This window comes from Ruditapes philippinarum, unplaced genomic scaffold (assembly GCF_026571515.1).
Source record: "Ruditapes philippinarum isolate M1 unplaced genomic scaffold, ASM2657151v2 ctg81_1_1_1_1, whole genome shotgun sequence".
NCBI classification, from domain to species: Eukaryota; Metazoa; Mollusca; class Bivalvia; order Venerida; family Veneridae; genus Ruditapes; species Ruditapes philippinarum.
Window position 1 is genome coordinate 1 of NW_026861623.1, and position 204,281 is coordinate 204,281.

The window sequence follows — 204,281 nt, forward strand, 5'->3', positions numbered from 1 at the left end:
ATAAGGGGAAAAATAGGCTTTAAAACATTGCAAATATAACAATATTTGTGATTAGTCAAAAAGAGCTGAAAAACTTTTTATGAAATTGCCCATCTTTAATTCAAGAGTTTATCTCCTGTTTAAGAATTTTGCTTTTAAAATGTTTTATTTGGTAACAGGATGTTTCAAATATTAAAAATTTAGAGTGTCCTTCAGTCCGTCTGTCTGTCTGTTCATAAAAACTGTTTCCTGTGATCACTTTTAAAGAACTTTTCCAACAAATGTACTTAAAATAGAGAAAAATTGAAAAACATTAGTGAAATGGCCCTTCAGAATGTTGATGGGGTTCTAACCAGGGTATGGGACTTATGGATTGCTTGCAATACTATGATAATTGCTTGTTTTTGAATGGATTGTCTTCAACTTGAACATAATAATCTTCAAGGATATCCCTTAAAAATAACCAGTCAGACCTTGACATTCACTCATCAATGACTTGACTTTGAAGTTCAAATTATTGAAATTTTCATTTTTTTTGGCTATTATTGGCTGTAACTTTGTTATTTGAATGGATTGTCTTCAAACTTGAACAATAATAATCTTCAAAGATAACTGTTTAAAAATATACCGAAAGACCTTGACCTTCACTCATTAATGACATTGCCTTTGAAGGTCAAATTATTGAAATTTTCATTGTATTTTGGCAGTAACTGACTGTAAATTTGCTATTTTTGAAGGGATAAACTTATATTATAACAGAACATCTTAAGGACCAGACCTTGTTGTTTATCAAAACCCAAATTTTGCTTGGGCTCTTTATGACCTTGACCTTGAAGGTTATATTACTGAATTTTCTCAGATTGTGCATTTAGGCTTTGGTGTGTGTGTATGTATAGTATATGTATTATATATATATATATATATAAATGTGTGTTTGTATATATATACATATATGCAGGTATATATATATATAAATATATATATATATATGCATGTATATATATATATAGTACATATATAGATATATATATATATATATCAATATATATATATATATATATCAATATATATATATATATATATTATATATATATATATATATATATATATATAACATGTATATATAATTGCGTCATGTTTTTCTATTTTTAGAAATTGCGTACATTTTTTCTATTTAGAAAATTGCGTCATTGTTGCTATTTTTAGAATTTGCGTCATTTTTTTCTATTTTTAGAAATTGCGTCATTGTGTTGCTATTTTTAGAAATTGCGTAATTTTTTCTATTTTTAGAAATTGCGTCATTTTTTCTATTTTTAGAAATTGCGTCATGTTTTTTTCTATTTTTAGGAAATTGCTTCATTTTTTTTCTATTTTTAGAAATTGCGTTCATGTTTTTCTATTTTTAGAAATTGCTTAATTTTTTTCTATTTTTAGAAATTGCTTCATTTTTTTTCTATTTTTAGAAATTGCGTCATGTTTTTCTATTTTTAGAAATTGCTTAATTTTTTTCTATTTTTAGAAATTGCGTCATTGTTGCTATTTTTAGAAATTGCGTCATTTTTTTCTATTTTTAGAAATTGCGTCATTTTTGTTCTATTTTTAGAAATTGCGTCATTGTTTCTATTTTTAGAAATTGTGTCATTTTTTCTATTTTTAGAAGTTGTGTCATGTTTTTCTATCTTTAGAAATTGCGTCATTTTTTCTATTTTTAGAAATTGCGTCATTGTTGCTATTTTTAGAATTTGCGTCATGTTTTTCTATTTTTAGAAATTGCGTCATCGTTGCTATTTTTTAGAAATTGCGTCATTTTTTTCTATTTTTAGAAATTGCGTCATTTTTGTTTCTATTTTTTAGAAATTGCGTCATTGTTTCTATTTTTTAGAAATTGCATCATTTTTTTCTATTTTTTAGAAATTGTCATTTTTTCTATTTTTAGAAATTGCGTCATTGTTGCTATTTTTTAGTAATTGCGTCATTTTTTTCTATTTTAGAAATTGCGGTCATTGTTGTTCTATTTTTAGAATTGCGTCATTTTTTTTTTCTATTTTTAGAAATTGCGTCATTGTTGTTCTATTTTAGAAATTGCGTCATTTTTTTTTCTATTTTTAGAAATTGCGTCATTGTTTTCTATTTTTAGAAATTGCGTCATTTTTTTCTATTTTTAGAAAATGCGTCATTTTTTTCTATTTTTAGAAATTGCGTCATTGTTGTTCTATTTTTAGAAATTGCGTCATTTTTTTTCTATTTTTAGAAATTGCGTCATTGTTTCTATTTTTAGAAATTGCGTCATTTTTTTTCTATTTTTAGAAAATGCGTCATTTTTTTCTATTTTTAGAAATTGCGTCATTGTTGTTCTATTTTTAGAAATTGCGTCATTTTTTTTCTATTTTTAGAAATTGCGTCATTGTTTCTATTTTTAGAAATTGCGTCATTTTTTTCTATTTTTAGAAAATGCGTCATTTTTTCTATTTTTAGAAATTGCGTCATTGTTGCTATTTTTATAAATTGCGTCATTGTTGCTATTTTTAGAAATTGCGTACTGTTGTTATTTTTAGAAATATGCTTAATGTTTCTATTCATATATATACAAAATATATAAACAAAACTAATGTGACAGGACAGACTAAATTTATAAAAAGGAAACATCAATATATGTTCAAACCTTTCTATGTTTGCGTTTAGAAAAAGTAAAAAGTCGAGCGTTGCCCCCGCCCGGCGGTGGCTCTTGTTATATCTCGCTACATTCTGGAATTAAAATTTGAGCCCAAAAAGTGAAACAAAATGAAAAAAAATGTCAGTGATATACAGTGACTGCCATACATTTTAGTTATTTGGTTTGTGTGAATCTTGGGTTAAAATCTTTAAGATAATTTAATTCTCAATATGCTCCCACCAATAAAGATAGAACAACTAATATTGAACTTGTGTACCAGATTTTTCTGTACACAAGACAGCTTCAATTGTCTGGTTCTCAACAAATAGGCAACAATTATGAAGATACACCACTAATATGGTGCCATCTTGGCTTTGTAAATATTATAAATGCACATTTTGCCTCAGAAATGAATATTTTTTTAGTTTTAGGTTTACCCTCCGTCCGTCTGTCAGTCCATATATCCGTCTGTCCACAAAACTGGATCCCGCTATAACTTAAAAAGTACTGAAAATATTTTTATGAAACTTGGTATATGGATAGATGGCAGTATGGAGATTATGCACGTCTTTTTCTTTACTTCCTATGTTGAAAATTCTGGTTGCTATGGCAACAAATAGGCTGAAAATATGGCAAATTTTACACATAAACTGGATCCCGCGATAACGCAAAAAGTACTGGAAATATTTTTATGAAACTTGACATATGGGTAGATGGCAGTCTTGAGATTATGCACGTCTTTTTCTTTTCTTCCTATGATGAAAATTCTGGTTGCTATGGCAACAAATAGGCTGAAAATATGGCAAATTTTACACATAAACTGGATCCAGTGATAACGCAAAAAGAACTGGAAATATTTTTATGAAACTTGACATATGGGTAGATGGCAGTCTTGAGATTATGCACGTCTTTTTCTTTTCTTCCTATGTTGAAAATTCTGGTTGCTATGGCAACACATAGACTGAAAATATGGCAAATTTTACACATAAACTGAATCCAGTGAAAACTCAAAAAGTACTGGAAATATTTTTATGAAACTTGACATATGGGTAGACAGCAGTCTTGAGATTATGCATGTCTTATCTGTTCTTCCTATTTTGAAAAAATATCAGTTGCCTTGGCAACAAATAGGCTTAAAACATGGCAAATATAACAATATTTGTGATTAGTCAAAAAGAGCTAAAAAATTTTATGAAATTGCATCTTTAATTCAAGAGTTATCTCCTCTTTAAGAATTTTGCTTTTAAAATGTTATATTTTGGTAACAGGGATGTTTCAAATATTAACTTTAGAGTGTCCTTCAGTCCGTCTGTCTGTCTGTTCATAAAAACTGTTTCCTGTGATCACTTTTAAAGAACTTTTCCAACAAATTTACTTAAAATAGAGAAAAATTGAAACACTAGTGAATGGCCAATGGCCCTTCAGAATGTTGATGGGGTTCTAACCGGTAGGGGACTTATGGATTGCTTGCAATACTATGATAATTGCTTGTTGTTTCTTGAAAGCACATGTATGAGTTTTGTAACATGGGTTTTGTAAGGTGCTTATTATCTGAAGAAAGTGCAACTGAATGTGAAATCTTTTGTTATAAAAGTAGCAAAATATAATCAATGTAGTATTTTGACTTCCATACAAAATACCAAAATCACTACAACTTCACTGATTACCAAAAGGCATCAATGGTTCAGGTAAGTGGCCAATTAGTAACTTTTTGGAAACTACAACAGCATACCAAAAATAAAAGCACTTCTAGGGCATAACGGTCTATGATGTATGTGATATTTCTGTTCAACCAATGTGTACAAACTATTTCAGGAAACTTGTGCATGATTACTGGAGGTCACAACTTGGGGCGAGTTGGAGTCATCCAACACAGAGACAGACATCCTGGTGGATTCGATATTGTACATGTTAAAGATGCCGTTGGACATTCATTTGCCACAAGGTATTTCCTTTTTGTAATACTTAATAGTGTGTACATACTTGTTGAAAGTAGTCCCTACTGTCAGAAGATATCGTAGTATCGTGTGGTGGTACCAAGTGTTCATTGTCATGCGTGTGTAGAAATATTTTCTGTAAAACCACAAGACTAGTGTTGATGGAAGTATGCAAGGATCTTTCTTGTACTGAGCTCTTTTAGAGTTGTTTAAATATAACTTCATTACAATCAAAACTTCAGATGCCTTGGTGAATAATGGATATAATCTTCGTAATCTTTAAAAAGATGTATTTCTAAGTGAAAGGATTAAGGAAGGTCATAAGCTTAGATGTTTTACATGTGACGTTTGGTTAATAAGCACATCTTACTGTTCATTGAATATCAGAGTCAAGTAAAATTTAACTAAATGTAATTAATGTTGGAATCATACTCTGAATTGTTTTTTTTTCTGCCCTTTTAACTCTAATAATAAAAATCAAGGGGGTCACTGATTCGATTCTCAGGGTGAGGCAAAATTTCGCAGTGAAAAATGATCGCAGATATTGAGCATACTGGTAATTTGTCCATCATTGCTAATTTGTCCATCATTGCTAATTTAGAAATCATGTGGGATTAGTTATTGGTTACTTGTGGAGAAATTTGTTAATACTTTATTTGTCCAGGAAAGCCTGCTTACTAAATCAACCACAGAGATAATCGCTTTGTATTAAAGTGAGCATAAAAATTAAACATGAACTTAATAATGTTATTATTCAAAGTGACATTGAATATGAAGTTAGTTTCCAGTCACTAACTAAAAACCATTTTACCCATAACCTTAAAACTTCATAAAAGTATAGATCTCATGGAGGAGGAGAGGTTTACTTTTTGTGGGCTTGACTGCTCAAAGGTCAGAGTTATCTTAAAGTTGGTATAATCTATTAATGGGGCATTAGTGTCATTTTGGCATTTCTTGTTATGCCCCCTTCAACCTCCTTTGGCACTTCATGACCTGTTTTGAATTTTATACGCCCAAAACTATAATGTCTATGTATTTAGTATGTAGCATTGCCTTATTGACCTTTACAAAATTGATATGAATCATGCTCTTGGTTCAACATTTGCCCGGCTCCAGGAATCACTTGATTTATATTGACTTATAATTGAAAGACACATCTGAGATTTATTGTGTGAAACTATGTTGCAATCTTACATATTTGGCATGTAATATCACTTTTTTGACCACAAAATAACTGGTATTAAAGAAGCCCCATGGGTCATTATTGGCACGCCCCTTGGGTCATTTGCATGTAGTTAACAAAGTCTTATATGAGAAAAGTCCCGTCCCCCCCCCCCCCCCCCCAAAAAAAAAAAAAAAAAATAAATAAGGTTACTGTTTTCTATAAACTTATATAGGAAAACACATTTGTGAAACTTCAGAGCCCAGAGCTTAGATATTTGGCATGGAGCAGCAATTTGTAGATTTTTTTAAAAGTTACATTTATCATGACCCTCCAGTCAAAATTTATATAAAACATTTTTCAGACAAGTTTCTTGATGGGGTCTTTACCTTAATTAAAAGATTATTTTTGGTTACTGAAACAAATTAAGATTTGGGCTGATATTGCCCCTTTATTGTGTTTTCTTGTTGGCTTACATTGACCTTGTATGCCAAAGTCACAATGACCTGGCCATATGACTAATTGGCTTGGGCATACATGTTTGACAAACATATCTATTGTCTTTCCTTTATACAGCTTTTCTCTGTTGAATCAATCATTGTTAAAGTATATCTTGCTCTTCTTTCAGATTGAGTTATGTGTTTGTTATTGGTAAGGGCAGCAAGCCATGGGTGTCGCTACCACGTGGCAAGGGAGTCAAACTTTCCATTGCTGAGGAGAGAGACAGAAGAATGGCCATGAAGAGCCAGTGATTTCTCTTGTAAATTATTAGAGACAATAAACCGCTGTGAAGAGAAAATTAGTTATCTTATGTAGTAACTGGAAGGAATAGTTTAGTTTCCCTAAGTCCGTCTCCTTTCTGGGTTTTGAATCCTGGCAGATTTAGGAGTATGTGAAGCTTTCAAACGTTCTTGTTCAGGATTTTTGGTCATGTTTTAGCATCTTAGTTTAAATGGCTTTTGACTGAATCATCTGAAATTTAATGCATGTCTTTGAGATTATAAAATGGATGCCACTATCCAAGGGTCATAACTGCACAAAGTTCATTGTTAAAAAACAAAGGGCAATAACTCTTAAATTAGGCAAGGCAGAGTTACAGTTCTTTTGCACTTCGATGAGATCTATTTACTTACCTACAAAATTTGAATAACTGACGGGACTTTGTATGGATCTTTGTGAATTAGGAAAACTTCTTTAAAGCTTGATGCAACATAAATCTTCAAAAAAAAAAAAAAAAGTGATCGAGATATATACTCCTCTCTTGTATTTGGTCACTTTCCAAGACTCGTTACTGTGATATGGATTATGGGCCTCCCTTTATGAGCTTGAAAAATTCACTCCTGGACTTTTACATGACTCTGGGTCTAGTTTACTGAGAATAGTTTAACATGCTGTACTAGTGACTTCCTGTAGTTGGGAAATGGCAATATGACTTAAAACTGGTGACTTAAAACGAAAACAAAAATAATACACAAGTAAAAATTAGTTTATTTAACTTTATTCAGGAGTTATAATCAACACAAACTTTATAAGGTACAAAAACCTTTGGGTACATGTATTTAAAGCTACATTTCTCCAGATGATGTAAAAAAAATCCAAAGACTTGAGTAAAATCATATACAAGATCCAAGTAAATTTAATTACTTGGTAATAATTTACATTTTATGTGTGATAAATGACTGATTTTACAATATTAATCAACATACTCCTACTGCATGACTTACACTGTGGTCTAATATTGCATAATTTGACCACTTCAGTAGTTCATGTGGATTGTAAGTGCCGTTGGCCGTGTATAAATTTTTTCTTTTGTTCACTTAAGTTCACAATATTTTACTTCTAAACATGTTTCTATGAACGTGGAGACCTGCTGTTTTAAAGACATAAATGCTAACTTTACCCTGTAAATATAGAGTTCTAGGAGGAGCAGTTTGCTTTATTAACTCTGTTAGATATTAAATTGGCATAATTTAAATTAAATGTCACCTTGACCTTTTGATCCAGCATGCCAAAGTTCCACATACTAAATTCATAAAGCAAAGGTTATTGTGGCTTGATAATGGCGGGTTAGACATGTCAACGTGCAGAATGGTCAGTTTCATGTATTATTACCACAGTGAGGTGTGAGAACAACTTTTAACTTTACAAAAGATGGAGGAACAGAAAATAAAGATTTTTAGCTTGTCTGTTTCGAAGGGGGAAAAAAAGGCTTTTCTGATCGATGTGTCGTCATCATTGTCGTCATGCAAAATTTTTTTAATGTAGCCCATTTTCAGAGGGTTTTTAACATGAAATTTGAAATACTTCTCATGACAAGGTGTAGTTGTTAGAAAATGGGCATTACTCTGAAAGCAATATTTTTATGCCACCGCAGCATTTGCAATGCGGTGGCATATAGCGATTCACCTGTATGTGTGTTCTATAGATTATACAGTGAACTTAAAAAATCTTCTTGTGAAAACAACTAGTCCAATTTCAATCAAACTTGTCAGGATTGATCCTTGGGTGAAGGGCTTCCAAAGTTGATTCCATGCATAAATCTGGTTGCCATGGCAACCAAAAAGGAATTATGAAATTAAATTAAAAAAGTCTTCTTGTAAAGACCCACAAGGCCTAGAGCATAGATATTTTGCATAAGGCATTGTCTGGTAGACCTCTTCCAAGATTGTTCAAATTATAGCCCTGGGGTCAAAATTGGCTCCGCCCCAGTGGTCTTTATTTTTTAATATGTACATAATAGTAGAAACTTAAAATATCTTCTTGTCTGAAAGTACAAGACTTACAGTTTTGATATTTGGTATATGATATCATCTATAGGTACTGAACCAAAGTTGTTTAAATTTTGCCTCTAGCATCAAAATTAGCCCCGCCCCAGGATCATGGGTTTTCCTTATATGTATATAGTAAAATCTTTAAAAAATCATCATCTAGAAATTGACAAAGGCTAGAGGTTAGATATTTTGCATGATACATTGTGTAGTGAACCTCTATAAGATTGTTCAAATTATAGTCCAGGGGTCAAAATTGACCCCACCCCGGGGGTCATTGATTTTCACTATATACATGATAGTAAAAAAATAAAAAATCTTCTTGTCTGAAGGTTCAAGGCTTAGAGCTTTGATATTTGTATATGATATCATCTATAGGTACTCTACCAAATTTGTTCAAATTTTGCCTCTAGTGTCAAAATTAGCCTGGCCCGGGGGGTCATAGGTTTTCCTTATATGTATATAGTAAAAACTTTAAAAAAATCATCTTCTCTAAATTGACAAATGCTTGAGGCTAGATATTTTGCGTGAATCTCTAGCAAGATTGTTCAAATTATAGCCCTGGGGTCAAAATTTGCCCCGTCCCGGGGGTCATTGATTTTAAGTTGCTATGTACATATAGTAAAAAAATTAAAATCTTATTGTAGGTACAAGGCTTAGAGCTTTGATGTTTGCTTTATAATATCAGCCATAGGAACTCTACCAAAGTTGTTCAAATTTTGCTCCTGATGTCACATTGATTTTCATTATGCTATATAATATTGAAGAATTGGAGAAAGCTACAGCTCAGATATTTGAGTCTTTTGACATGAAATGTTGTTTGGTGGACCTGTATAAAGATTGTTTGAATTAACCCTTGGGTCAAAATTTTGCCTTGCCCAAGCCAATGACCTACTTGCTTGTCCTTTGATGTACAGCAATGAAATTTTGGACTATGTGCACAGTTCTAAATGTAAAATTGAACTTTGATATCAGGTGACCTAGATTTTGATGATGTGACCTACATGTACTTTCTTGTTCTTTGATGTGCAGCTATGAAATTTGAACCATGATCACAGATTAAGATATAAGTGTGAACTTTGAAATCAGCTGGCCTAGATTTTGACAGTGTCTTACTGTGTTGTCCTTTGATGTGCAGTCATGGAATTTTGGCCATGTGAAATATGACCTTCACCGCTAGACTGAACTGCATCAGTAGATTTAACCACTAATCTGATAATAAGAATGAGATAGGTCAGTGATCTATGCAAACCACTAATCTGATAATAAGAATGAGATAGGTCAGTGATCTATGCAAACCACTAATCTGATAATAAGAATGAGATAGGTCAGTGATCTATGCATTATGGCAATCTTCAATTGTATAGAAACAAAAACAATCTGTTCCTACATTACTATTTAGTGTTTGTTGTACATGTATTAATGCGGTGGCATAGCATTTTTCACAAATGCAATCTTGTTTTGAGTTATGCCTCTTTAGACATAGATGAACAATACAGTGCATGCGGTGCTCTTCTTTTAAATATGACCGAAAGCTAAGCTACTGTACCCTAAAATAGTTCATTTTAAATGAATAGAATTGTAATTGCAGAGGTTGCCTATTCAAGCTAGAAGATGTTTTTCCTTAGCCAAAATGTTTGACCGACTAATTCCGATCTACATTTAAGGAGCAATTATCCTTCAACGAGACGTGATATGCTCGCAATTACTGTGCCTCTCGTAGGAACTCGAAAACAGGACCGCAGATTGCGGCGCATATTTTCGATCGTGTAACGGTTTTTAAAAACGTTTCTGCTACATCTTAATATCTTTTAGTATTCTACGAGTGTATGGACTCAAAAAATATACATTGTATTATCAATTGAACCCAATCTGTCTCTTTTAAAACTGGTCAAATTTTACGGTATTATAAAAAAGACAAGTTCTTTTTTCAATATACCGTAAATTTGACTGATTTTTAAATTAGCAGATTATATTAAATTGAGATAAGATAATTAAAGACCACCCGCTCGCATCATATGAAAAGATATTCAAAGGTCGGACAAACAATATGTAAAGCCGTAATATGTAAATAAATTCGGATTTATTCGCCGCAATATGCGGTCCTGTTCCAGAGTTCCTATGTGTGCCTCTATGATAATGTGAGAGTGACGTTGCATTTTTTGTGTACACAAACGTTTACAATCTTTATCTGAATAGGTAAAACAGGGTTTATAGTACAAGATAAAAAATATAATTTTAAATGTCTTTATGTCAAAGTTGGTAGTCATTTGGATGCAATGCAAATTAATTTTTTTCACGAGTTCGAGCCTCACAAATTGTTTATATTTTTCCTTTCTTTTTGTTTTCCCCTTTTTCAGTTTTACTGAAGATGCAAATGAATTGGAAAATAAAAATATTTTTATTAAAATATCTTATAATTTAAATATACCGGTAATATTTTTATCCTGTGTAGTGTGAAAAAACGCAATTGTCAGAGTACTTGTGCAGTGCACGAGTATTTCGTTCCAAATGAACTATTGTTGAAACAATTTGTGTACATGTATTCATATGTATTCATTCCGTTTAGTATTCGGTATAAGGTTGTATCAACTTGCTACATATTACTTTTGGAAACAAAAAAAAATGTGAAATGAGAGTTAATAGAAATTAACACAACACTACATCTTGAAAACATATTACATATTCGTATTTGATTGTTTATATATAGAAATTAATTTTTGAGAAAAAGTACAATCCGAACCAGTTTAACTAGAAGGTTATCTGGCAACGTTACCTACGCTGACTGATCAATGTGTCAATATTTTAATTATCCCCCGCCGATGGAATCGAGAGGGGGACATAGTTTTGGCGTTGAGCAAACATTTTGGGTTTAGGGGCTATATAACAGTAAAGAGAACAAAAGAGAACAATAGGTTCATTCCGTGATCAAAGGGTTTATGGGCTAGTAGCCCATAAGAAAACAAAGACAATAAGAAAGAAAATAGCCCCTAAACCCAAAATGTTGGAACGTCCGTCCATCCGTCCGTCCGAATTTCGTTTCCGTACTAGTTCTCTGCAACTACTGGCTGGAATTCAACGAAACTTTATGGGAATCATCAATATCAAGAGGAGATGCGCATATCGTCGGCTTGTTCCGGTTCGACACTTTAACTCAGAGTCATGGCCCTTGATTAGTTATGTAGTATGCATAAAGAGTAACAAGAACTGTCGGAGGACAGTATCGGCTCGACTATTCAAAAATTGTCACAATGGTGTTTTATTGAGTATAATAATGCTAATTACCTATGAATACATAAAATTTTGACCGAAATGGTACAAAGGCTTGTTATAAAGATGTTTTATCAAGTAAATCACTGCTCTATTATTATGAATGCATAAAATTGTCCCAAAAAAAGGCACAAACTCTTCAGTAGTTATGGAGATAACGGCTTACAAGCAAAACTTTACCATGAATTTCTAAGTTGAAAAAGGGGAGAAAAATCAGCCTAAATGCAAGATAGAATTATCAGTGACCTACAATTATGATTCTAAATGCATATGTGAAGTTTTAAATATATATCTTTAAAAGTTATTGAGATATGTAAAACTTGCATGTAAACATTAACCAAGAGACTAAGTAGAAAAGGGGAGATGAATCAGCCTAAATGCGAGTAGAGTTATGGAACTTGGTCAGTGACATACAATTATGACTCTCCAATTATGACCCTAAGTACATGTGTAAAGTTTCAAGTGAATATCTTTGAAGACCTTTAACCAAAATTTCTAAGTTTCAAAGGGGCATATTATTCTGCAAATATTGCAGGCAGAGTTATGCAATTTTGCAAACTGATGTACATTGTTACTATAAAAAAGTATTGTAAATTTCAATTGAATATCTCAAGCAATAATTGAGATATTTGACTTTACAAAAAAAAAAACTTTAACCAAAATTTCCAAGTTATAAAGGGGCTTAAATCTGTAAATATTATAGGCAGAGTTATCCAACTTGTCAATCTGATGTACATTGTTACTATAATAAGTATTGTAAGTTTCAATTGAATATCTCAAGCAATAATTGAGATATTTGACTTTACAAAAAACTTTAACCAAAATTTCTAAGTTAAAAATGGGCATTATTAATTCTGTCAATATTGTAGGCAGAGTTATCCAACTTGTCAATCTGATGTACATTGTTACTATAAATAAGTATTGTAAGTTTCAATTGAATATCTCAAGCAATAATTAAGATATTTGACTTTACAAAAAACTTTAACCAAAATTTCTAAGTTAAAAAGGGGCATAATTCTGTAAATACTGTAGGCAGAGTTATCCAACTTGTCAATCTGATGTACATTGTTACTATAAATAAGTATTGTAAGTTTCAATTGAATATCTCAAGCAATAATTGAGATATTTGAATTTACAAAAAACTTTAACCAACGCTGACGCCGACGCCGGGGCGACTACATTAGCTCTCATATTCTTCGAATAGTCGAGCTAAAAATCGTTTCCGCGCTACTTCTCTGCAACCACTGACTGGAATTCAACGAAACTTTATGGCAAGAGGGGATGCGCATATCGTCGCCTTGTTCCGGTCAGACACTTTAACTCAGAGAGTTATGGCCCTTGATTAGTTCTGCAGTATCGTTTCCGCGCTACTTCTCTGCAACTACTGGCTGGAATTCAACGAAACTTTATGGGAACCTTCAATACCAAGAGGAGATGCGCATATCGTCACCTTGTTCGGGTCAAACACTTTAACTCAGAGTTATGGCTCTTGATTAGTTATGCAGTATGCATATAGAGCAAAAATCGTTTTCGCGCTACCTCTCTGCAACTACTGGCTGGAATTCAACAAAACTTTATGGGAACCTTCAATACCAAGAGAAGATGCGCATATCATTGCCTTGTTGGGGTCAGACATTTTAAATTAGAGTTATTGCCCTTGATTACTTATGCAGAATGCATATAGAAAAATATTCGTTCCTGCGCTACTTCTCTGCAACTAATGAAACTTTATTGGAACCTTCAATACCAAGATGAGATGGGCATATCGTCGCCTTGTTCGGGTCAGACATTTTAACTTAGAGTTATGGCCCTTGATAACTTATGCAGTATACAACCAGAGCAATAATCGTTTCCGTGCTACCTCTCTGTAACTACTGGCTGGAATTCAATGAAACTTTATGGGATACGAAGAGGATATGTGCATATAGTCACCTTGTTCCGTTCAGACACTTATAACTCAAATGTATGGCCCTTGATTAGTTATGCAGTATGCATACATCTCATTGGCATTTCCAGATAATACTATTTAACACAGAGTTAAGGCTCTGTTATTGCCCTGAATATTTATCAAGTTCAAAGAATATTACTGTTTATGCCATGATAAATATATAAATAAAGCCTTATGTCTTCAGTTGTTGTGTTAGTAATAACCAGTACTCGGCGGGGGATATAAATTCAACGAATTTGCTTGTTGATATTGCAAGCATACGTGTCCAAAGATAATAAACACAATATGATAACTGTTTTACACCGTAATAGTGGACTTGACCGCCGCGTCACTAAATAATTATCCTAAACGGACAGTAAGTCCATTCCTGTAACTAGGGTAAATAAAGTTTATATTTATTGAGAAATGAACAAGTATAGCTTCAGTTTATACATACATGTATTTCTTTTAGCAAATTTACAAAAGTGGTTTTATTTTATATTACATCACAATTATATGGATTGAGAAACGAGCATATATTGCTACTTGATGAAGTTTATTGCATAAATTACAAATTTTCAAATAAGTATGCCTTATTTAACAGAAGGAAAAGAAGATAAAAGTGTATAAAAACAGTTGTGTCAGTTCAAAATGATATTTTGGAAGATGTAGTCTGGAATTAGGATTTAAATTGCGCTAATAACATAAATGACTAAAATTTGACCCTAAATATCTTATCGGGTCTTGTCCATTTTTCAGTCTGGAAAAAGCCATTCAAAAAAACTTACTGAACAGCGACCAGTGCAGACCATGATCAATCAACATGTACGTGTCGGATGCAATTGGTATCCGTGTCGTCTGGTCATGGTCTGGACTGGTAAATTCAGTTACCGCCAGTAGAATAAAAGTAGCAGAAATGTTTCTTGGTAAAAGTTGAAAGGTATCCTGTAGGATTTAGACTTTTACATGAAGCAAAATGTAAACTTTGGTTTTTACTGTATTATTTAAATACCTTACTATATAATGATTTAATTAAGAAGGATTTATGCGAGACAGTTGTTAATAATATAAACAGAGGTAAAAAGTTTCGATTCAAAAGCAAACAGATTCAGGGCATATAAAATGACGAGGATCAAAAGTTGGGAGTGCTTCATCATAAATTGTACATAAGTGAAGAATATTTCTGACCTTGACTTGATTCCTCACTTCAAATCGTTATATACTCAGTTGCAAAAGAAAGTATTCATTTGCTTACCGGGTATTTTAAATTTTGTATACTTTTTAAAGCAAATTATTGGCATATTTGGTAAAATTTGCAGAAATGTATTGACTACATGGTGGTTTGTCTGATTTTTGTCAGAACTGTGATGACATTTAAACAGCTTTAGGGTGAAGTTGCAGAGTTCTGCTTTTTGTAAATGCTTTCTTGCCTTTGGATATGGAAGGTCATTCAAACCCAATTCCACATGACGTCACGTCAGTTTTGTCAATCTCGAACACTCCCGTTGATCCATTGACGTGATAGACGCTTCACACGAAGCCACAATTCGAATAATTATCAAAATTCAATACAAAGTAAACCATTTTGTGGTCAATACATTTCTACCGCATTTGCCAATATTTTGCAGAATTTCCAAGTAATCAAGTGCATACTTCCTGAGTATATTTTATGCTTACTTGTATTGGTGAAAGGTATATAGTTTTTACCACACTGCATACTAACTGGAAATTAATCACCTTTAAAATTTATTACCTGTTATAAGATAATTGATATGTTGCGGAAAAGTGGTTCACAAATACGACACTATATATTTAACACAAGAGTAGACGAGATGCATACGACTTAAGCTATGACACCATTTAAAATTAATAGCCTGCTAAGTTTATGTATTTGTAGATTTTTACTGTAGCATCCCCGCCGCCTACCCAGAGTAACCCTGATGTATCAACTGCAACAGACGTCGGTCCGAATATGCCGTCTGCTTCCGTCAAAAGATACATCAAAAACCGACCATGTTTGTCTAACAAGTGGACCATATTGCTACTATAATCTGCAACAATTACGTGACCGTATTTATCACAAGTTATTCCCCTTGGATCAAACGGCGGTACATGCTGAAAAAATTCATTTTCTGAATCCACGTCAGTAACGCTAGCTGTTTCTGCCCCACCGGTCATATCAGTCAATGCCTTGACATGGGCCGGTACTTGCTTTTCTGGACTTACGATTTGTTTGGATGCACTGTCGATCGTAACACTAGAGACAAATGTACTCTCGTAGCTTAAATTCAATGGTGCTAATGCATGCTCGGATATCTGAACGGTCTTAGGGCTGTTTACTGGCGCGTGAGATTTATCCATAATTGATTTTGGAGTTCCTTCAAGCGGCCCATCTTGTTCTCGTCTACTCTCAGGTAATTTAAAACTAACTGCCCCAGGGCGGGAAGATGACCCCTCAGTTTTTGCCGTTGTCAAATTTAGCCGAGAGGGAGACTGTACAAGAATTATATCGCTGTTTTTTCTGTTTCCAGAGTACATCGATTTTATTTCTCCGTTTGGTCGCAGAAACATCACTGCATGTTTCAAATTATCAGAAACGCACAATTCATTGTTGATATTCACGGCAACTCGAATTGGATACATGAAGCATAGTGATGGATTTTTGAGTTCTTTTGATTCATCTCCATCTGGTCCAAGTTTAAGAACTTTGTTTTGATGACTTGGTTCATACTCAAAGTAAGTTGTTGTTTTGTTGACGCATATGACCAGCTTATTGTCATTGGTTGTTGCTATACCACGTGGATATTCTATATTTAATGTAGCCATTCTGCGCCGGAAGTTACGATCGAAACGTTTAACTGAATGTTCATCTCTACAAGAAACATACGAGTTTCCGTCCGAATCGATAGACAAGCAGTCTACATCTCTACCTACCTTTTTCATACGCATCTTTTTTCCAAGACGATCAAACAATATGATATCAGACTTCCATCCGCACACGACCCAACAGTTACCATCTGGTGATGGACATATTGAATTGATGACGTCAGACGTGTTCTCTACGCGGAATGTGGACACTTCAGTAACTTGTATATACCTTGGTGGTATAAGATCTGTGGACAATCTACCAATGAGGTATTTCAAACTCAATTCAGCTTGCTTTTGACAAGTAAAATCAACATTTAACTTTATACCAGTCACGCTTAGGGGAACATCCTTTTTTGACAATTCTAGACTTCCAAGAATGTCTAGACGACCTCTTACTACTTCTATATCCGATCCGAAATCTACCATTTGATTTGCCGTTGCTATCTTCTGTGAAAGTGTCAGCATGTCTTGCTCAATGAGTTCTTTATCTTCTTCCACAATATCTATTTCTTTTGTTACTTCGTGTTCTAGTTTTTCAACCATGTCGTCACAAACATCGTCAATAGCTTTGTGAAATTGCTGTCTCCGTTGCATAATCAACTTTTTTGCTCTATTTTTCTTCTCGGCTATTTTTTCTTTGTAAACGCGAAGTTCCTCTATATCATTTAGCATGTTAAATCGACAACCTTTGTTTTCATCTAACGCGATTTTCAAATCTCGCCTCGCTCTCAAGGCAAAGTCTACGAGATCTTCCGTCGTGTGGTCCTCGTGAATTGTCAGGCGACATCTCATGCAGATCGGTATCTGGCACGTGCGACAGTAAAAAGTCAATTCCTCGTTCTTATGCTTGTCGCAGTAACCTGGTAATTGGAAATAGATTAATTGGAGAATACAAAATACAAATCAAGTACAAGAGGTTGTGTGATTAGTCTTACTTTAAATATAGTACATTTAAAAATCCAATCTGTAATTACTAAAACTCACATATTTCGAAACAGTTTGTTACATCTTTTAAGGCGGTTTTATAACAGCTTCCTAACTAAGAAACTATAGTTGCCCCATCCAACCATTATTCCAAACTGACTGAAGCAACCACATGTTTCGCGAACAAGTCATTTAAATAGCTAGCTTATGTACGTTTTACTTTTAAGATCAAACTGACCTATTGAAACTAGGTATCGTTTGCCTTCGGATCCTACCAGGTTTACAAGGGTGTGACTCTTGGCAATGTTAAGGCGAAGATGGGCCTTGCTGCAATTCTTACAGAAGTTCTGCTCACAGTCTATGCACCGCTGAGTAGCATCTTGTTTCTCGTCACACACCTGTTAAGATAAGAGCTATAGTAAAACCAATTCATGAAGATCAGTCATATTTTTTAAAAGCTTGAATGTGTTATTTACAAAGAGTAAATGCTTGCTGTTTAGAAAATGTGGTCCGTGCTTATTTAGAAATGTAACCCGTGTCATTTTGGGAAAAATACTATATGTTATTAGGAAAATTCCATTTAAAAAAGTGATGCATGAGTGTTATTTGGGAAAAGCGGTCGTTATTTGGGAAAAGTATCTATAGTAGATATCATGAGTAAATTAGAAAAAATGGTATGGGTTATATAAAACAGGTAGTTTGGTTTTTGGAAAGAATATCGTGTGTTATTTTAAAAAGGCTGTTTAAAAAAATGGCGTTATGAAAAAAGGCAGTCGGTACGTGTTATTAGGATAAAATGGTCTAATTCAGTTATGAGGACTAAACCAATTGCTATATATTTCGTTAACGTGTAGTTAAGGCATATATACATGTATATTTGAAGTCAATGTTAAGGAAGAAATTAGCTTATTTGAACAACTTCCGAGTCTACTTCCTGGAACTTTCTTGTTCTAGTGTCATATAAGGAAACATGATCGTGACGCCAGTAGGGTCGAACTCACAATCCTGGGGTTGTAAGAGAGATACATTAACTGCTTAGCAACCTTTGTCCATTAACAAATATGCTAAACGGATTGCATAAATGTACTAGACTCAGGAGACTTTCCAGTTTTAATGGTGGAGAAAACTTATAAAAGTCCTGAGCAGCCACGGGAGTAGAACCATCGAGATACCGGAAGCTAGCTGGATAAATATACCTCATCTGGAATAATTTTCCTGGTGAGACCATTAGAGGATGGGGAGGGAAGGGAGACTAACGATTAACCTGCGACATTAACCTCTAGGCCACGGAGGTACCTGGTTTAAGTAATAGAAAGAGCACCGAAACACGAGGCTATCTGATTTGTACGAGGGGGCGTAGCCCCCGAGTATAAATCAGATTGCCGAGTGTTTTGGTGTTCTTTCTCTTTTGTATCATAGTCAAACATGACAGCACGTTCCCTGTTGTCATAATACGAAACCCCAGAAAAAAATGAACCAATGAACGAGCATTTGAAAACGACATTCCTGCCCCTTTCCCTTTCTCTGCCGTCACAATATGTAAACCCCAGCAAAAATGAACCAATCAACTGGCATTATCTGGAGTGCGGGTAACTGATACCTGCACTCCAGTTACCGCACTGTGCATGTATATGTATACGATTTAACCCTGAGACTTTTTCAACAGAAAGGTCCCCAAACTATGATACAATTTCAGGTAATGACATGTATTATATAAGTAATAGAAAGAGCACCGAAACACGAGGCTATCTGATTTGTACGAGGGGGCGTAGCCCCGAGTATTAATCAGATTGCCGAGTGTTTTGGTGTTCTTTCTCTTTTGTATCATAGTCAAACATAAAAACACGTTCCCTGTTGTCACAATATGAAACCCCGGCAAAAATGAACCAATGAACGAACATCTGAATATGACATGTCTGTCGCTTTCCCTTTCTCTGCCGTCACAATATGTAAACCCCAGCAAAAATGAACCAATCAATGGGCATGATCTGGAGTGCGGGTAACTGATACCTGCACTCCAGTTACCGCACTGTGCATGTATATGTATACGATTTAACTCTGACACATTTTCAACAGAAAGGTCCCCAAACTATGATACAATTTCTATATGAATAACTCTATATGAATATGAGTTTCTCTTATAGTACTATTATCAATAATAAAAAAACGAATAATATTAATGATAATAAAACCCCGCTTCTCTATAGACTTTCCAAAAAATATATAATGTACAGTACATATAATAGCTATACCTCACAAAGAAGATCCATATTTGGCAGTGACTCCAACGCCTGCTCCCCTTTGATATGTTGGTTGTCATCAAAGTTTGTGATTCCGCCTTCCGGCACTGCCAGTTCTAAATTACAGACAGGGCAGGAGAAGGTGCCCGAGCTCCGTGCATTCTTTATTACGTACTCGTCAAGGCAAGCGAAGCACATAGTATCCAAACATGGTAAAATTTTAGGTTTCTGGAAAGTTCCATAACATAAGGGACACCTATCCATCTGTATATTTGAAGCATTGGACACTAAAATAAATTCTGACACTAATACAAATTCTATGTCATAAAACTCTCATAATTTATTACATATTGGTTTAAAAGTAATATGGTGTTATACACCCGTGACCAAAATAACACTAAATGAAAAAAAAATGTAATCCAATACCAAACAAAGTATGAAGACAATAGTTCTTTGTTTTATATCACATGGTATGTAGTAGGAGTAGAAAAGAAAGAATAAAATTCTTCACAGATCAGATTACTTTTAAAGTTATGAGGGTTGTCCATGAAGTTTTAAAAAGTGTGTATGCATGATACGCATGCCTATGTAGTTTATATGTTAATCAAGTATTTATGTATAGTTCTTGAAATTTTGTGGAATGATCCAACATAGAATGTGTGTGTGCGTGTGTGTGTGCGTGTGTGTGTGTGCGTGTGCGTGTGTGTTGTTTAGCAAATTCAATATTTATTTTGTGAAACAGTTTTTGAGATCATTACATATACACCTTGTATTTTGAAATATTATTATATAGAATTTCTCATTTGTAATTGCGTATATAAAGTCATGAATAAATTTTCCATAACTACTATAATATAGACATTAGATTTCTATTTTTCCTGGCAACACAAATACACGTATACAATATATAAACTGTATTACTATAGCAAATAAACTTAGACAAAAATATATGACATATACATTATTTGTCTTTCTATTTCATGCACATACAGTTCGCTTATAAACAATAAAAAAATGTCACTTCTTGTTTGTTTGATAATTTAATTATTTGTTAATCATATTCTCACCAAAATTTCCGTTCACATTTTCAGTAGCGATATATACACACAATACTTATGCGCACACAAACACACACGCACACAATTCTGAAAATATTATTTTATGTTCAGAAGTTTAACGCTTCAAATGTAACTATTAAGTAAAGGCGAACATTACAGTTCCATACTTTCGCTATAATCATGAACAAATAATCTCATCTAAAACTGTAATCCCATTTGTTTTGTCTAGCAACTGAAAGTGCACATATCAAAAGGACAGCCAGTAATAAACATCCTGATATGATAGCCAAACTCAAAATTATATTTTCAGCAACATGCATATTAACCCGAAAAACTGGTCCACGTTCGTTGCTGAAATTACAATTCGAACTGCACGTGTTTTCCGCGGGCATATTAAGAAGTGAAGGAATTATTTTTATCCAGAATGTCATATATGGTTCCCGAAAATGTTGATAGTCTGTCAGTTGATCATGATCATGTGATATGTCCAAATAAGAACTGGTTACATTATTATATGGCGGCCACACAGGAACAGTCTCTTGCACGGGTAAAGCAGGGTTTCTGAAAAAAAAAGGAAAACAAGAAATTAATGCATATCAAATATTTGTTTCTAAAGAAAACATTATTTAAAGACTCATTTAGTTTCAAAAGTTTTTAGTTTTAGCTTTTTATTATTTTTTTCCCTGTTAATTACAGTTTCCAGCTTCCCAAAACTGCACATTTGTCAACAAAGGCTGTACAAATCTTTTTAGCACAAGAAACTACACGAACTAGAGCCCAAGTAATCCTGTTCTCCTTGTAAAATCCGACTTCAATTAACGAAGTTATAGGCCGGACACGATTTTGCTGCAAGGTCATGCTGTGACCTTGACCTTCAAGGGAGCGACCCAAATGTTGCGCGCGACACGTCGACACAATATAATGATCATTTCTGTGAAATAGTTGTAAAATCCGACGTCAATTAAGAAAGTTATGGGCCGGACACGATTTGCTGCATGGTCATGCTGTGAACTTGACCTTCAAGGTAGCGACCCAAATGTTGCGCGCGACACTTCGTCTCAATATGGTGATCATTTCTGTGACATAGTTGTAAAATTCGAAATCAAATAACGAAGTTATAGGCCGGACACGATTTTGCTGCAAGGTCATGCTGTGACCTTGACCTTCAAGGAAGCGACCCAAATGTTGCGCGCGACACGTCGTCTCAATATGGTGATCATTTCTGTCAAGTTATTGTAAAATCCGACTTCAATTAACGAAGTTATGGGTCGGACACGATTTTGCTGCAAGGTCATGCTGTGAACTTGACCTTCAAGGTAGCGACCCAAATGTTGCGCGCGACACGTCGTCTCAATATGATGATCATTTCTGTGAAATAGTTCTTAAATCTGAAATCAAATAACGAAGTTATGGGCCGGACACGATTTTGCTGCAAGGTCATTGCTGTAACCTTGACCTTCAAGGTAGCGACCAAAATGTTGCTCAAGACACGTCGTCTCAATATAGTAATCATTTCTGTGAAATAGTTATAAAATCCGACTTCAAATAACGAAGTTATGGGCCGGACACGATTTTGCTGCAAGGTCATGCTGTGACCTTGACCTTCAAGGGAGTGAACCTAATGTTGCGCGCGACACGTCGTCTCAATATGGTGATCATTTCTGTGAAAGAGTTGTAAAATCAAACTTTAAATAACAAAGTGATGGGCTGGACACGATTTTGGGACGTACGTACGTACGGACGGATTGACTGGCTGGCTGACGGACGGACAGACAATTCGGCGACTATATGCTCCCCCGCGAAATTTTTCGGGGAGCATTAAAAGAAGTTTTAAAGAGTAATTGTTCTTTAACACTGCACTTCCTCTGAAATGTGTAGTTTATGGTGGCTGATTTTGGTACATTAGCGACAACACAACCAATATCGTTATAGCCTTTTCGCTAGCGACAACAAGACAAAGCGCCAAATGGCACGTTGTCGCGATGCCTTCTTGTCGTCCTGTATCTAGCCAAGCACGCCAAACGGCGCGTTGTCGTGCGGCGCGTTGTCGATAAGCCAATCCTTCGATTTGAACTGAGCGACAATGTGACATCGCGACAACACGCCGCATGACAACACACCGTTTAGGTCACGGATACAGCTGGAAATAAGTTAAGCACATCCCGGGAATTTAAAATTGGTTGTGATTGAAAGCATTGTTAATTGAGCCAAGAAATAGTAATTTTATAAGTAGCGATACCAATTTAGTTATCATAAATCATATTAGAAAGAGCATCGAAACACGAGGCTTTCTGATTTGTACGAGGGGGCGTAGCCCCCGAGTATAAATCAGATTGCCAAGTGTTTTGATGTTCTTTCTCTTTTGTATCATAGTCAAACATAAAAACAAGTTCCCTGTTGTCACAATATGTAACCCCAGAAAAAGTAACCAATGAACGAGCATCGATCTGAATATATTTCTATCGTTTTCCCTCTCTCTGACGTCACAATAAGTAAAACCCAGCAAAAACGAGCCAATCAATGGGCATGCTCTGGAAACTCGGACACTCCATAAGCAAACGTGTCGCTTTTTACCCAAAATGTAAGTGTTGATAAGTATGGCGTTGGAGCGTTTACAAAACATTTACTGGTAGATATTTTTGGTTAATGTTGACGATTACAAAGCATAAAATGACACTATGTAGCCATATTTTCAATAACGTGTGTGCCCGGATGATAGCCTCAACCCTTCTCCACATACAATGTACTACCAGTAAATTGAAGGCGTCTAATGCGATCTTGATGTAAAATTTGCCATTCTTGGTGCACAGCTTGTAGGTTGACAACAAGTTGTTCGTACTGGGTATTGCCCAACTAAATTTCAGTTGTGGTCATGTCAAAATTGAGGCAAATTGCCAAGTGTGCTTAACATATTTCCAGGTGTACAGTTACTATTCATTATATCAAACGTCGCATCAATTAAATTTATTACATTTAAGTTCGATTTTAAAGGTAGCTATTAGCTTATATAGCCTCTCGAATGCGTTCCTGATTAGGTAGATAAGTACAAAAAAATTTGTCAAGGAAACGACGGCTTGCCTCTGACAGCGACCAGCAACCCTTAGATTACCAGTCTGACGTACGTATAAACCACTTCGCCTCGCCGCCATGTCATTTTAACATGCTTCCTCTAAGTTTCGGTGAGCAAATGGCATTTTGGAAAGGTTACCTTCTACTAAACTGTCATTTAGTTATCCCACCAAAAATCTGAATTTTGGTATAGCGCTCTCGATTGAAATTGTGAACACTGACTGGCTGACTTTGTTTCAAAACCCGTCATTACTGTCATGCCCTCGTTGGTGTTTAAGTATCGTGTCCCGTAAGCTACCATCGTTATATTATTATTTAAAGCTTCTGAAATGATAAGACCGGGGACATAAAAAACCGTATGTCTCAGATAAAAAACAATAATAAACTCACCCTGATTTTACAAAATTTGTAATGACTGTCCTCCATTGTTGGGCTGTAGAAATTTCGTAATCTCTTGGAACAAACCCTTTTGTATGCTTCCAAGCATCCAGATAGCGTTGACTGAATCCAAACAGGAAGTAAACATCATCTCCATGATTAGCGCCATCTAGCCAAGATGGCGTCAAAGATGAATTAAGACTCAAATTTGCTGAGAACTGGTATAGAAAAGTCGTTTTAGTGCTGATTTTAGAATGAAAATTAGCTGTTTTTACAATGGGTGCAGCCACGTCGATATCTGTTGATAAGTTCACCACATTATTTCTTACTTTGGTGTTATTTGATGGATCAAGTAAATCACTATACTGGAATACAACATTTTGCAAAACTGCATCAGACACATTTTCCCCAAATACTATATCCATTGCAGTTGGTACTACCAAATTTTCAAACGATGTCTTATTAATCTGAAATGTATTGACTTGCTGTCCTAATAAATTAGACCACATTAAAGAGATATGCGCACCACCCTCGCGATTTGTCAGTCCAAGCATTAATTCTACAGAGCCAAATGATTCAATGGATTTCAAAAAGGAGGTATCGTAGCTTGTTAGCATAAGTTGCGGATCAATAGGAATAAAATCGCCATCAACAACAGGCGTGAATGAAATTGAATAAGGTAATGCAGAAAGTGCATTATCTATTTCAGTAATAGATTTGGTTCTTAGACAAACTACCGTTTCTTTTGATGAATCTCGTCTGCATCCAACACGTTCTACAAAGTCGCTTCCGGTTTGTATACGTAAGAAAGAACTGGATCTATAAGTTGGAAATGGGGTGCCAGCAAGGGCTATAACTCGTTTAACAATTCCTTTATTTTTTGGATTCAGAATTTGAAGAATTGCATTAGATCCTCCCATAGAATACCCAGCAAGAGAAATTCTATCACTGTCACCGCCAAACTTACTAATATGATCTTTTACCCAATGAATAGCCATCATTTGATCCCAGAGTCCGAAATTCCCAGGTGCTGCAGAATCACCAGTACTGAAATAACCTAAAACATGCGTCCTGAAGTTGACAACAACAACAACTACATCCCCGTAAGCACTTATTGTGTCTGCGATAAATCCCTTCGAGCCACCTGTTGCACCTAACAGGAACACCATTACTGCATAGGAATCACCACTAGTCGTTGAAGCAACAGGCGCGTATATATCCAATGTTAGACAATCTTCGGACATTTTGTTGTCAACAATAGCCATCGGATCACTTGATACACGACCATTTCCTTGGTGACACATAGGTCCAAATACTGTGCCGTTATGCGTGTCATTCCAAGGTTTCTTTGCTACAGGTTTTTGAAAACGAAGTTCGCCAACTGGTGGTTCTGCATAAGGAATTCCTAGATATTTTACATACTGTAACACCGTGAAATTATCGTCTGTCCCACTTATCACGGAGTCTTCAATACTTCCTATTACCCTTCCCAGATTCGTCAGAACTTCAATCGTTTTCAAAGATACAACACCGTAAACAAATAGAAAATATAACGCAACATGTATCCTAAATAAACAGGTAAACATCATTATTCTTTCAACACAGGTGAATTTTTGTTTAACAAATACTTCCGTGATCAATCAATGTTTGTTTCACCCGTTTCACTATGTACATTCTTTTCACGATATGGACAGAATTCCTTTAGTGATAACGATTTCATAAAAAACGGTGATCTATAATGCTTTAAAATTCCTCGGCTCGCTAGAGTGACAACTTATCAATTATGTATCTAAATACTTTGTAAATAGCAAGTGGATATAGTTTTGTAATATTTTGCGCGGTAAGGCGTACAATTATGCTAATATTTCGCTATAACTACAAGTTGTCAACTTTTTCCCTTCAATTTATTGAGTGAAGTAAATACCTTACTGAAAAAAAACACGAAATTTCGTCACAACGCCCACAATTTATATAAAAGTTCATGACTGTTAACTAATTAAGCTATATACGATCATGTTTTCATTTATTTGTTAAAAGTTAGAAAATTTACTGTTTAAGGCGGTGATTATGGATATGTAAAAAGGGGTATTTTGTGAAATCGAGTGGGCGTAGCGAGTGAGGGTTCTTGTATCCCCCACAAGTCTTATAACACTATGCTCATCATTTTTGGAATGTTTGGATAAATTGACATTTAAATGTAACTGAAATAATTTGAGCTCAATTTGATAAATTAGGCAAAGATGCTTACTGCTGGAATGTGTTCTCGCAGACGTTTTCCTTGAAGACAAGTTATCTTCAGAAGACAATGCTCCTTTAAACCTAAGTAACAAATATCCTTTCTTATCCGAACGAAGTGTCCGGTCTCGATTTTATTCGATCTATTTTCAATAGAAAAAAAAATACTTTCGGATCCGGAACCTGTCTACTCCGAATTCCGGACGATTTTTTCAATTTTTGTTCTTATTTTACTCTAAAATTAACCTCTCGGATCCGAACAGACTGTATATTATATGAAAGGATCATTTAGACTATTTCTGTGTAAAGTATTACACATTCTCACTGTGTATAAACATATCAACTTCATGTGATTGTAAAAATGATAATTATATGAGCGTAGGTTCAATACTGAATTTATTGAACGGGTTGAATAAAATTATATCATGCGAGCCTTTAGCGAGCAAAATATTTTATACAACGATTTCAAGATATTCAGTAATGGACCTACACGATTATAGTATGCAAAATAGGTAATAGTTATAGTTCAGATTTTAAAAAATATGGAATTTATTGCAAGCGTAGCGTAGCGGAGCGCAGCAATAAGTTCTATATTTTTTAAAATATGAACTATAACTGGCTTACCGTTTGACCCACTTTCGTGGAATAAGTCAGGTACAAAGTGTCGGTACAGCTGTAATATAATATGAGTCCCGCCCTAACTAGTATAGATTGACAGGCCAACACATGGTCTGAGTGTTTTGACCTGTCAATCAAAGCTTTGCGTTTTTATGTATTTTCATCATGTAACAATTCTGCGATCAGGTTGTGTTTGACATAATATATATAGCAAGAATCATATTTTTGAACCATTTCATGTGGTCACGGTTGCTTGATATTGCTACGCAGGTTTTATATGCAGACACAAGCAACAAGAGGCAAAAGCTCAGGTAAATATTTTATAAAAAAATATTCTCGAATTCTCGCAATATCTAACTTCATCATTATCTGAATGAAAATACAAATTGTAACATGACTAGGCGCGCAGCTTTTGTACGCCCAACCAGTACCGAATCTCAAAATAGATGACGGTAAATTATTCAAACAGAACATGGTTAATCTGCCTTAAATGCTGTTGCAATTATTAAAAAAAACTTTGAAAATCATATTTCAGTGATTTCTTTGATATTTGCATTTTGCAGGCCGATTTGAAAAGCTTTTGTCATCATTCTGATGACATTAAGAAGAAACAGAAATACAGTGCCCTATAATACAACGAAAAACAACAACTGGGCAGTGCACGTCTGGAAAACCGCAACCTACAACCGGAGACTCAGCAAGAGCCTGGTTATCCTATTCCCGTTCAAATAGAGCAGTTCCGTTCATGTGCAGCAATGGATTTTGGTCGCAACAATTCATCTGTGAAATTGAAAGGAAAAATTGAGAATTCTATCCTCCAACAACTTTACTAAACATTGTTGCAATGCTACAACGGTATCTTCGGAATGAAAAATCCATGCACGTGAACTTTGTTAAAACTGAAGATCCTTTTTTTCTGAACTTTGCAGAATAATGATCGACGCATGCGCGAGATGACTATACGAGGGTATAGGGGTCGAAGTCAACTGTTAAAAAAGTGGAGTTTTTTTAACAAAATGTGGAAAAAAGTTTGTCATGGAATTATGAAACATGGATATTCTGTATGATTATTTTAAGATAATTATGTGTTAGTTTCGAACTTTGAGATTTCTCTCACTCCATGTCTATTATACTGTTTTCTAATGTTTGAATTATAACCATGACGGTATAGGTAATGTACTGTTTCAATAATTTTTATACATGTAAAAGCTTGGATTTATAAATAACCGTATGAAATCGCTTTCTTACTTGTTTACTTTATTCGCATGCCACATATTATATTGTCTAATTTTAAACTCCGCCCATATCCATAACGTCATATTTGCCAGATACCACGTCAATACCCATTAAAATATGTCTACTTATTTTTCACATACACCAGACTCGGTATAGTGTATGCAATATATTTCAAATAAATTTGAGCACTTGATTGGATAAGAAAGTGGGACAAACGGTAATTTTCATTATCGCGCCTATATAATGTAAATCTAACAGCGCGTCTGTACACTATGTTTGTATAACGCAAATTATAATTGTAATGCTATATTTGCCCATGGAGATTAATAAGTGTATGTATATCTGTGATTTGCCGAATATTTTAAGTATATAAAATTGTTGTCTAGCAACCGTATCAGCATAGGACGTACATAATCTTCATACTGCAATATATCCATATTTCAGTATTTTTTGAGTTATCAAGGTATCCAGTTTTTTTGTGATATTTCTGTGGCTACATCTTTTTTGTCTCCATTGTTCTTTTTAGTCATAAAGAAAAATAGCCATTTAAACGCTTACGTGAAAGAAAAAGTACAGTTACGCATTGTTCCTGTAACCACATTTGTATTTAACTGTTAGCTCTGACTGACTGACGGACGGACAGTTGAAAACCTATAGTCCCCTAGGGAACTAATGAAGGCTTTAGCAAAATTATAAAAATCTATGATCACTCCCTTGTTCATTCTTACGTCCGTCTGTCCGGATAGACAGATGTCAGAGAAGCGATTCCAATGTCACAACTACTCTATAGCAGGGGACACAATAAAACTATATGAATGAGTTCCCCTCATAAATTTTCCATTTTTGCAAAAAAACAACAAAACAAAAAAAACTAACAATACAACTTTTGTAGACAAAATAAAAATAATTTTTTTTTTCTGATCAAAATAAAACAAATAGTCTAAGAGTAATTTATGTTTTCTGGATTATCAGAGGAGATGCAAGGCAACATAGAATTTACATCTGGCAATAAAAAAGCACACTATTTAACATTTTATGCACAAGACAAGGTAAGAAAACAAACAAGCAAAATCCCTTCATTTACATTTTCTTTTATTCCATATAATATGTCAAATTTTTATCATTTAATATGATGTTTATTATAAGTGATCTTGTGTCTTTTCTGTTCTTTCGACATGTTAACTTTCCCTCTAAAATATCACCTAGAAATAAAACAAATATTTTTGCATTGACAGTTCAACATAAGGATAATTCAGTAGAATGTACATGTATAAATCTTTAAACTTAAGAAAATGTTAATTTGACTTTTGGAAAATACAATTTCAGAATAACTGTATAAAAAAATATGTTTGTTTATTTACTTAAAAACGAATAGGAATGCCCAAAATCATTACTAAATGATTAAAACACTAGTACTGTCACTACTTAAAAAAGTTGCATAGTATTTTGTTTCGAAACACTTTTTATGTACAATACCCATGTTGGTTAAAATAAATAACCAGCATTTAATATTACAACTCTTTTGAGAATCAACCATAAGATTTTGGAAATCACACAAATTTGCTGTTCATAATTTTAATAAAAATATTTCATGCAAAAAGATTCACACCTTAAATGCAAAAATATTTACGACCAATTTAAAGTTTTCCATATGATAAACACAATTTAAGGATGCACCTGAGTAGAACCACAGACCATCTGTAAACTGACAGGATAACTAACATAACATCTAGTCCCTTACAACAGTTAAACTAACAGTGGTGAGTAGTGAAGGACTGTAAGTACTCATTCAATGGGGTCTCAATCCTCTGGCCCCAAGTTCACAAAGATTTAAGGATCAGGATCAAATTTAAAAACTCAAATATTCTCCATTATTTATCCTCATAAATTTAATATTCAGTGTTAACTATAAAAACTGGACTTGAAATAGCATGTTTATAAAAATTTTAGAATAAATTTATTGTTATTTTTACAAGATATGGGCATTTTACAGTTGATCCAAAGTTTGATCTTGATACTAAAATTGATCAGATTATTTTTGTATTTGTTTTGTTATTTGTTGACTTTATCCCAAAAAAGGTTGGTTTCTTTGCAAATAAGCAATTATTTATATTTGGAATATGTACCATTTAATTCTAGCATAGTACGATCAGTTTTAGTTTTATAAAACAATGAAAATATAATCAGGATAATCTGATCCTGATCTTTTCTTTGTGAACACGGGGACAGCAGAATTGTAAAATTCAAGGTACACAGATTTTTAGCAATCTATCTCCTAAGCTGGTCATAGTTTAAAATTTAAATTTCATAAATTCTAATTCCAAATACAAATTCTAATTATTTGGGTAACTAAAGTAAATATAAAGATTTTCACATTTTTATTGTGTGCAATTTACATTTACATTTAAAGCTAGTTTCTGAACCAATCAAGATATAATCCCTGAATCACTTAATAGATAATTGGACAGTTAAGCTGTCAATGCCCCTAATGCATGTCAATAACTATTAGAATTTTTCGTCCTTTTTTTTTTATTTCACTTCTAAATCTAAATATATCCTAAAGATACACAAAATGTTAGACAAAACATATTACATCATACATGAGTTCTTTATCATAAACTAACAAATAATGATTTATATCCATGTCCACACTTAATTTATAGAACAGAAACAGTTTTCACAGTCAGGGTCACTTTGACCTTGACCTTTTTGCACCTGTGCCCAATACAAAAGGGCTTCTCTAGTCAATGAGGCTAATCTTCCTATGTAGTAAGCATACTATCAGTCGATTGGTTCTCTAGTAATTGAGTAGAAACACATGACTGATTTAAATAGTGATAAACACCCCTGAGACTGTTTAATAATAATATTTCATATGCAATGTCCCCCATGTTTGTAATGTCGACTTTTTAATATGTAATGGCTTAGATTTACATAACCTTTATAATCAATTTATTCAATTTATGATATTTTTGTTTTTCTTCACAAATAGTAATTCAGCTGTATTATCATCATCTTAATATAACTATAACAATACATTTATATGAATGTACCTTTAGAAACATTTTAGATAGAAAATTTTACCTTGTTGACACTGTAAAGGTTTATCTAAGAGGAACAATGTCTGTTTCCAATGAGTAGGTATGCTATCAGGACTTGTTGAAAACTCAATCTGATAGAAAAAAAACAAGATCATTAGTTTATAACATCATTTAATCTTGATATTAACTAATTACAGCAAAATTCAATTATTTGGCCTTAACTGTCAAGGTCATACCTGAATTTCTCACCATGACATTTGTATGTAAGTGTTGATTGTTCAAACATCCATCAAATCTAACAATTCATAAAATAAGTAAGAGAATTTTCAGAAAAAAAAAATCATTAAAAAGGTCAAGGTCAGATTCAACAAGTTGACCTTAAAGGAAAAAGGTCATGGTCAAACATGAGACAATAAATTATGATCATTTGGACTTTTATTATTTATTATCAATCAAATCCATCCATAAATAACAAAATAATGGCCAATTTTACCAATAATTTAACCTAACAGACAAGGTCATTTAAAGGTCAAGGTCAAGTTCAGCTTCATCTACTTTAAGATATTGTTTGAAGGGTTGTAATACCTAAGTATGAATACAATACATCCATGTACAATCATAGTCAATTTCAGCAAAATTTAAACAATTTAACTTAAGGTCAAGGTCATTTTTAAGTCAAGGTCAAATTCCTTCAGATATTCACAAGTTGACATAATCCTGTCAAGTTTCATTTAAATTGGTTGTGTGGTTTAAGAGAAGAAGCGCACACAGTCGGCGGGAAAGTTAGATGCACAGACAGCCTCAAACCAATTCACCTCCGTTTCAACTCTCATTTTTGTACAGTAACTTTAATATTCCACAAACAAATGACAAAGATACGAGAAGACACAATTTGTGAAGTCTAGTCAGAAAGCATACAAAAATACTCTATAGCAACTATTCAAGCATAAATATATAAAAAAATAATAATAAATTGCTGTGTATAAAATACCTTTGTTGAACAATTCATGTCGAAAAAAATATCAAAGAATCCAATTAAGGCTGTAACATTGCCTGTTTGGCTAACTTTGACAGAAAATATACTGGTGAACTGTAGGTCTTCTAATCCACATGTATTAATATCCAGGTCCTGAAATACAAAAATTGAATTACTTGTCAACATAAATATGTAATGTCAAATAAGTCACATGTAACCTTTAAAGAAATAAGGTTAAATATATAGTTATTTTCTTATCTGCAAGCATAATGCATGTTTTTTTTATTCTATGGATACAATGCTGAATATCAACAAGAGTCATCTTCAAGCAGGGGCCATGCTCGAACAAAATAACATACAAATTTCATAGGTCACATTTGAATAAAATGTCTGTTTTGTCATAAGTGTTCTTTTGTCCAAGAATGAATCAATCCATAAACAAGAGGGCAAAGATGGCCCTAAATTGTTCACCTGAGTCAGAATACTACGTAATTTGGGTTTTTTAAAAGAAGATTTTTTGTTGTTGTTACTATATGCATATAATGAAAATCAATTGGCACAGGCCAATTTTAACCTTACCTTAAGATTTTTTTTAAAAATATATATTGGTAGACACTCACTAGAAGATATTTCATCCCAAACATCTAAACTCTAGCTTTTTGGTTTTTAAAGGAAACCTTATTTGTTTTTTATAAATATATATAAGAAAATCAATAATCACCAGGCAAGGCTAATTTTGACCAAAGGGCTTTTATTTGAACAAACTTGATAGACACCCATGAGAAATGTTTCAAGCTAAATATCTCAGCTCTAGCTTCTTGTGGTTTTTTTTTAAAGAATATTTTTAAGTTTTTACCATATACAAATATGGAAAATCAATGACCCCAAGGAGTGGGGCCAATTTTGACCCCAGGGCTTTCATTTGAACAAACTTGGTAGACACCCACTAGAAAATATTTCATGCTTAACATCTAAACTCTAGCTATTTGAGCTTTTCAAAAGATTTTTTTTTAGTTTTTCCTATATATATATAAGGAAAATCAATGACCCCCCTAAGAGGGACCGATTTGACACAAGGGCTTTGAACAAATTTGGTAGATACTCACTAGAAGATGTTTCATGTTAAATATCTAAGCTCTAGCTATTTGAGTTTTTTAAAAAAAGATTTTTTAAGTTTTTACTATATACATATTTAGGGTGTAACGGTTTACCGGTATACCGATATATTGCAATATGATAAAATAAATTTCGTACCGCCGTACAATTTTTTGGCAAACCAGTATTTTATAAAAATCATAATTTTCAATTAATTGCCTTCTAATTTCGTACAAATTTAGCATAAAATCTTTAATTGGCTAATTTTATTGGCACCAACGCCAGATAAAAATATCAAACAACTAGTACACTTAAAAGTCAATGAGCAGCCGCATAATTTCCATTAGTGGCCCAGATGTGAAAGGTCACACGCGACTAGTTTTGTTTACAAAATTGTTTGACACTTTACTTTCTATTTAGTCCTTACATTTTAATAAAGTTTCTACTAAGAATATATACATATAATAATAGTATATAAGGATGAGGAGATGTCATTTAAAGTAAAAGTTTATGGACGGATGCCAGACGAAAAACGATCACAAAAGCTCACCATGTCACTCTGTTATGGCAATTTAAGCAAATTTAAATAATTTGACCTCAAAGGTAAAGGTCAATTCATAGTCAAAGACATAATTTAGCATAATTAAACAGGACAGTTTTGTCATATACATGTATATATATTCTTTTGTCCAAGAATAAATCAAATCTGTAAATGATTCTCCAAGTTTTGAAAATTTAAGCAAATTTCAAAAATCTGACATCTGTCAATTAAATCATATCATATTGTTTTTTTTATATGTGTTTAAATCAAATCTGTAAATAAATTACAAAGTTGTGACAATTTAAGCATATTTCAAGAATCTGACCTTGATGGCCAAGATCATTTGAAGGTCAATGTCATATTTGAATTACTTAACACATATGTTTTGTTATATGAAATCTTTGTCTAAGTCTAATTCAAATCCATATATAAATAAAGTTATGATCACTTGTACCACAAATTCACAATCCAGAATTTCAACCTGAACTAAATTTGATAAGCCTCTGCCACCAGTATAGAGCTACTCCTGCTTGTGTTTATATGCAGTCTGACAAGGCTTTATTCTGTTCATAGAACATTTTTTCATATTAAAATTAATGGACTGTACTAAATTCAAAGCAGGGCAAATCTATTTCACAAATTCAGCTGTATAACAATAAAAACATAGGTTTATATAATAAAGACAACTGCTTACACTTAACAATTGGTCTCACATCACTAAAAACATTTTTAATTAGAATTTGTCATAACTTATAACTGAAACTCTGTAAGCAGAAAATGTAACAAGCAATAATGCACAGTTGCAACTCCCAGAATGATACATCCTTGAAAAATAATATTTACTTTGACAATACAAGCGTTAGATATTTGGCTTTCTTTTTTCACAACTTCCACACTGGCTTCTCTCACCACACAAGACTTCATGCATGTCATTTTGAATCCATACACATCATCCCAGTAAGTGACATGTTTATTGTAAAGGTCAAGGTCACTGATAGCAGCAATACTGATGTTACATCTGTCTGGATATACTGAAATATTACATAACAAAGTTTATATCATTAATAATTGAATAGGAATATCCTCATAATTCAGTAGGAAATATAGATAAAAGGTGTCATAGTCGAAAAGTTTTCGTTAACAGCACTATATGTTCTGAGAAATCGAAATTTCAGCAAAAACTTCAATTAATTTATATAATCCAGGGATACTTAATCAAGTATCCACCTTCAGATAAACTATACAGTAAACTTCACTTACAGCGAATACCGTTATAGCGAACTTCCGGTTATAAGGAACAATATATTTTGGCCAAAATTTTGCACTTCTTTATTTAATATAAAAATATACGGTTATAGCAAACACGGTTATAAGGAATTATCGCTTATAAGGAACTTATTTTTTAGTCCCAATTTAGTAAGAAGTACAGAAAATTACACTTTTATAACAAACTCCAATATATCGGCTACCCGTACATAGTCTTTCGTTTTCATTGGTACGAATTAAAACTCAGCCGAATGTACCGTTTATTGTTGTATGTACTTCAAGACACCTATCAAAATGAATTTGTATAGCAGTATGTTATAGTTTTCAATATAGGATTTTTTTTAGCTTGAGTTCTTGTCACAAAAATCAAACAGTTATTACTTTTATTCTATTATTTCTTTTCTTTAATGGTTTTGCTCATAATCCTGGGATGTCAAATGACTTAACATATCTACAGCTGAACTACATAATCCTGGGATGTCAAATGAATGAACACACTTAGAGCTGAACTACATAATCCTGGGATGTCAAATGACTGAACACACCTACAGCTGTACTACATAATCCTGGAATGTCAAATGAATGAACACACTAAGAGCTGAACTACATAATCTTCTTATGTCAAATGACTGAACACACCTACAGCTGAACTACATAATCCTGGGATATCAAATGTCTGAACACACCTACAGCTTAACTACATAATCCTGGGATGTCAAATGAATGGACACATCTACAGCTGTACAACATAATCCTGGAATGTCAAATGACTGAACACAACTTCAGCTTAACTACATAATCCTAGAATGTCAAATGACTGAACACACCTACACCTTAACTACATAATCCTGGGATGTCAAATGAATGAACACACCTACAGCTGTACTACATAATCCTGGAATGTCAAATGACTGAACACAACTTCAGCTTAACTACATAATCTTGGGATGTCGAATGAATTAACACAACTTCAGCTTAACTACATCATCCTGGAATGTCAAATGATTGATCACACCTACAGCTTAACTACATTATCCTAGAATGTCAAATGAATGAATATACCTACAGCTTAACTACATACTCCTGGATTGTCAAATGAATTAACACACCTACAGCTTAACTACTTTATCCTGGAATGTCATATGAATGAATATACCTACAGCTTAACTACATAATCCTGGATTGTCAAATGAATTAACACACCTACAGTTTAACTACATAATCTTGGGATGTCAAATGACTGAACACACATACAGCTGAACTACATAATCCTGGGATGTCATATGCCTGAACACACCTACAGCTGAACTACATAATCCTGGGATGTCAAATGACTGAACACACCTACAGCTTAACTACATAATCCTGGGATGTCAAATGACTGAACACACCTACAGCTGAACTACATAATCCTGGGATGTCAAATGTCTGAACACACCTACAGCTGAACTACATAATCCTGGGATGTCAAATGACTGAACACACCTACAGTTTAACTACATAATCCTGGGATGTCAAATGATTGAATACACCTACAGCTTAACTACATAATCCTGGGATGTCAAATGTCTGAACACACCTACAGCTTAACTACATAATCCTGGGATGGCAGATGACTGAACACACCTACAGCTTAACTACATAATCCTGGGATGTCAAATGTCTGAACACACCTACAGCTGAACTACATAATCTTGGGATGTCAAATGACTGAACACACCTACAGCTGAACTACATAATCCTGGGATGTCAAATGTCTGAATACACCTACAGCTTAACAACATAATCCTGGGATGTCAAATGTCTGAATACACCTACAGCTTAACTACATAATCCTGGGATGTCAAATGTCTGAATACACCTACAGCTTAACTACATAATCCTGGGATGTCATATGCCTGAACACACCTACAGCTTAACAACATAATCCTGGAATGTCAAATGTCTGAATACACCTACAGCTTAACTACATAATCCTGGGATGTCAAATGTCTGAACACACCTACAGCTTAACTACATAATCCTGGGATGTCATATTCCTGAATACACCTACAGCTTAACTACTAATCCTGGGATGTCATATGCCTGAACACACCTACAGCTTAACTACATAATCCTGGGATGTCAAATGTCTGAATACACCTACAGCTTAACAACATAATCCTGGAATGTCAAATGTCTGAACACACCTACAGCTTAACTACATAATCCTGGGTGGCGTCCGTGGCCGAGTGGTTAAGGTCGTTGACTTCAAACCACTTGCCCCTCACCGCTGGGTTCGAATCCCGACAGGGACTTTGGATTCTTTCATGTGAGAAAGCTATCCAGCTATCTTACGGAACGTCGGTGGTTCTACTCAGGTGCCTGTTCGTGCCTGAAATAATGCACGGAAGGGCACCTGAGGTCTTCCTCCACCAGTAAAGCTGAAACGTCGCGATATGACCTATACTGTGTCGATGTGATGTAAAACCCAAAACAAACAAAACATAATCCTGGAATATCAAATGTCTGAACACACCTTAAGCTTAACAACATAATCCTGGAATGTCAAATGTCTGAACACACCTACAGCTTAACTACATAATCCTGGAATGTCAAATGTCTGAACACACCTACAGTTGAACTACATAATCCTGGGATGTCAAATGACTGAACACACCTACAGTTCAACTACATAATCCTGGGATGGCAGATGACTGAACACACCTACAGTTTAACAACATAATCCTGGAATGTCAAATGTCTGAACACACCTACAGCTTAACTACATAATCCTGGAATGTCAAATGTCTGAACACACCTACAGTTTAACAACATAATCCTTGAATGTCAAATGTCTGAACACACCTACAGCTGAACTACATAATCCTGGGATGTCAAATGACTGAACACACCTACAGTTTAACTACATAATCCTGGGATTTCACAAGAGAACGCAACAACATATACAAGTAAAGTATGCAATTTTTGGATATCGTTTACATGTGTAAACACTACTTCAGATATTGAGCATCACTTACAAGTGTGAATACAGTTTAGGTTACTTCTTATAATCTGCAAAATCACATGGATGATGGTATTTATATTTTGTGCACATTAATCTAATTTTGTGACAAATAAAATGAAACAATTTTAGAAGAAAGACAAATCCACATTCACACATGTGTACAATGATTAAGAAAATACAAACCTGCACCCCCTGGTTTAAGATATTTGGCTCTAGCAAACAAGACAGAGTCTAGCATTGATTCAAACAGTAGAAAATACCCCATCCATTCTGATATAATTATGTCAACCTGCAAATATAATATACTGTGTCATATTTTTTTATACAAAATGTTGAACAATACTTGCCTGGAATGTCACACTGAATAAAGTTTGTTTCTTTGTTGTATTTGAAGTCACAATGACACTGTGAAGGTTATATGCCAACTTTCCAGCTTTACTGATGGAGGAAGACATGGGTGCATTATTTCAGGCACAGTGGGCATCTGAGTAGAACCATCCAAACACTACACTGTTCAGTCCTCAATTGTATCATTTTTACATAATTATTGTAAATTCTAAAGTGTTCAGTTCTAAATTCAAAGCAGGATAACTCCACTACAAAAAGATAATCTTAGAATAAACGCAAGTAATCTTCTTGTAATAAATAAAGCATATTAACTCAAAGCATTCATGAACTGTTCATTTGTTACTCAAAATCCCTAATGTCCGAGAATAAATGTATTGGAGATTTTGTCTTCAGGACCCTAACAGCTGTGGTAAAATCTCCACTCTTTAGGGGAAAATCAGATGATACAAGCCTAAAGATTAGGATTAAATTCCCATTTTTTTTGGTGAAATAAAATGTAAGCACTGCATTGGCCCAGCAATGGTGTGACAGCTGGAAAGTAAAGACACAGGTTACTTTGGTTTGTTTTGGTTGGATTTAAAGTGGCACACATTTATGGTAAGTTTCCAGGTTTTACTGCTGAACCCCTCACATACCCCTCCATGCCAACCAGAACCACCAGTGTTTCATAGCCTAGCTGGATATCTTCTATCATGAAAGAATTATACGTCTCTGATCGTTTTCAAACTCACAGCCGTGAGGTGTAAGCAGTTTAAAGTCTTAGATCTTAACAATACACCCCCACACAGGTCACATTATCCATTTTATTCTTAGAATGAGGGGGTCAGGGTTACTTATAAGTGGTGTATAATATATATCATATAAGCCATTCCTAATAAATGTCAAAATTTAATGGTTTGAATGATGTATGGCTGTAAATAGTAATTGATTAGATATTATATACCACTTACCTTCTCTACAGGTAACTCTATATCCTCTAGCTTTCCTTTTATAAAAGTTATCTTATCAGACAATTTATTTTCTCTGAAATATGAACGACTGAATAAGTTGACTATATTGTGGCAATACCTATTAACAAGAGCCACATCACACCAGGGCCATGCTCAACTTCTCTTAATTCTAAAGTCAAACACAATGGAGGAAGAATATTGTAGTAAAATACATTCATAGAAAGCATCATTTTCTTGGGGGGCAAATCAATTCATATTTCATATTCAACCTTGACAGATCAATGTCATATTTCAATTATTCAAAAACATTATGTTGTCATAAGTGTTGTTTTGTCCCAATATGAATCAAATCTACCATTATAATAGATATAAATTTGATCTGGACAGTCAGGGCCATTAATAGGTTGATTCAGTTGAAATAAAATTCAGTTGTACAAGTATAAATCTAATCTGTAAATTAATTACAAAGAAACAATTATAGCCAATTAATTACAACAATTTGACTTTCAAGGACCTTAAATCAAGGTCAATGTTTAATTATGATTCAAGGTCAGAATGAGTTTGATTTTCTTGAAGACATTGTCATTACAGGTAGTAGTTCTCAAGTACGAAGACTAAGAAAGTAATAGCCAGTTATGTAAGAAACCAGCAAAATTCAATAATTTGACCTTCAAGGTCATTGGTAAAGATTAATTTTCTTATGTTTTGCATAAAGTAAAGATAAACCATTCAAATTGACATGCTATGTTTTTTTAACATTTTATTGCTGCTTTAATGTAAACTGTTAAATTTGTGTGATGATTTTTTACATTGGGAAGCAAAAAGTATTAAAGTATGGCAATGTAATTGTACCAGAATGTTTTCTATGTTACCTGGCTATGTCCATTGCCTGGTATATTATATCTGCCATATCTACAGCATAAACATGCTGTGCTCCTGCCTGTACAGCAAACATGGACAGAATACCAGTACCACATCCTACATCTAGAACTATCTTATCTTTAAATACATTTGGGTTTTTGTACATGAAGTCTCTGTAACTTTCTGTTCTCACTTTATCCTGTAAATAATCAACAATTATGAAGGGCAATTAAACAGTGTGAAACAAATAAAATCTTACTCCATGGCACTCCACGGACTTCTTTAAAATTAAATTTATATACATCAAGACTTTATATGTTAAAGGAGTATAAAAATCTAACACGGGCTGCCAGTACGAACCAGATTATTTAACTCAAGGTCACTGATTACAAGGGTAAAGAGGCTCTTTTGAGTTTCGTCTAGTCTATGACAACAAGCAGTGTTTGATTATTTTTCTTTCATACCGGTACATCATATTTTGGAAATTACAAAATAAATAATTAATATTTGCATTAAGCAGTATTTTCTTACAGCAGCATATGAATTTACAAACTCATTCATAAATGATTCATAAAATGTGAGCAGGAATGATGTTATTTAAAGCATGTGACTCCAGTTATACAGGAAGTGTTAGATTAGAATAACACTGATGTATATATTGGGAATTCTTGTCAGATATATGCTAGAATATCAATAGCTACAAAATACAACTAACGCAAACACGTGAAAAACAGCATAAATTATTGACTGCCAATTCAATGAAATACACGATTACCAGAGTCTTGCATAATATAATTTTATTGAACTTGTTCCATACATTCAGTATTGAACCTAGACTCAAACAATATCCTCTATACATGTATATGTAATGTAAAAAAATAGAAATTTTTTGTTTGTGTTAACCCACTTTAAGCATTTCCTCATGAATACTGAAGTGTCCATATGAACTGAAATATGGGTCATCTTCTTCAATATCTGTTTGTTTGTCTCCATCCCCTGGTGAAGGGGCTACAGTACTGGGCTGTGCTAGCATCAAGTCTCTAGTTACCTGCCTGTAAAATTTACATCCATTTGTTATAAATAATCAGTATTCATTTGTTTAGAAAAATACAAACCTTACTTGAATCAAACATTTTGAAAATAAAGCATTTAATTCTAAACCATGTAAGTATCATGATATTTGGACTATCTACCCTTTTAAAACACTGTAATCCATAAACAGATACTCACTTTATATTTTCCATGTCAGCAAGAGCTCTCTGTAAATTTTCCTCACACTGTCTAGCTTTCTCTTCTGACCTCTGTAACCTTAGTAACAGTGCTTCATGTTGTGTGGTTGCCATGGTTACTAAAGGACCTTCAACCCCATTACGTACAACTGTTTGTTGATCACCCAGTTTTGCAGAGTTTTCTACATTACTTGAATGGCATTCTGGCTCATTACTTTCAAGATCCTCAATATCTACGATAAGAAAGATAGTTCACTCAGTATCTGAGATGAAATAACTATACAAGATAAATATTTCAATAACTGAAATGAAATAGATTTTTCAATATCTGATATGAAATAGATATTTCAATATCTAAAATAAGATAGATTTTTCAATATATGAGATCAGAAAAATATTTCAATGTGTAAAATAAGATAGATATTTAAATGTGTAAAATGAGATAGATATTTCAATATCTGAAATGTAATAGATATTCCAATATCTAAAATGAACTAAATATTCCAGTATGTTTTCTGCTTACTGTTGTACACATACATGTATAATACTTTACTTTTTTCTTATTCATACAGTAACAGTGGTGACATTTAGTGGACCATATTTTCCTATACATATAATATACATTTCTACCTACCATGTTTCAAAAGTTTAAATTTCATGGTGTTATGTGCTGCAGAATTATGCATTCCTTTGCACATAAATTTTGACCTGTACACATTTAAATCATCTTCTTGGAAAATGTTTCACATTAAGTATATGAGTATTTTATCTTAATAAGTTTTAGGCTTCCTCTTCTACCTTGATTATGAAAAGCCTATGCCACCAAAATTGATGTAGATAAAAGTTGAGCCCTGCAATCTGTGCTTGGTCTAACCAGGCTCTCACTGCTTAACCCTTAATCTGAGATAATTGAAAGTGACTCCACAACTATAAAATCTGGCCAGTGTGCAGGTCTCTGTAGACAATCCATGTTCTATGTTCTTGTTATCTCTGTATTTTCATACAAAACTCTCTTAAAGTTTGAGTAGTAGATCAATTCAAAATCATTATGAAAATTCAGCAAGTTTAAGGTTAATTTAAGTAATATGATCCTTTGAACAGTTCCAGATTCATAGCAAGGAAAGCCCATTATATATATATATATATACATGTATAAAAAAAAACAATTTAATATAATAAAGAAAGTACCATATTGTAGTAATGGATCATCTGGATCAACTGGCTGCATGAACTCATCAGAATCCCATGGAGGTTTGCTGGAATTTGCAAATTTTGCTAAGACATTTACATCTGGTTTCTGAAATTAATGATTAAGAACTTCAAATGACTTCAGTCAGATGAATTTAATTACACAAGACTATTACTGTATGCATTAAAATTCAGGCAGTCTTTCAGATCTAGCTTAGTTCAGTATATACACATAAATTTAAAGTATTCAGAATGAATATGCTACGGTATAAGAAACAGTAAGTAAGAGAGACAAAAAATATTGAAGAGTTTTGTCTTGGACCAAATCAACTTATAAAGTTATAATAAACCCATCAAAAGATGTTAGTCCATAAAAAGGTACTATTACAATAATCTAAGAAATGTCATTACAAGAAGTGGCTATCATATACATTAATTTAGTATGACAATGAGAAATAAAAAGTCAAGGACAAAAATATATAGGAAATATGACTTGACAAAATGAATTTCTAGTTGTAAATTTTCTATATGTGAACAAAATGATTTTCTGTTCTTAAACTTTCCTTGCCTTGGAAGAAACAAGAAAGTTAAATTTTAGCAATTAGATTCTTTACTATTAACAAGGCTATAGACTTCCATACCTTGCCTCGTATAAAATTCACCATTTTTATATAGCCAAAGCAGTCTAAATCCCATTTCATACAAAAATGCTTAATATCAAAGTCATGTGATGAAGAACAGTGACTGAATACTGCATCTGGAGATTTAAACTTGGTACTACAAAAGAGGCACTTTGTTTCCACAGACTCAATCTCATCATCTTCTAGCCAAGCATCATCATCACCATCATCATCTCCACTATCTTCCATATGTTCATACTTGACAGCTTCCATGATTTGTCTAATTTACCTAGTAATACAGAAATATACACACAGTTGGAATCTCATGTTACAGTACTCAGCCTTTCATAATACTCATAATGAGCATTACAATATGCAAAAACTAACAGACTAAAGGTGGTGAATAGTATCCCATATCTAAGGGCATAAACCACTCTCAGTGATGAGCTAGCTTTTCACTGACAGTGAAAATAAGTCAATATAAATTAATTATTTTAAATAAGTCAAAATATGTCAAAATTAATAAATTAAATAACACAAAATAATAACAAATCCTTGGATAGTCAAAATTTTAGCTATTTTAAGTGGTAGACAGACCTTTCACTATTAGGACGGTTCACACCAAGATGGTTCACTCCCAAATGGGAGTGTAACATCTTGAAGATGTTTCACTCCCTTTTTATACATGTACCAAAATTATTCTGATACTTGTGATATACTAAAATATACCTTAAATTTAATAAAAATGAATAACAAAACTTAAAGGGGATTTCACTTTGTCTCTGTACTTTACGTTTGTATTTCATAATTCTTGAAGTTTATTTAGTTATTTTACTTGATTGGAGAGATCTTTGCAAATCATCTAATATAATTTATTTATATCTTATTATCTGATTAACTATTATTTTACTTTTGTTATATATTTAATACAAAACTTTGAAGAAGTTTCTGTCTCCAAGACCTTTGTTATATGTGGTTGTTGTCTGAAAACAATTTTAATGGTCCAATAAACAACTGATTTTTGTAAACTGTTCATGCTAAAGTGCAGTGTTAATACAACTGATTCAATAGTGATGTCAAACTGTTAGTTGATGGTCTCTTTGTTTATACAACTAATTAGTTGACGAGATTACTGTTAACACCACCATTACATAAGTTTGTTTAATGGAGAACACAATTTAATAATTTGATAAAGAAATAACTTAAAAGAATAATTAATTTTACATTTTTTTCCATTTCATAGTTTTAGACTTACAAAAAATAATAAATATATTAATATTTTTTATTACTTTAAAAAAAAATTGATATCAAATTAATGACATTATTTCCATGTGGCTTTTATATGAAAGTGCTAATGAAATTATTATTCTTAAGGATAAGCATAGTATGTCTTAAAGTATAGTATATATTAATATTCCTTTATAATAATTATTGTGTTTTGTGATACATAACCAACCATATCTTTATCATCATGTAAACATTTTTCAATGCAACAAAAATGAAAAAGAATGTATATTGCTGTCAGTGCATGAAATATATTATAATTTAGTCTTTCATTTAAACCTCCCATCATTCAACCCATAATTAGTAGTATTGTAGTATTCGTCAATATTTATTTTTTCTTTATTTCCGTTGTTGAGCATACGATAGCTGTCAAAATGCCTAATGTAATGTAAGATAAATGAATTCTTTTTGGTATGTCATATAATTTGTTAGGTAAATGCATGTTCCTCACATTTTTTTCAAATCCCCCACATTTTTCAGTTGAGTTAGAGACAATCCCCCATATTTTTCAAATTCTAGATGCAACACTGAACTGCTGAACAGCTGAATGCATATATTAATTATTACGGGGAAGTCAAAGTCCGGGCCCCGCCCGCTTGGGCTTTGGCTTGCCCGGCTATAGACTACACGTGTATATTTAAAAGAAAATCAAATAAAAAAACAATTAAAAAATATATAGAATTCTATACCTATCAATGAAATTTTCAGTGTCAGTTCTAGTTAGGCTCCGCCATTTACAATGTAACTCAATGATAAAAGGCGGTGTATTCCGATATTTGAACAAATCTCAACTTTTCGGATCATTAATAATCGTCGAGTGTTCCGGTTGAAAACGGAAGCGGGTATATATAATACCGAATGACACCTTTAATTTGTTTAAAACGGAAAAATGAAAGGATTTTTTACTGACTTCCCCGTTCATAGGCTTTGCCTAATTTCATATTATTATTAACAATACCCTCAAAATCAACAAAATGAAACATTTAGATTAAATTAAATTCCCCCCATATATTAAATGAAAATAAATTTGTTAACTCTCCTACTTAACATTTTTTTTAAATATGGGAGTGAAACATCCATACAATTACAAATTTGGAGTGAAACGTCTAGTTGTGAACTGTCTTGGGAGTGAAACGTCTCAATAGTGAAATGTCTTGGTATGTCATAATGTCATGGAAAAGAGTCAACTCGGCCCTATACCAACTTGGCACGGGTCAACTCGGCAAGGGTCAACTCGGCCCACTTTACAAAAATATATATAACGTATTAACTTTGCTTTGCATGTTGTTAAAGTAAATGAATAATAAGAAATATCTTATTATTATATAATTATACATTGTACTTCTATATTTAGAAAATATAAATATAAACGGTATAGATGGATACCGAAAATAAGCTATTTTCGCGAAAATAAGATCGCAGCTACGAAAATAAGATTTATTTTTGAAATAGTGCATTTATCTGTTGAAATAATTATGTAAAATATATATTTATGCATTCATTGAATGGTTTTACAGCAAATTAAATTTCAGAACCAAAAAAAATATTTAAAAAAGTGAAGTTTGAGCCAAAAATACTATCGTACGAAAATAGCTCAAATTGTCGTGTAAAGCGAAAATAAGATTGGGTCTTCGAAAATAAGATTTATATTTGATATAATGTATTAAAAACGAATTTTTGTTGTTAATAATTGATTTGTATGAATGAAATAATAAATTTCAGAAACAAAAAAAATATTATAAAATGTGAAGTTTGAGCCCAAAATACCATCGTATGAAAATGGCTCAAATTGCCGTGTAAAGCGAAAATAAGATCGGGTCTACAAAAATAAGATTTATACGTATATTTTGGTGTTATCAAATGATTTGTATGAATGTAATAATAAAGAATGAAATGTTTTGTAATGAAATATTAGACGTCTGTGCGGCAAACATGGTAAATACATATAAATCCATACGTTAATATTCCAAATTTAGTATAGAAAGAACGCATGAACATATAACCAAAATTGCGTCTACGAAAATATAGGCTATATAAGATTTACATGGTTCATAACTTATATTAAAAATAGTATTAACTTTATTTTTAATGATTTTGCAAATAAATTTTAAGAATTAAATGTTCTCTTATAAGATAAGAAATGTTTGTGGTGAAAAAGTATCAAAATATAAGAAAAAACAAGTGCAAAAATAACCTGAAACAACGACTACGAAAATAAGATCTAAATCTATATAAGAATATGTACAATACGAAAATAAAATCTAAACAGTACTCTACGAAAATAAGATCTGTAAGGAAACAAAAACTGTATGAAAATAATGTTAATACGAAAATAAGGTTACGAAAATAAGATCTATTAGTAAATAAGGTCTGTAAAACCAATTAAAACCTGTATGAATTGATATTTATTTGAATATAAAACCTGTATGGAAATACTATATTTACGAAAATAAGATCCTATTGAAAATAAATCTATACGAAAATAAGATTTGTATGAAAATAATGTTTGTATTCGACTAAGATTTTTACAAATGTAAGATCTGTGAAATGAAAATAATATCCTTACAAAAATAAGATACATATAAAGTATCTACAGGTACGAAAATAATATCTGTATAGAAATAAGATTTTTTTTATGATTTATACGAAAATAATATTTATATGATAATAATCTGGATCAGAATGATATGAAAAACGACTCTATATGAATATAATGTCTTTATAAAATAAAATCTTTAACGAAAATAAGATCTGTGTAAAAATATATCTGTATGATAACAAAATCTGTAAAAAAAATAAGACATCTATATTTTGATATGATTGGTGACTGTGATAAATCGCCAATAAACACCTTTAATGATGGGCATTAATAAGATCGTGTGCGAAAATCCAATAATCCAATCATCGTATTAGCGCATTGATTGCTGCCGACAGCCATGTGCACGTGTCATACGTTGTATAATTGTTTCCTTCTCTCAAATAGAAAGATCTTGTCCGTGCATTATCTTATTAAAGCACTAAAGCAACAAAGCTATATACTGATCTTTTACTAAATATAGATATTATTTTTATATTACACGTATTTTAAATTATCTTTTATTTTGGTATAAATCATTTCCATATTGATATTTTATTTTCATATACATGTAGCTAGATATCCTATTGTTTACAGATATAGATTTTATTTTCGTACATATATTCTATATACAGTAGACAGTAGTCTTTGTTTCTGGGTTTTTTTTCCGCACTAGTTAATTCTTGCTTTTATTTTGATGCTTTTTCACCCCACTACTTTTTCTTGTTTTATAAGAGGAGATTTTATTTTTGCAATTAATACAATTTTATAAGTTATGATCTTATTTTCGTAGTCGCCATCTTGGGTTATTTTCGCATGCCTTCTTTCTATACTATTTGGGATATTTACCATATTTACCGAACAAACGTTTAATATTTCATTACAAAACATTTCAGTCTTTATTATTTCATTCATACAAATAATTTAATAATAACAAAAATACATTTTTAATGCATTATAATAAAAATAAATCTTATTTTCGTAGACCCGATCTTATTTTCGCTCACACGGCGATTTGAGCTATATTCGTACGTATGTATTTTCGGCTCAAACTGTACTTTTTTAGATATTTTTTGGTTCTGAAAATTTAATTTGCTGTAAAATCATGCAAAGAATGCATAAATATATAACTTACATCATTATTTCAACAGATAAATGCACTATTTCAAAAATAAATCTTATTTTCGTAGCGCGATCTTATTTTCGCGAAAATAGCTTATTTTCGGTATCCATCTATACCGTTTATATTTATATTTACTATATTTTATAAAGCAACTGATTCATTCATTCATATTCATTTATATTCATTTTATTTATTTATTTATTTATTTATTTAATTTATTTATTAAGAATAAATTTAATTTTCATACAATTATATAAAGTGTCTTAAGGGGTGAAGTGTCTTCAAAATTTGAGGAGTGAAGTGTCTGGGGGATGAGGTGTCTTGCTACCCAAAAAAACAAAGGTTGAACACCAGTAAATTAAAGTTCAAGCTCCTGATGATAGAGATAAAAAATAAGCATGATCCTGACAAATTCTAGAAATATTCTCCGGAATTTTCATCAATCAAAAGATTTATGCAGCGGTAAGCATTTGAAGGGTTAAAAGTAAAATGCAACTGCGTTCGTATAGTAACAGTTGTGAGGCCGAATTGATAGAAACCTAATGAGATTTATGTAAGGTCAATACGATTCGCCCCAATCTTGTTTCGACTCACGAGAGAATTGGAGTCTGACTGGCTGAGGTATCAGTGAATTTGCCCACTTTATTGGGAAAAGGCCTTAGCCACTTGATTTTGGTAAAAGATATCGCTATAATCGCTAATTGTGGAAGCAAAAAATCTGACCAGTGTACGTGGATGGAAAAAATTGTTTAGAGCTACTGACATTAAACAGTTAAAGTCTAGCAGGAGGAGTAGCTTAAAATTTCTACTCATCCTGTGTGGTATGCTTCTTGTCCTATATTTTGGTCAAAATTTTCAAATTATATTTCCCCGTTGCAATAGAACACAAGCTTGGTTTCCAGTTTTCCATTGTTAAAAGTAAACAAACTGATTATGAGAATTCTAGCTTCCTATATTACATCAGCAAATTTCTGCTCATCCGACCAGAAGAGCATTCTGCCATTTTGTACTTGTCCTTTATAATCTCTACTCGTCAATACCAGCTGAGGAGTGGAATTATCATGAGTCACCAGGGCCTTTTTACCCTTCTTTGCTGTAGCCGTTATCCTCTACTTCCCCAAACCAGATACACCGATAAACACTTTCAGAACTAGCAGACAACAGGCTATTCTTATCAGTAGTATTTCGTGTAAAGATAACGGGTTGCATATCTCGTATGTAAAATGGTCTGACATATGGTAGGTTTAACAGTTAATTTAAATACTTAGGAGTCAAAAGATGTGTTGAAGTTTATACTGTGATGAAGCTAAGATCCAAAGCTTTCTATTGGTGTAATACATTTTAAAATCGGACATTTAATTACAACAAACCAGCGGTTTAAAAATGGCTTATTTTGTATTGTTTTAGCATAAGCGGTATTGATTTTTCCTCGAAGGTAAGGGAAGCAACTCGTATTTTTCACTCGATATACCTCGGTTATTTACGTAGATCATATTGAAAGTGTTTATGGGTGTATTACTACCTTTTTTCCCCCAAAAAACAGTCTAAAATTATATCTAGCCTATACACACTGTTGAGGATAGCACCATGAACAAATATTGAAATAAATGCAATGATAAAGTCATTCAGTAACTTGACCATCTTAAATTACATAGTTGTCACAAAGAAATATAAGTTAAATTTTTTTTCGAAATATTTTTATGGATGATAATCAAGCCATTGTGATTATGAAGATCTATCAGAAATAAATTCACCTTTATTAAGTAGTTTTTGTAAGCCTATGTAAATTTTATGTCATTTACAAGTTACAATTATTATAAATCTTTGTTTAGAAACATAAGTTTGCATATTCATTTTTGTTTTAGGGTTATATATATTTTAATAATGCTGTACGGCTAGCCTCAACAGTGCTATGCTGTACAGCTAGCCTTTGCAGTGCTTATAGGCCAGTAGTACATCACTCGTATGGCTAGAACTTTTGGCTAGCAATACTGGCCCGTATGGCTAGCCACTGACTTTAGAAAAACTGCAAGATAATTTAAAGAAAACTTTAATTGGGTAGAGACCTTTTGCCTATGTTATATATGGTGAAAAATACTTCAGAGTTGCTTGTTTGATTTATGTTACAGTTTTGTCCATTTTAATGTTAAAGGTCTAAAGAGCTTGGTACCTGCAGCTTGTGTAACTGGGCAACATACATGTAGGACAACAGCTGCTGTTATTAATCATGCATCACAGAAATGTTTACATACAACATGTGATAGGCTTGTCACTTCCCAGTCACTTTGTGTTCAACAAAAACGACATATGAGGAGGCTTTATCCAGATCCATTAGAGAGAGATATGGAATATTCTTTATTGTGAGTAAAGCAAGTAGTGAAAGCAACTTCTCTTTATGAAGTTAAAAACAAATTAGAACAGAAATTTTATTAATTTATATGTAACTTGAGCAATAGGTAAAAAATTATTAATACCATTACATTCAAAGGACAATGTTTATAGTGGTTTCACTTCCATATACATATAAAATGTAAATATTTATTGAATAATCAGATTAGGATTAGAAAAGAACACAGGTGTAGTTTTTCAATGTTATTTTTGAAGGTTTGTATACATCTTTCAAAGTTATTTTTGAAGGTTTGTATAAACAAATGACTCAGCTGAACAAGAAATGTTGCTCATGTCTGTATTGCTGTTTCAGACCAGAAGAAAAGACAAATTTAGATCTCAATCATGTACCAGATCTTGGACATCAAGGACCAGGTATGACAACATTTTTGTGTCACCTGCTACAGCGGTAATAGTGGCCACATATAGGGATCACTTCTTCGCCAGCTGTTTATCTGTCCTTTTCTCCTCAAAATTTGTTCGCCCTACTCCAAAACTACTGGTGCAAATTCATCCAACCTTATAAGTAATGTTTATTATCAAGTCTAGTGTGAATATTGTCAGCATTTTCCAGTTAAATTTTTTTGCCAGAGTTATGGCCCTTAAATTATTGCCCCCCGCCTTTTCGAAGAAGAAAGGGGAATATAGAAATAGGCTCCGTCCATCTGTCCGTCCATCCGCACTACCGAATAGGGATAGGGGGCCATCTAACTGTAAACAGAACAAAAGAGAACAATAGAGTTCATTCCGTAACAATAGAGTAAGGGGCCATTGGCCCTCTATTAAATAAAAGAAAATAACAAAAGAAACGGCCCTTTATTCCATTTCGGCCGGACGTCCGTCCGTCACACTTTCGTGTCCGGTTCATAACTTTGTCATTTATGAAAGGAACTTGAAATAACATGGCACAAATGTTTGTTATAATAAGACGATGTGTCATGCGCAACAACCAGACCCCTACCTCCAGGGTCAAGGTTGCACTTGCTCATTCAAGGTCAACATTACATCTATTTGAGGGTATATGTCGTGTCCGGTCCATAACTTTCTTATCTATGAAGGGATTTTGTAAATACTTGCCATAATTGTTCACAATAATCAGACGATGTGTCATGCGCAAAAACCAGTCACCTACCTTCAAGGTCACACTTGGAGGTCAAATATTAACATAGTCTGTTACAGGGTATATTTTGTGTCCGGTCCATAACTTTGTCATTTATGAAAGGAATTTGAAATAACTTGGCACAAATGTTTGTTATAATAAGACGATGTGTCATGCACAACAACCAGACCCCTACCTCCAGGGTCAAGGTCGCACTTCCTCATTCAAGGTCAACATTGTCTATTTGAGGGTATATGTCGTGTCCGGTCCATAACTTTCTTATCTATGAAGGGATTTTGTAAATACTTGCCATAATTGTTCACAATAAACAGACAAGGTGTCATGTGCAAAACCAGTCACCTACCTTCAAGGTCAAGGTCACACTTGGAGGTCAAATATTTACCTAGTCTGTTACAGGGTATATTTCGTGTCCGGTCCATAACTTTGTCATTTATGAAAGGAATTTGAAATAACTTGGCACAAATGTTTGTTATAATAAGACGATGTGTCATGTGCTACAACCAGACCCCTACCTCCAGGGTCAAGGTCGCACTTGCTCATTCAAGTTCAACATTGTCTATTTGAGGGTATATGTTGTGTCCGGTCCATAACTTTCTTATCTATAAAGGGATTTTGTAAATACTTGCCATAATTGTTCACAATAATCAGACGATGTGTCATGCGCAAAAACCGGTCACCTACCTCCAAGGTCAAGGTCACACTTGGAGGTCAAATACTTACATAGTCTGTTACTGGGTATATTTTGTGTCCGGTCCATAACTTTTTCATAGATCAAAGGATTTTGAAAATACTTCTCACAAATAGTTACTATAATAAGAGGATGTGTCATGCGCAACACCTGCATCCCTACGTCAAAGGTCACATTTAGAGGTCAAAAATTAACATAGTCTGTTATAGGGTATATTTTGTGTCGGATCTAGAACTTCTTCATAGTTCAAGGGATTTTGAAATAACTTGGCACAAATAGTCACAATAATAAGACGATATGTCAAGTACAACACCTGCACCCCTACCTCCAAGGTCAAGGTCACGCTTAGAGGTCAAAGGTTAACAGTCTGTTATTTGGTATATTTTGTGTCCCGTCCATTATTTCTTCATAGATTAGGGGATTTTGAAAATACTTGGCACAAATGGTCACAATGATTAGATGATATGTCATGCGTAACATCTGTGTCCCTACCTCCAAGGTCAAGGTCACACTTAGAGGTCAAAGATTTACATAGTCTGTTATAGTGTATATTTTGTGTCCAATCTATAACTTCTTCATAGTTCAAGGGATTTTGAAAATACTTGGCACAAATAGTCTCAATAATAAGACAGTATGTCATGCACAACACCTCCATCCCTACCTCTAAGGTCAAGGTCACACTTAGAGGTCAAAGCTTAACATGATAGATTTTTAAATTGCGTGTTTTATTTTATTTTTTTAACAAATTTATTGTTGCATTTGCAGATCTAGCATTTATCATAATTTTGGACTGAATGTTCTGAGATCCATACCTCAATCTTTTGAAATAGCACAATTTTATGCTTCATATAAAACTTCCCGAGGCGGGGGACGTTGGTAACTCTGTTACAAATTCTTGTTTTTATTGTTAGGGGATTTAGATTTACCATTGTCCATCCGTCTGCACTACCGTATAGGGATAGGGGTCCATCTAACTATAAATAGAACAAAAGAGAGCAATAGAGTTCATTCCGTAACAATAGAGTAAGCGGCCTTTGGCCATTAAGAAATGGCCCCTTTATTCCATTTCGGCCGGATGATGTGTTATTTGTTCCTTTAGTGCTTGAGTTAGAATCATCAGCTTTACAGGAATCATGATCAACATTACTGTGAAGCTTTGCACCTGGGGTTTTGCATTTTGATTTATTTCAGTTTTGTTAGAGTTATTGCCCTTGACTTAGTATAAATTTGCAATTTTCAACTTCATGCATAGCTCAAAAAGTATTTGACCTGTAGGCTTGAAAGTTTTTGTAAAGTATTTGTAAAGTTCTTGCCCTTAAGTTAGTAAAAGATTTTTTGTTTTCAACTTGTGGCACATGTAGCTCAGCCTCAAAAAAATATTTGACCTAGTGTCAAAAGATTGACTAAACAGTGGAGTGTGGGGGCACCCATGTCCTATGGACACATTTCTAGTTTTATTTAAAGTTTTGTCCGGACGACTTCTCTTATATTACTGATGCAATTTGAGTGAAACTTTAAAGGATTGATTTGTACCTCAATGGCTTGCACATATTTAACATGGGTCTGGTTCATGTATCTTTTTCTGAATCCTGAAACCCAAAATGTTCCTACACCTTTTGTTTAAGTCTTGTTGGAGGACCTTTTAGTTGTTGTTTTATACATTGACATTTGGAGCCAATAAAATACATCACTACACACTCACTGATTTGATGACTTAGTTATAATAAACCAATTGTATGTAACATATTAAAGTGGTATTAAAACTAGTGAGAGAGGGAGTAAACACGCATGTTTTTCGTGTTTATGTTTGGGTTGTGAATAGAAATTGTTTTACTAGTAGTTGATTTCAGAAATCGAATCAGTGCCCACAAAACATGTCAGATCAGTACAGTAGCATAACAGTATGTAGTTACATTTGTACCTAACAGTATGTAGTTACATTTGTACCTTATGCTTACATGTAATTGAATTACTTTATTCAGTTTTGGACTTTTTAGCTCGACTTTTCTATGAAAAGGGGAGCTATCCTACTCGCCCCGGCGTCGGCGTCGGCGTCGGCGTTGGCGTCACACCTTGGTTAAGTTTTTCGTACCACCCCACTTTATTTCAGAAGTATTACAAGTATGGCTTTGAAACTTACCATACTTGTTCACCATCATAACCTCCATCTACAGACAAGAGTACATAACTCTGTCAAGGTTTTTGACAGAATTATGGCCCTTTTTTGACTTAGAAAGTGTATTGAGCTTGGTTAAGTTTTTTGTACCACCTCACTTTATTTCAAAACCATTGGAGGTATTGCTTTGAAACTGACCATACTTGTTTACCATCACCACCTTCATCAACAGACAAGAGGACATAACTCTGTCAAGGTTTTTGACAGAATTATGCCCCTTTTTGACTTAGAAAATACATTGAATATGGGTAAAATCCACTTATTGCCTTAACCCGTTGAGATATTGCTTTGAAACTTTTAATGCTATTTCACATCATTACCCCCATCTGTACGCAAGAGAAGGTAACTCTGTCAAGGATTTGTTTTAAAAATTAAGGCCTTTTATCGACTTAGAATCTTGGTTAAGTTTTTAGTACCAGTCCACTTTTTGACTGAACTGTTTGAGATATTAATTTGAAAGTTGGAATACTTGTTTACAATCATGATTCCCAAACATGTCCAGGAGAAGGTAATTCTGTCAAAGATTTTATTTGAATTATGGCCCTTAACTGTCAATGTTTTGTATTATAGGCAAGCACTAAAAAACTTAAAAAATCTAAAAAAATTCATTCCTATCCACTTGTTCACTTTACCATAAATTATGTCATAATAAAATAATTCTTCACTAAATATCTTAATGCTCATGGCCATTGTTCACTTTAAAAATACAGAGATTCTTGTATTGCCTTTTACTGCAAAAACTTTTTTTATTGGCAAGCAATAAAAAAGTCGAACGCGCTGTCTTACGGACAGCTCTTGTTATAATTTCCTTTCTAATTGATAAAGTGCAAACTTAAAATAACAATTTCTATTTTTTCAAGATTTGAGAAGCACCTTCAATCAGTGCTTTCAAGAACTTTAATTCTTTTATCTAGAGCTGATTGCTAAAGTAGAGGAAGCAGTGAAGGGAGATAATTTGGGAAGATTGTTTGCAGTGATACATGTTGGTGGCAAGCAGAGAAAAATTACAACAGAAGACATGGTTATTGTAAATGGTTTCTTTCCACCACAGATTGGGGATAAAATCAGATTAGAAAAGGTATGTAATTATTAAGTTTCTCTTTTTGAACAACAAAAACAACAATACACTCATAAACTTTAGTTTGGCATTGGTCAATCTTTTGCCAAAGTAAGGTCAATTTTCTCAGCAACAAAGTTACTCACTTTAAAACCAAATATGATGAAATATGGCTGGTATAAAAGTTATAAAACATTTTGACTGAGAAATGTTTGCCCTTTTAACCTTTTTGTTATTGATTTTTTTTTTAGGTAAACCAATTTGTTATGGCTTGTTTATCAAAAACTTTTATGGATTTTTACTTTAAAGATCCTGTAACACAAATTTTTCTTGGTTTTATATCATAAATATGATGATCAAATTAAGATTTATCAATATTCACTGCGGATGATCATGTGACCAAAGTATGGGCTCATAAAATGGCGGCCTGAACGCTCGGTAAAAGCAGTGAAACTGAGGTAAGCATACAGTTAACATTAAATTTATATGTGAAACTAGGCTGCACAGAACCCCTGTATAAAAACCACCCAAAACAACTTTTTCGACTTTCAGGCCTAAACAGAGAGAGCTACAAAGTGACCAATAATAGAACAATACGTGGTTTTTATACAGGGGTTCTGTGCGGCCTAGTTTCACATATAAATTTAATGTTAACTGTATGTGTACCTCAATTTCACTGCTTTTACTGAGCGTTCAGGCCGCCATTTTATTAGCCCATTGATATTGGTCACGTGATCATACGCAGTGATATTGTATGTTCCAAAAAGCATTATTTATTAAGGTATTACCGAATTTAACATTTCATGTAAATAAAGGGAGGTAATTAGAAATTAATTTCTATATAGTTTACGTCAAATTTTTCCTTAAGAAATGGATGTATATATTTTAATGATAACATATAATGTGGACAAATATTTGCAGTACATATTTTACATATTCTTCAATGTTTGAAAATTGTTTTAGAAGCATAATTATATACATATATAAAATTTCACTTAAGTGTGGTAACAACCTTAATTACAACATATAGGATCTTTAAACTTATACTTGTACACTATTGAAATTGGAATGCATTTCTAATGAGCAGATTAGCTTAATTATATCCATTTTTTTATTGGGAATTTTTCCTTATTTTCTCATAAACCATCACACATATTCACTTCAAACCTAAAATACCTTTTCACTTTCATGGGCAGGTAATTCTAAATAGAATACTTTCAGAATAATGCCTCTTTTCTACATTGCTTATATCATACTATTAAGCTCTGAATAAATATGGAGCGTGCTGTCCCAGGCTGAGTTTCATGGCGGTAATTCCTAATCAAATTTGGCCCAGTGGTTTCAGAGTGGATGACTTTGTCATTGTAAGCACTCAGATATTGTGTGCTTAGATGAGCTTTAAAAGACTTCTACATGTGATATTAATATATCTGTGCATTCTGATGCTGCATAGGCAACTGCTCAAGTCTCTAAGTAGTTAGGATAAAGTTTTTTTTCCTAAAGTTTACAAACCTAAGCTCTTGGAGTGTCATTGTTACCTACAGTTTATACACAGAAAATTCCACAGTCATTAACACTACTAGTCTGATTAAAGAGGCATGCCATTGGAGGTCTTCCTCTACCTTTAGTAACGCTTGAAAGTTACCTTATGTCATTTAAAGTGTTGGTGTGACTTAAAACCCAAATAAATCAATATAAACCCAAATAAAACAATATAAACCCAAATAAAACAAAATAAACCCAAATACATCAATATAAATACTTGTTGTTATGTTTCAGGTGATGCTGGTTGGTAGTAAAGATTTTACCTTATTTGGAAGACCTCTGTTAGAGTAAGTTTATCATTCATGCATTATATCCACCTTTCCGCATGTGTTTTAAGTGGTTTAGGTCGTTGACTTGTCGTTGTCGTTGCTCTGGGTTCGAATCATGACTAGGATTTTGGATTCTTTCATGTGAGGTAGCTATCCATCATTCAAGCTTACGGAACATTGGTGGTCCTACTCAGGTGCCCATGCCTGAAATAATGTAGGGAAGGGCACCCGAGATTTTTTCTGGAAAGTCGCCATATGACAAAAATTAAATGTTGAGATGGTGATACAGGTAAGGAAATTTATCGAGCTACCTGGCAGCAGTCCTACAAGGAACCTGATATAATGCAGATGTTTGTCTGTCTTATTCAAAAGTCTGATTATTAGACTCATTATGGCCAAACATGGATGTTTTAAGCTCATTTGAGAAAAAGATATTCACAGCAGTATGTTTTTGTGATAGCATGATGTCTGTCTCTTGTTGTTTACCACAATGTAGGGAGATAAACCTAAAGAGATAGTCTACTTGGTTTTTGGTGACAAGCTGATGTTTGTTTGTTTGTTTGTTTCATTTTACGCCTTTTCCCAACAGTATTTCAGTCATATAGGCGGGTAGTTTCCTAACCATCGTTCCTGGAGAGTTACACCAGTACTAGACTACCTGCGCCCTAAACTACCAAAGCATCTCTCGGGGATCCAACCCACGCCAGAGATGTAACTGGATTAGAAGTCATCGACTCTAACCCCTCGACCACGGAGGCGGTATGATATGGATGCAAAAGTGGCTGACAAAATAGACTTTGTATTACTAGAAGGGGGTTTTAATGAGACTTAACACTGTTTTCATGTAGATAAAAACACAACAATGCAGTTTCTATCAACACAGTCACAGTGTAAATATATTTTTGAAAAATAGTGACTGTACTGGCATGCGCAGTTTCCTTAAACAGAAGCAGTACCCGGATTTTTCAATTTAAACTTCTTGATTTTACTTGCAGTTCTATTCATGTTTCAAATCAGATACATAAAACGATTTGCATAATCTAAGTGTCAGTTTGGCAGTACGTATATAAAGTCTCATTTTAAATCACTTACACCTGTGCGTCGTCAAAACGTGACCTTGTTTTCTCTGGGGGATTCCGTCCTTGCGCGCATGCGCTAAAATACTTACACTTGAGGCTTGTTAAAGGGTTTTCCACTAATACCACCTGTTTACAAATAAGTAGGCAATGCGATGAAAAATTGTTTAATTATCAGAATGTTGACCAATATTACTATAAATAATAATTTTATGGCTTTGATGCGTACAATATCATGCATACAAGCATGTTACTGCATATGAATGCGTTGGGGTAACGGTACCGGGTAATAGATATCCGCGTTTAGTCTAAGCTCTATTTCCTGAATTACATCTATTTATCTCTTAGATAATGGTCTGTTCAACAATTGTAAATGAAAAATAGGTATGATATAATAAAATTGTATAATGATAATGGGTTAGATTTTATGTACGGGAACTACTTCTCTTCATACAAAATAATCGATAACTTCGGTACCCCATATGAGGCCTCATAAGTAAGGGTTATTCTATGTTTAGAACATGATGGAATTTCCATGATTTGTGTGACGAGCCGAATATTGATGTGTAACATTCAAATATTTGTGAGTGAGCGTAATAAAAAATAGTGATTAAGTAACTATGATTTTTGTACGGGAACTGCACACATGCCAGTACACAAAATAAGTCAAAAATTCTTTTTATCTTTCTTCCTATTCTATAGATTTTGCTTTAAAGTCAGGCATGACCAAAAATGGCACCCAGTCATGCTAATTTATATAAATATCTTGAAAATGATGTATATCTCACATGTATAGTTAGGTATCTCATCAAAGAGTATAAATAAGTTTATAAATACATTTCAGCCGTGATATTGTGCGTGTTGAGGCTACAGTCATTGAGAAGACTCTGTCACATGTCAGGCTTCATTGGACTCAAATGAAACGTGCAAGAAGGCTCAAATGTAAGTAATCAATTGTTGTTCTGTTTTGAAATTGGACATGATATTTAATTCCTCATTCAAATTTAAACCTTATCAAAAGTATTGAGTACCCGATCTTTGTTAAAGTATCAGTTAACAAAATTGATACTCGAATACTCTGTAGAAAATAATATCACAAATATAATTATAGAGAAATAAAACAATTCAGAAAAGCTAAATGTCCACTAATGTCTATACAAACATTTGAATTGATACAAACTGGGCAGCTGGATGTAACATATTGTTGTGATTTTATGATAGAATTCTCTTTAAAAAAGATATCATTTGTGCACCTTTGGTCAATATGGTGGGGGGTCACTTAATTTATATATACTTTTTAAGGACTTGTATAGGAAATTAATTACATTTAAGTCTTAATGTGTAAAACTGCAATGCCAAGAGCTTATATTTTTGGCATGTAGCAGTGTCTTGTGAACCTCTATATAAGTAAGATAAATCATGACTCTGTTCTTAAAGTTAACCCGACACTGGGGGTCACTTAGTTTAAGTAGACTAACTTAATATACACATCTTTAAACATTTTACTTTGAAACATTTAAAGCCAAGAGATTTGGCACAAAAGTTATATATTAACCATTACACTTGGGTCTAAATTGGCCCTGTCCTTGGGGTATCACACTTTATGTAGACTAATGTGTAAGAAAACACATCTACTCATTTTGTGGAAACAATAAAGCTCAGAGATGTAATATTAATCAGTAGACCTCTAAAGTCTTATAAGTCATGCCCTCACTTGGGGGCCTACTGTTCTTCCATTGACTGACAAAGCAGTAGAATGATGGGGCACCTGTGTTTCACTTTTCTAGTTTTCTTTTAAATTGTTGAAATATTATTGACTATAATGTGATATTTTTTTTATTTTAGTGCAGCAGACTCCCCAAAGTGTACTGGTTATCAACCGTATAGAAGTTGATCCATCAGCTTTCCAGTAAACTTACAAAATATTATGACAAATATTCATAGATGTGAAATTCTTTCAATGATGAAACTTGTGATGCGGAGGAAATGAACATGTTTTGTGACCAGAGATTGCCAGTTATAGTTCTGATAGAGTGCTGAGAAAACACTAAACATATACAGTTAAACTTCTTTCGCTTGAACTCGAATCGCTCGAATACCTCCTTTCGCTTGAACTAAATTCCTTTATAATATATATTGTTCTACCTCGGATCGCTCAAACTCTCGAACCTGCTCTCTGGTCCCTTCGGCAGAAATATAGTGAAAATCACACCTTTTCGGTCGAACAAAAAAAACAAGTCGAAATGTTCTAAATAAATGACAGTCGGCGACACATGTCATCGTGACAAAGGTAATTAAGGTTATTGATACAAAATAAGAGGTGTTGTAAACCATTTGTTTGTTAGGATAATAATGTTGATTTGCCGTTTATGTTAACAATAAAAAGAAAATAACTCATGAAATAAGTGAAATATGCAAAAGTCAGTAAAGAATGACCAGGACGGCTTTAATTACAACCGTGGTTCATGTAATGTGAGTTGTAACAGTGTTATCTATTTATAGAATGATACTTTTACGTGTGTTTATTTTAGAAAATGACTTCTGTAAAACATTTGTTTTTTTTAAATATTTCATTAATTTATTTTTTAAAATTAAATTCATTCCATTATAAACATATAAATATATTTTAAACATTGTTCAACAAGTTTGGTCTGATTGCCCAATCCAACTCGACCAATTACAATATGCATTAATAAAGATTAACACAGCGTTCCGTTAATACTTAACACTGGGATAATAATTCTGAATATGACATATTCTAGGAACAGATGCACTGACAAACAATTATATTGAAGTATATTCGACTGATGTAAGCTGGAAAACCTTTAGGCATACGATCAACGTAGTAACAGTTGAACCTCTGTTGGCTCGAACTACAGATCTCTCGAACAAATTTACACAGGCCCTCTGAGTTCGAGCGAACAAAGTTCGACTGTATTTCAGACATATTGATCTACATTACTCTGATGATATTGCGTGTTCTGATGGCATCATTTATGTATTTTAATATATAACATGTACTTGAAATAAAGTGGTTACAAAGGTGAGCTTGGGTAGTCTCATTATGTCAGTCATCTGTCCTGTATAGTCTTTATACATAATCTCTTTAAACAACAGCTGATTCTTGGTTGTCCCTATACAAAAGTTGTATAAATGGTTCCAGTCTGGCTGGGTCTTATGTCATACCATCACTGTCAAGGTCATATGACGACTTTTCCAGTTTTACTAGTAAAGTATGACCTCGGGGGTTCCCAAGCTGTGCATTATTTTAAACATGAAAAGGCCTCTGAGAAGAACCACTGACATCCTGCTAACCTGCTTGATAACTTCCTCACATGAAAGAATCCAAAACGGGATTCATACACACAGTGGTGTCCTTCACCACTCAGCAACACACAAGAATGGCCCTGAATCATAAATAGCTTTGCTCTGGGGATCACTTAAGTTTACATAGATTTTAGTGTTCTAGGGCCATCAATCCTTCATAGCTGTCTTTTTTAATACTGGTACATCGTTTTTCTCATTGGTTCAACTTGGGTGCCAGATTAAGGTCTTCGCTAGCCAGTCATCATGTTACCTTTACATCAGTGCAGTTTAAACTCCCCTCACAAAAACAGGGTTGAACTTTCACCCCTAAGAATGCTAGGTCATCTGCACAATATTCCACTTGAAAAAACAAAATTGCATTTGTGAAAAATGCTATGCCACCGCATTAATACAACACTAAATAGTAGTGTAGGAACAGATTTTTTTTTGTTTCTATACAATTGAAGATGGTCATAATGCATAGATCCCTGACCTATCTAATTCTTATCATCAGATTAGTAGTTAAATCTATTGTTATTCAAACAAGAATTTTTAACAGAGTTACCAACGTCCCCCGCCTCAGGAAGTTTTATATGAAGCATAAAATTGTGCTATTTCAAAAGATTGAGGTTATAATGGATCTCTGGACATTCACTCCAAAACTATGATCAATGATCTGCAAATGTAACAAAAAATTTGTTAAAAAAATAAAATGAAACACGGAATTTAAAAATCTATCATGTTAAGCTTTGACCTCTTAGTGTGACCTTGACCTTGGAGGTAGGGGAGCAGGTGTTGTGCATGACATAACGTCTTATTATTGAGACTATTTGTGCCAAGTATTTTCAAAATCCCTTGAACTATGAAGAAGTTATAGATTGGACACAAAATATACCCTATAACAGACTATGTAAATCTTTGATCTCTAAGTGTGACCTTGACCTTGGAGGTAGGGACACAGATGTTATGCATGACATATCATCTAATCATTGTGACTATTTGTCCCAAGTATTTTCAAAATCCCTTAATCTATGAAGAAGTAATGGACGGGACAAAAAATATACCAAATAACAGACTCTGTTAACCTTTGACCTCTAATTGTGACCTTGATCTTTGAGGTAGGGGTGCAGGTGTTGTACCTTACATATTGTCTTATTATTGTGACTATTTGTGAAGCCCTTCACCCAAGGATCAATCCTGCCAAGTTTGGTTGAAATTTGACTAGTGGTTTTTCACAAGAAGATTTTTTAAGTTCACTATATAATCTATAGAACACAGTATTTTCAAAATCCCTTGAACTATGAAGAAGTTATAGATTGGACACAAAATATACCCTATAACAGACTATGTAAATCTTTGATCTCTAAGTGTGACCTTGACCTTGGAGGTAGGGACACAGATGTTATGCATGACATATCATCTAATCATTGTGACTATTTGTCCCAAGTATTTTCAAAATCCCTTAATCTATGAAGAAGTAATGGACGGGACAAAAAATATACCAAATAACAGACTCTGTTAACCTTTGACCTCTAATTGTGACCTTGACCTTTGAGGTAGGGGTGCAGGTGTTGTACCTTACATATTGTCTTATTATTGTGACTATTTGTGCCAAGTTATTTCAAAATCCCTTGAACTATGAAGAAGTTCTAGATTTGACCCAAAATATACCCTATAACAGACTATTTTTGACCTCTAAGTGTGACCTTGACCTTGGAGGTAGGGATGCAGGTGTTGCGCATGACAAATCCTCTTATTATAGTGACTTTTTGTGCGAAGTATTTTCAAAATCCTTGGATCTATGAAAAAGTTATGGACCAGACACAAAATATACCCTGTAACAGACTATGTAAGTATTTGACCTCCAAGTGTGACCTTGACCTTGGAGGTAGGTGACCGGTTTTTGCTCATGACACATCATCTGATTGTTGTGAACAATTATGGCAAGTATTTACAAAATCCCTTCATAGATGAGAAAGTTATAGACCGGACACGACATATACCCTCAAATAGACAATGTTGACCTTGAATGAGCAAGTACGACCTTGACTCTGGAGGTAGGGGTCTGGTTGTTGCGCATGACACATCGTCTTATTATAATAAACATTTGTGCCAAGTTATCTCAAATTCCTTTGATAAATGACCAAGTTATGGACCGGACACGAAATATACCCTGTAACAGACTATGTTAATATTTGACCTCCAAGTGTGACCTTGACCTTGAAGGTAGGTGACTGGTTTTTGCGCATGACACATCGTCTGATTATTGTGAACAATTATGGCAAGTATTTACAAAATCCCTTCATAGATAAGAAAGTTATGGACCGGACAGGACATATACCCTCAAATAGACAATGTTAACCTTGAATGAGCAAGTACGACCTTGACTCTGGTTGTTGCGCATGACACATCGTCTTATTATAGTGATTATTTGTGCCAAGTATTTTTCAAAATCCTTTGATCAATAAAAAAAGTAATAGACCGGACACAAAATATACCTTATAACAGACTTTGTTAATATTTGACATCCTAGTGTGACCTTGACCTTGATGGTAGGTGACCGGTTTTGCGCATGACACATTGTCTCATTATTGTGAAAAATTGTTACAAGTATTTACAAAATCCCTTCAAAGATAAGAAAGTTATGGACCGGACACGACATATACCCTCAAATAGGCAATGTTGACCTTGAATGAGCAAGTGCGACCTTGACCCTGAAGGTGGGGGTCTGGTTGTTGCGCATGACACATCGTCTTATTATAACAAACATTTATGCCTAGTTATTTCAAAGTTATGGGCCGGACACAAAAGTGTGACGAACGGACTGCAGGAAGGAGCCTATTTCTATATCCCCCTTTTTTCTTCGAAAAGGCGGGGGACAATAAAAGATCAGGGCAATTGAGTCTAGTGAATTTGGTGGTTAAGGTCATATTTCACACAGCCTAAATTTCATGACTACATCAAAGGACAACACAGTAAGACACTTTGTCAAAATCTAGGTCAGCTGATATCAAAGTTCACTTTACATCTTAATCTGTGCATATGGTTCAAATTTCATAGCTGTACATCAAAGAACAAGAAAGTAGGTCACCATCAAAATCTAGGTCACCTGATATCAAAGTTCATTTTATCAACTAAAACTGTGCACATGGTCAAAATTTCATTGCTGTACATCAAAGGACAAGAAAGAAGGTCACTGTCCCCTTGGGCAAGGCAAAATTTTGACCCAAGGGTTTAATTCAAAACAATCTTGATACAGGTCCACCAAACAACATTTCATGTCAAATATCTAAGCTGTAACTTTCTCCAATTCAGAAAACATTAATTTTGTTTTAGTTTCTGTTTTTGTGTACATAATGAGAATCAATGACCCTGGGCAGGGCCAATTTTGACACCAGAGGCAAAATTTGAACAATTTTGCTAGAGTACCTATAGATATCATATAACAAATACAATAAGATTTTTTGATTTTTTTACTATATGTACATATTGAAAATCAATGACCCCCGGGGCGGGGCCAATTTTGACCCCAGGGCTATAATTTGAACAATCTTGGTAGAGGTTCACTACACAATGTTTCATGCAAAATATCTAACAATTGCTATAAGAAATTTTTTAAAGTTTTTACTGTATACATATAAGGAAAAGCTTATATGACATATGACCCCTGGGGCAGGGCTGATTTTGACATTAAAGGCAAAAATTGAACAACTTTGGTAAAGTACCTATAGATAATAACCCATACCAAATATCAAACCTCTAAGCCTTGTACCTGCAGACAAGAAGGTATTTTAAGTTTTTACACCGGGGCGGGGCCAATTTTGACGCCAGGGTTATAATTTGAACAATCTTGGTAGAGGTCTACCAGACAATGCCTTATGCAAAATATCTAAGCTCTAGCCTTTTGTCTCTTTACAAGAAGAATTTTTAAATTTATTCTTATAATTCCTTTTGGTTGCCATGGCAACCAGATTTCTGCATGGAATGAAATTCTTTGAACAACTTTGGAAGCCCTTCACCCAAGGATCAATCCTGCCAAGTTTGGTTGAAATTTGACTAGTGGTTTTTCACAAGAAGATTTTTTAAGTTCACTATATAATCTATAGAACACAGGTACAAACACACACACACAAACACACAGATGAATCGCTATATGCAACCGCATCGCAGATGCTGCGGAGATGAATCGCTACATGCCACCGCATCGCAGATGGTGTGGTGCCATAAAAAAGTGATACAAACTGAGTTTTTGATGAGGTTCACTACACAATGTTTCATGCAAAATCTAACCTCTAGCCTTTGTCAATTTAGAGAAGATGATTTTTTAAGCTTTTACTATATACATATATAGAAAACCTATGACCCCGGGGCGGGGCTAATTTTGACACTGGACAAATTTTGAATAACTTTGGTAGAGTACCTATAGATGATATTATATAACAAATAGACAATAAGATTTTTTAATTTTTTTACTATATGTATATATTGAAAATCAATGACCCCCTGGGCGCGGCCAATTTTGACCACAGGGCTATAATTTGAACAATCTTGGTAGAGGTTCACTACACAATGTTTCATGCAAAATATCTAATCTCTAGCCTTTTCAATTGCTTGAAGAAATTTTTTAAAGTTTTTACTATATACATAAAAGGAAAACCTTATAATTATGACCCCCTGGGCGGGGCTGATTTTGACACTAGAGGCAAAATTTTAACAACTTTGGTAGAGTACCTAAAGATAATAACACATACCAAATATCAAACCTCTAAGCCTTATACCTGCAGACAAGAAGGTATTTTAAGTTTTTACTATATGTACATAATTATAGTGAAAATCAATGACTCCCGGGGCCGGGCCGATTTTGACCCCAGGGCTATAATTTGAACAATCTTGGTAGAGGTCTACCAGACAATGCCTTATGCAAAATTTCTTAGCTCTAGGCCTTTTGGGTCTTTACAAGAAGATTTTTAAAATTTATTCTTATAATTCCTTTTGGTTGCCATGGCAACCAGATTTCTGCATGGAATGAAATTCTTTGAACAACTTTGGAAGCCCTTCACCCAAGGATCAATCCTGCCAAGTTTGGTTGAAATTCGACTAGTGGTTTTGCACAAGATTTTTTAAGTTTACTATATAATCTATAGAACACATGTACAAACACACACAGATGAATCGCTCTATGTCACCGCATCGCAGATGCTGCGGTGGCATAAAAAACAGGCAAGTGATACAAACTGAGTTTTTGATGATTTCACACATGCAAGCTGAATGAATTGACTCATAATATAAATATCATAAAAAAAAGCAACTACCAATTGTTCAAACTCTCCATTTTTATTTACATTTCTTGTATGAAAATTTTAAATTATGTTACATAACAAATGTTATGACATGAGCTAGATAGGGTAAAGAAATATGCGAGATATGTCACTTAAACAAAAATATTTTGATATACTTTGAGGAAATATGTTTTGATGTTCTACAAATAGAATATGTTTATATATAATGTTCACTGTAGCTTGATGAAAATGTCAATAAATGGAAATAAAGTTTCTTGCTTTGTCATATAGAAGAGAAATGTAACTAATAAATGTCAAACATATGCTAATCTACAATAAAATACAAGCAAATATTCATTGTTACACACAAATTTAAACCCATTTTCTCAGTAAAATTTTGTTTACTCAGCATTTCTTAAAGACGTCAGTCAAATCTGTTTACATTCAAAGTCATGAAACATATGAAACATAAACTTTTGCAGTCAAAAAAGAACATGATGTAAGTGATATACATGTGCTTGCACAAAAAATGTTGAATTCATACTGGGGTATTAAAAAATAAACAATTTCAAAAATGAGAAATAGTTCGAGGTTAATTATGTTTATAAATTTATACTGACTATACATCCACAAAAAATGAAGTACATTTTCCGTATCATTATGCATTAACCTTGACCTTGCAAAATATGCATACTGGTCCTGCTTCAAAATTAAACTAAATCACCGTGTATATCCAGTAATGCAGGATTGTGCAAATAACGCAAGAATTGTGCAAAAGTAATGCAGAATTGTGCAACGAGCACCATAATATGTAAATGGACAAGTATTTTTTATTGTACACCAAATTGGAAGAAACAAATTAGAGCATATGGTTGCTGAGACATTAAACTTTAAAACTCATCAAAAATATTTTCATGAAAATGTTTATTTTTCAAGATCATTCGTGAAAATGACCACCTGACTATAGTATTGATGGCGATTTTTAGTTTTGTTGGTATCTTTAAATACAATAACTTACATATTACTTTATGATTTTATATGTCCAGCTTCCATTTTTTGGATCTGCATATTTTGGGAGATGAGGGTCAGGTAACAGTAAGGTATGCACCGTCTGGGGGAAAAAGAGGGTGGGGGATATTAATTCAGATCTATTAACACTTTTGCTGCCTACAAGACAGGTACCGCTGCCCACTAACAGGTATTGTAATTTTCAAAAATACAAAACATTGATTTTTATGGTATTTTTTTCATCTTAGGTTTAAGGTTAGAGCAAAAACTTTGTTTACTTTTTTTGGTTAATGTAATTAATAACATACATTACATATTGCATATCTGTGTAAATCAGGATCCATCTTTTATACTATACCTAATATCCTCCAATAACAAGCAATTATCATAGTATTGCAAGCAATCCATAAGTCCCCTACCAGTTAGAACCCCAGCAACATTCTGAAGGGCCATTGGCCATTCACTAATGTTACAATTTTTCTCTATCTTAAGTAAATTTGTTGGAAAAGTTCTTTAATAGTGATCTCAGGAAACAGTTTATATGAACAGACAGACTGAAGGACACTCTAAAGTTAATTTTTTAAATATCCCTGTTACCAAAATATAATATTATTAAAAGCAAATTCTTAAAGGAGATAACTCTTGAAATAAAGATCCAAGATGTCATACATGATGTGAGTGTAACAAAGAAACATATAGTTTAGGATGAAGCTGTTCATAACGAATGTTTAGGATGAAGCTGTTCATAACGAATGTTTATTTTGAATTTGAAGTAAAAGAAAGTTAAAAGAATGAATAAGAAAAATTCAAAGTTTAAGAAGGAGATAATTCTGGAAATAAGGATGCTAGATTTATAAACCTTGTCATATTATTATGATGTGGGAGTTTGAAGTAAATCCTATAAGTAATGAAGAAGTTGGAGTAAAATATACCAATTTCTCGAAAAAAAATCTAAGTTCAAGGGGGACATAATTCTGGAAATAGTCTTGCTAGAGTATTGAACCTTCTCACAAATGATTTGAGTGATAATAAGAAACATATATATGAAGTTTGAAGAAGATACATTAAGAAATAAAGAAGTTATTAAAAAAAAAACATTTTTTTTTCATGTAAGTTCAAGGGAGGCAATTCTGATAATTTTTGTGCTAGAGTTAAAACCTTGTCACATATGATGTGGTTGATGACCAGAAACTTATGTTTGAAGTTTGAAATAAATACCTTAAGAAATAAAGAACTTATAGTGAAAAAGCCTAAAAACTAGAATCAGAAATCTTGACGAGGTTGCCGACGTTTGTTAAGTATGACAGCTCTCAATATACTCCCTATAGTCAAGATTAAAATGATGTGTATAATTTCCATACTACCATCTATCCATAAGTTTCATATAAAACTTTTCAGCTTTTTTTGACTTATCACAAATATTGTTATATTTGCCATGTTTTAAGCCTATTTTTTGCCATGGCAACCAATTTTTTTTCAAAAAAGGTGAAAAGAAAAAGATGTGCATAATTTCCAGACTGCCATCTACCCATATTTCAAGTTTCATAAAAATATTTCCAGTACTTTTTGCCTTATTACTGGATCCAGTTAATGTGTAAAATTTTCAGTCTATTTGTTGCCATAGCAACCAAAATTTTCAACATAGGAAGAAAAGAAAAAGACGTGCATAATCTCCATACTGCCATTATCCATATATCAAGTTTCATAAAAATATTTTCAGTACTTTTTGCGTTATCGCGGGATCCAGTTTTGTGGACGGAGGGACTGACAGACAGTGAACCTAAAGTACTCTCCAGTAACCGGTAGGGGACTAATTAAACATCCCATGGATGTTACGGATCCAGTTTTGTAGAGGGACGGAGGGTAAACCTAAAGTCCCCTCAGGTAAACAGGTAGGGGACTAATTAAATATTCCATGGATGTTACATTTCCAAAAGGGTGGCATTTATTATATTGCAAAAAGTTAAATATCTTCAAATAAAAAGAATGTTTACCATATTTGTGTTGTTTTCTGCTTGATTATATAAACTAGCAGCACCAGTTGTGTTTTAATTTGTTATAAAGGTAGTAGCGTTTATTAGAGAATATACAGTAAAAAAATTAAATATCATTAAAAAGAATAAACTATAATTATCATTAAACTTTATATGCAGACTGTATACTATAAAGGTGAGCACATTATATAGGAAAGCATATCATAATAGCATCTATATATATACAGGGTATAAATAAGTTTGTAAGGAACAAATAAATGAGACAGATTGAGTGAACACTGAGATCCTTTTATCACAGACTAAACTTCTTTATATACAACTTATATAAACAACACTATTTACACAAGGTACATGTACAAACTATTCATAAACATAAAGTTTCCATTCCAAAAACATACGATAAAATGTACATGTATATTAGTACCAAAGTTTACATAGATTTCAAAATATGTACAATAATATCTTAAATAAACCAGGTCTGTCTTGTTATTTGTTGACTGATACACCACTATTCACTGTAAAGGTTTGATCACCTTTCTATACATGTATTCAAAATATTAGTTTTATCAAAATTTTAAAATACCCCCACCAATCCCCAAACAAGAGCACCTTAACAGCCTCAACTGACATCATTTTCTGCACATAAAAATTAGCTGTTATATTATTTAAATCAAATCTAATAATAGAATAAAATCCAAATACTGCTGATTCTAAAACAAAACTTGGATTCCCAATGTTTCAAGTGATCGAGGATACTGGCAAGTAATCATGGTATGACAAAATAATCAGATAATCCCATCTCTATCAGAAATAAATTACAAAGAGTACCTCTTCTCTCGAAAAATGCGGATGTCATATAAAATATTTACTTTTAAATCCCATGTAATGAATAAATTATTCTGGAATTCACAGATGTGTTACAAGTGAAGAAATTAAATCACTGCTATCTGAAACAGCCAGACAGACTTCAATGTCAAACAAATCTTATCTGATTCAAATAACATTTTCCTTGTCAGTTACAGATGAAAAAAAAATGAAACAAGTAATTTCAATTAAGCAAAGTGAAGATAATGTTTAAAATGTTGTTAATTTTGAAGAATTGGAGATGTAGTACCAGTTTTAGAAAGAAAAAGCATTAGTAAAATCAATATTGCCGTGTTTTTTTTGGTAAATACTGGGACGGTATGGCACTTTTAATGGCAAAAAAATATCTGTTAGTATGACAATGTTACATAATAAACAAACTTAGACCCAGACATTTTATTGAATATGTACGAGACTGTTACAAACATTATATGTGTTTTGTATCTTAAAACTAGCTAAAGCTGAATCAATAACCTTTTGGTACAAAACACAAAAACCCATAAAAATATTGTAATCTAGTAAATTAGTCTGGAAATGTATGAAGTCCTTTTTCTCCAAGGATTTATAAGGTTACTGATATTAAAACATCAGCACAGCTCCCTATTTTCCATATATTTCCATATCAATGAAATATCATCTGTACGATTCAGAATAACAAGTATCATTGTTATCTCGCCACTTTTAATAAATACTGCACATTGAAACTGCTCGTGTTGTTGATTTCAAGAAGAACATTATTGTTGTATAAACTGAAAGTTTATTGGCAGGTTTTCAGAATGTATCATAATCAAACATAAATGTTGTACTGTCTGTATTACAACAGTAAATTATATACACACACATTGAGCTTACACAAATTACACAATATAATATCATAATAACAAACAATATTTGTACAATAAATCAAATTTATGAAACAAGCATATAATACAATACTATACAATGCAAATATTATCCAATAAATCTGTTCAAACTATCAAACTATTTTAAGTAATAGGTCTCTTTTTTTATTCTGTTATCTTCTCATTATACACCAGACTATGTTTTTACATCTACATAAATATTCTCGTCTAAAAGTAAAAAATAATCAAACAGACTCAGTAATGTCTTACATTTTCACATGGTTAGATAATTTAACAAATAACTCTTGTTCAGCCTTAGAAATTTACTTGTGAGAAAAGAAAATCATAAAAATACAAGTATGAAGATTTGTAATGCACTAACATTTGTTATGATGCCAGCATTTAATGTTTCAGTCTTGTAAAGATCAGTGTGGAAGGTGGCCTTTAAGGTTTTACGTTACACCAACACTAAAGGTCATATGGCAACTTTCTAGCTTTAACCTCAGACGCTCCTCCATGCTTTATTTTAGGCAAGAACAGGCACCTGAGTAAAACTACAATGTTCAGTTAGCTGGATAGCTTTCTCACATGAAAGAATCAAGAATCTCTAGCAGGATCTGAACCTACAGTAGCAAGGGGCAAGTTGTTTTGAAGTCAACAATCTAAACCATGACAGAAATATATATACATGTTGTTGGTAAGTGTGAGATACACACTCCGCAATTACATTTAATAAATTGTTCCAGAATAAAATATTATTATTTATCATGTAAATGTTAATATTAAATCACTTACAACTCTATCAACATTTTTTTAAAAATATTTAATATGAATATTCGAAAGATACATTCCTATTGTTTTAATCAATATTTGAAATAATTATAGAAATTGTGCCAATTATAGATCAATCCACTTTCAAGCTGCACACCCCAAGATTCTTACTAATTATTATGAAAAATTTAGGAAGTCTTTTAAATTGTAGAAATATTGTAAGATAAACAAATACAGTCGTAAATCAAGCTAGCATTATGCGCTTACAATCCAAACTTATCTAAATACATATGTACATGTAATGTCAAAAATGCAAAAAATGCTCAATATTCACTATGTATTGGCATAGAAATATGGATATAAAAATAATAAAATTGGCCAAATTTTGTACATAGCATGTAAATTATGAAGAGTTATACTTTTTTAAGTTTGATGGTTTTTTTTTTTAATTTGTTTATCTGGAGAAATGAATATTTTGCATTTGAAGCTAAATTTTCTGGCATTTCAATTCTTCTAGTTTGTTTGCTCTAAGTAAATTACTGCTATTATTGTAAATACACCAAGTTTATTGGATAATAATTGCAAAATAAACCTTCAAAATTCCTATTCTAAAAGCATCATATCAATAAATATTACTCTGTGTTCATCCATTAGAGGTATAAAGCATTTAGTATTTGGCACACAAGATTTCTCAGATATTGTATATAATAAATGATGGAATGGAATGATCATGAAGTAAAATGCAATTTCAGAACAAATTACTGATAATGAATAGTTTTGAAATTTAAGACTATTTCAATATGAGAGGCAATGAAACAGTCGTACATACATGTACTTGAAGCTAATATAGGAAAGCAATTGGAATAACTTTCCAAGATAAACTCACTCTTCTGTAACAAAATTTAGGCTCATCTGATTTATGTCCTTAAAAGTTTATTAGGCCACACTTAAATAAACAATATAAAATATAAATAAACTTGTATAAACAGCTACAATATCATATGTATTTAAAAAAAAATATTCACTTCCAACTCTTACCACTCAAGTTATGAATCAAACAATTGTGTCTTCAAGTTAACTGCAACCTTTTAACTTCTGACCCCTATAAAAGTAAGGGTCTTCTACTGAATTGACCTCATAAAGTTTTGAAGATCAAAGAATAAACAATTTGGACATAATAATATAAATTAAACACGATGTTCCTATAGTTCTCACAGTATTGACACCACAATCCAATCTACAACTGCTCAGCTTTTTTTAGTCAAAGCCCTGTGACCTTGATCCCCTGACATTACTGTGTAGCACAGTTGATGTTATCCCCCATATCTTTGGCATATTTGTTACACATCATGTTGCGAACTTTCTCCACCTCTGACCGCAGTTCCTTTAGTTTAGAGAACCAATGTTTCAATGACTGTTCATCACCTCTAAATCCTCCTGATGCCCCGTCCTCATCCAATGAGTCTGCAAATATAAAACATAACAAATCTATACTGTATAACCTTTTCCTATTGAAGACTACCTAAGGACCATTCTTGTCTAGTTTGGTAAATATTTAACATGTGATTTGGAAACGCCTATATAAGATATTGTGGGTAATGATGTATGACAGACTATAGACAACAGGTCATCACAAAAGCTGATCTATGAGCACTCTGAATTCAGATGAGCTGGAAAAAAATGACATTACAATCACAATATCTTCATTGGATTTTTGAAGCAGAAGAAATTCTAAGAAAAGAACGTACCTCTGGTTCCCAGCAATAATGAAATATTTGGTTCCCTGCCCTCTGCTTGCTGTACACAGATCTCTACCAGGGATTGTAACTCTGAGAAGCAAACACTCATTTCCTGAACAAACCGTCGCTGTAACTTCTGTCCCTCGTCCTCACTCGCCTGCTCGTGTTGTTTTAATGTCTCCTTCAACATCAGACATTCCTCCATTAGATCTTGGTTTTTATTTGCAAACTGTAAGACAATCATGTAAAGTTTAGACAATGTTCTTTTCAAACTCTGTGTATTTTGTTAATTTATTGACTTGGCATAATCTAGTGTAGAGAATATTTTCATGCATGGATCTAATAACATATTAAGAAAATTTATATAATTTCATACTAACATTTCAATTATTCTGCAAATACTAATAAATTACACAATCTAAAATAAACCAACTAAGATGAAGTTCCCTTGATAGCAGTGGCAACAAAAGATATTATATCGGTTGGGAAATTGTAGACTAGGTTTTATTGAGTCAGTTCAGGTTAGTTAAGCTGTATTCAAATCTCAATTGAAACACTGAAAGTATTGGAATCAATGATCTTGAAGGAAAGAAACATGTAACAATGCTGAGATGATGTATGGGGCAATGTTTAACAACTGTCTCACACATCTTTAACACTTTTGAAGTTATTTATATATATAGATAAAATAAGAAATTTACGTCTTTGATAGATCTTTTTAACTTTGCCACTTGCTCTTCCTTCAGTCGAGCTTCCTCCCTAAGAGCTACGACAGACTCTTCCTCTTGTGCAAGCCTCTCTTGTACCTGGCGATACTCAGTCTGATGTTTGGCTTCCAGTTGTCTCAGGCGACGATGATTTACTTCAAGTAACTGTATAATTATATAAGTAATATTTGTTTTTGGGTTGGTATTTTTACAATGATCATATATACCATGTTTCCACCACATATTTCAAATTTCTTAAAGTTTATACCCTTTTAGTTATGAATATATATCCCAAAGTTCTTAAAAACTTCTGAAGAGTTCTGAACATATTTTGGGGTAAATTTATGAACCCCAAATGAGTGTATTTGAGAACAGGGTCTTATGGTTATTTCATGACTCAAACTGACAGAAAAATCTGAGCATGGCCACATATATTCTGTAAGCTAGTATAGTCAGAAAACCAATTTAATTCAGTAAGTTAACAATGAATCAAAATCAATCACTTTAGGTATAAGAAGTAGCTACCATACAATCATGTACTGTTAACAACAGTGAAGTTTACGCTATAATCATGGTATCACCTCTCCAATGGTATAATACCGTTATTTTATTTTAAATACAAGTCACAATGTTGTTTTGCGTAGTGGAGATAATAAGAAGAATGTTATATAACAGATTTGAAATGACATTCTAAGATTAATCTTAGAAGTCAAGTGTGTGATGCTTGGATGGATATGTCAGCTCTCCATATATTTCAAAATAACTGTACAAAATTGAACTAAAAATAACCATAATTTTTTCAGTTCCTAAAAATTCCAGGCAAAAAGATCAGAATAATAAGTGAATTACGGTATCATTTTTTTCTGCTATATGAGGAATAAATGAAGAAATTCCGTGATGTTATTATAAAACAACACATAAATCTCATTGAAGAATTTCTTCTGAATAAACTAATTTAGCCAAAGGATATTATCTTTTGTACTTGTAGTTATTTGAGTTATGGATTAATTTTGATAAATAAGCAAATGGGATGTCTGGGTTAGGCTGGAATGAACTTCTTACATTAATTATATTTATTGGTTTCTCAAACAAGAAATCAAACCACTTTGCTCTGTAAAATAATATACAAAAGTCTTCAGTGCACCTCTATGTATCATTGGATAGCACCTTATAAAACTAGGGACCTTCTATAAGACAAGGGGATAGCTTTCTCAAATCAAAGTCAACATTTGTACCTATTCCATAGCAGTTTCTTTGTCAACAAGCCTAATCATTCGACCAACAAGATACCTTGCCTTCAAAAGACTTCCTATCTAACAGTTTTGTGAGTCAAGGCTTTCACACCAATTTAAATAATCTTAATAAGATTTAAATCATCCATTTGACATTTGTATATCAATGTTGTGAAATTGAACATTTTTAGTTGAAAAATATTTAAAAAAATTTCTTTAATTAATTTCTAGACAAATAAATGTTATTATATCAGCTTATGTTTTATTACAAAATGAATTTATACTGAAACCTGAATTAATGAAAACAAGAAAGAATATTATAAATATAAGTGGATTTGTTTTAATACCATATCATATTATTAATTGAGAACGTTTAATGAAAGTATATGTAAATTATTATATTGTAAATTTCAAAAGGTATATAACTCCTAGAGTATATAAAAGCACTTAGTAACACTTATGACAGCACAACATCATAGAAAATTCATGTATGTTTGAATGATAATTAGGTTAAACATGTACATGTAACCTCAAAGAAATTTGTCTTCGTTTTTTGCTATCTGCTTTGCGTTAGTCAATAACAATTTTTCATCATCAGCTGATTTTTTATGAAGCATCAGACAGTATTATAAAGATTGCTAGCCTTGTAGGATTGAAACCCAGTCAGTGGCAAACCGTTGGTTCCTACACTCACTGCTCACACTGTGTTTATAGCTTCATACACAATCAAACTAAAATATTTTTTGTATCACACTAAGTCTTATCAATAAGTCTAGCTTAAATGCAAGGGAAGTGGTAGCCTTGTGGTTCTAAACCCACTGAAACCAACAGATCCTTGTATCCTCAATTTTTTTTAAATTACACCAGTTCTAGCTATTATTAGTTTAAAGATGGTTCTGTTAGCCACAAGCTCTCTCCAAGTGCTATAGACACGGCTAAAATAAATAATGTTTTTACTAAGTCTTAATGACCTTTTATTCTATCTCTGGCCATCATTTATGTTGCTAGCTACAAGATATAACCTTACAGCATCACAAACCAGACATATTATGGCAAAATTTCACTTAAGTTTCCAGAAACTTCCATTAACTTTTCACTTCAGCAGACAACCAAATTTCAAACATTAACATTAACAGCTACTATCAAGTAACTAAAATAAGCTCCGTAAAACAATATTATATATCATTCGGCATTATTCCTACATTTGATTGGTTCTTATGCTTATTGTATTTCTCAGACAAGAAAAATTAGACAGATAAATTGATTTCATAATAATTAAATCTATTTATATGTAAGAGGCCAAGGTGAACAGACAGAACATGTAGACACTTTTCCCCGGTAAATTTGTGATGATAATTTTAACATTTCTTAACATATTTATTTTACACATAAAACATGTCATGAGGACTCATGTATTACTGATGGTGGGTTAACTCAGGTGCCTGTCAGTGTATTATTTCTATCACCATCTACCTTCTGTAACTTAGTTGGAAACTTGAGTGTCAGGGATGATTCAAAGCAAAAGAACATGAAGGGCCAGAAATTCAAAGTCTATCACTTTCACAACCATGAAAACTCCTTTATGACAGAATCAGACTGTAGTTAAATATTAATATGTTTTAATGGAGAATAAGCAAGAGTATAGTTTCTCAGATTTATTAGTTAAGTGTTTATTAGACCCCAATACACCTTTGTCAGAATCATTATTAATACATGTAAATGACTTAATAAAAATATAATTAAATGTATCAGTATGTATATATTTTGTATACAATAATCATTCTTATGAATCCTTTTTACATGGAATTAATATCTTAAATTAGTTTGTTTGCCTTGATTTAACACAGTTTTAGTCGGTCCACATAACATCTTTCCAAGAAAACTAACAAATAATTGCCAATTTCTCTGCAAAGAACTGACTAATCCCGCATGACTTGTGAATCAGTCGCGAGAGACTGTAGAAATGGTGAAATTTTGCAATGGCCGAGGATGTACCTATCAACCCGTTGATTTCAAACTTGATGCTCTTCCTACTGAGCTAAGTTAGTAGGAATATGATAATAAAACAGTAAATATAGTCATACTCCATACACAGCAAGCAAAGTGTCACATTATGTCTAGAAATTATTTATACCTTTAGGGTTTTTATACCAGTATACTAATAATACAGTAGTATATTATATATAAATTTGATATTTGTATATTTCTTTACTCATCAGAAGCGTGTAGCTTTTAAGCATACATGACAGAGTCAAACCTGCATTTAAAGACCACATCAGAATGAAAAGGCCATATAATTTATCATTTTTGGATACCAAAACATTCTTTCAAAATTTAAAAACACCTCTAAATAAAAGAAAACTTGAAATAAAGTTCATCCTTATTGTAAAGATATGGTCTATATAATCAGGTTATATGTCATCTCAGGCTCTACCTGCTTGGTATATATTTATATGTTAGTATATATACATATATATTGTATATTTGTTAAAGCATAATAACTTATATAAGATTTCCTATATAAACAAAAGCAATAAATTGGCACAAGTTGTGGCATTAAAGCTTGTCTGTTAAGGGCAGACTATCAATAAACAATTTTGACAAAAAAAAACAAAACTAAGGGGCATAACTTCTAAAATATAGTTTTTAGAATAATGTCCTTTGTCCTACAACTACACCTTGTCATGTTAAGCAAGTATTCCAGTTTGGTGCTGATACCTATTTAAATAATTGGCTACATTAAAGATTTTGAGCGAAGACCATGCAGCAATCAAAATAACTTGACTTTTTCTTCAAAACATATGAGTTAAAACTGATGAAATTTACACCGTATATAAATAAAGCAAGTTATCAAATACATGAATGATACTATGTCCTTTGATAGGTCATCCCAGTTCAAATAAAATCCAAGTTTTAATTTTCTTTTTCTTTCTATTTTAATTGACAATACCCAAAATTTCAAGAATTTTTTTAATAAGTTTCACATGGACATTTAATATGAGAGCAGTTTAACATTGACATTTTATCACAAAGAATAGAGACTTTTTAATGGAAAAATCAGTTTCTAAAAATTTATACTATTCCTTTACCTTAATTTCTATATATTCTTGGATCATGCAAATGGGTTGAGGTTTTATTCCATGTATACCCTATTTAGTATTAGCTATATAATAGTATTAATACTAATATTGCTATAAATATTGGTCATACTCTTAAAGCAGATATTCTTGTCAGGAATGTTTCATCAGAATATTTATTTACAATTCCCCATTTTGTAATTACAATGATTCTACCTTGTCCTAGTAATAAAAAAGATATTGTTCATTGTGTTTTGAATATCAGACTGGATTATCTAGTATTTACACCTGTGCTGTATTATAAGAATCTTACAATGGCTGCCGGTACAGACTGGAAAATCCAGCTTGAGGGTAACTGTTTGCAATGGTAACAAGACTGCCATTTTCCACTAAATTATATCTGTCTGTAACAAAAGCCTGTGTTTAATTCTTTTTCTTACATATTACAGGTCAATTATATTTCAAATAAAAGTTACAAAAACTACTATTTTTCATTTAGCACTTTTTTGTCAAAAGAAAGAAACATGTCTGATACAGCAGTGGGGGAATGTCATCTAAAACAGGCTGTTGAAGAATAATCACATGCGTTAAATTACATAATCTACTAAACCCACATGATATCTAAATCAGTGGTGAGCGTAAAATGACCATTTGAAAAAATTTTGCCTTGCCGGAACATCAAACCAGTGACCTCTGTATTACAACTCTAACATTCTCCCTATTGATCTAAACAGACAGACCCGGTTAGTACAGCTAATGTAAAATACAAACCCACAAGATGAGCATTTTGCACTTAAATATGGATTCATTTAACCATATCAAATATGTAGTGAAAAGTGACAAAAACCTCCAGTCTTCAAAGTCTAAATTCCTAAACTTCATATTTCCTTACTTTATAAGCATAGTTATAATTTTGTCAGTTATAAACTTTAGTAACAAAAATATCTGCTTTAACAGTATATGTAGTAGATACTGTGAATGTTTATGGTATAAGCTACACTTACTTCAATTTCCTAGTTACATGCAATACAAAGTACAATAATCTCTCAAATATAACCACAGTAAAAAGCAGTACAGGCATGATGTAACATTTATCTTATGCATGCAAATGAAAAACAAAAATTATAAAAACATAAGTTACTAAAATTTGATACTCATAAAACTGACCATACTCAATATCTGTTGAGTAATTATTACTTCAAAGTGAAAATTGGATTGATTTTGTGATAAGATCATTGTATTTTTATCTGAATATATTTTAATTTTTAACAATTTAAGACTTATAACTAGAAATGGATCCATAAGACACAGGTGCCCACACACTCCACCTATTTGTCAATCTTATGTCTCTAGGTTAAATATTTCTTTTGTAAAAATCTTGTATTAAGTAAAGGGCAATACTACAAATACTGAATAAATCAACAAGAGAACTGACCAACATTCTTGTAAACTTTCAGGCCTACAGGTCATAAACTTTTTGAGTTATGTGCAACACAAGTTAAATATTGTAAATTTTTACTAAGTCAAGGGCAATAACTCTAAAAATACTAAAAATATTCACACGAAAATACCCAGGTGCACAACTACACATGCTGAGCACTGAGCAACATTCCTGTAAGGTTTCATGACTCTAGGTCAGATATTTTTTGAGTTACGTTCGACACAAGTTGATAATTGGAAATTTTTACTAAGTCAAGGGCAATAACTCTAAATATTCTAAAAATATCCACACGAAAATACCCAGGTGCACAACTATACATGCTGATCAACATTTATGTAAGGTTTCATGACTCTAGGTCAAACATTTTTTGAGTTACATGCGACACAAGTTGAAAATTGCAAATTTTTACTAAGTCAAGGGCAATAACTCTAAAAATGCTAAAAATATCCACAAGAAAATACCCAGGTGCACAACTACACATGCTGAGCAACACTCTTGTAAGGTTTTATGACTCTAGGTCAAACATTTTTTGAGTTACGTGCGACACAAGTTGAAAATTGTAAAATTTTACTAAGTCAAGGGCAATAACTCTAAAAATACTAAATATATCCACATGAAAATACCCAGGTGCACAACTCCACCTGCTGATCCTCATTCCTGTAAAGTTTCATGACTCTAGGTCAATTACTTTTTGAGTTACGTGTGACACAAAAAGGGAACAGACGGACGGACGACCAGATGGATGGACGGACAAGGGTAAATCTAAATGCACCCCTATAGTGGGGGCACAAAAATTACCATTATACATTAGTATGTAACTGTGCAAAGTCATTAAATTCTAGCAAATACATGAAGTCTAAACACTCGGTGCAATTTTACCAAAACCATAACATTTTACTATGTATCACCATTTCTAAATTCTAAATTAAAATCTATAGTGTTCATACTTTTTAAACAAAAATTGTAAAGGCCTACCTTTTTGGCTTTATCTAGATCATGTTGAGCTTTATCTTTTATTTCTCTTGTCTCTGCGAGCTGTTCCTGAGTGTCAGCTAGAGCTTTACCTTCTCCCTGTGATTTAATTCTCCTAATCTCTATAGTCAACTCCTTCATCTTGTTTGCTAACTGTTCTTGCTTTCCTGTACATTTGAAGAAAAAAACAAAAACAGAATATGTATCAAGGACAATCATTTTTCATCTTGTAGGCTAGATATTATTATTTCCCATTGCATTTGAAAAAAGAATATTATAACAATAACTTCTTCATTTTGTACACTAGAAATTGTTGCTTCCCTGTGCATTCACAGACAATTTTATTAATACATGTTAAAATATTTCTCGAGGCAATGGATGCTCTCTGAACCTGGCACAATTGTCAATGCATATTAGTTAATAACGGCTTGACAGCCAAAGTGCAAAAATCTTTTCTTAACCAGTGACTTGAGACCCAGTGATCTCTAACTTCACCAAAAGTTACAGGACATTTTTGCATAACACAGTATGAAGAGGTGAAGTGTAATACAAAACTGTAAATATATTAACGTTACCTTCTAACTCAAGTATGGTAGAATCTCTCTCAGATAGTTGTTGTGTTGTATCCCTCAATTTCTCCTCTAGATCTGCTATCTGTGATCCCTTCAATTCATTATCTTCATTACATGAGGCAAGGTGAACATAATTAAGGAAGTATAACCATAAACTTTACAACTCTTACATTATAATTGTTAATGCCTTTTTTATTATCAATTATAAAGATGTCTGACAGATTATATGGCTCTGTATTAATGGCTGTAATCTTGTTACCCAAACCCTCTAGGAGAGGGTGATATAGGAGAGGGTGATATAGGAGAGGGTGATACAGGAGAGGGGAGAGGGTGATATAGGAGAGAGTGATATAGGAGAGAGGAGAGGGTGATATAGGAGAGGGGAGAGGGTGATATAGGAGAGGGTGATATAGGAGAGGGTGATGTAGGAGAGGGTGATATAGGAGAGGGTGATATAGGAGAGGGTGATATAGGAGGGTGATATAGGAGAGGGTGATGTAGGAGAGGGTGATATAGGAGAGGGTGATATAGGAGAGGGGAGAGGGTGATATAGGAGAGGGTGATGTAGGAGAGGGTGATATAGGAGAGGGTGATGTAGGAGAGGGTGATATAGGAGAGGGTGATATAGCAATCAACTTACTATATATCACCATATAACATGTCAGACACTTTTATAAAGAATCTGTAAAACAGCAGAAACAAGAAAATTACTTCATAAATTGACAGGAGCTATATATAGATTATATAAACAACACAAGTATCCAATGAAAATCAATGTTACAAGCATTTTGTATTATAAATCATCAAATAACACAAATTTGTAAGTAATCGCCTCAATGATTTTAGAAGAACAGAAGTTAAGAGGTTAAGAAGTTCGCCACTAGGGCAGTGGGTTTAAGTCCTACAATATTTCCTCATCAGGAGTGGTTATTTCTAATAAGCAGACTTGAAATTAAACTAATAAATGTAAGTTGGAAGAAATTGTTTCAGTATCATTATGTTTATTATAATAATTATATTGGGATGACTCCAAAAAGGTCACAAGACCACATTCAAGCTAAAATAAACAATAATCAACCAAATTTTTGTACATTAAAAAAAGTGTTGTCTAGAAACTCAAACAATTCAGTTGCCAATAATAATTTCAAAATATACAGCAGTTATCTAAAGTTCTGCAATTCTTTAAAATTATTTGTTTATCAAAAGGATATATCTTCAGCATTTTTAGTGAATTCTTCAAGAGTTGGAAGATCTGCTAGATATCTCTCCATCCCTCCAAGTTTTTCCTTTAAACTTTTATAGTTGTTTGTTAATTGTAAATTCTTCCTTTTCCATTCTCCGATCTCTTCATCTTTATCAAACAGCTGAAAATATTATTAACTAGTTTATGGTATTCATAAAACAAGAGCTGACCTCATATTTCTGCTTTAATCCTAAGCGTACTTGTGGCAACAAATTTAACCATGCAACCAGTGCAGACCCATGTGTACAGGACATTTAAGAAATTTAGTTGGGGAAGGGTTATAGATTACTAAAGAAACACTCAATGCCAAGATTGCTTAACCATTTTCTGCTGAAATTATGTACTAGACTTCCCCAAAACCATAAATGTGTTTAGTGAAACAGTATCAAAAGATTGAACAAGAGGGCCATGATGGCCCTGAAGTCGCTCACCTGTATATAGGCCCCTGGAGCAGGGCCAGTTTAAACCCCAGGGCTTTTATTTGAACAAACTTGGTAGACACCCATTAGAAGATGTTTCATGCTAAACATCTAAGGTCTAGCTTGTTAGGTTTTTTAAAAGAAGATTTTTCTAAGTTTTTTCTTTACACATATAGTTAAAAAACAATGACACACCTGGGGCAGGGCCAGTTTTGACACAAAGGCTTTTATTTGAACAATCTTTGTAGACACTTACTAGAAAATGTTTCATGCCTAATATCTTAACTCTAGCTATTAAGGTTTTTACAAAGAAGATTTTTAAGTTTTTGCTATACACATATAAGGAAAATCAATGTCCCTTGGGGCGGAGCCAATTTTGATCCCAGGCCTTTTATTTGAACAAACTTTGTAGACACTCACAGACACATGCTTCATGCTTAATATCTAAACTCTAAGCTATTTGAGTTTTTTCAAAGAAGATTTTTTAAGTTTTTGCTATACACATATAAGGAAAATCAATGACCCCGTGGCAGGGCCAATTTTGACCCCAGGGCTTTTATTTGAACAAACTTTGTAGACACTCACTAGAAGATGTTTCATGCTTAGTATCTAAACTCTAAGCTATTTGTTTTGTTTTTTTCAAAGAAGATTTTTTAAGTTTTTGCTATACACATACAAGGAAAATCAATGACCCCCGGGGCAGGGCCAATTTTGACCTCAGGGCTCTTATTTGAACAAACTTGGTAGACATCCATTAGAACATGTTTCATGCTAAATATCTTAGCTCTAGCTCTTTGGGATTTTAAAGTTTTTACTATATGCATATAGGGAAAATCAATGACCCCCTGGGGCGGGGCCAATTTTGACCCAAGGACTTTTATTTGAACAAACTTAGTAGACACCCATTAGAAGATGTTTCATGCTTAATATCTTAGCTCTAGCTCTTTGGGTTCTTAAAAGAAGATTTTTAAGTTTTTACTAAATGCATATAGGGAAAATCAATGACCCCCTGGGGCAGAGCCAATTTTGACCCCAGGGCTTTTATTTGAACAAACTTGGTAGACACTCACTAGAAGATGTTTCATGCCAAATATCTAAGCTCTAGCTCTTAGGGTTTTTAGAAGAAGATATTTAAAGTCTTTTCTTTTGGTTGCCATGGCAACCAGAGTTCTGCATGGAATTAAATTCTTTGAACAATTTTCAAAGGTGACCACCAAAGGAACATTCCTGTGAAGTTTGGATGAAATTGGCTTAGTGGTTTATGAGGAGATGTCATTTAAAGTAAAAGTTTACGGATGACGGACGCAGACGGACGCCGAACGGACGCCGGACGAAGAGCGATCACAAAAGCTCACCCTGTCACTTTGTGACAGGTGAGCTAAAAAACAAATGGAATTGTCACAAATTCAAATTTACCACTAATAATACCTGGTTGGAGTCCATCGAAAATTGTAAACGGCAAAGCGACATAACTGCCGAAAATGATCAAATTATTAAATCCCAATATTATGATTGTACTCGAACACTTGGTGAAAGTTTGATTGAAATTCTTTGAGAAATGTAGGAGTTGTTGTGCACATAAAAATTGTTAAATGTCATTTTCATTTACCTTTTGTTTAATGTCAGCAAGATTAGGTTGGGATTTTCTCAAAGCTGCTTTTAATTGTACCACTTCTTGCTCTACACCTCTGTAATATCAAACAACTTCATAAAGAGATCACTTAATGAATACATGTATTAAATCTATAAACCTATGACTAAATGAATATCTAACAAATTTATGAATTTATGCTTAATGAAAAAATCAGTACCTTTCTTGACACTGTCAGGAGTATATGAGTTTCAAAGACTAAAAGTATTCTTTCTTTTTTGCTTTGTTTGTAATATACATCATAAAATAGACCATAATTATACCAGTTGGCAATTAATCAAATATTTATCATATACCAGTTGGCAATTAAAACAAATATTGATCATATACCAGTTGATAATTTTAACAAATATTGATCATATACCAGTTGATAATTTTAACAAATATTGATCATATACCAGTTGATAATTTTATCAAATATTGATCATATACCAGTTGATAATTTTAACAAATATTAAACATATACCAGTTGATAATTTTAACAAATATTGATCATATACCAGTTGGCAATTTAAACAGATATTGATAAAAACCAGTTGGCAATTTCAACAAATATTTTTCATGTACCAGTTGGCAATTTTAACAGATATTGATCATATACCAGTTGGCAATTTTAACAAATATAAAACATATACCAGTTGGCAATTTTAACAAATACTGATTATATACCAGTTGGCAATTTTAACAAATATTTTTCATGTACCAGTTGGCAATTTTAACAAATATTAATCATATAAATACTGATTATATACCAGTTGGCAATTTTAACAAATATTTTTCATATACCAGTGGGCAATTTTAACAAATTTAGATCATATACCAGTTGGCAATTTTAACAAATATAAAACATATACCAGTTGGCAATTTAAACAAATATTAATCATATACCAGTTGGCAATTTAAACAGATATTGATAAAAAACCAGTTGGTAATTTAACAAATATTAAACATATACCAGTTGGCAATTTAAACAGATATTGATAAAAAAACCAGTTGGCAATTTTAACAAATATTAAACATATACCAGTTGGCAATTTAAACAGATATTGATCAAAAACCAGTTGGCAATTTTAACAAATATTAAACATATACCAGTTGGCAATTTTAACAGATACTGATCAAAAACCAGTGGGCCATTTTAACAAATTTAGATCATATACTAGTTGGCAATTTGAACGAATTAAGATAATATACATATACAAGTGTATATCAAATTAAGATATTATTAAACATGTAGGTTATTATTGCAAAATAATTTTTATTTATAGAACACTGCTTTGTTTAACTGACTGTTTTTGTCTTTCAACTAAATAAAAATGTGATAAAAACAGACAGCGTATTTCTTTTTTTTTCTTGAAGTATTTCAGTATCCAAAAGACAAGAAAACATAAACAATAGGGCCATCATGGATTTTGAGTTTTTACTATACACATGTAGGGAAAAACAATGAACCTCGGGCGGGGCCAATTTTGACCCCATGGCTTTTATTTCAACAAACTTAGTAGACACTCACTAGAAGATATTTCATGCTTAGTATCTCTAGCTCTTTGGGTTTTTTTAAGATGATTTTTTTAGTTTTTACTACACACATATAAGGAAAATCAATGACCCCAGGGCGGGGCCAATTTTAATTCCAGGACCCTTATTGAAACAAACTTGGTAGACACCCATCAGAAGATGTTTCATGCTAAATATCTTAGCTCTAGCTCTTAGAGTTTTTTAAAAGAAGACTTTTTCAAAATTTAACTATATACAAAGAAGATGTTACATGCTTAATATCTTATACCCCGGTCACATATTCACGGAATACTCCCACGGATTAATTCCGGCATCATCCATAGCTACCCGTACTGGTCAGTAGCTCTCCGTATTGTAACCATAATCAATTGTAGTAGTCTTTGTATATCCGTAGCGATCCTTGACAAGTTTGAACATGTACAAAAATTTGCTACGGAAAAAGCAACTGTAGCATATCCTCACTAGTCCGTACTAAACCTTAATGGTCTGTATGAAAACCGTACTAGTCCGTACTGATTCGTAGGCCTCTGTCAAGGATTTCCATGGTTTGGTACTGAGAACTATGTATTTGTACGGTTACCCTACGTATAAGCTACGGTTTTAATACAGATTAATATGGCATTGTCAAGGAAAGCCATGATCGTAATACGTTGTTCTACGGTGAAGCAGGGACTAGCACGGTCTTATATGGTTTATTGCTTTGCAACATGAAACGGTACGGAATGGTACGGTCCATCACTGTTTAGTACGGATAAATTTAGTATCATGTACTTTATCAAGGGTATAAATACTACCTTCTTGTTAAAAACAGATGTATTTGTGTGAACATTCAATAAATGAAAAATTGCCATTTACTGGCTGCAACTTTATATTGAAATGGCTCTGAATGCGGAGGCAGTTGTCAAGCTGCTTGATGACATGCATAGAGGTAAAAATATATTAATATCGTTCTTCAACTCATAAGTAATAGAATAACCTTTAAAGTTACATATTAACAAACATTGGATCTTAAAATTGGAGTAAATATGTACATAAAACAAAGTGTCTCATAAGCCTCGGACGCTGGCCCTTGCGTGATAATAAGATAAATTAACAAGCTTTTTACATATTTTAAAAACATAAACATTCATGATAATTAATGTAATTGTAAAATGAACAGCAAATTTTAAAATCAAAAGAGAAGCAGTATTGATCAACATTTTTCATTAATGATTACTAGTACATATCTAATCAGGTAAGAGAAGACAGAGGAGATGGTGGACTAGAGATGGGCTTTTACGAAGACCACTTCATGTTTAGTATGAGGCTCGTATTGCCAAACTTGTTGACGATCCTGCGTCCTTCATGAAATTCACTTTAATCGGACCTGATATATCTTGGGGGTTAGACGCAATGAGGCAGAATCCTCTCCCCCAAAATCAATGAACTCTGCAATTCGTTTTCTAGGTGTTCTTCTCTTTTGAGGCATTTTGAAAATAAGCATGCAAGAGGTTGTGGAAGGATATAATAGGTCCGTATAGATCCGTGGCAATTCGTTCTTCTCCGTATCAATTCTTTCTTCTCTGTATCAGACCGTACTAATTGGTACTAACCATAGCAGACCGTAGTGTATCCGTAGTGCGTCTGTCCTGATTTGTGTCAAACCGTGATGGTCCATAACAATCTGTGTCTCTTCCAGGGCTTTTGGTGGTATATCCGTCGAACTCCGTACTCATACCGTTGTGTGTCCGTACTGGAACCGTAGCAGACTACGGATTTCACATTTCCGTAGTTATCCATGAACAATTAAACCGTAGCTCTTCCATGGCATTATCCATGAATATGTGAACGGGGCATAAGGTCTTGCTATTTGGGTTTTTTAAAAGAAGATTTTTTTTAAAGTTTTTACTATATACAATAAGGAAAATCAATGACCTCCTATGGCAGGGCCAATTTTGATCCCCAGGGCTTTTATTTGAACAAACTTGGTAGACACTGACTAGACAATGTTTCCTGGCAAATATTTTAGCTCTAGCTCGTTCCATTTCTTAAAAAAAAAGATTTTTAAAATTTTTTCTTTCGGTTGCCATGGCAACCAGAGTTCTGCATGGAATTAAATTCTTTGAACAATTTTTAAAGTTGACTACCAAAGGAACATTCCTGTGAAGTTTGGATAAAATTGGGGTAGCGGTTTATTAGAAGATGACGTTTAAGGTAAAAGTTTACGTACGGATGACGGACTGACGACGGACGAAAAGTGATCACAAAAGCTCACCATGTCACTTTGTGTTAGGTGAGCTAAAAACTGTCTTACAAAACAGTATTTTTTTGTGTGCTTTTTTATAAATTTCATCAAGGTAGTCTTAAATGATAAAACTTATCTGAGACAGTTTAACCTATAACCTACCCCATTTTTATTTCCATGTCTTCTATTTCTGCATCTTTCTGCAACTTCAGTTTAGCAAGTTCAGATCGTAATTCTGCATTTCTGTACTCTAAATCCTAAAAATATTGAGAAAAAGTTTGTCTAGGAAAACTGTTCTCACCTTTGTAAGTCCTATGTTTGAGATGTATATCTATAAAGATTTCTCAAGAAACAGACTGTAAACCTTATTTAAATAACAACACTGAAATTACCACTTTCAAAACTAGACTTTTAGAGGCATAGTTGCTTGAAAATGAATTTGTGGGTTTTATTGCCCTTTTGCGAGTTTTTTATGGCAAAATATTGAAAAATTTATTTTTACTCAATTTATATATAAGAGGCAAAACTTGTGAAACAAGAGCTGTCGGTAGGACAGTACACTCGACTATTCTAAGTGCTTTATAGTTAAAGAGCCTTGATAATGTAAAATTTTCTAAGTTCACAAAAGGGCCATTTTTTTTTTAAATACATGTTTAAGGCTTTGGAGAGAGTCCTATTATGCTCACAATGAAGTGTATAAAATTTCAACTTGTTTCAAAGCAAGATGTCAATGACATATGAAAATATCTGAGGTGGTATGCAAACTTTAACGTAAAGTCAAAAAAGGGGCATAAATCTGTCAACTTGATAAAGTTACCTCATCCTGTCTACAGGTTGGGGTCATGATGATGAACAAGTGTGCAAAGTTTCAAAGCCATATGTCAATGGACATTGAAAATATTTGAGGTATTACAAAAACTTTAACATAAGTGGTTATGCTGACGCTGACACCGATGTCGACACTAGAGTGACTAGGATAGCTCTACTTATTCTTATCGAATAGTCGAGCTAAAAATAAACTATGCTCTTCAGAAAATGGGCAAATTTTGCTATATTATGAATTCCATCATACCTGCATTTTTGAGTATGTTGCTGATTCTTCAGTGTTACCTCCCCTTGATATTAAACTTCGACGCAACTTATTTTCTAATTCTTTAATCATCTCATCTTGGCCTACAACACGATCTTTCAACCTGTAATACAACTATCAACTTTTATAGCACATGTATATATTCTGCTACACAGCATGCATTGCATGCACAAATTTGACCATATGGAAACTATTCCTAACACACACTTTACAGAATAGCTAAAAATCCTTACAGTTTCAAAAAACAGATTTTCTTTAAAGCCAACATGTACGGTATGTGAAGTAACCCTATTTCACTCAGGGATAATAAATGAACAGTACCATTATAAATCTATAAATCTAATTAATTAACAGCACATGCAAACTTTCTTAATTCTGTGCCTTCTTATTCTTGAGAATAACGCTATTTGTTGACATGGCAACCAAATAACTTACTCATCAATTATTGCATCTTTATCTCGAATAATGGCATCAGCGGCACTACGTATATGATTAAACTGTTCATTTGTTGGATGATGGTCTTGTGATTTGATGCTGGTGATATCATTATGTCTTGATGTGGTGATGTCACTGGGATCATGGGATCGTACAATACTGCTCTCATATGAATAATGGTTGTCATGGATACCATGGGAATAATCTCTTAATGGTTTCTTTAAATACAAAAACAAAGGTCAAGTGAGGTCAGATAAAATGTATTCTTGAGTTATGAAATAATCTTTCAAAAATATGCTTAATCATTGAAAAAAAAATTAAGTTCTAAGCTAGAAATTTCAATATAATTGAAATTGGCATATAGTAAAAGTAAATACAAAAATAAACAAATGAAAAGGAAAAATTCAAACAGCATATTCATGGCTTATCCATGTATTTGACAATAAAGCCAAATCATGACATCATTACTTATGTGTTAAAGTAAAACAATAATAGTAAAATATATTAAATTAAAGGCAGAAAAGAAACAATACAACAAGTACATTCTTTGGTTTAATTTTCTAATACAAAAGAAAAGACGGATAAAATATTTTAACTGAACCTTTTCTCAGTGTAAGTAAATTTATGACAGATCTTAACATATCATCACCCTACAAGAAAATCATGTATTTATTTACCTCATTACTGAAGAAAGACTTTGAGGCAAGCCTTGCATGTTCACCTGGAAGCGATTCTCTCTGTTTCTGCTGCCACTGTGTCAGATCCGCGGCCTTATTTCTTTTTAAATGTAATTTTGTGTCCCTGTGAGCCAATGTTGTGTCAGCTATATCGCCATGATACATTTCTGGTGACACAAAGTTTTCTCTTAGATCTTCTTCCCTGTTATCGTGGCTTCGATGATTTACATTAGTTTCGGTCACACTGTCATCCTGCCTTGGACTCAAGTCCTCTTCATCTGTACTATGAACGTTGTTTCTGTTTCCAAGACCATTGTATTTGTCAAGATTCGGCTCACTTTTTGATAAATGACGGTAGTCATTCAAATCTTGTTGCTGCCCATTATCATCAAATATTGCATGATTGTCATTATCCCTGAGATATTCTGATGCCCGCAAGTGGCTTTTAGTAGGTGAGTTAAAGAGTTCATCATTTTGAGATCTGTGATGACTACGCGACGTATCAGGACTAGGTATCTCAAGTTCAAAATCACTTGACTTTTGAGAGTAATGTCTAAAGTTCATACCACTGTCACTAGAATAATCTGTTGTCCCCCTTCCAGCTGGACCTCTACCAGAATCACTGGAGTAATCAGTGCCTCGGTGTGCTATACTACGGTATGGCTCAAGATTGAACTCACGACTCACAAATCCGTATGTTTTATCACCATAGCCATTTTCTTGTCTAAAAGCAGATTTGTTAGGTTGAAGGGTTTTGAAATTAGATTCTACAGTTGTGTTGAAACTTGAATCAGATGCTATCCCATATTTAGATGGCTGGTATGTGTTTGAATAGCTGTTGTGTGAGCCATGACGACTTAATGATGAGGTATTGTGCCGCTGATTGCCAAAGTGACTTGAATGATTAGATGCTCCAGGAAACCTGCTTGAGTACGAAGGTACAGATGGCTGCGTGCTACTCCATCCTGGATAGAAAACAATATAATACATTGTTGAAAAGTTTAACACATTACTTATGAAATGATTTTCTTATATACATGCTACAACTAACCTATAAACAGTTTCTAATTGATCTTCCAAGTTAGTTGTCCTGTGCATATTAGCTATGAATATATACATTTGTACTACATGTAGCTATAATTTCATACTAGCCATAATTATATACTAAAGTTATGATTATATACAGACTATTCAGCTATTATTATATACAGACTATGGTTATATACCAGCTATGATTAAATACCAGCTATTATTATATACAAACTATGATCATATACAAACTATGATAACATACCAGCTACATTTGTTTGATTATTTACCAGCTGTTTAAACATACAGACTATGATAACAGCTATAATTAAGTTCCAGCTATTATTATATACCAGCTATTATTATATACAGGCTATGATTGCATACCAGCTATTATTATAATTATACAGACTATGATAACATAAAAGCTGAGATTATTTACCAGCTGAGATTATATACCAGCTATTATTATATTGTCACCTAAGTGCAGTAATGGGTTAATTCCTATTGAACAAGATATGTTTGTAAACATGTATGCCCACTATGGACAGCCAATTAGTCATGTGATCAGGTTATTATGCATGACTTCTGACCCAGTGAACAAAAAATTAATAAGGGTTATCTACTGGTCATGACTAGTCACAAGGTAATAAATATTGTGACCCCATAGGTTGTGTGCAGCAATTTAAGTTATTACAAATCTTACCAAATAAAATATGCCTAACTTTTATGAATCATGTAGGACTCATTAATGACAGCCAAGTTGTTATATTACATAAGACCTTCAAATGTGTATACCAAAAGCATTTTTAGTTTAATGTAAAAATATCAACCAAGGCAACTTGACTTGTTGAGTTATTGGTCAGAAACCATCTTAAAGTACAAAGTCAATTTGAGACTGACCCCTTGACCCCAAAAACAATAGGGGTCATCTACTGGTCATGACCAATCATCATATAAAGTTTGAAGTTCATAGGCCTAAGTGTTCTTTAGTTATTGATCGGAAACTGTTTTTACTTACAAGGTTGTGATCTTGACCTTTGACCCCAAAATCAATAGGGGTCATCTACTGGTCATGGCCAATCATCATATAAAGTTTGAAGTTCCTAGACCTAAGCATTCTTTAATTATTTATCTGAAACCATTTTTACTAAGAAGGTCAATGTGACCTTGACCTTTGACCCCAAAATAAAAAGGGGTCATCTACTGGTCATGACCAATCACCATACCAAGTTTGAAGTTCCTAGGCCTAAGCGTCTTTTAGGTATAGAGTGGAAACCATTTTTAACTTCAAGTAAATGTGACCTTGATCTTTGACCCCTTTACCCCAAAATCAATAGGGTTCGTCTGCTGGTCATGACCAATCATCATACCAAGTTTGAAAATCCTAGGCCTAAGCGTTCTTAAGTTATTGATCGGAAACCGTTTTTACCTACAAGGTCAATGTGACCGTGACATTTGACCCCAAAATCAATAGGGGTCATCTACTGGTCATGACCAATCACCATACCAAGTTTGAAGTTCCTAGGCCTAAGCGTTCTTTAGTTATTGATCGGAAACCGTTTTTACCTACAAGGTCAAAGTGACCTTGACCTTTGACCCCAAAATCAATAGGGGCCATCTACTGGTTATGACCAATCACCATACCAAGTTTGATGTTCCAAGGCATAAGCCTTCTTTAGTTATTGATTGGAAACCGTTTTTAACTACAAGGTCAATGTGACCTTGACCTTTGACCCCTTTACCCAAAAATCAATAGGGTAATCTACTGGTCATTAACAATCACCATACCAAGTTTGAAGTTCCTAGGCCTAAGCGTTCTTTAGTTATTGATCGGAAACTGTTTTTACCTACAAGGTCAATGTGACCTTTGACCCCTTGACCCCAAAATCAATAGGGGTCATCTACTGGTCATGACGAATCACCATACCAAGTTTGAAGTTCCTAGGCCTAAGCGTTCTTTAGTTATTGATCGGAAACCGTTTTTACCTACAATGGTCAATGTGACCTTGACCTTTGACCCCTTGACCCCAAAATCAATAGGGGTCATCTGCTGGTCATGAACAATCACCATACCAAGTTTGAAGTTCCAAGGCCTAAGGGTTTTTTAGTTATTGATAGGAAATCGTTTTTACCTACAAGGTCATTTTGACCTTGACCTTTGACCCCTTTACCCCAAAATTAATAGGGGTCATCTACTGGTCATAACCAATCACCATACAAAGTTTGAAGTTCCTAGGCCTAAGGGTTCTTTTGTTATTGATCGGAAACCGTTTTTACCTACAAGGTCATTGTGACCTTGACCTTTGACCCCAAAATCAATAGGGGTCATCTACTGGTCATGACCAAGCACCTCACCAAGTTTGAAGTTCCTAGGCCTAAGTGTTCTTTAATTATTGATCGGAAACCATTTTTACCTACAAGGTCATTTTGACCTTGACCTTTGACCCCTTGACCCCAAAATCAAAAGGGGTCATCTACTGGTCATGACCAATCACCATACCAAGTTTGAAGTTCCTAGGCCTAAGGGTTCTTAAGTTATCACTATGGACCAATGGACCAACAAATGCAAAGCAATATACCCCCTCTTATTTTAAGTGGGGGCATAATTAAATAAGGAGTTAACAAGTTACTGCACTAAGGTGATGATATAAGGCTATGATTTTATACCAGCTATGAATATATACCAGCTATTATTATATACAGACTATGATAACATACCTGCTATGATTATATACCAGCTATGATTAATAATTGATTATACCAGCTATTATTATATACAGACTATGATTACATACCAGCTATGATTATATACCAGCTATTGTTATATACAGACTATAATTACATACCAGGTATGATTACATACCAGCTATGATTATATACCAGCTATTATTATATACAGACTATGATTACATACCAGCTATTATAATACACCAGCTATTATTATATACTAGCTATGATTATATACCAGCTATGATTACATACCAGCTATGATTACATACCAGCTATTATAATACACCAGCTATTATTATATACTAGCTAATGTTATATAACAAGAGGGCCATGATGGCCCTGAGGTCGCTCACCTGTATTTAGGCCCCCGGAAGCGGGGCTAGTTTAAACCCCAGGGCTTTTATTTGAACAAACTTGGAAGACACTCATTAGAAGATGTTTCATGATGTTAAGTTTTTACTACACACATATAATGAAAAACAATGACCTCCCCCACCCCTTTGGCAGAGCCAATTTTAACCCAAGGGGTTTTATTTGAACAAACTTGGAAGACACCCACAAAAAGATGTTTCCTGCAATCTAACCTCTAGCTCATTGGGTTTTTTAAAAGAAGATTTTTTAAGTTTTTACTATACACATATAGTTAAAAACAATGACACCTCTGAGGCGGGGTCAGTTTAAGCCCCAGGGCTGTTATTTGAACAAACTTTGTAGACACTCACTAGAAGATGTTTCATGCTTAATATCTAAACTCTAGCTATTTGGGTTTTTTCAAAGAAGATTTTTAAGTTTTTGCAATACACATATAAGGAAAATCAATGACCCCCAGGGCGGGGCCAATTTTGACCCCAGGGCTTTTATTTGAACAAACTTTGTAGACACTCACTAGAAGATGTTTCATGCTTAATATCTAAACTCTAGCTATTTGGGTTTTTTTCAAAGAAGATTTTTTAAGTTTTTGCTATACACATATAAGGAAAATCAATGACCCCCGGGGCCGGGCCAATTTTGACCCCAGGGCTTTTACTTGAACAAACTTTGTAGACACCCATTAGCACATGTTTCATGCTTAATATCTAAACTCTAGCTATTTGGGTTCTTTAAAAGAAGATTTTTTAAATTTTTACTATATGCATATAGGGAAAATCAATGACCCCCTGGGGCGGGGCCAATTTTGACCCCAGGGCTTTTGTTTGAACAAACTTGGTAGACACTTATTAGAAGATGTTTCATGCTAAATATCTTAGCTCTAGCTCTATGGGTTCTTTAAAAGAAGATTTTTTAAGTTTTTACTATATGCATATAGGGAAAATCAATGACCCCAGGGGCGGGGCCAATTTTGACCCCAGGGCTTTTATTTGAACAAACTTTGTAGACACCCAATAGAACATGTTTCATGCTAAATATCTTAGCTCTAGCTCTTTGGGTTCTTTAAAAGAAGATTTTTTAAGTTTTTACTATATGCATATAGGGAAAATCAATGACCCCCTGGGGTGGGGACAATTTTGACCCCAGTGCTTTTATTTGAACAAACTTGGTAGACACTTACTAGATGATGTTTCATGCTAAATATCTTAGCTCTAGCTCCATTGGTTCTTTAAAAGAAGAATTTTTAAGTTTTTACTATATGTATATAGGGAAAATCAATGACCCCCTTTGGGCGGGGCCAATTTTGACCCCAGGGCTTTTAGTTGAACAAACTTGGTAGACACTTACTAGATGATGTTTCATGCTAAATATCTTAGCTCTAGCTCCATTGGTTCTTTAAAAGAAGAATTTTTAAGTTTTTACTATATGTATATAGGGAAAATCAATGACCCCCTGGGGCGGGGCCAATTTTGACCCCAGGGCTTTTATTTGAACAAACTTGATAGACACTTACTAGAAGATGTTTCATGCCAAATATCTAAGCTCTAGCTCTTTGGGTTTTTTAAAAGAAGATATTTAAAGTTTTTTCTTTCGGTTGCCATGGCAACCAGAGTTCTGCATGGAATTAAATTCTTTGAACAATTTTTAAAGGTGACCACCAAAGGAACATTCCTGTGAAGTTTGGATGAAATTGGCTTAGTGGTTTATGAGGAGATGTCATTTAAAGTAAAAGTTATACGGACGGACGCCGGACAGACGGACGCTGGACGAAAAGCGATCACAAAAGCTCACCCTGTCACTTTGTGACAGGTGAGCTAACAAGAGCTGTCACAGGAGACAGCGAAGCTCGACTAATAAAATGATGGACACAGTAAGGAGGACAAAACTATGAAAGAAAAATCAATTATGTATAATTATGTATTAAGTTATAGTAAAAAAATAACATTTGTTAACATAAATTCCAAGATCAAGGGGAATAATTCTAGAAATAGTCATGCTAGGGTTATGGACCTTGCCACAAAACATTTGTGTAATGATAACAAATATATATTTGAAGTTTGAAGTAGATACCTTAAAAAGTAAAGAAATTATTATATTTCTTAAAGAAAATCCTAAGTTCAAAGAGAGATAAATTTGTAAATATTGCTTCAAGAGTTATGAACATTGTCACATAAAATGTAATTGATGATAAGGAATAAGTATTTGAAGTTTGAGGTAGATACTTTTAAAATAAAAAAGTTATAATAAAAAATAACATTTTTCTAGTAAAAAAATCTAAGTTTATGGGGAGATAATTCTTGCAATATTGGTGCTAGAGTATGAACCTTGTCACATAAGATGTGGATGATGATAACGTAAATATATTTGAAGTATGAAGCTGATCCCTTTAGAAATAAATAAGTAACAGTAAAAAATAATATTTTTTATGGAAAATTCTAAGTTCAAAGGGAGATAAATCTGGAAAAATATTGGTGCCAGAGTTATGAACCTTGTCACATAAGATGGGGGTGATGATAACGTAAATATATTGAAGTATGAGGTTGATCCTTTAGAAATAAAGAAGAAACAGTAAGAAATAGTATTTTTTGAGGAAAATTCTAAGTTCAAGGGGAGATAAATCTGAAAATATTGGTGCTAGAGTTATGAACCTTGTCACATAAGATGGGGATGATGATAAGGTACATATATTTGAAGTATGAGGTTGATCCCTTAAGAAATAAAGAAGTAACAGTAAAAAATAGAATTTTTTAAGGAAAATTCTAAGTTCAAGGGGACATAAATCTGAAAATATTGGTGCTAGAGTTATGAACCTTGTCACATAAGATGCGGTTGATGATAAGGAACATATATTTGAAGTTTGAAGTTGATACCTTAAGAAATGACAAAGTTATAGTGAAAAATATTTTACTGCACTAAAAAACTTAAATCTAAAATCTGGACGCGGACGCCGACGCCGGGGCGAGTAGGACAGCTCTCCATATACTTCGTATAGTCGAGCTAAAAACTATAACATTCCAGCTAATATAATATGTACCAGCTATGATTATAAACTATAAATATAGCTTACACTTGTAAAAATTGTCAAAGAGAAATTTTGCATGCCCCAAGAATCTAACGGTTTTGAACTAGTAATCACTAGTTTACAAATGTTATTTTGACAATTTTACATAGATCACTCAAAAGAGAAAAATATTAACAAAAAAATAAAAGAAATATACACAAACTTTGAAAATCAATATTTTATGCTGTTCTTACTCCAGTCATTTCAAGAAATCAAATGAGTCCCTTTAATTCTGTTTAGCTGGTTTTATACAGAAGCATTTCAAATGGTAAAAAAAAAAACACTTTCAAAGTGAAATAAAGCTGTCATTCCAACCGTTCTACCATTTCATAAAAGGATCATATTCAAGTTAAATTAAATATTTATTCCTAAAACATTGAACAATCCATAAAGTCCAATAAACATTATCCATTGACAACTGCCTTATTTGATTTTCCTAAATGTTGTCCTAAGAGCTTTCTCTAGAATATGTTTCTGTCAATTAACTGTCAAAATTTTGAAAATGCAATATTTCAGTGATAACCTTATATCAGATACACTCTATTTAAAGAAATTTCACAAAAAACTTTTTGTTATTCTGGTATTTATGCCTATTTTAACACATTTTAAGCCACCTTATCTTTTTTTTCTGGGTAACTTATAACCAGTTATTACCAATTTCATCCAAAGTGCCTGACTTGTAAAAGAAAATTGTAACATTAGTGTAAAACAATTACCTGATGGGTAGCGGCCTTGAAGCATCTTTTGGTAATCTGTAAATACAAATCAATCATAATAAGTTGGTTTTTTTAGTTTTAATATCAACATGACAGTCAGTTCCCCTCACAGAGTTCACTTGCATGACATAGTGAACAATATCAGCATGAACTATTCTGAATATTCTATTTTTTTTTTCTCTCATTTTTTATTCCTCATTTTCATGAATAAACCAACAAAATGCAGCAGTAAACTGTTTTTTTACTGGAATAAAAATGGGAAAGTCATAACAATTTTAGTCTTTTTTTTTCAATTTAAAAAAACAACACCCAACATCAAAATTTCCAATAAGGACATTACTTCAAATGCTCAAAAATACTCAAATGTAATGACTTCATATTTACAGAAATCAAGTTTAAGGAAAGTCTGACTATAAAAAATCAGCATGAATTATAATACATTAACCTTCAACCTGCTAAATTTAATGGATTTGTCCAGCTTCCATTTATTAGAACAGTTCATTATCTAGTTATAAGGTATCTAAGTTAGTAAGCCTACATTATGTACATTGATGTGCAGGCTGGCCTGGCTATATATACTGGTGGTAAAGGCTAATCACTCTCAGTTCTAGCAGGGAGTTATTCAGACTATTATTTTCATTTTAAAAATTTCATTCAATATACAGCCAATTTTATTTTTCATTATTGTTAAATTAAGACAAATTATCATATAATTACCCTACAATTATAATATATACTGTATTAGTTTCAACAATTAAATTATTATAGTAATTAAAGAATGCCTGACCTATATGTTTTTAAATAAAGATGATTTGTTTCTACACTGATCATAATTATAGTAGTGTCAAATTACAAGATTGTTTACCAAAGCATGATAATCTTTTATAGCAATTTTTCTCTCACAACTGGGGGGGTTGATGGGTAAGGGGAGAACACAAGGACTGACCTGAGGATACTATTATTAATTAAATCACATTAAAACTGTCAAGATATCCTGAACTTATCACAAAATACATTTATATTTATGTCAACCTATGTCCATTTCTGCTGAATCAAAGGATTGGGGAAAAGGTAGAGAACTCTTTTCTGCCTTAATGATCATAACATAAATTTCAAACCAAAAGTCCATGCAAGGTATCTAACCTCTGTGATAGATCTTGACATTGTAACCAGTGAAAGTACAGCATGGACCAGTACCTGTGGGCAGAGCACCTTTTATGTACAATACATAGATAATGCAACATATAATATATTGAAAGGGCTCATCATATGCAAGCATTAATGCACAAATATTGTGAGACATCACTGTGACAGCTATGTTATGCCCACTGAAACCATTCTACACAAAAATAGCCAAAAAGTAATGGTTACCAACTAGGAACCCTCTTTCCAGCTTCTTCTCTCAATAAATCTCTACTAGATCAAATCAATAAAATGTAGTTTTAGCTAAAAGAGTTTTATTTTCTTTACAACAATGAAAATAAACTGCTTTCAAACAAAAAAGTCTGTAATCTGAGAAAAAGCAAACAATTTTGCAAAACTAGAGAAACCAAAGGGGGGTTCAAGTATTGATCATTAACTGTAATGCTATAAAACATCCCAAAATTTAGACGCATATATCAATATATCACAATAAAATGCTGTGAAAACAAGAAACTTACTGCCTTTTTACAGATATATTCCACGCAAACCTATTTTCGGGAAAAACTTCCCAAAATTTTTTCCCGATAAGGTAACTAAATCATTTAGAAAAAGAAATGGATTTTCCTTTTTTTAAAATTAAATTTCCTGGAAAATATATGGTTTTACATAAAAAAACACCACCTTTCCCTAAAAAAAATCTTTCATCCTTTTCAGAATTAGTAAAAAAAAAAAATTTTTCGGAATTTTTTTTTTTTTTGTGTAGTTGGGGGAAAAAAATCAAAATAAACCCAAATAAAACATTAGATCAGTTTTTCCCCCTTAAAAATTGTTCCTTTATAAAATAGTTTTTTAAATTTTTAACAACCTAAATCCCAACCAGAGAACACAGCCCCATTTTAGTAATAGTATATCAAACCTTCCCCAAAATCACTAAAAAAAGGGTTTTGTCTTTTTCCTCATTTAAAATGTTTTGGGGACAATTTTATAAAAAAAATTTTTCCTTTTTTTTTCCCCCCCGGGGTTTATTTAGATTATATCTTAAAAATATTCTTATGGGCATTGTAAATTTATGTCCCATTTTTTGACCCAAGAACTTGATTAGAATTCAAATCTTCTGTTTCTGATATTTCATCATTGTAATTTTTTTTTACTTTTATAGACATACAGTCAAGTTTTTTAGATGCATCCATTCCCACAAGTCAAAATCCAACATGTTTTCAACAAATATAAAAGTTAATAATGTAGCTGTTGTTACAGATAGTTCCCCATCTCAAAATTAATCTAATTTCACACATGAAAAAAATACAGATTGGGTCCCATGGGGGTGGAGACTTAGCGGAAAAGAAGGGATTAGAACTATAATTGCTCACAGTAATTCTATTTGGTGAACATCATTCATTAAAATTCTAACATGTTTGCAGTTGTAACAATATTTATAATAATGTCAATTATAATAGTGTCTATTAATCTAAAAGAGCTGTAATGTAAAATCCCAGGCATAAATCAATCTTGTTATCCCTCGGTCCTCACCGAATTCCCTGCAGACAACCTGTCTATCATTGACAAAATACTAGCAACAAAATTCAAATACACAAGGACTAGCGCATTAAATCATACCATGTATTTGGCACAAAGACAATTTTCCCCGACTAGAAATTCATCCCAGGAGATTTAATCAAAGACATTGTGTCAAGCATGGAAAATCTCTCTTCTTTAAGTCATTCATTTAAATCTTTAAAGAAACCCTAAAAATTGAAAATCAGTCCCAAATTCCCTTTTTGCCAAAAAAAAATTGTTTTTTAAACATTTTCTTTTTAAGCTGATCAATACCCGGAATGGCAAGCATTACCAAAAGGGGACAAATTTTGGGTGGCCCTTCCCAATTTCAAAATAAAGGGCTGAAGGGATGTGAGAAACTTTATATTATACCAGCGTTATCTCAAAATATGTCTAGTATGACTAGAGGGTTTTGGGATTTTTCTTCTATTATGCCAATTTATTCTCAAAATATGACTGGGGGAATGAGGGACATCTCTTGTAATGCCAGTGTTTGACTGAAAGGGTCACCTCATGTAATGCCAGGGTATGTCTAGAGGGGTCACCTCATGTAATGCCAGTGTATGAATGGAGGGGTCACCTCATGTAATGCCAGTGTATGCCTAGAGGGATCACCTAATGTAATGTCAGTGTATGAATGGAGGGGTCACCTCATGTAATGCCAGGGTATGTCTAGAGGGATCATCTCATGTAATGTCAGTGTATGAATGGAGGGGTCACCTCATGTAATGCCAGGGTATGTCTAGAGGGATCATCTCATGTAATGTCAGTGTATGAATGGAGGGGTCACCTCATGTAATACCTGTGTATGTCTAGAGGAGTCACTTCATGTAATGCCAGTGTATGTCTGGAGGGGTCACCTCATGTAATGCCAGTGTATGTCTGGAGGGGTCACTTCATGTAATGCCAGTGTATGTCTAGAGGGGTCACCTCATGTAATGCCAGTGTATGTCTGGAGGGGTCACTTCATGTAATGCCAGTGTATGTCTGGAGGGGTCACTTCATGTAATGCCAGTGTATGTCTGGAGGGGTCACCTCATGTAATGCCAGTGTATGTCTGGAGGGGTCATCTCAAGTAATGCCAGTGTATGTCTGGAGGGGTCACCACATGTAATGCCAAAGTATGTCTGGAGGGATCATCTCAAGTAAGTGCCAGTTTATGTCTGGAGGAGTCACCTCATGTAATGCCAGTGTATGTTGGAGGGGACTTCAGTAAAGCCAGCGGTTTTTGGCTGGATGGGGATTATGTTTGCCAGTTTTTGTCGGAGGGGTCACCTCCCGGGAAAAGCCAGCCCCTTGAAATGGGGGGTCATTTATGGGGGGAAAGCCCCCGGGGATTCTGGGGGGTCATTTTTATGTTATTTCCAGTTTTATGTCTGAGGGGGTCACTTTTATGAAAGCCAGGGGTAAGTCAGGAAAGGGGGGGACCTTTTAATGTAAAGCCAAAGGGATGTCTGGGGGGTCATTTTTGTTATGCCATTTTTAAAGTCTGGGGTCCCTCATTAAAATCCAGGATGTCGGAGGGGCTTCCCAAATAATGGGAGTTAGTTTGGAGGGGTGGGCTTTATTTAAAACGGAGTTTTTATGTCTGGGGGGGTTTTTTTCATGTTTCCCAAGGGGGTTTTGTTGGAGGGGGCCCCCCTTTAAAGTTTTTGGGAAATTTTTATGTCTGAAGGAGTCCACTTTTCATTTTATGGCCAGTGGTATGTCTGGAGGGATCTACTTTAATGTTGATTTCCAAAGTATGTCTGGAGGGATCATCTCATGTTATGCAAGTGTTTATCTGGAGGGGTTCTCCATTTAATGCCAGTGTATGTCTGGAGGGGTCCCCACATGTAATGCCAGTGTATATCTGGAGGAGTACTTCATGTAAACCCAGTGTATGTCTGGAGGGGTACTCCATTTAATGCCAGTGTATGTCTGGAGCGATCACCACATGTAATGCCAGTGTATATCTGGAGGGGTACTCCATGTAATACCAGTGTATGACTGGAGGGGTCACCACATGTAATGCTAGTTATGTCTGGAGGGAGCACTTCATGTAATGCCTGTGTATTCTAAAAATATATTTCTAGTCACAATGTCATATAAATTATCTAATTTTTTACTTGAAACATCAGAAGCTTCTTCTTTGTTCTACTTTTTACTAAGATAAACCAATTCCATGATGTAAAAATCGAAATATAAACTACTTTTCCAATATTTTGGAAAAACTTAAAAAATCAAAATATTTTACTCACCAGGGACATTTGCGTCCAGATGACCAGTTGATCCTCGCCATGACATATTTCTGTGGTCTGTTTCTAAGCTGCTGTCACCTTACAGCAGCTCTTATACTAATCAAACATCCTAAAAATATACCAAAGGCAAAATAAGTAATAAATTTCTATCCTAAAATCATATAAATTTGAATTGTTTGTGTATTTTAACATCTTCTCTAACATATACAGACAATAACATATAAACTATGATTGACACTTCATAAACATGACTTGCAAATCTTTATATTAAACAATAAACACCTTGTTTATAAAGAAGAAAGAAAACCCTTTTACTATGAAACTGTTTCTATCTGAAATGGTCATACAACATGCTATGAAACTCTTTCAATTATAAAAACATAGATTAAAGGTACATTAAAAATCTTATAAACATTTAACTTTTCAAACAAATGTGAAAAAGTTCAATAATCTAAAGTCAAATAAAATACTGTTAAATAAAGGCTTAAAAATGCAAAAGAAAATACTGATGTATGAATGTTAAATGCTTTAAGGAACCCTCAACAATGACTGTATATTGTATAGGTGTTGGACTTATCTTATTTTAAAGATAATCCTGGCTTTATACAAATATGTACAGTCAGGTATTGAATTTTTGCTTGACCAAATCCAATATTGAACCACTGCATACAAGTGCCCAGTGAGATAGTCAAACTAATACATTAAATGTACCATAATTAATACTACATAGCTTTACTTAGCTTATATCACAGACTTATGCTACATTGTGTACATGTACAGGTATCAATAATTTTACTTGTACTACAATATAATTAAGCAACTTATATTAAGTTATTATTTTAAAATAATCAAATGTTACACTTTATGTACATTGTACATGTAATGTATATTATACAACTTTTTAGCTTTACTTATTTATCAATTACAAAAGATGATCAAGTTCAAAAGAGAATATAAACTTACCGTCTTAACTTATTTACATGCACATATACATTTTACATTGAATTAAGGAGAAAGAGTCAGCAATTTACACAAATACTATAGGTAAAAGGTTGAAAGGGATATATATTAATATAAAAAAAAAAAAAAATGGAGGGGGGGGGTGGCAAGGGGGGGGGGGGGGGGGGGGGGGGGCGGTTGGGGAAGATGCCGCATTTATAGAACTTGCCAAATATCTATTGTTAAGTTCATGAAATAAGATGCCATTGGTACAAAAATATTTATAAGAAATACAACTTGAAAAAAAGGTAAACTATACTTTTTTTTCAAAAACCATAAATGGGAGGAAAAGAATACAGTTATATAACTTGCAACAATAATGACTTAAACATTGGTAAGTATGTATGAAGCCATTGGTAAATTGAAGTTGCTAAAATAGACTAACCATTACTATTTTTAAAGTGTATTAAAGAAAGATAACATGGTAAACATGAAATGTTGCAGTAACAAAACATGCAAATATCATTCCAATATACATGTATTGGTAAGAAGATTTGAAACTGTTATTTCAACCTGAACTTGAGAAACAATGTTTATCCAAGATGCCAAAACAAATTAACCATACCGATTTGCTCACAAAATTGGTTCAATTACTATAATTACTGGGTATACATGTATCTAGACCAAAAATACATCAAGGTACTTGGAGTTTTCAAACTTGGCACATGCAATCATGCATTGTGATCTTCAATATACATTTGTAAGTTTTAGATATACATCTTATCTAGTGGAACAAAAACAATCCAGACAGGGTAGGAATGTATATCAGGTTTTTTCGTGAGTATCTAATTTTCGCTTTATTCGTGTGCGCTGAATTTTGCGAAAAATTAAGATTCACTAAATTTTAATTTATTAACCTTACTTGGCATTCTCCTGTTTCTAAAAAACTTGAAATTCCTAACCCAAGTATTTTAAATTTAAATAACCCGTCGTATTTACTAATATGTTGTTATACCTATAATAGAGAAAGTATCAAAGAAACCCCCAAAATTGAAAATTTAAAGGGTTAATTTTTCATTAAAAAGTATTAAAAATACATGGAATCCCAAAAATTTTTTAGTGACACAGTGATTTAACATGTAAAACTTTTTTTTTGGGAAATGATTGTCCCAAAAAAATAAATAATTCACACCTTGCATATAGGTATACAAAAAAAGATTAAGCAACTTAACAATAACATGTTATTAATAAGCTGAGACAACACAGTAAGTGTGAAATACTGAATACTTACCTGTAAATAATACACCAATAGAAAAATTAAAAACAAAGTTTCACTTATAAAAATAGTAAATCTCGGATGTATAGAGTGGTTGCTTTGCTAGCAGAAAAACGTGAAATAAAGAAGCATGTACATGTACAACAAAATCGCTAAAATTAGATTACTGCCAAAATTGTGATATTTGCTGTACATAAAATAACCTTACACATGTAATTAAAAAATAACCTGATATATGATATGAGAATGTTGGATATTCACCAAAAAGCTTTATAATGTCATAAAGCAACAGCAAGATCTATGAGATTTTAAAATATGAATACATGTACTATCAATTAGTGAAAGATATCCCAGTCTAATAGTCAAAAGTATCTTTGCTGATCATGTTAAAATTAGTAGTCTGTCACTGGGAAATTGGTCAGTATCAAAGAAAGTCGATTAGGTAGATGGACCCCCTAGTTGTGACCAAGAATTGGGTAAAAAACAACTTCAGAACCAAATAAAAAATACATGCTTTATATCAGATTCAAGTAGTTTGTAAGACCCTCATACATTAAAAATGAGAACTTGGCCTATAAATGACCTTGACCTTAGGCGTTTTTGTTTTATATTCTTCATCAATTACTCAAAAGTGAAGCTCTTGCCTTGAGACATATTTTAGTCTAAGTATAAAAGCCAACTTGGCAAGTCTTATAGCATGAAATTGTTTCAAATTAAATGTTAATGACCGTAAATGTCAACTAGCAGAACATAACTAAATGACCTCAAACAGAACATTCCTGATATTTAATTTGCTGGAAATTAATCAGAGAAGTTTTTCACTCTGATTTAAAGTCATAAATGAAACAGAAACTTTTGTAATTGCATACACTGTACACAACAGACGATTTTAACAGCTGTCCAAGTGTCACCACCAACAAGGCAAATAAGCCTATTTTCTTCCAATCTTTCTAAAAAAAAACCAATCAGACCAAATTGCTGATACCAAAACTGACAAATTCACTTAAGTTCATTCCAGTTTCATGATGGATAGATGTGTCATCTTGCTTGTTATTTGGGTTGGTTATTGCCCAAAGAGCCTGGTACCAAATATTTCCCCCAAATAAGCAATTTTATGATGCTAGGTACTTTTTCCTGAAATAGCTATGGAAAGGCCTGGCTGTCTTAGAATACATATATTACATGTAGTTAATAGCTTGTACTAAGATCTGTTACAAGCAATGAAGAAATGTTAAATGCATGAATAATAGTATCACTTTATTTTTTTGTGTGAAATTCAAAGCATACATTTTTATCATCTCTATAAAACCTATACACTAATCAATCAATATTTTAAGGAGAGGACTACCATGAGCTATTGTAGCTCTCGGTCCAATTCCTTTCTGCTTAAGTTATAAATTATTAACAGGTATATATTACCTTGAATAAAAATATGTTTAAACCAATCAATATTCTTTATGAAAAACTGTTTTAGCTATAGCATACGTGTACCATGCAATACTTTCATCATATCCATGAAACAAAACTAGAATTGTCATGAGAGAACAGTAACAACCCAAAATTATTCTTTAACACAGGCTTTGTGACATAAAAAATATCATGTCCCAAAGACATAAAGTCAAAACATACCCAAAATAATAACTGTTCTATTTTTTCAAAACAAGCAGACTTGCACTTTTTTCAACATAGTATTTACCAACATACTATATGGTGCTTGCTACATGTATTTCCTTTACATATTAATTTTGTTAAAATTTCATTTCTTTTTACTAAGTTATATCTGCCACACTAGCAAAACAAGAGCCACCGCCGGGCGGGGGCAACGCTCGACTTTTTACTTTTTCTAAACGCAAACATAGAAAGGTTTGAACATATATTGACGTTTCCTTTTTAAAAATTTAGTTGGTCTGTCTTGTCACATTAGTTTTGTTTATATATTTTGTATATATATATGAATAGAAACATTAAGCATATTTCTAAAAATAGCAACAGTACGCAATTTCTTAAAATAGCAACATGACGCAATTTCTAAAAATAGAAAAAATGTCGCAATTTCTAAAAATAAAAAGAAATGACATAATTTCTAAAAATAAAAAAATGACGCAATTTCTAAAAATAGCAACAATGATGCAATTTCTAAAAATAGAAAAATTGATGCAATTTCTAAAAATAACAACAATGACGCAATTTCTAAAAATAGCAACAATGACGCAATTTCTAAAAATAGAAAAAAATGACGCAATTTCTAAAAATAGAAAAAAATGACGCAATTTCTAAAAATAGCAACAATGACGCAATTTCTTAAAATAGAAACAATGACGCAATTTCTAAAAATAGGAAAAAATGACGCAATTTCTAAAAATAGAAAAAAATGACGCAATTTCTAAAAATAGAAAAAAAATGACGCAATTTCTAAAAAATAGAAACAATGACGCAATTTCTAAAAATAGAAAAAAAAATGACGCAATTTCTAAAAATAGCAAAAAAATGACGCAATTTCTAAAAATAGAAAAAAATGACGCAATTTATATATATATATATATATATGTGTGTGTGTATATATATACATGTTATATTACTGAATTTTCTCAGATTGTGCATTTATTATATATATATATATATATATGTATATATATATATATACTATACATACACACACACCAATAAATGCACAATCTGAGAAAATTCAGTAATATAACCTTCAAGGTCAAGGTCATTAAAGAGCCCAAGCAAATTTGGGTTTGATAGACAACAAGGTCTGGTCCTTAAGAATGTTCTGTTATAATATGAAGTTTATCCCTTCAAAAATAGCAAAGTTACAGTCAGTTACTGCCAAAACAATGAAAATTTCAATAATTTGACCTTCAAAGGCAATGTCATTAATGAGTGAAGGTCAAGGTCTTTCGGAATATTTTTAACAGTTATCTTTGAAGATTTTTATGTTCAAGTTTGAAGACAATCCATTCAAAAATAACAAAGTTACAGCCAATAATAACCAAAAAAAATGAAAATTTCAATAATTTGACCTTCAAAGTCAAGGTCATTGATGTGTGAATGTCAAGGTCTGACTGGTTATTTTTAAGGGATATCCTTGAAGATTATTATGTTCAAGTTTGAAGACAATCCATTCAAAAATAACAAAGTAACAGCCAATAACAGCATGAACAAGCAAAAATTGGACTTTTAACCTTGAAGGTCAAGGTCATTTATGGATGAAGGTCAAGGTTAGTGTGGTCTACTGAAAGGTCTTGTCCCAAGGGTTGTTGTGGCCAAGTATGAAGACAATACACCAAGAAATAAAAAAGTTATGATCCAGGTACAAGTTTTCGGACGGCAACGGCAACGGGTACGGCAATGGCAACGGCAACGCCGACCTGACTATAACAATACCTCTTCTTTTTTTTTAAAAAAAAAAAAAGTCGAGCTAAAAATGTGAACGGACCTTGGGATGATTACATTGATCAGTAATTGAATTAATGACAATTACTTTCAGATCATATTGTAACTGATTATGATAACTCAGACTTAAGGATTGACGGTAGCAAAATATATCTCGGACAACCTGATTTTTATTCAGCCAGGACCGAGGACAGACAGACTTTCACACAGACTGATTATTAATTGCACCTTATAAACAACCTGTCAATCTGTTATCACACCCGCTGATTGATGACAGCTGTGTATTGATTAATCAAGTCCGATTCTGCAAGCGCTGTATGAAATTGTAAACCACTGAACGATAGGGAACAGAAAAAACAAGCCCCATGATGAATTTATGGCACAGTGGTGAGTTTGATCTGGAGAATAAGGCACAGCGGGAGCGCAGCACTACAAGCTCCTGGGGAAAGGTCTGCAGTAGTATACATGTAGGATGATTCTGGGCTCTGATGGAAGGGCTAAAGTGGAAATTAGAGGGATAATATTTACATATCCTCTGGTCATAATTTAAGATTGTAGATTGAATAGCCCAGACTAATGGTAATTAGCGGCGGTCCACGGCCACTAAATTTAGCATCAGTCCGATGATTATTGCAAGGTTGGTGGTCCGATGGACCAAAAGATTTTTGCCTAAAAAGTACCTTAAAAAATTATTTTAAATAATGAGGCAGGGCTTACATTGTACAATTTTGGGATACGGACAAAAGCCCCCCCCCCCCCCCGGTCTAAAAATGACAAGGTGGACAAAAGCCCCCCCATGAAATTTACACATAGGACAAAAGCCCCCCCATAAAAAAGTAAAGGTAGGACAAAAGCCCCCCCCTCCATAGTAAATTATTAATTTAATTTTAATATTAATTTGATCCCTTTACAAAAGTGATTAAACATTACTACTCTTCTGACCCTTGTTTTGTATATGAAAAGCTATGAATTCGGTATTGCATGCATGCATTATTTAATCTGTTATCATAAACTTTGTTATCACTTCAATATATACATTATAAACATTAAAACAAATTCTTTTCATGTTTATTTAAAAGTTTGTGTGAAATTCGATGAATTTGAGCACCTGTGCATGTGAAAAAAGATGGGGGGCTTTTGTCCTTGCTGTATTTTTGATGGGGGGGGGGGGCTTTTGTCCTATGTGAACATTTCATGGGGGGGCTTTTGTCCACCTTGTTATTTTTAGATGGGGGGCTTTCGTCCGGGGGGCTTATGTCCTACGCTCCCACTTTACAATTTTTTGCAAAAGTTTACACAATTGCTAAAAACCGAAACGATACCGTTTTAACGGTGGTACTTCTATGTACTATATACACCATGTATTTGAGTTGCCAAATGATGACTTAAATTCTATATTTAATACACGTACAAATAAAGAATGTTCAGGGCTCACCACGATTGAGCCAGCACACATTTTCTGCATTTTATCCCCATTTTTTACCAAAATGTATTATGTTTTTGCGAGGTCATGCTGTGTGGAGGGTTCTAGACACCCATTTTCCGTTTTTTTTCTTCTTTGGAATAAAACACTAGAAATGATAAAATCCATGATTAAAGGCAATGATTAAAAAATTTTGTAAGACAATATGGTCATTTCGATTAAACGGTAAAAAATATCGTAAACGTTTACGAATGAAAATCGAAACAAATCCGTTTAAACGTGTAATCATGGGGGCCTTACTTACAATACAACTTGTCTTGAAAATGTTTAAAAAAGAGAGAGAGAAAAAAAAGTCATGAAACTTTACATCAAATAATGATTAAGCATTGTTCATATTCATATATATATGACTATGAGTTCTATATATATCCATTATTGATTTATAAATAATAAACTAAGTCACTTACGTCTAAACATCGGTCCTACTAAATACTGCTAAGAACCGCTAAGGAGCCACAAAGGACTGCTAGGGAGGCACAAACAAAGGACCTTAAAATACCTTCTAGAGCATTCTTATAATATATGGCAGTATGTTTATTGACAAAAAATGTATTATTTTAAGAAAAAATTTAATTTTGGTGATAGAATTTATGCCTTACGACGAGTTGCAGGACTGCTAAGATGCACAAAGGACTACTAGGGAGGCACAAAGGACCTTAAAATACCTCCTAGCGCATTCTTATAATATATTGTAGTATAAAATTAATGTATTATTTTAAGAAAAAATATAAAGATCTTTAAAGATTTTTCAAGAAGTCAAAATATGGCCCAGAATACAAGAAGTAAATTGCTTCTTTCAAAATTATCAAAGGGAAGCATGATTAAGTGTTTTTCTTTACCCAACTATTTATTTTTACCTATCTACATATTTGTATGAGGCTAAAGATCACCAGGTCCGGTTAGTCCTAATTATAAGACCTGTACGTAACCTATTTCATATTTATCATTCATTAATCTGATATTTTACATTTTTCATTTTCCATGTTACGTTAGGTCTTAACAGATCTTTGCAAAATCGTGTAGCAAAAAAATTGACATTAGACATCGATTTAGATCTAATGAATTTAAACAATTAAAACAGCGTGTATTTACATTAATTTTGACCTATTTATGAACAAAACTAAAAAATAAATACCTTTAAACAAAATAATTGAACTGTCACAAACGAAAAGTCATGATTAAATCCTCTCATTTAATTAAATTCTTTGTACAGCCGATATACAAATGGCCGCCATACAGTGCGCGAAATTTGATTGGCTAATTCAAATGCAAGCGTTTAAATGAGTCCAGAAGTTTCTAACGGAATATTTTTTCAACGAAATAATTGCCCATGCACCGCCAGTGTGTTAGAATATATTTTTCCATTCAAAAAATTGGAATCAATCTGTAAAACGCTTTACTTAACCAGTATTGCCGATGAGCGAAATAGACTGATATTTATATTTTATTTTTAATTGATAAGTACATTGTTTGAAAGTTTTTGTTGATGATAGACCATGCAATTGAAAGAACAGATTTTTTTACAGAAGATAAGTTTTTGAATAAAGCTTGAAAGGCAAGTCAACAGACATTTTTTTAATTTTTCAAAATGCTATGCGTTTATGAGCAATAACTATTAGACGTCAGGCTTGACCAATATAAAACTATAACAAGCCTGAAACGTCTAATCTATTGGACTACAGGTCCGGTAAGATTTATAGAACTGTCGGCGATTGATTATAAAGGGATTGACAATACAAACAATCGACTTACTCCACGTCTGGATCGTAGCCAAGCTAGGAATTGCCTAATTCTTCTGGTTATGTATTATACACAAATATGGCGCCTAACTGTCAGCCTAACACACTAGTTTCCGGTTGGTCCGGAACCTTCCGTTAACTTCCATCAACTCCGTAACCAGTACCATACGGTACTACACTCCTCCCGTCCTATTCTTTAGGAGAGGTCTGTGGCTCCAGGAAGTTAACCAAGCACTGACGCCTCTCTAGTCCAAGGGCAGACTAGAATTCCCGTTCATACCGGTACTGGTACTTGACCATGATGCCAGAGGGCTGGACAACATGGCCTACTTGACTGAACCGTACCGATTTCAGCCAAGCCTCAAACCCAGACACTCAATGGCTGTCAGACACTTTAGGAAAGCTAAGGAGTTGGGACTCCTCAGCTGACAAGCTGAACATGGCTTTCAGATTGTCTTCCTGGTGTCTTTCCAGCATGGATATCAATGACAGTAGACAGCGCCACTGCAACAAAACTGTCACAGCATTACCTTTTACCTTTGGGGTGAGATCTTTGGGCAAGGGTACCCTAAGAACCTCACAGAACTCCTTCGCTGCTTTCCTGTGATTACTGGTGCAAGTTTCCTGAGAAACCGGAACACCAGCACACTCCAGGTAAGTTACCAGGTCAAACAAAGTGCTATTACACCCCAATAACCACCTGATCACCAGCTTCAAAGCACCAATCCTTCTGTTCGTAATGCTTTCACCTGTCAAACACATTTGGAATATGCCAGGGAGGTGGGCCTCCATAGCATGTCTCTGGGTAAGATCCTCAAAACATCCCGGCACTGGGCACCGAGATCCTTGCTGGCCACAGGGAATATCCTCTAAAATCTGTGCCAGCAATGGAACATCTACATTATCAGGAATGGCCCTGATATCAGATGTTCGGTCTCTAACGCAACCTATACTTACCTTTCCTTCCCCTCCACTGAAGATTTGGCCTTCAGAGAGGGACTGTTGACCACGCTCACCGACCTTATTGGCAAGGACCGGCTGGCCATCTGCATCTGATTGGTTTTCATGAAAATCAATTCCGTAGATGACAGAAACCCTGGTACCCTGCTGGCCACCTAAACCGGAATCTGAAGACTCCACTGGTTTGGTTACCAACGGTACCACCTCATCTACATCTGTGAAGAACTTGACCCAATTGGTATGGGCCTTTTTACAATCTTCACATCCACCACAAGGCAACTGATCCAGCCGCGCACCAGCAATTCCACCTCGGCATGTCCCACTTTGCAGTGGTATTTTTGACATTGCGTCAGCATTGGAATGCTCGCAACTCACACGATGTCTCAACACCATGTTAAACCGGGACAGCTCTTCCAGCCATCTCCCCAGTTGCCCTTGTGGCTCCCTGAAATTCATCAACCACCTCAGACTTGAATGGTCAGTCCTGACCACAAATGGTCTTCCTAGCAAGTAGTGTCGGAACTGTTTGGTGAACCGAACTACTGCTAGCAGCTCTTTCCTGGTCATGCAAAAACCCTGTTGCTCCTTGGTAAGAGCACAGCTACCAAATGCAACAACTTTCTCTTGGCCCTCTTGCACCTGCAAGAGCTCTGCTCCAATCGAATCATTGGAAGCGACCGTTTCCAAGATAAATTCGTCCTGTTGATTTGGCAACGCTAACACCGGAGGTTGCGTCAACAAGCACTTCAAAGTCCTGAATGACTCTGCTTGTCCTTCGCCCCAGACAAAGTTGGCTTTGCCTGTGACGGCGTACAATGGGGCTGCTACCCTAGAGAAGTCCTTAACAAACACTCTATGATAGTTTACCAACCCCATAAACTTTTCTACCTGCTTGGCACTGTTTGGAACAGGCCAATCCTTCACCACTGCTATGTCATGCTCTGTCATAGCAATGCTGTCTTTGCCGACTTTACGGCCTAAAAACTCTACTTCTTGTTGGAAGAAGATACATTCCTTCGGCTTAAGCTTTAGCTTATGCCTCTGAAATCTCGAAAGAGCCTCCCGCAAGTTTGAGAGATGGTCCTCAAAATTGCATCCAAGCACGATGATATCATCGAGAAATGCCAGGACTGTCTTCCATGTCAAACCTCTCAGGACTAAGTCCATTGCTCTGGCAAATGTGGCTGGGGCACCACACAAACCAAAGCCTTCTCTGATGTTCAACTGGAAGAATGCGGAGTTGGCATCCAATTTTGAAAACCAAACACTGCCAGCAAATGTGTCCATGCAATCATCGACTAAAGGCAAAGGATACACGTCTTTGACTGTAACCTTATTCAACGTCCTATAGTCTATGCAATAACGCACAGAGCCGTCATGTTTCCTAATCAAAACTGGAGCAGATGCCCATTTGGATGTGGCATCTTGTACACCCCAGCCTTCAGCATTCCCTGAGGCTGGGCCTCTTCTTCCCCTGCAAAGCATGTTGGCTTTCGCCTCATACCTTGCTTCACAAGCTTTGCCTCCTTGGTATCTATATCACGTTCCTTATCAGTGAAGTCACCAAGGTCAAGTTCACCCTTGATGAAGACATCTTGGAACTCAATCAGCAATTGCGCTAATTGAATCCGTTGACCTTCATCAAGGCTGCCACAAGAGGTGTCATAGACCTCCTGCAGGTGTGGTGGTATTGGACCAACCGCACCTGATGTTTCAAACACTTTGCTGGGCAAAGATGTTTTAACATCGCACTCATTCCTGACAACTTCACTGATGGCAAATGCCCTCCCTATCTCTGTTCCCCTCCTGACAAGGCGGTAGCTATCTGATGGATTAACAAGACACAACACAGGGGTGTTAGTGCCTTCATGTAACACTCGGGGAGCCAGAAATTTCTTCTGGTTCACTGGTTCCACGATATAGCTATGCAGGGGAGAGTGCAACCTGCATTGGACTCTCGCTACAGAGTGTGGAGGGATAACCTGTCTCTTAGACACTGTAACCTTGGATACCAAGGGACTATCTGATGAATGGACATCTAGGGAGATGCACATACCATCAAAGTAAAGCGCTGCCTTGCTCATGTCTAGCACAGATTTGCCAGGGTCACGAAGCAAATCAAAGCCCAACAGCATTTGTTGCGCAATGGGGCAACAAACATGTTGACCTGGTAACCACTGGTGACCAACCTTCAACTTAACCGGACCAGCTACAAAGGCTGCCATAGACAATTCCCTGCCAGCAGTTTGCAGCTTGACATCCCTTATCTTGGGGGCTTGTGCTTCAAGGAATTGTAGACCTTATCAGAAATGATGGTCACCTGGGCAGCAGTATCTACCACTGCTGTTACTTGGACATCCCCTACTTGGACCCCAACTGGGAAGAGGAATTGACCTGACAGACAACAATAGGGTCTGGTTCGACTCCCTCCCGTGCTTACTTGGCTGAAATTGGCAGCCAACCGGGATTTTTTAAATTTGCAGGTCTTGTCTGCAGACAGGGGACGGGAAACGACCTACTTTTTCACCGTCCCTGTTTAACGACTTATGGTTGTCGTTAAGCTTAGGGCAATTTCTTTTGAAATGCCCTATTTCGCCACAATTGTAGCATCCGGTTGATCTGCGGGGTTGGGACAATTCTGACAAAAAGGTTTTTGTCAGTCTTTGCTCCAGGTCATTTAAGGCTTCGCTTAAATCATCAGTTGACATATCCTTTGCCTGCTGCTCCATGATGGCTGGGAGGCAACAGCAAAAACCTTTCCGTTTTTTTCCGGTCACCATTCATGGCTGCGTACACCTGCTGGTACTGGCGTACCATTTGTATGGCTGCATGCACAGACTTGGGTTGCTGCATGCAAACATGGAGACCGGCCTCTTTGTCAACCATACCCTGACAGAATCCGTTCACTGTTTGGACAGTGGCAAACTCCTCTGGCAGCTTCTTAAAAGCTCTATAACCTAGAGTGAGCACTCGGTCAGCCCACTCATCTAGGGACTCGGTTGTCTCTTGTGCTGCATTCTGAAAACTTACCTGTGCAGCAGCTGGCAACTCATGTTGGCCAAATCGGGCAGCCTACTTGCTAACCAGCCTCTTGTAGGTAAGCTGACCTTCTTGTTCACAGACAAGCGCATAATACTCGAGCGCTTTACCATCTAAACAGCAGACAAGGCAGCTAACTTGTTCTTCATCAGTCCACTCGCCTTGTTGGACATAGCGAGTGAACTTTAAAAAGAACGGTTCCCAAGTACTCTTACCATCATATGATAAGTGTTCAGGAAAGGCAGATATCCGGTTACGAACCCTAGTACGCCTATGGGCAATTGGTGCCCTGGCGAACACAGAGTCATCACTGCAATCACTATCCACTACCTGGTCAAAACGTATGGTATGTTTAGGGGTGGTATAGTCTGGAAGTGGTAAGGTAGGGGGGTGTGTGGATTTTGACTTTTTGGCAGTAAAATCCGCAGGAGTCATCAACTTCAGATTTTTATGTGGAAAAACCTTGTCATCTGTTGCAAGGGTGCAAACAGATGACCGTTGTTGCTGCTTGTGAGCGGCCAGAACATTGGTTGCCGCTTTCACCACCTTCACCATTTCCAACCAATCATGTGCACTTGGCTGAATATCTTCCTCCTCGTCCTCGTCTGTGTCTACCTAAAAGCTAGATTGGCCTAGCTTGTCAGTATTCTCAGCTGGCAGAGACATATTCTGTCTAAAGTCTATCATAGCAAGTATCTCAGGGGAGAACTTGCGACGACAGACGGCCTCTAAAATCTCCTAAGCGGAATTTGATGGCAAATTCCCGCTTAACTACGATTATTTACGTAGAAATTCTGGTTTAAATCGTTCAAGCAGATTGGCCCACTATGAACAAAACCAAGAATTCAGGTAGACTCCGTTCTATGAGTGCACACAATCGGTAAAAATATGGACCTTTGGTAGCGTCTATCTTTCGGAACGGAATTCGTAAAAATTACCGCTGCCACCAATATAGAACTGTCGCGATTGATTATAAAGGGATTGACAATACAAACAATCGACTTACCTTCCACGTCTGGATCGTAGCCAAGCTAGGAATTGCCTAATTCTTCTGGTTATGTATTATACACAAATATGGCGCCTTACTGTCAGCCTAACACACTAGTTCCGGTTGGTCCGGAACCTTCCGTTAACTTCCGTCAACTCCCGTAACCAGTACCATACGGTACTACAGATTTAAAATTTTACAGGCCCGAATGTTCTGTGCTATTTAAGGTTTTTCGTGAAAACTGATTAGCAGATTACTGATGAGAAGGAAATTAAGTTGAATTATGTGTTACAGTTTGACTACAATTCAGTTCAATCAGTCAATAGTTTAGTAGCTGTACACTTAACATATATCCGAAATAAGATCACCATCCGAATTTGGGAAACTCAAGCCAAACAAAAACAGAACAAATATTTCGCAGATAACTTTAAATATTACGTATACGTGCTAAAATGATGATACCAACCTTGAGAAAAATGTAAAATGTATGATTACTTATACAATTTGTTGATGAAACCTATAAAATCCTTTTTTTCAAGAACAAACAAGATTTTCTGTATTCGGAACTTCTCGGTTATTGCCAAACACTAATTATTTTAGGTCAGACAGTCCTATTTGATTTCCCTCCACTGATTGCAGACTCACCTTACTTTTCTAGAGTTATTCAATTTTCCAAGGCTCAACAGCAAATTTATGTTTTCTTTATTTTGACTGGCATTATATACAGTAATCAATGTATTTCATACGAACCTTGAACTAAAATAACTAAGCAGAATATGCATAGTATTGACACGTTTTCACTAAACCAGCAATTCTCACATATAATGACTATCGTTTGGCCCAGTAAGAACCAACATTTTTATGTACTTTATTACGATTAAAATTTGAGGTCCAGACATTTTTATAATCTAAGTGATTTTCCACAAAGCTTATTTATTTATTTATTTATTTATTTATTTATTTATTTATTATTAATTTATTTATTTATTTATTTATTTATTTATTTATTTATTTATTTATTTATTTATTTATTTATTCATTCATTCATTCATTCATTCATTCATTCATTCATTCATTCATTCATTCATTCATTCATTCATTCATTCATTTATTTATTTATTTATTTATTTATTTATTTATTTATTTATTTATTTATTTATTTATTTATTTATTTATTTATTTTTACCAATGAAATATGGTGTTGTATCTGTGAAAAATAAATATGAAAGTAGGTGAAGCCAAAACTCACATTCATTTTTAAGACTAGCTACTTTCTCAGATGTTTCTCTCTTGCCGTCAGTAGCTTCAGCTATTCATTTCATCTGGTTATGTTTTTCAAAGCTGAGATAAATTGTTTATTGAATTCGAACCGCGTCACGCACCTATAATTGATCATAATGTAAAACTGCTAATATATTTACTGTTTAAAAAGTATTTATGATAACAAAAATAATGCATTCTTACCTGTTCCACATGTACTCTTATAAATATAGAAACAGGGATAACAGTTTTGATATACAAACTTATGTACTGAGTTAATAGTCATTAACAAAAAGTGAAATTACCTTCCGTAATTCATTTTTAGTAAATTTAAGGTCTATTTATTTTTAGTATATCATAAGTCTTAGAAAAATTTTGACATAAAAAGGGAGTGAAACGTCTTCGTAAACAACTTTTTTCCTGAAGGTAAATTTTTTAAAAAAGGTTTATTTAGAAATATGGAATATTCTATCACTTAACATGATAACATTCTATAAACATTTTCCGGCTCGTGAAAATATATGGAATTTTATCATATTTCGCGAAAATATATTTCATATTTGACTTGAAAACGAAAACAATATCCTCTTAATATTCTGTAATATACGAACGAACGAACAAATTTATTTCACATAAACTTTACAGTTTCTAGTGGCTAGCCACTACATTTTACAAATTAACATATAGGTGTACATAGAACATACAATTGTGACAAATATCAATTATGTATACTAAAAGGATTAGGATATAATAATATAAGAAATTAAATTGATCTAATATTTATGGTGATGGACAATACATGTAACCATGTTTGTTTTATATATCATATATCATCATAAGTAATAAGAAACATCATGGTATCAATTCGTTTCGCTAAAATTTATAATAACATGTTTTGCGTTATAAATTATTTAATTTTAAATCAGCATAATATTAATAATACATTTTTTCGCTTGCTTTATGCTTTTCATGCCATTTAATATTCTACCAACAATTCGATTGATGTAAAAAGATACCATATGTTTCTATTTGTTTCATATGCAAAATACAATGCCATATAAAAGTATAAGTTATAATTAAAACACTGAGCACTCGTTGGATTACTATCATATAATATGCATTTTTCGTAGTAACATTAACTTTACTTTTTTCTTCAATGAATGTAGCATTTTTGAAAATTCGCTCGATATGAGCGATTGCTTCACTTTCTGTTGATGTTTTTTTTTTATTTTAAAATACTCATTCTAATCCATCGTTTGCTCACTTTCTTATACACATAGTTTTGATATATACAATCTTCTTTGTTTTAAATTATATATTTCTGAAAAAATGCATTTAGGATGTGCTTTATACAATCTATAAATTTTTACATCTTTGTCATTAACAAGCATTATATTTACAAATGATATATTACAAACAATTAAATGTAAATCAGATGTTGGATCGTAATAATCTACTCGTACGTATTTCTAGTGATTCATGTATAAATTTTGCTAACATGACAATAATTGACTTGTTCTTAGATGACAACAATTGTGTAAATTTAAACATACTTGGCTTTGTTCTAAAAAACTTCTTGATATACTTTAGTCTAATAGAATGATATGCCGGGCAATTAAAAACAAAATGGAACTCGTCTTCTATTTCATTACCATTACATATTTGACATACTCTAAGATTTCTCTCTAATCTATCTCTCCCATATCTGCCGGTCTGGATTCTTAGACTATATGCGGATATACGCAACTTTGTCAATCCGATCCGTAAGTTACGAGATGCGATATTGTTTAAATATGGTTCCATTTCTAATGTATCTTTTACATATTTATACAAATTTAAAACCTCCATATTGTTGATACTAGTTCGCCATTCTTGTGTAAATTCGTCTATCAAACGTTGCTTAAACATACTAAGAAACGCATAATCGATAGGAAGGTTTACATTTCTAGTGCTTATAACTTCATTCCATTTATATAAAAATCCGTATTTAGACAATAGAGTTTTTACATTTGTAAACCAATTGGATTTACCATTTAAACAATCAATTAAGTCCGACTCAACTATAGCCTTTATAATAACATTTTCACTATGGCATAATTTGAGCCAGTATTTAACTATACTAACATATTTATTTATGTACAAGGGATATCTCCCTAACTCTCCGTAAACGGCAGTATTACATGACGACTGTCTCACTCCCAATAATATCTTACAAAATTTAATATGTAAAGTTTCTAATTGTTTTGATTTCACAAAACCCCATATTTCACATCCATAGTTTATTGTAGACTTAACAAACGAATCAAATAGTTGTAAGGCTACTTTCGGCAACGTATCGTGTTTCTTTAAATTTGCTACGAGTGAACTCATTGCTTTAAGACCTTTACCATACAAATTTTGGGTATTTAATGAAAAATTTCCTGTATAGTTAAAAGTAACACCTAAATAGTTAAAATCATTAACATTTTCAAGAATACATGCATTTTCACCGTAGAACCACTTTTCCCTATTTCTCAAGCCCCCCCCCCCCCCCCCGCTTTCTAAAAACCATACATTTTGATTTATCTACATTTACCTGTAGTCCCCAAGTATTACAATACTCATATACTTTATTTAGTGACGATTGCAAATCAGACGGATTTGTTGCTAGAATAACCATGTCGTCAGCGAATAGTAATAATATGATACATAACTCATTTAAAGTAAGCCCACAGTTTACTCTATCTTGCAAGTATAGCTCAAGATCTTCAATAAACAAGGAGAACATAATCGGGGAAATTATCTCCCCTTGACGTAATCCGATTGCGATGTCGAAAAAATCAGAATAATTCATATTATCACATGAACGTATACACGACTTCACAGATTGATACATATTTCTAATAATGCGTAGAATTTTGCCGTTTAAACCCATATTATAAAGCTTATACCAAAGAGAATTTCTACAAATAGAGTCAAAACAGCGTTTCATATCAATAAAACAACAATACAAACGTTTGTTTTCGTTAATAAACTTCTGTATCAATGAGTTCAACACAAACACTGCATCAATAGTGGACCGGCCTTTGCGGAACCCAAATTGAGCGTCAGATACAATATTATTGTTCTCGGACCACTTATTTATACGCTCATTTAAAACCGATGTAAATAGTTTACCTAAATTGCTTAACAAAGTAATTCCTCTGTAATTTGTGACGTCATCTTTATCGCCCTTTTATGTAACGGTATTATGATGCCTTTTGTCCATGCAGCTGGGAAGTAACCAGTATTTAAAATTTTATTAAACAATACAGTTATGTAACCGGACAAAATATCACATGCTTCTATAAAGTACTCATTTAACAACTGGTCCTCACCAGCCGCTTTATGTTTGTTTAAACGTTTGATTGCATTGCGCACTTCTGTAAAAGTAATTTGTTCGTCTAATTCCGGATACACAGGTATAACATTATCAAAATCATGGTTGACATTTAAATTGTCAGCATCTGTATGAATATTAGCATTGACGTCAGAATACATGTTTTCAAAATACGTTTTTAACTCATCAACAGGGATATTATTGGCACTTTTAGGTTGCTTATTTTTGAAATACCTCCAAAATTCACGAGGTTTACATTTTTTAAGATTTTCAAAGTCTCTCGTTAATTTTAAATTATAGGATCTACATTTTCTTTTTAACAATTTTTTATATATTTTCTTACATCAACATAACTCTATTCTATTTTCCTCACTGTGTGTCCTATTAAACTGGTATAATGCGTTTTTATATGTTATTTTTGCAATTTTACAATCATTATCGAACCATTTAGAACTGTCGTCTTTGTTGTTATTTACAAACTGTTGTCCTGTATAAACGGTTCTCCGAAAAAGTGGGTCTGCAACGTTACGTATAATGTTTGTAAAAGAGTTCACCATTCTGTTTACGGAAGCTTGATCCTCTCCCGACTCGTCTAACAAATTATCAAAGTTTAACAGATTGCTTATCAGGCCTGCGCGATATGTTTCCTTTTCTTCATTACGCCATTGTATGTGTTCTGTTCGAGAAGTGAAATTGACTTTCTGTAACTTACTGGTATTTAATTCGAAACTAATCGGTGTATGGTCACTAAACGTATTGAAATCATGTATTTTAAAATCATCTATTATGTTAAAATTAATTTCCTTTAACAGTAAATAATCGATCACACTGGAACCATTCCGATTATAACATGTGAATGCGCCTTTACCACAGTCGCTCCCTAAACGCCCGTTTGCAATTCTGAGTAATGTCCCTTGCATAGATCGAGTAACTTATTTCCCTGCACTATCACATGAAAATCTCTGTATTGGTGTATCTGTACAATAATCGTCTTCGTCTATATCTGGTACAAACCTATCATACAATATATAATCAGATTTGCATGCCGTCCGCGCATTGCAGTCTCCTGTTACTAGTACTGTCCCTTTAGATTCAAATAAATGTATATCATTTTGTAAACACTCAAATAAATCATCATCGATAATGTTTGTAATAGGAGATACATCACTCCACATATATACTCCTGTAATATACATGTATGTCTCCGATATTTCACAAAGTAAGCTTAGAAATGTCGAAGTCTTTGATATAATTAAATTTTCCTAAAGATACACTATACATACTTCAGATATAATGTTTATTTATACAATGGTCTTTCAAGTAGAAAGACATAGAGGATATTTGTTTGTTTGTGTGTAAGATGAAATTTTATTTCACACGAGTGGGCTTTAAAAACAGCACTCTCACGAGTGGCGTGGAAGGAATGTATTTTTCAGACTAAAAATGAAACAAAAAAAATTAGAGACGAAATTTGGTGATTGGAATTTGAATGAATAGAAGTAAGTTTTCTTCTTTTTATTACTTTTGACATTTAAGTTATTTATCAATTTCAGCTTTGCGTTTAAAAACAGCCTGACATTGTCAGAATTGTCAGCAAAAATAAAATTGAGGTACCACATGGGGAAAATCTTAAAAAAGTAGTTTCGTCATTGAAAAGTGAAATTATGTTTTAATAATTTTCACTGTGAAATTATCAAATATAATTTTACGGATACTATAAATCAGTAATCCACTGAAAAGCATAAAATAAATCAGGAACATAAGATCAATGTTTCTGTTATAACATAACATTTACAAAAGCCGCGTGTTTTCAATTTAAGCAGCTATCTGTAATGTCATGGATGAAGCGTCTGAGGTTGGAAAAGTTGGGGTTCAAAAGCGTATGTTTGAAAAGCTGGAAGTGACAAGTCTATGTTTTTAAAGGTTTTGGATTTTGAATTATTTCCCGAATGTAAATTCTTTCTTGAATACACACGTCATTGCGATCATTTCGCCTTTACCTTTAGTAATATATACGCATATATCCCTAGGAATACCATTTAAATATGAGTTGGAAAATAAATGTTGAAGTTGTAACCAGTTTATATGGAATATAATTGGTCTTGTTTGATTATGTCAAAGCTTATTACTGTGTGTAAGCATTCGAATTAGCTAGATGTTCGGAATATATCTGGCATAAGTCGTAAGAAAAGAAACATGAATATTATACATATTGCCTAATGTTCCAGACGCAGATCCAGGATTTGTTTTACCAAAAAGGGCCACGAAATTTCCACTATGTGTAATGCATTTTCCAGAGTGTATTTGGCATTTTATTAGTTTTCAAGGGTCATTTTTTTGCGTATTTCTCCCCTCCCCACCCAAAAATAAAAACAAAACAAAAACAACAAAACAAAAACAAACAACAACAATCTAAGTTAATATCAAAACCGTGATGTGAATTATGTTTCATGCATATTCAGACAAATCCCAGGGGAGAGAGGAATCATGACCCCCTTCCTACACAGTAAAATACCAACGCCTTACATATTATTTGACCGTAATCACAGCCATGTGATTCTTTCATTCTATATAATCTGTAATTATTTTTATCACAATACAAACAATAATTTTTTCAAACGACAGACAGCAAATATATACATGTAGTTTTACACACTTAAACAGGTTGTATTCTTGTATGTTGCCTGATGCCCACTTGTAATCCATATCTTTATGTAATCGTTCATAGTAGGCATATTTCTGTCTATGTAATCACGTGGCGATTGGTTAAGGTCGTCGATTCAAATAACTTGTTCCTCATCGCTGTGGGTTCGAAGCAGTGATTCTTTAATGCGAGGAAGCTATTAAGATAGCTTATGGAAAGTCGGTAATTCTCGTGTCTGAAATAATGCACGAAGATACACATGGGAATGAACAATTTAAGAAGTCAACAGGAGGTGACTGTTTAACATTGTTTAGAGGAGTTAAAAATAAAATATTCTGCATCTATTTATGGATTACTAGTAAACGTAGAATAGTCAAATTTATGTTTTTGTACTTCATTCATTTTATAGAAAAAAATGGTAATTATTAGGGACAACAACAAAACAATATCATACTTTAACTAATTTTATTTTATAGTCATACATAGTGGCATATGTAATTTATCTCACTGAGTAATGTCTTAGTTTATCTTTGGCATTTTATGGGCACGACTCCATTAATAAAAGCCAAAAGGTTTGGATACCGGGCATACAAAACCCTGTTAGGGCATCCATAGCAAAACAAACAAATGACACAAAATCAAAACAAGCAAATGGAACAAACTGTATAGCTTTTTGGAACAGTATGTTCTAGAAAATAATTGATCAAAGCAATACTAGTCTTTCAATTCTTCATTCACAAAATAGTCAATTTTCACAAATGTATATGAGCAACAACACAGCATTGACACTGTTGCGCGAAATTGGTTCTGGGAAGCAGAAACCAGTATCGCCAGTATCACAAAATGTCTATTCGCAGGCCGCAAAATGCAAATTTAGCAGACACAACATGTGAAATCTAGTATTTGAAAGTTCATAGATCACATCTCTGGAGTCGCACCGTTGTCGAATTCTCTCTGCTGGTGGTTTTGGCTCAAGCAGTTTTCCTAAAAGATACCTCTTCCGTGGTATTTAGTAGGGCTAGCTGTCTTGAAAAACGTCGCTTATGTTGGCTAATCTGAAAACATATCAAAAGAGGACAGAAACAACAAAACAAGCATGACACTAGTATTAAATTTAAGCTCAAATCTTTGACACTTCACACTCATAATTGACGAGGAGGGCGGGTGGGTTTTTTCAACAACTCATTTCTTCCTTGTTACAATATTCGACGCCAGCGTTAAAAGGATATGACGTAGATACAGTACCTACGTCATAACCAGGGCAGGGTATAAGTTGTTCCCCAAATAACAGAGACTATTCTATAGAAATAGTCATCATTATTAGGGACAACAACAAAACAATATCATACTTTAACTAATTTTATTTTATAGTCATACATAGTGGCATATGTAATTTATCTCACTGAGTAATGTCTTAGTTTATCTTTGGCATTTTATGGGCACGACTCCATTAATAAAAGCCAAAAGGTTTGGATACCGGGCATACAAAACCCTGTTAGGGCATCCATAGCAAAACAAACAAATGACACAAAATCAAAACAAGCAAATGGAACAAACTGTATAGCTTTTTGGAACAGTATGTTCTAGAAAATAATTGATCAAAGCAATACTAGTCTTTCAATTCTTCATTCACAAAATAGTCAATTTTCACAAATGTATATGAGCAACAACACAGCATTGACACTGTTGCGCGAAATTGGTTCTGGGAAGCAGAAACCAGTATCGCCAGTATCACAAAATGTCTATTCGCCGGCCGCCACTAGACTTCGGATGGTGAACGGAAGATTTCGCCAATATCATACTATTATTGGCTCCGGCGAATTGAATACTTAAAAAAAAATTAGTCGTGCCCAGCCATTCTATGATTTATAATACAGCACTGCCATGTAGGTAATTCAACTTAGCAAATAAAGCAGCATTCCAACAAATATGCATATACTAGCGCTCATAAATCAAATATGACACTATCTGAAACACAATAATTTGGGTAGTAACCACTAACCATCAAGATCTCGAGTTCAGTGCCATTTCTCTTGACATGAATTAAGCAAAAGCATTCAAACTGCTCCAAATATGTGCTAGCTAAATGTATATACATTTGACAGTGCATGTTTTCGAGATATCAATTTAGCAATAACGTTCAAACTGCTTCAAATATGTGCTAGATACATGTATACAATAAGTGCATTCAATCAACAGAACTATAAATTATGCATCAACACATCAACTTTTCAAATATACCTTTCCTGAACCACTCTATGCCATAGGTGTTCGGCACGCTGATCAGCCACCCACCCCACAACCCTCCCACTCCCCAAAACCATTTAAACTGCAGTATTTTCATTTGAAACATGTTTTAATATTTGGTATATGCTTTTAATTCAATTACCTTCATTTCCCACAAAAAATAAAAAATTGATTTATATATATATACATATTTAGTAAAGGTATGCAACTCGCTGCACATTTTTCAGCACTCATCTTATAATAATTGAACTCCATAACCCCAACGTTTTTTCCCAATTTTCAATATTATGGTTCTGAAGGGTTGGAGGGCCGCAAAGTGGGCGAGGGTCCCCCGGGGGCAGCCACCAACCAACGCGCCGAAAACATATGCCCAATACAATAGTGACCATCAAGATCGTGAGACCTGCATGACTCTGAGAGCAGATATTTCCAATTGCATTCCATGGGTTCGAATCCTTCCAATTCAACCAACATGTTTAATAATGTTACATTAATCAGGTTTCCATTTGTTTTTAAATCGCATGATGTAAACACTTACACTCCATGCAGTAAAGAAAACTAGCAACAATTTAATGCATCATATCGTCGACAAGGCAGAACACTTGTATTACATTTTAGTATGCTTAGCACCTATTGTCATTAGAATAGCATGCAATATTAACGTGTAATTTTTTACCCCACAATTGTACATAGGTTGCCACAATTGAACATAGGTTCGAGCTATATTTTTCAATTTGCAGCATTTCACACCACCCATCCTGGTCAGTCCTGGACTGTCTTTCTTACAACTGTGTGAAGCGCTTATTTAAAATAGGTACCTATACTAATATACTTAACTGAGCTGTAAAAAGATTTGAAACAATTAATAGATTTCATGGAATATTTACTAATAAAATATCTTTATTGGCCAAAAACATACTAAATTCCCAAACTCCAAGAATAATGGTTTAAGCTTTTTGTTGGACATAAATTCTACTGCCAGTGTTATCAGCAATTACACAAAATATTCTTTCACTGGTCAGTTTGCAGCATCCAGCTATAAGTGTCAGTTAAAAGTTGTTTGATTCTGTATTGGTTATTAGTCAATTCAACCAATTAATAGAGTTAAATAAACATTGATTATAATAATACACATGTATTTACATTTTATTTTAATTGAAAGCCACATTCATTAATCTATCTGCAATACAGAATGCATTTGCTGATTTTCAGCCAAGACATTTTTGATTATCAAATTAAGTAGCTGCTGAAAAACAATAATAGCCTAATAATATGGTAATTTAAGTTTTGAACAAAGTGAAACCTTAGAACATTGCCAAAGTATTTGTATCATTTTATTTAAACATTGTAAAGTTAGTGTTTTTTATGTGCCTTATTATGTTTATTGTTAATAAAATAATCCAGACAGAAATCAACGAAGTTTATTACCATGAAGATAAAAAGGCAATCATTTTAAGAACAAAAATTATATAAATGTCAAGAGCTTATCAATTTATTACAAAATTATAAAAATATTTGTACATTTAATTGACACTAATAGAATGTAAACAGTATTAAACAGTATGTAATAGATTTTTTGACATAATGCATAATGCCCATCCAAGGCTTTAATTATAATGAGTGAACAGGTGAAAGTCAAATAAGTTTAAATCTTGCCATAATTCCTTTCAATTTTTATAATGATTATGTACTTTCCATTTATGAACGATAAATCAATGCCATTGGAAATTACCAAAATGTTCAATCTATAAAAAGTTTGGGACAGTCTTTTTTATATTTAGGCATACTTATATTTTATCCTTAACATTTTAAAATATCAGCTGTAGGTCAATAACCTTTTTTCAGTCAATATTTTGAAACTTAAAAGTCAATTCAGCATAACTTGACCATGACAAAATAGGCACAATGTCATTTTAATATCATAACCATGATATTTTGAAATTTAATAGGGTGTACTTTTCACAAATAAAATATTGTTTCAACACGGAAATTAAAGGAAGACGATTTTATATTAAACTTTTTAAATATCAAACCTCACATTCTCTATTAGTTTACATAAAAATTGGTCTTGCAATTCAACCAAAGTTGGGTATTATACTAAAGCCAAGAGAAAATTGTTTGAATGATTTTCCTTTGAACAACATTCAACAAAGAAAAGTTAAACGTTGAATGCATGATTTTGTGTAAATATTTATCAACAGTGTTTAACACTAAAATTTAAGAAGCGTGTTCACTTTTATCACTAGCTTAGGGGAATGAGTACCTATCATATAGCATGAGATTACAAGAAATCCTAAAGAAATGGAAAACTTTTAACTCTAAATTTAAAACTTCTACCCTCTAAATTAAAGTTTTAAGTTTTAATTATGTGTAGATCTATTGTCAAACTATAAGAAAAAATAAAAAGTAAATGATATACTTTCAAATTTAAAGTTTTATATTTGGATGGTGTTCACTATGACTAAATCATCAAAAGAAGTTTACAATCATTTAAAAAATTAGCTATCCATTTATTATATTAAAATATTTATCTTTTTATGTTGTGTAAAGTAAATGGAAAATAAATTTATAATGAAAAGTGAACTACAACTTGTCAACTCAAAATTGCAATAAATTGTGTGACAAATATAATTTGTATAAAATCTGTACTGTAATGTAGCTTACACCACATGAATTATAAACAACATAGTCTATTTAAAATTATTATTATTATATTAATTTATTATTATCAATAATTTATTATTATTATTATTATTATTATTATTATTATTATTATTATTATGAATTCATGATTGTCTTATTATTATCATTAGATCACATCATCATTATTTTATTATTATTACTATTATCAATTCATTATTATTATTTACTAATTTATTATTATTATTATCATCATCATTAATAATTTATTATTATTATCAATTCATTATTATTATATTATTACTATTAATTTATTTTTATTATTTATTTTTATTAATTTACTATAATTATTATTATCTAATATCTTACTCATGTGACTGATGTTGCATTGAAGTCTGCATCTTTTAATTATTTGTGCATTATTAATTTATCAATTTCTATTTAATGTGATTTTACCCCTTCTTATCCAACATAATTTGCTTATTATGCATACTTAATTTTACCATGAAACAATAGGCCCTAAAATAAGGCAATGTATTCACATCTATGATAACAAATACTGAAATATAACTGAATAATTAATTTGTTCAACTTGTAGATCTAAACCTAGGTTTCACATTGTAAAATAATGTATAAAATAAACATTTAAACAGGAAATACCTCACCTAATACTGTAAGGAACTAAACTACTAGCTTCTACTAACATCAGTCACCAATTTATCTCATACAACAATTCATCAGATGTCAGGAGTCATCACAAGACGCTGCTGATCACCATCGCATTTATTTCCACATTTCCCATACAGACCAGAAGTGTATTGTCTTTAATCACATTCTTTCCAATCTCGTCCAGCAAAAAGAAAATTATAGATCTATTTTGAAGATTTAAAAGCAAATAAAATATAGTTTAAAACTGATTAGCTAATAATAACTGATTTATTATCAACCTGTTAGATTAATAGACACATTTTTTCCTAATTCAGGACAATTAGCACAAGTTAACAAAAATTTCTTGTTTCCACCATTCTTAACGCCATTGAAAATAGCAAAGTGCACCTACTGACCTAGCTAGATCATCGTATTATTTATATATCATATTTTTTTTAAAGGTTTTTATTACAATCATCATCATTTATTACCATCATAACTAATAAACCGCGAATGATTTAACATTATAGCGAAATACAGACATAGCTAAATGAATAGCCGTGGGTGAGACTGAGAGTAGATCCATGGATCGTCATAATAAAATTGTCAATTTACGGCAGCAGTCAGCATAAAGCTAGACAAAGTACAATTCACAAAACAATGAATATAAATAGTTTAAATTTAAACTGTTCTCGACAACAATCTGTTGAATATCTAAATCTGAAATTGAATAAGAAAACTTCTCTGTCCATATAATATCCTGCTTGATTCAGTGTTCCATGTTCCCACCAAAGACATCAAGAACAAATCCGCTTCAATCGTGGAAAATATCAACAAAATTGCTGCTTATAGGGCACACAGAAAATCACCGACGTCTTATCGATTCATATCTAGAAGATATTACTATCGATTGCTGTTTTGATCAGCGATTTTTTCCATTTTTTTCAACAACTCATTTCTTCCTTGTTACAATATTCGACGCCAGCGTTAAAAGGATATGACGTAGATACAGTATCCTAGCCCACCGGAAGTTCGTGACCATAAGCGCATAATGATAAATAAATAAATAAATAACAGATATATAATCAAACTTGTACACTAACCTGTTAAAATAATGTATTTTCTTCCATTAAGTCCAATTATTAACAAGCAGCATTTTTCAAAACATATTCAATTTCATTTTAAACTAGGTCATCATCCGCCATATTGAATTCAAATTTTCCCCCTAACTTCGTGACATGTAGAGTAGTCTCCCTTGATAGGCCACAGTACACTAATTCAGTGTTTTTCAGTGAGTTTGTTAAAAAATTACAACAGTTAATAAATTTAACTAAATAACAGTAACTGTCAAAACTTGTTAACTATATTTATTTTATTGTGTGTTTCAGTCAATTACTCTTCATGTCTAGAAGAGCAGTGAGGACAGAAGAATTTTTCTGTTTTATCAACACTTTTTTTATTGGTACAGAATCCAGATGAGTCCAGTGCTTACATGGGACATGGTTTTTGATACCATCACACTGTGCCCACTGTACAAATGTTACAGATTTCTTTTTAGCCAGACCAACAGGCTCAAAGTTACTACAAACACAGCAGACTTCACTGTCAATAATTGTTTCTGTGTCAGAGTCTGAAGATATACTTGCATTTACTGTTATATGGGAAGGGCCAGGCTGAGGTTCATTATCCATCTGAGCATGCATGAGACTTTTTTTAATTTTGAATGATTTACTACCCTTTTTTGAAGTTGATTTTTTATGACCTTTCTGATTTATTTCATGTTGTTTCATAGAATCAAGAACAGACTTAGCTGATAGATCCTTCCCTGAGACAATTCTACTCATGGTATTCCTAACCTTTTGCTTTGGTTTCTCACTCTTCACCTTCCTTAAAGTCATCTCCCTTTCCAATAAAAAATCCCCAGACGCATCTTTATCCACTACAATACCCCCTTCAACAGTAGCCTGACTATCTGTATCAGTACATTCAGCCATATCAATATCTTGAAATACTACTGCTGGAACAAGACTCTCCTTAGGTACAGCAAATTTGTCAAATGGACATATTCCAGTCTTCTTGAAAGCTGACTGAAGATTTTCACTGGAAAGTGATTTTGTATAAGCCCTACATGCCAGTTGACAGACATTGTACCTTGTGATATTGGTAGAATTCATGCGCATGAACTTATGACACTCATTGTTGTATATCTTCTGGAATGGACCAAAAACAGCTACATCTAGGGGCTGTAAGATATGTGAGGTGTGGGCTGGAAGAAACAAATATTATAATATTTTGACTCTTAGCCCATTCTACCAAGTCTACAGAGACATGAGACTTGTGGCCATCAAGGAGAAGTAAAACAGGCTCTGCAGTACCACCAGGTAAGTACTTAATAAAATGCTCCTCAAGGTAAGTCCTAAATATTGCACTGTTAGACCAACCTGAATCACTTTACAGTCCACTTGCACCTGGAGAAGAACCTTCTAGTAACTCTGGGAGCATACGCTTACCCCGAAAAAACAAAATACGGTGGAATAGCAATACCACCAGCACTACCACAACCTAAAATAGTTATAGTTTTACTTTCCCAGTAGTCACAGCAGGTGGACCAGTAGAACATGAAACAATGTGAGGGGGCTTATGATTAAGTGAAATTCCCTTCTCATCCACATTAAATATTCTATGTGGTTTATCAAGTAAATCATTCTTTGTGAGAGTAGTAAGTAAATTACTGAAGTAAGCATTGACTGTTGCTTCACTTGTCATTTTAGCTCTAACATGTTCAATACTTCTGGGATTTGAAAACTTTCACTTCCGGCCAACGTTTACGAAATCCATCCATCACCTTAATGTCAATGGATTTTCTCTGGTTCTTTTACCAACACTAACTGCATACTCAGTTGCAATGTCTACACACTCTTGCATGGTGTAACCATAACCATAATTAGCCATAGTTTTTTAATATGCTGTACAATTTTGGCCTCTTCAAACATATTCAAAACAGGTTCTCTTCCAGTAGTGATACATTCAGGGTCTATCTTTCCTAACACCCTGTCTCTTAAAGTTTGTTGAGGCACCCCAAATAATTTACTAGCCCTGAGAACAGGTGTTCCACTTTCAACAACAGACTTGTATGCATTTTGCAAGGCTGTGGGTGAATATGATCTGTACTTGGCCTTCAAAATGCACAGGCTTTGCCTACAACAACAAGAAAAAAACACTTAATTTTTCTGCTTGTTGATAAGAGACATGGAGTACAATTGATCAATATTTTTTTAGTTAGCCTTAGAGTAAACATTTTTTCAAAACGAGGCTGTCAAATCTAAAATGTAAATACAGCAGACGGATAACTTTTTAAAAGTTGAAATGTTATTTTTCATGGAAAAAAAGACTTTTTAAGAGAGGACATTTTTGGGAATAACAGAAAATACATTTTTACTACTGGTATGTGTATAAAGATTGGTTTTTACCTGTTTAAAGCGCATTTTGGCATATAAATATCACGATGACATTTGTGACGACATGACCTAGTTACGTACAGTTGTTTTCATCTCGCAGGTGCGCGCGTGATTTCACTGGATTGGTTTACAAAAAAGTCACGAACTTCCGGTAGTCACGAAGTTAGGGGGAATGACGATACCTACGTCATAACCAGGGCAGGGTATAAGTTGTTCCCCAAATAACAGAGACTATTCTATAGAAATAGTCATCATTATTTTGCATAAAACTTGCTCCATAGATTAATGTTTACTTTCAACATTGAAAGACAATTTCCGCAACTAATATCATTATGGAACTATTACACGAGATTTTTTCTCGTAATCTGCTGTAGTAATTTGATAGGAAACATAACCAATGGCCTTAATTTACTTATGTGACTGTCACCAAAGGTGATGGTCGTTCTATAGGGGTTTGATAAAATACATTATTTCTTCATTTACACCTTTGTTTTGCAATACCTAGTTTGCTGAGATTACTTCAGAGAAATGTTCATCACGTTAATTGTTCGTTAGTTCGACACTTCCAAGGAGAGTATGAACAGGGTGATCGGCTATGTGCTCAAGATGACTAATTAAAATAACTAAATATAAACAACCACATCTAAGCAATTCATTCTCTGATGTCCTAAAGCGGCTTTATGACAGAGAATCAACTTCCGAAATGCAGAAACCATCGCAATTAGTATAAAACCTTATACATATAAATTTCACTCAAACGAGGTATATTCGTGCGGTCTGTTCGCATGTTTTTCTAGCACGAAATACGCGAAAATTCGTCCTACGCGCATAATAGAGCTGGATACTAATTTTGTTCTTGATGATCAAGGGGAGAATTTTTTTTTATGATGATTTGACCATTATTGACAACTTGACAAGACAAATGTGCCGAACGACTATATATGCTTTTAAACATTTGGAAATGTATTTAAAAGTAAAATATTGTGAGATGAACAAAATAAGCGATTTACATATTGCAATCGGCACTTACAATCCAAGAAAAATACCAAAAAGTGGTCAATATATATGCAAAAACAGCCCTTACTGCGTAAGTAACGCAAAAAGAATATGGTGATAAAATACTGCAAAAGCAGAATTAAACCGCATATAACATGTAAAATATCACTTGGATCTTGAATGATTTTACCTTTCTTAAAATTTTAGAACATATTTCTCAATATTGATTTTCTTGGCTCATCTGGAGGCGTGCAGCTTAAAGCAATAGTTAAAAATCTACAAGACTTGTTTCTTTGCAATCTTATGTCATATATGTTCTCAACAAAACGTGTTTTCTTTTTCCAGGTTGTGTAGTTTGGGATCGGAATGATAAATTAGTGTGGAGTGTTACCTTAAGAATTAATTCCAAAGAGCACTGAAACACGAGAACATTTTATGGAACGCCGTCACTTATTATGATAAAGGTTCAGATGATACTTGATTTCTCCGAATAATTGAAATATATTTTTAATGTTAACGAAAGTTTTCATAAGTCCCTTTTTTAAATAGATTTCTTTCTGTGTACTGTCTAGTTTATGTTGTAAATGCTTTCATTTATATATATTTTTCTTTATAAAAACACATAAAATACAGAACGAAGAAATGAAAAACCAACTCAGTCCTTAAAATAGTTTTAAATTATCTTATTGAAGTTGTTTATGGATAGGTAACCTTAAAGTTGAATGATTTCTGTTTTGCTGCTTTGATGTCTTTCGTGAAGATACCTAGATAACATAGTCATTGGTACATATAAAATACCCACCGTAATTATTTGTTTTCCGATTCGGATAACATGGGAGAATGCACCAGGGAATATTTGCACACATTTAAAGACTGATTGTGTCTTCACAATCAAAATAAATGAGCTGTAAACAAACCAATTCTAACACCTTCGAGAAACATCACTAATCTAGAATGTGCTGACAAATTGCTGATTGATTCTGTTATAAAGATCGAGATTGTTTGCAAGATTTAAGCCATAATATTATACCAATGTGAAGTGTAATTAGTTTGATTTTAATAAGGTTTTACATCGCACCAACACACTATAGATCATATTTTATTTTATTCTTTATTATAGTCTCATCAATGTGATACAGTATATACAACATATCATATATAAAATGCATAATTAAAAAGAAGACACATTGTCACTCTCTACAGAGTTATAAGAGACTTTGTATATGTTAATATCATAATTACAAGTAAAATCGTTATACATGTAATTACATCATTAAAATGTAGAATTAAAATTCACATATTATAGTACATATATAATATTTTCATCTATATATGGGACATTCATGATTGAATATAGTATGCCTTAGTCATGTTCTGAATATGTTTAAGTAAAAACATGGATATATAGGATGTAATTTATTGTATGATGTGAGAATATGTATATACAGGACATGATTAGGTACATTTACATGTTTATAGGGAAGGTGACCAAATTGGAACATGGAAGTATAGGATATTTCAAGTAGGAACATAAATGTATATGATATGATCAAGTACATGTTTGTAAGGGACATAATCATGTAAGAATATGATTATAAAGAGTGTTACAAGTAAGAAGACGTTCATCGTCGGATACCCACGGCCGAACCATTAACATTTATCATCGTCGGATACCCACGGCCGAACCATTAACATTTGTTTGCATGTTATGTGACATGTTTATCAATCGTGGGTATCCGACGAACGATGGAAGACGTTATCAAGTACATGTTTGTAAGTAACCTGGTCATGTATAGCAAGTAAGAACATAGATGTTTAGGACGTGACTAAGAATATGTTTGTAAAGGACATGGCAATGTAAGAACATAGAATATTACAAGAACATAGAAGTATAGGACGTGACCAAATACATGTTTGTATGGGATATGACCATGTAAGAACAAGAATGTAAAGTATATACAAAGTAGGAACATAGATCTACATGACATGACCACAAAAATAACTGTAAGGAATGTGACTAGGCAAGAAAATGAATGTATAGGATATGGTTAATGAATAACATGAATGTTTCGGGATATATTGGTATTATCAGATATTACTGGGTTAGTGGCTTAACAAGAGCGATCAGTAATCACATGTGTCGCCTCATAATGGCCAATTTTATGTTGGGACAAATTTTGTGACAGACGGACAGACAGACGGACAGTGCACAACTAGACTTGGTACTGATCAATCATGTAAAGTTTGGATAAAATTGCACCAGTAGCTTATGAGGGGTAGTCCGGACAAGCTTTTGCGTATCTGGCAACACACAGAAAAAAACACCTTTTTATCAAAGGGCCATAACTCAGCCAAAAAATCATTCAACCGGAAAACCCGTGCAATATGCGCAAGGACTTGAGCTACAGATCAATCCTGTAAAGTTTCATTGAAATTGCATAAGTGGTATAAGAGAACTAGTCCGGACAAACTTTAAAAATAAAAATTATTAAAGGGCCATAACTCTGACAAAAATCATTGAACCAGAAAATGCTGACAATATGCACAACTAGACTTGGTACTGATCATTCCTGTAAAGTTTGGATGAATTTGCACAAATAGTTTATGAGGAGTAGTCCGGACAAGCTATTGTGTATCTGGCAACACACAGAAAAAAAACACCTTTTTTTATCAAAGGGCCATAACTCGGCCAAAAATCATTCAACCGGAAAACCTTGCAATATGCGCAAGGACTTGAGCTACAGATCAATCCTGTAAAGTTTCATTGAAATTGCATTAGTGGTATAAGAGAAGTAGTCCAGACAAACTTTAAAATTAAAAATTATTAAAGGGCCATAACTCTGACAAAAATCATTGAACCGGAAAATGCTGACAATATGCACAACTAGACTTGATACTGATCATTCCTGTAAAGTTTGGATGAAATTGCACCAGTAGTTTATGAGGGGTAGTCCGGACAAGTTTTGTGACGGACGGACGGACAGACGGACAGACAGACGGACAGACGGACAGACAGACGACGGAGAAGTGATCCCTATATGTCGCCACTACTCCGTAGAGGCGACACAAAAATAGCAAAAATTAAAAATACTAAAAGAAATGTGTTATTAAAACTAAGTAAATATACATGTGCAATTAAAAGTAACAGTCTACACTTAAAACTAACTGTATAGAAGATTCGATCTCATATTTAATATTGAGAAACAGGTTTTGGCACTTTCTCTAACAATATTATTATTAGATAGAACAAATTCAAATTTTTGATCATCATTCCAATTGTGAAACTCATGATTAATTTTAACAGCTTCTTCATATAAACTATTTCTTATGGTTTGATATGTAGAACATTCCAATAAGACATGTTTTTCTGTTTCAACTGCATTTTTACAAATAGGACATAGTCTAGCATTAACAGGCATATTTTCATATCGCCCCGTTTCTAAACGTATAGGCGCAACACCACATCTGAATTTAGCTAGAGCTGATCTGTGTTTAGCAGGAATATTACTTGTAGATACATACATTTCTGTTTCATAATCTTGTTTGAAAACTTTATATGATCTTAGTTTATTACGACCATTTCTACTTGGACCAGACATATTATTAATACTGTTTTTCCAACTAGCTATATAAATGTTCATAGTTTTTTCTTCCACATTGCTACAAAACACTTTAGATGACATATTACTACAATTCATTAAAAAGTCATCAAGATCTAAACTAGACATGTGAGCGTTATACATAAATTGCCAGTTTTTACATCTAGAATTACTTTTATTTCTACATGCCATGAAAATCTTATAGTTCAGTCGATTTGTATCCATGGTGCATAATCTATGCCACTGTTGGGAGACAGATCGCCATTGCTTTACATGCGGAGGACGCCATGCAGTTTCACCATATAAAGCTGCCGTGGGAGTGTACTTTCCAACTCCAAGGAAGAACCTTATTGCACGATTCTGTACGGCATTTATACAGGTGTAAGATTTTATACCCCAAATTGATGCAGCATATGAAATTACAGGCCAGACAGTGCTGTCATATAATTTATTTCATTTGTTTTGCTTTAGCAATTAGCAGTCCTAAGGCTCTGCTGGCACTTTGAGCAACAGATTTAGCAGTCAAATCAAAGTCAAGAAATTCATTGAGCATTAAACCAAGGTATGTATACTGACCAACCACCTTTAAAAAGTGGTCTCCACATTTAAAGCAACAATCCGATCTGCCAACCGACTGTGGACGAAAATGTACTATATTACTTTTTTCTGGGTTAACAATCATTGTATTGGAAGAACACCAGTCTGCTAAAACATTTAACATATATTGAAGGTCTGCTTCATTTGCAGCTATGAGCACAATATCGTCAGCATATAATAAAATACAAACTAATTCGTTATTTATAGTAACGCCTTTACCAATGTTTTTCATTTTTAGAACTAAATCGTTTATGAACATGTTAAAAAGAATAGGTGATAACGAACAACCTTGACGAAGACCAGAGTTAGTTTCAAACCAGTCTGTATATAGACCATTTATTCGTACCCTGGTTGACATGGACTTATTCAAGGATTGTAAAGCATTGAGCATATTTCCATTAATCCCTAATTCAAATAGTTTTTTCCATAATAGACTTCTATTAATAAAATCATAAGCTTTACGAAAATCAATAAAGGCGCAAAAAGTAGATAATTTATGCTTTTTCCTCGTGTCAATAATATTGGACAAGGATGAGATATGGTCAACAGTGCTCCTATGTTTTCTGAAACCATTTTGCTCATCTGCTAAAATATTATTAGATTCCGAATATGATGAAAGCCTGTTATTCAAAATCGAACAATATAATTTATACATGGAGCAAGAAAGTGCTATTCCTCTATATGATAAAGGGTCTCGAGGGTCATTCGTGCTAGATTTGGGTATGGGAGTTATTATCACTTTTCCCCAATCTGAAGGCACAATTCCTTTTTTGAAACAAATATTATATAGAATATGTAAAAAAAAATGAAACTGAACAATTGTTTCTAAAAATGTCAATTGGAATATTATCAAATCCATTAGCTTTACCAAGTTTTGCCTGCTATATTGCCTTACGGACTTCTTCAATGGAAATATTAACATTAAGCTCATGAAAGACGTTATTTTCAACCTGGTTATTCGACATGTTTATATTATTTTCCAGAAGATTATTAGATTGTAATATATCAGTATCAGGTCTATTAAAAAGGTTACTAAAATTTTTCTTCCATTTTTCAAGCACAATATGTACATCACAAGAAACATCACCATTTTCAGTAACAACCTCCATAGGAATAAACTTTTTCTTGGCCTGAGCGACGCCTACCCTACCTATAGTTTTCCAAAATTCTTGTTGGTTGTTATTACAATTGGACACCAAATTCTTTTGGAAATCAATCCAATGTAAACGTTTACTCTTTTGGACCTCACGATTAAAATCTTTCCGTACCAAAATAAAGGCTGTTTTAAAAACTTTTTAACAGAAGCTTGTTTACATTTTAACCAGTTATTTTCTTTCTCACACATAGAATTCCATAGACGGGATAGGTTGTCGTTCCACCATGGTTTACCAAGTTGCCGTTTTTTATTTGAAGTACCATTAGAACAGACTTTAACAGATTTATAATTTAAAATATCGTACATTTCCCGTCTTAATATACTACATAAATCTGAATAAACATTATCTATATCATTCTGAGATTGTAAACTCTGTTCTAGTTTAAAAATAGTACTATGAATATTATGTATTTATAACAATGTCTTCACTTAAAAAAAAATTTCCGGTACCTGCCTAACATAAAATTTATCATAACTAGATGAGGATATACTATTATAACTATCAACGTAATTAACATTACCCATGTTGCCTGACAAATTAGAAGGTATCAAGCTTGACAAATCAAGAGTCCAAGATATAATTGAATGGTCTGGAATTGAACTTGGCGATAAACCAGTTGTTTTACTAACATCTGTAACTATTTGTGTTGCTCTTAAAACATTAAAATCCTTAAAAATATTTAAAAATTCTTGACTAACTATACAATAATCTACCACGTACTGCACAACCCTTTGTAGAAATTGATGTGTAATCATTTTGTATGGTATTTCTCCCATTTAGAAGACACATGCTGCTATCTATAAGAAACTGAATTAGTTTATCGCCATACATATTTGATGTAAAATCTACAACTTTCCTTTCAGGTATAACATCTATGCCTTCAATAAAATCATTATTATCTCCAATACGTGCATTAAAATCTCCACATAAAAATATTAAACCATCATTTTGGTACACATATATACTAGATAACAAATGATCAAAATAATCATTGACATCTATTTGTCTAGATGAATTGTTTGGTGGTAAGTAACAAACACAAGTGTGAAAAACATATCTTGCATATTTATGTTCAAATCTGAGCCATAAAATTCCATCACAATTATTATCAACAGCTGTTACATCAAAGTCGACCATCAATTGCTCTTTTATTAAAAAACCAACACCCCGAACCCGTTTTAGCATTTATATGTAGTTTTTTGCGGTTGTTACCAAACCAAATATAACCTTGTATATTTATAATTGAATTTCCTTTTAAATGAGTTTCAGCTAAAGCTAAAATATCTAAATCTAAACACAATGTACAATGTTTTCTCAGTATGTGATTATCACTCTCAACATTATTGTTCCATCCATTAATGTTCCAAAACCCGGCAGAAACCTATGCGTAACTGCCATTATTGCCTCTTCCATTGAATCGCCCTCGATTTCCTCCATGATGACCTCGGTTTCCTCCACGACCACCTCCTCTTCTCTGAAAATTATGTTGTGAACTGTTATTTCCATTGTTATTTTGCCGATTACCATTTTGATTATGATGTCCTTGATAATTAGAGTTATTTGCACTATTTGTTACAGAATTTACTGTCTCACTATTTGATGCATAATTTGATCTACTAAAAGTGGCATTATTGCCCTTAAAAGCAGAGGGGGCATTACTGCCCATTGACGTTCTGCTTCTTGGAGATGAATTAAACACTCTGTTACATTTTACAATAAGTGATCCACCTTTGTTTATCGCATTCACCAACATTCTGAGATAACCATTGGCCAGACGTTCTTCCTTAGATTGATCTGGATGAATAAACACATTTTTGCATGGAGTTTCTCTCAATATAGTTTTAGCTTTTAGTACTTTGTTGCATGCTTCTGCATTTTGTAGTTTAGCTATTACTATTCCAGGCATTATATTGTCATTGTTATTGGAGTTAGAAATTCTATGTGCTGATATCACCTGAATATCATTCAGTTTGAGATGGTCTTTATTTATAGATTTTACCTTTTTCAATATGTTTTCGTTCACAGACTCTGGTAACTTTCTTATTACTATATTTGTTGACCTGTCCTCAGAAATTGACTTTTCTGTATCTAAAGCTTGTACCGTGTCTGTCAAAGAGTTTACTTTACCACTTAAGGTGTCAAGTTCACCATTCATGTCAGCACGGAGGGTATCAATCCTTTCATCGATGGATTTAGTAATTCGTTTTGTTTCAATGTTCATGCATTTGTCTAGCAGTTGAGCTAATCTATCTGATAGCTTATCTGATATACGTTTTTCTAGTTCTGCTTCAAGTTTATCTAATCATTCTGTGAGATTAGAGTTTACTGTTATTATCTCTGATTTTATCTCATCTCTGATCCAAAATTATGTCAAAATTGAAATTACTCACTTCTCTATCTTTTGTATGTTTGTTCTGGAGTCCTTTGTTCGTTGTTTCACCATATAGAGTCCTCCTTGCATGTCCCAAAACACGAGTAGACATTTCTGTAGAGCTTGGCTTCATTTTCTTTGAAATGGTTTCATTCGACACCTCCATATCATCAGTATCAGAAAAATGACGTTTTCTAGCTGACAATGGTAAAAAGTTTATCTGCACCAGATGAGACGAAGGTAAGACGTCGTCAACATAAGCCTGAGCTGCATTCGCATCCATTTTAATCAATACACAAATGCCGTAATATACAAAAATCAAGTAATTTTACCAGTGTCCCCTTTCGAGTGTTCTGTGGTTTAAATCAATTTATTTAACGTCACAGTTCAACGAATTATCTTTACTATATACAGTTCTCAGTTCAATGCTTCATATACCTTCTTAAATCAAATCTTTGGTTGAAGTGTAGCTGAGTTTAGGTTTATTTTCTGAACACTTCCTGGTTTGAAAAAATATTCCTGATATACAAAAATGCCCGCTGCGCCGAACACTCAGTCTGTTACCTCAATTTACATATATAAATACACCCTTGACATCTAAACACAATATCGTCGGTATTAATGACCTCTGTTGCAGGTTTCTACACAACTTTGTTGTCTGCTTCTTGTTTATTATTAATTGAATTTTGATATTTTTGTGCTCCCGCTTTTCCATAATGGCGACTTTCAAGCTTTACTGGTAAAGGAAGACCTCAGCTGTCCATTTATGCATTATTTCAGGCATAAACGGACATCTGAGTAGAATCATAGACGTCCCGTAAGATAGCGATATAAGCAAGGGGTTTGAACCACTCGTCCATGGCCTGTCTCAAAATACGTAAGAAAAGCAAATACGTTGAATAATAATACAAAAATACTGCGCCAAAGAAAAGTAAAGTGGTTTAATTAAGGACAATATTTTGATAATAATCTTTTCATATACATAATAAATAACAAAAAATAAATTTTACGGATTGAGTAGGGAAAAACTGTTTGAAACCTCCTCTTCGTTATGAGTATTTCACAAATAAATGGTACAACGTATGTATTCTATAAACTAAATATATTTTCTGCTTACGACTGTCACAGTAATTAAAAGGGCAAAACTGATTTGGTTTATAGTACGAAATAAGTTGTAAATATGTAAAATAAGATTATTCAAAAAGAGTAGAAGTGGTAAAAGGGAGAAATAAGATGAAGAAATAAAAGGAAAAAAGTGACATAACTATTAGTTCGAGCAGGTTTTTTATCAGTCTTATCTGAAATGTATCTGGGTAAAAACTGAAATCATTGATTTAGAAGTGATTAATGATAAATATATTTAGTTTATAGAATACTAGGTTTAAAAGACCGAAACAAATATTGATGGATGATGTATATGTTCACATCTAGAGCGCTATCGACTAGTTTATAGCATTGTTCTGACCTTTTGTATAATGTTGGGGAGCAGAACGTACATCACAGCATAAAGTCTTGGCAAGTTTACAGCAAGAGATAACTGTTATTGTTTGTATCGCTGTAAGAAACAACCAAGCACAAATGATCAGTGAAATAACTTATTCATTTTTAACATAATAGCTAAATACTCAATATATGGTAAAACAGAAATATTGAAAGCAAAAATTAATAACACAATAATACCGTTACTTAAATCATATTACAAAAAAATCTTTTTAAAATATGGCCAAAAGTTAGAACTTACAAAGGCCTATTACCCAGCATAATTTACAACCAAAAACACTTCAACAAATCAGTTCGTGCCATGACACTTGTGTTAAATATAACAATTCGATGCACATTTAAACGGAAACATTCCTGAATCAAGACCTTTACTTTAAAGTAAAACAGGAATCATTCTTTAAAAAGTGTTTTGCGGTTTTACATTTTGGACATACAAGTGTATTAATCAGTGCATTCACGAGATAAGTCAGGTCATTGATTGGCGAGGTTTATTCTACCAAATACATTCAGCATCTTCACACCGATGATTTCTTTATTTTATATACTTTCTTTATCAGATAGCGCAGATTATTTTAAACTTACAGGTTTTACATTGTAACATAATAGAAAATACGAATACAAAAATGGATTGTTAAAATAATCTTCCATATGAGACGTGTTACTTGGTGTTAATGTAAACATGTTGTCGAGATAATTATTAGACCTGAATCGCGACACAATCATTGTTATACACGCATTCTATGAATATTCGGCACACTGACGTATGTTCAAAATACCGTAAAATATCACCTTTTTGTTCTGATCTGAATTGAATAACTCTTAAATCTTACTATGAACTTTTTCTTCTCAAAATTATACTTGTTCAGCAATATTAAAACTATTTGCATGATTGTTTGATTTTTATTTCCATATTTTTATTTCCATAAAACATAGAACGAAAAACTCCTTTGTAATTATTGATTTTCTATCAGTCGTACTATATATTTCAGTAATCTATTGTATAGCATGTTATATAGCAGATAACTCACATTTCAATTGTTAATCTTTACTACACCCACAAGTTAGAGAAATATCCGAGAAATGGCAACATGTCTCGGAAGCGATACTCTTGATATGGTGAAAGTTCTGGGATCCACAGTCTCCACATTGTCAAATGAAAATTGTGACTTTTTACTTGACAAAAAGCGGGGATGCAATCTAATTCAAATTGCCGGGCATTAAGCACATTTTTTATAATTTTTATTTTTTCCTGCTAATTAGAACAGTTTTGAAAACATAGTAAACATAGAATATAAAAAAGCTTTTATAAAATAAGTAATATCATTATAACTACCTTTTCATCGATCTCAAAATATATTCTCCACACAAAAATTCAATCTTTGGAAGTTGTGAGGTGCACATGATTTGAAATCAGCAACCTTAAGCAATTTGCTACATAAGTCGGCTTTATCAACATGAACGTTTACATCCACGTGACAAACAGATAGTGCTATATTTTGATTGGTAAGTATTGACAAGAGGAATTCAACAACCATTTTTAGCATTGTACATTATCATAAGATAAGACATGCACTGAAAACAAATGAAATACGTTTTCAGTTAATTAATTTATGCCATATATTACCATCATGTAGGTTACAAAATGTAACCTTATTTTATCACTATACACATGTAATGACCCTTAGACCCTTAGCAGTATGCAATTCCTAAGCTTAGTATGTAAGTATAAATCTGTTAAAATCAAGAATAAATTATTAAGCTAACATATATGCAATTGAAAAGTTGTAACATTCTTGACGGGTAGATACCCTCTGACATAGAAATGCCAAACACAATCACTGTTATCATATTGAATAATGTATTCACCTTCTTAAATTATATTCATTAAAGGCCCCAAGAATGTTAAATTTTTTATTTCTCAAAAACTTTTTATTTTTAGTATCTTGTTACAGTTTCCAAAAACACAAAACAACAACAACAACAACAAAAAAACGTACTCATGTACTAAAATACTCAACTTTAGATGTACAGAATAGAACATTTATGTGGCATTGAATTAGTTTCTCAAATGAAGAAGTATTGGCAAGTGTATGAAAATCTAATTTCGAAATTTCGCTCAAACGGTATAAATAGTATTTTTGCGCGTTCTATTAGGGAACAAAGTAGTTATTTGTCGTCAGTCATTTACATTATTAATACTTCAGGAAGAGTACTGATTAATCGCTTATTTTCAAAATGAGTTTGCAATGGTTATGTGACGAGTAAAGGACTACACAGGTAGATCTGGAATAGCGTTGTTGTGTTCATTATTGTAAAGGTCGCTCACTTTTTTTAAATGGAAAGTGAATTGAAAGACTTGCAAAATTGTGATAATTGAAAATCCCAAAATAAATTCTCAATGATATTAGTAATTTACAAAGTCACTTTTCAAGCATCAAACTTATTTATTATGGCTGATTATTGATTTTTGTTTCGATGTAAACATATTATGTAGAAAATCATCTTAGATATTGAGAGTAGCATCAACATTAGGAGAGACATATTTTCAATCATGTTTCAATCAAAACCGATAAAATGCATTTTGTTTTAAAATATTCTTCATTTCCTTACGTGTGTTTAGTTATGTCGTTGTTAAAGGGAATTCTTTTTGATAGGACGGGCCGAAAATATTATATAGAAATTTGTATCCTATTTGATGTAAATAACCTGAATACAAATAACATGTTTGCCAAATTTCAGATACGTTTACTATTCATATAATTGTTTGAAATATACATTGTAAGTTTGATAACGGATCGCACAATTCTATGTCATATTTTGAAACATCCTTTTGTTTTATGTGTTATTAACACACATATAAACATTTGTGATTTGTTAAGGCCAAACTTAAACAAAAAGTAATGAGAAAAATCAATATTAGTACCTAATCAGTCAAATGTATTCATGTAAGATGCTGAATGTTTACAAATGATAGAAGAAAGTTTGCCTATGAAAAGAAATATTTTTTGCGCGTTCAAATATGTGCGAATAATTTCATTTCGCAAAAATCGCAAATATTTCCACGTCGCAAAATTTACCACTTATACAGTATACTATCACCAGCAATTTTATATTATTACAGGACTATTGAGCATTTAAGTTAATCACAAAGTCTTGACTGTTGCTATAATCACGATCGAGATATATCATGTTTCATGGAAAGAAATTCACTTGGACTGTGTTAAGATTGTGATCGATGTTGTCTAAGAATTTACAATATACCTCATTAATCATTGTTTCTTTTGGTCTTTACATCTCCTCCTACAATGTTTTGATGAATATATTTGCCACATTTTGGATATTGGTGCTTACAAAGACGAAAGATAAACGAAAGTAGTTCGGTAAGTAGAACAAAAGAGTACTTGAGCTGAATAAAGTAATATGTTTCAACACTTGACAATTTAATTGACGATGTTTCACATTTAATTTATATGAATGGTTGATATGACTTAAAAATAGACTATGTATAGATGATCAACATATTGAAACAGATTGAACAATTTCGGCATTCGGTTCATTGGTAAAGACGTCAGGCATTTTTTAATTTCCTTGTTAATTTGCAATCTTTACGGTCAAAATCAATAATTATGTTAATAATTAATGGTTTAACTGTAACAAATAATGAACGCATTCATTCAAGTACTAATTTAATTGATTTAACCGTGTTTTCTTTGACTTAATTTCTTTTCTTTTTTCTTGTATTAAACCTAAAGTCTTTTTTAAAGAACATATATTTTTTCACAAATTTATTAACAATGTTTTACAGTAGGTGAAGTCATGAAAACTTAATAATACATAATAAATAAGGCTAGCATATTTAGGATGCAAATGTCTGAAATATAATTGCAATCCACTCATTTACGTCATACAATGATAATACATGTATTTTTTGTATTAAATATAAGTAGGACGTTTGGTTTTACCATGAAGTTTCATGAATAATAGTACTTTCAATAATATAAATGAACATAAAGAAATAAAATCCAATTAAAAACGTAGACACATTTCAATACCGTGTAACGTGTTTTGATAGAAGAGAAGAGTTTTAAACGTTACTTTTCAAAAATATTTATGTATATATAACCATCGTATGAAATCAGGCAATTAGAGCCATATATAATCCACATAACGCGAACAAACAAACATGGAAGTTATAGATTGTCAAAACAAAACAAAAATCCAAGAACAACAACAAGAACAACAAGAACAACAACAACAACACAGAATCAACATTCACACACGCATAAAATTAGTTCGAAAGAAAATGAAACTATAAGACATACATGGTGTCCAATAATTTTGACGTCCATACTCACTATTGGTAATACATTTCCTTCATTAATTATCGTTTAGAGACAGCTGGTCCGCAATTAATGAAAAACATTCAGTATAAGGGCATTATTTACACGTGACAAGTGACGATAAAACAGCTGTACCAGGACTTGAGGGAATGTGAACGTCTAGACAAGACCTATCTTATTATAAATTGAAGAAATATACTACTCGTTATTTTGATACATAGAGAATTCTATACAAGGCAAGTTATATTATTCTATCTTTCAAGCCGTAACAGGAAATAGAGCTTTTATCCTGCACATGTTACAGGTATAAATTAACGTAAATTTTCACTTATAAACTTTCCAGAAATTAGTACTTACATGTATGCCATTTTAGTCCGTATATCTGTCCATTGCCTTTAAAGCTGTTAGTACATAATGAAATATTTATAATGGAATAGTAATGTAAAATGCAAAAGGAAATGTTTATTTGTAATTTGAATTTACACCCGGACTATCGCCTTTCGATTATAATCATTGATTTTTAGGAAACCACTTCATAATCCATGTAATGAAATATAAAATATATTATTTTCAATCACATGGGAAGATGTTCCAGGGATGCAGTATTTCACTTATAATGGATATTCCTGAACACTAATGAAACCTCAAATTTCCTAAAATCATATGTGGTTCTTCAATACTTGAAGCAAAAATGATTGTACGTAACCGTTAATTGTATGAAACGCACGTATTTTTTGTGCAATTGTATCAGAATTCGTAACATTTTTGTTCAAAGAAAAATAAAATAAATATTGCTGACTTTCATTGTTTCTTAAAATCTGATGATGATCTTTTACATTTTTCTTTTCTAATATTTTGTAGAACGATGATTATTTTTAAGTAATGAAGATAAACGATAGTGACCATTGAATTTATGGTACATAATGGTTAATGCACAAGGCCTTTGATACCACCAATTGTTGGTGGCACTAAGTTTCAGTCTCACAAACATTGCATTTTTCCAAAACCTTCAGCGACCTTAATCACACGTCTTAAGTCATCTGATATTTTTGTGAATGTAAAAGTAGACACAATTCACCAAATGGCCTGAATATAATATGATTCATTCTTCAATTGTTGTAACCAAAGATCAATAATGGACATATAAAACAATGAGATAATGATTTAAATGTTCAAATGTAGTCAAAGAGAAATAACAGACATGATATACTCATTGAGATAATGATTTATTCTCAAATTGTAGTCATCAAAGAGCATTAAAGAACGTAAAAAACATTAAGATATGGTATTTTCTCTAATTGTAGTCATCAAAGATAAATTATTGGGCATATAAAGCATTGAGTAAACGATTTATTCTCCAATTGTTATCATCAAGACATAAATGACATACAAAATATTGAGATAATGTTTTGTTCTCCAGTTGTCATCATCAATAAAAAGAGATAAAAGACATACGAAACATTTATTCAAATAATAGTCATCAAATATATTTATAAAGTTCATATTATAAATTTTATACAACACTGTTTTGTATTTATCCGAGAGATACTAATGATACCTTCAATAATTGAAATATATATGTTGATGTTTATTAATGCTTTTATATGAATTTTTTATTAGAATATATTTATTTCGTTGTACTGCCTGGTGTATGTTGTAAATGTTTTCATTTTTCTTTAAAACTATATAACTAACAAATGAATATGCCAAGTTGAAGTTTTTAGAATATGTTCAAATTATTTTATCAAAACTAATCTCCTTTCTTTGGCTTTGAAATCTTTCGTGAAGATACCTAGATAACACAGTCATTGGTACATATAAAATAACCTTCGTAATTATTTGTTTTCCGGAACACACAACTGATTCGGATAACATGGGAGAATGCACCAGGGAATATTTGCACACGTTTAAAGTCTGATTGTGTCTTCACAATCAAAATAAATGAGCTGTAAACAAACCAATTCTAACACCTTTGAGAAACATCACTAATCTAGAACGTGCTGACAAATTGCTGACTGATTCTGTTATTAAGATCCAACATTTTCCTTCTAGGGTGTTTGCAAGATTTAGCCAAATTAAATGAAAAATGTATTAATTGAGCACTTACTATAACTAAAGGATATCGTCTTAAATACGTAGGAAAAGCCAGTACGTTGAATGATAAAGCAGAAAGAGTGCACCAAAGAAAAAAGTAGTTTATTTTAATCATAATACTTTCATTTTTGATTGATTGATTTATTTGTGTATATATATATGTCATATTACAAAACAAATTAAGACAATTTATCACAGTTATATCTATCACATTGTTTTTAACACAGTAATTAATTGAAAACTAATAACTTTACATTCATAATTAAATCAAAGATCTTGTTGACTTCAAGACAATATATACAACACAGGATAACCCATGAAAGTTCAATATAAAATAGAGAACTTATTTCCAATGGGGTCCTTTGATGGTAAAGAATATATTTTCTTGAGAACTGGCATTCAGGTCCATACTTAGAGATGATATACTGGACTGATGTTAAATTTCTAAGATCAAATAATATTAATTTCTATTGCACATTATGTTAATTACATATATCACATATTTGCAGGAATAATACTATGAATATGACTAGTTACACACCAATGAAAGATATCTATTTATATATATCACAAAACCAATCACAAGATACATATAAAACATACTATATTGATTAAAACAATTATCTCTAAAACTAATAAAAAATAAAATCAGCTTGTTCAAATTGTTTCATATTTTTGCTTAGTTCAGCTTTTACTTTCTTTTTAAAGTTAAAAAAGTTACTTTCCTTTTTAATATCAAGTGGGAGCATGTTCCAATCCCTAATACCCTGGTAAAAAAATGTACTTTTTGTAAAACTATTAACATGGGGTATATGAAAGTTCCCGATACTGTTTCTACTATTATAACAATGAACATCAGACTTTAAAGAAAAGTTATCATACATATAAGATGGACACTTTTTATTAAATATTTTGTGTACATGATTAAGTCTTAACTGCATGACTCTATTTTCTATATTAAGCCACCCAATACTGCTAAAATCAATAACTTTCAATGATTTTCTAGAGGAATAACCATGAATATAACGAACAACTTTGTTTTGTGCTACTTGAAGTTTATGTTTAAGTTGTTTAGTAAGGCCACTATACCAAGATGAGCTGGCATAATCGAAGTGACACTGTATTAAAGAGTTACATAATAGTTTTCTTAGCTCCATATTCAAACTGTTGCCTTGTCTGTACAAAAATTTTAATCGAGAGTTTACTTTTTGTACTATATTATCAACAATAGAAGTGGCTGAGAGATCATTATCCAAGATAGAACCGAGATACTTTACTGATGGCTGAGATTGTATGATGTGATTATTACAGTGTATTTTAAACTGCTCTAGTTTTGACAATTTCCTCTTAGAACTAAAAATAATACATTCTGTTTTACCAAGATGTAATGATAGCTTATTATCAACAAGCCATTTACTACAATTTTCTAGTTCCTTACCCAAAACATTACAAATAACATCTGGATCTTTATGTGAATATAAAATTGCACTATCATCTGCATAAAGAATAAGCTTACATTTTTTGCTAATACTAATACTCATATCATTGACATAACATAGAAACAATAGAGGACCCAATATACTTCCCTGAGGAACACCACATGTAATATTCATAGCTTCGGACATAGTATTATTTACATTTACAATTTGACTACGACCAGTTAAATAAGATTGAAACCATTCTACTGACTCCACACCCATTTTATGTAACTTTCTACACAAGATGTCATGGTCCACAGTGTCAAACGCCTTTTGTAAATCTAACATAATCATACCGGTGAGCAGTCCTTTAGAAGTTTGACTTTTAACATGGTCAGTGAGATGGATTAGGCAGGAGTCAGTACAATAATTACATCTAAAACCACTTTGTAATTCATATAATAGTCCCTGCTTAACTAAAAAAATTTCTAACTGATTATATACAGTTCTTTCTAAGATTTTTGAAACAATAGATAAAATACTGACAGGTCTATAGTTGGAAACATCAGATCTGTTATTCTTTTTTGAATAATGGTTTGACTTTAGCACATTTCAGTTCATTTGGAACTGATTTAGATGTAATGGAATTATTCACTAAAAAGGTAATATGTATCTTTAAAAATTGTGCAGCATCTTTAGGAAATTTTGCTGGAATTTCATCTAATCCTGTGCTTTTAGAAAAATTTAATTTACAAAGCTCTTTATATATATATATTCTTCACTAACAGTATGTAATTAAAATCTATTTCCATCTGGATTTCTGTTCTTATAGAATTCTTTAAAGATGTCTGATTCTACAGAAAAAAGGTTAAATGGATTTGGCAATTTATCCACCAAAACAGAAGCAACAGTAGTAAAAAACTGATTAAAATGACAAGCAATTTTTGTTGGTTCAAAACAATTTTCATCATCTATGTTAAGTACAATATTTGGTGAAGATTTGGTTTTTTTACTGTAACCAAGGTCTTTTAATTGAGACCACAATTTCTTTGGATTATATTTATTTTCTTGTAATTGATGTGAGATGTATCCAGACTTAGCTTTTTTTATCTGTCTCTGTATTAAATTTCATATGCATTATAAAGTACATTAAGTTTGCGTATTGCGTATGAGGGTAAAAAAACAACTTTAAAATATAAACCTCTTCGTAATCAGTATTTCACAAATTATATATAAATATAAATAAATGGTAGCAAAATATCCATAAATATACCATTTCTTCTTTGTACTTGCGTTCTCACGTATACGTAATATTTCTTTTATTAAACATCCATGCATTTCATTAAAATTCATAACGGTAATTTAAAGGGCAAATATACTGATTTGTATACGTAAATGTTAACTTAGTTAAACTTCACTTTTAATTCATTTAAACAAAAAAAGTCAATAATTATGAAATGTGGATAGTAGGAGTAGTAAAAGAAAGAAGTAAGAAAAAGATATAAGGGGAAACAAATAACATAGCTACAATGGATTCGAGCAGTTTTTATCAGTCTTATCTGAAATGTATCTGGGTAAAAACTGAAATCATTGATTTGGAAGTGATTAATGATAAATATCAGAAATATATCAGTAGGAAATACTAGGTTTAAAAGACCGGAACAAATATTGATGGATGATGTATATGTTCACATCTAGAGCGCTATCGTCACAGCATAAAGTCTCGCAAGAGATTAACAGTTATTGTATATAAGCCAGCAATAATGAAACTAAAACAATTAGATATATAAACTGATATAATTTGTTCTGATGAAAAAATTTATTGTTTGACAGGTCATATATTTTCATATTTTCTTCAGTTATGACAACTGGAGCTTTCTGTCCTTATTTTGAGTTTGTATTTGAACTGTTTCATCTGAACATGTAATGTCACTTGTATTATAAATATTTTGTTTAACAATCCAAATATTTTCCTGTGAAAATGCACGTTTCTCTTTCTTTTGTTAAGATGATTTTTTATGTTTCACATGTTTTTTTATGCCAATTTTCCTACAGATGAAGGCACGTTAGACCTCAGAAACATATTTTTTCCCTTCTATACATGAGTTTTATTATGTTTTGTTTATCATGAAGTAGCACTGAATGTGAATCTATTTGTCATAAAAGTAGCAAAATGTAAACAAAGTAGTATTTTGACTTCCAAAAAAGAACTAAATCGCTATAATTACACTAATTGCCAAAAATCAACAGAAACAAAAAAAAATGTTTCAGGTAATTGGCCAATGGGTAATGTTTTTTTTTTTAATTATTTTAAACAAAAATTAAAAATCTGTTAAGAAACAAAAAATGCATTTCTTTGGCATAATGTGCATTTCAAACTAATATTGCTATATGTTTACATGAATTGATTTGTAAACTTTGATGCGCATTTGAATTAAACATTCCTAATTTAGGAGCGGTACTATGAAATAAAACAGGAATAAAAGAAAACTTAGAGTTTTACGTTATAGACATTATCATGGTCATTGACTAATAAAATTTATTATACCAAATATATACAGCATCTTAAAACTGGTGATTTCTTTTTTTTATAAACATTCTACTTCCTTTAAAAGACAGATTGCTCATGTGTTTAAAAGTAATTCCACTGAGGTGAACGAATATAAAAATGCCTTCTCGAGACTTGTGTACCATTTGATGTGTATCTATATGCAAGACATTTCAGAACATTTAATCATTCCGTTTTCTCAGTATTCTTTAATGGCAAGATATGAGAAGCTTTACAATGCCTTTCTCTTAAACCGGGCTAAAAAAGGTGCAGAAAAAGATAAATTTTACTCTTTATTCCTTCATTACCTTTTGCAGATATTTTTAATATTAGTAATCATTTGCGTGAAGTTTTGGACTTTTTAACCGCAGGGAGCTACTGTCATCATAATGATTTTACATTGTAACATAATGAAACATAAATGCAATAAAATAATTGTAGAAATGATTTAATAAGAATAATAATAAGAAGTAATTCTAAATATTTTTGTGTTATTAACACGCCGTCCAGATAACAATCAATGTACCATATAACGAACCGACTCCCGACACAATTATTGTAGTGCACGTATGCTATAAATGAAACAGGAACACATGTTCAAATCACCGTAAATGTTATTGTTTCGTATTATGTATAGTAGACAATCAATTTTGTATGAAATATGTTCCAGAAAGTTGAGAACTATGAACATCTTAATAACATGTATATCAATTCTAATCAATACTCTTTGGAATATTTAAGCTATTTATATGATTGCTTCAAATTAAAATTTGTTTTCATAAAAAAAGGAATAAAACTTATTTTGTATTTTGATTTTCAAAATGCGAGTCACATAAATTGATCATCATTTCCGGAAACTAATAAAAAGCAAGTAATAAAGCAGATCTTTTATGTGTAAGATATTACTATTAAGAATGAAAAAGTATAATATGGAGATAATCCCAGGATCCATGGCCCAAAGTTATGAATTACGAAATAAAGCTTTATTCAGAAATCACTTCCTCATGGATTTAGATAATGTAGAAATATGTTGATGTGAAGGACTGAAGTAAACATCTATTTAAACAATTATATATTATTTTAAGCATCATAACAGAAAAAAACATACCACATATAATGAAATGCGTTTTGTTTGTTTGTTTGTTTGTTTGTTTTGGGTTTTACGTCACATCGACACAGTATAGGTCATATCGCGACGTTCCAGCTTTACCTGTGGAGGAAGACCTCAGGTGCCCTTCCGTGCATTATTTCAGACACGAACGGGCACCTGAGTAGAACCACCGACGTTCCGTAAGCTAGCTGGATAGCTTCCTCACATGAAAGAATCCAAAGTCCCTGTCGGGATTCGAGGGGCGAGTGATTTGAAGTCAACGACCTTAACCACTCGGCCACGGACGCCCCGAAATGCGTTTTGTCAAAAATCAGTTATCATTTATTACAATCATATAGTATTCAATAGTGAAACCTTATTTTACCACTATGTATTAGTATTAATACTCTTAGCAGTATGCTAAGAATGTCAGTATAAATCTGTTTAAGGCAAGAACAAATATTAAGCTAATGTATCCAATATTCTAGTATGTAATTGAAAAGTTGAAACATGCATGTACTGGCGGATACCCACTACCACAGAAATTGTCTTAACCCTAACTGTCAGTTTAATTATATTTTTCCTAATTGTTCACAACCGCTTGTTTTCATAGGCCAAACATAATTATTGTTATGATATAGAAAAAATGAATTTCTCTTGTATTTTCTTCAATATTTTTCTTAGAAATACATACAAGATATATAAAACATCTGAAATACTGACATGTTTAAAACTGTTTCACATTTTTGTAGAGCCTGTAACATCAAATGTTTGTTGTGTATATTTCACAGATATATTATATCTCAAAGATTTAGTGAGATAGTCATAAATCAACTTAGTTAACGCTATTCAAACTGTCTAAACACGTCCTAAGGATGAATACTTGAATATTGAATCGTTTTCATTTTTTCTTTTATTGAAGACAACAATGCAGACAAAGACCATACTCAATTTAGATATTTGTAAAGTAAAATTGCTCACTTCATATGTTGATTTACTTCGTGTTTTTGTGTTATTCAAAGTGTGAGACCCAACTACAAGCAAGGTTAAAAGAGTGTTTTATTAGGCAATGAAACGTCTTTATTTTATTATAAGTTTTGGCAGCTGAACTGATCATCTGACAAAAATATAATGTTGTTAATTAGAAGCGTTTTGAACTGTATTTGACTCGTACAAACAGTGTGTCTTATCTTTCAATATTGTACGCAACGCTTGTGAAGCATAAAAGTTAATGAACAACCGTGATTATTTAAGTAGTGAACCAGTTCTAATTTAATAACAATGTTTTGGCACGAGAAATACTAGACACATTGTATTCATAGTATTAATAGTACAGCTTGTTCTTGTCTTCTTTTTATCATCAGAACTGCGACCATCTTGTCCTCAATGCAAACATGTATACATGTACAATTAAATAACACTTATATTCTCACCCATTTGTGCGTATATTCATGCATTTAAAAGAGAACACTTTCTTATATATAGATCGATGGCAATCTTGTAATTTATCATTACAATTTTCAAAGAAATTCTGTTGTACAATTATCTTTTATTGTATCATTTAATTTCTTTCTTGGGATTTTGTCTAAACTGTAAGCCACAAAGCCAATGCTGATTTCTTCAGGCAACTCATTCTTCACCCATATAACTTTTATCAATTATTCTTGTTTATCGTTTATTGTGAGTCAACTTTACTGAATGTATCGAAATTTTTAAATGAAGCATTTAAAAAAAAGAATGAAATTATTATGTAAGTTAATGCATATCATATACTTTACTGTTTCTCCAAATCAGCTTCGCAATGATGTAACAATTATATAACAATTATATGTCATTTGGATGTGTGATTTGTATATATATTGTAGTTTGTTAACCTTTGCCAGAGGCATTTTGTATGCTGATTTTTGCAAATATTGAATTGCATTGAAATTGTGATATTCTGTAATTAAGTGAAAACACAATGTTTTATACCGCGTTTTTATGACTATCAAATTAATTGCAAAAAGCTGTTAACATCTTACAGAAAATATTATAACGTTAGGCATGTTTCCAGATATATCTTCTAAGTATTTAGAAAAATAAAAACTGTTTCTTACAATGATTAACTTTATATGATTTTTTTTCGTCTGTACAAATCTATCTTTAAACGTTTAAAACTCATTTGATAGTAAAAAGCGTGTGATCAATAAATTCTGAATTTAGTTATGAAACAAATCTATAGAAAAATGATCAGTGTTGAGGAAAACGGAATGATCTAGACAAGCCACAAGAAATCATTTAAAATTTGTTATAATGTACTCAAATGGATAGTGTTGCTTATAAAAAAAATACATCGATATTAAAAGAACATTGATTTATTTCAAGAAATATATTCTTTGGCTTAATTTAATACTGAAATCTATTTCGCAAGAAAAATGTGAAGTTGAAAATATGAACAAATAAGTATTTGGAAGAAAAACGTACAGATTTTCGGAAGGTTCATAAATCAACATATTACTTGGTTATATGAATTAATTACAATTTTTCATATATCAAATAAGCAATAAATAAACAAATTTTAAGTAAAATCCAAGCTTTTCTTTGATATAAAATTATTTAATGGACATACTTATAACATACATAAACTCCTTAATTACAATATTTAACACATGTGACAATATAAAAAATATGGCAATATCAATTAAAATGACATTGATCGTGACTCTAATTATGTGGAATCACCAGATTTTAGTTATCGTTAGAGGTGATTTCAACTCACTGAGTGTCATGTTTTATTGATATACAACAATTGCACTGAATAACATTTTAGAAATTACTTGCCAAACGATAGTTATGTCGTTTATTGACGGTATTTATGATTTTATCCAATGATCAAAATTATCTAACATTTGTAACCATTTCAATTTTTTACAAAAATTTTATAAATCTCGACAATTAGTGTTGTATGTTTTTCTGGTTCTTCGGGCTCACTGGTAAGGTTTGTTGCTATACCGAAAATAGATAAAACAAATTGTTTTCCCAATAGCCAGTCATTTTCGAGGGTACGATATTGTTGATTTTTCGAGGCTATCATTATGAAGAATGCCATATTATCTTGGCCAACATTTTCTTTTATTTTACGTAATTAACTTACTATTGATACGTGTAGAGGCTTTAAAGAAATCTATTATAGATATAAATCAAATGTGGTAGTGCTACTAGTAAATAAGAGTTATTAGTTCTTGCACCTTAACAACATTTCCTTTTCAAACTATTTTAAAGAGATCGATTTTAGATATAAATCGGATGTTATCCATAAATATAATCGTTTCTTTACAAGTGTCTTAGCAGACATCTAAATTTATTATGCTCTTAAAAATGAAAACATCTGGTAATAACAAGTAATGCAATATTTACAATAAAATATATCTGAAGGCAACATGTTAATGAGAGTTGCAGCCATGATCAATCCCAAGTGCCGAAATTAATCTGAATGTTAGTTTGAAGATGTTGATGTTTTGACAGTTCGTATGTATGTTAAACGCATTAGTGTAATACAGTTTTCATCACGGCTTTGTTTTTCAGGACAGCAATTATTATGAAACTCTGACTTGATTTGCCCGTCATATTCATGGCGGGATGAGCTCAGTTTTGTAGTTTGAACTAAATAAAAGCAACTTGGGTGAAAAACATGCAAATGTCTTTTAAATATTTTCATTTAAATTTAATAACACAAATAATAAAATCCTGTTTAGCCATTTGTAATGTTAACTTTGAATCAATCATGCCTTGTCATAATACCATGAAATTATTTCATATACAAATGGCAGCAATTTCATGAGGCAATAAACAACGTTGAAGGACAATCGTCAAACGGATAACTTGACAATGATATCGGAAACGTTTGACACCTTCATTGAAACAATCCATGCATAAATTTATATCATCTTTTGTGAATCTTTCTTCATGAAAAAATTGAAAATAAAGATAAGAAAAACAATGCTTACAGTATGATTTAGCTTATGATGTCAGGTATAGCCTGGAACGACTGGTTGTTTCCAATTTCAACAAAATTTATTACACATATGTTCGAAAACTAGCAAATTAGTCGCAAAGAAAAAAGATGATTGTTACCCGGCATAATAAATATCAAGTAAACTTGGCCGATGGATTAATTCGGGTACAAAAGCATACCCGAAATAATGTACGTTTGGCACTTGAAGTTGTCCTGCAACAATAAATACTGATTTATAAAGTATATGCTTAGACTAATATATGAATAGATTTATATAGGGCGTTATAATTCTACAAATGTGTGTCATAGATGATTAATTAAAAGGTAATAAATCAGTTGATGATGTATTGCAAAACATCATCAGGTAATTATATGATAACTGGCAAATAGTTCTATATGCAACAGGTTGATGAGTTTACCATTACTTGTTTGTTATTACCGACTGCTGAATTTCCCTAAATTGTTCCTGTGAAGTTATTGATGTTTAACGGTTTGTTTGTTGGCCCATATAGCTACAGATGAACATAATATTCATCCTGCCTAATTTTTGAAGAGGTTCTTTGTACAATAATGAAACCCTCTAGTAAATGGTTTAGGTCAGACTAACATATCGTTACATGGCCAGCGATTGACTTAAAAAGTGTAGAGAAAATATTCAATGGGACATGAGGTAATTGAATGAAAATGGGATGTTTTTAGAAACTAACACTACAGTCTTTTCTCAAGAAAATGAAATATTTCATAAGTCTCTAGGATAATTTGTGACTAGAATATTTGCATTTTTAAAAAAGTGTATGTCAGTCATGTGATCAGTAGAACATTCCAATGAAAAACTTAATCACTTATGTGCAGAAATATAGAACCAAATTATTATTATCTTAGAACATTTGTACAATTCTTTTATTAATTAAGAAATATAAAATTATTTCCATTCTAACGTTTTTAAAGCAAAATATCTGCCCCAGCTGTAATTTATTAGTTGAATTTCTTCATTTTATTTTAAGAAGAAATAACCAAGGACTCTCTGTTGTTAAGAAATAACATGTGCTAAGCAATTTCAATTCGATGTTCTTCTATGAGGAAACGATGGAAACGATAACAAAAAACAACAACAAAAAAACAACAAAAAACAACAACAAAAAACATCCAAAATATCTTATTGAAATGCATGTAAACATAAGAACAATTCAGAAATAAGACTTTGCTTTTAAATCAAGTTATGTTTTGAGCTAAGCGTAATACATAACAAATCGTTCTTCACATATTTTTATTTGGGACACTATATAAAACTGATAAAAATGTCGATGCTTCATTATTTAACTCAAAATTGTACACGTAATTCTGGTAGAAACAAATGCAGAAAAAGGCACACTGAATTTACCATATGTTTGATGAAATAAACATTTGTGCCATAGTCTGCTTTCTTATTTTAATGTTATTTAAATGTTTTATTGAAATCATCGGTTAATTTGATAATAATAACAATGCCATATAATGAAATCGTTTCAAACAAATAATTTTATTGGTGTTAATCTACATTTTCTCGCGATCGCGGTGATGTTTGTTGTCTGTCTAAAACATAGAAAATGTTGTATTATCACATCAAAGCACGGTATTAACATTTCAGTTATCAGGAACTGGTGTATGATACTTTCTGTCTGTGCAAAACGTCTTTATCGCAGTAATGACATTTATCATTCATGAATGGAGCATATAAATTAATTTAAAGGGAATCAGTTTTTATAATGTACAATTTAAAAGGAATCAGTTTTTATAATGTACAATATAAATGGGTTGCAATCTTGTAATTTAACATTGTCATTTTTAAAGTTAGCCTCATTTATAGTTTATATCTTTTATTGTATTATTTAATTTCTTTCTATGGTATTTGCCTCAACTATAAGCCACAATGCCAATACTGATTTCTTCAAGCAATTCATTCTTCACCCATATAACTTTTGTCAATTATTGTTGTTTATCGCTTATTGTGATATTCTGTAATTAAGCGAAAACAGTAATGTTGTAAACTGCATTTTTATGACTATCAAATTAATTGCAAAAAGCTGTTAACATAACACTTACCCTAACAGAAATTTTATAACGTTAGGCATGTTTCCAGATAAATCTCCAAAGTATATTTAGTAAATAAACTGTTTCTTACAATGGTTGTCTTTATATCATACAGGGAATGGATTCCTTTCACGTGAATGAATTATTTACGTCTGTAGAGATATATCTTTTAATAAACATAAATATATATATATCCGTTTCTCAATATAAAGCGTGTGATAACACCATTAAATTCTGAATTTATCTATGAACAAAATCTCTGGTAAAAATATACTTAAGGGAAATGGAATTGTCTGGACAAGCAGCAAGGATCTTTAAAATATGTGATTAAGCATTCAAATGAATAATGTTGCCTAAAAATCCATCGATATTATTATTATAAACGAACATTGAATTAAATGAATAAATCTTTTCTACGGCTGAATATGATATTAAGATATATTTCCAGAAAAGACAATGCAGTGTAAACCAGAGACACGAACTCAATCCCTTGATAAATAACTCTTTGGAAGAAAGGGACCGAGTCAGACTGTCTTAAATCAACTAGTAACATATTCATATAATGATAAAAAGTTTGAGTGTTTTAAACAATTTTAGTAATATTCTGCTAAGCTGCAATTTGGAATAAAAATTCTTTAGAGGGCATACTTATAAGACAAAAGTCGTTTTATACAAAGCTTCTAGCAATATCTATATTTGGCTAAGTAATTTCCTTATAAATTTCAATAATTGACAATAACAAAAAACTTATGACAATATCAATTGAAATGCCATTATATATACATGTATATTTAATGGTGTTATCACACGCTTTATTTTGAAAAACGGATAGGTTCGATCCCCGGAGATGCTTTGGTAGTTTAGCGCGGAGGAAGGTCGTCAAGTACTGGTGTAACTCTCCAGGAACGATGGTTAGGAAACTACCCGCCTATATGACTGAAATACTGTTGGAAAAAGGCGTAAAATGACACAAACAAACAAACAAACATTAAAGTCTTTAACTATTCGATGAAGATAATAATAATTAAAAGATGTTATATGGCATATAAATTATATGAATTTTTCAATTATTTAACAAGTACCTACCCATTTTTTGTATATAAAACATACATTCTAAGTTGAACGTCAGGAAGTAACGTCATTAAAGTAAATGGAAAACGACTTTTTAGAAATGTCATGTCATATGATAATTTTGTCGTTCGTAAAAAAAAAGAAAAAAAAATATTGATAATATTCTTTGATTTTAAAAAGTCTAACATTTATCGCCATTCATTCTCAATTTAAAAATTTAATAAAGCTCGACATGCCAATTCTATACTTGTTAAAAATGAGACTAAATCTCGTATTTATGTTAAACAATCCGAGGCTGTTTGTTTTTAATGATCTAAAAATATTTGCTCGTATTTTGTTTTATCTCATACAAACTGTAAGTTATATCAACGGCAAGGTTACTGAGTAAGCAGAGCAAAGAAACAACAGGCAATGTCAGTTAAATCATGCAATGAAACAACCTAATTTCATTATCTATTTTGGCAAAAGAACCATTCTTCTAATAAGATAATTGTGTAGCAATTAAATAGTTTCTTGAACTTCATTTTGCCCGTACGCTTAGAAGTAAATAAAAGAATCACACCATGTATGCTAAATCCTTTCCAAGTTATATAGACCACTCAAATTCTTTAAGTTCTTTCAGCATCTGACAGTATAATGTTAATATCAGTCACAGAATAATATCTAGAACAATATCTAAAGGAAACTTTCAATTTATTTTCATCTTTTCTTAGTGAAATACTATGGAATATGCGATTAATTAACTGATCGCTACTTTATGTAGTTATTGTTAAAAAGGAATAGGGGAGAAGCCTCGAGGGCATTGCAAACAAAAAAACAATTAGTCTATTATACTCAGTTTGAGCCATCTGTTGTTTATCAGAGAAAATGAAATGTGCGAATACTCAGGCCCTCCAGCACCGGAATGTTATCTGTTCCTCCTTAAAGCCACAGGCATTATGCCCTTTCGTTTACATATCTCGTATAAGATTATAACTATTACGTGTATAGGAAAGAATTGGTGTTTTTGTCTTTAACTATTCGATGAAGATAATAATAAATAGCATCGACCAAGTACACGAATTGGACACAAATTGTGCCTTTAAATTGATAAATGTTGATATTGCTCAAAAAGATTTCACATAATATAAATCAGATTATATACATGTTACGTATTGAATAATGCTGGTCGTATGATTTTTCTTGCCGTGCTTGTAAAATACATCCACTGCAGTTAATCTAAAGCGGTTATTAAATGAGCCAGTTTAAGTCAGTAAATTTTTCTCAATTAATGTTCAATGTAAATTGGTCTTAAATAACCATTTGCAAAATTGCAATAATAAAACTCTAAGCCTATAGTTATTAAAGGGCATTTGACACCCTCGTGCCATAAATACAATTAATAAATACGTTTTTTATTTGGCTTTTTTTCGTTCTTTAATTCTAACAAGCAATGTCTTTGCAAAAAGAGCTGTATGCAATGCGTTAAAATCTACTTTCTCTTATGTGGAGCATTTCTTGTTTTAAAAATAAAAACATCTGGTAATATCAGGTTATGCAATAAAAACAGCCACATTTACCTTAAGGCAACATGTTAAAATGTTAATGACAGCCGTTCTGAACTTAATATGATTATTGGCTTGAAGTTCTTGATAGTTTGACGTTTCGTTTGTATGTAAAACGCATTGGTGTTACACAGCTTTCATGATAGAAGTTGTTGCGTAATTTTCAACTTGAATAAAGAACTTGATTGGCCAGTTGCAACAAAGACGGATTGTTCGATGAAAACTTGATTTAATATAAATCAGAAGAGCTCAAATATATGGTCTGAATTTAATATTAGCATGTATGAAAATAGCATATGAGTGAAAAAAAACCCAAAAAAACCCCCAAGATCTACCCTTTTAAACAAGACAATAATTCATAATATTTATTGTTAACGTCAAAATTTCTGCAATAAATACACGTTAACAAAATCAGCGCACCAAGAAGACAGCTTATCTGCATTTGCCCCCATCAATAGCAAGAAAACAAGTTTAGCTACATTTAATTATATTTTGGAAAAAAATCACCATATATCGAAAATGCAATGCGGATTTAACCAATGTGCAATGTGAAAAAAATATGAATAGAATAATAAAATCGGTAGTCATTCAGGATATCAGGCATAACTTCAGTTAAATATACACGTAATTATGTATAGACTGTAATATTTGTATACACTTGTTTAAGATGCAGTATCAAAAGTGTCTGTATAATCCGACATAGTTATTAACGAATCGAGTCCTTGAATAATCTGAACCACCTCAATAATAGACTATCAAGTCGTATTTCAAATTCCTAAAACTTGCAAATATAAAATAAGTCAATTATTTCGTATCATTCACGAAATATATGAGACATATATGAGACATCGAAATATCAAGATTGACGAAAGTTTATGATGTTCGTTTAAAAGCATTATAAAATATCATTAATGTTCTTGATAAAATATTTGAGATATAAGAAATAAGGAAATAGAGATAGAAACTTCTATAACTGTTGGAACATCTTGCGGAATATGATTATTATTTACCCTGTAAAAAGCAAAATCAATAACTCGTGTTTTGCAGTACCAATCAGGATCTAAAAAAATATATAAAGTGAAAATTTCGTACAAGCTTTTCACGAAACCCTGCTTTATCAAATTGAAATCATAAAGTTATATAAATTTCTATTTAATATTTTGTGTAAATTATAAAAACATAAATAGCAACAGTGTGCTTATCCATTTTTTATCACTTTTAATTAATAATGCCTTACCTTTCTAAGTATAAAATGAATAAATTTACACAAATATAAGCAATAAACAGATTTAATTTCATTGTTTATCTGAGAAGGAGAATAATAAAATATATCTTAAACGTTTTGACACCCTAAGGCCCTGTTAATTTAGGCCTGACGGGGAACGACTGTTTCAAATTTCCACGTTAAAGATCCTGTAACACAATTTTTTATGGTTTTATATCATAAATATGATGCTCAAATTAAGATTTATCAATTTTGTAAGGTCCACAAAGCATCATACCGACTTTAACATTTCATGTTAAAGGGAGGCAAGTAATATATTTGTTGATGATGTATTGCAAAACATCATCAGGTAATTATATGATAACTGGCAAATAGTTCTATATGCAACAGGTTGATGAGTTTACCATCACTTGTTTATTATTACCTACGGCTGAATTTCACCACATTGTTCGTGTGAAGTTATTGATGTTTTACGGTTTGTTTGTTTGCCAATAGCAACAGTAAAACATTATATTCATTTCGCCTAATTTCTGGAGTGGTTTTATGTACAATAATGCTAAACGTGGAAAATTAGTCTTCTGCACTAGAAAGATCTTAGAATCTAGAACCTATTTTACTTTTGCTGAAGTAGGTAGATGTGGTAACTATATGGCTTAATAACCACAATTGTTATTGGCAACTATCATCAAAGCATCGTCTTTGTCGTAACCCATTGCTGTCAAAGAACTAATGTACATCATATAGTGCCACACCGGTTCCCATTTCTATGTCTATGTGGTTGGATAGTGTGGGTGCCTTCTTCCCTTAAACATTGTTATTTCTTGTTGACTTTGATCTTTTGTTGTTGCTGAAAAGATCTTTCTTATACAATTCTAGTATTATCACGGTCAATGCCAACTGTTTGTCTGCATTTTTATTATTCTATATAATAGACCAACTTGTCGATATTTTCTGTCTTAATATAAAAAAAAACAGTCGTCTATGTACAGAAATATAGCAGACAATTTAGACGTTGTAATACACAAGTACATGTCTTATGATTTGCTAGCCACTAGATGCTTCAGTTGTTGATTAAATAGTATATCAATTTTAAGAAAATTCTAAGAAAACAAAAGAAAATATTGGAAATTTTCTATAATCAAATTATTTTCAAAGTTAAGTTTTTAAAACAAGCAAATCAGCTGCTTCTGGTATAACTTGCATTTTTTTTATTTGATATTAAACAACAAAAGAGTGACACAGCGTTGTGATTAAGATTTGCTAAGAAATGTCTACAATTCGGTGTTTTTCTATGAGGAAATGATTATGAAGACTCTATGTAACAGTACAGACATATCTGCTTGATATATTAACGATTTAAAAATAAAACTTTCGTTTGAATTCATCGCTGTTTCAAGCATAACGTAATACTAGTACATAACAAATGGATATCCAAGAAGTTCTTCACAGATTCATACGTGACAATATATGAAACATGATAAACAAGATCACCAAGGAAAGGCGGCGTTCAATAAACGCAACCCCCATACGACCCAGCAACAAGAACCAGTTGCAATGAGCCCAGGCGGACCCCAAACAACTGGTAAAATATCAATGAAGGCAAACCAAGCTTCAGTTTTTAACACAATATATCAATGCATCAAAATAATAATAATGATAATACATGTAATAATAATAATAATAATAAAACACACACAGCACCATAAACAAAATGCTCAATAAATTCACCATAGACGAGGTTGTATACTTTTTATTTTCTGTTTGATGAATATTTTGGACGCGTATGCAGTTTTTATGCTATTCAATTACTATGAATGATTGATAATCTTTATAGAAATATCTATGATAAAACCGTTACAAACAAATAGTTATATTAGGCATCGGATAGATGAGTATTCCATCACTTAATAATTATCGGTTCTTTTGTATCTTTTGCGTGATCGCGTTTATGTTTGCTGTCTGTCAAAAGTATTAGCTAAATATATCTTTCATTTCAGCCCACCTATACTTTCATTATTCTATTTAACTTTTAACTTTAGTCAAGTTTTTTGTGCTTTCTTTACATAATGACGTTATAAACAACTTTAAGTTTAGACGTGACTGATTTTTTTGATGTTGCTGGTTTTAAACGTATAGTATATATTTTAAATATTTATCTTTTTGGAAAATGTTAGATAATCACATCAGACAAGGTGTCTTTGCAAACTGCTTGTTCGAAATAACTAAATGATTTTACCATCTTATTCGGCTTACACAAGATTCTTGATAGAAGTTCCTAGAAATATAATTTACTGAACATTTGAAAGATTGGTTAACTCTTTCATCAAGCATTGCAAAGTAGGATAAATAGGATCAAATCTGGTTAAATATTCAAATGTAAATAATATGATATAGTCGTTTGATATAGAAAGGTTTTTATTCGACAATGCATTTTTTACCTAGCATGATATTTAATGAGTTAAGCAGAATATTGAACGGCTTTGCATTTTATACAATCATGTCAGTTAATATAAATAACACCGACGATTTTCCAAATATCTGCAACTGAGTTAGATTTGATTGAAACTCTTTGAAGCAATAGCAAAAATGTTTATATATAATAAAAGAATATGTTATTCTATTGTCAGATTTGGTACCATGTCTATTGTTTACTTTACAATACTGACCGAATTCAATTTTATCATTAAACGTGAACAATTCTTCAATCATGATCAACATGTCTTTCACTCTTTCCGTACAGTCTTAAATCTAATTCTGATCAGACATTTACGACTATATAACGTTTTCTGTCTGACAGAAGGTTAACAAACTATCAAGTTAACTATATGCAAGGCCAAACATGAAATGATAATACATTCAAATTTACCGATAAATTCTGTCAATTGGGGAGTTTTCAACCAAGAAGGTAGTCTGTTTTTCAGAGACAACGGAAGTGGAACAAGCTCTCAAACATGTATTATCGGACACTAAAATAGTCACTGTCGGGTACGTGAAACGGTGCAGATTTTCCGTGATACGGTGCTTCCATCCAATATGGAGGAAGGTAAACAACTAAAAGGTACCTCTCATTTTATTTTCTATGTATTTAGATAAATCTGTTTTATATTGTAAAAGAAGAATATTTGCATGTAACGCAAAAATAAAGATAAATAAGTTCACAATGTATGTAACATATGATATAAATGATTTTTTTAACAAAAAACTTTTGTAAATAAATGTACATGAAATTTGAACTGAGAGAGGTAGTAAATATTTGAGTCAATCTCCGTACAAGAGATACGTATATTGAAGTAAATACTCTTTTTTATTACAATAAATGTATAAAATCATTTGAGCAATTTAAACATTTATTCTGTCAATTTGTTTTGTCGAAATTTGTCTACTTTCTGTTTCGTCTCGACAACGGCGCAGACACTAAGTAACGGTTACGGAAAGTTGAGACGATCATAATTTTGGTATTTTTGAGGAAATTTAAAGACGCACGCTGTCCTTTTCGATTGATGAATTTATGATCTCATTTAAATTGTTATCATCTACTCAGCAACATTGAAGCTTTGAATAATACTATGACGCTTGTCATATTTGTGGGTACAAATGTCAAATTTGTTCTTTCTTGTTGTTACTTTTACAAACGAACAAACCACTTGAGTTATGTTTTGAAACGCAATTAAAAAGCCAATTGTTCTTTTCATATCACCTAACATTTCTACCTATCTTAAATTCAGCTAGTATGTTTCTTTTGCATCAATTATGCCATAAAGGTAATATGCTTGCATGTCATTGAAAACATAATACTGTATGTTCATATTACTAGAGCAACTCTGTTTATTTTCTCTATCCGCATCTAATATTGTCGTGTCAAGGAGAGTATGAATTCCTGTAAAATTAAGATGCTAATCAATTCACATTAGGCAACGGCTGTCGGCAATGATTCATGCAAAATCTTAACAAAAGGGTGACATGTTTTACATTTAAATAGAACATATACAACACAACAACTCTTACTTGCATTAAATAAATAGGTTGATAAAATTACGATATTCATATTTCATCACAATTGTCAAATAGTTTTGATATTCTATTTGGAGTGACATTGTACAAAGTGTAGCACAATAAACTGTAAATACAATAACACCGGAACTGAAAATCAAAGTAACAATAACTTTATTTCTATTGATACAATAATAAATCTTTGCTGCTTCTACATGAATACTTTATTTTCTAGGTGCTTCTGTAAAGGCCTTTACACAGCAAAGGACAAATAACGGATTTTGGTGTAGTATAATATGTTTGATTGCATTCACATATATTGTCAAAGCATAAAAAATTACCATAAAAATCAAATGTCAAAAGCATTTAATGTTTTCCCTTTTTTCTTTTTTGTGGATCAAAAACATAGAAATATGAAATAATTTATACAATATTCTCAACTTTTCTTTGTTAAAACTTTCACTGTAGAGCCTTTTTCTCATTCTGTTTTATAAGCATTGGCGCTGCTGGCTGATTCAACTAAAGAAATATATCCTATATGTTTTTGATGGCTTTAAATTATCTTATCCGGATTTAGTTCCATTCACGTGTCTAGGTCTAAACAAATACAGTTTTATTTCAGCTATTTTTGTATTAATTTAAACATATCACGATTTTAGCTAAATCGCATGCAGTATTTAATCTTACGTTGTTTAAAGATATGTTATGTTCAAATTTGATGTTTTAAAATGCTGATAATTTTTATACAGACTCCTTTTAAATGTAAAATAAACATCTTTTAAGTACAGATATGTGACGTTTTAAACTCTAAACATTTTAGGTAAACACAGTGAATTAAAATTTCTATATTTATGTTTTGTTCATTGTCGATGTCTGAATATATATAAGACTGAACAGTTTACTTTGTTCTGTTGTTAAGATTACGAACATCAACCTGAATCGATATGAGGATCGGAAGTCTTTTTAACACTGACTTTCACGAAAAGTACACCCATTTCCCACAGACAAATGTAATTTTCTGTACAGAAATGGCAGTAAATTGTTCCCAGAATTTATATCAAAGTAACATATTACGACGTCAGTCTTATCAAATAAGTTCATATCATATAGATTTATATTTGAAAGGAGTGTCTTTATTTCCTTTGATTATATATTGTTTTGTTTTAAAACATGTGTTCAAAGGCATTTGGCAATTTTCTATCAAGATAAGGTCATCAATTGAGTCTCAGAACTAAGTGAAAGTAAATGTTTACCAGACATTGTAAAATAAGTTAAATGAATTGTAATTTAATTGCAGTAATTCCAGCAAAATATTGCCAGATGATCTAAACAGAAGTATACAATTCGTGCATTTGATTTTAATAGTTTGTTTCAGAATGAGTATTGCGTCTTAACGAACCTGTTTCCTTTTAGTTACTACTTCTAAATCATGATATTGGTGTGTAAAAGTAAGATACATATTGTTTATCTCTGATCATATGTTAAACCAATACCATACTTAAAGATATTGGTGTGTAAAAGTAAGATACATATTGTTTATCTCTGAAGACATTTTGAATTTAACGAATGCGCAAACACAATCTCGCCAGACAAAAGTATTTTTTGTCAACATAAATGGAAGTTAATTCATTCAAAATAACCACCTCTCTTTCTTTTTTTAAAGTTTTCATATATTACACAACATTAGACCTTAGCATCACCGAATTATTCAAAATATAAGACTAATTTCTCACTACTTGAAATAAGTTGTAAGTACATAATTAGACTACCTCACATTCGACCATGGTATCGTTATGTTGCCATATTGTCACAGAAATAGTAGTCTAGAAGCTTTATTAGAAAATGACCAAATCTTTCAACATTAACAAATGTGACATTAATCTGTGCGGTTAACCTTCTTAATGCAGACTAAAACAGCTGTACTTCAAGTTACTGCACTAATACTTCTAGTAGTGTTTCAAATATACCTCACACAAGACCATATAGCCGTTTTTCTCGTTGTCAGTCATTCTAATAAAAATTCATGCAAAAAAACTCCGATGAATTTATATTGATGCGTCATTCAATATTGATTCAAATTAAGATTGAAATGATGAAAACATTACACAACGCTGCTGGAACATTACCTTTATTGAGTTATGATTAGACTGTTGAAACGGTTAATATGTTATCTTCAGAAAAACGTAAAATTACTCCTTGGTTGAGCAGAAAATGAGAAGAAAATGGTAAAATTAGCTTGGTTCACAAAAACTAACACAACATCATATTAATGTTATTGCACAGTTCCTGTCTCATTTAACATTGTTTTGTCTACTAAACATTTTGTTTTCTTTATATACTTGATTTAAATGTAACTTCTGAACCAATGAATCCACTTAATTAGGATTTTTTGGATGTAAAAAAGGAACTGACTTAAAACAGTCGAAAACTGACATTTTTCAGGTTAATTTAACATTGAAGGCATCAAGCTTTAAATAAAGATCTTTAAGTACAGTTTTGTAACACTCAATCACATCTACTGTGATTGACTTTGATTATTGAACATTACGAATTATGGTTGTTAATCAAGTTGGATATTTTTCTTTCTTGTAAAATAATATTTTCGATTATTAAGAATGAATCTTTTTGCACCCTCTACAGCCAGGGTGTCTGTTTTTTCGTTTCGTTTGTTGATATTGGAAAACAGTTTTATTCATTATACTCGTACATACGTAACCTAACTGTACCGGCTAACAGCTGGGGCCTCATGTATCTTGCCAGAATTTATTTGAGAAGCAATGAAATGTCAATAACAAGATAATTATGACTGGTGGGATACCTTATGTAAACGAGTAGGATTATATAACATGTCATTTTACAGAATACAGGCACATGTTTACAATAATGAAATATGTTCTACTATTTATTAATAAAACTCGAAACTTGTGTGCAATTTGGAATGTATATTGATATATGGAAGTAACACTTATTAATATATTTAATACAATTCATGTTTCCGGTCATTCATGTAAATGTTGTGAAATACAGTTAATAGTAACACATTACTGGAATTACAGTCGAATATGTTCCTAGTCTGAATAAGTAAGTTGATGCAAGATATTTTATAATATTTTACTCGTTTTCAAGAGTAGTTTCTAGGATTCATTTCTTATTAGTTTTCACTAAGTCATTTATGTATAATAGGGCAACATAAAAGGGCAACGGGAAATTTTAAGAGACAAACTTTTGAAATATCAAAACTTTATTATAATAGTCATATTTCATAATCATATAATGGCTTAATTTCTAAAGAAAACATCACTTTGACAAAAATTTAAGTAAAAGGCACATGAAGAAGATATTAAGGACGTATTAGATGCTTATCACGTGAATAAAACAGCCATTTATTTGAAATAATTTGTCACAAAAGTAGAAAACGTAATAAAAAAAGATTGGTATGCATAATGAGGCCTGTTTTTGAAAAAAATAAAATGCTTTCGAGTAATAAAAACAAATAGTATTTTGGGGGGCTTAATTGGTCCTTAAATGATATATCCTCTTTGTTTAGCCTAAAACCAGTGAAAAAAGCATAATGATCTTATTGTATATTATCAGAAGTGTGATGCTGCTACAGAATGTATTAAATTTCAACTAAAGACCAATAATGGCTAATTAGGAAAATAACGTATACAGTATACGTATATCTGCATTTTATTCTATTGGCGTTACTTTTACGTCTAAACATCTACAGTTTTGTTTCATTTTTATCATTATTTAGAAATATCACAATTTTACCTTTATCACAGTAAAATATAAACATTTAGTAGGCAGACATTTCGCCGAATCGATATTAATTCTTTCGATACGACAATGTCTCCTATTTTTCACAGACAAATGCAATTTCTGAATAGAAGTGGTGGTAAATTGTTCCCAAAATGTACATCAAAGTAACATATTACAAAACAGCGCTTATCAACACAATATAATCAGACTTTCAGTTAAATCTTTGATTATTAATATTGATATTTCAACGGCTTTTGGCAGTTTTCGCTTCTTGATAAAGTTTTCAAATTTAAATGATAATCAAATATTTTTGAATATGTAACATAAATTGTTTTAATAGACTTAAGCGAAAAAACAAGTTGAAAATGGTATGTTCCTTTTCTATTTCACATAACGTTCTGTCATAAGACAGCATTAATGAAAAATGTTCTGCTTTGCAAAACTAATAGATTCGTCAGATTTCAGAAATTGAATATTCGATAAGATCTAGTTCTGCATTTTACTAATAAGTTCATCTTCTAAATGCATAAACAATTGTTACCTGAAAGGTATAAGAAAGAAATGTTCAAAGCTTTGAACGTTCTGCTTAAAACATTAGTCTTTTTTATAACGATTCTTTTGCAGTTTATCTAACAAAAATAATTTAAATTTTAAAACGGTAAGTTTTCAATTAATACAGCGCTAATGTTTTGCAGACATAGTCAAGCTTTACAATTGTTTTGGTATCTGTTTCTATAAGACTTCAGTAGCGTTATTTTTGTATATTTAGATGATGTCAACAAAAGTGTAACAAACATATAACATTGTTTAGAGCATTTTCAGAATATTTCATTATCCATGACACTGTTTTTCATAATGTCCATACATTTTATTTTATTTAAATAAAAGTGTTTAATCCCATGAAAGTTTCAGTATTGTCTTGTCTTTGTGGTTTGTTGAGATTATTTTCCTAGTATTTTGATATTGTTGTAAAGTCCATTATCAATCACGAAATGAGTATACTGGCCGTTTTAAACACTTATCCACTGATTTTTTATAGTTTACAGAATCAATGTCCTAAAGTTTTTACGTCTCGTGAAATATGTTCGCTGGAGTTTTCATCATGTAAGTAACAACTTTTATGAGTGTTTGTGTTGCGCTATGTTCACACATACCTTACTTTATATTTAGTTTACTTCTCGCATTCTTGTCTACGTACAAAATGGAATAATGAATTGTATTCATCCGCTTCTATTACAAGTACTATTGGAATGTATAAGAAAACCTTTACTAAGGACTATTTCATGGTAATAACTGTAATTATGTCCAATAACAATATTTACATGTAAGACATCGCATGCAAGACATTGTGCAACAACATATCAAATATCCTCAAACTGTTTGTCTTTACACACAGGTAAATGATGTATACAACTGTATCACTTTTGACTAGTCATCTTTTTGTTAAATTTTAAAAAAATGATTTGAAACTTTATAGGACTAACAAGTACTTGGGTCAAATGATGAAAAGCTATTGTGGCGCAAAACACACATAATCATTAGATCAAATGTTTTTCATTATGGCTTTACAGAGAAGTCAAATATATGTGGTGGTTGAAATAATCTCCATTTTCCCACTTCCTCAGCTATAAAATTCTCCTTAATCTCAAGAATGAATACTGTTTAAGCTATGCCAAGAGACATTAAGGTGTTAAACATTTCATTGTCTGTCACAGACTAGATCAATACGACCCTAGTCCGCATAATTGTTTATATGTTGTTCTATTGCTCTCTAGGGAAGAACCTGATTCAGAGTTTTAAAATAATCACACATTTCTGTGGTGAAAAAATATGTCAATTAAATAATAAGAATTGTAAAATATAAAGTAGGTCCGTCTTTTTCTCTGCAGTAAGGATTAAGCTATACAAAATGCTTCTGTAATAGAGATACTTTGTTTGTTGGATTTTTAAGTCACACCGAATTGTAAAGGTCATAAGGCGACTTTTTAGCCTTGATGGCGAAGGAATACTCAGGTGCATTAATTTAGACACGAGTAAAAATAATGAAATAATAATCAAGGGATAAAAAAAAGTAAAAAGAAAACACACTTTTGACATCTTTGCTTAAATGAGAAATTACACTAAAATTTCACATACATTTTTTGTATTTTATTATCTTAAGGCTCTTGTTCAGCTCCTTGACAATTACTAAGTCAGGCCTAGGAACTTCGTTATTATGATACTGCACAAATGATCTTTAATCTTAAAATATAAAATAATAGTAAAATTATTTAAGTTACCATCCATTATTTCATATGCTTTGGCAAATTATATTTTGACAGTCTATGCCATTGGTTCAAAATAAACGAAGTTTTAGAAAATATCAAAATCATTACATTCTTCATACATGCCTTATATATAACGTATCCTTATTGTTAAATTGCAAACGTAAAGCTCTAGTTTAGATATTTACATCATTTTTTTCGAATTTCGTGGAATCTGATAATACCTCTAAAGACTTCAGAGAGTTACTCTGAAAAGCTTGTTTTTTTTTAAATTTTTCAAATGATTTCAGTATCATAATACTAAAATTGAGCTTCGCAACTGTAGAATTGATGAGACTACACGGATCTGCAAACGCAAATTACTTTTGTTGTCAAAAGGTTTAGTTGTAAGATTTATTTAAACTAATGTTATTATTAAGCATGGTTGGTTAGACGTTCGTCCATGTCCCAGTACTGGGGTTTATGTGATGTATGTTGTGTTCTTACTGTCTGAAAGGAGTTCAACTGAAATCCAAACATCTTAATACAGAAGATTGACCTAAAATATACTCAGAATTAAATTAAGAATAAATGTTTAGTACGATTCATAGCCTGATTTGAGTTAAAATATTTAAACGTCTTTCATTTGTACACAAAACGGACTTAATGATCTGACATGTTGTACAAGTATGAATAATCCCGTAACTCAATTTCTTACTTATAGTAACTACCTAAGAAAGAAATACTAGAAATGTTGACGTTCAAACTGGCATGAAAACTGCAGTTTGTATCCACATATAGCATTTAATGCAAAACATCCATATTAAGTTCGCTTGTTATATAACAATGTAAATTTACAGTCATGATCTATGTTAAAACTTGAATGTATGAATTAAACTTGTACATGTATGACATTCAGCGATATTTATTTATATATTATATCATTATGCCTTTAGAAAATACAGTTTGCTTGTTATTTAATGCATTTAATATTACAACGTAAGTGAAGAAATTATGTCAGTTTGTATATCACAAACGTATTCCTGATATTATTACGACTCTTCTGGCATGAATACATTTATGATAAATCTATAATAATGTGAATTGATGCATGTCATACTGAACCCTTGGTTCATCTTTAGTAAATACATACATAGTGACGTTACAATGTAATTTTTCGATAATTACGTGTTTTTGTAATTGAAGAAATTAATGTATCATATCCCCAACGAATTTATAAAGCTATATGGCTTCTGCCAACTTTCGAAATATGAGATAATCTCGTTGGAATAATTATTTTAAAGAACTCCCGATTGATTTATTTTCGACGAATGTGTACTCAATTTCCTATTTCCGTATTTTATTTTCATGCCGATACCATACCGAGTTACGAGACAAGAGTTATTTTACGAAAAAAAAAATTTGATGTTGTACTAATGAAAATGTATGAGGAAGTGTTTAATTGCTTTTCTTCGTGATCAAACTACTATCAGGCTATTCATGAAGCTTTCTATGTTAACGGAAATAGAAAGTAGACGAAGTAATGTTTCCTGTTCTCACATTCACTTAAGATTTATGGTTGACGCACATTTTACAGACAGGCGACCAATACCGTATATTTAAATTTATTTCATGCTTTAAATGCATCTATTCAGGATTTGGTAATGCTAATTTCCGCAGTTCTATATATGCAACTGTATTTCAGTAATTTAAAACTTCGAATACTTTTAAAGCTCAGTAACGTTTTATAGACTGTAAGTCTACAAAGAAACAGAAATCAGATAATATATGAGTATGTAATTCTATCAGTAAGACTGACTAAAATGTCTTCATTGGGCATTCTTTCAATGTGTAGAATTATCCATCGGGATTTAAATTTTCGTTAAACAAGTTTCTTGTTCAACTATATATTACAATTGCTGCTTTTAAAACCAGGTAAGAAAAAAATACCTTAATTGTCTTTGAAATGTTTATTTCGTAATTGGTTAAGAAGTGGACGAAATGTTTGCAAATCGGACCAAATTGCGACTATTGTATCAAATGATTGTATATATCTTGCCAAGTTTAAGTGTTTCGTATTGCAAATATGAGCATATGGAATAAATGAAATAACTGTGTCCACTTTACCTGTTTTTGTTGTTGTTGTTTTTGTTGTTGTTTTTTCTCTTCATTCTATAAACGTTATCTGCAACATCAGTGATATATCTATCTTTAAAATACTAGCCACATTTATCTTTCCTATTCGCTAGTCTTCTACACTTCTGCCTGAGTCAGAACATTAGCATGAAACAAATAACGGAACATTTGGAATATTTTTAACCGACAAAAGAAACTACATTAGTTTCATGAAATTTGTTTCAGAATTTACATCACATATTACATTTTCTGATTTGTTTCAGCAATCACTGAGAAGAAAGAGTTGTCGTATTATAAATATCATCCGGAGTACAAAATAAGTGAGCAAAGATTTCCAGTGATGTCTCCTCCACTCAACATTATTATACGGTCGTTACAGATCGCATTTTGCAAGCAGACTAATCTAAGATGTTTTAGTGCATTTTCCGTTTAACACACTAGATACGACTTCTTTTGGTCCACTATATTGAAATTCTCTTACATGCAGTGAGAGAAAATCATTTTATAAACCTTGAACACATAAGTTGCCAACACATGTTACTTATTAAATACAATCTGTCTTATTGTGATGATTAGCTTATAATTTAATGAAATGTGTACGAAGTCTTTTCGAACTATTACAAGTGTTAGTATTAAGATATACTGGAATTCTGAGAAAAAATCAATAAAGATAATTCTGGAAAAGTGAATTTTTTAAAGAATTGAAATATTGGATTCAGTTTGATTAAACATGTACATGGCAGATAATAAAAAGTGCAACATCACTCGAGTCGTCTGTTGCTGTCTCCAAATATATTATCCTTGTGCTACTCCTTTATATTTTGCAAAAGTAGCTGATCAGACATAGTTAAGTAAGTGTTAAGTCGTGATATCTCAAATATTCTCAACAGACTTCTTCATTCACAATTTCATTGCGCCACTATTTTATTCTAATATCAGTCAGGCTTTTAAAAGCTTTTAGAGAATATTGAACTTGATGTTTTGATAATGAAAATGTATGATAAAATGCTTTATTTGTCCTCTTTCGAAAGTTTCGATAATGGATGTTCAAAATAAGTTCGTCTAATTATGAAATACTGTTAAAGTTTAGATAAATCTGTTTTATACTTCTGTTCCATCAGTCCTTAAAGATACAGAGGAAAATAGTAGAAAGAAAAAACGGTTGAAATGAAATAGAAAATCATAAGCAATGTAAAGTTATTTGATAGACATAGAATATTGGTATATATATCACTGTCAGATATAGGCTTTTAGTATCCTTTATATTAATATAGCTCTCCGTATACATATAGGATCTTACAATAATTTCATGTAGACTTATATAAAACAAGCCAAAGAATTTGTTATTAAGTCTATCTAAAATAATTAAGAATATATTATATAAGATATAAAGGTTTAATGCATTATCTTATATGTTTTATAACATATGTACAAATAAAGAAATATTAAATGATTAAACATCAGAAAAAGGTTAATTGATTTAATAAAAACGTTTGTTAAATACTTGTTGGAATCCAATCATGAAGTATTTGAAATTTCCAATGACTCTATCCTCGTCAAAACGCAAGAGGTTTTAGTCTGGGATTATGAAATATACATTAGACTTGCAAAATGATTTGAAAATCATTTATCTATTGTAACCGATACATGTAACCTATCTCAGTTCTTTTTTGCATACTGTCTAGTACAGTTATTCTCCGCTCACCAGTGAGCTCTACAGATCGTTTTGAAGCACTCTGGATGACAATATCATTATAGCATTCAAAAAGAATTATATACATAATCTTTTCTTTTTTACGTTTATTTTATTGACAGAAATAAAACGTTATCTCGATTATTGTATTGTTCATATTTTACTATAAAATGCTCAAAGTATTTGTTTAGGTAAAATATTTTTGCCCGCCATGATACACAATAAAATTTGACAATCTTGCAAAATGAAATCTGAGACTTGCAAAACAGAACTTGTCTGATGATTTTTACAAATATAAATCAGATTATTTGTTATATCTATTTATAATTCATTCAGCAATTTCTGGCCGATCGAGGTTAATTTGCCCAGTCTATAGAGTGCTATTAATTCTGCTGATTCAGTGTTGAGTATTTGTCTGGCATCAAAGGTTATATTCGGTCTTCAAGATATTCCATCGCCAACATGTTTTTCTAAGAATTTTTCTTTTGTATACTTTATTCGATTCGATTCTGAATATCACAGTGTTTGTTTGATTTCAGTGAATATTCGTTTCTGAAATGTTAGAGAAGTGGACGGTGAATTAAGAACTAAGGGTCAAAATTTATAGAAAGAAATCAATGGTATGGTCAAAGACTAAGCTCGCAAAGAAATCTAGTAAAACATTACGAAGTACAGAGTTAAATTATTGGTTTGCTGAAATGCACAGCTGACTGAAGTTAAAACACACAAGGGGTTCACGAGGCAAAAAGAGTCGACATAAAGTTGTAAACATGGCGTTATATCTTTAAACGCATTTAAGATTTCACAATACCCATATTTAATATTTATTTGAATGTTAATATCTATCTAAAAAATCTCACTTTACACGCATGACATTTTTAAGATTCATAGTTTTACAGGTAACACATTAGCCTTTTCGTTTTCCATCTCTCTTTTGCTACATGATATGGCATCCTTTTCTGATATGAATATTAAGAGTTACAACAAACACTGATGTTGCAATAATGGAAATGTATAAGGAAGTGTTTAATTGCCATTCCTTGAAATAAAAGGGTGCATTCACTGATATTCCCGCGGCTTTCTAGCTGGGATAAATTATATTGTCTTTCAATAAACATATCAATGTATAGAAAGAATAGATTAACGAGTTAGTTGTTAGAATATATTTATATGATTTAGTCTACGAAATGCTCTTATGTGCTTTTAGTTTAATATAAATAAATATGTAATATTGTTATAACACACGTGTATGGTTCCTCCTAATTATAAACTGGTAAGTCAAATATTGATTCAGATGTAAACAAATCTGTTGATTTTTGCAAATATATATAAGTTTATTTATTATATCTTTCTATATAATCAGCAGTATCTTTCCAATCACAGTTAATGCGCCAAGTCTATGAATTGCCATTAGTTCTGCTGATTCAGAGCTGACAATTTGTCTGATAACAAATGTTAATTCAGTCTGGAGGAAATGTTACCATTGCAAACATATTTTTAAGAATTCTTTGTATTTTGTATATTACAGACTCAAACTCTTAGTGAATACTCGTATATGAGAAGTTAGAAATGAAAAGTGACTGAAGCACTTTGCATCACGGTTTATTTAAGGACATGAACACTCTGATTGGAGATTTAGCTGGCAGGACATTCCTAAAGATAATTCTTCTTTAATGCTCACCAGATTTAAGTTTCATGACATTCTTAAGTGGTTCATGTATAGAGTCGGCACAAACTTGCTAACCTATGGACAGACGAATGAACGACAACATATCACACATTTGTCATTCCTGTTGAATATAACTTTTACAATGCTTTTCAGATTCCTAAATAACTTTATTCAGCATGTAAATGAGTGTCAATATCTCTTTAAAAACCTCTATCTTTACACAATTGGCATTTATATGCTCAGGAAATTAACACCTTACAACCTAAATACGATTTAAAAGCTTGTTACGTAAGAAATCAAAGCCTTTTCATTATTCTATTTCTCTACTGAGTTAGTTTTTGTTCTTACATTTTATGGCGACATTTTACTCTGATACGAATAAGGCTTACAACACAAGAAAGCTTTTAAGGAGCACAATAAAATTGATGTTGCAACAATGGAAATATATGGGGAAGTGAACTATTCTTTGAGATTAAAGGGTACACACAATGTTTTCCCGAAGCTTTTTTTACAGTGAATAAAGCAAAACGTACATGTTTTCAATAAACATATCAGAAAATAGAAAGGATAAACCTCAGACTATGATATTGTCTACAACATGGTTAATAATAAAAAAATAAAATGATTTTAAATCACTCTCAACTTGGCAATAACGATAAAGCATGATTGAGATTTATAAAATTGTAATCTTATTACGATATCTCATACCCATCTATATTCCCTTTATGGTGCACTAGCAGCACAACAATTTTATTAAACTTTTGCATTGCTTATGAACATACTACGTAGTTATGTCACCTGTCCATAAAAATACCAAATGCGGCATTGCGAATAACCCTCCAGGACATTATGTTTTTCCACTTAGTATCCTTTGTCTGCCCACGTAAAATATTTAAAAGGCAACACTTATGACGTTTAAGTTAAAGGTTATCCGACTGAATAGGCTATATTGCGAGTAATCAAAGCTAAATGGTTCACATATTGAATTCAAGTTGTGTTGTATCAATGTTTAGTTTAAAACTTCAGAATACCATAGTAATAATTACAAATCATGTTCCTCCTCATAACAAACTTGTACGTCACATTTTGACATTTCTTTTGTTCAGCTGCTAAAAAAATAGGGTGAAGTATATCCCGAAATATCTAATGAAAATAAGCAACAACGGATAAGATTAAAACTGTGTCTCTAGTGCCAGCCAGAAACAGTAATAGAGTTCATCCAATTATTTGATCGATATTTTACTGTTTTAATAAGTAAAGCATGTATAAATTGACATAATTTTCTACATTGTATTTAAAGGTCACAATACAAACCAAAATCATACAAAATCAATATTTAAACTACTTATGAAACTTGTGCCTATCGTAGACCAACCCACTTCAAAAGATATTCTAAGCATAAAATACACAACATTTAGCTAAGAGTAACAAGTAACAGTTTCGTTAGCCAAAGACGGGATAATTGTTCAATTATCTGTATGTTTATTAATGTAGATAAACAGAAGCCAGCCAAGGAATTAATGAGTCAGAAAATGATCAAAAACATCTTCAAGCAATTGTAAATATGCAACTTGTGATAACATTTCTGAAATAGGTTTCGATTTGGATACCAAATACATAAAACAGTGTTGTTTAAGTTTTTTTTATCAAAACAGTAGTGTTTCAATTTTTATTCTAAGTTAATTTTGTTTAAAGTTGTAAGGAACATTTTCTTCAATAGTATTCTAATATTCATAAGGTTTACAATAACTTAGTCTATTCACACACGCATAAAACTACATTACTATCTTAATTGAAAGACATATTTCTGAAATACCTAAATGTTATGACATATAATATAGTTTGTAAAGATCAAAAATTAAACAAAAGTTGCATGCCTCAAGATGAGCCATTATATTTCAAGAGAATCAAACTTGTGAAAAACGTACTAAAAGCGGTAGAAAAGTAAAAAGATTCAAGATTCAAGTAATAATTTACTATTATGTACTATTAATGACTGAGTTTGCAGTATTTATTATCATATTTGTAATGTTTACTAACGGAGTTAGGGCTATTTTTGCATATTTTGACCTTTTTTGTAATTTACGTGGCTTTGAGTGCCTTTTGTAGTGTGTAAATTACTTTCTTTGTTCACTTCACAAAATTTTACTGTTAAATACATTTTCAAAATTTCATTAAAGTAAGTATGAATCTGGAGGCGTGCTGCTAAGAATATATCATTATAAAATAACACTTTTTAAACATATCTCTTGAAATATTCAAAGGTTGTGCCGAACAAAATGGCTTCAAAATACATTGTACTTTTTAGTCATAGATGATCATTAAAACTGAGTCAATAGAAAACTGAAAAATCTGTATATACAATTCCAAATATACATTGCCTTGTAGTCATTGTCAAATGCATTTCAAGAATAAGACGTATAGACTTAAATAATTAAAAGTATTTCATTCAAACAGAAACGACTATCTTGTTTTGGTGATAAGTTTGTAACAGACACCAGTTTGAATTATTCACATCGCTTGTGTAGAAGTAGGTAAAGGAAGGCATGTAGTACTCGTATTTGATCTTTGGACTGTTTTGGATTCTTTTGCCCTTGTGACCTCCGCCGAATGTTGTTGTGTTGTGTTGGTGGATGCGTTAAATGCATTCATTGAGTACCGCCATTCCTTGTTGATCTTCGTCTTTGGATGAAAAGGAAATACAACTGATTAATAGTTTGTGAGAAATCTGTCAATATCCACTTATTGCAAATCAATCGAAGGATGAAACCAATACGTCTACATTTTCATCATAATTCATTAAAAGCTGAAAATTTACATCAAAATTCTGGAAGCGATGAGCTTTGAATTATTGCAAACCATATACAACATTACTAGCTGTTTTGGAACGTTTCACAGCTTTAATTCAATAGTCCTACTTTTAACACGATATAAATTTCAAATTTCCTTTTATAATACGGAGAAAACAGACATATTGCCATTTGCTTTACGAGAATTTTACAACCTTTTTTTGGCTTACTAAAATGTATTAGAGAAATAACATACATAACATCTGTCGGCATTAGCCGAGTGTTACATTGATTAAGCAGAAGTGAGATATTTACTTGTTCTTATTAAGTGTTATGTACTTCAACAAAAAAGTTATTCATCAACTTTCCAAAATAATCCAAGTTAGTTTTAAAATAATAGTGAAGGAAATATTTCAAAGAATCTGTTGATTTGATTTAACGAGATGTATAACTCATTAAACCCGACGCGTGATTGCTTAGTGAAACTCACCTGTGAATTTGCTTTCTGACACTCTGTATGTAACCGTATGTACCGTAAGCAATAGTCCCCTATAGCACCCAGATCATATTTTCCCGGATATCCCATCAGTAACATGCATAACTTAACAGTTATTTTTACTTGTATTTTATGCATAGATCCTGATGATGATTTTTGTAGATGAAATATTAATAAAAAGGATTGATATAACTGAAAAACATATTACAGAAACATTGATATGGCGTTAGATTCCATCATATCTCTGCATTATTTAAACAAACATTTTTTTATTTAAATTATGCCAATGTTTTTTTTTCAGTTAATTGGCTAACAATTAATAAGTTACCATGTATCAACTGCCGAATGTTGCGCATAAGAATCAAGCTTCCGTATATTAAGTAATTCAATACATGGCATTTCTATCCTTTTAACTGATTTTTTTCAAATTTCCTTTCGTCTACAAAAATCTTGAAAATCTTCCTCTCATGATGTATAAATGTTTGGTTAAACATCTAATTAAAAACGAAATTCAATTTTAACTTTTTTTACAGAAAGCAGACTTTGCTTGTTTCTTGAACTGCTAAAATTGCAATTGCATCTTCGGATTTTCTTTGCAGAAGATTACACCAGATAAATTGTTTAGTTATCTTGGATGGACATAGTTAATGACATACGTGTTCGAGGGAGCGGTTCTTATTCAAACTAATTACAGGCAAAGCATCGATAGATAATGTCTTAAGGGAATTAATTTTACTTCAAAATGATAAAACTTCAGCCAGATGGAAAAGTCTGTATACGGTTTAGTCGTTTTGCTCATAGAACTGTAACTACCCACTGCCAGCAGTGGATCACAGACGTGATAATAACCAAAACCTAACTCCTTTATGTGCAAATTATCTACAATTCTGACTTTTAACCAGCTTTAAAAAGGAACCGAATTTTAGTGTTTGCAATATCATATATTTGCCAGAGCATGGAGCGAAATTCTTGATGAATTATAGCAAAGGTAATTTAAAATATCTCCGAAGTAGTGAATCTTCTAAATTTGGACATTTCATTTACATCGGAATGGGTCTGAATTATTTTTATTTTAGTCATGTTTACTAGAGCATGAAATTCAAGAAGTGCACAGTCATAAAAATTTCTATAAAGTCATATTTTTGTTGAATTTTGGCAAAGAAGATTTTAAGACGTTCAGTACTGTTATGTTAATATGTAATAACAAAATCCCACAAACGCCAGCTACTAATTTTGTCTCTAAATTTAGGTTTTACAACATGAATAACATTTTCAAAACCTACAGAAATAATTGCAGACATTTAGGAACTTTTGATCTTGCGCTTCTAAATGTCAACATGTAATTAACAATCTATCGGTGACAAAATTAGTATTAACATACAGTAAAATAAACAAATCGAGAACAGCTAAAGCGGAATAGGTTATTAATGACTTAATTAGAAGTCGTTATTTGAATTCTTTTTAAGACACGCATGAAATTGAACATATGAACACGGTGCATTGCATTTAAATTTATTTTTGAAAATTGTATTGATAATTTGTTTTAGTTAAGGTCACTCTGGATGCTTTTAATTAGCACATAAAATAAATCGTAGATGAAAGTGTTAACATGCAGTTGTTATACTATACTTTGACATGATTCATGAAAAGTTTTTAGTCAGTTGTTTTCCCTAGCAATTTCTAAATACCCCACTAACTTAAATCTAAAATGTAATCTATATCTAATATAAATTCATCTAATTTGATTATGAACACACACCATGGCGCCACTTATTCTTTAACATTATTACATTGGGAACTGTAAAAATGTATACAGGAAAATAAACATATGATACCATTTTAAAGAAATTGATTTGTTGCTTGTTACGCTAATATTAACACAAGTTTGGTCATATCTCGGCTAACGGTCCACCTTTCTGCCTCTTTTAGTTAACCCAACTACACATATCACATATGATTTCGAACCTAAATATAATCAGTTAAAATTTCAGACAGAAAGAGATTTGATCTGGAAATAACTCGAGTTTATACAAATTTCCTATTCAATATTACTTAATTACTAGTGTATGATGGTTATAGAGAACCATTTGTCTTAGAATAGTTTATAGCTTCTTACAGTTTTCGAGCTTGTAGCTGTATCTATAAGAGAATTGGTTTAACTGATACATTAAGGGTAGTAAAATTCGATGTACTACTTACAGAAATTGTTTTATTGTGTAGCATTTAATTATCGTTTGCAGAAAATTTAACTCGATGCCAATGTGATGATATTATATAATATGTAGTTCTAGTTTTCTTTCTGATTGTACCTTATAAAAGAAAAAAATATTAACACAAAGGGAAATAACTTGACAAACCTGCTTGTACTTGAAGTGACAAGCTTTTGCCGCCAGTACATTGTCTGACCTGGCTCTATACTGTTGGTATCTAATTATTCATATTTTGATTTGAAATCCCTTTAATATCCTGTATGTTGTAATTAAGGGTGTGAAATTTTATATTTGTATTAAATAATTCTACTAAAACAGTTTCCAAACATCCAAGAATAATATCTTAAATATGTACTGCAAATGTTTATGCGCATTATAAGTAATCATAAAAATATATGCACTAATTTCTTACTGAAAAATTTGGCTATCGAAGAAAAATTTCTAATTACCTCCCTTTATTTACATGAAATGTAAATTCGGTAATATTTTTCATAAATAATGCTTTTTCGAACATATAATATTGATAAACCTCCATTTAAGCAATATATTTATGATATAAAACCATAAAAATTGTGAGTTACAGGATCTTTAAACACTTGAATAGAATGTTCCAAATTCAAAATAAAAAAAAATCAGCAGTACAAATGTATTCTCTCTTTCATATACGTATCAATATAAAACATATCAACAAAACTCGTGTTGTTGAGATTATTTCACGAAAATGTTTTATGAAGAATTATTATAAAGAATTTTCAGTAAATGTTTTCTTTTATGCTGTACATAAAGCTGTTTGAAAACTATTTGCAGCTAGAATTTCTCGTTAAATGCGAGAATTTGGAAAGAGGAGTTATGAATAAATAATTATAGGAAACATTTATATTTGAATTGATACAATAAAGTATTGTTACAGCTCAAAATATTAATTAGCTTTACGTCAAAAGTTATTTCTTCGTTAGTTTGTCAAATATATAAAAAATGAATATAAAATACATGTACATTTTACGGGATGTTCTCTTTTAAACCTTTTGAATATATGTCGATTTTGCAGTTAAATGCAAAACTCTTACAATTGTATTTTGTCTTTTCTATTTTTAAACATTATTAAAATTATATTTACCGAAAATTTGATAAAGCGTTTACCGGTTTTAATATCACGTATTAGTAACGTGTTTTAAGCATGTATATCAAAAGAGCTTTAAGCTCTGATACATGTATTGAAACAGCGGCGTTTAACTCTGATATACGTATGTTAAGAGCGCTTTTGGCACTGATACATGTTTGTACAAAGACTTTACAGCACCGATATTTGTACGCCCTGATGTATGTACGAGTATGTTGAGAGCTTTAACTTACGATGCATGTACATTACAACAGTTTTAGCTGGGTTCATAGTTGATCTATTTCAAAAACATTAAGAAACATAACTTCTTTTCCAAAAATAATAAAAATATTTCAGATATCAAACAAAATTATTATCGATTCAACAACTTTAATGTATTGCTGAATGTCAACACTTGTTACTCTTACAGTGAGAAATCCAATTTTAACATAAACGATACTTGAAACTAAACAATTACAATCTAACTGTAATTATGTCATTACATGCAAAAATAGAGGACGTTATTTTAACGTTTATTTTAGGAGTTTTTTCTCTAGAAGATTAGATTTCTCTCGTGGCGTGATCACATAAGATTAAGGACAGTGAGCATATTGGAGATGCATGGTCTTACAACTTCTTTTCAAAGTCAGATCTTTTTTTCTTTCGTTATTTTGTTTATTTAACAATAGATAGGCAAAATTTCAATAAGCTATTAATCAATTCAGTATTTGGGGGGGGGGGGGTAAAATAGTCCTCCGTGATCCAGAAATTATTAGGGATCAATGTGAATCACCTTCTGCGAAATTGGCATAGACCAAAAAAGCATTATGTATAAAATCTATTTTATAAATGGTACTGATGAAAAAAGATATTTGAATAATCTGTCTTATTTCACACAGAGTGTTACTTTTTAGATGTGGATTGTTTTTTATGCTTGGTATGAAGCGGATTCGAGAACTTTGAAAAGTCTAACTGTATTAATGCTTCCTTAATCTTAGAATGCTGGGAATTCTAAGCTTGAATAAAACAAAAGTGTTTTTAATTTAGGTACTGATTACTGTGAATTTGAATTTGTTTGGGCTGATTTACTTTTAATATGTTATTTTAAGTTCTTATACATATTTCACATCATTTATAAACTCTTCTGACTATAACAGCATCGAGGCTATAATAATCCTTATATTCTTAAGACAAGAATACTCCTTTTATTTTCCCGATATTAAAATTAGTTAAGTTAGAAGGAAGCTAGTACAAGTCAAATAATCTCAACATACTTCTTCATCCTCAATTTTATTGCGACATTTTTATGCTGATATCAATCCGGGTTAAAGCCTTTAAAAGCTTTTAGAGATTATTAAACTTGATGTTTTGATAATGAAAATGTATGAAGCAGCGCTTAATTTGTCGTTGTCCTCTTTTATGAGAAACGTTACTGGGAAACATTTTAAATGAAATCCTCGTTGCTATTCAGCCAAGTTATTTTTTAGCTTGAAACATGTGTAAATGTGTAAAAGGCTTAGTCAACCTGGAAAATGGTTAAAATTTCATTTTCCAATAACTTTTTATTTAGCTGTCCTGTAACAGTTTCTAAAATGTTACTCGTTGTAAATAAATTGAACCTTCTGTAGCTAGCTTTCTGTAGCTTCCTTAGCGTTTTGACAATTTCTACAGATATAGTGACTGATACAACAGAAGCAAAAACAACAACAACAAAGCTCACTTTGTTAACACTCTGCTACCTTAATCAGAAATCATTACACATTCCATGTTCTTTATTTCAGGTGATAAGCATCTAGTAAAATGTTCTAAACTCATTATTACAACATGATAAAACAATGTTTGCTATTTCTAAAGAAAGAAAACGCTTAGTGTGCTTTCACTATGTTTGGCGATGTTTTAATTGATATATGTCCGGGAATATTTTGTTAAAAGAATATACAAATACGGCATACAATTAATTAAATTATTATGCCTCAGAAATCAATACTGTTTAAAAATTCTTTAAAATGGTCAATAGAATGTGGTTAATAGTAATTTGACAACGAATGTAGAGCATCTTAGATCTGAAACATCTGTCGAAAATATCGTTGAATGTGTTGTAAAGGTAGCTAAATAAGATATGATAGCATGATTAATGGGCTTTTAAATATGTTGACGAATCATTTTTACAAAAGTTATATACAATGTTTTTGCACTGCGGAATAATTTATCAAGTTTCGATGATTGGTCGAAAGTTTGAAACCTTGTTCGGTACTCGGTGATCAAAATACATGTAGGCATTGAAAAGAATCAAATTGCCAAAGTTAATTGTTAAGATAAAAATGATCTCAAGTTGATTATGAGTGGTTCAAATTAGTTATATATAAATATGTATCAAATTTTGTTCCACCAGTCCTTTTGTTATCTTTGCATCGTAAGCATTGTATGTTTAATATTTTACTATATAATGCACAAAATCTATTGTTTTGAGGATTTCTTTCGCGCACCAAGATACACTCTCTCATTCACAGGATCTGGCAACAACTTTTTATTCTATAAAATACCACATCAAAATCTGAGACTTTCAGAAAAGAGTATATCTGTTGATGTTTTTGCATATAAGATAATATCTATTAATTATTCATTCAACAGTTTCTGGTTTGATCGTGGTTAATGCACCTAGTCTATGAATTGCCATTACTTCTGCTGATTCAGAGTTGTCTATTTGTCTCGTATCAAAGGATATATTCGGTCTGGAGGAACAGATACCACCGCAATCATATGCATTTTAGAATTCATTGTCTTTTGTAATTTCTCAATTAATACAGAATACGATGGTGAGTGTTTTGTTTGATTTCAGTGAATATTCGTATGTGAGAAACATGAGTGACTTAAGCACTACATGTCACAGTTTAAATCATAAAGTCAATGATCTGCTGAAACACTTAGCTGGCAAAGACACAAAGTAGGGCCTTCCGAAATAATGAGTAGAGTTATTGTCTGGCCCTTAATCTTTGAATTTATCTAAGACTAGAAACATATCTCTTTACACAATTGCCGTATATAGGCTCCGGGGTTTAACAAGTCACATCTTTCACGATCTAATTTTAGACATCAAAGCTTTTTCATTATGATACCATTTCTTTAATGGATTGTTTATGATTTTACACTTTATGACGACATTTCACTCCGATATAGATAAGGGTTACAATACAAGTAAAGCTTATAAGGAAAGCAAAGAGGTGTTTAATTGCTACATTTATATGACACGGTGCACTCACTGATTTTCCTAGAGCTTTATCTAAAAAGAAGAAGTAGGGGTAAAACATTTTATAAAATCAGGTTTTTTAAAATAAACATATCAGGGAAAGAAAAGATAAGCCTTGAACTAATTTCGAGTTAGAATTTTAAAAGATATGTATACAATATATAACCAGCATATGTTTATATGATAAAGTTTACGAAATGATAAATATTAGTTTGAAATTGGACAACACTGCCAACCTGGTAATAGCATTGAAAAATATTAAAAGAAATCTCAAGGGAAAGCGACATTCACTAACGATACATTCTTTCATCCCGTTTCTAATTGAATATAATATAATATAACATAACGTTAACATAACGTTAACATTGCTTATGAAACATACTACATTGTCTTGTCCATCTAAATTGTGCATTGCTGATAAACATAGCACATTTTATGTTTCAACTAATTATCTTATGTCTGTACGTGCGAATGGTCAAAGTGCAACTCATCTAACATGCAAAGGTTATTTGAGTTATATAGTTGTGATTAGTCTAGAAATGTTAGAATAATACTTTAGTAAAAGTATTTTTAAACCATGTCCCTCATAACAAACTTGTAAATGAAATATTGCCATTGGAAATCCTGTGTGGGGTTTTCCTCAAATATTTAATGCAGGAACTTAAGTTTGTTCCTGGCAGAAAATGCCAGTTCAATATTAGTTTAGTGCTGTGTCATTTGCAGTGTGAGAATAAAAAAAGAATAACTAGGATGCGTTAATGAGCATTATGAAGTTCATATATAGCATCGAGAAAACTATTGAGATATTATAACAATGATTTAAATTACTTTTCTTAAATCTACAATTGAAACATCTCTATTTTAAATATATGCATAACATACATAAAATCTAACTTTGATTTGGTGCGTCTTTTTAATATCATAGACTTTTTCACTTTTACAAGATGTATTTTCATAGCATATATACACGACTTTATTAAATATAACAATACAAACTACAGTTTCTGTAACAAACGACGAGGTAATTATTCAAGTAATTATCTGTTTCTTTATTTAACCAGAAAAACAGAAGCACGGGAATAAATAAGTCAGAAGAGGATAAAAAATCACATCTTCAAACAATTTGATATATGCTTTTTTTGATTCCTGAAATAGGTTATTTGGAAAATGTTCATATTTAATCACTTAGAACTAGATCAACATTTTTCTTTCAAGAAACATTTTTTAGACTATCCAAATAATACGTTTTTATTGTTTCTATCAATACGAGTATTTGAAATACTTATTGAAAAAGTGTATATTGTAGACAAATCAATAACTAAGTGATTGCTGTTCTGTATTTATGGTGGCATATTTCTGCCACCAGATAAGCATATAACTACATGTAACTAGTAAATTAAAAGGTTAACTAGTTACGTAACTAGTTAACCGCTTAATTAACTAGTTAATTATGTGTTAAATAGTTACGTAACTTGTTAATCACTTAATATTAAGCTGGTAAAATAATAAAAGGATGGCAGTTGTAGGCACCAACATGCATTTATTTACCGTTATGATCTTTTATTTATTGAAAAAAATAACTAGTTATATTATGGTTATCTGGTATGCTTGTCAATGGAACGTTATTATAAAGTAAGGGCATTAAGTTAGCTATCATCTTTATTTTGTTCCCTTGACAACATTTCAAGTAATTCGGAAACTATATTCTGAATTTTTCTACAGAATTGATGAATCTAGGGGTGTTTTGTTCAAATGGTTATTTATAAACAATAACTTATTAAAAATTAGAATTATCAGCAAGAGAAATTTGTCACAGCAACTTCACTTGTTAATGGCTATTAACAATGTTCGAACGACAGAAGGTCCGACAAATCATATAAACATACGTTATGATAGTCATCAAAACTTAATAAACATAATATATATATCTCATATATGTAATATAAGACTAGCACAAGATATCATATACCAAGTATGTTGTATTTACTAGATGGATATTAAAAGTGTATTCATTAGGTAACTGAAAATGATTTCTTTTTCATTAAATTTGGCTAATACATACCAATATTTCAATTTGTTACATTTTTTGATAATGTAGGATAACTCTTTTAATATTTTAGAAAATTGCTATTTAAGTAAGTTAATAAACACATCCTTTCATTCCGAAACTAAAAAAAGGAGAACATTGACTTAAAATCAAACTGTGCAGGTTAATAATACTTTATAATATTTTCATTTCCTTTATGTAAATTTATATTTTGATGGAAATATTTTATATCAAAAATTGGCAAACATCGGAAATTATTACAAAAAAGATTAACAAACCATTTTCTAAAATGAATTAATCTTTGAATGCACTGTAGGATATTTTGCTCTCACTTGGGTAGTATGCAAGTAAAACATTTTATCAAACTTAACATATTGAGATTATGTTAATTATGTTTAGAAACCACACATACGAACGATCTAATAGGCCTGATGTGTCAATCAATTTGTAAAACAGAAATAAGATGGTGATAATATGACGTTAATAGGATAAAAAATTCTTGTTTGATATGAACTTAGATTCAAGTTAATACAGCCTAATCTAATTCTTTAATGAAAAGAAACGTTAATGTCTGTTATTTCATAACAATATTGTTTTCTAAGTTGTAAAAGTGATACCAGAAAATTAAATATATTGAAACATGATCAACACAGATAATGATTATTGTTTGTTTGTTTGTTTGTTTGGTTGTTACGCCATTTATAGCACATGTTTGACCATGCCGGTGTTTGGTTCATATAACTGGCTTTCCTGGATAACTAACTTCAAATTAACAAGTAATACACTAATTATCCCACATGATTACTGAATCAGCGATGAGAGACAAATGACCATTAGAAAAATTGTCATGGACAAATACCTCCTGGCTGAAAAATCTGTGTTTTCCCTGTTGAACTAAGCCAGACAAAACATTTATATTTGTAATTAAATGCCGGTGGATTCTCTATAAAAATTACTTAGTCTGGTTCTTTTTATCATATGTTGTTTATTTCAGAATAAAGGATATTTGAACTAGACAGAGCTCGAGTTTATAGAAATTTTCTTTTCAAGATTGTTAGTGTATGAATCACCAAGAACTATTTGTTTTAGAATACTTTAGGGTCCTTTCTGTTTTCTGGCTAGCATTATTTGTATTAAAAAATGGCATAACCGATAAATTAAGTGTATTAAAATCAAATGTTTACTTATCTAATACAGAATTTAGGATAAGAATTTCATTTATTGTACGACAATATTTTGAAGGAATACAAAATGATGAAAGAGAAATCAGTTAAAGTAACTCTACGACTGAAAATGTTCATGAGACACTGAAAAAAGTGCAACTGGCATTGGCTCAAGCCATTACCACTAATGTGTTTAGAATAAATGATACCAAAGGAATAGAAAATTATAACAACAATGGCACTATAATTGACATTATGTTCTTAAGACAAGGCAGCCCCTTTTTACTTTCCCAATATTAGAACTAGCAAGTAAGTGAGAAGCCAGTATTCCGCAAATATTTTCATCTGAATTCTTCATTTATAATTTCATTCATAATATCAGTCCGTGTTACAACCTTTAAAAGCGTTTAGAGAATATTTTAGCTAAAATGAGATAATAGACTAGTTTAAAATGTGTTGAAATGAGGTAATAATCATTTCAAATGCCCATTTTCAAACTCTTGATTTGATTTTGCGTACCGTATCTTATGCCAGAAGTTTTAGTTTGGGAATGAAAATATTTTTAAATATCATTTAAAGGACCACTATGCCCAAAAATGTTGTATGTTACATTTTATTTTCATTTCTCAAAAACTTTTAAATTATCATGTCCTTTTACAATTTCCAAAATATTACATTAAAGTTATACATGTATAGCAGAACCAGCTATTTCTTTATTTTCTGATTAGTGATAAATATAGTTATAGTGATGTAGCATTTTGTACGGAAATCAAAATACCAATTTGATTACATTGCTTTACCTTTGCTGCAAATTGTTTCACATTAAGCGCTATAAGAATCTAATATGTTTTAAATCCATTGTTAAAACATAGTGAAACACAACATGCTTGCTCATTCTTAAGAAGAAAGAAAAACTTCACTTAACATGCTTGAGAGTGTGAATATCTATTTAGAAACATTTCTCTTTACACATTTGCCATTTATAAGCCCCGTGGTTTAAAACGAAGCTTGTTATGCAAGAAATCAAAGCCTTTTCATTATTCCATTTCTCTATTGAGTTGTTTTTTTTTCTTTTTACATTTTATTGCGACATTTTACTCTGATATAAATAAGGGTTACAACACAAGAAAGCTTTTAAGGAAAACAATAAAATTGATGTTGCAATATTGGAAATGTATGAGGAAGTGTTTAATTGCTATTCTTTGAGATTGTAGGATGCACTCACAGATTTTCCCAAAGCTTTATCTAAAGGAAAGAAAGCTGGGATAAATTATTTTAAAATCAAAGTACCTGTTCTTCAGTAAACATATCAGTAGATAGAAAGGGTAATCTTTAGACTTTTACTGATCAGTGTTTTCAAGAGATATGTGTACAAGATACTAAATATAGTTGCAATAGATTTATATTGTCTTTGACATGGTTAATAAACCTTTGTTTTAAATCAATTCCAACTGGACAAAAGCATTGAAAGCCCGATGCTCATACAATGTTTGAGATTAAGGAAAATGTAAGTATATATATATTCTCTTTGTTGTGTTTAGTCTACGAATGTAATGAAGAATACCATAGTATATTTTTTCGCATGATGTTCTTCCTCATAATAAACGTGAATGTTATTTATTGACACATCTTTTTTTCTGCCAGATACAAATTAAGCGTGAACTATTCCCCAAATATCTAGTAAAAATAAACAGTTATGGAAAAGACTTAAACTGTGTCTCAAGTGCCAGCCAGAAATTGCATTGTGTAACAATAATAGAGATCATCTGGTAAATTGATCAATATGTTACTGTTTTAATAAGTAAAGCATGTATTTATTGGCATACATTTACATTGTATTAAAAAAACACAAAATGCTTATCAAAAATAATTGTTTTCAATGAAGTTTATTAAAAAGACTAATATGGCTTCATTATTTGGTTTTAGTGTCGTCAAGATGTCTATGAAGGCACAGTGCGGATATTTGAACTAAGATGGGAAATTCAATACATGTTTTATAAATATGATACATGACCTTCATTCTATATTTCATTGCTTGTTAAGCATATATTCTAATTTTGAATTGGTCCCTTTTTAATACGGTCATTTTTTCAATTTTACTAGATGGACTTTCTAATCATAAGATACAATACTGAAATAAGAGTACAACTACAATTTCTTTAGCAATCAACGTGGTATTTGTCTCTATGTTTATTATGTATATAAATAGAGGCCATCCCGGTCATAAATTAGCCAGAGAATGATAAAAAGTCTACAAGCAAAAATTAAAATATGCTCTTTTGATAACATTCTCGGAATATGATTTGATTTGGATACGAATTTCTAGAGCAGGTTCATGTTTTTTTTTATATTGACAGAAGTGTTGCAATTTCCTGATCCTAAGTTAATTTTATGGAAAGTAATAAAAACTGTTTTTTACATTAGCTAAGTTTCGATAAAGCCAATAACAAATATTTTGCCAACGCATCAAGCTGCATATCAACTATCTTGGTAAATGTAGTTTATGACACATTGTTAAAAATACCTAAATCTAATGACTTATGATATAGTAAGATCAGTAATTGAAACGAGGCGTTTTTAGAATGTATCATTATAACATTACAATTTTTAAACAGTATCATTATAAAATTACCATTTTTAAACATATCCTTTGAAACATTCCAAATATAGGTATATCTAACAAATATGGCTTCGAAATAGTTATTTAATATTATCTTTTTTTGTTTGTTTTGTTTTGTTTCGGGCGCCCTGTTAAGGGGTAACCCCATTTATTTTCCCCGTCATTGGCATGATAGGGGTCGAGGAGCATCCTCCTATCCGCCTTACAATAGTATTTAATATTAAGTTAATATTACCTTAATTTTCCTCAAATCGTAGATGATCATCATCTTATAATATAAAATGCCTCGTAACAATAATTAAATAATCTGCATTGGTTCGTTTTCTTTACCGTATGAAGGTATACATGTATATGGTCATGTAACTCGTTGTCAAAAGCAAGTTTTACTTCTAATGCGTTCACAGTACATAACGTACAAGAATAAGAAATAGGTATAAAATATATGTATAAATATAGTTAACTGAAATACATATTTAAGATATTTCAAAAATTTTCACGTAGAAATGGTTGACTTGAGCTTTATAAATATTGCAACAATATACAGAGCGGGTTGTTTTGGAACACGTCACTGCTTCTATTTAATATCCCTACTTTCAACACAATATAAATTTCAAATTTCCTCTTATGATAAGGCGTTAACAGGCAGAGTGCCATTTGTTTTACGAGCATTTTATATCCCTTTTCAGGTTTTTGGCTTAATGTAAAATGTATTAGAGAGTAAGCATACGAAACATTTGTCGCAAATGCTACTGTTCAAACAGAATCAGCCAAATGTTTCATTGTTTCACATCTTTTTATTATCATCTCTTGATTGAGCAAAAAATATTTTTCTAGTTCACTATACTGAAGCAAAAATAAGCTTCTTATCCATTTTCTAAGTATTCAAAGTAAATTCGGATATAATAAACAGCAACTTAATGTAGAAAAAAAATCCTTTGATATGATGAATATAAGTAGTATGAGGTTTTTCACTTCTAAGTGAGTTTATTTTATTTCACCGTCATACTTTATTTTCGTTCTTTTTAAAGCTTTGAAGAACTGAATAATTTACACGGTGAATAAAATAGTTTGAGAGAAATAGTTTTATGATTTTAAATTTCATCTTTTTAATATGTTATTCTCACTTAATTTATGGCTACTGATCAAATAAATGACACTGTTTATTTCATGCTTTTGAGTGAAATACTGATATTTTGTTCGTGTAAATTATATTTGATTATTTCACAGTGAAAATTATCAAAACTGAATTTCACAATTTTCAATGAAGAGAATATTTTTTGAAAAGGTGCCCTATGTGGTTCCTCACTTTTATTTTCGCTTACAATACCGACATTATTAGGCCTGTTTAGAGCAAAACAAAGTTAAAATTGATTAAAAGCCAAAAGTACAAACGTTTTCAAATGAATAAAACTAACTTTAATTTGTTCAATTTACCGATCACCAAACATCGTCTCTTTAACTTTTGGGTACACTCATAACATTCCATTACTTTGAAATTATTTAGAATAAGAGAAATAACGATTCATTACAATAACGATTCTATTTCTAAATATTCCTCCCTTAAATTGAACCTTCTCAGACAAAATCTATTACTTGGAGTTTATTATATTGTACCACTTGTTTTAAGTGTGTTGTTTATAAGAAAATTAAAGGTTCATTACAATAACGTTTTGTATATCAATAATATTTCTCCGTGTTTTACAACTTTTCAGATAAAATTCATAATTTGTTATATATTGTATTGTACCACTTGTTTGAGAGTGTTTTATGGCTCATTTAAAGCCTGTAACATATTATTTTATTACATGTATTATATCTGCGAGAGATATAACATGAACAATGCACAATGAAAGCAAACTGTAAAACTGGTTTTACTGTTCATCGTTCTAAAATGACTATTTGTAAAGTTAACATCTTTTAATACAGATATTCACTGATATCATCATACATTATGATTTAAAAGTTAAGAATTAATGAAATGTTTTTTTGTTTTGTTTTCTTTAAGAAGAAATAATTATGATATTACTAATTAACTGGTGAAAAATAATTATCATATAGCGTATTTACTATTTGAATTTCAATTGAAAATGATATCTCCTTAATTATTACATTTGACTAATATATACCAAATGTTTCCTTTGATAAGTTTGTCTTTAATAGTATAGGACGTATCATGTCTTATTATTTTTTTTTTTGAAAATTGTTACTGACGTAATTTAATTAACACATCCTTCATTACCGTGTATTAACCAAGTGTCAAAACCTTTGTTATAAAGTATGTACTATAGGGAATTTTGCTCAAAGAGACAGGATAAAGGATCATATTAACATAAGATATGGAATCATACGTTTCATATTGAGATCGCGTTGGAGGTAATACACATACGTATGATCTATTAGTCAATACAGTTATATTGCTATTACGTAACTTTACTTTGAAAATGTTTAGCTTTAATGTGAATTAATTTAATTTTATTTTTAAGAGATACATACGGTAAGATATTCCTTCACATTATTACTCACTCAATTGTAAAAACGTTAACAGAAAATGTTATACCAAAGTTAACTGAAATATGATGAACATATTTTGATGATTGTTGACTTGTTTGACTGTTTCGCCAATTTAACACAAGCCGGCTTACCTCAATACCTCTCACATTTTTTCCAATTTCTTCACAAGTATTTTAATAAGTGGTTAGAGACAAATTACCGTTATATCAATTGTCAAGCAGAAATTTCGCCTCCTCCTAGGTCACAGGATTACAATACTGAGCTAAGTGCACGAAGAAAAATTCATATGCATTTGTAATTACATTCGAAAAGTAGTTCCGATGGATTCTAAATGGATATTATTTTTATTTATACAAATTTCCTAGTGAAGAATACTATATTTATAGTGTATAAATAATTCAAAGCGAATCATTTATTTTATTGTAGTTTATAGCTCCTGTCTGTGTTTTGTTTTGTAGCAAAATGTATCATTATGTTTATTAAAGAATGGACTTAACCGGTACATTAAGTGTAGTAAAAATTCGATGTTTTACTTAGAGAAACAATAAGAAATTGGTTTATTATCTTGCATTTAATTACCACAATCTTTTGATGGAATATAAGATATAACTAAATATTCTTTAAAGAAATCCAGTTATCTTTAATTGATCATCTAATAGAAAATGTAAGGCTTTAGTGAATGAGACAGTTATAAGAATAGTACAATAATAGGGATAGATATATCAACTTTATCACATTATAGGCCAAACGCTCAAATCTGACGTATTTTCTGTTATTAAATTAAAGACTCCTCTCTCTCATGATGTGGAAAAACATTTGATGTAATTTTTGAATATCTTATTCCAGAATAACATAAAATTTGGGATGGGATATAATTGTTACTAGGAAAACAGAAATAAGATCTGGCGTATTTCAATGGAAGACATTGTTTCATTATATGGGATGATAATAGCAAATGACAGACAGGTTATAGCAAGGTTGTTCTACTTTAATAATGTAAAATTACCATGGATATAGCAGCATGCATTTGACAAACATGAAATGACCATGCAAAGTAAGTAATCAAAGTAAATAATCAATGTAGTAAGTTTAGTGTAATATCTACAAGTTACATGTTGTACTTTTTAAGTGTTCTCCGTTTAAAATCAACTTTGTATTATACTTGTTCCGTTAATTTTTTTACATACGCTAAATCATTTTTATATCAATTTAATAACCACACGACTGCCAAGATAAAGATGATTATATATATACGAGGTATGATAAAAAAGTTCCCGGCCCGATATACTTCTAGCCACTACGCTATCAATCCTTGTACATGTATCGTAACTAAAGCTCTTTAAACATACATTGATCAGAAGTAAAGTTGTTTTAAACTTACATGTATCAGAGCTTAAAGCTCTTTCAACATATTTGCATCAGAACTCAAAGCTGTAATTAAATCCTGATAACGCATTTTTTGCCCTTTTCCATTAATCTGTACAATACCGGTATTTTGAAATAAAACAGCTTAAGACACATCACAATTGTCAGATATGTTTGCAATAAAATGGACAACTACATATATTTTAAAGATTAAAAAGAGAAAAGTTTGTAAAAACTGATATTCAGTATGTTCTATATTTATTTATTTTCAAACAAACAAAATAATAACTTTTGTCGTAAATCTAATAACATTTTGAGCTGTAACAAAGTATCAATTCCATTATAAATATTTCCTATAATTATTGATCCATTGACAACAACATGAACATATTAAATAAATACGAGTACGTTTGAAAGCTTTCTCCTCTGACGTATGTATGTTGGGAGATTTTAGTTACGATACATGTATGTTAGAACAGTTTTCAACTCCGGCACTTGGTCTAAATAGAGATTTTAGATCTGATTAATGACAGAGCTTACATAAGTATGGGAAGAGTTTTAAGTTACTATACATTTATATAAGTTTAAAGCGACTTAAAATTTTGTGAGCAGAACATTTAGTTTCGATACATTTATGTGAGAAAAGCTTTTAGCTCGGATACATGTACATTGTGGCTTATGATTATCTGTTTCTTAGAGATTTTAAACCCTTACATTTCCAAAACCAATAAAAAAATTTGGCAAAAAAAAAATATCGATTAATCAATTTCAAGGCATTGCTTAATGTCAACACTTGATTATCTAACAGTGATAAATCTAATTTTAACATCAACATAAATGTCACTTTAAACTAAACAATTACAACTTAAATGTAATTATATCATTACATGCCTAAATAAGAGACTTTATTTCAACGTTTATTTAAAGAGTTTATTTAGTAGATTGGCATTCTCACGCGACGTAATCGCATAATTGTCAGGAAATTTAGAATTTCAGAGATGCAATGTTTGTCAACTTCTTGTTATAAACCAGATTATGTTGTTAATTTATTTAACGATGCTCCGAGCTACATTTAATCCATGCAAGTGTTATTTTAAAATTCATTGTCTAAAGCGCATTAAATATATACATGTATATAATATATATTATATACGAAAAATGTTATGAATGGGACTGTTTTAAATAATAACTGAATATGTTTATTTCTTATAAGTATTGTAGTTACTCTTATTAAATTCAATGTATAATCTCATGTTTGGTACGAAATGTATTTCAGAACTCTGGATAAGTTCAAACTGTATTGCTGATTGATTAAAATATTATTTTATCTACATCGTTTATACGCTTAGAATAAAACGTTATTAATCACTGTGAATTTCAATTGAAGGCTTTTAACAAAATTAAATGCAAATATGTTATTTCAAGCGCATATTATTGGTAATCGTTTTCAAACCTGTGTGACACAGCTTTTACCTTAATTTTCAGGATTAAAATAATTTATTTCTAATGTGAGATGTAACAACTTTATTTTTACTTGAGATATGTTATTTAAGATTAAGGGTATCGACATGTTTCCGACTCCTAAGTTTACCAATCTGTACAAAACACTTAATTGTTTAGTAAGTATAAATAAGATATAAAAACATTCTATAGTAAAATATGTAAATATTTTGAGATAAATTTGTATTATTGAACAGGATTGTCTCTAAAACATATTTTAGGCTCAACTGATTATTAAAAGTAAAATATATACAATAAAAATTTACTGGTTACGTTTGTGATCGCGTTTTGTCTGTAAGTTACAGAAAAGAAAACGCAATGCCTAAATGTCTGGCAAAAAAAAAAACAACACAGAAACAAATTCATGTAAATGAATTATAATAACACATTAGATGCTTTCTTAGGCACTGTTTTGTGATAATATGATTAACTGCGCGGAAAGAAATTTCCTCTTTTATAATTTTTTTTTTCAAGCAAGGTGCACATTTAATTGACAATTTGTTCCATGTTACAGTAGATTGTAATGTCTAAGGAATTTCTCTTCCTTTTATTATCATTGAACATAAGCCATTCATCGCTTTCGATCGTTTTTTAGGTTTGATTGTTTGATACATTTCCAAAATATGACAACCTGTTTTAACCTATCTATAAGAAGGACCCATATAGTGATGTTATATAACTGTAAAATATACAATATGGCAATCAAGACGTTCATTTCAAATAGTTGCAAACATATCTATATTTCAGCAGTAGTCTAAATATACGACACATGGTTACTGTTTCTGTTATATACTTATCTATTCTCGTCAAAACATTCTATCAACATTGATAATTGATAAACGCTTTCTTACTTATTTTTTGCAACTGCTTTATTAGTTACTACGTAAACATATAAATTCATTAGAAATTCTTGTTTTTCACTCGTAGGACATTGTTAAACATGCTAGAATAATAGTCTAGACTTCTTCTGGCAGAAATATAAATCATAGTTTGACTGAGACACCGTAATAATTAAATGACTTATGTAAACTTTTGAGAAATGGAGAGCTACAACTGCTGTTTTAATTGATACACGCCTCTCAGTGTCTCAACGTCTCATAGAAAAATCTAAACATTCCCATAACATCACTTTGTTCATTGTTATTCATTGTTATTTGGTACTTTAACATATAAATCTATATCAGTGGCGCCACTGTAATAAATGCGATAATTGTATATAGAGATGTTGAAAATAATATGATGCCAGTGCATTGACATTTACAGAAATAAATGAAATTGTTTTGCAAACACAGACGGTGTTGACCGCATTTTCTTGTTTCACAGCAAATGTTCAATTAAATCTGAACACTAAGAATAATCATAGAAAATAAACTACAAGAAAATCACTGGGGCATA

At 32.2% G+C, this 204,281-nt stretch overlaps 7 protein-coding genes across 8 annotated transcripts; 2 read left to right on the top strand and 5 right to left on the bottom strand.

Moving 5' to 3' along the window:
• The first annotated feature begins 4,386 nt into the window (after positions 1-4,386).
• Positions 4,387-6,530, top strand: LOC132716334 (small ribosomal subunit protein eS4-like). Its single transcript, XM_060699584.1, has 2 exons — positions 4,387-4,577; positions 6,360-6,530. Exons 1-2 carry the CDS (start codon positions 4,399-4,401, stop codon positions 6,481-6,483), a joined length of 303 nt encoding a protein of 100 aa, XP_060555567.1. The 5' UTR covers positions 4,387-4,398; the 3' UTR covers positions 6,484-6,530.
• Positions 6,531-13,494: 6,964 nt separating this feature from the next.
• LOC132716332 (E3 ubiquitin-protein ligase TRIM71-like) lies at positions 13,495-19,992 on the bottom strand. Its single transcript, XM_060699582.1, has 3 exons — positions 19,741-19,992; positions 17,727-17,886; positions 13,495-17,424 (listed from the first exon to the last, which is right to left on the bottom strand). The coding sequence occupies exons 1-3, from the start codon at positions 19,990-19,992 to the stop codon at positions 15,563-15,565; spliced, it is 2,274 nt and encodes a 757-aa protein (XP_060555565.1). The 3' UTR covers positions 13,495-15,562.
• Positions 19,993-20,752: 760 nt separating this feature from the next.
• Positions 20,753-26,198, bottom strand: LOC132716333 (neuroligin-4, Y-linked-like). Its single transcript, XM_060699583.1, has 2 exons — positions 24,246-26,198; positions 20,753-21,347 (listed from the first exon to the last, which is right to left on the bottom strand). The coding sequence occupies exons 1-2, from the start codon at positions 25,820-25,822 to the stop codon at positions 20,981-20,983; spliced, it is 1,944 nt and encodes a 647-aa protein (XP_060555566.1). The 5' UTR covers positions 25,823-26,198; the 3' UTR covers positions 20,753-20,980.
• A 3,199-nt stretch (positions 26,199-29,397) lies between these two features.
• On the bottom strand, positions 29,398-45,541 carry LOC132716335 (protein arginine N-methyltransferase 3-like). The gene is made up of 12 exons (XM_060699585.1): positions 45,418-45,541; positions 43,466-43,733; positions 42,825-42,933; positions 41,638-41,869; positions 41,315-41,459; positions 40,419-40,606; positions 39,547-39,619; positions 38,432-38,537; positions 34,819-35,006; positions 32,355-32,492; positions 31,407-31,494; positions 29,398-29,524 (listed from the first exon to the last, which is right to left on the bottom strand). The coding sequence occupies exons 2-12, from the start codon at positions 43,715-43,717 to the stop codon at positions 29,415-29,417; spliced, it is 1,629 nt and encodes a 542-aa protein (XP_060555568.1). The 5' UTR covers positions 43,718-43,733; positions 45,418-45,541; the 3' UTR covers positions 29,398-29,414.
• Positions 45,542-48,756: 3,215 nt separating this feature from the next.
• LOC132716336 (large ribosomal subunit protein bL21m-like) lies at positions 48,757-61,792 on the top strand. The gene is made up of 7 exons (XM_060699586.1): positions 48,757-48,888; positions 50,579-50,786; positions 51,128-51,189; positions 55,713-55,876; positions 57,635-57,687; positions 59,590-59,687; positions 60,591-61,792. Exons 1-7 carry the CDS (start codon positions 48,825-48,827, stop codon positions 60,656-60,658), a joined length of 717 nt encoding a protein of 238 aa, XP_060555569.1. The 5' UTR covers positions 48,757-48,824; the 3' UTR covers positions 60,659-61,792.
• Positions 61,793-67,366: 5,574 nt separating this feature from the next.
• LOC132716337 (centrosomal protein of 85 kDa-like) lies at positions 67,367-119,077 on the bottom strand. Of its 2 annotated transcripts, none has more exons than XM_060699587.1 (14): positions 118,944-119,077; positions 104,655-104,763; positions 99,715-99,750; positions 91,807-92,771; positions 91,130-91,347; positions 90,677-90,797; positions 89,767-89,861; positions 85,821-85,899; positions 83,761-83,913; positions 82,553-82,673; positions 81,981-82,144; positions 75,250-75,420; positions 74,558-74,777; positions 67,367-74,273 (listed from the first exon to the last, which is right to left on the bottom strand). In XM_060699587.1, exons 2-14 carry the CDS (start codon positions 104,698-104,700, stop codon positions 74,101-74,103), a joined length of 2,562 nt encoding a protein of 853 aa, XP_060555570.1. In that variant the 5' UTR covers positions 104,701-104,763; positions 118,944-119,077; the 3' UTR covers positions 67,367-74,100. The 2 variants fall into 2 exon arrangements, with proteins under 2 accessions (XP_060555570.1, XP_060555571.1); XM_060699588.1 differs by having other exon boundaries at positions 118,973-119,066.
• A 23,385-nt stretch (positions 119,078-142,462) lies between these two features.
• LOC132716342 (anti-sigma-I factor RsgI-like) lies at positions 142,463-143,735 on the bottom strand. Its single transcript, XM_060699601.1, has 2 exons — positions 143,468-143,735; positions 142,463-143,379 (listed from the first exon to the last, which is right to left on the bottom strand). The coding sequence occupies exons 1-2, from the start codon at positions 143,733-143,735 to the stop codon at positions 142,463-142,465; spliced, it is 1,185 nt and encodes a 394-aa protein (XP_060555584.1).
• Between the last annotated feature and the right edge of the window lie 60,546 nt (positions 143,736-204,281).

What these genes read in the sequence shown, in the direction of transcription:
- LOC132716334 (XM_060699584.1), top strand. Translation starts at nt 4,399, where the DNA reads ATGATGTATGTGATATTTCTGTTCAACCAATGTGTACAAACTATTTCA. An exon ending in GGACATTCATTTGCCACAAG is followed by an intron (nt 4,578 to 6,359) that starts GTATTTCCTTTT and finishes CTCTTCTTTCAG; the next exon opens with ATTGAGTTATGTGTTTGTTA.
- LOC132716332 (XM_060699582.1), bottom strand. Translation starts at nt 19,992, where the DNA reads ATGGATAGGTGTCCCTTATGTTATGGAACTTTCCAGAAACCTAAAATT. An exon ending in ATATGGATCTTCTTTGTGAG is followed by an intron (nt 17,887 to 19,740) that starts GTATAGCTATTA and finishes TTATCTTAACAG; the next exon opens with GTGTGTGACGAGAAACAAGA. An exon ending in ACGATACCTAGTTTCAATAG is followed by an intron (nt 17,425 to 17,726) that starts GTCAGTTTGATC and finishes TCCAATTACCAG; the next exon opens with GTTACTGCGACAAGCATAAG.
- LOC132716333 (XM_060699583.1), bottom strand. Translation starts at nt 25,822, where the DNA reads ATGATGTTTACCTGTTTATTTAGGATACATGTTGCGTTATATTTTCTA. An exon ending in ACAAATTTTGTAAAATCAGG is followed by an intron (nt 21,348 to 24,245) that starts GTGAGTTTATTA and finishes TTTTTTTTTCAG; the next exon opens with AAACCCTGCTTTACCCGTGC.
- LOC132716335 (XM_060699585.1), bottom strand. Translation starts at nt 43,717, where the DNA reads ATGGAAGCTGTCAAGTATGAACATATGGAAGATAGTGGAGATGATGAT. An exon ending in TGATCCATTACTACAATATG is followed by an intron (nt 41,870 to 42,824) that starts GTACTTTCTTTA and finishes TTCTTATCGTAG; the next exon opens with ATATTGAGGATCTTGAAAGT. An exon ending in CTAACGCTTGTATTGTCAAA is followed by an intron (nt 32,493 to 34,818) that starts GTAAATATTATT and finishes TTTGTATTTCAG; the next exon opens with GACCTGGATATTAATACATG.
- LOC132716336 (XM_060699586.1), top strand. Translation starts at nt 48,825, where the DNA reads ATGATCCTGACAAATTCTAGAAATATTCTCCGGAATTTTCATCAATCA. An exon ending in GATATGGAATATTCTTTATT is followed by an intron (nt 50,787 to 51,127) that starts GTGAGTAAAGCA and finishes TTGCTGTTTCAG; the next exon opens with ACCAGAAGAAAAGACAAATT. An exon ending in TTTGGAAGACCTCTGTTAGA is followed by an intron (nt 57,688 to 59,589) that starts GTAAGTTTATCA and finishes AATACATTTCAG; the next exon opens with CCGTGATATTGTGCGTGTTG.
- LOC132716337 (XM_060699587.1), bottom strand. Translation starts at nt 104,700, where the DNA reads ATGTCATGGCGAGGATCAACTGGTCATCTGGACGCAAATGTCCCTG. An exon ending in ATCTAGATAAAGCCAAAAAG is followed by an intron (nt 75,421 to 81,980) that starts GTAGGCCTTTAC and finishes ATAATTATACAG; the next exon opens with TTACTTGAAGTAAATCATCG. An exon ending in TAAAAAGATCTATCAAAGAC is followed by an intron (nt 74,778 to 75,249) that starts GTAAATTTCTTA and finishes ATTGTCTTACAG; the next exon opens with TTTGCAAATAAAAACCAAGA.
- LOC132716342 (XM_060699601.1), bottom strand. Translation starts at nt 143,735, where the DNA reads ATGGATGCGAATGCAGCTCAGGCTTATGTTGACGACGTCTTACCTTCG. An exon ending in TACAAAAGATAGAGAAGTGA is followed by an intron (nt 143,380 to 143,467) that starts GTAATTTCAATT and finishes CAGAATGATTAG; the next exon opens with ATAAACTTGAAGCAGAACTA.